The following is a 285,757-nucleotide window of genomic DNA, read 5'->3' as shown; positions in this document are numbered from 1 at the left end:
CATTGAGCAATATAGTGAAAACGTGAAACAGTTTACTGTACTAGTGCTGCGACGAACGATTGTTTTCATTATCAATAAATCTGGCGATTATTTCCTTAAGTGATTAATCTTTTGGTTTATAAAGCATCATATAAATGTAAAAATTCCCTTAACTTTTTAGAGCCCAAGATGATGTAATCAGATTTCAAATTCTCACATTAGAAAAGCAAAAACGTAACAAATATTTGGTATTTTTGCATGAAAGGTTTCTTAAACGATGCCTTGAGAAACAAAATAGTTCCTGCTGCAGCTCTATACCGTCCTTTTGTCACATATTTTTCCGACATGTTATATGAATGTTTTTGGACATTTTACAGATTTTTCGGACATTTTTTTTACATATTGTTTGGAAATGTTTCGCTTATTGTTCATATATCTTTCACATACTGTTTGGATATGTTTTACTCGTCACTCTGAATGCAGTCTTTGTTAACATTGTTCTGTGTATGTTGTGTTTCTAGGCAGAAGCCCTGGTGCAGTACCTGGAGGAACCATTAACACAAGTGGCAGCATCATAGTGGAGATGTGGCTGAAGCTCTGCCTGTCGCTTCTGTCTGCCTGGTGGGGGAAAAGCACATGATCCAGGCACTTCATGGACTACTGTAACATTCTGTGAACATACATATATCTATGAGTGAGTGAGTGTGTGGGGGTCAGTGTATTTATAATCATGGTATTGAAACTAATAACTTGTAAGGGGTTTGTACCTATTTGCCCTCCCTTTGGACTCTTGTGTTAATCTAATGACCTGTTCTGAAAGTCCAAATTATTTTTTAATATGAAGTCCGAGTGTACAGCTGCTGAAATGATTCATCAACTGTTCCCACGGTTGTTTTATTCATTTGCAGTCTTACCTCAGGCATGCCGGTCACAGTTAAGCAGTAGATTGAACATTTTCAATCCTGTCAGGGAGTAAAATGGTTTGTGGAAAATTTCATAAGAATGTCTATCTGATAAAATGCAGTTCAGTTTATTTGCTATGTTTTATTTCAAAGCCGTCAAATAAACATTTTTTTGATTATTAGTCACTTTTTAATTTTTTTTGTTTATGCTCTGAAGTGTGTGAGTATATTATAGATTAGTTCAAAGGTAAAACATCATGTTTACCAGGATTCTTACGATTAGGATTTGAAATTAGTCGTAGTTTCAGTATTTTTTGATACAATTTGAATTGAGGAGTTTTCCCTTTCAACATGTCAGCAGTCTTATGCACTGCCGACGAGCTAACCATTACAAACCATTACAGGGCTAAAAAGGATTAATTAAGGATTAATATGTTGTTATAGGGCTTTTATGGCCCAGAACACGAAAGTTAAGACTCCCTACAGTTCGAGTGACCTTGACCTCTTTGGCAAAGGGAAATTGGAGGAACCATGAAAGATGGCTAATTAAATAAATCCAAATATCATGTTACATGTACAGGACCAGTGATCTTTAATTTACAACTCGTCGGCCAGATTGGGTGCTGGGTGGGCCGCTGATAATGTTTTGATTTCACAAGAAAGGAAATAAATTGATTGGCAAAGGGAACTTTTTTTGGACTTTTAATATAAATAAGGTGCATTAAATAAAAAACATTAAAATAGACCAATAGAGCTTGTTTATCAAAAAAATATATTTTTAATTCGCTGGACTCCCCCCCCTGACACATTACCGGGCTAAGCCAAGTAATAGTTACACAGAGATGAGGATAATTCTGATCCCATAAATGTGTGTTTCACACTAAAAGATCTCAAATATGCTCGTCCTTCTGTCCCTTGTAGGAGCAGTTTGTGTTAATGGTTAATGTTTATGAATCATTCCAACATTTTAGTTATTGACGAAATCGGTTCCAGTTTTTTTTCAATGTTTAAACTCTTTCAAACCAAAGCATTTACAACTAAAATGCAGTTGCAACTATTAAATACAGTAAAATATCTGATGTATCTAGAGGCCGAGTATCAATCCTTGTGCCAAATTGATAAAGTAAGTCAATAAATCAGTTAATTTGAAAATAAAGAATTTAATGTTAAATTAAATAAGACTTAATGTTTATTAATTGTATCTGATAAATATTATTGTTTATTAACTGGCCCCTGTTCTCTTGTCATTTTGCCCCCAGTGACTTTTCTTATGAGCAGAACAACAGACCTGGATTAATTAAAGGATTATGACACCTATGAAGAACAATTAATTGGTGTTTCTTGGCAGAGGGAGACAGAAGCGTCAATAATATCCCACATGTGTGGACATTGTCAAAGGTGCCGTTTTGTCATTTATATTTTTGCGGTACAATTTTATTATTTTAGGGTGTTTTTTTTCCTTGTAGTGATGAAGCAATAAGATTTGCTTCCTGCTTCCTGCATGCAGTCATTTGGTCGGTCCAGCAGGAGGCGCTTCACAGTCCCTCTCAGCTGTACCTGCTGGTCGCCCCACCTGTCCAACCTGCCCTGCATTAAGACACACCCCCGCAGCTGTTGCCCCACCACTCCCTGACACTAGCCCCGCCTGCTGCAGCAGAGCAACCTGGATACACTCAGCATGTCCTGTTCATACAAGCCAGCTGTATATGAACTCAGATAGGGAAAGGTAGCGAAGGGCAGAACACTGGCGACTGGCATTCAAGTGTCAAAACATTTTTGCAGCCATTTTTATTTCCTGAAGCCTGAGGATCTGAGTGGCAGGCTGTGAGTGAGTCAGTGTCGTCTTACATCCTGCATAAGTCTGTGAGAGCTGGAGAGGCAGTAAACTGAGGGGCGGCAACACTGAATGGACAGAATATGGGGTCAGATGAGGCCTACAACTTTGTCTTTAAGGGTGAGTGCATGTTCTCCTGCTTGCTTGATTTGATCCCCAGATATATTCGTAAAGTATTTGAAAGGTGTTATATTCTGTGATGTCCCTTTGTGCTTTAAATGATACTTCCTTGTTTATCATTAACTTGGCTATTTCTGGGAAGAGGAATATGTGCTGTGTAGCAACAGAATGCAATAGATTCCTAGTAATACAGATCTTAATGTAATAAAACAACACATGGTAACACACAGCTTAGACAACTGTGAGCCTGAACTTATGTGTCTGTTAGTAGTTCAGTCAGCTGTTTAGGTAAATATTGTATGTGGGTGTTTTGCAAGTCTCTTCAGGTGAGTGTAAATCCTACAAAATTGAGTTATACTACGATCACATTGCAAGGTCAGCACATTTTCCCATGGTGAGTAAGCAGTAAGCATGCATCGTACGCAGGTTATCGTTGAAACCAGGATGTGTACTTTAATTCCTGTTTGTCTGCAGCATTACACGCAGAACAACGTCGTAACACAGAGTCTGATTTAAAGCCCCGTTTCAGTGCCAAAAGACAAAGTGCATCAGTCATACAGTAAAATATGACACATCCAGTCTGTAAAAGTGTTGGACTTGAATTATGCTCTGTTCTTTGAAAAGTAGCAGCTGCTGCCACTCACTCTATTCATTCTGCACTCAACCTACATGGCATTGTAATTATGTCTTATATGCAGCTTGTTAAAGGTACCAGATGGCTCTTAGCAGATGTCAGAGAGAAGTGAAAATCATTCAGAGAGGTGATTTGGTTCAGGTGATTTGACATTTGGGTAAAAGCTGGCATGTTGATAGAAGGCACTGCAGGTGAATGTTAAGTCTGAAGTAACTGTGGCCAAAACATCACATGGCATCATGTACTGTGTTAACGAGTTCCACTGCAAAATTAAAGACGGTCAAGTCAATTATATTCATTTACAATCATGAAGGGCTTCGGGGTCAAGAGTCTAACGGTTAAGGCTGATGATGACATCGTCCATTTCATAACACGCCCCCCCTTGTCTCTCTCCTTCCCTCCACATTTCCTGTCTTTCTCTAAACTGTCAACTATCAGAAATGATCTTTTAAAGAGAGGGAGGGGCATTGCAGTCAGTACAGCTACAACATCCTCTACTATAGAGACAATATAGACAATTCGGTTAGCAACAACATTTTTGACATTTTGGGAAATAAGCCTCTTCGCTGTCTTTCTAAAAGTGGGATGAAAATATTCTCTTTTCTCTGTACAGTAAATATGATACTTCTATCACAAAATATTCAATTGAAAGGAAGAAACCTCGGGAGTAGTAAGAGAGGAGGTATCCCACCTCCAGCCGGTGAACGGTGAACGTACACAAACTGATTGTTATCTCTGAATAAACTCACTCACTATTGCAGTGCATGATATAGTATCTCGAAGGTATGAGCACAGATAGCTCAGAGAAACTAACCAGTGAAATCCAATTGTCTAGAGTTTGAATATTTTAGACCTCCAACAATATGTATTAAAGAAAACGCAAAATACATTTAAAAAAATGATAATCTAAGACATAATAAGCGGAAGTTAAAACATTACAATTTAACATGCATTATATAAAATAATATGTATTTTTGGTATACACAGTAATTGCAAAATAAATAAACTGTAATGTAAACAGATATGATGTAAATATATATGTGTAATCAGAAGTAATACAGAGATGTAAACAGGTGTGAAACAGTAAATATAAGTACAGTGACAGTGTCATAGTAGATGGGAACGCTGCAGTAGTGAGTTTCTTAGCAAGGGATGTTTCATTTTGCCTTTCTACCTAATAAATTAAGTAACCAGGTATTTAAACTTAACTAAAATAAAATGAACACATGCTCATGTACAATAAAGCAAATTTAAAACAACTCTAATTAGTTTTAATGTTGACCATTAAACATGAAGGACTATGTAACATGTCAGAACATTGCTGTTTAATATACGCCTGAATTAGCAAGTTTCCTCCAGGATTCCAGGGCACTACGGTTACATTTCCAGTCCTGAAGGTCACAAAAACAAACAAAAGGAGAATTTAATCCTCACTGCATCTCATCAAGTTTTTCCCCAGCTTCCTCAGAATCAACAAACCAGGCTTGAAGGCCTCTTGTCCCGTGTCACCATAGAAACCAGGGGTGGGTATTGTTTGCATAAGAAGTTACTGAGTAGTGGAGGAGAAGAGGGGGGAGCAGGCCCGCTCACCTCACCCTCTGAAAGAGAAGTAGTGCAGCGATCTGGCTGCAGAGTGAACAATTATCTACGAGCTAAAGTAGAACAACTTGTAAAGCATTCTTTGCCGTGACTTTAGACTTCAGGTTAAACATACTGCAAATACAGAACTGGGACAAAGTCATTTGTGCTTTCTGGGAGTAAAGAGGTGTTCAGGAAAAAACATTTTTATATGTTGTTCTGTGACTGGTGAAGAGCGAACAAGTTTGATTTCTTAAATGTTGTGGTTCAATGTTCATTCTCGACCTTGGAAAAGAAAAACAGTTAAGAAAACAGTCTCACAACAAGGTTAATTTAGTAACTGTTCTGGCCCTTTAAATCCCATCACATGATCTTCATCAGCAGATGGATAAAATGGGCTCTATGACCGGGCAAACGCCTTCTGCTGATGAAGATCATGTGATATGATTGAAAGCTCCTAAACATTATGATGGATGCTGTTGTAAAATTGTTCTCAGTCGCCAGTGTTCAGATCTCCCGTCCAATCCAATGTGCATTACTTCTCTAGGATGTCTAGATCTATATAGTGTTGTCCTGCTTCCAGTCTTTATGCTAAGCTGCATGTTTAAACATTTTGAGAGTGCTATCAATCTTCTCCTTTAACTCTCAGCAAGAAAGCGAATAAAGCATATTTTACAAAATGTCCATGTATTCTTTTAACACCCATCACACCTTAATTCCACTTCTAATGGCTTTGGAGATGTCAAAAGAAGTTGGATTATTATCTCAGTGTTCACAAACTCACACGCCTCAGCAATAAGCTGTGACTGTGTGTTGTTCAGATGTGCAGAGAACCCAGCACTGTGTTTTCACAGTGTGGTCATATTTTCTCATTCTGTGCCAATTAAGCCAAGCCTTTTTTCTTTCTGAGTCAGCCACTAACAACTGAAACCCAAACCTTAGTCACTTAAATGTACAGAGGGGGTGTCTGGGTTATTTCTCGTCCTGTTTACCCAGTAGGTAGGTTCTACTGACCAAGATAATAGGCAGTGGCAGCTTAACTTGTTCCACCTGATTGGGAATCACCTTCCCCTCTTAGAGACGGTTTTATTTCCCTGAACAAAGGTTTACTTGTGAGAGATGGGTTTTTTTTTTTTACCTCAAGGTTTTCAGTTTTCCAGAGGGGGAAGTGTGTCCTTCCCCTCTAGGAAAGTTGACAAATGTTTTGCTAAAATAGGTTTCTAAAACATCAATAACTCCTACCACGAGTGAGGCATGACTGATCTGTGCTGCACAGCTTCAACGGTAAATGAAAACAATGGTCTAAGCCAATTTAAGGGAAATTACTGGCAAATGTAGATATCCCGGGTGAAAGAAACTATAAGAAAATCTTCAAAATATCGATTTCAAAATCCACATCTCTCCCCTAGCTAGTGAAGGTTTCAATCCTGCTTGCACTTTACTTCCTTTACTTGGCATCTTTCCTCTTCGCTGTGTAAATAAAAAAATACAATAAAAAAATCAGCGTATTTTAGAATTGGCATCTCACCAGTGCATGCTGGGATAGCCTACAGCCCCACATGATCCTCGGTTATCTCCTTACCGATCAATAATCTGTTGTATTCTGTTACAGGCCAACATCCCACATTGTTCCCCAGTATTTTACTCAACATGTCCTCTCCCTGCATTATTTGCACCGCAAGCTTGAGTTAAAACAATTAGCTCATTTACTACAAGGGTGTGGTGCTGTTTTTATAATAGGACATGGTGTAATCACCCACAGTCTTAGACATCTAATAATGAGGATGTATGGTACAACCAAGAAAGACACGCCTATACTATAGGCTTCCATTAAGAAGGGCTGTAAAGGATGCAGTATTGGCTCATATTAGGCTCTGTGAATGAATCTAGTCTCCTTTAGTTTTGCAACGACCCCACCCAAGAAACTGCAATAAAGATACTTGCATTTACTGTGTTTTGTGTCCTCCGCAGTGGTTCTAATAGGAGAATCTGGTGTGGGAAAGAGCAATCTGCTGTCCCGCTTCACCAAAAACGAGTTCAACCATGACAGTCGAACGACCATCGGGGTGGAGTTCAGCACACGGACGGTGCAGCTCAGCGGCTACACCATCAAGGCCCAAATCTGGGACACGGCTGGGCTGGAGCGATACCGGGCCATCACTTCTGCGTGAGTGTAAAGACTCATCACAGCTTTCATAGATCCATTAGTATATACATGTGAATGCATTCTTACACACACACACACACACACACACACACACACACACACACACACACACACACACACACACACACACACACACACACACACACACACACACACTGTATAGATACACAATTCTAATGTCATCATTGTTGAACATCAGTACAAATGCCATTAATTATTTGCTGCTGAGAGGTAGACGAGAAAATTGATACAGCTCTCAGGTCTGTACACTCAATATGAAGCTACAGCCAGCTAGCGTAAAGACTGGAAACAGGGGGAAACAGCTAGCCTCGTTACAGGTGCAGCCATTATTGGCAAATGTTTGTCTGCACAACGGCCTGGTTTTCACTGGGCTAATGAAACAGGGAGTAACTAAGCCTAAAAGTCTCAATTAGTGGAGATGATGATAGTTCACATTGCATTATTCCCTTGTGACTAATAAAAGGGTTGTTCATAAACTGCTTAATGCAACTTTTAGTAACAAGGTGTGCATTAGCCTTACGTGTTCTGAATTAGTACTGAAGTAACATGGATGCTCGTTGTGGTAGCAAGTTTTGAAAGTTGCACTTCTTTTCAAGCAGGCGGACTGAAATTAAAGGCAGTTGTTTTCTATTTAAATCAACATTTCACACTTGCTTTCTTGCTCCATAGTTGTTGTGCAACCTGTATGTTGGCATCTTAAGGTGGTGCTGTTATCAGCCAACATACACGCAAGGACAGGCGCATGTCTTCAGTTTCCTCCTGCAGTACCTGAAAAACAACCTGAGCACGTTCTCGTCTCCTGTCAGATCCCAACTGACACAATTGGGTTCTGAAATGTAACTGGTTAGAGAAGAATCCTTTTGTTTGAACACTCAGCCCTCTGCGGGTCTCTGCTCTATGAGAGGGTGCTCCTGATTCATTCTTTTTTTTTTTAACTAGAAGGATTAACAGTGTGGAAACTGGTTTTAAGACAATAGAACCATGTCCGATTTTTCCATGTTTCCAAATAAAATTTGAGGATATGCTACGCCGCTGGATTAGCTCTTCTCTGACGGCTTGGCTTTTTGGATAATTACTTGCCGACTTATTCCAGTACGCAAATTCTCACTCCCATGGAATTTCTCATTTGTGCTGTAACAAGCAGCTAAAACCTATTAAAGTGGAATTAATTATAATGCTGGAAGAAGGGAGCAGAGATGTAATTGTGAAGGAAGTATTGATTGGTTCAGAACAATCGTCAGACATTAGTCTCTTTTTCAGTTGACAGCAAGAGAAACTGCCTATTCTAAGTGAAGATGGGACCACGCTTAAAGGTGCCATAATCAATATTTTAAATGAACAGTTGATCAAATGTAGATTGTTAATGTTTAGCTTCATTAAAGTGTTTTTACTTACCTTCATTTACCTATACAGACAGCCACACCGTCTCTAAACGTAGCATTACAGAGAGAAAAGATGCCTAAATGTTCCATAAGGACTAATTGTAAAGTCTATCTCCTGAACAGGTATTACAGAGGTGCTGTAGGGGCCCTGCTGGTCTATGACATCACCAAACACCTCACCTATGAGAGCGTGGAGCGCTGGCTGAAGGAGCTATACGACCACGCTGACCCCCACATTGTGGTCATGCTGGTGGGCAACAAGACAGACCTGGAGTCAGAGAGATCAGTGCCCAACGAGGAGGCCAAAGACTATGCAGGTACGTCAACAAGTAATATCTCTGATGCGTATGTTCATTGTTCATAATTAGTTTATGGAAACTGAATTTATTGTAGAGAATGTAAATAAGTCTCCTCACCAAACGGGACAACCTATTTGTTGATTCTAATTGGAGAGAAGGAGAAGAAGCCAAGTGCTGCTCCCCAAAACCCATTTCTTTGAGGACTATACAGTATGAGAAGATCAACAGTGACATTTTGTGATTTTGGGGAATGCAGCTTTAAAGTGACAATAGCAAGCAAATGACAACAAATGTGAATTTAATAAATAACATGTATAAAGTAACTAACATAACTTATGTGTATTATCCAGAAAAGAATGGTCTTTTGTTTCTGGAGACGTCTGCTTTGGAGTCAACTAACGTGGAGGCAGCATTCAACAATGTCCTGGCAGGTAATTCCCTTTAATGTATTTAACTGGGTTCCAATCTGTTAAACAAATGTTTTGCTCTTGTCCGAACCTACAGAAATACAAATAGAAGCATGTTCTGCTCCCTTGAAGGTCTTTCTCTGCCTGTTTTCTCACCACCTAAGACATATAAATGATAGACTGGATACACATTTTCCCATAAACATGCTGGAATAAGGCGTGACCCTAAATTTGACCTTACATGCAGACCTCCATCTCCTCAGCTCATGGCGGTTTGTAAAGTCTAGGGCTGGAAAAGATCAAGATTAAATTGACCCTTGGTAGTTCTGTGGCAGCCTATTGATTACTTCAAGAGGAAACACCTCTGAATATCTTTTTTTTTCTTTTTCTTATCAACTTTTGTGCACCATGGAAGTCTGGCTTGTTATAGCACTATAGTACTGTTTCCTCTCAAAGCCTGGGAACACTGCAGCATCTTTCTATTCTAGCACAAAGTAAATGTGTAAAACATATACATTTTCTGTGGCAGAGATTCACAGGAAGGTGAGCAGTAAGGAAGTGGTTCGGGGCTCCATCAGTGCAGTGTCCCTGAACAGCTCTGGAGCAGAAAACACAGAAGAGAAGAAGGCCTGCTGCAAGAACATCTGATCACAAGGTCCTTCAGGAGCCCAGAGGCCTGAGGGCGGGTGACAGGTGACCTTCACCAACAACCCTGCGCTGGAGCTCGAAAAGAAGAGTGCGACACGACAACATGGATGCCAATATTAACGGTCCTGGCTTAAGCGATGCCATTTTAAAATGACTGATTTATAAGTTGTACAAGCTGCATGATGTATTGAAAAGGTGATTTGTATATGTGAATGAATGTGTAAGAGTCTCTGCTGACTGTTGAACATAGGTCAAAGGTAAAACGCTTAACCGTGTTACCTGTAAGATGATATATTTATAATCCATGCACAGAATTGGAGCAACCTAAACACATCATGGTAAATATAAATGTAAATGACTCATGGCTGTTTTATCTTTGCTGGTTGGTGACACTGTCAGGTCTTAGGCTGCGGTCGAATAGTAAATTACAAAACAAAAAAAGCCGTCCTACATCTTTTCTTAACCACTTTTACTTGACCTTGATGGAAAACGTCATGAGGTGAAGGAAAGATGAGAAGGAGAATTCATAAGGACTTAGGAAAAGACAACCGTGGTGCAAAGAGAATCCGACTGCACTAACATTAGGATACGTAATTATGCCACGGCGGATGTTATTGACGTGGGTCTGCCGTGTTAAATGTGGAACGGCATTACCTCCTTTCCTTTGGTAAAGGATGGTCCAGTGTGCTCTATGCTGAAGGAGATAAGAGAGGAAGCATTGAAGCACCTTTCCTTAGCATTCAGAGAATTCGACCAGCTCTTATCATGGCTGCCACTTCAAGGTCTCTCTTTCTTTTTTTTTACTCAGTTGGGAACCTTCCTAAGCAAAACAGACTATTCGACCACAGCCTTGCTGTCACTGCTGTGTGTGTGCTTCAGCTAATGATTTATGAAGAGACTGATTGCAATTCTGTTGAGGAATAAATAATTTATAAAGACAGCTGGACTACTGTGTGCTATTTGTGTCTTATAACAAAAGATAGGTCTTTTTCACAGAAGACATTTTGACATGTCACAGTAGCAAAAGTGCAGGTGTAAATAATAAAATTAATGATCAAGCTGAAATCCATCTAGCTTCAGTTTCAGGAGCCTGGTATGGAGCATGTTGCCTCACTCTCGCTATCATGAGTTGCTGGAAAGCTTGAACAGAACTGAGCCGTAGTAATGTCAAAAGGTTTGCTTTGATAAAAGCTTATTGAATTCAAGTTATTACCAGATTAGTATGATTTACCAAATGATTTGATTAAAGTGAAATGCTATCAATAACACAATACTAAACTGACTTTATTTCTGTGGTATCATATTTGGCCATGTTGTTTCTGATCCAGGCCTTTCTCAAACTGTTTTACATCAAATGCTTGGCTGCCGCAGACCTTACCGGAACAGGAACTCCCTAATGCGTTAAAAAAAAGATTCTGGAGACTTCAACATATGAAGCTGCAGAGATATAGAACCAAAAAGGAATTATGGACGTACATTAGCATCTCCGTTCAACACATAAGGTCAGGGGTATGCAACCTTTTCAAGCTTGATATTTGTTTTCTCGCTGACTGTGCTGCGATAATTAACTCGGCCAATTAATGTTGATAAACTCTGCCAGAATGTTGATGCTTGTATTTAATTAGACCTCTTTATAGGGCTGAGGAGATATGGTATAATGTCTTTCCTTCCTGCTCAAACTTTAATAACATTGAGACCAAACCAGCTGTCATTTTATGGGAAATTAGTGGATTGCCTGATAAGAGACAGAGTAAAACAAGAGTTGAACTACTATAATGTGGTCTTTTATCAAACACAAGATAGCCGCTGGTCTGTGTTATCCATGTCTGATATGATAACAACAACAAAAAAGTTCCTCCCTGAGCACAACAACATGAAAAACCAGTTTACACACCAACTTATTAAAGGCTGCAAGCTGTTGCAGGGACATTCCCATTCTGCCAAATGTTCAATTGTGGGAAATACTAAAAAACTGTCCAATAATGTATACAATTATTGTGTAGGCTATGTATTAATTACTCTTTATCAATTAAATGCATATCTAGATAAAAAAAATATGTCACATGTTTAAATCTCATGCATTTAAATCAGCATCTTAGATTCTAATATTAGCTTCTTATCATTTCTTGTAAAGTCATGCATAGATGTTGCATTGAAAATGAAGTCTGCATTGGACAGTTTTAAATCCTGTTTTCTCTGTATCTTTGTTGTAAATTCCATCGTCTCAATAAAGTTTTGACAAATAATTGAACAAACATTATTGCAACTTTAAATCATTAATATAAAATGTAAAATCATTATTGTGTATTGGCAGAGAATGTTTTCTTTCAGGAACGTCAGTATAAAATAACTGGGATTGGAATCATCCTTAAGAGAAGATGTAAGGAGAAGAAGGGGGGGGGGGGGGGCACATTGGCTTTAATTCCTCATTGTTTGGCTTCCCATAGACCAATGTAAATATGCCCTTTGTCATAAACTTTTGCACATTTGATGAAGTAGATAAAATATGCAAATGACCACAAAACATTTTTACTACACCAAATAAAGAAATATTTCATGTTTTTAGGGCTGCAGCCAACAATTATGTTCATTAGAGACTAGGGTTAGGGTTAGGATCATTTTCTCAATTATCTGTTTATAAAATGTCAGATAATTGTGAAAAATGCCTGTTTTGAATTTCCCAGAGTCAAAGGTGACATTTAATGTCCTCTTTTGTCCGACCAATAGTCCAAAACCCATAGATTATCTTTTTACTATCATGTATGTCAAAGAAAAGCATGACATCCTTACATTTAAGGAGGTGGAACCAGCAAATGTTTGGCATTGTCTGTGTTCTGTTTATGTCTGTCAGGTTTTTTTTAATTGTAATTAATATGCCTTACATCATGATTATTGTTTTAAACTTGTTTCTTGATTTTAGGCTTCCATCTTCAAACCTGTCCAAGAATTACGGATGAAAACTAGCCTCCTGGCTAATTCTGGCACAGTAATTAATATGCACTGAGAAAATAAATTGAATAAAACCTAAAAAGATCAGTTCAAAATCATGTTTAAAAGCAATTCTTATGAATTTAAGGAAAAGTCATAAAGTAATTTAAGCTGATAAAACACAGATAATTGTATTTTTGTTCTGTTATTAAACTGGGCCCAGGGTCAGAACCAAACAGAACAATGGGCTAAGTTTTAAATCCATACTTTGGTATATCACTGCATCTGTACTTTTAAACTGCAGTGACACGTGTAACAGTGAAATATTTGCGATACCACAGTTTGCCTGTTGGGCTTTGCTGCTGCTGTTAATTAACCTGAAGCTCTGTACTACCTGCTGAGGCATGGGGCCGCATACGTCATCCCAGTTAACGACAAGCAGCACAAATCATGACCGACAGCACAGCGGACCAATCACGTCTACGTTAGTGACAGGTGTCGATCAGCTATTGACCATTAGGAGCGAGCCCGGGGCGGGACAAAGAAACTGACGTTACGTCGCAGCCTTGGTAATGGCAAGTGACAGAGGGTGAGGAAGACCAGACGAAACTTTTTCAGCTACTAGTTGTTGTTGGTTGTTTTTATGCTTGATAACAACGGCAGTGTCAGATTGTCTTACTTATTCAGTCAATTGCGTTTTTTGTCGTTTGAGTGAGAATTGACCGTCTTCCGTGTTAGGCTAACTAACGTTAAAGTCGTGAACGGTGGTCGGTCGGTCACGAAGTAAGCTGAAATACACCAGAAGTTTGTACGACTTCGAGTTAAATACGTAGCGACGCCGAAGAAAAGAAGCTATGACAAACAGAGAAGACGAATATGACTATCTTTTTAAAGGTGAGTAGCTGTTCACTTCCTAGCTAACGCAAGTTAGCTAAACTTCGACACCAAGCCTTCACCTGTGAGCAACTGTCATTTGATGCCTAGTTGTTGGAGGTGTTAACCCGCATGCCTTACAACAAGGTGTACGACGACATTAGAGCAAGAGACAAAGGCACCTGCTGTTCGCTGTAACTTTATCTGAAGACCTACATTACGACAGCTATTCGCCCATATTATTACAACATACAGGCAGTTTATAAGTACTCTTATGTATTGAACAGCATCTGCAGTAGAGTCATCATCTTGCAGGCCGGTGATGCAATCATGTTAGGATGCGGTGTTGGTCAACAAGGGGGCCATAATCTGTGGCAGGACGACATGTCGAAACGGCCTCCGTCCAGACTTGCTAAGAGAAGACCTCCATAGTTTGGTACCTGAGGACTTCATGTATTTTGAATCTACATATAGATCTTGGCACTTGGACAAAACCATCCCTTATTTTGTCAAGGACTTATGCCACCTGCTCCAATTGTTACACCACCTTAACTCTGATATATATTGTTTGATAAATATGTTCATTATGAAAACATACACTTCATATTGAACATAAAAGACCCAACTGAACAAAACACCTAACAGTGTCACAATACACCAACCCTACTTTGCTTGCTTGGTCTAAACTCTAATAATTAACCGTTCTTAATATGGTCTAACAAACATAAGCCTCATTTATAGACGTCAACAAGTTTTACAGGTGACTAGATCTTTTTAACAGGCTCCATAATATGCAGAAACACTGTCCCACAATGTGTCATCTTATATACAATGTTCTGTGACTGTATACTCAGGGGGAAGTGATTGTTCCCATATGGCTGTCTGGTAAATGTAAGTTCGTAGTTGTACCTTGGCATAAACAAAGGGGAACTGAAGTGCTCTTGGTCTGTTCAAATATAGAAGACCAAACAAGTGTGTTTTGTCAAACTGGAAATACCTGCATGAAGTGTAGGTGTGTGTGTGTGTGTGTGTGGTTCTGTCCCCAAGCATAGACGAGATGAGATTTACTCACTCGCTCAGATAAAATGACATGACTCTTGGTGACCAAATAGCAAATGTATCTGAATCATCATGTTCAGCGGTGCAAGGGCACTGATAAGGTGTTGACGGCCTTTCAGTCTTTTGCTTAAACCAGGAAAGAGCTAACCTTGTTGTTATGGCGCTCCTTTGTTCCTATAACCTCCTTTTGTCGCACACTGTTGGATAACATGAGTCAAGTTGGGCTGTTAGTGAGTCACCTAAACCTTTCCCTACTAATGGAGACTTCAACGCAGGAAGTCGTCCTGCAGAGGCATTTCTCTTTTCTTAGTACTGCTCATGTTCATTTATGCATGACCCTCAATACTGGGTATTTGGTGTAGGAACTTTTTATTAGGGCTGCAACTAACGATTACTTTCATCATCGATTAATCTGCCGATTATTTTCTCCGTTAATCGTTTTGGAATACTCAAAGTCCAAGGTGAGGTCTTTAAATGTCTTGTTTTGTCAATTCAAAACCAAAGATATTCAGTTTAATATGATATAAAACAGGAAATCTCCATATTTGAGTGGCTGAAAGCAGCATTTTTCTGTCCTTTTTGCCTGATCTATTACTCTAACTATTAATTATCAAAATAATTGCCGATCATTTCTTTGTTGTTCAAGTAATCCATTAGTCGACTTATCATTGCAGCTCTACTTTTCATACTAACTTCTTCCAATGAATATACAGTATATATTTTAAATGTTTTTTTAAATGAATCTTGTAGATGCATTTTGATGCCATAAAATCAGCACTATTAAAGTAATTATTCTACTTTCATAGAAGGTAAGGTATCTCTTTAAGATTGCCAGCATTACACACTGCTTTAGTTGAGCATAAATGGAAATTATGAAATTGGACATTAAATGGTGTTTCTTCTTCCATTTAGAGGGATTTAAGAGATATCAATGTTTCAATTAATCTGACTGACAGACAGACAGACTTGGATTGGATTATTGGAGTATTAGTTTTGTTCCATTCTTCATCCCTGCCTTCAGACAGGCACAGGCTAGGCTACATCACTGCGTGCAGTAATTTATAGAGAGATGTCATGTCCTTTTAGCTGAAGAATGCACTCTCAACAATAGGTGAGTGAATGGGTGTGTAATGCAGCCATGATATTACCTGTATGATGGCAGAGGCCCTGAAAATGATTACATAATGATTTTCATTCTCCGCCCAAGACCTTTTGTCTTTGACGAAGTGGAGACTGCCTTTTTAGGCATTTAGGAGCTGTTGGTATGTGTAGTCCCAATAGGTTCCCCTATAGTTAAAAAAAAAATATATATATATATTTTCAAAGTCTAAATAAGCCAGCCCTGAATGTGAACAGGTTTCTGCTTGTGTCTGTTTCACCATAGTACCACACACATTAATACAGATTTTCCCTGTGGATTATGCAGTATTGCTTAAACGTAAGTGTAGACACAGTTGGCGGTTTGTTAATGCAATTTCAACATTCCATAACAAGTTCCTATTTCATAATAGCAGGGTGGTGAGATGGTGTGGCTGGTTCCTTTTAACACACTTACTCACCTGACAATTGTGGAAGTAGTTTTCTGAAAAACACTCGCCCTAATCATGCCTGTTTAAATAGGCCTACGTTTAAAAAGGATATCCAATAGAGGAACCTATACATTGAGCATTAAAGGAATAGCTCACTTCTACATTGTAAATGTAGTCGGTTACTTCTTTCACCCCATTTCAGTAAAAACAGAAGTTTGTATGTAAAGGGAAGCAGAATTTAGCAGCAGATCTTATGGATTGTTAAGCTTTTGGAAGTGTAAAAGGGTGACCCTATTCACTAACGCAATTTGGAGTAGCCTAAGTACTACAAACTTCAGCATAGTTTTGACTGAGACAACAGTGAGTGCTCAGTTCCAGTAGTTAATGTTAAACATTTAGATTATATTCAGCCTTTTATAACAGCAGGATAACTATACTTATATAAATATATTTGAGCATACATGTAGTATAATCTGTTTGGGTTATCTCGACTGTGCTCAGTCTGCGGGTATTTCTGAAAATGGCAAGTGGTTGTATTTTGTATACTCTGTGGGAGTCCCCTGAGTTTCTGCTCTGCCTCGAATGGGAGCTACACGTATGCGTCATTCACGAGTCAGGCTATCTAATAATAATGATACATTTAATTAAAAAAAAAGTAAACTCTTCTTGCTCAGTGTAACTTCTTTGTGGTTTAATAAACTGTTACACTAAAGGTAACGTAACTGCGTGTGCTGATGAAGATTATTCCTCCTTTGTTTGTCTGAAATCCCTTTTTTTTTCTCCTCCTTTTTTTAGTGGTGCTGATCGGAGATTCGGGTGTAGGGAAGAGTAACCTGCTGTCCCGCTTCACCCGAAATGAGTTCAACCTGGAGAGCAAGAGCACCATTGGGGTGGAGTTTGCCACACGCAGCATCCAGGTAGAAGGCAAGACCATCAAGGCTCAGATCTGGGACACCGCTGGACAGGAGCGATACAGAGCTATCACTTCTGCGTGAGTACAGTACTTCATTGAAGCCTTAGTTTGTAGAAGCACCTTTTACACTTTGTGCACACACTCTTTTCACATATAGACCGATATACCCACAAGTACAGCTTACATGCGGACGTGCACAGCTCCACATGCAATGGTTAAATAAGCATGTTCTTGATATGGATACACACGAAGCACAGGAACTTCAAAGTGCATCTATTGCTTCCCCATGCTTTGTGCATTGTGCCATTTTTGTCAAAACTGTTATTCACAGTCATGTGAAGTTTGGCTGCTTTATGAATGGCTGGCGTTGAAGGTTAAGGGTAATAAACGTCCAACCAAGAGTCATCCTCCATCTATGAATTCAATTTAGAATTATCCTTCCTAAAATAGTTGGAAAGAAGTGATTAACACTACAAGATGCATTCTTTTGCCTTGGGACAGGAAGTGCTTTGTTAATCACAGCTTCCTCCTCATCTCTTGATCAAGTTCCTGTCCCAACATTTGTCACTCGTTTTAAGTTGTCTGCTTTAATGTGGTAACCAACCCTCAGGCCGACTGTATCAAGCACCCACAGGCATTGAGGAAGCAGATAAACAAGCTCCGCCAGACTTCAATTAGAATAAGTAATATCAGTCAATTTGCACTCGTGCTGTGAGCTTTGCCTGCAATTGTTTTTTGGCTTTACTGTTTTTATTTCTTGTGTTGATCAGCTTCAAAGCCCATGTGACACACCCACAGAGATTCCTCAACTCAACAGGCTGGGACAAGAAAAAGTTCTCCATTCCAATTGATATTAAGTTCACCTCATCTTACGTTGTTCAGGTACTACCGTGGAGCAGTTGGAGCTCTCTTGGTTTATGACATTGCCAAGCACCTGACATATGAAAATGCTGAGCGCTGGCTGAAGGAACTGCAGGACCACGCAGACAGCAACATAGTCATCATGCTAGTGGGCAACAAAAGTGATCTACGCCACCTAAGAGCGGTGCCAACAGATGAGGCCAAGGCCCTTGCAGGTATAGTGTGTGTGTGTGTGTGGGTTGTTGTTTGAGCGTCTGTCAATCACCAGGTTAGAGCTGTTGTAATAATCATAGGTGGACTGACTGACCCCTAGCTGCTTTAATTGGGTACTTAAATGGATGGATCGCCCCAAAATCAAAAATACATAGCCTGCCTTTTCCATGTATTACATGCTATCTATCAATGTAGATTGTTTTGGTGCGACGGCTCAGCCGAGTAGGGATGGCATTAATGTCTACATCTCGGAGTAGATGCACGCTTCCTTCTGCACAGTAATACGGTTGGCGAGAAAATAGTTCCTGCATGAAACTGCTCACATCAAGGTCTGTGGATATCTTGGTAACCGGGTCATACTTTCTGGCAAGAGACAATGATGTTGAGTTTTATCTTGGTCCAATTATATTCAAGAGAAGCCGACATCTTTACGGCCGATACCTCACACATTCGCTTACTCGCACCAAAACAATCTATCTTGAAAAATAGCGCTGCAGGTAAGAGGAAAAATCTGTATTTTTGATTTTAGGGTGAACTGTCCCTTTTTTTAAAAGTATTTTTATAACATGTTATGTATGTTGCCGGTAAATGAAAGCTAATACTTGTGTCGTAGGTTTCCTTTCAGTTTAGATTGTACTGTTTTTAAATGTTTTACTTGATCTCAGGTCAATCCCTCAGGGAACACCCATGATAAAAATGTTTGCACTGTGATACTGTTAGTTATTTTAAATGCATATTTCTCCCAAATGTCCTTGGCTTGAATGTTAGTACATGTAAGAAAGCACAAGATGAGGTCAAAAGGACTTTATTTAAATCAATTAAACTTCCATTTATCTCGGTCCTCTGAGAATTTCAAGGCTTTGCTTCAGATCAGTTTTATTTGTTAGCCTTGCAATATAAGTTTGTCAACCCTTGTGACCCTCGCACACTATTATTTTAGAGTCTTTGGGCCACGTGTTTACTCTTGACCTTGATTTTACTGGCTTGTGCCTGATTCAGCGTTGCACCTGCTTTGACTGGTAAATGACTCGTGGTCGGACAGCCTGTAAGAATGTCAAATACATGAGTCCTGTTGCTCCAGTTTAGATTAAAGGAATTCATTTTCATTGCTAAATTAATGTTTGCTCCGGCTTTCTGTTGAGGCTCATTTTTCTTTCTGTAGCACAAATGTAATTTATGATGTCTAATTTACATAAAGACCATGTGGTGGACACGTCCATGCAAATAGTATTTTAATGCCACACACAACAGGGACAGTGGACCAATCTGATGTCTCACTTACGCCACTGTGCGACAATTATCCCCTCACTTCTGATGCTAGTAATTTATTCAAAATTATATTTTTGTTCATAATTTCCCCAGATTTCAAAGAAAGAACAAATCAAGAAAAGGACTGATATATGATTAGTGCCAAACCAAGTAATCGATTTAATAAAATAAATTACCATATTGATTTAGTTTCATAATTAATATTATCATTTAGAGCTGCATTTAACAATTATTTTTAACAAAGATTAATCGCTTGGTCAATCAGAACACATTAAACTCAAACCTATTAATTTAACGTTAACATAAGGTGAAGCAGCAAATTCTCATATTTAAGAAGCTTAGAAATAGCCGATTAATATTCTGTTTGACTAATCGATTTATCAACCAATCATTGCAGCTTTATCATCATTTACAAAGTAAAAGCATCAAATGTTTGCTGGTTGAGTTTTCACAAATGGGAAATGTCTCTCAGTTCCATCTCAAACATTTTTGGATGTTTTTTGGTCGTTGGTCTCTATTGGAAATTACTTACCAGAACAATGGTTAAAGGATGGCCAGTCACAAGTCACCACGTGACCACACAGGTAGTGGATCTCATGACTGAGCATGCATACTCAAACTGTATGAAAGCAGACTGATCAGTGTGCAAATTCTCACACTGATCAGGCTGCTTTCATACAGTTTGAGTATGCATGCTCAGAGACCTTGTACTCCGTATGCTGTGTGCCTCCTTTGCAAAAGATGATTAAAGACTCAGAAGGACAACTCTTTGACTAATTTAGTGCTGAATTTCTACCACAGGTCAGATCAAGTAAGCGTAACAAACTGTTTATATAGGACAATTGTCCTTCATTGTTTGTTATAGGCCTTTTTCATAGAAGACAGTACGTAAATTATACAATTAATGATGGCTGAATTCCATTTAGCTGCTTAAGTTTCAGGCTCCTGGCCCACTGTCATGACACACAAGGACAAAAGCATGGAACAAAGTCTGCATTAAAAGTGACACCTGAGCTTTACCCACTATGACCACTTAAACATCCGCTGTGAAAAAGAGTATAGAGTTAATTATATTAATGTTGTGCCTCAGTCTATATGTATTACAGTGGTTCAACCTTTATCAATGGAATGTGTATATCCCAGCAGACAGTATTATCTGCTTTAAAAGGGGTTTTCATCACAATGTAAACTACTATATTACTACTATTATATTCTTTGCTCTGAGTAACCTCATTGAATTTCATCAGATTGTAAATATACTTTACAGAGCAGACCAGTCAGCTGTCACGCAACCCATTAGACGTTCCATAATTTACAAAGCTGTTCAGTGTGCAATCAAACATAGTTAAAATGTCTGCATTTCTGGGGAGAACCCTGGAGTGAGCGCATTATGCAGAAGAAATCAATCCTTGAATCAGTGCCGTGTTAATGCCAATACAGTACAACACTAAAATACACCTCAGCTCAGTGGGAGTTGAAAATAATGCAGGCATATAAAATATTGTGACATTATTGTGATATTATGTTTGTTTTACAGAGAAGCATGGCTTGTCTTTCCTGGAGACATCAGCGTTAGATTCATCTAATGTGGAGCTGGCTTTCCAGACTATTCTCACAGGTGGGGTTTCCCATTTCTACTTATTTCTTGCCATTTCTTTGTGTTCAAATTCTAATTATAGAATGAAAGTGTGTTTGATCCTGAAGGGCACTGATGTCTAAATCTCCTAGTTCCATCTCATGATAATGCTGTGTGTATATACTGTATATTGATTAGTCTGAAAGTGTTACATTTCCATCCAGACTATTATGGTTTAGATAACAATACCCATCATCTGCCAGTAGATGGCAGCACAATCCATCTTATTATTTCTCCATGCCGATCCCTGATGTGAGCACCACCTGAGGTCCAAAATATGAGTAATTGGCACAAAGAAAAGACCAATCAGCCTATCAGTCCTCGTGAGAGCTCCCATGAATATGGCAAACTACTGGTGGTCTTTGTTTTTGGTCACAAATCCACTTTGACTCGGTGTACCAGATGCATCTTTTCAAGAAAGAAATTCTGATGCTGCTTCACAGATATGTTTTCTTAAGTAAATATCTATGAGCAGTGTCCGCAGGAGGCACATAGCCACACTTATAAGTGCATTTGATGTTGGAGATTTGGTGACATGGAGGAAAAGCAATTGTTGAGGCTGAGTCAACCCCTGGAGTGCCTAAAGGGGCAATCCAACAGTGAGTGGTGCTTCCACTTCAATTGCTCCAGCCTGCAAGTATGCACCACTTACTGTTTGTATTTGGCTTCTGCTCCATGTTCAATCCCCACACCAGCTTGAGCCTTTTGAGATATTCTGACCACAACACAGCTTTATCAGTAATTTCTAATTCATAAAAACTTCAAACCAACAAGCCTCATTGAGCTAACGTAGTTAATTAGCTCATTAAGGGAGGGGAAGAGAGGAAGTTAGCAGTGCATTAGCAGCCCAGTAAGAGCTGCACTTTACACTCACCCAGTGGAGCAGAGAAGATGTCACATGTGTAGATATCGACAGCCGACAGATCAGAGATGGTCATCCTGGTGGATTATATAGGTGCAGCAGCTGGTGCTGCGTCGGGTCTGTTGTAATGAGTCATAGTTTCACCACCTGACGTGCCATGTCAAAGTCAGTCAGGAGTCTTTTGGTTTAAATCTTCCTGCTTCACGTGCTGTTTTATTTCAGGACAGTTTTGTTCCACATCTGGCTGTAGTTTAGAGTTAAAGCGGCAGTATGCAACAGGAAGTGAGAGGGCTGTTCGCACTAGTCCTATTCTCTTTTGATCAACTGACCACCTCAATGGCATCCAAGCTAAAGTTTCAGGAAATGACGTTCGGAAATGTATTAAAGAAGCGTATGCTGGTGCTAGATAAACTGTCAAAACACACTTAAGTTCACCTGTGTGTTTGAACAGCTCCCACATTGTATAATATTTATTTAGATATTGCAATTTTAATTTAAACTGTATTGCAGATTACAGCATTGGGGAATGCCTGATATGAGACTTTGTACTGCCACATGACATAACGATGCCAGTTTAGGATGGAAAGAATCCTCCACTGCTGCCAGGAGTCTGGATAGAACAGTTGTTGTTCAGTGTTGCCATGCTGTTTGTCCTTATCACAATATGTCCCACTGTTGGCTGGTTTTATAGGAATCTACACATAACTAATTCTCTTTTACCCTTCTCTCCATCACAGCCATCTACAACATCGTGTCACAGAGGCAGATATCAGGGCGAAGTGACTCAGACTTCTCACCAGCCTCCAACGTAGTGCCCATCACGGTTGAGCCCACCCAAAACTCAGCCAATAAGGGCGTCTGCTGCCAGACCAACTGAGACCTTACCACTGACCTCCTCCTTCACCTCCAGGCAATGGGAGAAACAGATAGAGAAACAGAGACAGACAGTTGGACAGGGAGAATGGAGAGACAGGTAGTGATGATCATTTCACACAAGGACACTTGTACTGGGTTTGTCTATTGTCAGGATAAGAAAACAGTCTGAAGAGGGGGACCAGTGAAGAAGGGATAGTACAGAAGTTTAGACAGGGGGTGTGGTGTGGGAGGATAAGTATCAACGGAAAGGAAACGGATGAGATACCCAATGCATACCCAGTGCATTAAGCTTTTGAAAGAGGTACATGATCCGAACTGATTTACAGTCTCATGAAAAATTTAACACATTATGAGATCCCTTTTTGTATCTCATCACGATTTCTGTCTTTGAAAATTCTCCTCCCTTTTTGAAAGTTCTATTTACAAGCCAGTAAATGCTTTCTCTCAGTTTTCCACAACCAGGATATTTGGCAATATAAATCCACATGCAAAAGGCTGAACTGCAACCCCTCTGTCGCCACTGTCATTCCCATTTTTCAAATGTATAATATTTAGAAAATAATGTTCCTTACAATATTTATTGAACACTAGATTAAGGACTTGTTTGACCAAAGGGTTTGCAATTTAACACTATTTGATTTAGATTTTCCACACTGATCGCTTTGCAGTAAATGGAGCTCTCTTGCTTTTTATATCTCTGTGTGAAGAGGTTTATAAGGGCAACTACCCCTCACGAGGAACAAATGCTTAAAGCCATTTTTCCTAAATGCACATGCTGGAATTTATTCGAAGTTGGTTGGTTCAAGTTGTGTTCCACCGGGCCAATAACATCTCTCCCTACCAGTGACATGCAATGTATTTTTGATTGCTTTTGATCTTTGTTTGGAATGCTTTCCTTCTCTGTGCACACTTTGTACTCTACAGATGAGTCATGCTCTTGCAGCTTCCCCATCTCACTTAGAGTTAACACTGTGCAAAGCTTGCATCACTAGTGAATGGGTTAAGATAAGTGAGATGGCAGTATTGGCTCTTATGACTGTTTCACCCCTGCCCTGAACCTTCAGTAGTGGGTGAGATTTGGGAATTGGTTTAAATGCATGGACAACCCTGTGCTGCTGCTTCTGCTCGCTGGGATAGATGGATGGATAGATGGATGGATAATGTTTCAGGGGATGAGGTAGTGAGGGCACTCAGCCCTCCCCTGCTCCTGTGGTCTCTGATGTACCCGAGATGGCTTGTTTTACTGTAAGTGAAATCCTCCACTGCCTGCTACCTACTCCTCTCTGTCTCTCTCTACACTGTATGTAACTGGAACAGGACTCTGCCTTCTGGGATCTCCCTGAGCTCTGCCCTCACTCTCACTTTCTGTATTTCCTGTGGAGGGGGCGGGGGTTGTATTTAGGAGCCAGGATTGGGTTTGTTAGTATCTAATAGTTTAATAGATGAGAAAAGATGGTAGTCTTAGGAGGGGTTTAATTAAATCCAAAGGTTATGCACACAGATGGTGTTTATCCTGGTTATGCGTTTCCACATCAACACAAACTTTTGTTGACTTCACAGGTCTTAAACTGGGTGGTGTAGGTTAGGGCTTTTTAAACATTTATTCTAATATATGTATATTTGGACTGCATATGTATAAATAAATCTCATTTGTTATAGCCTGCCTCTTCTCATGTCTCTTTACGATGTTTTTAAACTATAAAGGCTGCAAGTAGCTGGCTTTTTATTAATGAATCTGATAGAGGGCAGAATTAACGCATCTATTATACAACACAGAATGTCCACTGTAATTTAATAACAAGACCTCTGCTGTAAAATGATAGATCCTCTGATCACTGGGATTGAAATATGAATGGTCATCATCATAGGATCAATTTAACCATAAAACCCTTCAAACAAAAAAATGCAATTGGTATCAATTGGAGATCATTTCATTTTTGTTTTATTAGAAACATTTACAATACATCTTGAATCTTGGAAAAATAACAAAGAACCAGAACTAACATGGCGCAGATACAATAATAATAATAATAATAAAAGTCTCCAAAAAATGTAATTCACAAAAAAACATGTGCTATAACAAATAAACCTGCAATATCACATGCCTTGTAAGGGCACGGCATACTGTAACAGAGTTCAAAGACTTCTATTTTTTTTCCATCCATCAAAGTTGACGGTCAGCCACTGAGGGCCACATTGGCAACCCTCTTTCACTGTTCACAGAGAAACCAGAAACTAACGCCAGCTGATGCTGACCCAAAAACTAATGCACTACGACCACTATTAGACCGGTATGAAACACCTCTACTGTGCTGGAAAAATTGGAAACGCTACCAAAGACAAACTGTCAGACTGTATCAGCGTCTTTGGAAAAAGTTGCGAGTTTCACCAGCGAGCGCCACTTCAGTCCCAATCCTTTTACATGCAGCAGAAAATGTGCCATTGTAGTGTTTTTGTCAAGTTTTTCTTATGTGTATCTACACAAACTAAGAACTTCAAGTTAATTCATGAGGTGCAAACATTCTTTCATCACTAACAGGTAACAGAGTACAAAATCCAACTTTGGGGGGATGTGGGGACTGAAATAGTCTGCCTGGCTCCAAACTCATGTCAACTTTCCAGTTTCCAAAGAGACTCCAACTATGAAAATCTACAGAGGAGAAACAGCCCAAGTGCACTGATGTTAAAAGTTAACGCAGGACTTGCACCATTTCTCCTTTCTAAGTGACCATACAACATACATGCAAGCTAGTACGGTAATGAACCTGTTGTGTGTATATGTGTGCATCTAGTTACATAGATCTACTACACAGTGCACTGTTGTCCTCTCCTAGATGTCTCCGCTCGATCTGCACACTTCACCTAATTAACACATTAGGGGAAAGTCTCTCATAAAGGCTTCCTTTAAGCTGATTATGCCCTGTCACCATTGATCACAAACTGTCTGAGTAGTAGATGTAGAAAATGTATGAATGAAAGTGTACAAGTCGTGTGGCCCCATTGGCGAGAGGGTCACAGCTGCCTCATTCATTCCAAGCATTGCAGTCGTAACATGTTTTATACGTTTGATAAGTAAAAGCGAGTTTAGATTACAGAGGAAATGAGTTATGCGTTTCAGTCAGTAACATGGGGTTAGTTGAAGGGGAAAGGGGTAACAGCAAGCAGCACTGCACAAAGAATGCTGATGCAGGAAAAATATATAATTGAGGCACAAAATTGATGCTCTGTGACTAAAATATCTCCAAATTCTAAAAAATATTATATTATTTTCTGTAATTGTTCCATTGTGAATGCACTGATGTTAAAGTAGCGCATGTCTGAAGTTAAAATTTCAGCAATGGGAAACTCGTTTCCATTTACTTCATTTAGCTTGAAGTACGTGGAAAAGATGAGCGTCCATAACTTTCATAAATAAAACTTCTAAACTTCTTTTCTCATTTTACTTATTAGTAGAAACTGACCTCCCTGTGTTTAGAAATATATTAACTTCTTGTCATTCTTAATTAAAAAACAAAATGTCTTGAGGTTACTCATAAATATGTTGCTTCATTTTTTTTCTTTTTACTTTTCATAAATAACATCCAGATACTGACTTTTTTTTTTTCCTCTGCTTTCTACGAAATAATAACCCATGTTAGCAAAATAGATTTGAGAAACTGTAATATGTTTTTTTTTTTTTTTTCATTTTAAGTTACTTTCTATAAATGTATGTGGAAGAACTCAAATATAGTCTACGTTGAGAAAACCTGTCGCAAATTCTTTCCAAAAAACAAACAAAAACTTAAAGCTCACTTGTAAATTGACAAAACAATAAGCATAAGGAGTGCATTGAGTGGTCTTTTTTTTCTTCTTTTTTTTTTTTTACATTCAAATGCATTACTTGCTCAATGTGTGATTTAGACAGGTTGGTACAATTGCTTAAGTGCATCCATTGAAAATAAGGATTTCCTATCACTCCTTAAAAGGGATTCTACATAAATGCATAAAGACCTTTTCATATCAAGAGAAGAAAAACATCAACAGTTTCTACCATTACTATAATAGTAAGCTTAATACAATATTGTAAATAATACTAACAAGAACTTAACGAATCAAGTGTCACTGTGAGTCACCCACCCCTTTGTTGCTCCACTGAATTAAAAAAGTATTTCATACTGGGTGAGTTGGACAAATGAAACTTACACCTTAGCATATTCTTAAGAATCATACTTAAACTTTATGTATCAGTTAGTTAAACTACACGGTAAATATATGATTTTAAACCGATGTTTACTTTAAGGTCTTAAAGCTTTTTATACACTTCAGGTATCAGGCTGATGAATTCTTTATGCGATCTTAACTTTTTTTCTGATAAATCTTACCTACTGTACTATATTTGTCTAGCATGCAGTTAAACTTAAGGATACAGTTAAAGGCTCTCCAAACGATTTCAACTGAAACCAGTGTTGTTCACTATCACACTGTCCCGTTACGCTTTACTCTTGAGGGTTTTAAAAATGAGGAATGTTCACTGGCATGTCATCGCCAACACGATTCCTTCTTTCGTCTATTTTTATTTTTTTTTTAATTACGTGGGCAGTCCCTTTTGTATCTGAACTTCACCAGATCGGGCAAGTTTTTCAGAAAGATTAAGACATTCCCTGGACTGTTTTTCTCCCATTAACCATGACAATAGAAAACTACTCAAAGGACTTTAAGTGCCAGGATGTGCTTTAAGCTGATCTCTTTGGGGAGAAGTAAGTCTGTTACTGGCGCCTCTGTAGTAATAAACTAATCTTACAAACACTGAAACATGATATGCCTTCATTTCACAGATATCGATTTGAGTTGGCCTCTAAGACTTTTGGGTAAACAGAGTAATTCTAACTATGAGATTATTTCCTAATAATCCTGATTGGATAAAGATTTTGATGCTAAAATAAGTTAACTCAAGTGATAAGTTGTCCTCTCCTCGTCTTTTGTTCTTTGGCTATGTCGGACCTTTTTCTTTCAAAAAAAAACAAAACGATACAAATAAAAAAGTAGGTGCAAAATAAGTATAAAATATCGAGCCATGAAATCAGAAACTTATCATTACTATGTAAACAGAAATCCTTTTAAGATTGCTATAAGTAACACGTCTGCCCCTGCATGTGACTAAAAGATTCATGGAGGGTAAAGAATAAAAGCTCTTCACATGGATAACGCGATCATCATATCATGTCGTCCTACCCTCCTGTTCTCACCGCTGTACGTTTTGACCAAAGCCTTCGAGACATCAGTCCGTCATAAGCAAAGTCACCAGCTCCTGCTTTTTAACAAACAGGACAGACCTCGGTGCTTATGCTCTGGTCTTGGTGTTTGTTTACACTTGACAGATCGCTTTTTACAGTGCGGTGAGGTTTCCTCTAAGTCACAGAAATTTCAGTTTCATCGTTTGAGGAGAAGCAATCCTTAAGTTTGTCTTGACCCACCCTGTGATCGGATTGATATTCAACGTAAAAAGAAAGAAAGAAATGAAACAATCAAATGACTTAAGACCCTGAAGAACACAAGAACAATTACTTATCCTGAAACTTACTCATTAAGTATGTCTCTGTTTCTACACTGGCATGAATCCATAACGAATTTTAAGCAGATATGAGACAGAAATGGTTTTATCCTAATAATCAAGGTCAATTTCTGAATAGAATATTATTTAAAGAAGCAGGCTCCTCTGTTTATTGTCCCAGTATAGTCCTATTATTGCTTTGCATCCTAATATACATAGAAACAGATTTATTCATCAGGGGTTATTACACATACTATTTATTCCAGTTTTTACTTGAGATTTGATTTATACATCAGCGGCTTTTTATAAAGGATATTCATTATTACATGTTATAGTAGTGTCTGGTTAATTTCTCATCTATATATTTGGATGAAATACTAAGTTAATCAGTTTAAATAATATTTCTTAAATGTATGGACCTATCTAATATACTGTTATAGTCAAAAAAGGAGGATGGGACGCATATATAAAAGATTTACTCTCCCTAAAACTCAGAGACATTTTTGAATTTCCGTATGCTGAAACATTGACAATGACACCCTCAGCTTGTAAAAATAATCAAAACCTCACTTTTAGCGGGCCTTTGTCTGGATGTTCATAACTGATACACATATTGTATTTACATAGATGCTCAGAGTGCTTTCCCATAAAATACAATACTTATTAACTTATACAGCGTCTAAACAGGGAGAATCTTCAATAAGTCCTCTCTTCATTAAACCAGTGCAAAGCTCAACCAAGTCATCAGCATTGACTAAACGGGTGAGAGGTCTCCCAAATAACCACTAGTACTACTGTAGTATTAAGAATAACAAGAACCACCATAATACAAAAAAATGATAGGGAATCCTTATGTGCATGTCTTTCAAATTCTATGAAATGTATTTCACCATCAGTGGTCGGTTTGGTATTATCAAATGTTTTTGTGATAAGGTGCTTTACTCTTATATTTGAAGTAAAGTGTTTTAAGAGCCTAATTACCTGAATCCCTGTAATCCCCACCCAACCAGTTTGATTCACATTCTTTTCTCCAAAAATAAGTACTTTCAAAAGTTGTTTTATGGGGGGGGGGGAAGGTACTATCAAAGGCCAAAGTTGCTACTTTGTATGCCAAAGTAATGGCAATATTTTTGATAAAAAATTATTAAGGCAGAAAACAAAATAACAAAAATACTAAGTTTAAAGAACAGTGTCATATTGCCTTAAATTTGACATTGAAAGCTTTAGGCCAAACCACTGTGCAATTTCTCCATCCATAAAATCATAACTACTCTTTCTACATCTGATAGAGTTCAGGGTGCTTTTCCTTGCAGTCCACGCGTAATGTGAGTGGTCTGCTTTGTATGTTTGTTGATAAAAAAAAAGAAGAAGAGTGGGGCCTTTGTGGAAGACGCAATATGTAATTGTTATTAAAAAAAAATTGAGACAGAAGCCGAGTTGAATTGTTCTCCTATACAAACACAAGAGATGTTCCCTGTCGTCACATCTGGCACACATGTGGCAACAACTCGCAGCATGACTTGACTGATCAGTGAACTTGCTAGATCTGCACAGTTTAATATTTTTGGGGAACCATACTTCTCTCTTTCTCCAGCCAAAATGACCCCCCCCCCCCCCCCCCCCCTTATCATTCAACAGCTTTAATCCCTACCCCCCATCCGCTCTCCTCTAGCCCTCTGAAATCCCCAGGCTGGGGCTAAGGCAGACGCAGAGGGTGTGTAATTTGATTCAGCATGAGTGCTGGTTAAATGGGGCGTTTCCTCTGCTTTCCTGTCAATTACAATTGTCTGATTTCATTCTGGAAGCTCAAAGCGAGGGGGGGGCTGCCATTGGCTGAAGCCTGGGTGTCCATAGTGAAGGGGCAGCTGCAGGATGTCCCATACAGTAGCGAGCTGACACAATCTTCACTGGCTCTGTCACTCAACAGGACCCCATCCAAATTTCAGGGCGGCGCTGTTAGGGAGTGAGGGGGGAGTTAATGCTTCTCCCCCAGCGTTAAGATCACGCAATCTTTATTTTATAGGTGACATTTTCATAATTTGGAAAGAGTATACAGCAGATTACCGCTGAAAACAGGTAACTGGGGTATCCCCTGATAACTGAGTATAATTTATTTCTATCCTAAGCCTCCCCTCATTTCACAGGCGCCGCCAAATTCAGCTAGTGTCTTTCAAATTTTGTGTGTGTGCGTGTGTGTTTTGGGACAAAAGAGGCCCCCTCTCCCCAGTAGGGATAGCTCAGAGCAGCAGAAAAGGAGAGGAAAAGGGGGGGAGGAAGGGGCAAGAGGGAGTGGAAGGAGGGGGTCTTATTCGCCCAGCTGCATCCAGACCATCCTGCCCCCTCTGTGCTTGTAACAGTGGGGCGGAGCAGATAGGGGCTCGCTGCGGGACCCTGTCGTACCCCTCATACAGCTCCAGAGTCCCCACACGGTCCGCACCTGGACCAACCCATTTGCCTAATTATGAATGAGTATATCCAGGCCGTGTCCGAGCACTCTGCAGCCCACGCCGCAACCGGGCCCAGACAATACGCCCCACTCAGAAAGGCCTTCGAAAGCAAACGATCAAACTGTAAGCAGGGGGAGACATAAAAGCCACTCCCAAAGAAAGGAGAGAAAGAAAGGGGGCTAGGCGAGACCTCCAACTCGGGGTCACAGCTACAGTGTGCCATGAAACACCTGCTCCTGTACAGTTTTGCTAATTACAGGGGAGACAGCTGGCCTCTCGGAGCTCGCACATAATGCTGTTAGCATTGGGGACGTGGAGTAAGGATTACAGATTTGGGACTCTGTATTTTTACAATGTCAACTATTGTAGTCTGAGTCTGCTGCTGATTCCGGAAACATTTTACAGTTTTACTCGGCTTCTGTCCACGTACTAATTCTCCTCTTTATTAACGGTGCGCACCTCAGAGAAATGCTTGTTGACTGGAGCTCTTGCTGTGTCCTATATTGTTCAGCGACTGTGGCCAAATGACCACACAAGACAATAAAGCGCGGTTAAGGTGGCTTTGAAACAAGTCCATTGGGGAGACAGATATCGAGAACTAGCCAACTGGATGAATTCCAAGGCTTTCGGCCTCACAAATTAAATCAGTGCTTTAAGCCAACCGAGGAACCACATGCTTTTCAAGTGACACGAGGAGCAAGCATTACTGAATCTTTTCAACAAACTGCAGTGACCAAAGTGTAATCAATGGCTACTGGAAAGAACATTTTGCTGATCTTCATACAACTTTCTATCTTTCTATCTCTGTGAATGATGATACCAATAAAATTTGACCAATTACCATAAATAAATGATGTAATGTCCTATTCCTTTTTAACATCAATCTGGTTTATAAGACTTTAAGGTATAATAATGAAATAAAGGGGGCTGTCTTTTGACTCAGACCAATCTATTAACATTTTGCTAAAATTAATATCTGTTTTGGAACAATTATATCAAACCACAATCACAGTACAAATGAAAAGGCTGAATTCACCTTCACATCAGCTCCCGAAATTTCAAATATGATTGAAATCCCATTTTAGGCCAAGATGATTGTAAGGTGCAATGACAATTCTATGTTTTTTCTCCTTCTAATAACAACATTGACTTTCTGGGTCAGTCAGGTGCAGATTGGGTACCTCAACAATCATCTTCTTCCTTCCATATAAACCCACTTCATGGTAAAATAAAATTTTTAATAATAAAATGTTCACATTACTGTCTACCTCTGCCTACACTGCGATTCATGAATGAAAAACAGCAGCAGTCAAAAACTGAAAATGCAAGGTACTATACTTCTCTTATAAACAAAACTTTTATAAAATATATATGCATATATATATATAAAAGAAAAACTTAAAAATATTTCTTATACTTTTTAGTAAAGCAAGCAGTGCCTTCTAAAATATCTGCTTGATTGTTTGTAAATTTTCTGAAAAACAAAAATGTGTATTATAATAATAATCATAATAACAGTAAATAATTATTGAACAAACACTGACAAAACCAATGATAAAAACTGATGTGGTTCCTTAAGAGAATATTCGGATGGCCTGTGTGACCTGGGTGTGGCACACTGGGCACTCTGGGTGGTTGAGCTCACAGATTCGGATGGCACACTCCATGCAGAAGAGGTTATGGCCACAGGGCACCAAGGCAGCCGTCACTTTGCTTTCAAAGCAGGTCATGCAGTCCCGCACAATGGCTGGTGGCGAGTCCGGCACTGGCAGACGGCCTGGGAAACCCTCGCCGGCTGAGGTGGGCTCACTGTGGGCCCGGCGGGCCTGGGCATGAGGTGAGCCGGATACGGGCACAATGCTGGTGACTGACGAGTTGTTGTTGTTGTTTCCACCTCCGCAGGACTCGCTTAAGCCAGGGGAGAGTCTGGTCAGGGGGAGTGGGAGGCCTCCAAAGCTCTTGGACCGCTGCTGGGCGTAGAAGGCCACCTGTTTGGGGTAGTCAGGGTCGCCCCAGCTCTGGGTACTCTCTGATCCAAAATAAGAGCAAGGCTTCTCTCCGGAGCTGGAGAAGTTGCTCTTATTGTAGATTCCCACTCCCTCACCTCCTCCTCCTACTCCTCCAACCATGGCATCTGAGAAGTTCTGGCGGTAGCTGCTGGTGAGAGGCTTGCGTTGGCCCCCCTGCAGCCCCCACACCTGCTGTAGCCGGCTCTCCAGACCACCGCTGCTGCCCGATGGGCTGCTTCCACCATTCGGCCCCAGACAGTCATTCTCATTATTGTGGTCGTGCAGGCCTCCTGTTCGGAAGGCGATGTGTGCTTCAATCTCCTCGCGGGCCCGCTCGGCGTTGCTCGGCGACCCTGTGATTTCAAAGACAGGGTCGCGGTCCCGACTGGGAGTGACTATGTAAGTGCAGGTTTGCTGCTGGATGCGTTTGATGGTGGAGCCTTTAGGCCCCACTACCAAACCCACGACACGGTATGGCACTCTCACCTGAATGGTGGTCTGACCTGGCAAAGGTGTGGGCGGGGAGCCGCTAAAGGACACTCCCAGCTTGTTGCGGGATGCTCGGAGCATGGAGAAGTGCTCTGCAGCAGAGATGATTTCACGGCGGGCCAGGGCAACATCCTCCTTCCGGCCAGTGATTAAGAACACCGGCTCCTCTCCTCTAACGGGGGTTTTGATGTAGGTGTTGGTCTTGGCCCTCAGGGCTTTGATCTTGCAACCTGCAGAGTCAACAACATACATTATAAAATAAGTAAATAAGATACATCAGTTACATTTTGTGACTCACGGATCAAGTTAACACACTTTGTTACCAATCTGGACTAACAGAAATACTCAAAATTCAGATTTATTCACCAATTATGACCAGTTTAACTTAATATGTTGCAGGTTTTTACTGGCAAAGGATACACGGAGTAATTACAATGATTTATGAGGTTTCCAGCACTTAAGCATTAGTGTACTTGTTCAGTGCACTTATTTATTAGCTCTAAATCAGACACACAACTTACTAAGAGATACATGGATGGTGCAGAGGAATTGGCCAGCATAGACATGGCTGTTTCAGAGGGCTGTAAGAGCTACAGATGCAATCACTTCCTGACCTCTCCTTGAACTTATGAGACAATACAGTCAACCCACATATGCTTTTTGTGCCATTCCTGGCTCTACGTCTGATCGGAGTGTAATAGTTTACTCTATCAAGTGCTTTTAAGGCAGAGTCTCAATGTGAGAGAGTGCAGGTTAATGTTATTTCATGACAAATTACCTGACACTGTAATGGGACAGAACAGGCCATACAGTACATCCGTAATTATTTAGGAGGATTGTCAGGTACATTTGAGGTCAACATGGTAAGACTCTGTTTATAACACACTCAATAAGGACTGCATCAACATTACTCGGGTCAGTTTTCATTCAGAAACTCAGGCAGCTCCCTCATTAAGACTTCCGCATTTATTGACCACTTCTCATCTCGGTCTTAAAGAGACCGATGCATCTCTTTAGACAAACGAGAACCATCAGGCATCTATTCAGTGAACACATCTGAGCTCATCTTACCAGACTCCAGGTGCTTCACATCACACAGCACATCATTGCATTTCCTATCTGAAAATCGCAGCAGCAGGTCGCTCTAATGCAACTAAATAGGCCCAATTTTTTTCAGGAACACTTACTTCTCAGGGACCAGAAGTACGGACAGAAGGGTAGTGATGCTCTTAGGGTTTAGTATTGCTCATACCTAAAATCTGAAAATACCCTTTGTGGCCATTGCCTGGTATTAGGCCTGTTTGTGCCACAAGGGATCAAAGAGCAATTGGCAAATTACTTTTCTCGAACTTCCTTGCACCTTTGAATTAGTCCAAATTAATGTTTCAATTAAAGAATTATCTGTAAACAAAATAGGAAACGATTATTCATCGCTACCAGGAATTAAGGTCACTGGAGCTTAATTTATTTTGGCAACTGTTAAATTGTGTTGTGAGAGGTGACTGATTCAAAACAAAGCCATCCTTGATTTGAGAAGCTTCAGAGGAAGGTAGAAGAGCATCCTGGATAATCAATGCCTGTGACTCCGACAGGAGAAAACTATCATATCTAACCCTTTCTTCGTGGCAAGGTGCTCCGTTTGCCAGATTCACAAGGCGTGCTGTGATGCACGGCGCCGAGAAGAAGGGGGTGTGTACGCAGCGCCAAATAACGAAGAGCCCGAATCAAAAGCAGCTCATCTCAAATCCCCCAAAATCAGCACTTCTTTGCGGTCAAGGCAAAAGGGCCCTCTCCCTGCACTTGTGCTCACTGGATCCACCCTCCGGCTGTCTTCGGTTACCCCATTAAAATTCAAAACTTACACTTCAGAGTAAAGAACAGGAGCCGCAATGGGAGACAAGGGGCACTTAGCAGCACAAACTAAATCCAAATTACCACATCAAACTCAATAAAGGAGAGTATTGGTAAAAAAAATAAAATAAAAAGAAGCCATCTCAACTCACCTGAACCCCCTGTGACATTATACGAGACATGTTTGTTTTTGTTGCGAGATAAATCAGGATTTGCTGATGGCACCTTACCCACCCTGCAGTCTTTGTACTTCTCTCAGTCCTACCCCCTATGTCTCCCTCTCCTGACAGACAACCATGTGGTATTGAGAGTGTGCAGTGAAGTGGGGCTCATGAGGAGCCCCTTGTGTTGAGCTCCAAGGCGTGACTCCCATTCAGCTTCTAGATGCTATACTGCCCTTCCGTCCCTGTCCTTGTTTTTTCTGCCCCTCTCACCAATGGGTTCATCACAACAGTTAACAATGGGTGCAGCCACATAAACACCACCACCAAGCTTCAAATCCAACCTAGAGAGTCAAGCTTGTTAGCAGCTCCATTGTACATAAATATGGAAGTGAAAAAAATCACCTGACAACATCTTTAGTGCAAATAAGCACAAACATCAGAGTATTTGGGGGTTTTTGTTTTAAAAAAAGGACTCCCAATTCCTGGTGCAACTTCTCGCTGAGTCACCCTGAAAGGCCATCCCGTGTGCCGAGCAGCAACACTGTCTTATTGCGCCCCTCCCCTCATCCCCACTTTCACACCTTTGTTTGACAGCTGCTGTCATTCAACTTCAGGTCTTTGTTCAATAAAAAACCTCCAACTGTGAGAAAAACGGGCAGAATCTATAACGTGGCTGGTATTGAACTTTACAACTCCCCTTGTTTGAAAAAAAACGACAACAAAAAAACAAGTGGACCACGCTTGCTCTATTGTCCAATTGTGTCACTGGGGCAGTGCGCAACATAAACAACGAGATGAATAAATTTGGAAAGAGGCTAAACATATTCCACCACTGAGACCAAAATGTGAATATTTGGTTATTTTCTTAGCCATCAATTCAAAGTGAAAGACATTCCTCTCTTCGCCAGCTGCACGTTGCCTTTTTTGAACAGTCTGGCGCGTCTCAGACGACAAAGGAAGTGCTCTCCGTGCTCCAGTGTGTGTCTGTGCGCTGACATTGATGGCGTGGATGTAGAATAATTCGCCCAGGAGGGAACGAGGCTCTCTCCTTCCTCTGTGCAAATTCACTCAAAAAAGCAAAATAAACACAAAGCAGCCACCGACTTGTCTCAATAAGTGTAATGATGAGTACACGAGAACTTGCTAGCAGGAAAAAAGTGGGAGGCTGGTGTCTCGGGGGAGTACAAAAAAACACGCGAGCACACACACACACACACACCACTCCCTTTTCTTTGTCAAATAACACCAGGTAACAGTTAGTGAACAAAAAACAAAGCACACAGGAAACCACGGCGGGGATAATGCAGCGATGTTAGTGGGATAAAAGCACAAGTTTTGAGGGAAATAATTTGCAAGCCAGCGGTTTACCTTGTCTCCCCACTATTTCGGCCACATGTTCAGAGCTGGGCACTGGGACGCATTCTGTTATGTTGCAGCCTCGTCCTTTCGTCTCACTTGAGGAGCTCTCATACAGGGCGCACAACTTGCTTTTCCCTTGCAGAATCGCCGTGTCCCCGCCACCTCCGATGTTGTTCGTGTGGTTGTGGTGGTTGTTGTTATTGTTACTCCGGTCCTGTACTCCTGTTGTTGGGGCTCCGCCGCCGTCCTCGCCTTCCCCGAGCCCCAGCAGAGACAACTGGCCCAGTGCGACCCTGAGGGCACGGGAGTCGTCTTCCTCCTCGTCGGGCGGCACAAGGAGACCTTCGCCTCCGAAGCCGGAGCCAGCCAGATCCCCGGCATAGCCCCCATTTTTCTCCATGATCCCTGCTAGAACCAGCAGGCTAGGCATGGCTAACAAAAGAGTGTGTGAGACAAAGACAGGGGAAAGAGACTGGAGAAACAGCACCCGTGCCGCCTCCTCCTCGCCCCCTCCTCCTTCCAATTCCCCCCTTTGCGCTAGTCCCTCCCATAGACCGGCCCCCTCTCTCTATCCGCCAGACTTTCAGTACAGTAGTCTCTCTCCGAGCTCCAGGCAAACGGGACACAAGGCCGTCTGCACGATAGATGGGGCGGGCGATGTGTTGCTCCACCCAGTCTGGTTTACACAGCTCCCCTCCTCGCCGAGACAAAACGAGCCGCCCTCCCGTTGTACCACTTCGTCTCAGGTTCCCAAGCCCGTGGCATCCCAAATCAAGCTGCCTCCCGTCTCCTATAGATAAGAAGAAAATACCTCACCGTTTACCTCCCGCACCGCACTCGTGTTCACGCAGACTCGTCCACAGCTCGAGCTGCAGTGTAGCCTAAAAACCGCATTTCGGCGACTTATGTAAGAATAGCCACCCGGGATGTAAACAGTTGCGTATGAAAAGGTGCATGTACAGTGCGCACATGGTCATCTGCTGCTGCTGCTGAAAAGACGATGTCAACTTTATCATTAAGAGACAAACACGAGCAGCTCCTGTATTTTATGAAAGGGGGACGTGGACCATCTGATATGAATATCTGGGAGTAAAGGAGTTTTTTAAAAAAAACATTTTTGGGGGGGGGTCCGCCCACCTCTATGTAGCCGTGCTTTGCGGCAGGTCACCGCGTTTGTCTCCGGCGCCGTTGCGCATGAGGATGTTATGTATAGGAGGGAAAGAGGGTGTCTGGGGGGGGGGGGGCTGTATACGAGGAGGAGAAGAGAAAGGGAGTTGTCAGACAGGCGTTGCAGACCCTATGCAGCGGGGGAACATCAGAAAAGCCCTCGCATATTTCCCGTTAAAAAAAACGGGTTTGCAGCAGCCCCGGTGAACAAAGAACCGCGTTCGCGTATAGGCTCCCCAAGATGTCCTCGACAGAAACCACGCCTGACGGCATGGTTGTAGTACAACACAAAGACTCAAACTGCAGTATTGATAAGAATAAGAATATTGAATAAAAAAAAAATATATTAATACAGTTAATGCATTTTGTCAGACCTTTTCCCTTTTTAGGAGATTTTTTAGGTTTCAAACAGGTAGAAAAGTACCTGCAACTTCCCTTAATTATCATTACAATCTGGAAATCTACATGAATCAACAATAAGTAAATAAGATCAGAAGACAATAAAGTGGAAAGATTTCTCGTATGATATAATTATTTTTTGAGTGAGTTGCAAATTATTATTATTATTATTACACTTGGGTCACCACCCTAAATAAAGCTTTGAGGAAACATTGGACCTAGTTTATAAATGGCCACTTAGTGCTGAGCAACAACTGATGTCCATGTTTTCAGCTTCCTCAAAGTGTCAGTCTAACTCAAGCTTAGCCCGTCGTCACCATCTGTGCATATGCATGGTGGGATGTACAGAGTATGTGTTGCGTAAGGCTTCTTGAATGACAAGGCCAACTCTGGGGATGTTTGAGAAAACATTAGATGCTCCACCGTTTGTTTGTTTATATTATCACCCCCACCAGAAAATAGATCTTTACATACATGAAACACTGAAACGTTATGCACTGTAATCAAACCGGCTGTACGAGGAAATTTCAGTGAAATCTCTTGATGTGTTTGTGTTTCCAAGTGAGGTGTGGAATTCACTCTGTAGATGTCTTAACTTGTCCAATTAAATTGAATTTATCATCCCCCATCATATGTGGTGTTTCCCCCCACACTGTAACTGGATTAAAACTGTAATGACAAAAACACACACAGTGTACCATTTGATCTTATATGACAGACTGAGCATGGCATGCGAGTCTTTTAGAGAGATTCAGCATGAATAGCATTTCTAGTGAGAACGCCTTCTGTCTTTTAATACCCCGTAGAATGGAGCAACAGCATCATCACACATTTCCAGGTCTGAAAATAGAAAACAATATAAATGTTGTAATAAAACTGTAGATAGAACAGGTGTATTTACATGTATAATCACAGTCTAGACGCGCTCTCTGGGTGCCAATCAAGAAGGGGTTCGTTCCCTAAGGGTGTGTTGCAGATGAGAACTCACAGGGAGACTCCTGCTATGAGTCCAGGATTAAAACATCCACACTCCAACCAATAATAAGGATAAAAAAAAACAGCAGCCGGAGGATGAACAGGATTGCGTGATGCATGAAGGGCCAGAGGGTGGGCTCAGGCGGTCTGCCCCCAATCCCCACCCTATAGTGGAGAGTCCAGAGGATTGGGTGAGAGCATGGAAAGGATGGGGACGAGCAGCCTCTCAGTGGTGCACCGAGTATGCCAGTGTGTGTCCAGGAGGTCGTCTGGATTTCCATTAAAAGGGGTCCGCTGGGATTCCTGAGCCCCAATCAATAAAAAGCATGGATTTTGGATAGTGCGCCCCCCTCACCCCCACCCCTCTCTCTGCCTGGATGTGTGAGTTTGGTGTGGCCTGTTGGAGGCCTGATTGTTGATGCCGTTGTACGCATAACCTTTGTGACCATGAACTAAACCGTCTCCACGCGCTGAATGGACCACAGCAGGTCTGGTTTTCATTCAGACCTCACTGTCTATAGCTGTGAGCTACAACTGTCATTTGTACACTTGTGTTTCTGTGTGCATGTGTGTGTGTGTGTGTTAGCTGCGGGATACTTGTGAAACCCAGAGTGCTGAGGTCATGTTACTTGCACATAAAAAAAAAATAAAAAAATCCTCAATGATCTTGACCATCTGGTGGTCACAGTAGTGCTGTTTCTCTTTTTTCCCCCCCCGATGAAAGACTGTCTGGTATCTTTGGGGAGATGCTGTGGTTTACTGTGCCGCAGAGACACATACCAACCTCTTTGTCCAGGAGCACATGCAAATATCGCTTTCACCTATATGGACAGTATCTGTCTCTCAACGAGGACAGGCTTAATAGGCTATAAAGACATGTCTAAGAATCCCTAAAGGACATCCATTTGACTCCTATGGCCAGATGTCCTTTTCAAGACTTCTCTGCTGCCCCGCTGTCTCTTGAATGAGGCTTCTGCGAGCACAAAGGGACATGTTGGCTAAGCACCACGTGCTGATGCCATAGTGAGCGGGCTCTCAGGGATGATGTAAGACCTCATGCAAATGATACCACATCTTGTGCTCATAAGCTGACGAGAGCCCTGAAGTCGATCAGCTGACCAGATAACACACTAAATCTAGAGGCCACTTTGTGTGTGGGGTTTTCCCTCTTCTATTGTTTTTCTACTTTTATTTGTTTACTCATTTGTGTTTGTTTTTATTGCTTGAAAGCTGTTTTCCACTGTTGAGAGAACAGTCTTGGGAAGCGGCGAAACAGGTTCTTACAGACGGACTGCACATAATGATGTTTCATTAAAACTAAATACAAAACAAAAAAACAAGCAAACAACAGTTTAATAAAAGAGATAGGCATTGGGTTAGGTGGGGTAGTGGTGGAAGACATTACCATGAAAATAACCCATCATACTTAAAGCATCTGAGTGTTTCTTTCTGAGTTCTCTTCCTGCGTGTTCACCATCATGCAGAGAACCAGATAATGAGGCATTTTTATTCCAAACTCTGTTCTATCTTTGGGGTACGTCAGCAAAAATGACTACACTAAGCTCCTCTTTTAATATAAAAAAAAGTGAAGCTCAATGTGTTTCTCACATATTTAAAACTACTATTGGGTATACTTATTCACTTCTTTCTACAATGCTTTGGGATTTGCTCAGTGAGCAGTGTGGCCCACAAGTACACTAACTACTGTTTGTCTGTGCCAGTGAAAAAGTGAAAGTGTTGTCGTATCTCCAAATGTGGTCGTTTGCTCCCTTGTGCTACAACTAGTGATTATTTTCATTATTGATTCATCTATTAGTTTTTTTAATTTGTCGATTCATCGTTTAGTCTTTTGAAACAGAAAAAAACAGGCAAATCTTCACATTTGAGAAGCTCAAACCAGAGAATGTCTGATAAATGGATTTCAATCAATCACAAAAAATCTTTCTTATCCTCTGAACAAACATCTCTGAACTCTGCGCACAACAGTGTGTGTCCTTGTTAACCCCACACAACAACAACACACACAAGTACAGCATCACGTCACCTGCTGTGAAATACTCACATGCATGTGAAGCTGTTGCCCCACACACTAACACACACACACACACACACACACACACACTCTCACCTCACTCATTTACAACACACACACACACACACACACACACACACACACACACACACACACACACACAGGGATGTTGTGATTGGAAAGGCTGGTGTCAGCTGGGAATATGAGTCAGGTAGTATGACTTCATTGCTTTTTACAGTGTATTAGGTCATCTCTCTCACTCTCTCCCCCCTCCCTCCATCTCTCTAATCACATTGATGCTGTACAGCCAGTGACACGCCTAGTGATGAGTAAGGCTCACCTCACCGCTTGCTTCCAGTATGGTGGTGATCTCACACGACTCACAGAAAGCTTTGAACTCAAGAGTCCCGTTTAGTCGTCTCTTTGACGTTGACCTTCATTTCTCATTTGCAGATAACGTGTCAGTTGATTTGAATATTTATTTTAATGTACACAATGAAAGATTGCATTTTTGTTATGTTATCACATTTGAATTATTATTGATTGCACATGATGCAGCTTTAATGCACTTGTCAAATAAAAGATACAAATAAAATGCAAAGCAGTTAAGCTTTACAATCATTAATGTCAATTTCAGATATATATATATATATATATACAGTTTCAGACAAATCCGCCTTACTTGAGTATTTACATTTTATGCTACTTAATACTAGTGGTGGAAAGTAACTAAATACATTTACTCAAGTGTTACTTTACTTGAGTATTTTCAGTTATGCTTCTTGTCACTTCTACTCTGCTACATTTGTGCACTCTGGAAGGTACAGATTAAGATTTTAAACTAAAAACCTCTACAAATATAAAAAGATTTGATGCATCGTTATCAATTAAACGTCCCAACAATATATAAAGTGAAGCATTTTCTCTCTCGTGTTGTTTTTCATGCATTATGGTGAAGCCACAGACAATGTTGTACAAGAAAAGTGTCTTCCTCTGTAATGTGTTACGGGTTATAGGAACATATGTTGTCCATTTTCTCCAGCATTTTACACATTGATCATATTATAAGTTAATGTTAAGGGAAGTTTCTCCATAAAGTTTATTTAATTTGGAATTGCACTCTATTAATCTTTTGTTGGAGGGTTTAGCTGCAGCCATTTTTAAAGAGATATTAATTTTGAGCCTTGACTTTGTCTGGGATTTTGCCCAGGTGTAATGTGATATAAGATCCATCAATTTTCTTTTCCAAAAAGCTTAATTATTTCTTTAGCAATCTCTTGCCAACATGAAAAAACGAATAAACTGTAATAAAGTAAATTTCAATAAATGGAGCTATTTAAATAAACAAAAACGGCTTCAGCTAGACCGGCTACAACATTAAAATACTGATTATAATAATCAAAAATATAATATATATGATAACATAACACTCTGAAAGAGTCAATTCAGCATAATGAGTACTTTCACTTTTTGAATATGGAACTATTGGAGTATTTAAAAGTTGTGGTGTTGCTACTTTAATTTAAGGATATGAGTACTTCTTCCACTTTCAGAGATGGGTCTTTTTGACCACACTATTATTATTATTACTACCACAATGTCAGAAACATGTTTACTGTGGTTATCAATGTACTTTTTGTGGGGTTGGTTGTCCCAAGGGGACATTTTAAAGGGTGCAGCTTTGAACCAAAGCTTCAACATTTAAACATTTATGTTTGTTTGGTTATGCAATAATTTCAGGGTTACAGATGACATATGAATACCTCCCTGAAGGTGCAGTTTTAGTTCCAGAGTATACACTACAATCACAGCATCTTCTCTAGCCTTGTTTTCCCTTTAAGTGAGCCACAGTCCTGTTCCATCATTTATGAACAATATGAATGTAAACAAACCATCTACAGCTCAGTGACATAGGTCATGTAAAATGCATGTTCAGCTGTTACATAATGATAAGCATATCCATGAAGAGCTCTGTAAAATATCTCCAGCAGCACACTTGAGCTGTTTTAATTTGTGTTTTTTTGTTTGTATTTAGAATGAGTTTGGGATCACGGCGAATTAAACTGACTGCACCATTCAACTGGGCCATCTGTACAGCCCGATAGTGGCAGTCATGCTGGTATAGCTGCCTCGAGGAATAGTTGTATATGGTGCTTCCGTGGATTTAATTAAATTATCAATTCATGTGAAACCCAGCTCAGGTCAGTAAATCAATCATTGCCAAAGTGGGGTCCGTGTGTGTTGATAACATTGTGATAATAGGTATCTAAATTTGGATGTGTCTAATGTGTTTAGATTTATGTATACTTGAGATACTCCAAGGCCCAGATACATACATATAAATATATATATATATACATATTCCAAAGTAAGTACTCATTATGCAGAATGACCTATTCCAGAATTATATAAATATATTATTATTATTATACATTATATAAAGCTAGTGATGCATTAATGTGTTCATCACTTTAATGTTGCAGCTGGCTCATTTTAATTTGTATTTACTGTTTACGCTTTAGGTAACGAGTAACTAAAGCTGTAAAAAGTACATTATTTACCTCTGAGACGTAGTGGAGTAGAAGTATGACGTTGCATAAAATGGAAATACTCAGGTTACGTACGAGGTATATAACTGTTTGTCTTTTTCATATTTTTATATATTAATTTTCTTTTGTCCACAAACCCCACCCGCCTTCCCTGAGCCTCGCCAGTTGAGCGTTAACAATGGCCGCCAGGTGGCACCTGTAGGCTGCGTTGTAATTAGCACAGATTGTCTAATCAAGTGTGATTTGCAGGTGGCTGTTGACTGCCTGCTCGGCACAGAGGAGTTCGTCTCACACCGATTTGTTCAAAGAAACACCGGCCCAGTGGATAATATCCTGATTAACACGACTGTCGACATTTTGAAAGGTCACTTGGGACCGTGGAAAGGACGGGACGTGTTTTACACGACTGCAGAAAAGCTTTTCCAAAGAGAGACGGTAAGAATCAATATGTGTCGCAGTGTAAATATCTCTAAGCTATATGTTGTGTTTTAGGTGCATTGTTTCTTAAAGGAGTCGTGCAGACACGGTGTTGAACTAACTCGTGAACTCAGTGACCGATGTAGAGCGATATCACCCACTTGGAAGCATAAGTTTCCATTCAGTGTGTCAGCCAGTGGATGGCGCTTTGTATCCTCTCTGTGCATGTGCATGACTTGAGGGGACAGACAGACACCAGCAGGACAGACAGGGGGCGCCAGAGAGGCACACTGTGAGGGAGCTGCAGCAGTATCCATGAGCAGAGAAGACTGCAGGGATAGACACCCAGGTAAACCCAGGTACACCCAGCGGTGGAAGAAGTACAGATCCTTTACTTGAGTAAAAGTACTTGTACCACCACAAGTGAAAGTCCTGATTGTAAACACCCCAGTCAAAGTATTTAAGTGTTATCAGCAAGATGATGTAATAGAAGTAGGCCTACTCATAGTGCTGTAAATTGTTCCCTGTCAATGTTTTATTATTATATGATGTGTTTCCATTAGTATTACTACATGTTGCATTTTACCGCTGTAGATGTTTAAGGTGGTATTTAACTCCTGTGTGTGTGTACTGTTGCTAGTTTGCATCATATTCAAAACACATTTGTTTGTAGCGTAGCTGTCTGTGTACAATATATCACCTGTCATAGTGAAAACCATGCATCTCCACATTTTGGTGTTTTTTTTTAAATGGTGTTGCTTTATGGGTTGAGAACATTCTCCTACTTCTAAAACTATATAAACTATTTAAAACCTCCTCTTGGATCAGCTGGGGAATGCATCATTACAAAGCTGAGAACATTTGCTTTCTGAGCTCATGAAAAGTTGACTTTTTAGAGATCTACGATGATCTTATATAATATGATGCATTGCTGCAGAATGAAATATCCAACAGTATAGGAAAGAGTTCAAATTAGCACAACCTTAAACATACATAATGCAGCAGTAATATTAATCCCAAAACATCACATATAGCAGTAAAACACAGGGAATATTTTACTGCACAATGACGACTTTTACTTTTTTTATATTTGACTAAATGCACACAAGAAATAAATATATAATAATTAAAACAATAGAATGGATAAAAATGGATTTTATACATGTTATACAGTGGGTGGTTGAATCATTACTCGTGTGTTTTTAAAATCAGATAAATACTAGTAACTAGAGTTAAAACTACAGTATTTTATCCCTGAAATGTAGTAAAGTAGAAGTATAAAATAAATATTTAAGTGAAGAACCAGTATATCAGAGGTGTACTTCAGTTAGGAGGTAAATGAGTTACTTCCTGCCACACTCGGTAGTATGTTTATCTTAATGACGCGACTGGATCAAACAAAAGGTGTTGGTATAAACAGGTGTGGCTTCAGAGGTGAGGTTGTTCCACGCTGCAAAGCCACACGCACACTTTTAAAGCGACAGTAGTTAAGGCTTATTCAGCCTGGGTGTGGGTATTCTGCCCCATATACAGTTTCCTCAATTTCCTACTGGGACAGTTACTTCCTCTGGAACTGATTTATAGGAACGATACAAGTTTCTGATGGTTTTATTTCTGCTCAGGCGCACCCAAGAAAGAAGAGTCCCTCATGTCTCAGCAATATTTAGTCCACATTGTGAGCAGTTCTAAGAATGAATTTACATGAGATTAAAGGCTGCCGTGATCATGTCGAGAATAATTTGCACAGTAAACCAAACAAAGGCTCACAAAGCAGCAATTGTTTGACGTTGTAGCACATGTTCTACACGTAGAAATGGACAGGATCAAAATATTTAGCTGTACTTGGAAAATCAAACACAGTTCTGAAGAACAGGCTTTTGTGCGTTTGACAGATATGCATCCACTCTTTTATTAATGATTAATGCACAGTGTGTGAACAATGGGCTCTTGAACAGCAGAGATAACACGGAGAGAGACTGCTTTACAATTAGAGCTGCTGCTGAGGTACAAAGCACCCTCAAGGACGGTTAACGTGTTTCTGAGTAACTGACTGACTGGTTTGTCAAATGACAGATAATTGCGTCTGTGAACTGTTAAATTGTACAAATTAGTCAACTTTATTTGGCCGTGTTATGTGAACGCTAATCCCGACATTGAGATGAACTGTAGGTTTGTGCAGGAGAAGGTGACGAGGGATGAGAAAGAGGAGCCGTTCCCCAGGTTTTGAAACTGGAATGGGTGCACTGCTCATAGGAACTTGCTTCTAAAAAAAGAAGTTGTTCTCTCAGCAGCAAGTCAGTGGCTCATAATGGAGAAATTAAACCTCCAAATTGCTCAAGAGGCACGCCTTGTTTGTTTTGCTGCCCTCTTGGAATGCTGCAAGGGCACAAGGAAAAAGACTAAGAGTGAAACGAGTCAGGAGAGGGCTGACTGCTAACGCGTTGTTCCTCAGTGTATCAAGAGTTGCATCACGGTCAGTCAGGCCCGCTCCCGTCTTCCCACTTGATGAGCGAGTGCATCTGGAATTCAGACTCCCAAGTGTGCGTCAGACAGGCAGCTGAAGACTTGAGTGCATCGCTATTAGTCTATGAAAAGTGATGGTTTACTTTTTGAATGTGCCAGGTGTCATGATTTTAAAACATCCAAATACAACAATTATTAACCTTTTTTTTTAATTTTTGTATCTATTTCAAAAGCTTTCTTTCGTTGTGTAATGTTTCACCCAGTGGGACGGTAATAATAGCGGCGATCCAACAGTTGGAAATCACTGCAAATGATGAGGAAAGATGACGAGACTAAGCTGAATAGACTATTTTTAAAATCGACTTATCGCTTGACTCACTTTTCAAGCATGAATTGCAAATATTTGCTGGTACCAGCTTCTTACATTGTGACAATCTTTTTATTTTTTCTCGGGTTTGATTTCATTGCGAAATGAAGTTTTGAAACCACGAGTTCATTATTGCAGATTTATTCTATAATCTGGGAAACTTGTCAATTATCACCCCTTTCTGCTGCAGGGATGCAGCTTGCGTCACACCTGAGCGTCTCTGTTTCATCGTGAAAGCTCTTGTGATACGAGATGATTACCGTTGGTGCACACAGACGGCACAAGAAGAGGCCAGAAGGTTTGGAGAGTTGTAGAAAAGCTTGTTTTAAGAGAGAAGTTTGGGCTGTGACTTCCATGATGGAAACACAAAAACTTAAAATGGGAAGACAAAGAAAGAGAGGAGCTGGTGAACAAGTGAGCTGTTTGTATAGCGACGTGTGACTCAGAGAGGCAGCTTCAGAGGCTGACTGCTCCTTTCCACTGGAAGGCCACAATACAGCGAGGATACTCCCTTAGCCACTGGGCCTGCCCCATGCCCAAAAACAGAGATGCTGTCTTGCCCCTTGTTTAACCACGCATACATACATACACACACACTCACACTGACACTCGCACACAAATAGACTAAGGTCCATTTCCATGGTGAGGTAGATGTATACACACACAGAAAACGTCCTTTTTCCCCTGCATCAGAACTTGATTGGACCTGTGACTCCATTAACTCCACCCCGAGGAAATAAATATAAGACCAGAATCAGGCTTTGTTTTGAGTGTCAGACCTTCAGACATTCAAGATGACTTGTGGGGATTATTCTATCACTCACTGGGAATATGACACAAAAGCTTTGAGGACTTTTTCCTCATTGGATCCAGTGGATTTGATTGCTGAGAGGTTATTTTTCTGCCATGGATAAAAACTCAACGGCGCTATAAGGTGATGAATGATTTCCATGTACTTTGGACTTGTTTGATTACCCTGCCATGTTGTGTACGCCAGAGTCATTTCGGCTGATTTCTGAAGCAGGGAGAATTAATTTTCTTTCTGATCTATAAAAGTGAAGCAAACATTTTTCCTGCATGTGTTCGCTTCAGAGTCGGCCGTCACAGCGTTTCTCGACCAGAAAAGTGGGCTTAGAATGTATTCTTCATAGCAGCAGGGTGAGATCCGCACATTCGCACACTGTCACCCACCTGGGAGCTGTGCAGTATCATCAGTGTCACTGCGATTTATTGACAGACCACTTGCAGCAGTTGCTGAGGTCAGTGTTTCTTCGAGGGCTCTGTCTGAGTGAAATGAGAAGGGAAAAGATAGAAGCAGTGCAGGGAGAGATACAGCTCTGCAGCTGCTCTCTCTGTGTGTGCGTGCACAGTCTGTCTAGCCTGCCTCCTCTCCGCCCCACCCTCCCCCCTCTCTTGTGCTCCCGCCCCCTCTCTCTCAGCAGTAGGTACATGTGCAGTGAGAGATAGCTAGGAGAACAGTTCAGGGCACGAGCCAAAGGCGCACACACCCACTAGCAGAGAGCAAGACTGCATTATTCAACGGATCCTCTTCTCTACGCACCTCTGGGGTATGGCACACACACTCGCAGCAGCTCACACTCAAACCAGCAGATAAACTTCTAGAAAGATTCCTGTACTCTCACTTTTAGTTCTTTCAGCAGGCTGAAGTCGAGAGTGTCCCACACAGTCGAGGTAAGGTTTAGAGGGTTAACACAGATTTCTGTCTCCCTGTGAGGCTTAGTGTTTGCTTCACTGATGGACAGTGCTACTGTGTATATAATAATGTATAATAATACACTGCTTGTTTAACTTAAGTCGGCTCAAAGTTACTATTTCTATCAGGGAGTGGTGTGGAATACCTTTTAACTTTAAAAAGTTGTAGCTTTTACTGGCAGCTGTTATAGAATGGACCATCAGACGGCACCTGTTGGCACTCGCCACATTTTGGGAGCATAAGTAGATGCTTCATTTATTCAAAGTTAGGCCAGAGAGTACTTGTGAGTGTATGGGTTTGCTCCTGTGGCCGTGTGCACGCATCATGCGCCATCCCACCCATATGGGCGTGTTTGTCCTTGTGTGCACTTTTGGTAATGGGCGGTGGAGGCTGGATGGCCTCCCACTGAGTCCACCCACTGCTGAAGTAAATTGCAGTAGGTTTTCCCACCGTACAGTGAGAAAGGGCTGAGTGGTTGTGAGTGGTTAGCTGCTGAGAAATAAGATGAAGGTTTGAAGTCCCATCGGTTTTAACCACAGTTGCTGTTGATAACAATACTGATACGTTTATAAATACTGTTGAAGGCCTCGTATTTAATTGCTGTGTAGAGCTCTCTGATATGGAAAAAACATTCCTATTACACATTTTGTTATTCAGTGATTTACGGCTTGAAATGTTTACTTTTCCTATTTCCCCCGCTCTTTTCTGAATATACTCCTGAGCCCTTTCATTCATTCTTCTGTTTTGCACGCATCTAAAGCAGATTCATGTCCTTATCAGGGCATCTTGCAGCGTTTGTTGATATGAGTCAACACTTTGGTATTACGATGGGTGCTGGTGGTTGTGGGCGCTGCAGAATGGCGTGGAAGCAATTAGAAGCTTTTGTGTGTGTTTTATGCCTCACAGAAGGAGGGACATGTTTCAATTTACTTTAGTGTCCCTGGCTACGGCCGCATATTTTAAGAGTAATTATAAAAGTATTTTAATTGCCTTGTTGGTGAGCCGAAGGTACGGGCTGATGTTCGTGGGAAATATGTTTGCTCAGGAGTGAGCTGCATAAAGTGGCCTAACTGCTCCTACAACAATTGAATGAAGCTGGAGCACAGAAGAGGCATATGTTATGAAAGTGTGTTTATACCAGTGTGAATAAGGGACGTTATCAGGAGCACTAAAAGCAGGAAAAAAACAGTTGCACCTTCTTTTATAAAACAATAGGAGTTTTGTATCCAAAGAATCTGAAGTCTTAAAAAACAAGAACCAATAAAAACAAATCTCATTCCTGTGAACGAGCTCTGCCTCTACACATTACTGTTAACCCCACACACTTCAAGTACAGTAGAGGGCAGGTATTCAATGAAGTTTTATAGATGTGGAAAAAGGATGAGCAGAGCCAGCACTGAAGTTGGGCTGCCCAGACGAGGATCAGGGTTGCGCAACACTGGAACACTTCTTCAGTATAAACTCCCTTAAAGTTCAACGTGTGATTCAACACATGATTTGGTGCCTAGTGAAGGCAGCTCAGATAGTTTTCATTAACTCTCCTTCCTTCCCCCTCCTCCCCCACAGCCAGTGACTCACCCCTTCTGCACCTCTTGCTGAGCCATTATTACCATGGAAACCCCGAGCCAGAAACGCACCAGCCGTGGGGCCGTCTCCCCGACCCGCATCACCAGGTTGCAGGAGAAGGAGGACATGATCAACCTCAATGACCGGCTGGCTGTCTACATCGACAAGGTGCGCTCGCTGGAGTCAGAGAACGCCGGACTGCGTCTGCGCATCACTGAGTCAGAGTCATCGAGCACCCGCGATGTGTCGGGCATTAAGTTAGCCTATGAGGCAGAGCTGGCCGACGCCCGCAAGACCCTGGACCAGGTGGCCAAGGAGCGCGCAAGGCTGCAGCTGGAGCTGAGCAAGATCAGGGAGGAGCACAAGGACCTCAAAGCCAGGTAGGTGGAGCATGTGGGGGGTGGAGCTTGAAAGGGAGTGGCTTTGTTACAATGGTGACGTCACAAAGTGGTTGTGGCTACACCCACAGTAAAAGTTAGCATATTTATTGTATATGGTCATATATTATAGGCAAACGGCACACACAAGATGTAGTTAGAATTTTGCGCCTCTTCGAACACATCATTGTACTGTTAAAGGCGTTGGAATGCTTTCATGCATTTATTTGCTGTCGTCTGGTTGCTTTGAGGGGGAATTCCCTACCTTTTTGGCAACTGATTCAACAACAACTGGTATGTTCCTGTGGCTCCGATGCATGGAAATGCCAATAAGTTTATTTTGTAGCACAGTACAAAATGATCATTTAGATAGTTAATCTAATCCACAATGGTAAAGTTAATCCACAATGGTAAAACGAGAAGAAGGTAATTTGTGGTAACGGTATGACACCATGTCCCCGTACTTACTGTGACACATCAGCCGGTGCAGGTTTGTTCTTGCGTTGTGTTCCCTTTTTTTAGCCATCAGCATTTCAGCTGAGCGCTTGAGGCTTTCTGATGCGTTTCCAAAACATTTCATAGTAATGGTTAAGACGGCGCTGCAGTCAAAGCAACTGAACGTGGATCTGAATGTTGTAATCGTACCTTTTGTGCCATTATGCCTCCTGTTCAAACCTGTCGTTTAATACAACTGAGGTGGTGCAACGCCCTCATTTTCTAACAGGGATGCAATGTGGAGCGTGCATTCAAACGCAACATTAGCGCCGTATAATACATTCCTGGTTGTTAAGTTTGTATGACTCGTCAGTTGTGTCACATGTAGCCCTGTGGATGTTGGACATGACACGCCTCCAGCCAAACGGGCTCCACCTTTAACACACAGCCTGCTCTGTAAAGGTAGAATTACTGCCCTAATGACAGAATGTCTTTCATTACAGTGTGTGACACGACTCTGCCACATAAAGTGATAACTTTACATCTGTTACACTTAGTTAGCTGATCAGAAAACATGTGGAGTAGTAACATATTTTAAGTCAGACCTGCTCTGGAATGAATAGTTTATGGGTTCTTCCTTGGCCTGTGCTACCTCCCTTCCACCAAGGTGTTAAGAGCATGCAATTATATTATTACTACTGTCTCTTTGGGTGACTGTCTGCAGATGGGACTACTGCTGTAGGCCTCAGCCAGCAGTGGCTGGTGAGGAATGTGAATATGTAACCTCGGGTTAAAGGTGTCTGACAAAGTACTAAGCATAAAGTAAATCTCCTGACACGTGGGACGTCAGACGACATGTGCTCCTTTTACGGTCCTCATTTTGTGACGCAATAAAGATATTCACACATGCCTTTAAAAAAAAAAAAAATGTGTGTGTGTACAAGGGGATCACACATGGCAGGGAGTGCTTTCCCCCCATTAACACTGTTGTGTTCTATATCTTGATCTATATCTTGATATTATTGTTGTTGAATGTGAAGCGTGTGTGTGGAATCACAATTACATTTTTATATTCTGCAGGAAATGGGCTTTTTTTTAATGTGGCTCATTTATGTCCCAAGCTCATCAATCTAAATTTGCACATACTGTAGGTGGATGAGGATGTTGACTTTGTTGTGCGCTGTGTGTGTGTGTCTCTGTTGAGAGAACAGTATTATTACATTTTCTATTCACTTCCACAAAGTCCCCCACGTCATTGTAATTCTCCATCTATTTGGCAAGAGAAGCACCGACCGGCTCCCGCAGCATTGTTTCTCTAGAGGAAGCGGATCTTTTGACGCATGTGCGGTGGAAAAGAATCCCTCGATCCAGCCTGGACCGGCTTTATCTGTTATACTTCAGCCAGTGTGTTTGGTGTTTGGTTGCCATGGCGCTCTGAAAGTCTTGGCTCGGCCGTGTGACGGGGTGACTCAGAGGTTTTTTTTCATTTTTTTTTTCATGGCCTCTGGAATGGGCTGACTGTAGACTCACTGTAGCGGGAAGTCAGGTTTATTAATACACACTGTGACGGGCTGCTCTGACCGGCCCGCTCAGCGTCGGGTGGAGACGGCAGCAGACGGTGGCACAACAAACGACTACGTCTCACAATATGTCGACTTTTTGTTGACGTCCTTTTGGTTATTCCTCTCATGTTTGACAGAACACACAGCAACCGGTGGACCTTCACTGCAGTTCAGTTGACTCGACACACTGTTTAGCCCAAAGGCATGACTCTTAACACACTGCTTTGTATGCACAACAACTACTGGAAACACATGCTGTCCCACCCCCGAGGCAAAACCTCAAACTGTTGGGCCGGAATACCAACCATTCTGGCTCCAGCAGTATATGACTTTAGACTTTAGACTTTAGACTTTAGAATCTAAAATAAAGAGAAACGCTTAACTTTGCAAAAGCAGGTGTGGGTGCAATGTGGTGCCGTACAACAAATTCTGAAGCTTGGAGCCAAGTAAACAACAAAAAACAGAAAACACTAAACCTCTGAGCAGGAGCGACACAACTTCTGTTCACAGGTTTGTCAAACTCTTACGAACTCTTGTTCACGCAGCTTTCCTTTTTAATACTGATATAGTGCGTCTGGTGTCTCGTGCACGGTCTAACCTCACGCTGTGCTCCCGGCTGGGAAACGGCAGCTTGTGATGCTCATCAGTGTCACTGACGGGACTCGTTGTCTAAGTTAACGCTCCCCCAGGCAGATGAGCGCAGAGTGTTAACAATTTACACATGTCGCTGTGTGCTTTTATCTGTGGTATGTTTTGCTAAATATGTGCGCTCGTGCGGGAAATATAGAACTATATCAATCGATCAACGGGAAGTTAATGTGGCAACTACTTCGACAATCAAGTCACCTGTATGATATTAAACTAAATACTTTTGTGTAAAGCCATTTGAATATGTCAACTTGGATAGGAAATAAAGATTGGCAACTATTTTCTTACATTTAAACGAGATGAATCGATAATAAATCTGTGGCACGCGTGTGTCTGATTTCCTGCTACACGCCGTCTAAAATCAAAACTCTTCTGTTGATACTAAACTTTGAACTGCTCTTTTGGTCAAAGTCTGTCTGATAAGGATGAGACTCAACTGTAAGGATTGAAAAGTGAACTGCCCTACCCTTTCCTGGATCGGCTCTGCTTTGAATAAGAGCAGGGCTTTACCTCTCCTCGTGGTTTAGGGTGCGGCAGCGGGTACATGAAGCTCTGGCATTTTGTTGCAGCCAGTCCGTTGGAACAATGTTTTTAAAACATTGATTTAAGTAGGTGCTGTGTTAGAACGTGTCCAGCAGCACAAACTGAAACTCAATAGAATACAAAGTGTCATCGTGATACACGGTACAGGTCGCTGTGTTCAAGGACCGACGTGCCAACGATCGGAGAACAAAGCAGGAAGTGCACTTATCTTACGGCGCGTTCCCATTTCCTTTCTTTGGAATATTTGCTTTTTTATTAAATGTGACCCATGTGTCTTTGCACTTTATTGTTGCTTACGATCACCTGAAATTCTCTTTAACGGTTTAACTTAATTTCCTCATAATAACCCATTTAAATCTGTATTCTGACCTTGTTACTTAATTTGCCTTGTGTAACACGACACACGTTGTCATCGCAGAGCTGCACATTAGGCCCTGACATTTATGGTACAAAGGAAAACCAACCTCACACACTAAGCAACGCATACAACCTGATAAACAAAAGCTTTTTATATTCAGCCAGCCTTTGTCCAGTGAGGGGAAAATGGGAAGTAAAAGAGAGAGCGGTGGCAGAGGTGGACGTCACAACACGTGGTCTTATATTGTAGTAGAGTAAAGTTTCTATATTTAACTGGAGAGAGACTTTGAATGCGTCTCTAAGGTGACACGATATACATTGGACATTAGACTTATGTTGTGGATAACAGCAGGACTCATTCAAGCTGCTCATGTCAAGTTTGTTGAGATAAAAGTTGTCTTCAAAGTCTCTTCCTAAAATGGACAAGAGCAAGCCTGCACTCGACTTCTGATAATGCTGCAAAGCTTTCTTAAAAGGCTCCGGTGGCAACAGTTTCAGCATTCTTCCCTTTCTTTTTTTCTTCCTTTTCATTTGGGAAATTACCTCCGACTGCACGGGAAGCTGTCAACATGCATCTCAGACTAACTCTGCGCCTGCCATTATACTGTACTATACTAACATGTGTTCAAACAAAGTAATTCTGATGGAACAAGAAACGAGGGCTTTGACTAACGATTACTTTCATTCCTTTGATTTAATCTCTAGGTCTATAAAATGTCAGGGAATAGTGAAGAATGTTTTGTCCCATCAACGGTCCAAAACCCAAAGAGTTTGCCATCACTAAAGACAAATCTGATTCTGTGGAGTTATTGAGTGTAACCTGCTGTTTAGGTAAATAGTGGAATGAAAAATGAAGCTTGCCAGGTTCTTATAATCCTGCTAGATCATTGTTTAAATGTCAAACACCAACCATGACGCGCGTTTCTCTTCTAACACTCACTAGTGGAAGCTCAGTCTGACCACTTCATTTATAATTGACTGCATCACTATAATGTAAAGTCATTAGAAAACATATTTTGTCCTTCAGCTTCCATAATTATTGCACCAATAGACTTTTTTTCACAGCAGACATTTTGACTTGTCATATCAGGAAAAGCACAGGTGGAACTAATTCAATTAACAATGGATTAATTCCCATTAAGTGTCCCCAGTAAGTCTCGCACACGACCCGGAGCCTGCAACTGCCTTCATTAATGTTATTAATTACGTAAAACGTCTATCTTTCTCAAATGCATCGGTCTCATTGTTACTGGCACCCTCTCAGGTGTGAATGTAGAACATAATGAAACACTCTTAAGCTCAGCGTCACGAGTCCTGCTCCCTGAGGCCACACAGGCTGCAAACCACAGTCGACGACCAGCGGCAGATTTCATCGTGCTGCGGTACATCTTTCCTCCTGCCGTTTGATCACACGTCTCCTCTGCTCTTGTGGCTGCCTCGGGGGGGAAACCCTGTGTTCCCCTACGATGATCTCAGCTTGTATTATGTGACGGCAGACGATTGTCTGTCACATTGAGTCATGCCAGGGCAGATGAGAGCGCCGACGAGAGCCCGGGATTCTGGGTGTTATCCAGCAGTAAATGAGATCACTCTTTCTAAGTGTCACAACACTGAAGGCACTCTTCTATGTTGAATAACTTCCTTTTGTAGTGCTGTGCATATAAGAGCGATAAATAATTTAGACCTGAATTATCTTAAAGAGATGCATCATTTATTGTGGCTCTTTATTCCTAGCCAACACATTTGTGCTTAAGTTTCTCTGCAGTCTTACAGAAACAGGAGCTGTAAATCAGAAATACTGAAAACTAAAGTTTTTCTCCACAATGTGACAAATAAGAAAGCTGCAATTGATGATGATTTATTTTCTTGATTAACTGTTTTGCTCTTAAGATGTTAGAGAATAGTAAACTGCCAAGTCCAAAACTATATATATATATTTTTTTTATATATATTCTTATAATAAAATAGATGGATGGATAGTGATAATTGTTGTATTTGTTTTTATCTGGCTCTTTTTTGCACTTCTCTACAATGATAGCGAGCTCAGCTTTTTCAAGTCCCTCGTGAGGATGTTTACGATTATTCCGATAGTGGAAATTTGTGTTTTTTTGTCTGATCCGCAATAATATCTGATATTGTCTCTGGTGGTGACAGTATGGCTCACTGGTTTGTTGACTGTTTGTATTCTTGGCTCCTAATAGAAAACTTTGTAATGAAAAACACATGTCCATGCCTGTATGGAGCGTCCCTGTTGGGTTTATTGGGGTGCGAGTAATGAGTCTGTTTTGTTCTTTAGCAGACCCGAACTTGGTACCGTGTGTGTGTGTGTGTGTGTGTGTGTGTGTGTGTGATCGAATTAGAGTTTCCATGGAGCCAGCCAAGCCCTCGATGACTCACATGCACATGGACAGGCTGGGTAAATCACTTTAAGATGGAGGGACTCCAGACTCTTTTTTCTTTCTTTCTTTCTTTCTCTTGCTTGCTCGCTCTTTCTGCCCAAAGACCAGCCCATTGGTGGAGGGGGGAAGGTTGGGTGCACTGTAACCTCAACCACCCCCTTCCCCATCTGGTTTGTTATGCAAGAATTGTTACTCATTTAATGAATTTAAGTTGAATGGGATGTTTGGAACAATCCTACTATATAATCTAAACAGGGCACTGAGTTTGTGAGGGAGCGCTTTCAACTTTGAATCAATCTGAGACGTTTCAGATGTTCGGCTTTAACTCTTGTTTATTAGGACTGAGGAAATGTGATGAAGAGCCAAGTTCTTACATCTTGATGTGGCCTCATCAGTTAGTTTGTTGTACTTTTGGCAAAAATAATTGGAGACGCTGATTAGTATCATTTAAAATCTTTATCACCATGTCAGTAATGCATTGCTCTATTGTTACTGTTGTGTAAATGTGTTGGTTACGCACAACTGTAATTCTTTTTAAAAAGCAGTGTGTGTTTTACTCTCATTCCTGTGGCTCAGCAAGTACTAGGGAAATAGTTTGCATGTTTTTTTTGTTGCCATGATGGGTGTGGTTGGCCTCAGAAAACAGGACACATGGTGCCCGAGTTGAGACAATCGCAGGAAAGCCAACACAGTCTGATTGTCAGGTTTTACAGCTCACCTGACACTCCTTGAATTCAAACTCCACCTTTAGCATCGCATGTGTGCTGCCAACACATTTCTCTTTCTGTTGGATCTGCCCAGGACTCACCAGTATGTCTGTATTCAATGCCAGTCGCGTGAGAGCACCCGATCACAAGGCTCGGCCCACAACCACAACTTGTTTGTACTCCAGGCATCAAATCCTTTTTTTTTTTTCCCCCTCATACGCTAGCAAAAGCTAAAGAATGCTGACCAGAGCTCATCACAGTCTCATAAACTCCACATGGGTTGTATGTAGCTTAAAGCTAACATTAGCAGCACTCTTTCTATTCCATTGTAACTCGGTGCAGCTGGAAATAGTGCCGGGCCTCAAGGAGGGGAGGCTACAACACAATCTGTTGTTACTGCGTGGAGCATGAGTGAAGGGTGGCGCTACACCGGGGAGATTTCTTGTTCATGCAAATGAGAATTAAACTCTAGAATGCAAATTGAGACACACACCAATGAGAACGATGTGAATTTAAGAAGTACAATTAGTGAGCAGCACTGCATATGTGCAGAACGTCGACGCTTATAAAGTCTCTTCTGACGGCAAGATATTCCTGTGTACTTAAAAATATGCTGAGGCAATGCAGCGGAACCTGTTATCTAAAGGAAGTCCTTTCAGATTCAGCAAGGCCGTAGTCACAAGATACAGATGGTTTAATTGTTTGTGTTTAACCCTTATTTGTACACATGGATCTTTTTCCAGTCTGATCCAGATGTCTTTGTTTAAATGAGTGGTGGTTATAGTGGGAATATTAACTATTCTTATCTAGATTTATCACGAGCAATCCTTATCTTTGATGGCACGCTATGTGGACTCATCTCACAACACTGTAAAGGGAAAAGGGTGAAGTGGCGACCCTGGAGTCCTTGCACTGCTCTTTATCGTGGCAGATAATCTGATTTCAGTACCAGTTAAAAGTAGCCTATAAACTAACACAAAGACCTGGCAACTGGCATCTGACTCACTCTCTCAGATGAATCATCAACTCATCATGCGAGGAGGAACAAGGCTTTTCTAAAAGGAGACCTCTCTCTTTGATCCGTTGTTGACTCACTGTGTTTGAGGAACTGTATTAACAAATGCAAATTGACGCTGGCATGAATGGCACAAAGAGTACATGTGCTTATGTTCTGTTGACAAAGTTTGCTTTGGAGACGGCTTAAACAAAACCATGAGTTTGACATGAGAGAACATTGCCTGTCCTCTCTGTCTGTCCCTTCCCTCTGTGGCTTTCTTGTTCGAAGGTGGCTCCCCCAAATCAGACACGGTCGACATTTGCGTTGCTTTTTAGACTGAACACACTGGCAACTCTGTTCCCATCTGCCACATGTTGACGTGTACGGGTGGCCCCTGGCAAAGGCTGCGTTGTTGTCGGGTTCTCACGCACGCGCACACGCGCGCACACACACACACACACACACACAATCGCACACAATGCCTGTTATTGTGTTCCTCATCCCTGAACAGACACAGGAAACTAAGTCATGTCCCAGCCTGTAATGTTTGTTTTACTGCATATTTTTTGGGAGAGAGTTGCCCAACACACTGACTGACTTGAACGAGCAGGCCTAAACGGCTTTTGCATCATCGTTTCGCAGTCTGTGCTTGAGATCCTAGTTCACACTCCTCCCATCTGTTTATCTAAGAGTCAACTCTTACCTGCTGATGACTGTAATAAACGTGTATTTATTTAGTTTGCACTTAGCACAACAGTGTATCTTCAGAGGTTGTGTGCACTCATCTTTTATTTATAGATGAAAGTGTGTCAGTTCAAAGGGACTTTCACATTCACACACATTATTGCTGAAATGATCGGTTGATTAATCGACTGAAAATGAATCTGCAATCTTGATAAACTGTTGATGAATGAGTGAATTTTATATATATATATATATATATATATATATATATATATATATATATATATATATATATATATATATATATATATATAAAAAATGTTTCACTCATTCCAGCTTTTCTATTTTATACCACTAATTTATTTTACACAAGTCTAAGAAATTACATTCTGAAATAAATGAGTTGCCATTCTTAACCCTCTCTCCTGATACGAGTCTTGATCCTGTTAAAAGGGAAGTTAAATTATTTGCTTTTGATATTATTGCACAATGACTCTCAGATGATCTCACCTCTCAAGTTGCCACTGCTTGTTAAGCAGTTAGATACCTGAGGGTGTTGGACGGTGGTGGGACAAAACAAATCATTTGAAGATGTCACTTCGGGCTCCAGGGAATATTTTTCTTTTATATTACATAGACGAAACAATTAACTGATGAATGGAAAACAAATAATTGCAAGATCAAAATGATAATTAGTTGCAGCCTGCTTGAAAGAATGTGTTTTTATTGTAACGTTAAACTGTACTCCTAACAGCATGCTTTTTGTTCCATTTCTGGGCCCCTGAGTTTGTTTACTACAACCCCCCGTTATTCAACAACCTTCCTGTTAGTCACCTTTTCCCTCCAGTGTTCTTCACATAAAGCCGCTTTGTGAATGTCTGAACTAAACGCAGTGAGGATGGAAAAGGGAAAGAGGGGCTGTAATTGGAGAAGGGAACATTTTCGACAATCTATAGGGAATTTGGGAGAACCCCCTTTTTTCCTCTCAGTGTTTTGAGCAGTGAGTCATCGGGAAACCCCACCCACACGTGCCCACACATGCTTGCCAGACAGAGTATGTGTCTGTGTTTACATAGTACCATGCAATGCGGATCAATGGACACTTGCACTGCAAGTCAGAGACGTATTTGAGCAGTATCACAGGAAATGAACGATGTGATGAATTGTTTGAAACTGCAGAAGCCTCCTACAGAGAGACTCTGGTTGAAACACACTGGGAGGGAAAAACCTTGGTGGGAGAAATGAATGAGATGCATCCCCCCCCCCCCCCCCCCCCCCCCAGCTCCTCCGCAGCGTCTGCAGATGTGCCCGTGTGCAAAGTGGTGAACTCCCTACAGCTGCAGGGGGGCTGCTCTCTGGTAAACAGAGCTGTGGTAGGCAGCTCCCAGGTGTGTGTGTGTGTGTGTGTGTATGGAGGTATTTCAATCGCTTGCAGCTACTTAGTTTTTCAATGTAACCGTCATAAATGGGAATACGTTGGTCAACATTGCTTAAAGAAGAAGTACCCTAGTGGTAACTGACCTTACAGACGCAACTGTTTTTATTTGGCCAGGGTTTGAAATATCGATCTCTGCTGCCACCACAGTGAAATGTTGGTGCATTTCATTTCTGGTGCTCGCAACAAAGGATTTGTTTTTAGAAACAAACGGGAACGGTTCTTCTTTTTACTTCGGATAAACCAGAGAGTACGCCATCAGCAGTTTCTACTCGCCGCTATGAAAACTGTTGACAGTAAAGTCTGAGAATTATCCAGAGTAATTGGGACGTTGTTTCCGGAAAGAAAAAAAGTTAAATTGACAAATGTAACAAATTTGCCATTTTTACCTCTAATTTCGAGGGGCGGCGGCAGAAACCTCAGGACGATTATCTACGGGTAGATGTGAGGAAGGAAATCTGTTTTATTGTAACTTGGGTGAACTAACCTTTTCAAACGGGATCCAGTGCAGCCAAGACCAGGACGGCCTCGTAGACCACGCTGACCCTCAGGAGTAAGAGCATGGATCTGGTTTGCAAACGGGGGGGGGAGGCTGCTCCTGTAGTGCAAAGCTTAGATGATGAAGCTGCATAAATGTTGTAAACGGGCCCTTTTTTAAAAGTATTCTGCTCACAGATTTACTGTAGTTGCTTTTTAGAAATCCAAAGTAGAACATTTACATTAAAATCAGAACGATTCTACATGAAAATATAAGCTGCTTTTTTTTTTTCTCTTTCTTGATTTTAAAATGTTTGTCTGCTCTAAAATGTATATTTAGTTTTAGTTCCCGATGCTGATTAACCACTCGGCATCGTGTTGCTCAGGTCTCCATAAAGAGTGGCTGCAGTAATTTGTCGGCCATATTGTGTAGACACTACAGATACACTTTCCTTCAGCAGCGTACAAAAAGCACACGCGCTCTGTCTTGAGGTATTTCGGAAATCAGCACAGAAAAGTCTACACTTTTTAAATTTTTTATTATTATTCCATTGCGTCCGCAGCGTGGTGGAAGCGGCATACTAGCTGGCCTGGCGACAAGGCCTTGGTTGCCACGGTAACGGCATAGCAAAACAAGGGGGGGCGAGTGGGCTTTTCTCTCTGTTTCCCTCCACGAGGCGCGGTTCGTTTCTCGTTACTCGGTGGACAAAGATAGCTGTGAGTCATCCTTGAGGCTGGGAGCCGAGCCAACAAATTCCTCCTCCTCCTCCTCAGATTTCTCGTCTCTATTATTCCCCCTCTTTCTCTTTTTCTTCTTGTCTCTTTCTTTCTCGCATTTCCATTTCACACCCCCCCACCCCCCCCCCCCCCCCACCCCATCAGCCTCTCCTCTCCTCCTCTCCCCCATCTCACACTGTCTCCCATTTTGTCTTTGTGCTTTAAAATGTGTCATTTAATCTCTTTTCTCTAACAAAATGCCATTAAAAGCTCTCGTGTTGCAGCTGAAACGAGCAGAAAGATGTGTACACCTTTTTTTTTTTTAATTATTTTTCAGTGTTTTTTTAAGTACAGACATTTGTGTGTGGGAGGAAAGAAGACGGCATGTAAAAAATAAATACGAATAACACTTATTTTTCTGTATCCAATTCCTTGTTTCAGATTAGAATAGAAATCGTGCTGCGCTGCCCTTTCAGCACAAAGGTCTTTGTCCGTTTGCAAGCTTAGAAACAACTCGGCCGCCTTGTTGTACCTGCAACAGATCTCCCTTATCTTGATGAAACGGGCTTTATTTACTACATTTTTCCAAATGTAATCTGCATTTGTGTGCTCATCTGTTGGCTCGCAGCCATTCTCAGTACCACATGTGTTAGTCTCATGCTGACTGTATTGTTTCTGCAAATATTAACTGTGATTCTTTAGAAAAAAGAAACCGAGAGCAGGCTGTGAGCCTCTGATGTAAACATGAAGTCAGAGGATATTTATGCTGAGGCTCTCTAATTACACTTCATGCTGAATTATATAAACAGGTATTCCTAAACAAACGTCTGCATGAAGAACTCACACACCGCCCGGTAATGGTATGTGAGTACCGCATGCACAGGTTCTGTATGTGTCTGCACACACGCACATGCACATGCACACGCACACACTGATGCACTTAACGTACATGGCGGTGTACAGTTTTTGCAGCCAACACTCCCACACAGCGCAGAACAGACTCAGAACATGCACAAACACACCCACATATTCACATGCAACAGAGACACACACACACACACACACACACACACACAACACACACACACCCACATATTCACATGCAACAGAGACACACACACACACACACACACACACACACACACACACCGTTGTCTTCACACTGCGTTTTAAGCCGACAACTAAGAGCCGCATTCTTGAGGTGCCAGAAGCAAAGAACATGTTTAAGTACAGCACCGGCCTGTCCATCATCTGTGTTGCATACGTTGAGCTGATGATGTTGCGTTGCTTTAGTCGTATAACATTTAACATACAGCCGTGTTTTATCCAATTTAGATATTTGCCAACATCAATGCTAAATGTTCCAAAACTAGTGCCTGAAATTTGATTTTTATTATTTATTTATAATATAATCTATTACATCCAAAAATAAACATGAACACATTTAAAGGAAGTTATTTTACAATCCCTTGTTTGGTCAGAACATGTCTGATGTGCTTTGGTGGTCAATATGTAATTGCTGCTTTTGGGAAAAGATTATTACATTTATCCTTTTTGAAAACTTAACTTGTTAATACGAAATGTATATAAGGAGACACTAAGTGACAATAATACTAACAACTACACTGGTACGCAGATCATTGTCCATTTGCTACATTAAGATCAGAGGTCAGGTTAAACTATTTAAAGGTGATGGTAGAGATTTGTGGTTTTGAGCTGGATGGATGAAACTCTGTGCAGACGTTCACGGCCCCCTCAGGATGAACTGTAAAACCTTTTTTAGTGAGCTTCTCACCTAGCTTTGTCCAATGATCGGGTTTATGACCAACAGTCTTGCCGTCATATTTGTGTGTGAAGAGAAATACAGTCAAGCAGCATGTCGATACACCAAACCCACTTCTGTCCATTAATTCACTGCTACAGCTGATCCACTGGGTCCATTAGCACTAATGAGCAGCAGCCACCTCCACACACTCAAACATTCATCCTCCCGCACAATCGCGCCGTTTAAAATGTTTCATTGGAAAAAGTATTGACGTCTAGACAAAAAGCCGTATAGTTTCAAGTAATGTTTAAAAAAAAACCAACAACAACCCACATCTCCCTTTTGTCAGAGCGGCTTTGGTTGATATGGGTTTATTATTAAAGTGCAGAATATGTTAGTAAGCAGCGTTGTGGTGAATTGAAATGGATCCACTATAACGGCAGCCTTGGGAAAGAAGACACGTAGAGAGTTGCACAAGCCTTGGACCAACTGGAACTCAAACATGATAATAGTTAACACATTTTTACAGCAGTAACCATGTGTCATTCCACCCCAGGTACTAATCTGCCCGTCTTGTCGGTGCTTTGACACTTATTGATCATAAATATCCATATGGGGCGACCTTGTCACGCTCCGCGCTTTGCAGGTTCAAGGATGAAGGGAGTGTTGGTATGTGTTCTTGACAGAAAATAATAATAATAATAATAAGTTCTGGTCGTAAAGAGTCACATTCTTGTCTCTTTGTATAAGTCGAAGATGTTGACCGAAAAACACTGGAGGACTGCGGAGTAGATGTATTCAGTGTGTATGTAGTAAACACAGTAAAGAGGTGTTTCTGTTACTTTATACATACATATATAGATATCTATATATGGGGCGGACAAAATAATGGAATACAACTTAACATAAACTGCAGCCTCCAAAGTGACAAAGTTGAATCGACCCCCTCTCTAAAACAATGTCATCAAAAACAACTTGTTGAGTTTGTAAATATGAATTGTTGCAAAGAAAACGAATGTATGAACATCTGGTCATTTAAATGTGATCAAGGGCTCAGGAAAAGATGGTTTACACTTTAGCTGCTAGATTATCAGGTTCACATGGCAGAAAATACAAATGCAGTGCAATACGAGGAGGTTAAACTACATTTCAGAAACACCTCTCACTGTAACACCATAACATACTGTATACCTCCAATCCACCGCTCCAACAAACTGCACATTAGAACCTCCCATGAAGGTCGGATGTATTGTTTTAACTAGGCGTACATGATAATACATACACGTGTAAACTATTGTAACGTTTGGGGAACATTTCTGATCAGGTGATTGATTGTACGAGGTCTGCGCCTCCCTTAGAGCTTCGTGTGTGTGTGTGTGTGTGTGTGTGTGTGTGGACATGAATGATGGTCGTTTTCTTAAAAGAAAAGCCTGAACAATGAGCAGTCTGGGAGGCTTTTATATAATTACCCATTCAAGTTATCTAGGCTTGATTTTTACATCTGTTAAACATCACGGCTGTGTTGTCTCTGGAATTCTAGACTTTTTAGCTGAACATAAAAGAGTTATTCATTTTTCCACTGCTTTCTTTTCTCCCTGTTTCTCTCTGAAGCAGCCACAGTGTAGTTCTGCTTTGCTGCCACTTCGTCTCGTTGTCTCGGCTCTTTTTAGGAAGCAGAATCGCTCTTCTGAAGCGCCTCTTGTACCCTGAACCCATACGTTACAAGTTTGACTTCCGAGATGACTTGTGAATGGACTCTTATCTTTGTCGTAAATCATTATTCTGCTGTGGAGTAACTTGTGTATCTGTAGCTCGTCTCGTCGTTACATTGGCTGTCCTAACGCCCGGCTGGTAGTGACCGGAGGACTCTGAGGTCTGTGTGAGCAGACTGGAAGCCATCTCCCCGAGCAGATGGCCATTATTAGTGACAATGAAGACTAGCCTTCAGGGCCAAATAGAATAACAGGGAGCCCATTTCCTCCTTGGCTGTGCATAATAAACCACCTATACTGCTAACAACCTCCCTCTCTCTTCATCTTCTCCTGGGAATGTATTGTGTTTCCATGGCTGTATCCAAGTTATTTCTTTCCAACCAAGAACTCTAAATTAGATCCTGTAGAGATGTAGGCGGAGAGCACATGCGCAACACACGTGACTTCTCTTATTTCAATGCGGCTTTCCCTCGAGAGAGAGTTTTATGGGCTCTTACTCGGTAAAGAAGGCTATTAACAGTCGGTTGTTGTGTTGGCCTGTGTACAGTTGACTTCAACAGTGGACAACTGTTGCACTGCACTGCACAATGGTAGTGTGTGTCCAAAGCGTCTGTCGCTGCAGCACAGTCGTCCAAAGCTTATCGAGTTTCACTTTTAAGCAGACATAAAAAAACAGGTTCTCAGTAGTGTTAATATTAACTCAGCCGACATGACGCCCAATAGGAGCTAAAATGATGTCATGACTCAAAGTTACCAAAGAAGCACTTTATCTAGGCTCAGAACATGGACTATCATGTAAACCTCTCACAGAAAACCACTTTTAGAGCATTAATCACGTGTGAATTTACAGAAAAGTAAAGTAATGCATTGGAAATAAATAAAAACATAATGGGATATGAGGTGGGTAATCTTTGGTTTGATGCCACTCTGTAACATTAAGAAGCTATAAAGAGTTTTAAAGCCACATGAGACGAGTTGCACGTCTCCAAAGAGGCCAAATGATCTGTGCCCAAACGGAAAAGTGAAATGATGTAATGTCAAAGAAAACTGTATCAGTATTGTGAGAGAAGAGGCTCATCACCGGGGAATATGACGGACGTAAACGGCAGGGGGTGATGACACGTACAGTATCAGGGACAGCAAACTGACATCTTGTCTGTCTTGTGTCTTTACAGGAACAGTAAGAAGGAGTCTGACCTTGAGGCGGCTCTGGTCAGGCTGAGGGACCTGGAGGCCCTGCTGAACTCCAAAGATGCTTCCCTCTCTACTGCCATAGGAGAGAAGCGGACCCTGGAGGCTGAGGTGAAGGACCTCAAGGCCCAGCTGGCCAAGGTAAGAACATCTTTAGTGGAATTGAAGACTTAAATGGTTGTTGTTGGCAGGAGGGGCATGTTGCAAGGGTCACAGCAAATACAAAACCCTTCGGAGAGCCTAGAGAAATGTCAGAAACATATGTTTATTTCTACTGTTGTGCATCTTTACTAATATCAGGAAGATTTTAGCTGACAGGATGTCTTTTCCGTTACATATTAGACTGCAAGTTTCATCACGATACGATGTTTTATTGATTTCTTTGGGCAATACAATATTTGCTAATATCATGAAGATTCAGATTAAATTAGATTCCTGTGATCAATATGAGACGACATCATGAAACACAATGAGGTTTTTTTATATATAACACAAAAAGCAAATGAAATAGGATTTCCAATTTCATTACTGGGTTCTTCGAGACATTTAAAATGAAAAACAATCTTTTTAATAAAAAATAGACATGTTGTTCACTATAAAGTGCCACACTTCACATGTTTAAGTGCAAATATTGACACATACCAGCCTTTGGAATTTCAAAATAAAGTCGTATCTTAAAGATGATTATATTACACATCACTTTAAATTGTGAACAGAAAACATTGTTGTCCTGTAACTGTTTAAATCAACATTCTGTTAACCCATAAAGCACTGTTTGTAATGGGGGTGAAAAATCCTTGGATGCTACCTGGTAGAAAAAGCAAGTTAGAGTTCAAAGCTGCAGTGACTGACATTTGAAGTGGAGTGCAGAAACTCCTGCTGGGAGCAGTGATTTTATGTAAACCCTCCAGGCAGCTGATTATGAATGAGGACAAGGTGGTGAGGCAGACAAGGTTGAATTCTCTGCTGTTTGTTTTGTCAATGAAGTTTAGCTCGGGACTGACGTAGATACAGTTGTGGTCCTACGCCACCTACTGGCCACACTCGGGAACTACATGTTTCATAGCTCCAACAATGCTGCACAGTGCACACCTTGGGCTGGGTTTTTTTTTTTTTTTTTTTTATATTACATGCCTCCATTAAAGAACATTTCTCTCTCCCCCTCCCTCCCAGGTGGACGGTAGCTTAGCCGATGCCAAGAGGCAGCTGCAGGATGAGATGCTGCGGAGAGTGGACGCCGAGAACCGCCTGCAGACCTTGAAGGAGCAACTGGAGTTCCAGAAGAACATCTACAACGAGGTTCCCGCTCTTCACCTTGAACCCTTCTATTTTTATTCAGCTGTCTTAAGTCATCTGTCCTACTTTTCATATTTTCCGCAGGATATTGATTCGCTTCCAACCTCCTGCTTGTTTGTTTTTGCATTTTCCCTTTAGATATGTCTCTTCTTTCTGTTTCTCACCTCTCCTTTTTAGTTTATTCCAAGTCTATTTTTATGTTTATATTGCCATAATGAACTCACAAGTTCCAATGTTCTGGTCTTAATCAAGTCCTGACCAAAATGGCAACAGATGTGTTTTCTAAATTCAAACAATGATTAGGAGTTGCTAAAGGTCACCAAGAGCTGGAGCGCTGTACTTGTAAACAAGTAATTACTGCACAGCGACTGACTAATCAAAGCAATTAAGTGTATTGACCACAACAGGTTTGTAGGTGGCGTCTAAATTGTTTATATCACCTGAAAGAAAATGAGCCAAACATCAATATAAATGGTTCCTTTCTGTGTGTGTGTGTGTGTGTGTGTAATTAACACAAGTCCACGTTAGACTAGTCACGTGACAAAGGCAAATCTAAAGTAAAAGTAAGTGCTCTTGAGACTGATGGCCATCCTGTCTGTAGGAGCTGCGTGAGTCCAAGCATCGCCACGAGTCTCGCATGGTGGAGCTGGACAGCGGGCGGCAGCAGGAGTTTGAGAGCAAGCTGGCCATCGCGTTGATCGAGATGAGAACCCAACACGAGGAGCAGCTCCAACTCTACAAGCAAGAGGTCGAGAAGACCTACAACGCTAAGGTACGTCTGGGTGCCGCAGGAGACGCAGCTCTGGCGCCACCTAGTGTCGGAAAAGAGGCCGTTACTCAGAATACTAGTTCAGCTTTGTGTTTAGACCTTTTCATCTGGATATTAATGAGTCCACAGCTCAGATAATGCATATTGATTTACACCCTTCTTACTCATCAGTGTATGAATGCCTTCTTTAGCTTGTCTCTTGCCTTTATATCTACGTTTTTATTGGAGGATTGTTGATCAACTCGACAGCGTTTTTGTCATTGAAATGTACTTGTAAATGAAGTCATCCAAAACGTTCCTTGTTTAACCTTGTATTAACCCGGTAAGAATTCTTTGGGGATGTGGGGAATTGCTATTTCTAAGTTGACTGTACCTTCTCTCCGTCTGCTAGCTGGAGAACGCCCGTCACTCAGCTGACAGGAACAGCCATCTGGTGGGAGCTGCTCACGAAGAGCTGCAGCAGACCCGTGTTCGAGTGGAAGGCATGTCAAGCCAGCTCAGCATGCTGCAGAAACAGGTACACACACACACACACACACACATGCAGTGGTTTGTTATCTGTCTGCTGGGCTTACTGGCCGCACTGCTTTGAGCACCATTGATTAATTTAACACTAAGCTTCTCCTGACTCACCGAGCAGTGTTTTGTGCTGTTACCAGTAGTGTCCAGACGGCTTAATTGGTCCTAATTGACTAACCTTTTGTATGTGTGTTCTCTGTAAATCAGCTAGCAGCGAGCGAGTCAAAGGTGCGGGAGCTGGAGGAGGCGATGTCCAGAGAGCGGGATCTGATGCGGCGGCGTCTGGAGGATAAAGAGCGGGAGGTGGCTGAAATCCGTAGTCGGCTGCTGCTGCAGCTGGAGGAGTACCAGGAGCTGCTGGACATCAAACTGGCCCTGGACATGGAGATTAATGCTTACAGGAAGCTGCTGGAGGGAGAGGAGGAGAGGTGAGATTGTTGTAAAACATAAGCTCTTATGCTCTCCGGACAATATCAATTCACACAATGGGCTCAATCGGACATTACACAGACTTTGCGGTAGCTGCAGGGTAAAGTCAGTTTAGTGTCCAGTCACATACAGCTGCACCGGGTCATGTCTAGAACATTTGAGGGTTGCACTGATTGTGTTAAAGGGGCTAAAGACACCTTGAGGCAAATGAAGGTCCACAGGTTGTTACAGGAAGAGATGAATCACTAACGAGTCAGAATACAAACGGTCATCACGCTCTCTACTCACATTTTGTATTGACTTTGACTATATTTCTTTAGAATGACTATTGTAAGTCGCTTTGGACAGAAGCGTCGACTAAATGAACTGTAATGTAATAAACTGAATGGTTTTAAGTGCATGTTTGTATAATGATTCCAGTGGTGTTAAGGCTGCAGAGGGAACTTTGTTACAGCAGTTTAGGGAAGACCCCCACGCACATAAAGAAACGTGTTTGTTTTCCAGTTTGGTGTGGAAGGACAACTTGCACAGAGCCCTGACCTCAACCCCCTCCTTGTTTTCAGTTCTACTTTGTGTCACTGCAGCCGAGAGTCAGTGTGACTTTAATTTCATCACCTGCCTGTGTCACAGGCCAGAGTCCAGTTTGCGCTACATCCAATGTAGTATAAACAGAACCGTGTGCATGTGCGGCCTCCACGCTGCTCTCTCCTGCAGTCCCACCTCGGCAGCATTTCTCAAGTTTGTAGCTCTTAAGTTTAATTATTATTTAACAGGGTAAGTTGCCCTTTTACAGCAACGCCCTGTTAACAGTTAAGTACAAAAATCCAAACCTAATAACAGGAACAGTCAGTCGGTAGATATCACAGTAAACTGAGAGTGAACAGGGTACAGGCTCGGTGAAAGCAATCGCAGGCAAATCATCTGAATCTCTTCTTCTCTCTTTCCTCAGGCTGCGTCTGTCACCCGGCACTACACCCACCTCCAAGGTCACAGTGACACGGATCTCCAGCTCAGGCCACGGCCTCAGCAGCCGTGCGGCCCACTCCACCGGCTCAACCCACAGTCAAACCAGCCGCACGCTCAAAGCTTCCGGCGCAGCCACCGCCATCGCCATCGCCACCGGCACAGCCTCCAGCAGCCGCAACTCCTCCGGCACATCCAAGAAGCGCCGCCTCAATGACAACGACAGCGAGACCTCCAGCATGGTGGGGGGCACTGTGACCAGGACTCGCATTAGTCAGAACGCCTCAGCCAGCGGCCGCATCACCGTGGACGAGGTTGACCTGGAGGGCAAGTACATCCGTCTCAGCAACAAGGCTGACGAGGTTCGTGAGTCCATCTATCAGGTGGCTTTTCAAACCCTTTGAATGGTTTAATACTGCATCGTGTATACTGATGTATAGACTGGCTACATAATAATAATAATAATAATAATAATAATAATAATAATAATAATAATAATAATAATACGTAGCTAAACATGTTTTGATAATTGAATCAATGAATGCTTAAGATGAGCATTCTGGCAGGACTCGTGATGGCAGTCTATGTATTCATAAAGGATCGGTGTAATGATCTGTAGCTTCTTCCAACGTCTTCAAGATTTACAGGCCAAACTGAATTTTTCGTTTCTTCAAATTGTCTGTCCAATCCTTCATCTCTCTTCCCGTTGCTCTCTTGTAGGACCAATCTCTGGGCAACTGGCAGGTGAAGAGACAAGTAGGTAATGCCAACCCCATCATCTACAAGTTCCCCCACAAGTTCATCCTGAAGGCCGGAGGAACTGTCACTGTAAGTTACGCCGAGCTTTCTAGATTTGTCCTGTTTGTTGATCTTTAATTGACTATAAACATACTTTTTTTATTTATTTTTTAATCACTGGTTGTACTGGGGGCTGGGGAGTAGGTCCCCAGTTTGTTTGTATTGTGTGCATGCGGGTGACACGATACACCTGCCAGGGTTGTTTTTTAGGAGAACTACAAGGCACCTGTTTCTTGTTTTTCTATATGTCCGCAGCAGCTTATTAATTATTTGTTAGGTTCATGATCTCTTGCAAACTCTAACCTTTTGTAGGTCTGGGCTGCAGCTGGTGGTGGAACCCACAATCCCCCCTCTGACCTGGTGTGGAAGAACCAGAACTCCTGGGGCACCGGCGACCTCCTGCAGACGATCCTCATAAGCGCCAACGGAGAGGTCCGACTTCACCTCTATTTATTTGAGCTCGTCTTCTGTTTCTGTTTAACTGCAGTGACTAAATGATTGTCACTTTATTCACCATCAGGAAATGGCCATGAGGAAAGTGACGCGCACCCTGTTCCACGAGGATGAAGACGATGATATGGTAAGTACCTCTTCTGTTAATGCAACTCCTGCAGCATCTCCCAGTTGAGCAGCAGTGTTAAGTAACTCTCCCTGTTGTGTGTGTCGCCCCCTGCAGGGAGCTCACAGCACGAGCGGCGGAGACAACGAGTACAACCTGCGGAGCCGCACTGTGATCTGCGACTCCTGCGGGCAGACGGCGGACCGCTCAGGTGGTTGCAGCGGCGGGGGTCTACCTGAAGGCCTCGTGGGACATTCCCTCTTCATGGGGACCAACGAGCCCAGACAGGTACTGCCCAAAAGTGTTACAACATAAACAGTAATTACACGGCATAAAGCAGAACAGCACTGTACTATGAGAGGTTTAGATTTTATCAGCGGTTAAAGTCGTTTGTGAAATTACGGCAAAAAGGTTTAGAAGAATCTGAAACGGAGTTTTGGGCCTCGTGTGTTTCCGTCTGATCCTGGAAATATCTGCTCCATTTATAACTGGAAACTATATTCTCCATTTATGTTGTATGCATACTTGTTGACAAATATTTAATTCTTGCACGTTCAGCCGACCGGCTGTGCACTGCGTTGGCTACACCAGCTATTAATTGTAATAAATGAATTGGAAGTGTACAAATTGTATTTCTATATAATTAGTATTGAATTACATACATACTCAGATGATTTTCACCATATTATTAGAAAATTGCGGATCTGTAAAACAAAGTAAAATTGTGATTTACTATTTTTCTTTTATTTGTTAATATCCTTGTACTCGTGTTATTTCCTCCACATTTGACCCGGCACTGTGTCACTTCCTCCTTCAGGGCCGTGCCAAGCCGGAGAACTGCTCCATCATGTAAAAGCACCTCACCTGAACCACCACCTCCTGCAGCCCACAAAGGAGAATTATTATTATGTTCTACCTTTTTGGGTTGTTATTATTGAGTTGTTGTTTTTTTTTTAATATGATCTCATTTTTTGTATTCAGATTAATCTGCAGGTTAGGATTTGCTTTGAGGTTTCTGGGCAGAGGGCACAGGATTTTCATATTCAGCTTTAGTTTGTTTATTCAAGTTATGTTATTGCATGTGTGCTGCGCTAATGCTTGTCCTGCTCTTCTTCTCACATGCACGCTCGCGCTCGCGCACGCACACGCACAGAGCTCCATTGACCAGTGCTTGCGTTTCGACGCGAGCCTGGGTTTCACATTGAACCATGCCGTCAGGAATAAGTCCGAGCCATACAGACGATAGGAAAATGAATCCTGTGGGGTTTGTTTGATCCCATCAAATTGATTAAAATCTTTATTTTAAGATGTTTTTGATGTTTACAATTAAATTTTTTGGAATAGTAGTGTGCTATCTTTATATGCTATAGAGAAATGACATTAACTTTTGTTTTTGTCTTTTCATAAATTATGTTGGAAAACTTTCCAAAGAAAGCCGAAGTACTGTAAGCTCAGGGTCAGCAGGTTTTTGTTTTTTTTAGCTTTATACAAACATGTCGTAGTACATTTTCTATGTGGCTGTAGATCATGTGGTTGGGCTGCTATGGTGCACATGGAGAAAATATTTCTGCAATTCACAGCTCAACTCCAGAGATGCATTTGGTCGGACGTGTGTGGAAATAAAGAATTATTGTTTGCTGGATAAGTTAAATGTGCATCTCAGTTTGATGTACATTTAATTATGTTGCCTTATTAATCCAAAGATGTTTTGTCATGATGGGAACATGTAGGTTTTCTACCTGGGGAAATATCAGGAATGGGTACTATGTTTTAAAGTCTTTACTGGTGCCATATATACAGTATATATTTGTAGGTGTTCTGGGCTTATTCAACCAAATGAACATTGTTGTAATAGAAAGCTGTTGCTGCTATTTACAGAGTGCAACAGTAGTTTTTTGGAAACATAGTAACATGAATTTCTTCAGATAAAAAAACAACAAATGTGCCTTTTTTTACGGGACGGAAAACAACATCTCTGTTCTTCGGGGCTCACGTCAGTCTGTCAGCTGTCCGAGTTGTGTTGCTCCTAGAAACTGGTCAAAAGGGCTTTTTTTTCGTTTCCTCTTAAGCTTTCTGGCTTTGCATGATTTTGGGATCTGAGCAGGCTTGAGGGGTTTCTATACTTTGTGACTTTGGCTTCATGCATTGCTTTTATTGAGGGCCTTGCCAAATACGCGCAGCAGGTAGATTTGTACTGTTGTCTGGCAGCTTAAGTCATTAAAACTCAAGTGAAAAGCATTTACGGAAAATACTTGATGGCTCTTTTGATGTTTTGTTTTGTATTTTTCTTAATATGTTATTTGTGCCGCATTGAATATTTTTTTTCTTTTAGTAGATATCTGGTTTTGTAACTATATCCCCAAAGTGCCTTAAAAAGTCCATAACAATCGTTTAAAGACGTGACCTGCACCAAAGATGGCACAGTTTTATAATTAACAAAGACATGGTAGTTATCTCATATGTGCATGTAAATATGAGACATGATTACTGTATGCAATTGTGAAATATATGCAACTATTGGCTGAATCATCGCAGTCAGAAAGATAATTTAAAGGGTGTGTTCAGGGTTTTTCAGAGGCCTGTCTGACAGATTATAAACCAAAGAAACTGTAAATCGCTTGTTTTAGTGTTTTCTTAAACAGACGGCTGCTCTTTAACATTAACATGCAATGTTGGTTCAACTTAATGAAGAACCAAGACACTAACAAAAGCAGATTCAAACCACAGATGTGCTTTATGTGACAGTCTTGAAAGGCCTTTGTGAAGCCCTGAACCCTCCCCGTTAGTCTTCATCGAAGGCTTATGAATCTTTCAAAGGACTTGAAGATTTAAAAATGTTACCGAAAGGGATTTCTTGTGAGCCTTTAATGCCAAAGTTGTTACTAGCTTGAAGTAGGATTTTATAACGATGCTGTCAACATTATGGAACAAATTCAGTCCATGAAATAATATTTGTTTTTTTGCTTTTCTAAAATAATGCTGAGTAAAATAAAACATTTTCCCAGTGACTGACTGTTGTAGTTATTTCCTTGATACAGAATTGTCATTCAACACCACTGATGAGAAGTGCAGCCATTTTTATTTACATTATACACACATGTTCCCATGGTTACATTCAAAAATATATTTCCATATGTAGAAAAAGCTGCGACTACCCAAAACTATAGCATTTAAAGCACAATGTACATTCTTTCTGGTACACAAGGTTTCTATTATCTAGTTGATAAAACAATTAACTTCATTTGATACAAACGCATAGCATTTAAACATATTTAGAGGCAACACAAGACAACTTTAAATTGGAGTACTCTTAAATGAGACTTTGTATTTTGGGTGAACCGGCCCTTTAAATACCACAAAGACGACAGTTGCTGTTGGACACTATTGACATTCATAATGCTGCTTAGAGTTGGCTTGTAATTTCCCGTTTGCTGGTTTATTTTTTCCACAACATAAACAGCGTATGTGCTTACGCCAAACTTTTGGCATCTATTTGTGAGCAAATGTGTGTTCTCTTCGGTCACAAACCCCTTAAAACATCTTACAATAGGGCTGTTCTTCCACATAACTGTGACTAACAATATATTTACAAAGTGTTCATCTGACAGCAGCAATAAGTGAGCCACCATTGTTTAAACGGGGGACACAGAAGATGTGGGTTTCTATAAAAATGCTGTTCATCTCGGCAACAAGACTTTGTTGATGAAACAACCTGAATTCTCCAGATTCCTAAAACCTGAATATCAGAAATAAAAACATTGTTTAATAATGTGTCTCAGACGAGAGACTGGCAGTATCTTTGCTGTACAAAACAAACGCGTATCAGAGGACATCTTTTAAAAGGTCCTTGCTTTTCTTGAGGTTGTTGAGGTTTTAACAATGAACAAATCAAAAGAAAGTCCAGCTATGATTAGTTCCTCCAAAGCTGCCTGATCAAAAAACTTTGGATTTTCAAAACGTAATAAATCAAAATTTAACAAAAAAAAGCTAAATAAAAACTTAAAACGTCTTCATAGTCGTTTTTGATGATTAAGATAAAAGGGGCTTTTTTTTGAACATGCACACCAGCTGATCAGTAGCAAGCAAGACGTGTGGGGAACTTGAATTACAGCATGTTTAGATGACTTCAAACACACACGTTCCCAAGTTGCTTCTTTTAGCCGTGAAGTCTTCTGGTGCGTTTCTCCCGTGGGAGGTGAATGAAGCTGAAGCCCCGCTGGCGTCGCCACAGTCCAGCCTTCCTCACCGCAGCCCGCTGGCTCCCCAGTCTGGATGACAAGTCTGTCACGGTGAAGCAAGTACCACTTTCGCCCACAGAGGGGCAGTGTGGGGTAGGGGGGGGGGCATCCACAGTAAACAATAGTTCCTCAGTGGGACGGATGCCTCGGCGCTGCTCTGTGGGTGGTCTGCAGCTCTGATCGTCAGACAAGAGCGTAAAAGTGTTTGCCCTTTCTTTGTGAGCACAGACCTGAAATCATCCCTAAAGTGAGGAGGGGGGAAACTTGCTCTGCTGCTGTGACTGTCACTGAGTTGTTCTCCTGGGGGAGGGGGGTCGGCGGACAGGTGGAAGGTCGTAGTGTCCCGGGATGTGGCTGTTCACGGGGAGGTCGTAGTGGCTCTGGGGGTCCTCGTGTGGAGCGTGACCGAGGGAACTCTGGCGCTCTGGGGGGGGGGGGGGGAAGAGATGAACACACTGAGATAAAAAGACACTATGTGTGGTGCTCTTGTCTTGCAGTCGAGGTAATCTGATTTATAATATAATCAGCACACGACACTCTGTCCTTTTTTGACCCTCGCTTCAGATAAGAAAACAACTGGGGGGGGGGAAATGGAGAACATCTGATGTCGTGTGTACAGAACGGATCAACATCTTCAACTCGTACGCACTAAACACACAATGCACACTTAATGTTTTGTAAATGCCACATCTGCTGATCATCTTTTATATATTTTGGTTTAGTGAAAATGTTGACTTAAATTGTCAGAAATTGGTTTGATTATTTTTCTTCCTGGCAAATACAGAACACCTTTTTTAAAGTAATGAATATATTAAAACTATATTTTGTGGGTAAAGTATTCCTTTAATATATATATATACATGAATGTCTTCTGCTTCCAGTAGATTGAGTGTAAATAACAGTTATTGATGGAGGGGAGTGCTTTTCATCACACACATTGTTACAGAATCCAGGATCCAAAATGGTGATATTCTACGTCACTAGAGGAAAAAGACACATATGGAGCAAATATTTCCATTAATCAAAGTATTTGTTTCTCCTAACCTACGATAACACATGCTGCCCATCAGTATTTATTAGTCTGACTTCATGTTGATGTATTTCTGGTGCTGGACTAACAAAAGAACATCCTCTCTCTTCCTCTTCCCTGTAAACATTCATCAGGCTCCACCTTCAGGAAGCCTTTATTGTTTGGTTTTTGACTGTTGGTTTAGACTAAATTAACATTGTGATGGACATCTTTTACATTGTTCTGACATGTTATAAACCAAATGATTAATCAGCAGATGAAATTGCAAAAATAATCGTTGTTTGTATCTCTACAGGAGCTACTCAATAAAGTTACGATTTAAAATCTCAAATCAAACTCCACAGGACGATGTGTTCACTTTTGTGTTGTTGCACTTCTTGTCGTCTCCTTTAAATTATTTCCCATGATACTTTAATATCTTTCTGCTGACTCTTCCTAACAACCTGAATGTTTTCTTGTAATACTGATGACAGATGGTAGATTTGATTTCAAAGTCACACTGGTTGAAAAGCAAAAAGAAGAAGAACAGTAAAAAAACGTGAATATCATCTTTTTTTGTGACGTAAAACTCATCAGTACGTTTTCTAAGGACGTCTAAAGTGACGCTCACCTCTGCGTAAAGTGGTCGTGTTGAACGGTGGCGGAGTGATCTCAGTGTACGCTCGCTCTCGGGGCACGGCTGACTTCATCTCCATGTAGCTGCACTCCTGGGGGCAGAAGGGCAGGCCCGGCAGGATCTTTGATGGTGGCGTAAGGATTTTCGCTGTTCAGAGAGCTGCTGCTCACCGCCACCGCGTCCTTCAGCTCTGTCACTGCAAAGGTCGCAAAGAAAGGGAAGTTAAAACACATCTGAAGTACATGTGGAGAGTCAGAAACATGTGGCACAACAGCAGGATCGACGTCAGTGTATAGTCTGTACACTTTACCATAGAAAATGCTAATGTGCGCTAGTATTCAATAACATTAGTTATATGTAGAATCCTGCTGATGTAGTTTTGGTATTCATACTTCTCGTAGGTCATTGGAGAGGAGAAAAGGGTGAAAATAGGCTGATGAACTACCTTTGTTGTAATATTTTCCAAGGCTGGCACTGTAGCTGTAGCTGCGATCAATTCCAAAAGCTCCTGTAAACAATAAAAGAAAAATCTGCCGTCTTCATTTTCATTTATGACAAACTAATCAAAATCATCTGCTTTGGAACTTTACAAAATCAAAACCATGTGTGCTAATGCTGGCAATGCAACTACATCTTTTTATGAAGTCTTTACTGTTTTTAATAGTCTCAAATCAAAAGAGCATTGTTGACTTAAACTATTTTTAATGCTATTATTTACATCAACACTGATTATTGTACTGTAAATGCTCTTATTCGGTCTCATTGTTAGGTTTTTGCTGTGAAGCACTTTGGGCTGCAAGGTGCTATACGAATAAAGTTTATTATTATTAAAGGAAATGTGTTGGTCCATAAACTTTGGTGTATAAAAAATAAGTTTTCTCCTCAGCTGCATGAATTTACACTCCGGTGATGTTGTTACATCTGGGGTTTACAGGTATCTTTGAATGATTATGTTATTGTTTATTGGACACTAAGAACCTCCACTGACACTCGGAATATGGAAACACTTGTAGGTGCGTTAGCAGAAGATTATATTAGCAGTAAAGTGAAGGTTTTACAGATTATGTTTTATGTAGCTGTGGTCAGGAGGTCAGCAAAGCAACTCTTTACGTTTATTAGCTTGTAAATGTTAATCCACTCATTTCACCGCTGCAGGTCCATCTGCATTAATGTCTCCTCTAAATGGATGAAGTGTCTGTTCCTGAATGTGAATCACACAGTGGAGAGTCACCCTGACGGACCTGAGTCTTTGCGAGGCTCGTGGTGTTTCCAGTCTGCAGGAAGTGTGGCGTTGCTCTCAACCCCAAACAGGCCCCGCCTCTCCCTCTCCATGTTTTTCACACTGCAGAACAGCTGGTTATTGGTGTTCTGTGTGACAGACAGAACAGTAAACCATTAAGAAATGCAAAAAAACAAATGTACCAAGTTAAAATAAGCCTTTGACACAAAAGCTAAAGAGCTTTGACTTACTGGGTGAGCGTTACGGTTTATGATTTCATGGCCCTGAAAACGTTGCCAGCTGTAGTTGACAAATAACATTTCTCCCAGTGCTGCACGACTGTTGATCTGAAAACTGCCTAAAGTCTGAGATCACTGCACTGATGTAACAGAGGTGACGCTCACCTTGATGGTGCGGTCGTGGTTGTTGGGGAGGTGTGGCAGTGGAGGCCTGTTCTGGCTCAGTGTGTGGTAGCTGGGGTTGGAGTAGTAGTGGTGGTAACTGTGAGGAACATCTGTAAAGCCAAAACAAACACATGACACATCACGTCTGCTGCAATTAAATTACCTCAAGGTCAATAAAATGCATCGCCGCGGAACACAACAGTGGGATATAAAACCACATTATGATCTAGAAAACATAAAAATATGATGATGATTTTATTTATTTCTAGATTTTACCTAGAAGGTACTACATGGCGTCATATTTCACTCTTTTGCAAGCATATCAATTACCATTTATCATCAATTTAAAATGAATAACTCATTAAATAGCACCATGCTTTTGCAAAAAAAGCGTCAGCAATGAGATTTATATGAATTTTGATCCAAAGTTTGAGAAACATAAGCTCTAAAAATATCACAATTGAATGAAGGAAGAGACACGAGGACAGAGGAGTCGAGACGACAGGCATTTAACAAAAAGCAATGTGACGAGTGGCACAGCTGCATCGTCTGTCCATTGTTTTGTTATACTGCTGTATTTTATGATCTCTGTCGGATGTAAACTTCTATATATACTTTTAATTCAATTCACTCCTTAAGATGCATTTTAGGATTTGGAGTGCTGAGATCGATTTCCGGGTCACACACACACCGGAGGTTTGAGGATCGCACAAAATCGATAAATGGTGGAGGGTCAGGGTCTCCTGGTTTGGTTGCTTTGTTTTGTCTTTTCTTTTAGCAACATCTTCACACACACACACACATACCTCTCCCCCTGGCACTCACATACACCACAGATGTTACTGATTGTTCACATCTACATTCATTTGTTTTGTAAATACTATTATTTCATCAATTGTTTCATTTTGAACCTCCACCCTTTTGTGTATTTTACTTCTTTTGTCTTAACTGCGAGCCAAGAAAGAAAAAAAAAGGTATTTTGGGAAACATTGGAAATGCTGCTTTTCCTCTGCTGGAGGGGCGTGTCTGTGTTCGACAGCAGCTGGCAGGTGGAGCTCAGCAGTTAAAGGAGAGAACAGATTTGGCTGACCTCGAGTTTGGCAACCAATGGAATAAACAACCTATCTGTATATAAAATGTTCAAACAGTCTCCACCTCGACCCTCTACAACTAAAACGCTACTTCCACATTGATGTACCAGTAATAATAATATGTATTATCAGTACATTTAGTTGATAATACTTCTTCATTTTACTAAAGTAGGATTTTAAACACAGAACTTTTGTTTGTAACGGAGCATTTTTAATAAGGATGCTTCCACAGTATCCAGTATATGACATTGACATACCTGGAACGGCGTATTCAGAGTTGACTGTGCGGCTGGTGGAGAAGGACACGGTCGGCGTGTTGTTCTGCTTGTCCTTCTGCCTGCGGCGGTAGAGGAGCAGCAGAGCCAGCAGCAGGACCACCAGGAGGACGAGCACGACGATGCCGCCGATGGCTCCCCACGACTCCCGCTCACCAGGAGGAAGGGGAACCATGACGCTCCCTGACTGCACAGACGACTCTGTCAAACAGGAAGTGGAAACGAGAAATCAAGTACGGCAGCTTTCATTAACTTTCCAGGTCAGAGATGGAACAAGGACAGCCATGACATGAAGTAGTTATCCTTTCAGTCAGTGTGTTTGCTCCTTTATTCATGGGGAAACCTGTTTGCATCTATACCTTGTTTACACTCATCTCCTTCACTTTCACAGACACAGTCTCCCGTGTGTCGGTCACAGATGAGGTTGGTCGGACAGGAGCAGGTCTGAGTGCAGAACGAACCAAAACGACCTGAACTACACGCTGGAAAACACAAAGCATCCACGTATTACACACATGTAACGCACTGAGGCAAAGATAATAATGCTCCACTTGTGTGGTCAAACGTCACCTGATTTGTGACAAATAGTGGAAGAGGGTGTAAGGAGTACAACTTGTTTCTTAATATTTTTAATTAATCTAAGTAACTGTAGAGCTCATCGATTAATCTACAACAATCTTAAAAATCAATTCATTGTTTCAGCCATTTCATCGTCTCCTCCAATGTGAGGATGTGCTGCTCATATTATAGTATAGGATAATAACCTCAATATATTTGCAAGCCCTTTTAAAATATATCAGCTTGGGCTGTGGGAAGTTTAAAGCAGAATGTTTCATCTGTTAAACAGATTGTACAGAGAAAAGAATCAGCAGATTGATCGAGGATAAAAAAAGTTACAACAATAACGCTGCATTGCATGACATCTGTCAATATCTTGGTGATAACACGCTTTTGCGCCATTTATACCAGTAAGTTAATAACACTAAAGGTCCCTCTACGATGTGGTGTTGTGACTGATGCAGGTGTACTCTTCTAGCTGCTCTATGAAGATGCACTCACGTATGGAGCAGTCAGTGGCAGTCCAGCCGGGCAAACATTCACAGTGACCATCCCGGTGGTCGCACGTAGAGTTGTTTGCACAGTTAACACAAACGTCAGCGCACTGTTTGCCGTAGTAGCCGTCTGGACAAACTGTAAAACACACAATGTCATGTATAAAATTACCTGCACGAGACTATATTGAGATTGAATGTAGGAGATTTCTGTAACATCTAATGTGCATATGTATTAAATGAGTTTGGAGGATTTGCACATTGGTTTCTAATTATTAGCGCCAACCTTGATCACAGTTGGGTCCGGTGTGTCCAGGTAGGCAGTCACACTCTCCTGTCACATGGTGGCAGCGGTACGACTGGCCACAGGATGGGCATGACATGCTGCACTGGTCACCATACATACCAGCTCTGCATTCTGGGAAACAAAAGGATAACGAGTGAGCCGTGACAGTCAACCCAGCACACTTTGATGTGATCTTTGAAACAACACTCACTGTTCTGACAGGTGACTCCCCAGTAACCTGGGCGGCACACACACGCTCCAGTTTCCCTCATGCACGTGTCACTGTTGGGGCAATGCTTGAAACAGGTCTGGTTACAGTGGCGCCCCCACAGGCCCTCTGAACATGGCTCACTGCAGCGAGAACCTTGAGGGGAAGAAATGGAGAATGGATGAAAGATGCAGTCCAGTAAGAAGAACTCATATCATAGGAAAATTGGCAATAACACAATGGATATATTCTCCATCCAAATAGAAGTCCTGCATTCATAAATGTACTCTAATAGGAGTAACAAAATGTAACAAAATGTATTCAACCATCAAAAGGAAACATAGTCAATGTGTAGAAAGGTTCCTTAATAATATGTAAGTGCATTTCTCAGTCCATTAACTTCGTGTAAACTGACTGATGTATAGCAAAGACATTGGTTTCCATTCATTTTATAACTGTATGAAAATCAATTTGCAGAGACTTGGTTCATAATTAAGACAAAAGTAATTAAGTTAACTTATAATCACAGGGTAGTTGCTAGCTAAGACTGTTTTAAATACTTCCCTGGACTTTAGAATTTTAAGGTACTTGTACTATCGTTGAGTATTTCCATTGTATGCTACATTTAAAGAAATATTTGCCATAAAGTAAAACATGAATATATCTGTAGCTTCCAGCATAGTCTGTTGGTGTGTGCTGTTGGACCAGACTTATCTGTGGTACCAAAGCCAAGGCAGCGATACAAGAAGGACGTCATCACTTACCCCACCAACCTGGCAGACAGCGGCACTCCCCGGTGGTTGCTTGGCAGGACATCGGCATGAACACAATCACACCTCTTCAGGCAGCCTGGCCCAAACGTGCCCATCTGCACATGTGAGCAAATGCCAACGGGCAAAGAATTGTCAGGGGAATCTCTTCAACATTCGGCCAGCTCAGTGAGAGTCAGACAAAATACTACACTGGCAATGTGTCGCTGTATAGACAGCCTGGTGGGTTGGCATGGCAGAGGCAGGAGGGGCGCACGTCCAACACACAGATTAAAGCATACAGAGGGTGAAGTAAGGGATGAAAAGCTGGACAACATTTCTACAGACTGTCCAACATGTTCCAGATAATTATCACACTTATGATTTGTGTATTATGTGTTAACAAAGATAGCGGTCCACTCAGCTCGACATAGTATGCACTTATAGTGAATCATTCTTATCTTCTATAGTCAGTGTTATTCTACAAAGGGGCATGTGTTCTCATGCAATGCTGTGGCTTGAGTCCAGGACATTTTCTGTTGCTTGGGGAGACAAACAGAGAAGACGTTTCACACGTTAAAACTGATCTTTTCATTAAAACATTGCACCTTCATTTTTATTTTGCACCTCCATTTGTTATTCCTTTATTTGATTTGTTTTAATTAAATTTTAGTACGCATGTATATAAAGCATATTTATTTCACCTACTTTTTTATTTGCAGATTACCCATTTTTGACTGACAAACATCTTTATGAGCTAAATTCTTGATATACTGTAGTGTACATCAAAGTGAGGCAAGCTTCAGGAAATAACACAGATTCAAGGATGCTTTTAATGTTTTAATATCCAGGTATTTACCGGGCACGGTTGGTCACAGCGCGCCCCCTGCCAACCGGCTGTGCAGACGCAGGATCCATCTGCAGGATTACATTTTGCCCTGTTGGCGCAATGGCAGGTGGCGTTGCATCCTGGGCCCCAGGTTCTCTCAGAGCAGGGGGTGGAGCAGTACGGGCCACGCCAGCCTGCGGACAGACGAAGGACCGTCAACCAATGTCTCATAGAAAGTTATTCCACCAATTGTGATGCAGTCATGCGTTCATCAGTGTGTCAATAGGTCAAGAATTGACTGTCAAGCAATCAAACACTTCCTCTTTAACAGTGACGAGGTATTTGTGAACGCTTTTTACCCTCTTTGCAGAAGCAAGCCCCGTCAATTGGCGAGCAGTCGACAAAGTTTTCACAGGAGCACTTCAGGGAGCAGTTCTTGCCGTAGGTGCCACTTTTACACAGACTCTCACAGTGAGCCCCCTGCAATAATACAATATATTAACGTCAACAATAAATCTAGAAGGCAGATAACAAATACATTCTAATTGCTTCACAAAGGTCATTTATTAATTCTTCCACTGACTAACTCAATCACAGCTAAACTCCACCACTCACCTTATACCCGGGGGCACACTGGCATTGTCCGGTGGCACTATCACACACCCCTCCATTCACACACAGACACGGCTCCAGGCAGCCATGACCGTAGAAACCGTGAGCGCAGGTCTCGTTACAGAACAGTCCTGCCCACCCTGGGTGGCATGTGCATTCTCCTTTCATTGGGTGGCAGCTGGACAAAGAAAATAGAAGTAAATAAGATGAAATCGCTACAAAAATCATGGAAACAGTGAGAAAGTGCTGAGCCTAGTGGGGAGCAGCACTGATAATTGTTGATTGATTTGGTCTTTTTGTCCCATTTTCTGTCTGTCAGCGGGAATACGAACACTACTGACCCGGTTTTCATGAAACTTGGTGGAAGGGTGTAACATGGACAAGGAAGAACCCATTAAATAACGGTACAAATCACGGGGCAGATACTAAATACTTTTCACTTTCATTAACATTGCGAAGGGCGTTTGGCCTCGGTGTTTAGTGTGTATTCACTTCTATGATATATTCTTTTATTGATAGGGCTACTTCCATTTTTGAGTGAAACAATCTCATTGGTTGAAAAATCATCTCAACTGGTGAAACTGAAAGAATCTGAAGAATATCACTGTAGTTGAGCTAATTAGCAAACATGAACAACCACACAGGTGTTTCCAATGCTTCTGGTTGATTAGGTGATTAGTTGCACCACAGGTGCAACAGGAGAGCGAGGGCGATGTCAATCAAGCACAGTCTGCACACGCCCACACAGTCCTGACAGGAGATCTAATCAGGTCAAATTGAAAACACCTGTGTGGGTTTAACATGGGTGTTGAACTACTCAGCCTCAGGAAAGCAAAGCGAAACCAGGTACGAGCTGAGGTAGCGTCATTATTATGAACCCTAACTGACTAAAAAGAACTTCCATTCCAACTATTAGCCAATAAGCTAAACCAGCCTGCTGACCTTCAGTATGATGAAGGAATGGAAATCTTGACCAGATGAATTGTTTTCCAGTTACCAGGTAGCTAATGTTATCCCTGTCCATTGCAAAACATTGCTGCTGTCCCATTAACTTGCCCAAAATGGTGTTTCTTTGACTCCAGTCACTGAGGTTTTGCTCGACCAAATTAGATTATTTCTTACTCCCAGAGCAGCGCTGCCTCAGAGAAATGTTTGAATAGCTTCTTCTGACAACATCCACTCACCTGAGTGTGTGTTTGTCCTGGCAGAGGCAAGTGCGTTCACAGTGCATGCCGTATTTGCCGTGTGCACACATCCTGTCCCTGCAGTGTGGACCACTGAAGCCCGGCTCGCACAGGCAGCCTCCATCGATGTTGTAGCAGCGTGCGCCGTTAGCACAGTCACACACTCCTTTACAGTCCTGACCATAAGTGCCTGCAGCACATTCTTCATTACACCTGAGGGCAGTAACACAGTAGTTCATATAGAAACACAGCAGAGCTGGAAAAAATGGAAAGTAATGCACACGTCTGATGTTACTCCGCACATGAACCACAAACCAAATTTAAACTTCCATTTTATATTGTGGTGAGTCAGTCTTGATGTTAGCCAAAGCTTTACTTGGTTGAGTCTGTTAAATTATTCTATTTGACATAAAATCTGCAATGGTTGACAGTTCAGTGACTACAAATCATGCAATCAGACCTCAGTTAACTGTTCACCACAGGGGACATCTTAACCAACCCAGCCTGGCTGTGATGTTACCAAAGGACATCAAGTGTATGAGGAAGACGCAATACTGAACAAAGGTTTCTTAGGCTTTCAATTGCAGTCTTAAAGGGGACATATCATGAAAAACTCACTATTCAGTGCTTGTTCACATGCATTTGGTTATCTGGAGTGCCAACCAACCCACAAACTGTGCTGAAAACGTGGGATTCAACAAACCATTCTGATGTGGCTTCCCTTTCCTATGTCACATGCAGGCTCAGTAGAATATAGCGTCCCGATCTAAGTTATCTACCTACGTCGTGAGAACTACCTTTGCAATTCTTCTCACAAGCCAATCAGAGCAGACTGGGCTTTTTCTGTAGGGGGGGCTCAGACTGACAGACGCTAATGCAGAGCCTTTCAGCCAGAGAGTGAATACACGTATATTTAGATGCAGTATGAGAAGAATGTTGTTGTTTTACATTAAAGTACGTAAACATGTTCTTGTAGTAACCCAAAATAAAAAGTATGAACCTGAAAATGAACACAATATGTCCCCTTTAAAACTATCTTTGTGTTTTGGTTCTTCACTTGCAAAAGGTCCTGTGCACAGTAACAGTCAAAAGCAGCCTTATAAATCACATACACACCTGTTACCAGTGAAACCTTTAGCACACTGGCACTGCCCAGTTTCGGGGTCACACTTGCCCCTGTTGTGGCAGACGCACTCATCAGCACAGTTTTGTCCAAAGCTCCCCTCTGAACATCGCTGCGTGCAAACTGCACCCTGCAGAGTAACGAGGGAGAAAACATTGAGGCAGAAAGAAAAGCCAAGTAAACGCAGATGCATCATTGCAAAACTGGAATGAGACACCAACATCGCAACTTTACAATTTACGATTACTCAGAAAACAATCGTAGTTTTCTCTCTGGGTTTACAATCATTCATTCAAAGTCTGGCAAACTCCACGGATAACAAAGTTTAGTGTCAGTGCAAGCTTTAAAACGTACCGTCCATCCAGGTGGGCAATCGCAGATCCCTTTGCCTTTACAGATGCCACCGTTCTGGCAGGGGCATCGCGCCTGGCATTTCCTGGGACACGCTTTCTCACAGCTGGGGGGGGGGGGGGGAGAGGATGGAGCCGATGCTTAATAACCGTTTAATGGACCACTAGAGTCAGAAACACTCTGTGTGTCCTCCAGGGACATTCCTGACGATTTAAGTAAATGTTTTCTTCTACTCCATTACAATTTTTAAAAGGCAACTATTGTACTTTTCACTGTTAACTGATAACTTTAGTCACTGATTCAGATTAATAATCTAAAATATAATAAATTAAATAAATTGTGCTTTATAAAAAAAAGAATATCGCAGGGAAAATTCCCCGTATGTAAAGTAATTAATAAATGTCCCAACTTTACCATCTGCACACATTAATTAATCAATAATACAATATTATAATGTCCTTTATTCACAAATGGGCCATTCTGCAATTCTTTTTTACTTAAAAGTAATCTCAAAGATTTTTATTTAAGTAAATGTTAAGTGGTGATTGAGTCTATAGCTCACTGAGAATAAGAGACATATCTGAGTGCTACTGAAATCCATTAAATCTAGAGCAATTCTATACAAACATAATTACCTTTTTATATCGACAGCATTTAACAATTAATACAAACAAATAAAACATTTATATTCTCCTAAACTACTCTGAAGAAAAGCACTCAAAGGAGAGAACAATAAAAACAAATAGCTCCGTGATGAACAACAACTTTACGGCAGCGCAGTTGAAATGCGTCTTCAAGTAATCGGATTACTTGGCTGAAACTACCTGTTGTAGAACTCAATGTTGGGATATTATATTTTCTAATACACCCTTGAGGTGAAATTATATCGACAGACTTTTAAAAAAAACACAATTCATCAAGGAGCTTAATCCAATAATGATTGTTGCCAAGTGATGTGTGCACACGGGCAGTACAAGAGTTTCCACTCATATTTAGTGCAGGGGCATCTAACACAGGGCGTAACAGATGACTCATTACAGTGAAGTACACCAGGGGCTTTTTTCCATCTTAAAATTAAGTTGTGGAAACAAATAACTCGGTAAGAGCTGACAAATCTGTGTCTGACAGACCTCCTGAGAAAATGAAGATAATGAAGTCAAGTGTAATGAGGTATCAACTGTCTCCTAAATGAAATAATTACCGCTACATAATTCTAAAAATGGCTCGTAGACATGCCATGAGACATTCGTGGCAATTCATTGTCACTGAGCTCGAAGCAACATGTCTGTTGACTCTTAGTCTTGTTGACAGATAACTTATTTATGTGTTTGTAAACCTGCTTGCTTCAAATTGCTCCCTGATTGACGAATAAGTATTTTGACTTTAACATAAAATAATCCGTATATATAATCTAAATTTCAGAAATATTAAAACTGAAGATGGAAATGATTCCAAAATACTACATTTATTTTTGGAGTAAAAGAAAAACAGAATGTAAACGTTAAAACGATGTTCAATGTTGGTCCCTATCTCCCTGATCAATACAGTGTTTTGTTATTATGCAATGCTCTTTTTATTTATATTTGTTTGTGTGCACTTACAAAGTCCCAGTGAATTGGTCCCGACATAAACATTCTCCCGTTGCTTTATCGCAGGACCCTCCGGTGCCACACTTGCACCTCTGCAGACAGCCCTTCCCGAAGGTGCCTGCTGGACAGGACTCCTCGCAGTAGCGTCCTATGAACCCCGGAAGACAATGACACGTCCCCTTGACGGGATCGCAGAGAGCTCCGTTCTCACACTTGCACTGCTGACTGCAACTTGGCCCCCAGTGTTTGTCATCGCAGGCTGAAAGGTGACAAGAAAAACTGTTATTATTATTTTTGGCCTAATCATGCAAAATTGACTTTAAAAATGAACGCTGATTTAAGACTTTTGGATCCAATGAAAAGCAAACAATACACCTTTACAGTGGGCAACCCCTTGATTTAAATGTATTTATACAGAACGTTGTATTTTTTCCAGCACCACCACTCTCGTGCAGTTAAACAGCCACACTCTTTCTCACCAAGGAGCTTCTCACTTTCATTGCCCACATTTTCCAAAGCTTGAAACCAGTCAGCTTCCAGTAACGCGCCTCCTACTCTAAACATCGAGTCAAACCTACTCTGCAAAGATGGAAATGGAAAAACAAACACTGAACCAAAAATAAGATCACTCGTGATTATTGTAAATTGTATACGGCGCATGTATGATCATTTTGTCAGTTTTGTTTTCCTCATTCAATTTCCCTCCCCTACACTGTGGTGTGCACAGTTATATGTATTTATGATGTCATGAAAAACGAATAAACAGAAGCAAATCTGATTTTAAATTCACAGCACTGAGATGAATAACCGAACAGAAAGGAGAAGAGTGCTTTGGGTGACGTTAAGTGCCGACTCTTCCACACATTACTGTGGATGTCCCTAAAGCTTCCACGACCAAATCTCGCCCTTTAGCCCAGGAGTGTTATATTACCAACAAATAATTCTGAATTGGCAGGGAGATTTGCATGGAGCTCAGAAGATGGACGAGTTTTAAATGGTTAATGTTACAGAAGCCTGAGGATTGGCTCTGCGAGGGGGTTTGTGTGCAGTGGAGATTCGCACAAGGTTTGGATTTCATTTCATGATGAGATCTCCGTCCACTGGGTCGGGGTTATGAGAACCCAGATTGGTCATGGGTGGCATTCTTCAAAATTCTCATCAATACTTTTTTGACTGTCTTGTACATTGGAGATCAACGAGAAAATGTGATACTCAATAGCACTGACGTAACACATGGATGGAAGTCAGTTGTCTTCTTTCAAGCTGAAAAACAATTCCAACAATTTCATGCTGACCTCTGAGAGTCATCTTTCTTCATGTGAGCAGAAGCAGGCCAGAGCTACACGTCATGGGTCCATATTCCCCCCCCCCCCTCTACCTTTGCCTCTTCTCCACATATGCCCTGCCACAGCTTTGAAAAGTACAAGGACTGCTTTGACAATAATTACACAGAGTGGGGTAGAGTAGGGCCAAATTTGGCCTGGAGAAAAGCGCTCTGCCGTGGATTACAAGTTGTGTTTATTGCACTAACGTGCAGCAGGACCCTCGCCTCGCTTTGTTTAAATGAATCATACCTTCACTTGTTCTGTGCGGGCATTGGAGAGGGGTTCTGCTGGATTGTGTCGCGTTGACTAATGAGAAACTCAGCTGGAGCAGTGGTTATGTTTACACAGACATTCTGCAGGACAGCAGGGCATATTTACCGAAGAGTCTGCAGGACTGTCGGCGTAAGAACTGAGAAGCTAATACAACCAGACAGTAGATGAGGGATTGTTTTTGAGCAACCAGCTGGCAGAGTCCCAACCCTCCAGTGAAGAAAACCCTTCCCATGCGTTTGTTTATCTGCATGTAAACAGACGTCTTCATCTCTAACAGTGATGCAGAGTTTGTTTACATTTATTAAAGTTAGGGTTGGTGATGTTGTTGTGGAAAAGTTTTTGGTTATATTTGTTGAAATTCTCTTTACATCCCGACAGCAATCAATCAATCAAACGCTCTGACTCGATGACCAGCACTGATCAACCTAAGATTTTGAGAAGTTTGACATTTGACAACAAAGGATTTTTGATTTGTTGTTCCTCAAGCGTTTGTGAATAATAGTTCAGTGACCTACAGCAGGTTTGATTATTTATCACAGTGACAGTGTTACAACTTCACACTCACTGAACTTGTGCTTTCAGGTCTTGATCTCAATGAGACTTCCTAAATAATAAAAGTTAACTTAAGTGACTGAGATGTGAATATGCATCCATTCAGATCATCATTAACTTCTACAGGGATACAAACCCGTATCTGTAAGACTGCGTGCATTTAAACCCACCGATTGACAGAACTGGCATCTCTTTACTGTCTTTTATTAGGAATGCTCACTGGTATTGTGGGAAAATTCTTCTTTTTCCCCTGAGAATTGTTAAAACGGAGGTTTGGATGTTGCTTGCCTACAAAGTCCACTTAATCCTGAATATCTAAACAACCCTCGCTGCTCGTTCTCTGCGTCGCTCTATCAAAATGTGCTCTGAAACGGGACTTACGTAAAGCATTAAATACTTTGACTTGACATTTTGTAACTCGTAATGAGCCACATTCCTGCTTTTCTCTCGTTGTCATTACTACCATATTCACATTTTCTATTTTCTCCCACGCCGCCTCTATTTTCGTCAGTGCATTTAATCAAGTTCTGTACTTTTACTGTATTTCAGTACAAATCTAATGTATATTGTACTTTTTACTTCACTACATTTGTCCAGTGAAAACCATGCATCTCCAAATTTGGTGAATTTTTCTCATAAACTAAAGGATGAAGTGTTCCTTTTGTGTTCAGTCAATTCTCCTACTTCTTAAGCTACATAAACTATTTGAAACCCCTCTTGGATAAACTGGAATAGGAGTAAAAAGTAGCACAACCTTAAAGAACTACAGCAGTAAAATGCAACTTAATGCAGCAGTGATATTAATCTAAAAACATCATGCACTGCAGAAAGACTCATTACTTATCAAACTGAAAGTACTTTATTCTGATAACATACTTTACTTAAATAACACTTTGAATGCAATCATTGGACTTGTAGAGGAGTCTTTCACAGTGTGTATTAACACTTTTACTTAAGTAATCTGAAAATGTCTTCCACTGGTTTTTGTCACCTTCTTTATAGAACGAAGCGTATAGAGTTTACTTTTCCTCCCCGCTTGTATTCTCCATATTCATGAGCAAACAGTCCTAAAAGTGATCAGTATGAAAGCCTCAGTCCCCTCTCCTCTTTCCCATACTTGGAGAGCTCAACACACAGGCATCCAGGAAGTATCGGGGGCTTATTCTGCCAAAAAAGACTCCATTATAGGACGATAAAGGGGAGCCAAGGCTGGAGGAGGAGGAGGAGGAGGAAGGGAAAGGAGCAGAGTGAAAGCAAAGAAAGAACATTTAAGTGAGGGTTAGAGGAGGGAGGGAGTGTAATGAGAGACAAGGAAAACTGGACCATGCAAGAGAGAGAGAGGGGTAACATTTTCCATTTCCCCTTCCCATCATCCCCCTGTCAAGACATCAACCACTACCCGTTAAAGCTATAATTCCTTCTCTTTGCACAGGAATAGGGGGGAAAATGGAGGAGGGCTGTGTACTGTTGACCCAGCTGACTGCGAGGAAAGGGGCTGAAGTTGGTGGAAAACTTCATTTTGGTGAGGGGGGACAACAGCCCCGCGAAATGTGGTTCTGGTTTCACACTCCATGTTGTTTTGGAGGATCACATTTTAAGGAGATTTCAGACAAACTGGGTTCGACTTACTGTTCTGAGTTGGTGCCTTGAATAACTATTATATAACCGTTTCTGCTGACTTTAGTTTTGTAAAAGACGTCATAACTGGTAGAAGAAGCGGGTTTAATGTCTGTTTTTCTGTCACTACTTTCAGTTTATCACAGTATTTAACTCACAACTTATTACTTTCGTGCCATTTTGTAACATTTATTTGAGGACTTTGTCAGAAGTTTCACTTTTATTACACTTGATTTGTTTTATACCTTCTTTTTTTTTTTACTTCTCGACTTTAATTATAAAAGCAGCTCAAAAGTTGAGTTAATGTTGAACGGTAACTGAGTGAGAGGTGGTGGTGCAGCAGCTCCTTCTGGTCTAATAAACAGTTTTCTGGACTGAGGCTGACATTAATGACTCATTGCTGTGGATGTGGTAATGCTCCCTTGCTGTTTCCACTGGAAAGGCCTTCTGTGTGTGATGGAGTGATGTACAGTATATGAAGATCAGTCACTTCACTAATGGTCAGTTGTCGTTTCCTGTTGTGTATGTCATGTTTATTTCTGTGTGCACCTGAAGAGGGGGGGGGGGGGGGGGGGGGGGGGGGGGGGAGTGACAGGAGAAAAAGCAAATGAGGAAATGTCTGAGCGAAGGGAAAAGGCTGATTCATACCGCTGGAACAGTCGTCGCCTCGCCAGCCTCCAATTCTCTTCTTTTTCATCGAGCCGGGCTTCTTGCCAGTTGGATGCCTTTTCTCTCCCTGTTGCATCGCTCCGACACGTTTGAGGCTTGTGCGCTCTCCTACACAGACCCACAGTGCAAACTGCTGCCTGGTCCTCCACACTCCACACCAAAACCACAGGCAGGATGGCTGTGGCTTCAATGGTCAGAGAAAGCAGAGGGTCCACAAAAACAAACTTAAACACACAGACACTGTAATAAATACACAAGTTCACCTCTAGAATAAATAAGAACACAGACTTGCACACCTTGGATTTAAATCATGCCTGGTGTCTTTAAACAAGTGTTTTATCTAAACGTTAGTGAGTGAAATGGTGGAAAGCCCAAAATGGAGGCCCTGGCTGAGGTTACAGAGGGACATGACCATACAGAGCTGTAATTATATGTGCTGTAATGGTCTGTGGATCACACTGGTGCAGAGACACATAGAGTCCTTGTAAAAGACACAGTCTTTTCAACAAACCGTGACCAGAAAACATAGCTTTGCATTGTAAACTCTCACAGCAGGCGAAAAACCTCTCAGTCCTAAAACATTAGAAGGCACGCAGCTCGTAAGAAACACAAGTAGTGTTTAAAAATTCAATTTTATGTTAGTTTGTCACATGAAACATCTGCGTCCACAGTGTGGCTTTGTCCCATGGCGAACGGATAACAGGCAAACTTGTGAATGTCACTTATACTGTGATTAGCCGCAAATTAGCTTTTGACACGGAGGCCTTTGTGTCCTTGTAGTTAAACAAACCGTGAAAAGTAAAATGATTACACTCACTTTTTAATAGCGGAACATAAAAGGGAGCCAGATTCAGTCATATGACCACGAGAAATTAGCATTTTCTGTAATTCTTTTGTCTATTTACTGGTCATACTAAGCTTTGTGTTCTCCTCATATCATTAAAGACAAAACATGTGTTTCAAAGTGATGTAAAAATACAGAAATGTGCTTTCATATGGTATGCACATGTGATAGAAAGATTGTTGTGCCTTAAAAGAAACAACTAAGTACTTAATTTAAAAAAAATCAGTTTATTACAACAACTAATTAGCACTTAGTGTAACACAATGTAGTTGTGCAGGTAATTTGTCATAAATCAAAGTATTTGACAAATTAAAATGTTCAGTTGCTCCTGGTGGCGCTAGAAGGAAAGTCGGTGGATCACCAAAATCAGTCGGCCGGGAACCAAGAGTGTCTGTGCAACGTGCATGTGCCAATCCACCGAGCAGATGTTAAGATTTCACAGGTTAAGTGAGAAATGAAAATCCTGACGATCAACAAAGTCTTTAAGATTTATCCTCTGGACACCACGAGCGTCTGTACAACATGGCATGGCAGTCCATCCAATAGTTATAATGGTTATAATATATTTTTACGTCTGGACTTGAGTGGTGTATAAACGGACATTACTATCCCTAGAGCCTCTCTGCTAACGTGGCTAACAATAAGAGCCAAGTTGTAATGAACTGCATGTATCCTTGAATGAAAAACACACTGAGGACATAACGGCACGAGAATTTCAAACTCTGCTGAATCATGTTCTAACTATTTGAGAAGATCTCTGCCGTGATTATTCCTCAAGCAGGATATTTCTAATCGCTGCGATGGTCGATTGATCCGTTGGAATGTCCTTTGTGCCATTGTTTCAGCATGTTCACAGACGAGTTGTTGATTCAGACGCACACTTCCTCCTCATCTCTTCCTGTGCTTCACTGTCCAACTACTAATCTGCTGCCATTCAGGAAGCTCTCTACTCTCTGGCTCTGAAGGTTTTGTGTGAGTCAAACTCATCTCTTGAATTTGCAATGTCATTGTATGACTTTATGATAACGCCATGGTGCTTGTAGTGCGACTCAAATAGTGCTATGATGTTGTTTTATTACTTCCTGATGTCAAAAGTAGGTAATAGTAATGGTATTGAAGAAATATTAAAATGTTGTTGTGCTGTGTTTTCATATGGCAGGTGAAAAAGGCTCCTATTTAGGGAAGTTACTCTCATTATCAATTACTCTGCAGATTACTTTCTTGATTATCCAGCTTGTCGTTTGGCTTATAAAACATAAGAAAAGAGTGAAAATCTGTAAATATTTAGTTTTGTCCGTCCAAGTTTTTGCTTGAAAAAGGACATTAATGTTCAGTGGATTCAAAAATAATTGCAGATTAATTTTCTATGAGTTGATTTTATCAATTGATAGACTAGTCGTCGTATCTCTTCTCCTATTAAACCTCAGAAAGAGCTGCAGCTGCACACCGACTTTTCCCAGAGCCTGCAGCCTGTCCTTCAACATGTCATTCATTTTTTTAATACACCATCTGATGTTTCAGTCCAAATCCTTTTTACACATGACAGCATCACCCTCACGCTCATTTTCCCACCGTGACGAGCTCATTTAGTTATTAATAAAGTCTTTCTCTTTGTTTAATATCCCATCAAAACAAAGTATTTCTGTCCTCCTCTGTCGGGGTCATAAAGTTGTGGGAAACATTTATAAAAAAGATTAATAAGGAACTTTTAGACTATTTGACCGAGCTGATCTTCCCATGATTAAACTATGCAAAGGGTAACACTTGTTCATCCATATTTATTAGAACACACAGTTCCCTCAACATACACAGAACAGGCCGCGAGGTCAAGAGCGTTTGAAATCTCCAGAGGAGCTTAAGAAAACAGAAACGACCTCCACTGAACCCTTCAACAGTCCAGTCAGTGTCTCTGAGCTAAGTAACTCTTTGTTAAGAGAAACTAGAATTGTCGCCTCGTGGTTTTTATGCCTCTGCCAGAAAGTCAAGTTGCATGTTTGTCCAACATGTCATTACTTCATAATCCTGTCCTTTTATTCTTTATTGTTGAATTCTTGAGTTATGGCCACACTTTTATTTTTTTGTGAGTTCCAAGTGTCCCTTGACCTTTGATCTTTGACTACTAACCCACTTTGGACAGACGGATGTACGGATGGACGGACGATCCGAAAACCTAATGTCTCAAAAGGTCGGTAATTATATTAAGCAAGCAAATACTGAATTGGGTACAGCCCTTTCTCTTGGACATGTATTGAACCTGTATTATATGTTGTCTCGACTGTTGACTGCATACGGGGCCACTGCATTTGTAATCTATCTTTTCTACCCATGAATGCAGACCTGTAGAAACCTCTGTGCAAGAGGTTGTGAAGAGCTGATATGCAGCTCGATCAAACTTTCTACTCAGGGTGAAGAAACCCAAAAATCTTTACTTTTTACAAATGGAAACTGTTCATGCTGCGACTGTTACTGTGGTTTGTTCTATGTCTTCATTTATGATTTGTTTTCATCAGTCAGAATAAGTCTTATTGATCTTGAAAACCGTCGTACCTGGACGTTGTTTTGAAGGTGACACGGTGACAGTTCACACTGAATGTTTGTAGCGCAGCCGGGGGGAACGTAATAATAAAAGCACATCAATGGGTCACACTGTTGCACTGGGTGACAAGTTCCTTTATAATGATGAACAGGGTCACTGTAGTTTATTTAGAGTCAATGCCACATGCACTGCCTGCTGTAGTAAATACTTTATCGCGTATCAAATGTGTATTAATCAGCAGCTGAAAATAGTCCCTATAAAATGCACATTTTCCTCTACTTGAGTAACATTAAAATAACTAAAATGCCCATCTGTTTTTTGAAATTACTGGGCTTTTTTCTTTTTTTAAAGGGAGTTGTTGTTAGATTTATGTCTTCAGTAGGAAGGCTTGGGGATGCAGACAGAGCAGGGAAGTCAGACAGCATTTAGAGACGGACAAACACATTTTTGGTTTTGGTGTTTTCATATTTGTTGACAAAAAGAAAAAATATAGACAAACACCGACTCGTCCTTAAAATCTATCGCTGAGAAGTAGAGAATCCTTTAGTCACACTAGGATTATATATTGACTGCCACTGGTGCAAAGACTCATATATATCAATGGCTCGAGGGTGTCATATATGCATTGTGCACATCTGGATGTACTTAAAGTGCGTGTTAAGTGTGACGTATGCAAAAACAATCTGAATCTATTTCACAGCTTTGCAAAACTTTACAGCCTGTCCCTCACAGGCTGGTCGTTCACCGGTGTGCACTTCTCCAATCGCTTGTTTGACTTGTAGTTTCTTAAGAGGGGAAACAGGCGATCAGACTGCGGCCGCTTAAGAGAAACACTGATCCACTGCATGCAGCCAAAACTGCCATGTCATCAAAAAACTCTGTATTGAACATCGACATAAACACAGATGTGCACACACAGACCTTGCCTGTTTCATGTACTTCAACACACACACACACACACACACACACACACACACACACACACACACACACACACACACACACACACACACACACACACACACTCACACACACACACACACACACACTGCTTTTTCTTTCCATTATGACCTTTGTTATTGGCTGAAGACCATGCAGATTGCTTACTCTTGTGGTTTTGACCCTGGTGGTGGGGGAGCTGCTGTCTAAACTCTGGTGGAGAGGTGTGAAATCTAACCCCATCTGCTTTAGCAAAAACCCACCACAAGCACAAAAGCTAAATTTGTCTGCAAAACCCAATTATAAACTTATTTTAAATGAACTATGCTAAATGTTCTTTACTGGATTGAACAAGGCCTACTGTAAAAAAAAACTGTTCAATGTTTTGTTGATATATGTTTTGTAGAATATGGGCTTCCTGGGGGGTCCTTGGCGACTGACAAGATTATGTTGATCCCTCTGAATGTCTGCGGCGTCTGAATAATATCACGGGAAGCATTATCCTTTACTGAGACACAATGTTTCAGAACGACATATTTCATACTGCGGATATCGTTCCCATGCAACGGCTTTAATGTGAGTCTTTAAGTCATGGTTGTATGAAAGAGAGGACAATTTACAGTAACAGACTTTAACCACGCCGCATCTGGTTTCAATTAAGACAACACTTCTAATGTGACTGTATGGCAGCTTTTTTCTCTCTCTCTCTCTTTGCAGCTGCTGCGAGCAGCGAGCTGGGAGCCATTGGAGCTGGTGTAGCCATATTTTTCTGTTGTTGTTGATGATGTTTTTCTGCCACTTGTTTCCAGGATTTAGTTATAAGTACTGTTCCTTCTACAAGTACAAATAATGAGTGATTTACCAAAGACTCTAGTGTTGCTATCTGTAGCGTGGTACAGCCATTATGCAAGGAGAGTGGGAGTGTAACACTGCGAGACAGATGTGCATTTTCAATTATTGCCATGTGGTAAAGCATCTGCTGTAACTGAGGTACCTAGATATTTAAGCTTGGCAAAACATTAACACAAGCAGCAGGTAGAGTTCATCAGAATAGTTGTCAGTTTTTATCTCTCTTGACTTTCCTTCTTTATCTATATTTCCAGGAAGTCCAGTCTGGGCCAGTAAATTCCTAAAAGTTAAACCCCATTTGATTTACAGGCCTACCTTAGGCACATGGTGTGCTGCCTTTCTGGAGGACACCTCCAGTGGAAACCTGCAACTTATTAAAGTGATTATTTTAGAGCTTTTTGTTTTTTTCTGCCCAAAAAGCTCCTTCTCCCTCCCTCTCTCCAGATGTGCCTCATCCTACAAGTTAAAGCCATCTGGAAGTTAAAGCCATATTTTCTTCACTCAAAAGCTTGAGCCACGTGTTGTACCCTGAAGGTGAACCCTCAGAGATGTTCCTTTACTTAGTCTTACTCTCCAGCAGTGACACTAGACTGAAACTGTTTTAAACCCCACAGGTGGTGCCATTAATTCACTTTGTTGTTGCGCCTCAGGGCTAAAGAAAGATGAAAGTAGGCGCTGCAGAATCTGCTCGAGTTAATTGAAAGCCCTGACATGGTCATTTGTATTGTGCAACACATTAGTCTCTGGGGGCTTTTTGGTATGACACCTGCATGTCTGTCCAACACAACAGGAAGACGGGGGGGGGGGGGGGGGGGGGGCAAAGAGGAGACAAGAGCCAGATACAAGCCACCACGCAGGACATCCTGGGCAACACTGTGGGAGGGAGAGGGTCCAGGAGCCTGTCCTCTTGTTTAGGTATGATGTTCCAACTCAAGGAAAACAAGTAGAGAGGAAACTGTTACCACTTTTCTTTTTCTGGGTGCCCAGAGGAACGCAGAAGCAGCGGGAAACACGGCAGGTCTTCTGTGACTCATGAAGGTATATTTTTTTTATTGCAATGAGGCTTCTCCCAGCTTTTCAAAAAACAACATCAAATTAGTAAACAAACTATTTACCGGTTAATGAGCAGAAAAGCAATTTAGTTGTTAACACATTGCAAAAGCAAGCTACCGCCGAGTATCTTGTCAGCACTTTGTTGACAATGTCTTTGAAGATAACATGCTTTTCTCATTATTTTTTAATTGACTACAACTCCCTGGTTCATTATCGTCTGTCACCAACTATTAATTCCATCTCTTCAGCTGAGTTTCTTTCAGCTTTCAGCTAAATCAGCTGTCCCCACAGTCCCTCAGGTCCATGCTCTCTCCTCTGTCTTCAATCTTTGCACCAGGCAGCACCAGGGGGATGGAAACTGGGACAAACAATAGGAAACCAATAGGAAACATCTTGCATGTACATCCAGGTCTGCATCTCAACACTCTCTTCCTCTGACATGTAAACAGAAGAGAGTTGGAAATAAAATCCGGCACGTCTAAGGAAAACTCCTTGAACGATGCCATCAGACCTATACTGGCTCTACTACTCCCACTTTTTTTCCAAGAGCAAAACCTCTTTACCTTCCGTCGCCATTTATTTTTTACAAAGAATTGCTTTTTTTTCCAAACTCGTGTTGTTCCGAGTAATGTTGACGCTGACAAATAGTAAAAATCTGTCATTCTGCCTTTCCTGAGCCTAAGTTTGTCTTTCAAAAGTGATCTGGAAAAAGGAAAACAAAAAAAGAAAAATAAGTCCTCTCATAAAACGCAAGATGGACGACTCTGAGAGTCATAGCTTAGCGCAGCTGGTGGAGAGAATCTGGGTATGAGCTCAAGAAAAACATCAAGAGTTTTAGCAGCTCATGTGCGCCTGCTGCCAAGCATGACACAAAGGCCATTTGTTTTTCACATGCAAAGCTCACATCTTGTAAACTCATGATATTTCATCTCAAAGCTAACAAAATAAACATAAAGCTCTCCATCTGCACCACCAATTTCACTTGGGCAAATATTAAAAACAAATAAAAACATAAACATAACCCCACTGTCATCGCAGAGATGAAAACAAAAAGTGAGAAGCCCTCTGGCCCTTGACTTTGGAGCTGTATTTCCTCTAATTCTACATCTCAGGTTTCACTTGGTTCCAGTCATCCTGCATAGACACCACAGTGAGACATAGACACCAGTCGAAACCTCTGAAATCTTAATGAACAATGTCTCCTCTGCTGCTCCACCCACCACCCTAAACACCACCCACCAACCACCAACATAAGCAACTTCAGGAAAGACCCTCACCACAGTACAAGTACTATGTGGTCACTTCATCAAGCCGCTGTAGGCTCCTCCTCCTGTTCCAGCCCCAAACCCCCCGACCTCTGTTTTTTATGATTCGTTATTTGAGCCAGAGCCCAATGAAACTGTACATGTTCCACGGCCAGAGCAGAGCGAGCGACCCAAAACCCCCGAGCTGGAGGGCTGCAGTCGAATCTGCTCCAAATTACTTGCACGGCTGCAGAGCACATGGGCTTGAAAGGCTTATATAAGTCTGTGGTAGGAATATTCAACCCGTGTCACCTTCTTTTGAATTCCCTGTGCTCTTTGTCTTTTTCATCACGACTATTTTAGCATCATAAATAGAAACGTGGGGAGTAGACAAAGGTCATCTTTTACATCTTATTAAGGAAAGCTTTGTTACTGGTGTATGAAACAGTGTGGGGCTGAATAAACAGCGTTTCCAGCGACATGTAGCATTTTATACATGCAAATAAATCAAGTACCAATGACTAAAAGAAAAGCCATCAAAACTAAAAGAAAACCAAAGAAAGGAACAAGACTTAAGATGCTCTCGGACAGTGAGCGGGAGCTGCTGTTGCTGCCGTGAGGCAACTTCTGCTACGGCAACGCCTTCTGCTACTTCCAATCCTACTAAAGACCTATACCATACACAGGCTGCTGCTATCCACCTGCCATAATCTCATCATGCAGCTAAATAGAGCAGGCTGTAGCTTAAAATACAGGAAATGCTTCGCAACAGATTAGTTAACAGAGTTATTATAGTATTAGTTTTTGTTCCAAAACAATTTCCCTTGATTGATGTGTTTGTTCACTGCTGGTGAGAGGTGTGGCCTCTATCAGGGAACTCAGATACATAGCAGTAAGATCAGCACCTATATCCCTGTCTGGGATTGCAATGGTCAAACAGGGAGCCACGGTGGCAAGTTGGAAACATTTTGTTGTGTTTTTACGACTAAACACAAAATACAGCTGGAGCTGACGACAATGTCATTCATTGGACACATTAAATTTCATGGTAGTCTCGCTAATAATTGTTCAAAACTTCAAATGTCAACCTCATGAAGAGGAAAAGTCAGTGGATTCATCTTCTGGGAGCTCTGAATACCAAACCATCTTGCAGATGTTGTGATATTTTACTGGATAAGCGAAAACTTTGCTGCTGGCGCTACATAAAATGTCAGGGGATCAGCAGTCAGTGGGTTTCATCCTCTGGGGGCCATGAATGCCAGTACAACAAGTCATCCATTAAATAGATGTGTTGATATATTTCACTCTGGACAAAAGTGGTGGACCCACCGAGACTCTCTCCAAGCCAAGCTCGGCAAGAATTTAGCAGATTACCGGAATATAGTACACAGGTAATCCTATAGCACAGAGTCTTTGCTTCACAGGATAACAAAACACTGTGATCTCACTTTAGTAACACATGTGTTAAATGGTGTGTGGCCATCTTGTATAAACTTGTCAAGTAAAAAATATGGCCTTCGAAAGACAACACTGTATACATTTAAAAAACATCCAGGCACTAGGGGATCAAATTAACACTAATGCCTTTTACCTCCGTTCTTCTTTTTTTCTATTTCTACCTCATCTCTTTGTGTCTGGCAAGTGTCGTCTCTAACCAAAACATATCCTATAGCTTGAGTCCTCTCTTGGACAAACAGATGGTAAGTGAGCCAGATCTCCAGCTGTCAGACTGAGATGGGTTTGTTATTCGACAAGACAAAAAAAGAAAAAGGGGTCGCTACGATTCTACCACTGATAGCTGAAACAGTCTGTAGGAGGGCAGACACATTTTCAAGGGGGAGATGCTATTTTCCAGAAATGATGATCTCATATGAAGACAAAACAAAAATGGTCTCAGGGACTTCTCTACATGCAGAAATCAACTCATGAAACCAATATATTTAAATAATGGCGTATTTTAAAATGGCACGGTGCTTTGAGGATTACTTGGAGAAGGACAAAGGAACGTTCAGTCTGCAGTCAGAGAGACTTCCTGGTGATTTTTGGTTGCCAGAGCAGATGTGAGTTCAGGAGTCCAAACCAGGTGGCTGAGATTTACTCTGATAGTTAATCATATCTTGCCTTCCTCACACATGTTTTTATGGCAGGGTCTCCTTAATCAAAAAGCCTTCATTCATAAGTCACAGACAATAAGTGTTAAAGAGAAAAAATGCTGAATTTATGGGCTGATTTTACAGCGCCATAAGGAAAAGAAATGAGTTTTTTTCAAAAACTGTACGCTTCGATGTGTAGCAGTTTATCATTTTATAGCTCTAAACTTACAGGGGATCAAGGCTGTAAAAGTGTTAGTCAATTTGTCAACAAGTGATTATGAACAACCTGGTGATGGGCAGTAGTTTTTCTTAAATTTGGTGCTTTTTACTTAAACTCTGCAAATATTTTACGCTTCCTAAAAACTGTAGGGGCTTTAGAAAACATTCAAAGTCGACCCTTGCATATCAGACACAACCATATTGTTTTCAGTGTCACGTACATACAGTTGTACGAAAGACTCAACAACACACAGGAGCCTCTCACATCTGCAGAGAAAACACTTTATCTCCGTCTGCTTCACCTGATTAACTTCACTGACAGGACATGAACGTTGAGTCACGCCATCACACACAGGATGTCACACAGTTGTTTGGGTTGGAGCCATCTACACGCCACGTTTCATTGGCTTGACTCACAGCTCCTCTGTGACCCGAACCCAGACCAGGAGATTAATCCAGAACTGAACGACAAAATCAAACACAACAGAGAGGGTGGAGGTGGCCGTTGAGGAAACAACAGACCTACTCCCAGCGACCTCCTCGCTAATGAACCGATAGATTAGACATGGAGCACAGGAGTCAAACTCTCTTGATAGTAGCTGGAGAAGTTTTCAGAAGAGAGACAGAGATGCCAGAAAACTCAGTCAGACAGAAAAAACACAGCAAGTGCAAAACACCAGGAGTTCACTTGAACAAGTAGTTTAATTCACTCACTGATAAGCGTCTGGTGTTGTCTTTGTGTGCTGACTAATAATGTAACTTGTGGAACAGACAGATGCTTCACATATATGACCAATAAAGCATCAAAACACCAAACTGTGTTGAGAAATCTTTAACAAATATTGTAATGAAATGTGATCTACACACTTTCCCAACCAGTGGTGGAAATGAACTAAGTACATTTAGTAACTAATGTTGAGGTAGTACTACTTAATGCTTTTACTCCACAACACTTATTTGACAGCTATAGTTACAGTTAAACGTGTGTCTTCTTAAATATGATACGTTGTTACCCAACAGAATATATAGTGGTTCATATTTGATCCATCTCATCCAGCTGCAACGTTTTAGTGCTATTTAAGGGATCAGTAATAATAAAACAGTATATTATAGTGTATATAATGCTGTAATATAACAGTATCAAATTGGCCATTCTTCATAATGAGAACTTTTACTGTTAATACTTTGAAGTACATTGTGCTGATACTTCTGTATTTTTGCTTAAACCATAGAAGAAGTAGTCACATCCTTTATTAAAGTAAAAGTAGCCAGACGGGAGTATTGTTAGAAAAATGTAGTTGAAGTATCCAAAGTAAAAGTTATTAGATTAAATAAGATAATTACGAATGGTGCAATAGTGTGTGTGTAGCATTTTACTGTATTTGGTTTAGGTAGAGCTCATTTTAACTATTTTCTGACAGTGCATCACATTTCTTAGCTCATCATATGTCAAAGTATTTCACTCTGAATTCTTGTGCAGTATAAGTATGCAAATAGTGAAGTAAAGTTGTATTACAGTAGGCCTAGAATAAATGGAGCCTACTTACAGTCACTGCTCTTAAGCATAAATGTTGGATGCAGAACTACTGGAGTAGATTTTACATTATAGTATTTTTACTTTGAGTAACTTCTTCCAGTAGGCTACTGTTCACAAATATCCAAATATACAAGGTAGCATCTTTTTAACAGAGCTTATTATAGAGCCTGAACCTTTTAGGTGGATATTAATGCCAGATGAAATTGCTCAAATGTGCTAATGTTTACGCATTCTAGCAAATAAAGTTGAAGTAAATGAAAATAGCAGTCAGGAAAGTAACTATGAACTCACAGTAGATTACTACAGATGCTTTTTAAATCGCTATGGTGAATGTAAAGATTTTTAAGTGGACTCTGGTACACGCAGCAATATTTTCCAAAACAGAACATTCCCATACTGATCGCGAAAGCTTAAATACACAGTTTAAACTTGAACGTATCATCATAATTGTCATTTTAAAAATAACCGTCAAAGTCTCCGAGACAATCCCGTTAAGTGTTGTTTTGTTTTTGAATAATTGACAGTTTTTCACTCACCTTGCCGGCCAAGAAGTCCCGGGTTATTTGTCTCTTATATCGCAGTTAGAAACCAACTTCCAAGGACACAATTGAGATGAAAAAAAGGCGTTTGTGTTTAAGGGCTCATACACTTAGAAAAATCTTCAAGCGGTGTAAACATTTTGAAGAGTTTAAAGAAAGAGAGCGAGAGAGAGACCAGTCGCATCCAGCGGGGGAGGGTCCTCAAGTGAAGCCAGAGAAACTGGAAAAACTGTGACAGCGAGGGGACTGAGGGAGGAGAGAGAGAAGAGGAGGGATGGGGTAGAGAGGAGATTCAGGGAGGTCAATGAGGAGATTGAGAGAATTGTTTTTGTCCTCAGCAGGCCTGCAGACCTTGATTTAATGTTTAATTGTAGATAGATCGATAGATAGATCGATAGATAGATAGATAGATAGATAGATAGACAGACAGACAGACAGACAGACAGACAGACAGACAGACAGACCGATCGATCGATCGATCGATAGATCGATAGATAGATAGATAGATAGATAGATAGATAGATAGATAGATAGATAGCCTAGTGTCAAGTGACAGTTGTATTGATCTTATCATCTAGATCATTAGGCGTCATTCATTTCCACGAAATGTCATAGAAGTCACGCCAGTAGCTGTACCGAAAACATCTCAATGTTACTACGCCTCCGGGAAGGCTTTCCACAAGATTTTTGGAAACATGGCTGCAGAGATTTGTTTCCATTCAGCCACAAGAGCATTTGCGCGGTCGGTCACTGATGTTGGGTGATAAGGCCTGGCTCGCAATCCAGTTCATCCCAAACGTGTTGGATGGGGTTTGTGCAGGACAGTCTCGGTCGTTGACACCTAATTCTGATATTTCTGTACGGACCTGGATTTATTCATTGTCATATTTGGAACAGTAGAGGCTCTTCTCCAAACTGCATAGCCAAAAAGTTGAAAGTACATTGTCGTCTACATTGCTGTATAATGAGGATTTACCAGTCCAAACCATAACAAGTATGTGGACAGCCTTATAGTTTTTCTCTTTCTTTATTTCTGTCGCACACATACTTTATTGGCAGCGGTGTAAAAACCTCCTGTGAGATAACTGTCAGTCAGCCTTTGAGACAGCAGTTGCAGGGCTTCCTCCCAAACAGTAGGACCAGCCATGATAACCCGCCTATTCAGGACGGGTGTCCCCCCTGCTGAGTGCTGACACAGATTAACAACTCGTGGATGGAGGCCTGGTGGAGCAAACATCCTCACTGCACGGAAACCAAGAGCAGGGGGAATTAAATTGTTTCCTGCAGGCCACATTGGGGCCGTGCAGCAGTCCTATGCTGAGGACACAAAGGAGAGGAGGTTTCATAATTTTAGTGTCAGAAAATGTATTTAAAGAGTATCGTGAGCAGTCTAGAGTCTATCTCTACTAGTTTCAAAGTTATGACTGACAATAACTGTTGATTGCTGCTGGATAAAAATGTCAGATGCACATAAGCAGATTCATGTAATAACAAGTGATTGTGTTTTTTAGTTTTTGGGAAAGTCTGCTGACAGACTAACAGGTTGAAAACCATACTCTTTACCAAGAAACACGCTTTATCTATACAATGTCCAGAAAACATTTAAATGGATACCAAAGAGATATAAATTAATAATAACAATACATAACGTTTGCAGGTCTTTTCCCTCCCAAGCAGAAAGCCTGAACCTGTTTTCATACAGAGAGATCTTGAATCCTGCAAGCCATTTGTTGAATAATGCATCTATCAGATATGTTGTGATCAATGAGGAGTGCAGCCATTACATTGATTATGCGTTTGAATGCAGGTATAAACAGTACAACGTTATTAACACAGTGTTTTTTGCATAAAGCTTATTTAGCTACTCGTGCTGTTGATGTAAATAGCATTGCATGTTTGTGCCTCGGATGCTTTTGAGATTGAAACACTGCCATCTAGTGACATCTTGTGTTTTATGCCTCCTCTATCCTCTGATCTACCACCGGGACAGTAATTAAAAACACATGCTGTGCAGCCAAACATGCAAACCTGCACACCTTTATTTTGAATTCTAGGGGAGATCCAAACGTTTAAATGAAATACATATCATATTAATTTCCAGTACATTCTGCATAATGAGTCATTTAATATTTAGTACTTTAAGTATGTTTTGATGCTAATACATATATAATTGTACTTAAGTAACATTTTAAATGCAGGACTTCTACTTGTTATAGAGTAGGCTAGGCTATGTGTGGTATTACATTCAGAAATCTTCGACCACTGGTATTAATACAGTGCAAGGTGGTGATATTATAAATAGTAAATAAGTGTATAAAAGCTTTAAACGGTATTTTCATACCAGATTTAATTTATAGCCAACAATGATTCTTTTTTCCTTTTATTTATTTATTTTGTATTCTTGTGCTATCAGTTCTACCGCCGGATGCGTCTCTGCTGCAACGTGACACCAAGAAGTGACGTGTTTCCGGTGTCATGTCAGCCTTCTGCAGAAACCTCATGGCCGGCGAATAGCGATTGCTGCCACATTTAAATGTATGTTTCAGTTGTAGTGATGCAGTTTTAACCAAACAAGACGTTCAGAGGTATGTTGTGTTTTTATTTCTAACATATATAAGCGTCGTGTGTAAAACGTGAGTTGACAGAAGGCTGTTAACACAAGCGACTTGTTGTTGTGAGGTGTTTAACTTTTAGTGTTAGCAGAACACTATTTAAATGTTGTTTATCCACAATAAATGGTCATTTTGCCAGATGCCAGTGCAGTTAACATGTCAGTAAAACATGTGAATAAACCTCCGACTTGACTGTTTACGTAACAAAAGTGTTCATACAGAGAAGCGTCTCTTTTTTTAATGGTAAGTTACTATTAAGAAAATTAGGCATAATCACAACCTATTTAAAACTAAGCTGCAGGTTAAAATATAAATTACTCGCCACCTCTGGGACAATACATTCAAAGGTAAAATAAGTATTCCGATCCTTTACGTGAGTCAAAAACACTGAAAATACTCACGTAAAAGTCCTGCGTTCAAAACATACCTTCAGTAAAAGTAACGTTACTCATTCTGTAGTGAAGTGCACCCTGTCAGTGTTTTACTAATGTATATGATGCACGCATGCAGAGGTGATATTAACCATATTACTGCTGCATGTGCATGTTGTATTTTACTGCTGTAGATGCACGAATGTCCAATTATATTTATTTCAGCAATGCATCATATTCTGTTTGTTATGTTTGTGGCGTCGTTGTACTGTGAGAACCACGTATCTCTAAAAAGTCATCTTTTCATGAGCTCAGAAAAACCACTGTTTTCAGCTTTGTGACAAATGAGTCATGTTTTTAGCCTTTAGCTTTGTCAACACGTAAAGAAACACTTAAGTCTATCAGAAACATTTGAATTCAATATCACCAAATTTGGAGATTCATTATTTTCACTGAATAGGAAGGGAATATTAAAAATTGTAATCTGAAAAGTAATTAAAGCTTTCAGATAAATGTAGTGGAGTAAAAAGTGAGAGCAATGTTTCTTGATCAATTAAATCAAATCAAATGTATTTATATAGCCACATTTGTCTTAATAATCTCCGAACAAACCGTCCTTTGTACAGATGGCAGACGTTGTACCAGAGAAAAGTCGTGGCTTGAAGTTTGCAGAGCAGCAACTCCTGCGTCACGGCTGGGAATACGGTAAAATACTCTGATCTCTTTTATGCTACAATTCAACCGCTGCAGTGTGTCAGACTCGGGTGCAGATTTCTTATCCAGTCCACTCTCGCTCTCAGGTAAAGGACTGGGGCGAGCGGAGAACGGCATATCAGAAGCTATCAAGGTCAAAGCGAAATGTGACAAGGGAGGGGTGAGTGACGTTTAGTTTTTATTCAGCGTTTGCTCTCCTCACATCCATAACTGGTGGGGTCTGAACTGAAGTTGATGTTTTTAGACTCGTGTGTTGCTCTTCTCTACCAGGTTGGTCATAAGGAAGGGGAGCAGTTCACCTTCCACTGGTGGGATCATGTCTTCAATAAGGCCTCTTCCAGTCTGCAGGTGAAATCTGATGAGGTAAGTCCAACCGTCAGACACTAACGATCACCTGTACTCACTACAACATGATCTAAATCTAAAGATGGTGGGTGACTCATTCTTGCCCTATTTAAAAAGTTTACGCAAGTTAATTGTGTACTTTTATTTTTGTTGTAATAACGGGGTGACTCATTTCAGAATGAGGAAATTAGAACTTGTTATATTTAGTCAAGCTTTTGCAAAGGTCACCAGCTGATTCATGACGGGAAACACTTAACACTCCCTGATTCTCCTCCTCCACTTGTAGCTGTGTTTAGCTGCTTTGTTGGAACAATATTTTTAGGAGCAGCTTTGTGGCTCAAAGAAACAATTTTGACGGGATATGAAAGTCATGTTTTGATCCTTAAAGCTCAAGTTTCAAGTTAATTATTGTCCAACAATTACAGAGAAGAAGCATTCGTTGAAAATCTTAAGGCCCTGTCACACATATCCGTATGACAGAAACGTATGCCGGCGCATACGAAATATCGGCTGATATAAATTAAGGGTAAGTTGTGATCGTTTGAAGGACGCAGACGATACGATGAACACGCCAGACATACGGCCCTGTCACACAGCTCCGTATGGCAGAAACATGCCGGCATATATGAAAATTAGCTTGTGTTGTAGCTGACGTATACATAACGAATACATAACGAATTATTATACGCATGTCAAACATTGATAGCTTATCACTTATTTAAAACGTATCAGAGCGTCTGGCCAACGGAGCTGGAAAAGTGCCATCTGGTTCACGTCATGCTGATGCTGGAGAACGGCTAACATGCTGAACGCTAGCTGTACTGTAGAAACACGTTTAATAAGTTACTCCGTCGTCAGGCATCATCTTAACATAGGGTAGGAATAGGTTATCCACTCGTTATCAATACATTGGCTGTAGGATTCACCGTCAGCCGACGTAGCCTATATCTAACGTTCCTCTAACGATAGGAAAGTGTTTATGCATTTAAATGTACCCGTTTGTCAATTCATTGAGAAATATTGGATAAACGAATGCACTCTTAGTCTTTGACAGAAGGTCAAGTGTTTTCTGGTTTTCTGTGTGATCCAGAACGGCATTCAGTTGCAGAAGATGGTGGAGGAAGATGAAGAGGACGGGATGATCTCCAATAGGAAGCCACGGAAAGCCGCGCTAGCTAAAGCCAAACTTTATGGATGCTTTGTCAAGGTAATTCATCTGTTTCTTATTTATTGCGTAAATAATCACTGGATACTTGATAATGGAGCTCTATAGTACAATGTAGGTTTTGGTCTTTTCATGGGATTTGTTGAGAGTAAGAAGTGGAACACCACCAGACTGATTCTGGTCTGAGCTGGCAGTGAGTGTCTGTTTTATTTGCATGCTTCTCTCAGTCGGCCACACTGCTGTCTGGTCAGGAGCAGCCAGAGCCGAAGCCTTCCAGCTCAGACGACAGCAGTAGCTCAGACGAGGATAACGACCAGAAATTGGATCTCTCCAGCACCACAATGTAAGACGTTCCTCTCATGTAGCCTTTTTAACGACAAAAGCTGCATAACATTTTATCACTGTCAACATGACTAAAACTTTTTATCTTTTTTATTTCTTCCAGTTAATTCTAATTCTTATTGTTGGTGTCATTTGTTTATAATCCATCAGCTTTTAATTACTATCTGATGTTCTTTCTCTGCAAAAGTGCGTAGTAACGTCTTTTAACTGTGCTATACGATTGAACTTATTTTATACTCAACAGGCTTTCTGATGCTGCTCTAATGAAAGCATGTGGAGGACGCACGGCTCACAAGTAAGTTCATTCATAAAATTCTAAACCGAAGAATGTATTTCAGAATACGTGAAGTTAATAATAAGAGAGGGTCTCTTTTCTGATGCTTTTCTGTTGTGTTTTTGTAGAGGAGCCAGGCACGGCGTGACCATGAGCGCCAAATTAGCCAGATTAGAGCAGCAGGAGGCTGAGTTCATGGCTAAGTATGGCAAGAAGACCCAGACAGCAAGTGCTCCACCGGTCTGTGTTACACCGACTCCCCCGACCTCCCAGTCAGCTGACCAAAGAGCTCAAAGGCAGGACGAGATGGTTGAGGTCTCTCAGAAAAAGAAGCGAAAAAGAAGAGATCCACTGGGAGCGTTGATGAGCTAAATGATGAAGTGTCTAAAAGTCCTGAGACGGATGTTAAACCCAAAAAGAAAAAGAAGAAAAGTAAAGCCAGTGAGGACACTGAGGAAACAACTGATGCCGTTTCCACTGCGGGGGATGTGAACTGTGTAGAAAACAGTGAAGCCCACCATTCTCATAAAACAAAGAGGAAACATAAAAAAAACAAAAACAAAGTCGAGCAGAATGAAGAAACGCCTGCAGCAGAGAGCAAGAGTCCAGAGGAGACTGCTGAGCTGCACTCTGACATAAAAATGAAGAAGAAAAAGAAATCCTCCAAACACCAAAGTGAACCTGCTGAGGAAGAGGAGATCAGGTCAGAACCGGCCAACGACTGCGCTCTAAAAACTGTAAATAAAAAAGCAGCCGCAGTTAAATTGGACAAAGCAGAAGCAACAGTAAAGCAGAAAAGAAAAAAGTGTAAAAAGTCATCTGTGGACGACGATACAAACGAGGAGGAACTTCCTCCAAAGAAGAAGAAAAAGAAGAAGTCCAAAGAGTAGTATTTGATTTAAGAAATGTTTGGACAGTGATAAACATTTATATTGGTTGGCTGGGGAAGTTATTTTACTCTTTAATCAGCTGTGGTGAGTTACGTGTCAGACATGGACCTCATGGCTGCGCTCTCTGATTCGACAGACGACACATTTTATGCAATCAAATGCATTTTACAATCAATATTGCCCGTTGAATTTACGACAACCTGTTGCAGAAGCGACTGAGGAAACAATGTCAGTTTAGGAATTTGCTGGTCAACATAAAATGTGTTGATCTGAGTCTGTCATATCTTTTAGTTTAAAGCTACAAGTCGTCGATGTGACGAGTCGGCGCTCTGCTCAGCTACACGGTGCAACTCAAGCCCAGCGTTTACAAACTGACCACTTCATGTGAAATATGCATTTAGCTGGAAAATGATATGAAATGTAAAGAATCTTCCTGCATCATGATGTGTCATTATACCATATTACATGACATTCTAACAATTCTTTATATGCACATTAAATGACTCATCAAACTACACTTGTGATTTGTTTTTATTTTTTCAATTTAAAGAATTTAGTAACTGAAATTCTTATATAAATATAATATACTTTATTTTATCTGAATATTTACTTCTCAAACTTAATGTTTCTGAATGAGTGTCTGTTTAAAATGTTACCAAAAATATTCTTAATACAACAATTTAAACATTTACAATGTGAAGCTGCTATTTGTCTCACGGCCCTTTTTAATTGAATCTGTTCAGAATCCGACTCTTATACCCAGAAAATACCAGATACCTTTGTGTTGCAGCTCCACATTTAAAATATCACTGATAACATCACATGCCCTAACCTCACACAACTTTCGGAGTTGCACCTGATCTATTACAGTAAAGGGAGGTTTGAGACTGGAATGACACTCAGAGTACTTCCTCCACTACTGATGCCTGATGAGGTTTTGTGTTTTACACAGTAAGACGTGACAAAATAAGCAAAAGTATGAAAAAAATGAATGAACAAGAAGAACTTTGTGATTAAGACGTATACAACAAAAGTAATACACAAATGTACAACAATGTATAACGGGTGACAATGAAAGGTCAGGGAGTTTAGAAAGCCTCCATGTCAAAAAGGAACTCTTTGCACAACACATTTTGGGACATTGGTCTTTATGTAACACCACAATCTGAGTACATGATGTGCAGCAAGTCAGCCACAGAAACAAAACTGTTGCATCAGTTTGAATGTTTGGTGCAGATGTTGCGTTAGAAACACTTCACATGTTCCATTGACAATGATAACATTGATATTTGGATATAATGTTCAGTATCTTTCTATAATAAATCAATAGCATTTACAGGCCACAACTAACAACAAAAAGATATTTATGTTTCACACATTCATTTCGAACATATTAAAACTTACCCTTTAAACAATAGTACAGGTAGACAACATGATGAACACTTACATACTGAATCATCCTTTCTCAGGAACATTATTCAAATATTATTCTTTTATAATTGTGTGAATTTACAGTTTGTAGTTTTGCACGCAACATGAAACATGAAACGAGCTCAGCACTAACTACTTAGACCGTATCAGAACATCACGCTCACAGATGAATCTGTTATTCATTAAACAGTCTGCCTGATTCCAGCTGGATGTGAGATTCCTCCCGGGGATCATCAGTCCGCATTGATCCGAGTTACCAAGGTTCTCACTCATCCAGTACCTTCAAACACACGACATGACTATTAGCACCTGTAATAATATCTTTACTACTGCTCACAAAAGTGTGACAATTAACAAAAAGGCCATAAAATCTGATTAGCATTTTAAGGATTTGTCGTCCATGTTGGCCCAAAGCTCGAGATTAAGAGAATCAAAATGAGGAGTTCAAGACCAAACCACAGCGAGTCCCACACGGCAGGACACACGTACGATAAAACGTGGAACATGCAAACTACAGGCTCTCCTCAAAATGATATGAAAGATCCATATTTCCATAAAAACACCCACAAAAAACAAATGACGATTCCTCTTCTTTCACCTCTTGCCATATGTGTATGAATGTATGTTTAAAATGTTTAAAATTAGAAATAACATCCAAGCACAGTAATGTTATAACAAATAAATAGCTTCATATTCACCGTACAAACACTAGAGTGCTATGGTAGCGTAGTGGACAGATACTATTAGGACTGTAGAACAGTCTATAACAGAACCTTTTTGTGTTTCCATTGTAAATGTAGGACAATAAATCTGTTTTAAAGTTATATTTTAGTATGCATGTTATTTCAAAACGCTCCCTAGTAGAAGGTGTAATTCATTAAATGACCACACTTCTTATAAACACAGTCCCACAGGTTATAGGAAGTGTTCTGCCTTTCTTAAGGTCAAGTTTCTAAGAACAGCTGTAACTGGGTTCATCACATATGTGTGGTCAAGTGAGACCTAGTGGATGCTCGCGAGGCTGAGATGAGTAAGTAAGTCTTTCTTACCCTGCAGTGTCAATACGTCCATCAATCCAAACCCAGTTTTTGTCATTCATTTGTTTTAACCCGATCCAGTATCCATGATACTTGTCGAAGTACTTCTTTGTGTGATTACTGAGGAATTCCTGTAAGTTGTACAGTGACAGATCATCAAAAGCACCTCACACTTCTACGCATATATTCACAGACATGAACACCGTTTGCATCATTAATTACCAGAAACCTTTTCCATTGCTTTTTGGATTTAAATGTATTGTAATCTCTTAATCTGAATTGAAACCGCATTAAATACTCTGCGTTACTGTGGCTCTATAGCGTTATAACTCACCTGTTCCTGCTGACTATCAATAACAACCAGATCTGCAGCCGTCGTGAGGCAACGCTCCTGGCTTCCTTCCCATGTCTTCCAAGGTTGTTTCTCGTTAAACAAGTAGCACTTTTCCTGGAACTGAATCCAGCCTTTCTGACACGGCTGACACTCTGCACAGAGAAATGGAACAAGATTAGAATCTGTTATTTTAAAGCACAAATACAAAAACAGTGTAGGTCCCAATGACAGAACAGCTTTTTTCTACATCCAGTATACTAATTACTAGCACTGTATCATGTTATATTTAACCACCAATAAAACATAACCAATTTAAGTTTCAGACATGAGTTACTTTGTCATTGTCAACTTTCTAACTTCAATTAGATGTGGTGAAAACATAGTTTTGCTAATGCTCTTAAAAGTAAAGTGAAAAAGATGCTCATGGAACATCTGGAATGGGAAAGCCTCAAAGGAACAAGGATTTATGAGACAAAAAATGTTTTGCTACATGGTCTTGGTCAGTCTGTTGGTCTGTACAGCCGCCATTATGTCAGACCTGTGACCAAATATTGACTTTTAGAAAAAGAGAATATTTCCCAACTTTCTAAAAATAAATAAAACCTCACATAAATGTTTGATGCTATATTTTATTTTAAGATAAGATTGAAAATAACATGCCTATTTTTAATTTTGGAAAATTACATATTCATAAGAAAAAATGGTCATGAACCAAGCTAACGTTCCTGCACTTTAATAAAAGATCTTATCTAATGGTAAAAACCAAAAAAGCGTTTACGATCTCCATCCATCCATCGGATCGGGTCGCGGGGGCAGCAGCTCCAGTAAGGAACCCCAATCTTCCCTTCTCCGGGCCACATCCTCTAGCTCCGACTGGGGGATCCTGAGGCGTTCCCAGGCCAGTGAGGAGATATAATCTCTCCACCGAGTTCTGGGTCTTCCCCGGGGTCTCCTCCCAGCTGGACGTGCCTGGAACACCTCCCTAGGGAGGCGCCCAGGTGGCATCCTTACTAGATGCCTGAACCACCTCAACTGGCTCCTTTCAACGTAACTCTGAGTGTCTCACGGATGGCTGAGCTTCTCACCCTATCTCTAAGGGAGACGCCAGCCACCCATCTGAGAAAACCCATTTCAGCCGCTTGTACCCGTGATCTCATTCTTTCGGTCATGACCCAGCCTTCATGACCATAAGTGAGGGTAGGAACAAAGATCGACCGGTATATTGAGAGCTTTGCCTTCTGACTCAGCTCTCTTTTCGTCACAACGGTGCGGTAAAGTGACTGTAATACTTGAGGTACCTAAGACCTTGAGACCACAGCTCATCACCGCAGTTTCAGTAATAGAGGTTTTGAACATCGCCCACTCAGGTTCAATGCCCCCAACCTCCATAGGGATGTCTGAAAAGCTCCACCGGAGGTGTGAGTTAAAGATCCCCAGGACAGGGGCTTCCTCCAGACGTTCCCAGTTCACCCGCACTACCCGTTTGGGTTTACCAGGTCTGTCCAGAGTCTTCCCCCACCCCTTGATCCAACTCACCACCAGATGGTGATCAGTCGACAGCTCCGCCCCTCTCTTCACCCAAGTGTCCAAATCATGCGGCCTCAGATCAGATGATACGATTACAAAATCGATCATTGACCTTTGGCCTAGGGTGCTCTGGTACCACGTGCACTTATGAGCATCCTTATGTTCGAACACGGTGTTTGTTATGGCCATTCCATGACTAGCACAGAAGTCCAACAACAAACGACCATTCGGGTTTAGATCAGGGAGGCCCTTCCTCCCAATCACGCCTCTCCAGGTGTCTCCATCGTTTCCCACATGTGCGTTGAAGTCTCCCAGCAAGACTACGGAGTCCCCTACTGGAGCCCCCTGCAGGGCTCCATTCAGGGTCTCCAAGAAGGCCGAATACTCAGAACTCCGGTTTGGGGCATAGGCACAAACAACAGTCAGAGTTTTCCCCCCCATAACCCAAAGGCGTAGGGAGGCGACCCTCTCATCCACCGGGGTAAACTCCAACGTAGCGGCGCTCAGCCGGGGGCTAGTGAGTATCCCCACCCCGGCCCGACGCCTCACACCTTGGGCAACTCCGGAGAAGAATAGAGTCCAACCCCTATCCAGGAGTACGGTTCCAGAGCCAAGACTGTGCGTAGCGGTAAGCCCCACCAGATCCAACTGGTAGCGATCCACCTCCCGCACTAGTTCCGGCTCCTTCCCCCACAGAGAGGTGACGTTCCACGTCCCCAGAGCCAGCCTCTGCTGCCCGGGTCTGGTCCGTCGAGGTCCCTGACCATCACTGCCACCCGTGTGACAGTGCACCCGACCCCAGCGGTTTTTCCCATGAGTGGTGGGCCCACAGGATTGATGGATGGGAGGCACCACGCAGCTTCTTCGGGGCAAACCCGGCCACCAGGCGCTCGCTGTCGGGCCCTCCCTCTGGGCCTGGCTCCAGACGTGGGCCCCGGGCTTCCTCCGGGCAGGGTCTCTCCTATGCTTTCCCATTTTTTCATGAAGTCCTTTTTGAACCATTCTTAGTCTGGCCCCTCGCCTGAGACCAATTTGCCTTGGGAGACCCTACCAGGAGCACTAGGCTCCAGACAACACAGCTCTCAGGTTCATAGGGACACACAAACCTCTCCACCACGATAAGGTGATGGTTCCCAGAGAGGCCTGATAACGGACAGCATGAAGGACAACCCCACTAACGTGGTGGAGGGCTGCTGCTCCGACATGGCGGTCACATTCAACGGGATGTCGCCGAATTAAATGCAGGTTATTATGATCATTATTATTATTATTAATATTATTATTATGATTATTATTACGATCTCTAAGATTATAATATGATGGGTTTGTTTTTGTTTTCTAGTGTCTATGTATCTGTTTGTAGCTCATGTGTACAAAAAGAAACACTTGAAACAATCCACTCCTCGTATGACCTCGTCGGAGCATTATCTGTCGCTACTCTTTTATTGTAGCTGTTGTTTTTTTTGCAAAGGAGTATTAACATATGCTACATGCAGGTGCTGTACCCTTAATCCTCCCTATTCTTTACTACTGTATGGTCAACATAGCAGCAGGCACTTACTTTTATCTGGGCAGTAGTCATTTACATTAAAAGTGTTAAAGGTCAGGATGACTTCCAGCATCCAGGTCAGGTTGTATATTTCTCTGCTCAGCTCTTCTGTCTTGCCGTCAAAGATTCTCCTCTCCGTGACCAGCTGCTGATTTTCTGCTGTCAGCTCGCTGAGGTTTGCTTTCTGTTCGTTCATCACCACAACTGTGACTGTGGTGAGAACGAGAGGGAGACATCTGTCAGTCAGAGACATCTGTCTGTCAGATGTTATTTTCCATACACTCCTTACATTGTTTCCCATGTTGTATGGCTCTTTAATGTAATCATAAAATAGATCAAATCAAAACAGAAATAAAATGTAAAATACAGACTGACTCCTAAATGGCAGCAGGCACAATTCAGAGAAAACTGATCTCACATTACATAACAAAAACATCCCAGCGTGACTCAGCTGGTCGAAATGAAAGCTGCTATCAGTGTGTTGACATGAAACTCACTGTAGACGATGGCACCGATGCTCACCACCAGGAGGACGCACAGTATCCCCAAACACGCCGCCAACACGCCAAAGAGAGAGCGCGCAGCTGCTTCATCATCCGCTTGTAATGAGACAAACTCATATTTAAATCACAGTAGTAATCAAGTCATTCATCATCAACGTTACTATGAGCGCATGGAAGGTGTATTGTCAACTATGTTTTCTATGTTTTTCAGGTGGCTCCAGTCCTACCTGTCCGACAGAACCCACTTCATTTCCCATCACAACCACTCCTCTGCCACAGCGCCAGTCACCCAAGGCGTCCCCCAAGGTTCAGTACTCTGCCCCCTCCTCTTCACAATCTACATCCTCCCCCTCGGTCAGATGCTCCGCCACTTCAACCTGGACTTCCACTGCTATGCTGACGACACTCAGATCTACCTCAGCACCAAATCCCCCCATAACCCACCCCTCTCCCACATCGAATCATCTCTCACAGCAATAAAAAACTGGATGCAACACAACTTCCTCAAACTTAACAGTAACAAAACTGAAGTCCTCCTCACCCCATATCCGCCATATTGTCAAAACTTCCCTTTTCCACCTCCGCAATATTGCAAAAATCAGGCGATCTCTCACCCGCCCAGCATCTGAAAGACTGATTCACGCCTTCATTTCCTCCCGCCTTGACTACTGTAACTCCCTTCTATATGGTATCACTGCAAGCTCCATCAGCAGACTCCAACTGGTCCAGAACTCCGCCGCCCGACTCCTCGCACACCAAATCTTGGCACCACATCACCCCAATCCTCAAAGAACTCCACTGGCTACCTGTCTCCCTCCAAATCAACTACAAACTCCTGGTCCTCACTTACAAAGCCCTCCACCACCTCGCCCCCTCCTATCTCACTGACCTCATCTCCTCCTACCAACCCCCACGGTTCCTCAGATCCACCTCAGCTGGTCTCCTTTCCACCCCCAAATCCAAGCTGCGCAGCTTTGGAGACAGAGCCTTCTCCAGGGCAGCACCCAGGCTCTGGAACTCCCTCCCCCAAGACATCCGTGACTCTCAGTCCCTCTCCATATTTCAGTCCCGCCTCAAGATGCACCTCTTCTCTACATATTAATATACATATTAAAATAATTATTGATGGTTTTTAGGTGCTTTTAATTTGGCAAAATTATAAGAACCACCCGAAATTCAAGTTAGATGTTGTCAAAAGGCTCGACAAAAAGAGCAGATTTAGCTGTATCATCATCATAAAGTCACAATAAAGGATATTGTATGGTTCATTATGTTGTATAGCGCAACTGGTGAAATGATATAAGACAGACAACAGATTTTATAACTTACTCGGTGCAGTAGTCACAGCCACTTTAGGTTTTACTTCAGAACAAGTTGTCAAGTCCTCTTCTTTCTCTGGACGACAGAAATGACATGTTGATATGAAAAGTTATATTACGTGGTTATCATAAGAGTTATTGTATTTCCTGTTCAGTGCTGTCAAATATTATATGTTCTTGTTTTTGCTGTCTGTTGGTGCTCCATGAAGAAACTGTTTTTCTCAATTGATTTAATGCACTTTGCTTCGTCCTGTAAATTAATGATGCATTAATGTGTCAATAAATAAAGTTGTTTCCTATAATAATCAGAGTTAGCATACAATACATTATATTTATGAATCTGCAGAGTAACGACTAAAGTTGTCGGATAAATGTATAAAGTAAAAAGTGTGTGAGAATTCTCAAGTAAAGTACTTTAAAATTGTACTTAAGTATAGTGCTTAGGTAAACGCACTTAGTTACTTAGTTACTTTCCACCAGTGACATATATATTCCAATTTCTTTTGACTTTTTTATAGCACTGCATCAAAACTATGGAGAAAAACTTTAATTGTAACGTGTAAAGTGATGTTGAGCTGGTTTGTACCGTACTGTATATCATAGCAGGTAAATCTTGCAAACGAGTAAAGATTTCTTCTTTTTGTGAGTAAAAGAGTTTGATTCTTCCACACAGAACCCTTAAAAAGATGTTAAATAGTTTAAAATATTCATAATGTTAAAAAGAAAAGCAGTAGTCACTTACCTTTTGGAGCTGCACCACTCTTTTTAAAAACCACCGTAGAATACTGGATTTCTTCCTCCATCCTTAGTCATAGATCGGTGTTTTGTGCAGAGAACAAGAGTAAGTGTGAACAAACTGAATTTTGCAACTCTGGCTCAAAGAGAACTAACAAAAGGTTCCTCTTCCCCCAAACACTTTTTTAAATGGCAGTCTCTGAGTTCACCGTACAACCTCTGGTGGGTTAACTCCCATTTGGATTTCTTGGTTAAAGATAAGATAATGGTTTGTAATACACATCATTGATAAGATTGGTATCCATCACCATCAAAGGACAAGGCTGGCGATGTGCTATACTTTGTTGCTGTCAACAAATCCCATAAAAAACAGGGGTAAATTGTGCATTTGTTAGGGACTATTTTCTGCGGTGGATGAATACACATTTGGTGCTCTAGTGATTACCTCACAATAAACTACAATGCCCATATTCCCAGTAATGAAAGAAAAAAGTCTCACAGTGCAACAGGTATGGGTTTTTATTGATTATAAGAAACATAGAACATTACTTCCTTTAAAAATAAGAGTATTTCATTCTTAGGAAATATTGGTAATTTACACTCAGGGGACTATTTATTGGGCACACATGTACATGTTGGAAATGTATAAATTAAATGATATGTTTATTATTTAAAGTTGTGGATAGCATTATAATGTTTCAAACTTGTTGACCTCCCTATTTACATACATGAGGAGGGCAGACTATTAGAAACACCTCTCAATTAAATGCAGTCCAGAACAACACCATCAGTAACTATGAGCTCAATGCTACATATAGTTAAATGTACACCTCTATGACACCCTGAATATTATGATCTTTGTAAAGGTAGAATTGTTGGCAGAGCTGTTGAATTGCATTACATTTCCCTCTACAGGTGTACCTAATAAAGTGGCCACTGGGTACAGATGTCCAAGATATATGAAGAGAAAACAACATTTATACAGAACATGGATGGATAGCTTATATTTAGTTTGCTTTCATTAAAGCTCTTTTTTCACAGATCCAGCGGTTCTTCATTTCACAGCTCGCTTTGCTCCAGTTGGCAAGAGGATCTGCGTATTGCTGAGTTAGACCACAAGAAACTCTGTTGCTTGTTTGTTGTCTTTTCCAGTACCTGGTGAAGGAAAATTCACAATATCAATCTATTTGTCAACGTTTTTGCAAATACGCTTATTAGCTTTCTTGCAGAAAGTCTGCCTTTATTATGCATTGTAAAATTCCATACATGTTGTCTATTCACTACAGGTGAACTACTTTACTACAGGTAAAAAGAAAATAGACACCATAAACTTCCCCAGTTGATTACCTACATTAAGACAATCATGCTTTCTGAAATGATATTTAAATATACAAATGAGGCATTATCTAATGCTAACACATGGTGAAGTTAGGAGAAATCTACAGATGCAAATGAACAAAGTTGTTTTTGCCTGCAGTGTCTCAGTTTAACTGTTGATAGTGTGTCCATAAGTGTGTTGCTTCCTTCCTCTTGCTTCTTTTGGCAAAGTTTTTGTCTTTGCCGTCACTGACGGAGACGAACATGTTGCAAGGGATTTCACTGGGATCTGCCATGTTAAGAAACCGGAAGATTCTTTGCTTCATTTGCCCCGTGCGTCAGATTCCACTAAAACCCAGCGTCACAAAGCAAAATGCGACGTGCAGTGGGGGGAAGGCTGCCAAACTTCTTGCCGACGGTCTGGTTTGTTTACAGTAAAGTTATGTGTCTGAATAACTGCGGTCATGATTAACTGAGGTTAAAATAGCATGTGGCAGCTTCTGAGTTATGGTGTGTGTGTTTCATTTGTGCTCACATCACAGTGAAGTTGCTTCCATCTACCCACGTCCACGCGTCCTTCTTTTTCAAGCCGATCCAATAGCCATGCATGTCATCATTGTAGCGTTCTGTGTGGTTATTGATAAATTCCTAAATGTTGTGATACAGGCGTTAATTGAAAAAAAAATGTTATCTCACTGACTCTGCCACATGTATAATAAAACATGATACAAATGATTTAGATTACTACAGCTCAAAGATGAAAAATACACATGAAAAGACTCATACAAGAAATAGGAACATTAAAAACGTTGCAGAAAGGATTTAAGAATGAATAAAATGTGGAATTTAACTAGCTGTTAAGCTTACAGTAGAGTTTTAGTACCATATTTGTTCTTGTTGTGGTCAAACATGTGGTTTTACTGCAGGGTAAATACTTCAACTAAATGATCTTTTGTGTCTAAATGACTGTCTGCTTCATGTTTTCACACTTCTGGACACCATGGATCTCCATTTCTGTCTATGAAAAGAGATATGGAGATGCTCTCTAGCTTTGTTTGAGCATGAAATTACAAATTAAATGAGTCTTGCCTGTTCCTCCTGGCTCTCGATCACCAACAGATTGGCCTTCATCTCTTTGCATTGATCATGGCTTCCCTGCCAAGTCTTCCAGTCGTAGGAATATGTAAGTGTTGAAAACAGGTAACAGTTTGACTGAAACAGCATCCAGTCGTCCAGGCAAGGTTTACACACTGTTCAACAAGAGACAAGGGAATCATAATCATGGTCATTCTGTATTGAATATAAAATATATATTATAAAAGTAAATACTTTTCATGTAGCTCTCTCTTTAACCAGGTAATTCCACTCAAATTAAAAACATGTTTGTGCCAGAAAGTCCAAACTCAGAAAGATGAATCATGATATAAAATAATGTTCATAAGCAAAAATTGACACAAATCAAAAGGCAATAAAAGGAAAGTGAAATGTCTGCATTCACAATTGAAGAGCTCAAAAGTTAGTCGTTAGCTTTCAGATCCTTTACTTAAGTAAAATGCTAAAATACTGCACTGAAAACCTTACTAACCTTTACTTTAAGTAAAAGTATGTAAGTATTATCACTTATACTTCAAATACCTGGAACTTGTATTTAAGTACTTAAATGCCCTTCCACCACTGACACATCTACACCATGTGTTCACCTTTCTGTGGGCAGTGCGCATCCACTGCGAAGTTCTGATATTCCAGGATGACTTCGACGGTCCAGTTGAGTCCGTCTCTCTCTCGGGTCAAATCTTTTGTCTGTCTCTCTAAATCGGTCATTTCTGTCCACAGCTGCAGGTTCTGTGCTGTTAAGTTGACGTTTTCTCTGCGCTGCTCTGACATGACTGTGTTGACTGCAGTCAGGAAACAAACCGTTACTTTTGCACTCACTTGTTTTTACCAAACACCCTTGAAAACAGGTAGACTGACTTACAGTGGATACTGACTGCGCTGACGACCGACACCAAGATGAGACAAATAATCCCCAAAGCCACTGCCACCAGATGAAGCACAGTATACAGCGGAGCTTTCTTTTCATTTTCTACCAAGAACAAATGAAACAATCAATTCGTTATACTAATTGATAGTAAATTGTTATTATATATCATTTGTTTTAATCATGGTAAACCATAAATAACCTGGTATGACAGGATTTGTATTCCATATCTGCTCCTGCCATGTCTTCACCTCAGCGTAGATTATTTCCAGGTTGTTTGGGTTCTCTGCAAAAAGCAAAATAGGAAAAGAAAGTTCACTTCCTGTTCTGCAGTGTGGCATCTCTATGTCAACCTCTGCATTTCAAGACACTTGATGTGTACCATAATACTGAATAAATATGGAAATATGTCAATGTTTAGTGGATTATCTCTGGGCATTTTATAGCAAAAAGCTGATCTTAAGTATTAACATTTAGTTTTTACTTTACAGGTTTACTTTGTCAGGGCAAGCACTATTAAACCCCACAGAGCTTTATTTCAGTTTTAGTTTAAAATGCTGCAATGCTTTAATGTTGAAGCCACAAACATCAGATATTATACATCAACTTTATGTTTTTCTTAATGTAAATAAACTTTAAGGTAGATTTAAGAAGGGAAATAAGACTTAAAGAGGTTTAGAAGAATTGCTTTTACACAAATACTGTATTTTTCCTCTCCAGAGAGCAGATTTACTGAGGTTTAAAATACAATGTGTGCAAAGACATTTATTCTAAAGTATGTCTGCGAGCTGCCTGATGCAAGCAGAGTGCTGGTAGAAGTATTGACATTATTGTCTGAGGTAAAAGTCGCAATACCAAAATATAAAAATACTCCATTACAAGTAGAAGCCCTGCATTCAAAATATTATGCATGCATATTTATATAAATATGTATAAATGTGTATATATATATATTTATATTATATTATCACAAAGTACAAGCTTTATGAATAGCAGCAGGAGCAGTCCCCCTGTCAGTGTTTTATTGCTATATTTTATGTAAACTGATTGTTATTGCTGATGCATTACTGTGTAAGCAGCTAATTTAAACTGGGCATGTAGAAAAGTGGATCAGGTTTAATGTAGCAGGGAATATCGGGAAACTATAAAAGTATTTAAATCTGTATTTACAGTAAGTACTGCAGTAAATGTACTTTCGAGTCACACAGTCCTGGGCTCAGTTCAGCAGACAGTACAGTACAATAAAAAAACAGAATACATGACTCACCATGTGCACGAAAACCATTAGTCTTGAAAATCACTGTCGTGTAATCCAGTTCTTCCTCCATTATCTTATCAGGGTCACACAGAACGTATTCCCCTTATCTCAAATACAGAATCTCCTTCAAACCACCACAGACATTCAAATGCAGATTATTGTGGGTGCTCTTTGGTTTGGTTTCAGAGGCAGCGGAGCCAACTGTGAGAGAAAACACAATCTGCACTTCTTCTTTTTGACAGAATGTTGAAAGACGTTGTGGTTTTGGGGGTTTATTGAGAGGAAGAAACATCATCTTACACTGAACCTTCACATTACATCACATTACAGGTCATTTAGCAGACGCTCTTATCCAGAGCTGACTCACAGTGAACTAACTACAGGGACAGTCTCCCTGGGTTAAGTACCTTGCTCAGGGGCACAATGGTGGCAGCCATTGAACAGTATTGAACTCACGACCTTCTGGTGTTCTGTTTGGAACCACTAGGCCATCCCCACCCACTTCACAGGTCTTATTATTACTACGTGTATTAACAAAATAACCAAACAGTCAGTCAGTCAGTCAGTCAGTCAGTCAGTCAGTCAGTCAGTCAGATAGATAGGCAGGCAGACAGACAGACAGACAGACAGGTAGATAGATAGATAGATAGATAGATAGATAGATAGATAGATAGATAGATAGATAGATAGATAGATAGATAGATAGATAGATAGATAGATAGATAGATAGATAGATAGGCAGGCAGACAGACAGACAGACAGACAGACAGACAGACAGACAGACAGACAGACAGACAGACAGACAGGCAGGCAGGCAGACAGACAGACAGACAGACAGACAGACAGGTAGGTAGATAGATAGATAGATAGATAGATAGATAGATAGATAGATAGATAGATAGATAGATAGATAGATAGATAGATAGATAGATAGATAGATAGATAGATAGATAGATAGATAGATATATATAGATAGATAGATAGATAGATAGATAGATAGATAGATAGATAGATAGATAGATAGATAGATAGATAGATAGATAGATAGATAGATAGATAGATAGATAGATAGATAGATAGATAGATAGATAGATAGATACTTTATTCATCCCGGGGGAAATTTAGGCATCCAGTAGCTTAAAAGACATTATACATTTTTTAACATTACATCGCTGTAAATTCTTCTCTTTGCACCAGGATGTGATTATTTTGACTGAGTGTTTTCAGCAGCAGACATCATTTAGCTGGTGGTTTGGTTCAACTGTAAACAATCAACGTCATTTCTGTGCTGTATTGATATGTGTTCATCAATAACTTGTCTCTTATCCTTTTTGTTTTACATGTGCAGTACAATATTCTTATTACTCATTAAAATCTTAATGAACTTTTTTACTAAATGTGACACAACCTACCGTATTAATCCCAGCATTGAGTAAATAAGTAAACACATATGAACGTGTGATTTTCCTCATTCATGCAAATATTCTGCCCTCTGCTGACTGATGACTCAGTTCTTCTAATATTATCTGAAACATTCAAATTGTTCAAAACACACACACACAAGTATTGTGACGACTCAAATTGGTTTGGTTATCCGTTTGCTACAATATGTTGGATTCATGTTAATGTGTAATTAAAGACATTTAAATTTGTGGAAAAGAATTTGGTTGAAAAAAAATAAAAAATTAAATTGTCTAATTAAACAAAATTTTGCGACCCCCCCTGCAGTACCTCGACGGACCCCCTAGGGGTCGCGGACCCTCTGTTGAATACCTCTGCTCTACATGTTAGTTACACCTAGCGGAAACTAAAGCAGTCCAATATACAATCATGCAATTAATCCAACTGTCATTTTGGAGGATGTAGTTTGCCTTAAACTCTCAGATGTTTCTTTTATTTTGGCCATCCCATTTATATAAATAACAGAAACACCTTTCTGTATAAGGCTATTATTAATTTAAAAGCATGTAATACCTTGTGAGGCATCTGTAGTATCTACCCATAAGACTATAACGTTTCATCCTAATGTGTGAAGAATGATTTCTTTCATTTGAAAAGTCCAAGTGAAGCAAACACAAACACTTTAACAGGCTTTGAAACAACTGTGAACAAAGGTTATTCAGTTATGTTCCGGAATAGTTTGAACATATCTTTATAAAACATGGGAAGTGAAGAACAATAAGATGTTTAGTAAACTTTCACCTACAGTGACTCACTGATCTGGTTCCTTGGCCCTTAATCTGCATGTAGAAGTGACTCATGCGTAATGAAGGCAACGGACCAATCAGCGAGCAGGATAGGTACAGGAAACGCTCCCTTGTCCACCTGCACATAACGAGCCACAAGGAGCCCGAGAGCCTAGAGACTGACAGCGTGTCTTTGGAAAGCCTGAAAGAAGTAGAACTACTTCTTTATTTTGATACGCGCTGTACCGGCGAGCAGCGATGGTTTGCGGCGGATTCGTTTGCACCAAGAACGCACTCTGCGCTCTGAATATACTTTATGTTGTAAGTATGATTGTACTGCTGTTTTACCGCTGGGAATGTAACTGAAACAACTGCTTTACAAAAGAAAACAAGTGTATTTTGTCTTGACCTGCTACTTTCCTGTTAGTTTAATACGAATTGAAGTGTTTTGTGAGCAGTTTTCTTGTTGTGGAAGCAGACAGGTGTTGCTGGTAAGTGATTAGGCCCAGAGTTCAGGGTCAGTGTTGCTGTTATTGGTGGCTTTACTCAGAGATGATAATAAATAGGTCAACTCGATGATTAATTAACATAGGCCTGGACATACTTATTTGGGACATAAATCATAATCAAGAAGAGAAAAACAATATGTGACCATATGTAGCTTATCTCTGACTAACCTCTGCACTAAATACTGCGTGTCTCTTTTATTATGCTTTTATTATACCGGTAATTCATTTAATGGGTTTGTAATTGTGTACCTTACTTGTGTTATTCTATAACTCTAGAGCTCAATGTGGGAAATTAACAATTTTCCAACATTTTAGTCAAAACAATGAATCGAGAAAATGATCTGTTGGATGAATTGATACTGAAAATCGTTATTTTTCAGCCCTATATTTAATATCATCTCTAGGTGGAGAAACTGCTCTCTCTGAAACAACACATTTTAACACAATATTGACCTTCTTTTACCTTACTTTTTTTGTTTAATTTAAGGGTGTGCTGTTTGTTTGGTTTTAGAAGCGGTGGGGACACAATGAAGGGAGGTCTTTCAACAAACACTACAAAACAATATATTATAAAAAGAGTTATATTTATAAATCTAACCCTAACCCTATAACAGTTGCTGTTCACTTTTCTTGATAAGCACCTGACATATCAGATACTTTTGTATTTGCATCTTTACAACAAAGAGTACTGTCCTTTCCACATCGTCAGCAGTTCCTGCAATCTATAGAAATATGGGTTAAATAATTATTTTTTAATCCAAAAAACATGCAAAAGAAGTCAAAGTAGTTTTTTCAGCCCTGAGTAAAGCCTGCAGTCTGTTCTCAGGCTGCAGAAGGCCTCCACTATTCAGACAAAAGAGCCTTTTATGTAGTCTGAGAGTTATTATACAACTGAAACTCTAAATATTGGGGGATTGACACCGACAGGTTTAATATTTATGCACTCTGGAGACGGCTTTGGTCTGGAGATGGCGCTTAAACGAAGAGAAAACGATGTGTTCGTATCAGCAACCATGTGGCATAAAGTGTGACAAGTTTGCAGATTTTTACCCCAACTAACACACCTTCAACCAGCTGATCTACAGCATGACACACACTTCTTCCGAGAGAAAAATCCTTTGAAAGCTCACACTGATTCTCCTCCTTCTAATGGGCTAATTATGAGACACTAGGCCTCTGTGCTCAGACATACAAAAGGCCTCATCATTTCTCCTGAAACGCAGTTTATGTTGTGGTTTTGTGTCTCTTTTAGGGCTGCAACTAACCATCATTATCCGCCGATTTATTTTCTAGATTAATCGTTTGGTCTATACAATTTCAGAAAACATGGGAAAATGTCCATCCCAGTTCCTCAAAAGTCCAAGGTGATGTCTTTTAATGCCTCGTGCTGTCATATAAAACAGAGAAAAGCAGGAAATCTCTATTCATTCATGTTTCTTTGTGGTCATTTTGAGTCTCTTCCTCGTTGGTACGCGTCTCTTTGAGTGACATTTTGCAGCCTAAGTCCATGGGGTCTCCTGACACCCATAAGGCCCGTCCAGTAATCCATCCATGTTCCTTCTTCCCTCAACATTGTTTTTTTCCTCCTCAGTTGGTGAGTCTGCTGCTTATCGGAGTGGCAAGCTGGGGGAAATGGTTCGACCTGGTTTCCAGCATCAGGGTGGTGGTGGCCGTCATCGGCGTGGGCGTCTTCCTGTTATTGGTTGCCTTTGTGGGGCTGTGGGGGGCCTTGAAGCACCATCAGGTCCTGCTCTTCTTCGTATCCTTTGGTTTGTGTGTAGGAGCACAGGGAGACACTCCACACCTCTGATAGTTGTTGTGTGCCAAAGCAAGTAAAGTAAATAACCCAGAAGTGATTTTAGTCCTTTGCTGAACTTGTGTTTTAATGCTTCTTGTGAGAGTTCAGAATGTTTCCATGATTTTCTTTTTTTAATTAAAAAACAACAACTTCCTAAACTTGCTCCAGTACATGGTGATCCTGTTCATCGTGTTTGTCGGGCAGTTTTCTGTGTCCTGTGCTTGTCTGTCCCTGAATAAAGACCAGCAGGTATGTTTCTTTTGTCTACATACATTAAGATAATCATGCTGTTGTGGCCTAAACACTGTAGTTTCCTCAGATAAACCTTAAGTGTTATTCATGTTATGCATCCTTTGGCCTGTGTGCTTTTCGTTTACAGAACCATCTGCTGGAAGTCGGATGGAACAAATCGGAGGCCACTCAAAGGGACGTAGAGAAAACACTCGGCTGCTGTGGCTTCTCCTCTGTTCCCATCAATGGTTCCTGTGCTACTGTAAGTAAATCACACTGGAATATTATTTTCTTTTTCCTCTTAGCGGCAACTTGATCTTGACTTTCATGATCAAGTCTCTGGCAGTTTATTGAATTGTCTGTCTTACTTCCTCCAGAGATGCTATAACGGCAACACTCCAAAGACTTGTAAGACGTGCTCCGACGTTATCCAGCAGTACGTCGGAGAAGTGCTTCGCTTTGTGGGCGGCATCGGTCTCTTCTTCAGCTTCACAGAGGTCAGTAAAATGTGAACGGCAACAAATCATTTGGTGTGACGTGGCTGCTGACGTAGACATTTAGATGGCCTGTGCTGGGTTTATTGTAAGTGCAGTCAACTTGACACTTTCCGTTCATTTATCTTTCCTTTCAGATCCTCGGAGTTTGGCTCGCTCACAGATACAGAAATCTCAAAGATCCTCGATCAAATCCTGGAGCCTTTCTCTAAATAAACAGAAGAAATAATTGTTTTTCCTCTTACCTTTTTGTAAATCACTCCTATCTGGACATCTGTAAGATTTAAAGTCAGACGAACCTTTGGCCATTACCGGATAACGTAAAATAGTATAACAGTAACGCAAGTAGAGATGAAATGCCTCACAGCTGATATTACATAACTTAGCCTAACAAGGCTGTAACTACAGAACGTCTGAGTGAGCAAAGGTCTTATGGTAAAGGTTTTAATGCTCATGAACTCAACAGTTTGCTTTCATATTTGCTGATTGATTGAAATTATGCAATGTGAATTGTTGCTGTGAAGATTTGTCTTTCTTTAAAGGAGTAGTTTAACATTTCGGGTGAAGTAAGCGTCTTCTCTTAGATTTGATACCACCGTCGTGTCTGTGAGGTAAATGTGAAGCGACAGCTAGCAGCCGGTTAGCTTAGCTTAGCTTAGCTTAGCGTAAGGACTGGAAACAGGCAACAAAATCCACCTGCCAGCACCTCCTGTGTTTCACTAATTAACACGTTAAATCTTGTCTGTTTTTAATCCATACAAAAACTGTAAAAGTGAAAGACTTTTGTTTTTTCGGAGGGTTTTATGTGCCAGAACATTTCTTAGCAGAGACAAGACTTCAAGCTAAGGCTAGCCGTTTCCCCTCGCTTCCACTTTTAATATTAAGCTAACCAGCTGCAGGTGGTGGCTTCATATTTACAGTCGTATTAATCTTCAAATAAGCGTAATTCCCAAAATGTGAAACTATTCCTTTATGTGAAACTTGTAGGCTGAGCGTCGCCTCTTTAATTCTAATCCGTCTCAAAGAGATGGAGGTTAACAGCTCACTGTACACACACACCTTATGCAAATAAACTGCAGGTCAGCACCATGATGGCTGGATGACTGCGCTCACCACTCCCAGAGATTAATGTATCATGGGTGACCTCACACATTGCTGTGTTTTGCAGACAGTGGTTTTGGGTGTAGGATGTCATAACGGCAGGAAAAGACCAAAAGAAAGACAAACCTGTTGCAGCTCGACAGACTTACTGTAATGAAACCAGGTTTGTTTTTGATTTATATGTGTATTTATTGCTCTTGTTTCCTGTTCGAAACGTATGTGAACACGATGAATTCCTACTAAATCATGTTTCATCATATTCAGTAAGAGTTGCAGTGAAAGAGTGGAACATGTTATGTTTTGCTCGTCAGTTTTGGTGCTGATAGAGAGCTGTTTCTTTCACTCCGGAGGAGGAAACTTTGTGCCATGTGACTGGTTTACATTCCTCACCCCAAACAGGATGCCAACCAGGAAGTGCACACGGTTTAGATTCCTCTGAATGTTGCTACTGTCCTCAGGCGGTCCAACCTGTTCACAGATGTTAACTCAGCTGCTGCACTGCCATTGTACAATAAAGTCATTGTGTGTCAACCATGTATTTATCTGCACTCTATATTTAGATCTGTTTTGTAAGCCCATCATTCTCTTATAGCATGTATTGGTCTATCACGGGGTAATAATTAGACAAACTATTTAAGTATGCTTACAAGTGTTTGGTTGAAAGACAAACTTATAGGGATTGTTTTATAGTTGAAGAGGTCGTGCAGGGAAGAAATATAAACACGCTATTGGTGCAAGATTTGAAGTGTGGCTCTTTGCTCGTAGTCCCATCCTAACTTATAATTGCTTTGGCTCATAATGCTCCTCATGTGAGCAAGTGTTCAATCGTATTACAAATGCAACATGTGTGTATAAATATTTTCAGTTACTTAAACATTACTCTGGTGTTGCATCATGATTATTTACATCACCATCACTGTTACAGAAGCTGTCCATACATTTAATGTTTGTTAAGAATAGACTTATCTTAACGTTCTCCTTAGAAAATATAACAATCGCAGATCAGAACACTCAGAATTGTAACCCTCACCAAGTGTTACTGTACCAAAGGCGTAAAGGCAAATATTTTCTTTCTGTGCAAGATGCTGACCATGAAGAGATTACCTTATCACAGTAAAGATAAAGTGTTTTATAGTCAGAGGTCAAAGTAGAGCCAAAGAAACAACACAGTACGAGCTTGCAGAGGTTTGGGTTATATTTCTGTCAACTTCATGTATTTCAGGATAATGGTCAGTCTGTCCATTTCTCAAGTAGTGAAAAGTAACTAAGTATATTTACTCTCTTAAGTACAATATTGAAGTGCATTACTTGATTTTAAACTGCTTGATACTTCTACTCCACTGTATTGTAATCCATTAATACTTTAAATTAAGCAATTGACCGTTTGAGTGAGTAAAATGTATATAATGTAAACTGCTTAGTACGCCCTCTGGTGGACAAAGTATGTAACAGCAACGCTGTTTCCAATTTAAACAATCTATAAATCACCAAATACATTTCTGCTGAGGTGGAAAGTAAATTTACTTTAGAGTACTGTACTTTTTTACTTCCAATTTTCTACTCTACTACACTTATTAAAAAAAATTACTTTGCAAATTCATATCAATACAAAATATCAACTTATATAAACTACCCGGCAGTATATAAAGTTTGCTCCACGTTTACCAGCAATTTTTTAAATGGGCTGTTCGGCATGAGTACCTTTGTACATTTTAAATGCAGGATTTGTACTACTAACAGAACACTGGTGTGTTTTTGTACTGCAATGTCTTGTTACTTACCACCAGACATCTGTATTAAGTTAATATTGTCTTCTTTAAAACCTTCCTCAAAGCAGATATTGCCAAGACTCAAACATACTCTTGTGTTGTATCAAGATCTTTATTAAGCTTACTGTACATTCATGTACCAAACAGCATGTTCATTACATGAAAGTATACTCTTGCGGTCGAGAGTATTGACAGGAAGGCTAAAGTCCACTAAATAATGAGAATTCAGGCTCCATATTAACAAAGCAACACGAGCATATGTGGGCAAAAAGGACATACACATTCACATATATCCAAACAGAAGTGATGTGATTTAGTCAAACTTAAAATCAGATACCTTTTCACAAAGAACATTCTCTCAGCAAAAGTTGGACCAAAATAAAACACAAAGAAATAAATAGGCACTGGGAGAAGTAGTCACATTAGCATGATGCAATTAGTCAAGAGAGCTGCTAACTGCCTAAAAAGCCATACAGACAGTTTGAGGGTGAAGCTGCATTGAGTGGAAGTCGAATGAAGATCCAAGAAAAAGAATGAAGAGGAAAATGGCGTCTTGCAGGTTTCTTATCAGTTGGACTGGATTATGAGTCTGATGAGAACGCTCTGTGTGCGTTAGGGGAGTGCTGAGAGGTGAAATCCGGGTCTTCCCTCACTCGTTTCTTAATGTCTGCTTTAACCTGAGGAAAAAGAGATTATAATACTCATGGTGGAACGCACAAGCTTTGTGTCAGAAGTTGATTTAGTGGTAAGAGAGGCCGTCATGTGACCACAGGTTTGTTGCCTCTGATGGGCATTAGAGACAAAGTGAGAAAACCTCACTACAAACACAGCTCAGCTGCATGTCTGTAATAACACAGCTCAGCTGCATGTCTGTAATCACACAGCTCAGCTGCATGTCTGTACAGACACAGCTCAGCTGCATGTCTGTACAAACACAGCTCAGCTGCATGTCTGTAATAACACAGCTCAGCTGCATGTCTGTAATCACACAGCTCAGCTGCATGTCTGTACATGACACAGCTCAGCTGCATGTCTGTACAAACACAGCTCAGCTGCATGTCTGTAATGACACAGCTCAGCTGCATGTGTACACAGCTCAGCTGCATGTCTGTAATGACACAGCTCAGCTGCATGTCTGTAATGACACAGCTCAGCTGCATGTCTGTAATGACACAGCTCAGCTGCATGTCTGTACAAACACAGCTCAGCTGCATGTCTGTAATGACACAGCTCAGCTGCATGTCTGTAATGACACAGCTCAGCTGCATGTCTGTAATGACACAGCTCAGCTGCATGTCTGTAATGACAGCAGGACAGAGGAAAAAAAGACAAGTAATTCAAAAAAAAGTAATTTAAAAAAAGATAATTTAATTTACTAAATGATGAATTCATTTGTTTCATCCTTTAACCTCTATAGATTATTTTGTGATGTGTAAACTATGTTCTACCTAAAAATGTAATAGTATTATTATAATTGTTTTAATTAAATGTAAGCAAGGTGTGTATTATATTAAATATTAAACTGCTCGTTCAGTAGGTCAAAGATGAATATCTTTCTAAATATAAAACAAATTGGTAAAACAATTCTATCAGTGTAACCTCTGCGACTTGAACAAATGTGATGCTAACCAATACAAATAACTGCCAAAACTATGAAAACCGGCCCAAACTGAAGCCATTAATAGCCTAAATGTTTGTTCTAATCCACATGCAAGATTTAGTTACCTGTTCTGCATACGCTTCCTTCAGCTCCTGGGTCTCCAGGTCGTCTTGTAACCGCTCCGCAGAAGTGATGGGCTTCACGCCGGCTGCCCTGGCGGCTTGACTCACCGCATCAGAGAGGGAGAGGAGGCTTCCGCCACCCAGTCCCGTCTGAAAACACACAGAGACACCTTGAAGAAGGGAAGGACAAGTGACGTTCGTACACGATAAGTTAAGTTACAACTGATCTGATTACCTTCCTGCGTTTAGCTGGCATGCCATGCAGATAAGCGTCAGACAGCGGGGGCTGAGCCTTCATCTTCCTCTGGGTCATCATGTCACACCTGATGATGGGAACCCACTCCTACAACACATACAGTAATAAAGATAGGAATCAATGGTTCACATGTACGTCTTAAAATACTCAACCTCTTGTGGGACTGTTCCTCCACTAGAGATCTCAACATCCAGGGTGGACACAAGTGCAGCAACAACAACAGTTTCAATGTTCCTGTGAGTAGTGTTGGAAGACAGACTTGCAGCCATTTGAAGTACTAGTGAGACGATCCTAGAAGTCAGGCTGATGAAGATCTAATTTGTGGAGACCACTGCATTAACATTTGAGCTGGGGTTAGCAGTTTATTTATGGCATCATAGGGCGTTATAATTCAAGTTGTCTGAGAAACTTCTGCACCTCCTCTTGGCTCAGATTTCAGGCCTGGTAGAAAGAGAGTGATGACAGAGTTTCACCTCAAAGGGATTTACAGGCCAACAAGTTTGCAAAGAAACCAGGATCGGATTGATGTTTGAAATGAACAACTAGTACGTGTACAGTTTACTGTATGAGATGCGTGCATGGGAGGGGCTGAGCTGCAGGATGAGGGCTGCATTTTCAAAGTTTATTTTGCCTCATTATAGGATATTTGTCCAACGACGCCTACACCAGCTTTTAGTTTGTCTTTCCAGAAACAATGTCCCAATTGCTTTGGATAATCCAAAGATTTCCGTATGAACAGTTTTCAGTGGAAACATTTTCTACAGAGAAATTGTTCCTATAAATGCCGTTGCTGCCGTTTGTTCATTGGATTATCAAAAGCAATAAGTCAACACTAAATGTGAAGCGAAGAACAAAAGAGAAACAAATAGAAAGGGAAACGTTAAACCAGGTAACACTGTGCGGGCTCTTACAGGTGGAACAGCAGCTGCCCAGGCCTCTGAGTCTCGAGCAGAGTCCTCGCTCCCTCCCTCAGCTCCCGCTGCTGCCATGTCGCCACCTAATGGTGCAGCTCCTCCTGAGGTTCCCAGGTCTCCAGGCAACACCCTTGTTTCCTGTGACGACGCCCTCGTGTCGTGTGACACCGACATGGCCTCCTCTGCTGTGGTGGCTGCAGCAGGTGAGAGGATGTCCCCGATCTTTGGAAGTGGAGAACAACTAAATGAGGGAACTAAAAAGGCGGAGCAGTAACTTAAACGTCAAACTGAATGTTCACCTGAAAAGGAAATTGAAGACACAACATGCTTACCGTTGCACTTTGTGCTTGTTCGGGCTCTTGTGTGCCAGTTGCAGAAGACGGATCTCTCTGTGAAAGAATGCCATTTAATATTTATTAGCCATTTCAGACGTGCTGTCCTCAGTAACAGGATATGTAACAGCCATCAGACAAGAGGGACTACTTTCTATACATGCAGAAAACTGATCGTTGTTAAACTCAAACAATAAAACTAGGGCTGTCGAATTAACACGTTCATTTCGATTAATAAAAAATACTAACGCAGATTAATCGTCCCCCCGTCGGACGGAGCTCTGACAGCAAATATTGTAATATGCGATTAATCGCGATTAATTAATCACAAAGCTTGTAATTAATTAGATTCTTTTTTTTTTTTTTGTTTATCGCTTGACAGCCCTAAATAAAACTAAATAATTCTCAAGTGTAACTGAGAGGCTACATCATATATATGTAAAATGAATGTTTTAACAAAAGGGCAAGCGGCTGGAACATTACCTGTGTGTGAACTATGTAGCTCTGGATCTGCTCCTGTGTGATGGGGATATGCTCCAGAATCACCTGCAGCCTCATCGTCATCATGCTGGTCATCCAGTTGACCAGACTGGGGCTGATGTCACTGGACATCCTCCGCTGGGACAACAAGAGAAAATAAAATGTTAACTTTACAGGTACAACAGATGTTTCTTCTGTATTTTGGCAATATTTCTCTTTTGTTTTATCTCCTTATCTCTTATAAATCTTGTGCAAAATAGCGAGTTTGTGACCTAAACAAAGCTTCACAGGCTTCACTTGCTGCAATGTTTGCACGCATGTCAGGAAAAATTATTTGAATTGTTTTCCTCTTTCCCCCCCCCCAGAAAGAATTGGCCTTAAACGGGTCAATAATGTTATGACTGAGACTTTAATTTGGCTCGTAGTTTGTTAAGGGGTTCTGTTTGCATCGATGCTTCCTGCAAGTAAACACGAGTTTGCACAAAGCACTACACCGATTCGGTTTCTTCTGGAGTGTACTGCCGACTGAACAGAGAGCAGACTCCAAGCAGAAACAAGGAGAACTAGAGAGAGATCGTGTACTGACTATTCGGTGGTTGATGACTGCAGTGAGGGCTCTCTGGTCTCCTCTCAGGCAGTGGAGGTTGAGGGCAAGACACTCAAACAGCGCCTGGTTGCACATCAGTAGCAGCCGGGGCCCAAATGAGTCATCTGGAATATTGATATGAACTCAATAGTAAAGAAAATACAATACTACATGTTTTACCTCACAGCAGTATTCTGATCAATAATCCAAATATTAGCTCTAGTGCTCCAATACAAATGGTTTATACCGTTCTTAGGTTTACCTGTGCAACGCAGAATGTGTGTGGCAATGAGCATCAGCTGCTGTCTGAAGAAGGACATGTTGGTCTGAGTGACGTCAACGCCCTCCAACACTGTGACTGAAGACTCTCTCTGTGGGCGTCGAATAAAGAAGAGCAACAGTTAGGTAAACCATACTTAAACTAAACTGGCTTCTAAAATCTGTAGAGATGAAATATGTCTTAATAATTCATTAGTTTTTGTCTCTGGCATATTAATTTGTCATGTGCTTAGATATTTCTTTGTGTTCATAAACACTCAACATTATTACTGATGTCTTTATACCTTCTCTACAAATATATTAAGTCTTTTCACAAACACACGTTCATTGTGTTCTGCTAGTTTTGCCCCACACTAAACTCTTGTATTAGTCTCATGTTTTACTGATGTTTTATCTGCAATGTGAAAACATCAGACTTCCGCAGTCTCATAGTGAACGGATTCACCTGACAAAATGCAAGTGGCCTCGGAGCAGCCCTACATTCGATCATACACGGTTTTGTATTTTAGAGGAGTGAACATGAAGGACTTACAAAGCTCTCACTGATATACTCCTCCAGTTCGTTGACAAGACTGTTGGCTGCAGCCTGGGGGATGGAAACAGAGGACATAATGAGTAAGAGAGTGATGGCACATCAGACACGGGACTAATAATGAAAAGTAAATTAGCTCCAACTACTTTGAACTATTCTTGAGTACTAAAAGATCTGAAATAAACAACAGTGTAAAATGAGTGGTACTGACAGCAATGTTCTCATCGGTGGGCTCCCTGCCGTTGAGGTAGTTCTGCGTGAAGAACTGGGACAGTTGAGGCTGGATGCGTCCGAGGGGCTGGTGCTGGCCATGAAGCAGCATCACCAGGTCTGACATGGTGAACGTCTGGCACACCAACATCAACAGCTCTCCAAAAAACCCTGGGAATCACAGTAAACAGATTACATTTCAAATGACATAGTGAAGAGAGTTGAGATTTAGAGCAATCATTTTCTGATATGCTCCCTATTTATAACATAATAAACTTGATTGTTTGTTGTTTACCGGTGGGATCCTCAGGACTGATGAAAATGTTGGTTGCCTGGGACAGCCTCTGCATGAACTGGGCAATGCTCTCCGTGTCGTTCTGGGCCTGGCCCAGGGAGCCCATCATGGTGCTCAGGACTCCACGGACGATGCCTGTGAACAGCTCCGGGTTCAGGGCTTCGGCTCCGGCTCCGGCGGGGTTGGGGTTGGGCCCTGCAGCAGGAGCAGGAGTGGTGCCAGAGGGAGGTGGGGGTGGAGAGAAGATGGGTTGGGCCTAGAAATTAAACAGAAATGAGCAGTGAGGATTTGTTAACATTACTTTAAATGCAGTGATTTCTTTAAATGGAAAGCACAGATGGGTCATTTCTTCAGAACCCAGCAGAACCTCCCAGTTCAAAGTATGTGAAAACTTCTATTGAACTTAAGGGACAACAACAAAATGTAGAACCAATCCAGTGAAAAATAATAATTTGGTGAGGCTTAGAACACTAAAACCTCAGAAAATTATAACTACAAAAGAACTTGAATAGTTTTCACATGTCATGAACTGGGAGGTCTTGCTGAGTTATTATAGAGTCACAAAGTAACTCACTGACAGACTATCTGCCCTCTAGTGGCCAGTAGGAGACATGGCGATGACTGGGTATCGTTTGAAATGTTTCTTTACTAGTGTCAACATTATGTGCATGAATATAAATGTTTTTCTACAAAACCCTTTTTTAATAGTCTCAAAATTATTATTTAAAATCAGAAACCGTCTCATCAAAGAAGTAAAAAAATAAAAACAATCTGAGAAACTAGTCAATGCCAGCCTTTAAAAAGACGCTAAAGCCTTAAATAAAAAATAACCACAATGCAAACAGAAAGTAGAATGTTGAGAACACGTTACTCTAATTTCAGGTGATGAATATCAGCACATTTTTGAGATCGCAAAATAACTTTGAATAATATGCACTCTATTGTATTTGTCAAATTAAATACTTATATTTATATTATTAGATCTGGCTCCTAAAACATCTTTTTTACAAAAATCTATTCAAACTAAGAATCCAAATTTGATGATATATTTTTTCCTGATGCACTTCTTTCACATGATCGCAGGTAATACAGGACTACAGACACAATATGTAAACATTCAAACACTGACCTGCTGCATGAATTCACTCACTCCCTGGATGAAGGCTGGGACACCAGATGTGGTGACAGTAATCGAAGGGGCCCCTACAGGGCCCGCACCGGCACCGCCGGCTACTCCAAGGAGAGAACCCAAGAGCTGGCTGAGGTCTGGGGGCATCTCCTGGGACTGGGCCTCACTAGTGTTGGTCTCCGATTGGCTCGCTGGAGTTGTAGTGTTTGCGGTAGGCGGAGGAGTTGGACCCGAGTTGGAGAAAGAAAAGGAGGAGGAGGCTGAGGAAGTTTGAGAGGAGGAAGAAAAGGAGGATGAGGAAGATGTGGATGTGGAGGAGGAGGATGTGACTGTTTGACCAGCTGTAAAAAAACAGATTGAAGTTTCACTGAGTGACAGCTATCCTTGACTAATCATAGTGTACTTTAAAAGGCACAATGAGTAAGATGTGTCAGTTGAGGTTTGTAAGCACAACATTCAGTCGGCCCCTCCTCCCCGGCTCAACAAAGGCCAGAAACGTCCCCAACACAGCTAAAGGAAAAGAAGAGACATACAGCAGAGGGAAGGGTCTCTGCAGATACAGACACCGCCACACACTTCTCGTGGTTCATACGTGATGATTGACAGAGATTCTTTTTGTACAAAGTTTCATTTATTTTTTTGCATCGTTTAGGTTTTTAAGATCAGCCTCTGGTGGGTCTTTACCTTTATCTAATGCATTTTAATTAGATTTATTTTTTATCTGTAAAAATAAAGATTCCTACTCATTATGCCTTTAAACTATTATGATTACAGAAAAATGCTGCTAATAAAAGGCCAAATCTAAATGTAACTGGAAAAGCTTACCCATTTGTCCCGGCAGCAAAAGCTGTCCAACCAGTCCACTAATCATCTGGTTGAGAGCGGCAGGGTTGAAAGCCTGTGGAGCAAGGTGTTTCATTTAGGTCTCAAATGTTGACCATGTTGATAATGAGCCTCAAAAACAGGAAGCAAATCAGAAAACATTATCCCCACCTGTCCTGGCTGCTGGCCCGGCATGGCAGCCCTCACATTGATGGTGGTTCCCCGGGTGCCGAAGGCTGGAGGGGGCATGTTGGGTGCAAAGGGGGGCCGGGTGAACACAACCCTGGCCTGGGGCTGGGGACCACCATGGGGAGGTGGTGGGGGAGCAGTAGGCGTGGTGGTGGGTGTGTTAGGACCCGTGGTGGTAGTCGAGGAGTTGGCTGTGGAGCTGTAGCCAGGAGGAGTGGGCTGGGGCGGGATTGGTTGGCCAGTGGCAGTGGCCGTAGCGGCACTAGTAGCTACGGCGGCAGCATATTGGCTGATCTGTTGCATGAGATTTCGCATAAAGTCGGGGGGGAGGGCACCTGAAGGGGGCAACACAGACCAATTAATTAGAATACTTCTGTTATGGGCAGAAAAGGATTTTCTGGAGTCAGACAAAGTAAGTTTAATTTTGGATTCAATAAAATATACAGTATTTCATTGAACTTGTTGGAAAGTAAAAAATAAAAAAGATAACCTGGACTTTTACACTACTAGTCAAATATATCAATTGCACTTTACCTGGTTGTCCAGGAATTTGCTGTCCAGCTGCAGCAGGGTTTGCACCTGGTCCTGCACATACACACAAAACATCAAGTTTCAACTCCAGTAGCCGATATTACAGAAGTGATTTTGCAACAGAGCAATCATTCAACAACAAACATTGACGCTGTAAATCAGACAAGTTCAAAGGGACATCTTTCAGATCCCTCTGACTGCGACAGCGGTGCATGGAGGAAGCAGTAGTGTGGTATCTGCGATCATTTAACTCCAGTGCACTGCCGCCCAACAAGAACACCCAAAAACAGCTTTTATGTAGTGTTGCATTAAATGAGTGGCGGGTAGGGGACAACACACCATCTGTGTTCATCTGCATCATGACCACCGGGACTGCCTGGTGGCTGATCCTGATGACACGGGGGCCAGCCTGTCCCGGTCCAGCCTGCTGATTGGATGGGGAACTATGTGGTGGCGGAGTCTGTCCATCACCTGGCTGCTCCGACTGGCTGGCCGGTTGGGTGGACGAGGCCTGTCCCTCAGTGCTATTACCCGCAACAGTCACTGTGGCTCCCAGGTTCATCTGTCGGTGAAGATGCAAGCACAGTCAGTCTGGTAACATTAAAGTTAAACATTAATAACTCAAATATGCTTGTATTCACTTACTTGGACTGGGATGTGGTGGTGCACAGCTCCAGGCAGAGTGACTGGGGTGGCATAGTGGGAAAACGGCCGGACCACATGCAGGTGGCGGGGCACAGGGCTCATGAGGTTCAATCGCAGGTCACTGAGGGCCACAAGGGCGTTACCAAGGAGACGGAGACACTCCCATGTCAGGATGAGAGTGCGCTGGTCCTCCTCTCTCTCCTGTTTCAGAAAATAAACCATATTTGGCAACTTCTTAAATGACAACTATACAATCTGTGAAATACAAAGAAAAGTTCAACATTTTGGGTAATTTGCTGAGTTAGATGAGGAGATTGGTACCAATCGCTTGTCTGTATGGTAAATGTTAAAAAAGGTAGCATCTAGGTAACTTAGCACAAAGAAACAGCTAGCCTGGCTTTGTCCAACAATAACAACACTTCATGTCATCTTTTTCATAAATACACTAAAGACCACCAGTTAATCATTATTTTAGCCGTTTGAATCCTACCGTATTATTGTTGTATTCTGCGGTGGTAGCAGTCTCAAGGATGGTGTGAGCTCTCTGAATGAAGGGCTGCAGTCTCTCCTCCACCCTCCGCAGCTCAGACAACATCTCCGCCAGCTCGGCTGGGCTGGGGTGACTAGGGGAAGAAAGGAGAGCGGAGCTGATTACAAACAGAACAACATTTACAGCATCATCATGTATAAGGACATAAATATAATATATACATTAGAAAGATACAACTGATAATAGAATACATGGATCAATTTACAAGTTAGTTTCAATAAAATATTCTAGTATGAGGAAAAAAATGACTCCTCTGGTTCAGAAATGATGTGCAATGATTCTAAGCTAAACGATCTAATGTCAATGAGTCACTGAGAGGGGATGTCTCACTTAGGTCCAGGTTGGGGTGTTGGTCCCTCAGATTGTGCTGAAGAGGTGGGTGGAGGTGGGGGAGTTGGGGGAGTTGTTGGAGGTGGGGAGGTGTCCATGGGCTGGGCAGAGGGGGAGGGAGTGGAGGTGGTAGATGAAGATGAGGGAGGAGGGGGAGCGGCAGCAGCAGCAGCAGCAGAAGTTGTCTCCGTTTGGGCGGATGAGTCGCTCGGCCGACCCTGAAAAGAACACAAGCAGGCATATTTGTTACCGATAGGGTGGAGATTTCTCTGGAGCATTGCCACTGAACTAATGTGACCGTTGAGCTCTCACCTCCATCCTGTGGATGACATCATTGATGTCCCGGAGCAGGTTCTCAGCCAGCACCAGCCTCAGCCTCGGCTCGCTCTGCACTGGCTGGTCCATGTCAATGTGCACATTCACGGACCCATTGCTCTAAAATAGAAAAGGTGAAACTCAGCAAAACACAGGATAATGATATGTAGGATTGTGTGCAATCAGCAGGCATCTCACCCCAGTGCTGGTTGTGACTCTGGCATTCCTGGCATTCTCTCCCATACCAGACACCATCTGCTGAACAGACATCTAAACAAGGAGAAAAACAGCATTTGGAAACAACAAACCTTTTGATGGACATGAAATTAAACTTGATTAAGGTGGGAAACATAGTGTTTATTATATATATATATATATATATATATATATATATATATATATATATATATATATATATATATATATATATATATATATATATATATATATATATATATATATTATATATATATGAGAAATCATTGGCAGATCACCCGGCGAAATCTGACTTAGTAATCGTTTCGTACCATGCTGGATTATTACCAACATGAGTGGGATAAAAGATGAATATTAAAAGTATACTTAATCGATTTAGCATTGCAATCGTTCTTTATTTCACACATTCTCCTTCTCCCTTTTCAAAACCTGGCACCAACATTACCCACAATGCAACTCAACCTCCGACAGTCCACAGTTTGGTTGGGTCTGTTATGCCAGTAGCATCCAATGTCTAGTGAGCTCACTTTTTTTCTAACTCTTGTGGAACCACTAAAGGCTTCATACAACCTTTTTCACACATACAGTACTCTCCCAAGTCCTGTAAAAAAATACTTTGATGTATGTGTGACAAAGCAGACCTACCTGTATCTGCTGGGGGTCCATTATGTTGACAGGGAGGTTGAAGGTGCCAAGCATTACGTAGCTGTTAGCATTGCGATCATGTGGAGGCACTTGTGATGTGCCCTGGGAGGAAGAGGAGGGTCCACTGTCGGCTGACGTGCCTCCTGACCCTGAGCCGGGCTGGGAGGGTGGAGGGGGCGCCCGCTCCACGAGATGTATCACCTTGCCATCCACATCTGAGACAACAACAGATAACTATGGTTATGCTTGTACACATATGATGGTGTGTTGACTTCACATTTTTGTTTTGAGGAGCAAAAATTCTAGCTGTAGTCTGCGTCGCTGAAAGCATTAATACTGTGACAAATGACTTGTACTTTATAAATACTGATGACACGAGCAAGCTCAAAGCACTCATTTGCTTAAATTAGATTCTTGAAGCTCATGTGGGTACTTGAGAGCTATCTTACTGACGGCAATACACACTCATTACTTTTTCTAACAGCAATAACACCAAACCAACAAAAAATGTATTCCAAATCCCTACTAACTTAATCGATGTGTGCGGATGTTAAGAACCAATGTGCACATTATATTAAAGAAGTAGAAAAAAAAACGTTATACCCAAAAGTAAGATACCCTCGTAATAATCCCAAATAGGGATTTTTGGCTCACCTTAAAATGAGCCTAAGCTCAAGCTGTCACTAACTTTGGGGCTAAGCCTTTCACTTTAATCAGCAGGTGGCAAGCAAGACACAGGACTTGGCTTCGGTGTGGAAGCATTTTTTCCCTCACATATAAACTGTACACACACTGCACGGCTATAGCGTTACTGCTAACTGCTTACTGCACTGTCAGAGAAGCAGCGGGCCCCCTGCCTTGCAATACACTACTCGTAGCTCTGACAGAGTAACGTCATGCCAGGAAGACACACAGCAGATTACATTGCAGCTAAACCAATTGATGTGGTGTAGACCTAATGGGAAAGTAGCTGCATGTGTCCGTGACAATACACGCAACATCGTTACTGCCAACTCTCCTGGACTGGTGAACTGGGGACACAGTTGCCTGTTTTGCGTCTACACTGCAGCGTGCAGTAAATGATGGATTTAACCTATTTGTGCATCATGTTATCGTTGCAGGTGGGCGGCTTATTAGGCACGTCAACCAAAGCACCCCTGCATGCAAGGCATTAATCTAGTCAGTTAATGATCATCAGTCAGAAAAATAAAGCAATCTAAATTAGCATCACTGTATACAAAACAACAATACGGGGAGGAGAGCAAAACAATCTTGAAACAAGATAAAAAAAGGTCTGCATAGCTTTAATTAAACCGTTGATTTCTTACTGTAGTCTGCCAGAGTCCTTTCATCCTGTAAGACTCTGCCCTGGTAGATCAGCCTCTGCTTGTCCACAGGGATACCCACTGAAGGGGCAATGTGCTCCTTGAACTCTTTCACTGTCAACTACAAAGAAGATGGTACAGACATGAGTCAGACTTCCACCAGAGGCTGACTGAAAATGAGAATTCACTCCAGAGTTAACAGTAGAACTTGAAGAACTTACTTGAGCACCAACAGTGTATGTTCTGCTTTGGGAGTCTAGTGTTTTGACCGTCACCTCTATGTCTGCAGTTTGTTCCTCCATGATGTTCCTGTAGCATAAAATAATGTGTTCCAGTTATTATAGCCCAACTGATAGTGAAATGTCGAGCCCAATACCGATATTGAGAGTTTGCAAATTTCAGCTGATATTCAGGTCTTATCATAAGCAACCCTTTTTGATAAGAACCCCTTAATCTGTTTTTAAAGAATCGTGACCAAGACTAGTCAGACCCGTAGAAAAATCAAAAGTGTCAGTGCTTTCTTGTGGGCAAACAAAGTAATGAAGACAATGTTTCTAAATGACTTCAAACACATCTTTGGTCATTTATGTTCAGACATTTCTTGGTACTTATCAGCTGCCTGTATACACCGACAAGCTGCATTACAAGCTGTATTAATCTAATATTGATGATATAGAGGCCAAAAGATTAATTGGTATAGTAATCTGATGCATGGCTACAACAGTCATTTTCAATCTCAACTAACTCCCCCATTAACTGACTAATCATAGAGTACGGAACGAAAATAACAAAATAAATGCTACATGCCTACACATATTCCCTTTACAAAAATATATAGGCTAGAGAAGAAAAGCAGCAAATGTGAAAAGCTGAGAACTGAATATTTTTTTAATAAAAAAGGGGGAAATTGATTGAAGATCCTTCAATTAATCTGCAAGTTGTTTCGCCACTAATCCAATGAATGCGTCTTGAACTCAGTATTGCACCACAAGCTTGTGCTGAGAATTAATCCATTACTAATTAACAATAAATCTGATTGTATTCACTGGTTCTAGCAATTTATTGTGAAGATTTGCTTCTCTTGTGTCTTTTATATAATAAAGTGACCGGCCCCTTAGCTGTGGGACTCACAGACAGACAGACTCAGTGACATCTTTTAAATCTGTTCTTAAACACACTTTTATCATGGCCACCATTTAAAATATCTTATCTTGTACATGTTTTAGTATTTTTATTGTTGTAAATGAAATGTCTGAGTTTTTGACTAAACTCTCAGGCAAAACAAGAACATTGGGGACACCATTTTTGGCTCTGGAAACATTGTACAGCTTTAACAACTACTCAATTAGTAAGACACAACTTTCAAAAGGTTACAAATGATTAAGTTATACCTTCAAAAATCCATCCAAATACACATAGAATGACCCAATCTTTACAAAACTGGCCAATTGTTGCTTTCTTAATATCGTAATAATAACAACACATACAACAGTTTCTGAGAGATCGAGTAACATTAAGACATGTCTAATTCTAGTTAGCCCAAACCAGAGGAAAATCAAAGAAGCAGAGGCTTAGCAGCTAACGTTAACTCAATTCACTTGCTAGGTAGCATCATCCTGTTATCGTAGTTAACTATAAGCACTCACTGTTAAACGTTAGCTAAGTGACGTTGGCGTAGGTTATCTGTATCCAGTCAACGACATTGGTATTTTACATGTAAACATCAACTCAATATGTTGAACAGTGACGTGTAACGCCAACAGTAATTACAGATAACGTTAGCTAGCTACCGTTAGTTAGCATCGGATTGCTAGCAGAATTAGCTTAGCTTAACTTGGAAACGTTTGCAACGAAGCTAACTTTGGCCAGCTAACAAACGTTAGAAAGGAAGCTAAGCTAATGCTAAATAAACTAAACGTTACAATAACCATATATCAAAGACGATCAGATATTTCGTTTTCATAAAGACGGTGGTGTGTTGTTCAACGCTTACCTTTAACGTCACACTATCCTTTCAACTTATCCAGTATATGCAGCTGTTTCTTATCATCAAATAACATGCAAATGACTTCCGAGTGCAAGCTCTGGTACTTGCCAGAAGCTACCAGGCTTCACGGATGTGACGTTAGGGCGACACCGGAAGCGCAGCACAGAGGAAAGAAAGATGGCGAATCTCGTGGAAGCGACAACAAACAAGCAGTTTGAAGATTTCTTAGCTAAAGCTGGAAAATGTCTGACAGTAGTGCATTTCCATGCGGCATGGGCTCCTCAGTGCATCCAAATGAACGAAGTGATGGCTGAGCTGGCCAAGGAACACGCGCACACTACGTTTGTCAAGCTAGAGGCGGAAGCGGTGCCGGAGGTGTCGGAGAAGTATGAAATCACCTCTGTCCCCACTTTCCTTTTCTTCAAGGGAGGGGAGAAGGTGGACCACATGGACGGGGCCCATGCTCCGGAGCTGACCAAGAAGGTGCAGCGCTGGGCGGTCACTAGGAGTGCAGGTGTAGATGTGGAGAGCAGCACCACGGACCTGAACCAACGGCTGAAGAAGCTGCTCAACGCAGCGCCCTGCATGCTCTTCATGAAAGGGTCCTCGCAGGAGCCCCGCTGCGGCTTCAGCCGGCAGATAGTGGGCCTGCTGAAGGAGCACAGCATCCAGTTCAGCAGCTTCGACATCCTGTCCGACGAGGAGGTCCGACAGGGGCTGAAGATATACTCCAACTGGCCCACCTATCCTCAGCTGTATGCGAATGGAGAGTTGGTGGGGGGACTGGATATAGTGAAGGAGCTGGCTGAGTCTGGAGAGTTGGAGAACACCTGCCCAAAGGCTGTCACCTTGGAGCACCGTCTGAAAACCATCATCAACAAGAGCCCAGTCATGCTGTTCATGAAGGGCAACAAGGAGGCTGCAAAATGTGGCTTCAGCAGGCAGACACTGGAGATTTTGAACGACACCGGGGTGGATTATGACACATTTGATATTCTGCAAGATGAAGAGGTGCGTCAGGAGCTCAAGACCTATTCTAACTGGCCAACCTACCCCCAACTCTACGTGAAAGGAGACCTGATCGGAGGTTTGGACATACTCAAGGAGCTGAAGGAGAGTGGAGACCTGGTATCAGTGCTGAAGGGAGAGTCGTAGATGGGTTTGCCATGCCATCAGAGAGGGGGAACGACGAGCACATGCCCAGCATCGGCCCTGTGTCACTGATGTAATATTACACAGAGGGCCAGAAAAAGAATGAATCCATTTATGAATAGAAATATTAGATTTAATAATCATATTGTAACCAAAACTGTTGCAGCATTTGGATAAATTCCTGTTCTACTTAAAGTCAGAAACGAAACTGCAGTTAATGAGAATTTACTTTTTGGTTTAAATTTTGAAGTTTTGCTCTTAGTAATTCTCAAAAAGAAAAAATTAGAAATGTTTAAAGTTAAGCAATCCGTTTATAAATTCCCGTTTGAGAAAAGCAGACTTCAGTTTATATTATCTGTAGTCTGTATTTTCGTCGTTCCAGTATTCCCAGCCTCACCCAACAGGTTTATATTTAATAAGGTATTATTCACCCAGCCTCTGACTTCTCATGCCACGCTTTCTTCTCCTGAAAGACAGAAACAACTTTGTTTAACTGTATTCATTAATCACTCTGGTTTAAATACTTAGAAGTAACTCTAGGTGACACTTATTGATACTTTGTTCATCAATAATATTATGATTAAACAATTAAGAAAAAACTTTTAAGATTTGGTGTTTTTTTTGTGCTACTTCTGTTTACTAGTTAATATCTCATTGTAGAATCCATGGGCAACCAATCAAATCTCATATTCAAAAACAGGAATACAACAAGGCCTTTAAACTAATGTCAGAGGGAAAGTTGCATGTTGTTGCATCGATTTTGCTGTGTCTGTAACTATAAATGCAGCACATCCACATCTCTTAGCTGTAGTTCACCTGCCGTACAATTAAAAGTTTGCAAACTGGTAATTAACAACAGAGAGAGAACAAACTAACATGCACACATAACAATAAATAGCTTTCTAATAGAACAGCTCTGCAAACTACAGACTCACAAATCTAAGCTTCACAGATTGAGTAATACATCACAATACTCTACACATGTGCATGTCACTAGGGAAAAAGGTTTTCCTGCTCACCTCATTTTAGTAAAATATTTACAATTTATGTGTGCAGGACCTAGAAGTAATGAACATATTGCAATGCAAGGGAATCTAAGTATGGTTTTACACTGCATCATATGCCCCATCTGTGTCTGTAATGCTGATTATCACCACGGTCACAAAAACATTTGATTAATATGGATAACATCCTATCACTCGAACATTGGTAGATCAGTGGATTTGACGTAGGAAGCTCTTGACATAAACGTGAAGTTTCTGCAGGTGTAACATGTGCAGACAAGCATGTTTGACACCACCTTGTGGAAGAACGTGTGGAACACAATTACAACCTGATCTCAGATGTTAAGTTGGCCTCACAATAACATGTTAGAGCTGACGATTAATCGAATCAAAACAAATTCAATCAACTATTCTGATAATTGATTAATCGTTTCAGAATCAGAAATCACATGTTGTCCAATAGAGAGGACAGCTTGGCCGTCCTTCTCCTGTCTCCCACCACCTCCACAGTGTCCAGAGGGCTCCCCAGGACAGAGCTGGCCTTCTTCACCAGTCTGTTCAGTCTCTTCCTGTCAGCGGTCGAGATGCTGAAGCCCCAGCAGACCGCTCCATAGAAAATAGCAGATGCCCCCACAGGGCTGCATTAAATTATGATAGGCATTTTTTACTTTTCCAACATTTTATGGACCAATAGATTAAATGTTTAAATGGAAAAATAATGTGTCAGAAAATTCTGTTTCTCAAAACCTGATAAAGACGGACAAAGGAGATTATTAAAAGGTACAGTTAGCTTCTAACGAGTAGTTAATGATTCCTAGTGGATGTGAGTTGACAGAGTGTGTGGGACTTCTTCAGTCAGGACATTGAACTCAAACAAATACTTGTTTGTTACAGATACTTGAGGTTGTAGCATGTTAGTGTACTTTCCAATGGTAATAATAATTCTATAATTAACTGTTGTTTTTTTTAGGAGGTGATTTAAATGAAACCACTACCTCCTACACTTGATGATGACTCAGAAGGCCTCATGAACTTCTACGTGACTTTCTCCTTTGAGCAGATTTTGGAACAAGCCGGCAGTGTGAAAGAATGATTCATTTTACTATAAATGTGTTTTTCCTGAAGCCAGAGGAACAGAGACACCACATATGTAAGCTCTTATTGCCTCTTTTAAAGATCAGGGGTATCACAGCCGTACACGTTAATCATTTACCTACGCCAGCTATCTTTTTCACATGTTGGTACAAACAAATCCCTGTCCCCTGAGGACCAGCAGACATTCTGATCAGGTTAATTGTCAAGTAGTAGCTTTCAGGTTGCAGTCATGTTGGATAAAGTGTCATCTTGTTTGCTCTTTTTATATGGTTTGTTGTATCAGGCCTTTGTTCCTTGTTTAGTTCCTGAGCTGTTGCCTGCCAACACTGTCGACCATCAGCAGGTGAGAAACTAAATATTTAGATTTTCTGCTCACATACCAGAACTTATTATGAGTAGAAACATTGTGGTTATTTCTGTCACTGGCTTTTTGTTTTGGCTGACTTTCCAGGGAAACTGATTTTTATGACACATATTGTAACTTGTGGTGCATTTAAGATAATATTAATGTTAATCTTGTGATTAACAGGGTTCCCACAACTTCTAACACATCAAATTCAAAGACTTTTCAAGGACTTTCCAGGTCCAATTTATAGTTTTAGACACGTGTCCAGGATATTTTCGGAAAAACACCGAGGATTTTTATAATGAGAACTAGCAGGATTTACAGCAGCTCACAGGGAGAGAGGCTCGAATGTGTGAACATTTCTCAAGTGTGCGGTGTCACCATGAGGGCAGACTTTGTGCTCCCTGGCCTTCTCTCACACAGCGCAGCAAAACTCTATTGTGTAAGTTGAGTGATGGAGACGACAACATATTTACTACTTAAAGAGCTAAGTAAAACAACTTCAATCATTGCACACAACCTACAAATTCAAGCGCTTTCAATAAACCACTACTAAAATAATTTTCCCCCTCGAATTTGCAGACTTTCGGGGATTTCCAGGACCTAAGGGATCCATGGAATAAGTCATGTACTGGCCTTACTGCAGATACAGAGAGATTTACCAAGATAAATACAAGACGTGGCCACACAGACGCCCCCCCCTCCCCCTCCCCCTCTGTTCTTTCAATAAGTTGTCTTCCTCTCAAGTTGTGGGCTTACATCTTAAAATAGATGATAGATAGATAGTTCCTGCAGCTGTCATGTCACCTCTTTGTGTCTCTGTCTCCTTTAGTATCTGGGGAAATGGTACTTTAAAGCAACGGTCAGTCCGAGAGAGTCTGACATCCAGAAGTTCAAAGACCTGGACAACATGTGGATCTCCATGGAGCAGCCGGCAAATGACACACTGCTGGTGACCGGACATATGCGCAGGTGAGGCAACACACACACGCACGCACATGCACATGCACACAGGGTATAAATCCCAACAAAAAGATGTTGAACACATCACATTTAACTCCTTCTGCCAAAAATAATGAAACATTTTGATGGAAAAGAAGCTGGTAAATACATAATGTAGTGGAGTAAAAAGCACAATATCTGGTGTAAAAGTATAAAGTAGCATGAAATGGAAATACTCCAGTAAAATAATCTTAAAAATGAAGCTTGAGTTTACTTTAAACTGATATTAGCTCTGTCCAAACCAATCACATCATGTTTTAATGATAATATGTTACATGTATGAAACTGCTTTAGAGCCAGTTTAAAACAAGATAGAAACTAAAAAAAGTCCCAGAACATAAATAGTCAGCAGAATTAGGGAAGTGACATTTAGAAAGTGTAAAAGGTGTCAAAAATGAAAGTATGTCATGTTTATCTTATAATGTGATGAAATATAAAACTGCTCCATGCTAAATGTGTATTTCTTATTAAATATTCTCTTAGAGGAGATGACTGCATAACACAGATCTGGACCTATTTTATCCATCCTGAGAGGGATGATGTTGAAATGGAAGGTAAAGATACAGATGCTTTGAAACACTCGCATATGAACAGAGATCTGAAGAGATCAACAGGTTCAGGTTTCTAAGAGACGTTGCAGAAGGGAATTTTGTGCCCGTGTTAAAATAAATACAACATCTTTACCCCACAACATAACAGGGACTTAGTAATTTTCCCAGACTTTTATTCTTAGCAGGGTGGGAAAGCCCCTGACTGTTTCTGTAACATCTGTAACATTAAAGCTCTTTACTGAAATTCCTTTTGGGGTGATTTTCAGCTTTAAAACCTGAAAACCCTGAAAAGAAAATACACACAAACATCAAGTTTGTTTGGTTCCAAACACACAAAGCTACAAGAGTAGTAGTAGAGTTTGTAAACGGATGTTTTGATATAACACCCCCCCCCCCCCATTTACTTCAATTCATCGAAGCTTTTCTCCATTCTTCGTTCCCACTGATCACTGCGGTTGCTGCTGGGGTCTTCTTGTTTTGATGCAGGAAGGCCGAAGCGGAGGACCCTGCTCTGGAGTGGCAAGTGGGCCAACTGCTCCGAGTGCATCATTTTCCAGGAAGTAGAACCACCTCTAAAGGAGACGGACTCAGAGGACTCCCTCAACAGATACTTGCTGTACGGTAAGTTATCTTTAAGGAATAATAACCCTAATTTCAGACCTCTCCCAAACTATTACCATCTACAAACAGCGTGTCCTGCATAACATGTAAACATTCCAAAACAACAACATTGGATGCAAAGCATTTCGGTCATAACGTTCTCATTTTGGGGTGAACTATTTCTTTCAATGACAACGACTCCCGGAAAGGATCATTTAAACAAACACGTGTGATGTGATTGAAGTGAAACGCTCCACTGCACCAACAAATCAAACTTCTTTGTCTTTCACCGCAGGCCGGCAGGGTGACGTCGACCACGAGGTGGTGAAAGCATTTCTGGAAAACATGTCTTGTCATAACGTGTTGGCAAGTGTCAGACTTCCTCAAGAGAAAGGTTTGTCGTTTAGAGAACTATAATATAATAATATATATATAATATAATATAAAAGAGGATGCTTCTCAATCTCAAAATGTTTTTTTTTGTAATCTAACAATTATATTTCCATTTACAGAGTTTTGCACCTAAATATTAACATTGAGGTAGGCATGAATATTATATCTTACTTCCATTTGAATGATTTATTTTACTTAACATGTGCTGTCCTTGCTGGTTGAAATAACCGTCTCTTGGTTCCACACAAGGTCTTACAGGATGCTGCAGGAGCCGTGAACGTCCTGGACGACAATACAATGATTTCATCTTTTTACTGTGTAACGGTGAAACAAATAAAGCAACAATAAAAACATTCCCTCAGGAAATATGCTATTTTATTCACTTTTTAAAAGCAATTTGTCATGCAAGAATTGCACAAAATGCTGTTTTCAGCGTCTCATATGTGGAGATTTCCTTTTCTCTGTTTTATATCATATTAAATTGAATATCTTTGAATTTTGAAGACCTCACCTTGGGCTTTGAGAAGCTGGGATGGATATTTTTTTCACTATTTTCTGAAGTTTTATAAACCCGATGATTAATTAATTAATCAAGAAAATAATCGGCAGATTAATCGATGATGAAAATAATCGTTGTTTGCAGCCCTAAGTAAAAATATCAAATGACATCACATTTGTGGTGCCAAAAATGTCACGCCTGCCTTGGTGTTGCTTTTATTGTTTCCTCATCCACTTATTATTCTTGTCACTTTCAGTGAAAGAATCAGGGGGAGATATAGGTTTCAGTTGACAAAAAGAAAAAACACCTTTTGTGGGCGAGGATCCACCCACAACCACCCAAACAAAACATCTGGGGAATTCCCAAGATGCCGCTGAACAGAAACACATGTTCACGTAACTTGAATGAAGGTAGCACGACTCTGTGCTGTCGTTACACTTCATTACACACTCAGATTTAATTTCTGCAGTATGATCACAAACGGCAAGACAAATATTTATTCATTAGGATTCTATTATAAATAAATTATTATTAGTTATATAGATATAATTCATATGTCATTCACAGTGTTTTAATATCAAGTATCTCCTGTGACTTGATGAGTTCATGGGAGATGCCAGCAGTCGTTATGACCTCAACCGACATTCACTTCCACCTTCCCTTTTCGTACCTCACCATTCCTGCGTGCCAAACAAAACACGGCATGAATTGGAAATCATTGTTTTGCCTCCTGTAACAGGTGATCCAACCCGTCTCTGCAACTCTTCATGCATGTGTTGTGTAAACGAGGCACAGTCGCTTAGTAACATGAATATTTGTGAGATTGCCTCATCACACTTGCTCAGGCTGTTTTTTTCTTTATTGATTTCCGCTCGGTTAATGAGTTAAACGGTGAGTCACAACTCACTGTTTACTATAGTACCGTACAGTATAGCAACACAGCAACGTCAAAACACTCCATTACAAGTGTCCTGCATTCAAAATGAAGTAATAATACATAATACAGAAACTGGGCCCTGTGAGCAGTATATTATTATATATGACATAATATTATTAATACAGATGCATCAGTCTATAAGCAGCATTTTACTGCCGCAGCTGGTCAAGGTGAAGCTAATTTGAACTTCTTTACATATATATATATATATATATATATATATATACAATACACATGTACAATATACATGTACAATATACATTAGCTAGTTTAGCCCCATAGCTTAAGGGTCGGGCCCCTCCTTCTGTACTCCGTGCTATTTTAATGAACTATTGGAGTTATTCAAATGAAAGCACATGAGATGTTGAGAACACTCTTGTATAAGTTGCATACTGGACCAAGATTGGTTACCAGACTCGTTGCGATGTCACTAAATCACGCTCGTACAAACAAGCTTCAAAGTTTGAAACCAGCCTTCTGGTGTCAAAATCTGCACATGCATCAATCTGCATACTGAAGGTCAAACATCCAAATGAAGTAACAATAAACAAAACACATGTTTCCACACAGGGCCAAGCTGAGAGCCTTTGGTTTTTACACCACAGTATAATGAAAATATATCATAAAAATAAATGTAGATAAAAAACAAACAAACCCACACACATTTTATTAAATTAAACAGATTAGATGAGTTTTTTAAACAAAGGAAGATTAGTTGTTGCATTCTAATAACTATCTAATGTTATATAGAGATCCTTACATGCTTGCAGGGGCTTCATGTTCTTTTTATGGTTCTTATAATACCGCATGTACTTGTACGAGCAATGTCTCGAGGTATGGGACAACAAAAACAGAACAGAGTGACGTGGGACTGAACAGAAGGACAAAATGTTCTTGTTGGGCAGAGCTGAACATTGACATGATGACTAACAACCTCACACTAAATAAACACTTGGGCTTTTATATGAGTCTCGGGGTGCAAACTGTTCTTTATTTCTGACCACATTGACCTTAAGCATTAATTTTGTGTCTAATCTCAATCATCAGATCTGAGTTTGACCTCCATTTACACATTGACATATTGCACGTGGTGGGGAATTATCGGTCAGTGACGATGCGTGAGAAGGAAAACTCCTACCTGTGTTTTCATCAAACACTATGACAGGTAAGATGAACAGGAGTGAGTGGGGACAGCACCCAACAGCCCACATCCAGCCCATCTGTCATGTGTGTGTGTGTGTGTGTGTGTGTTTGTTTGTGTGCTTGTTTGTTTGTGTGTGTGCTTGAAAGAGACAAATGAGTGACATTTACTTCATCCCAGGGAACATATGCTGGTTAGTTGGGGATGTCCCCATGGAGCATGAAACCAAAAACAGTAAAGCGAAATGGAAAATTGACCCTCACACTTTCTGGTTCACAATGTTTTCAAAACCCGACTGCAACTTTCACTACTGTTTTCATACCAAGATGTTCATCCTGATGTCTACATTTGAAAGACTGTAACTTTGTTCCTCTTACCATCAACCCTTATCTTATCTCTTATCGAATCTTATTGTAACGCTTGTTACTCTTAACTAGTGAGGCGCCAATCCGCTACCAAACTAATCACACAAACACGCCTCAGAGTCAGTTTTAAGGTAAGCACAGAGAAATCCAGAAGAATACAGGAAGTGTAATTCCATGTATGGGTAAGTAAGCATTATTGGGTAGCAACTTGCGTTAAAGGATTTCCTGTGTAAATAATTAATGATATTAATTCATTCGGGCAAAGCTGAGAGCCATTGGTTTTTACACCACAGTATAATGACGTGAACATATATGTAGATAAACAACAGACAGTTGTGAGGTTGGTTACTTATATGTCAATCCAATTTGATTAAAAAAAACACTCACATTTTATTAAATTATAATATTCTCTGATTCTGGACAAAATCACTGGATTTAAAAGTATAATATGATACACTATACTATCTTTTCAACAACTGTTACTGAAGTCTAGGCTACATTAAGTGTTGAGTTATATCCACTATTCTAAACTGGAAATATCATTTCTCAGATTTCAAACCTTTTGCACAAAGTTTCACTTTAAATTTCATTTTGAATGTTTGAATCAAAAACACTGCTAATATTTTAAATAAAAAGAAGCAGCCGTATCGCATAACGGAGTCATGATGTATTTCTATCTTTAGGGGAGTAAAATATTAGTTTCACAGTTTGAGCAGCAGATTAAGCAAAGAGCTAACAGCTAAGTTATATAAGAGAGGGAAGAAAGGCGGCGTCAGACATGAAAAAGTGGCATCGAGCCATCGCTACAATTAACTGCCACCTTGTTACTGCATTACAACCGCTTTCAGGATGTGTTTGAAAGTAAAAGCAGGGCAGCTTCTTCAGGTGTAACTTTAACGTTAAAGAACAGGTTCACAAGTGTTCAAGCTTGTCTGTCAGGTTCCCTGATGAACACTGACGCAGTCTTTGCTCGCTGTAATCTTTCCTCCTGTTCACACCGGTCATTACACAACCTGTCTCCTCGTAAATACACTCAGTACTAATTGTTTTCCCACATAGTAGTTGTATTGATTTGTTTTCATCATGTCAGCTAAATTTAAATAAATCTATAACAACTTATGTTAATATTTGCTGGTGAGAAACTTAACAACCAAAGAATTAGAGAAAAGATTTTTGGTGCTGACATATCTATCACACAGTCCTCTTAGTAGTTTATCAAATCAAATGCATGAAACTCTCAATTACATGAACATCATTTGACTTTCTCAACATATTTGGTTCAGACAATTCATAAAGCTGAAAATTACTCTTTTGGAGCCTTCTTAAAACTTAGAACTTTAAATCTACCACATATGTAAACGCTTATTTTGCTGTTTGTTGAGTCTTTCATTCAAAAATATGTGGCAATGTATTTACTGATATTGTCGTCTTACAAGTTTAAGAGACTTTAACAGATGCCCATGCCATTGATGTGCACTTTCCTTTATACCAACTAAGACATGACATTTAAAAGTAGCATTAGATGAACTCTGCAATGTGTCCAAAGGAAACAAACCCCAAATGTATCTGAACAGTAAGTTTGGGTGACGTTCCAGCACTTGAACCCTTTAAACTTTAAATCTATTACATGTGTGAACATGTGTTTAGCTGATAATAAGTCTTAAGTCCAAAGTCTAAAAATAGACTTTGGAGAGAGACAGAATGATGTAGCAGTGTGTGAAAAGAGTAAGGTGCACACATCCGCTCAATTCAGATCAAATGCACGGTGTGAAGAAAAAGTCCCTGTCACAGTTGTTTATCTGTGAGAGTGGGAAATTAGAACCCACCACATCTAACATCAATGTGTCAGTGAGGGGTTGCACTGCAGACAACATATTTTAACTCTTATTCTCATTTTTGGGGAAGTTAAGGCATTAGTTAAGACATAAGTCATTTGTTAACACATCAAAGTTATACTATATGAAACTGTAATTTGGTTTCATTAATCCATTAAAGGTTTCACATCAGTTCTTATGTGGTGCTTCACAGTTTCACCCAGCATGCAATACACTTTGCCATCCGCAAGTGGAGCCAACTCCACCACAGCCTCCATTCTCTGCTCTGACCAACCACAACACTTTACACAGAGGAGGGGAAAAAAACTCCATCTCATCTTCACTACATGGCCCATGTAAAAGGGAAACCCCTGTCAACCTCACAGGGTGATGAACGTCTCTCAGAGAGGAGCAGATGAATTTGGACACTGAGACTGCAACACACACTGGGTGAGTCAAATTAAATGTGTATGAAAATATTGTTTTATAAGGGTATAATAGTCTTTATAAAAGTTTTTATTCAGGGGTCTGTGGATAAGATCATGTTGTTTAAGATAGTGAAATGTGTTGACATACTCAAACACTCAAAATGTCTCTTATAATTCATCATTCCTTTTAGAATATTTGTCAGTTTACATATTGATACATTAAGTGATTAACTTGCAACTAATCCTTTCACTTTCAAACTCTGGCATGCTGTATCTGAACTTAATAATACATGTTACACCTACAGCTTATCATACATCATACACTGTGTAATGTAAAGCAGAGCAACCTGCTTGGACCAGTATGTAAAGTATGCCACTGGAAATTACCCCCAGACTATTGTAACATTCTTGTTCAAAGGTCTGTAGGTCGAATGACTTCTGACACAATTCTGGGTCAGTTTTCGGTCTCTGTTAGTTTCAGTCTCTGTCAGTACATAAACAACCAAAACACAAACTATACACTGACATGCAGGAACAAAAAAACCCCACTGAGGTTACATCCTATGAGCTGTGGGTGCATGTACCTATACTACGATGTGTGTAATACAGCTAATCTGATACATGAGGGCTTGTTCTTTAGTCAAACTCTTAAATAAAAGGCTGATTTTGGACTTAAGGACAGTGTTTGAAATGTTTGACTGTTTCATAGGTTTTGAGCATTAGTCATGTAAATATATTGTTTATGTGATAAAATGCTAGGCAACTCTGGGATTATTAAAGTATCAAAATAAAAGTACTCGTTCCAGAGTAAAATGTCCTTTGTGAGGGATTCATTATTCTATATTACATTATTAGATTGTTAATACTAATGCATGCATTTGTGAGCATCATTTTGCTCCCCCTCCAAAGGGTCACACGATAAAACTGAAGGGTCATAAAACAATTAAAGAGAGAAGAAGAAAAATGCAGTTCAGTTACACACTTAATGTTTTTCTCTTATCTTTGCTTTTATATATATATATACATATACATATATATATATAATGTTTTTGGTCTGAAAGTTATTTAGATTTTGAGAATCTGAGACCTAGTCAATGCTGTGACAAGCCAACAACATTGGAAACTGCTGGTTTAATATTTAATAATGAATTGTAGTTATAAGATCATCCTGTTTTTTTTAAGTAAAATCTTAATCTGCAAAATTACTAGTAACTTTAGCTGTCAAATAAATGTAGCGGAGTGAAAGGACAATATTTAATTCTGAAATGTCGTGGAGTATAAGTATTAAGTAGGTTAAAATGGAAATACCTGTACTAAAGTTGAATACAAGTACCTCAAAATTGTACTTAAGTACAGTACTAAGTAAATGTACTTGTTACTGATGGACTCTGTTATAAAGCTGCACCAGATGTCAGTAGTAAAGTTGGTGAATAAACTTTGTCTTCACTGATAAGAATGATAAGGGCCAGGATGTAAAAAGGTCAAACGTTGGTATTATGTTAAGTCTCTAGGGAAGTAATTAAAATCCATCAAATGTATGTCAAAACTAATGTGTGTGTGTGTGTGTTTGACAGAATGGAGGGACATTCAAGGTCCTCTCATAAGTACCTGCTGCTGCAGGTGTGGTGTGGGATCCTCACTGTGGCCATGGTGGTTATGGCTGTGCTTCTCATTTCAATCAAACCAAAGTCAACTGAGGTCAGTACATCTGTCACAGGAGAAGAGAAGATTACATTTAGATTCATATTCACTGCTCAGGTGGCTGCTTTAAGTGTCATCTATTACACTCAGTTTACTTAACGACTGAACGCTGATGCAGTCGGACCTACTATGTTAGACTGCATGCTTTTTCTCACGTCACATGAATGAACGCCATGTGTTTTTGTAATTGAATGCCATCACATGTGAACTCATGTAATTCTCATGTCACATACAAACCATAAGTAATGTGTAACTTAAATTATAACTGTATTACATTTTAAAATGCATGCCTTTCCAATGTGTTTTATGTTATAACAAAGCTGTCTAATCTATGTCTGTATTTCAAAGAGATTTGTTTTTACAAGTTAAATTTGTTGCTGTAAGTGAAGTCCAGACTCCCAGTGTGTGCCTCTAGATAGCAGCGTAGGGATCTAGCAGCTGGACCAGAGCTATGTTTGAAATAGTCCTCGGTGTCTCAAGACCCTGACACACCAAGCCGACATAAAAGTACTAGTGGCGACAAAGCTGTGTCGCCTCATTTCACCTTTGTCTTGGCTACATGACTACAGCCAACGGCCAACAAGCGCGTATGTACTGCGCTTGCGTGAGTGACAATAACTCTCTACACCAGCAGGGGGCGGTAGTCTGTATTTCTCTTTCAAACGAGGCAACCGGAAGACCTCTCAAAATAGTGTTTTCCTTTCATTTTCATCATGATCAGCCTTCAATTCATTCCAGATGTTGTAAAATCTTATATTCAGAGAAGATGAAAGTGAACAATAAACGCCTGCTGTGTGTGCCCTCTTCACTCAAGTCGTTTGTTTGCATACCTCACTTCCGTTTCTCTACTCGTGCACTGGTGCGCTAAAGCTGAACAGCCAATCAGAGTGATTTATTTTGCCGTCAGTCTCCGCTGCCGATTCAACGTGATGAATCTGCCGTGAAGACTGTCGGCAGGGCCACACCGCAAAAACAAGGCCGACAGACGATCACCGACATCAGCCATCAGTGTCGTTCAAGTCTACTTGTAACTTTACAATATAAGACAAACATCACCACAGACTACAACCTCAAAAAGTACCACAAAGTTTGAATATGTTCCAGATAAATTAAAGGATTACATGTTCTTTTATTGGTTGAGAAGATTCTCCTAATTTATAAAACCCTCCCAAAACCCAATGGATCAGCTACACAATGTGCATTTCCCACCAGGTTTATGGAAAAGTTGATATTTTGGAGACATTTTCACTGAACCTGTCTATTGTTTAAGTAACAAGAGGATGATTATTATGATTTTCTATCTTTTCTAGGACGTGGCTCCCTTAAAGTCAATTGGTAAGTTAGATTTTTTATTTTATTTTACTACCAATATCTCAAACTTTTAAAAATAAATTACAGCAAACTGAAATATATGAATGGGATAACTCAAAAAGTAAAATGCACTCTGAACATTTCCACATCAAATAACCCTTAAATTATGTTTTCTTTTCAGGATCATCTTTCTCCTACATCCAGCTAATCAAATGTGAGTTCACTTCCTCTTCTTGTTATTATTCAGATTGTGAGGTAAATTGATGTGTTTTGATGATTATGAGATTATGACATGTATTTTTAGATAGCTGTGTAGATAGTAAGCGTCTAAGTTACTACTTTACTCCTGTCTGTGGTCGTGGTATTTATAAACTTGAGGGCAAATCTAAAATGTTATATTCTTAAGTCCTCCATAAAGAATGAGGTGTCAAGTAAAAACCATCAATAGTCAGTGTCAGGTTTTGTTGTCAGTGCCTAAAACATTTAAGTGTGTTCTTTGTCCTTTTACACAGACATTCAATGTTCACACACAGAGACAGAGATGACACTTTCAAGTCACAGCTGCCCACAATATAAGATGTGTTTTGAGAACAAGGCCTAACTCTCACTTTTTACTGAGCTCTCTTACTGTCATTGTGCTTTTACTGCATAAGAAAATGCTGCGGCATTCGACGCCTACAGATGCCAAGTGCAACAAGTTCAGACTCTCTGGAAGCTGCTGAAAGTCATTCTGAGAAACGTAGGAAGTCTTTGAAGTGAAGCAAATGATGACACGGCAGATTTAAGAGAAGCGGCTGCACCAGAGAGTAAATAACAACAGCGTTACTCCTGATTTGGATTCTTTAACTGATATTTTTAAGTGAGATTGACACAGAAACAGATCTCAATGGGTCTATTAGAGTCCCGTCAAGTTTCATCATTAAAGCCCTGAAAACACATTTTCTGAATCAGCTTCTCGCTACTAGTGATTGGGTCCTACATGAACTCACATTTTTCTGCCAAAGTTAAAAAGGTTTTTGTATTTAGTTTCTCTCAACGGTTTAAAGTTGGTGGGGCTCAGTTGGAAAAAGTGATGTCACATGTTTCAGCAATTGTTTGTACATCTAAAAAGTTGTACTTCTACCTTATCTACTTTTACACTTGAACAGTATACAGTGTATTTGCCGACTATTATATTATACTATTATATTATAAGAGTTAAACATAAATCACATTCACACACAATTCATCTTCATGCACACACAGTCTGAGATACACATACAGCCCTGTCATGTTTCCAGTCTCATGCATTGTGTTCCTCCCACCACACTGCCTTTTTCCTCTGTGAAGTGGCTTCCTAAAACCTCAACAAACCCGAAGCAGAGCTGTAATCTGGGCTGCCCCAATTTATAGCATAATTACAGCCCAAAGCAGCAGCCATCAGACAGTTTGTCAGTTTACCAAAATAGAAGGAAATTAGCCATTAATTTTAAGATGAACTCTGTTTACCTGATGTCTTTAGTCCAAATTTTGAAGTGAATGTTTCAAAGGGCTTCGGTACATAATAGAACTGCAATCTGAGGTGAGATGAAAGTGTTTGTAAAGCTGAGCAACTCAAGAAAAGCTTTCCAAATCTCTTACAGCTTCGGTGAATGACTCTTGGCAAGTCTCCCCCAGCAGCTGTCCCTCCTGCTCGCTCGTCCTGCGTAAGGACTCCATCCACTGCACGAAGAGCAGCCTCTACCTCATCTACGCCCAGGTCTACTTCTGTCAGACCAAGAAAAGTCAAACTAAATCTGTGATTTTGAAAAGAAATGCCACAAATGGTAAAAGCGTCTTAATACTGGTTCAGGGAAGCTTTCCGAAGACAACAGTGGGCTCTGTGTGGGTGGCCAAGATTGTTAGCCTCAGGGAGGGAGACAGTGTCAGCTTAGATATCACAGATGATTTTCTAACAGACAACGGGCTGACCTTCTGGGGTGCCTATCAGCTTCATTAGCACTGCAGGTCTGCAGGATTTGTTACCATACAAGAGAGAATCATTTGGGGTTGGACTGGTATGTTATTAGTAGACCTGTACTTATACTGTATGTATTAATGCTGTTAATCACCTTTATTTTCTTTCAATATTTTGTCCCGGATATTTAACTCTTACAATTTTATACAAAACAATAGTCAAATGCACAGGGTTACCGTGATGTTTAACAAATACTTAATGTACATTTTTGCAGGGTAGTAAATCATGTAACACTAAAATGCTAAAAGCTCCATCAAGGTTTTAACTACACATTTTACTGATCAAAAGAATTCAAATAAAGGTTAAACATATCTTGGCAAAAATACTTACTGTATCAATCCAACCAAACAAAAGTCTCTAGTTTTAAGTATGCCAGGTGGTCCTGACTCTTGAAATTGTGTGGCGTTTGGTGGTCTTGTAAAATGTTAAGCTAGCTGCATTTTAAGTTTAATGTAAACTGTGATTGGGCATGAATGTTGAATGTTTTTTTTCACTGCAATGTTTCTGTGTAATTTATGAAATGTAATATCATACTGCTGTGGTTTGATTGTAAGGAGGGGAAGAAATGAAATAGTAATAAAAGCTGTTTTATATGAAAGCTGTCAATGTTCTGACTTTGTATTAGCACTGTGAGCTCCCAGCTGACCACATGGTGGTGCCACCTTTCTCCAAAAGAGGTGACATGAAAGACCCGCTCACCATTATTTCCACAGATCACATTATACAGCCTGATTCTAGTCATCTAGTCCATTTAAAACTTAACACAAACCACACAGGCATACTATGGATGCCTGAGAAACCTCAAGAGTATTAAAAAAAGAAAAGAAACTTCCAACACAAACAGTAGTGTTACTCATGTTATTGCCCTGAGGCTAACATTGCACACACATACAGTAGATGACGCTGCACAACTTTAATTAAGTGTTGCAATGAGCATGTAGGAGCAGCAGGTCTGGAACAGGAAGCCACATATTTGGTGCAACATCAGTCATAGAGTTTCCCCCAACATCCACAGACATATTTGAACTTGAAACGCCCTCGGATCCGACTCCTTGGAGGCAGCTTGCTCCCTCTCATGTACTAAGTGCTAGACTTTTCTTAGACTCAATGTTGAGTGCATATAACCAGTTATGGATAATGTTGTGCATAATGTGTATTTTTCTGTCTGACCTAAGTGAGGCATTTCTTAAGCACAGTGGTGCAAGTTTGTAAATATACACTGCCCTCAAAAATTCCACAATGGAACAGAAAGCGACTGTACATCCATTTAAAGTGTCTGAAATCTGAATTTGCTGCTCAGTATTGAGTAAACTATTGGTTGTGTATTGTAGGAATGAGGGAGCAAGGGAGTGATTTCGGACACAGCCATACTGATATTTAGCAGTTATGGGGTTTACCTGGTTCACCATCTTAGTTTAGAACAGAAAAAGCTATTCAAGTCAAGCCATCTCATCTCATCAGTGTATATACAGGACATGATATTACAAGTTAAGATACAGATTGCGTGTGAGTGTAAACACTCACACTTCCTGTCTCATGCACGCCACCATTAGATAATATCAGCTTGTATTAGCTATTGTTATTATGTGTAAGACGTGCTTTTGCATGCAATACTGCAAGAGAAAGGAAAACATCTATCATTGCTTCCTCTGTCTTGTAATGATATTCCCAAATGATCAATCAGCTGACTGTATGTCATGATGAAAGGATGTACTTCCTGTATTTTATTGTGTTATTTTCTGTATGTATTTATTTTTAGCTTGTTTTATTGTTGCTTTAGTCACCAACTAATAGCTGGACTAGTGAGATAAAATGCTTCCAGTCTGATGAAGGTGTTATAACTGTGGATAAAGTCACACTGTTTCAGCTACTGCATCATTGGCAAAAGCAAAATCAACACATGTTCACTGACAAACATTACATTTATGAAATGCAGGAAACTATGCTCTAAAGATTAGAGAAGTGGATTTAGGACTGGAATGTGACATTTGAATCCCCACGAACTGGGTAAATCTGAAAACATTTATTTCCGCTTCTCAAGCCATACTATTGGAATACCCTGAGCAAGGCACTTTACCACCAACTTCTGCTAAAAAGACCAACAGTAAATGTGAAACTGAGAAAGTGTCTGCATGTTCTGCAAGTACTCAAATGTCAAAGAGCTTAAACTCCAAAGTAACAGTACTGCGCACACTGAAAGTGTCTCTTAATCACAGTGACTGCAAAATGAAATTGTCTCCCACAGACACAGCCAAGACAGATTCTATTGGTGGTGGAAGTTCAAGATATGTCTAAAATGTGTGTCAAAGGATATAAAATCATATTAATTGTCTATAAAGCACTAAATGGTCTCAGGTCAAAAATACATCTCTGAGTTACTTGTATGTCACGAAGGATCCGGGCACCTCAGGTCATCTAGGACAGGTTTACTCAGTGTTCACAGGATCAAAAACAAGCAAGGTGAAGAAGTTTATAGTTTCTATGCTGCTCATCTGGAACAAGCGTCCTGAGATAGGCTGATTTAAAACATAAATAATTGTTTACTGCGGCTTTCCAATAAATTACATACATAATTTCTTCATACTGCAATCTGTAACTATTGATTTCCCTGCTTTTGCTTTTTGCTTTATTGTCTTTTAAATGCAGTATTGTGTTTAATGTATTTCTATGCCCCACTTTGAAATGCCTTGTGTTTGAATTGTGCTATAGCCTATAGCTAACTAAACGTACAATGATGGCTGTCTGTGGTTTGTCGTGCTCCTACTGATTATTATTATTATTATCACCAGTAACGTTACAAATAAAGATAGCTATTGCTCTTTATTATGTGTCACTTTATTGTTAACTCTGTCAGTGATATGACTGGCTGTTAGCATGTTTTGATTTATGCTAATCTAGCTAGCCGTGCAGCATAGGTAACCATGGTGATCTACGAGCTACGAGCTAGTCTGAGCTAAGCTAGCTAACTAGTTGCTGAACACAGCGGAGCATTTCGCAGCTAGAGAGCCAAACATTTCCTTCAGGACTTGACGAAGATAAAATTAGGCCTTAAAAGAAGGTGATGTTGTATTTACCTGCCTCAGTTGAACACGAACACGACTCCAAGTGAATGCTACTGTTGCTCTTAGTTTTGGTAACGACCAATATCACCACACAAAGTCTACCAGGGTAACATGATCAGACTGATCATGATCAAGTTGGAAACCAACAGATTAGTCACACAATTTTATTTATCACTTTACATGAGTGGAGGTTAAATTTCAAGTGAGAGCACCCACAATGTTATGTATTAATCCCTCATTTCACCGAACAAACTGTGTGTGTGTGTGTGCACAACTACACAAAGCACTGTAGGTTCATTCACCTTCATTTTATCTTCAAAGAAATGTTTGACTATCGTGTTTTTTTCTTTCTTTAAAAAAGCTGTCTTAGTACTTCTTTCCCCATCTTGCTTCTTTTAAGATATGTATCCATGTTCCCTGACCTTAGAAATAAAAAAGAATACAGTATTATTATTATTACCAATAAGAAATAATAAGAAAGACTATTAAAAAAAGGACCCAAATTGTAATAAACCAGAATTATCCTCTAAAAAACAATGGATCTTTATCTGTTTTTTGATGCATCACAAATGCTGTGGCAACCATTAATTCTGACACGAATACCTACACATTTATTGCATTTTAATTAGGATACATTTACTAAATCAGTGAAGATTCTGCCACTGAAACTTCACAACACAACTGATGTAGAAGTTCAGCTCAGTACCCACCAAAGACTGAAAGTAGTGGCCTCATCAGGCTAAATGTTCCACATACATATAACATTTCAAAGATTTTTAACATTTAATAAGAACATGCTCACACACACATTGTGTTCAGCAAATTCCTAACCTCCTCTAACCATTACTATACTCATCTCGAAGACACTTTCTCCCACGAAACCCAACGATTGCTTTTCACTTAGTTAAATTGATTTGTTGACCCTGTAAACCTTGAGTTTAGAGTCAGCTAATTTCATGCTTATGGCTACTGGATAATGTAAAATCTCAGATTCAGATAAGCACCTAATCTAATGGTTTTATACAAAAGGAAAACGAGGAAGTGAAACACCTAAAGCGTACATTCCTGGAGGCATAGCGGAGGCTCGTAGGCCACCAGACTATACAAACGAGTGGCGGTGGAAGCCACCTTGCAATTGTGCTGAAACCTCATTTTGGCCCAGTTTATTCCTTTACACATCTACATCTCCCCCTAAGCCCACACACACATGGCAACACTGAAGAAGGAATGATGAGAAGGAATCCAAAACCTTCTTGATGTGGTTATTTTTTTGTTTCTTCAAAAACTGGCACCTGTGATTGTGTCACCACACAAATCTGAAAATGAAACTCTTGTTCTAGTTTGCCTACAACAGCTTCCTTCCTCCACTTCCTTCTTCTTTGCACCCCCCCCCCCCCTCCTTCCGCTGATCTTTCCTCCATCCTTTCCTTCTTGCCCTGATGTAATCTCTGTTGGAATTGTCGTTGAGCTCCACAACGTGATGACCGTACAGTCCTGGGATTTCATGATGCAATCCAAGAGCAAAATCAGCAAAGAACAAAAGAGGTATTTTTCAAAGTGTTCCAGCTATCACAGGGGGAGTTACATGTGGGGGATATGTCACCATACGATTCGGAGAGGACTGATAATGATTCAGGCACACAGGGAAAAGAAAAGGGCACCCAGATATGAAGGCTCAAACTTGGGAGGCTTAGTTACCTGTTTTTTATTCCCCCGGCTCCATGAAAAGAGGTATTTGTCTCATGACAGAATCCAGTGGGAGTTTGTGAGTTACATATTACAGATGACCTCTGACTGGGAAAGTGGGTGTTTTTGTCAGCTTGGAGAGGTTCGTCAGATTGTTCAGCATGACAGTAATGACAGTGAATGAGGTGGTAATGGCAGAGCACATTCAGACAGAAATCATGGTCATTTTTATTTATTTAAAAAAAAGAAAGAGCGAGAAACAGAGTTGTTCTGTTCATATAAGAATCCACTATCAACATTACAACATTAAGGTGGAAAAAGCTCATTAAATTCTCCCTAACTAAGTTGTAATTTGTTTGTTTGTGTGGCTGTGTTACATTTAGTTCCCATTTTACTTTCTGGATCTTTAAACCCTATCGTGGTCGTTATGAAAGAATAGAATTGGGGGTGTAGCTCATATAGTGTACAGTTTAAGGTCACCGGATATCATGAACTTCACTCGGGGAATCTTCTCTATCGAGAGTTGGTGGGTGAGTGAGCAGGAGGAAATGCAAAGCACCATTGTACCTACAGTATTTGTTTGTGTGTGCGTGAGTAGTGTGTACGTGTGTGTGTGTGTATGTGTCATGTGGGTGCATATGAAGATGATGACGATTATATCATCCTGCAACATATTGCGGTCGGTTTGTGTTTGCATGTTGGAAAGAAATTTGGAAATTATTTGAGTACTTACAAGTTTCCAAGATACATAAAGAAAAAAAGAGAGAAGTCATTCACATACAAGGGGAACTGAATGACATAAGTGTTCTTTAAAAATATATAGAAAAAATAACACTGGTAAAGAAAAACAGAACTAAGTGGTAATGTCAGGCATGCGTGATGAAAAGCCCATACACTTTAACATTTAGTTTTCGAGCATCACATGTGAGTTTGTTGAGTTGCATCACTTTCAGTTCTGAAACAGAAAGATGAGAGTTGCCAAGTTTTCTCTTTTGCAATTGAGATGGATTTCAAAAGTACGATGTCATAACAAAGAAGAGAAAACCTCCGAAATTAACAATCCTGGGGCATTCTGGGAATTATTTTGTGATATTTTACAACCTATAATATATTACTTATGTTTTTGTTTGAGCAAACTGTATATTTTAATGTATCTCTTTTGTTTTTAGGTATCTTACATTTTCACTTTATTATAGACATTTTTATGCAGACTTTTGTGAAATGTGATCTGGACTAAACATGATTTCAAATAAAGGTTATATATAAACTCTGCTAACATAAAGATTTAGCATAAAACTAAAATGTAAGTCTTGTAAGTCTTTATTAATGTATGTATTGACAACTATAACATCTATGACCACCCATAATTGGTGACTGGTCCTTAAACACAGTTGTCCTCATAGGAGAAATTATAGTTGTTGACAAATACTGTTTATTAATAAACACTTAAAAACATCACAACTACGTTATAGCGTGTCCATCTGCTAAATGTTTATATGGTGCTTATAATTGCGGTAGAGGGGCAGTAAATAAAGTTTCACCAAAATTGATGATGAACAGGTGAATTGTTTACGCGATCCACACATTCTTGTGGTGTTTCTAAACATCTGGTCTGACCTCTTATTGTCGGTGAGCTGTGTATTCATGTCTCTCAGCAGTTACACACAGAGCTTACATTCTGTGGGTGGCTCAAGTCAGTAATGAGCTCAATATCTGTTTATGACTTTGTGTCTGCCTCTGTGTGTACAGTATTTGTGTTTATGCATGAATGTCTGTGAGTGTGTGTGTATATGTGTGTGTGTGTTCTTACAACACTGTGTAATTTTTAGAAACCTAAAAGTAGAGACCAACCACTTTCCCATCCTGAAACCGTGACTCCCATTGGGTTCCACGCTCTGGTATCACTCCACTAAATATTCTGTGACTTTTCTTTCCCTCCCAGCCGCGGCTCTTTTCTCTCCATGGCCCCGGCCGCTCTGCTGCTGCATGATGCTGCTGCCTCTTGCACTGTCTCCACTTACAGTGTGACATCACTGGAGTTTCCCCTTTGCAGAAGTGGCTGCCACAGCATAAATACTACAAGCTCTCTGGCAGAAGTTTACTCTTAACACAATAGCAACACAAAGAGAGAAGTATCAACACAGAGCACTAGAAGCACCCGAAGACATAGACACAGCGTCCAGCCAAGTGCGGTTGATTTTTTCTAAACTGTGAGCAGTAGTAACTCCTTAGATCAGAGCTGTGCACAGTATGGTGACCTACACAACAGCACCAGGTGACGTGGAGATGGCTCTTGAGGAGAGGATGGTGGTTTTGGTAGAAAAGAAGTCCTCCACGGAGCGGATATGGAAGGCGTCCGTGGCCCTTCTCGTGGTGGTCCTTTGCTTAGGAGGCATCCTGATGCTTGCTTGGTACTGGAGTGGAAGGCCAGAAACGATGGTAAGGAGTTTCTCTGTCTTTTGATATTTTAAAATCTTATATATTCTGTCCAAACAAACCCCAGTTTTATGTTTATATCTCTAATCAATCTGTTTTGTTCTCTCCGTACAGACGCAATCAGGCAACACAGAAGCGCTTAAGACGGACACTGCTGAGAAAACAGGTGATTATATGCATGGGTGCTTATGTAAAAAATAATGCTGAGGGGGTTTTGTGAGATTTACTTGAGTCTCTGTGGATTATTTGAGACAAGCTCACATTTGTCTTCCTCTACTCAGATCCCCACTCCACGTTGAGACGAATCAGCAGCAAAGCCAAGGCAGCCATCCATTTAGAAGGTGAGTCATAGCTTAATCTTTATTTGGTCCTCAGCAAACAATGAGCTCATGATCTCGCCGTTCAAAAGAGACTCTTTCTTCCACTTGTGTGATATTCTTGTTCACTTGTGTGAACTTCCTCTGTTAGTCAGGCGCCCTATAAGGAAGTCGTTGCGCAAGTTATTCATTGTTTTCAGTCAATCTTTCATCACACTTTCCTGTTGATTAATAAAGAGAGAGAGAAAACTCTATACACATAAAGTGTTTCAAAGTTGTAACAACGCTTCTTCTTGCTCTATTTTCCAGGTAGCTACGAAGACGGCGAGAGTTTGAAAGACCAGCTGGAGTGGAGAAACGGTCAAGGCCAGGCGTTCGCTCAGGGCGGCTTCCGATTGGTGGACAACCAGATCGTTATCCCACAAACCGGCCTCTACTTCGTCTACAGCCAAGCATCGTTCAGAGTGTCCTGCAGTGATGGCGACGAGGAAGGAGCGGGAAAAGGCCTCACACCTCTCAGCCACAGGATCTGGCGCTACACAGACGCCATAAGCAGCAAAGCCTCTCTGATGAGCGCGGTGAGGTCGGCGTGCCAAAACACTGCTCAAGAGGACAGCTACAAAGACGGACAGGGATGGTACAACGCCATTTATCTGGGTGCAGTGTTTCAGCTGAACAAAGGAGACCGACTGTGGACGGAAACCAACCAGCTACCAGAGCTGGAGACCGACGAGGGCATGACTTTCTTTGGTGTGTTTGCACTTTGAAATGACTCTTTGCTGTGATAGTAACAAAGATGATACCAAGCTCTGCACAGTGCAATAAGTTCTGAGTATAAACTTTTTTTTTTTACATTATGTATGTTTTTTAAATTATATTATTATTATTATTATTATTATTATTATTATTATTATTATTATTATTATTATTATTATTATTATTGTTGTTGTTGTTGTTGTTATTATTATTATTATTCATCTTCATGATGATTTAGAAGTGTTTAAATCTCAATGGAGATAAATCTTGTAGCCGAACAGGCAGTGCAGATTGTTTTTAAATCCTATAAACTGTAACAGTTTGCAACATTATTTCTATTTTAGGCCCTTTTTTTTATTTATGCTGACCTGAGATTGTAGTAGGCTACACTGTCTCTGCTGTACCGGATACAGACACAGCTCTTTACTGAAGGGTTTATGTTCAAGAATTATGTAATATAACGTACTATTACAACCTGTATATATTTATTTGTATTTATTTATATGTAAATTATTGGGATAAGGTGTCAAAGATTATATTTATATACTTTATGTGCACATGAATTAAATTAAAGTACAAAAGAAAATAAATGAACAAGGTCACTAAGTTGATGTGCTCATTTCATAGCTGAGATACCAAGAAGAACGTTGAGTTAGCAAACTGCTCCAGCCATCCAGGGCAGTAGCTTACACATGCACGCACGCACACATGCACGCACGGACGCACTTTCTTTGGCAAAGGTTGATATGAAATTCCTCCACAGCCAGCAAATACTTCCTTTGTTAGATCAGACAAGATGAGGGGAATTTCCTACTTTTCTGTGCTGTTGCTGAGTGCTGTGTCAGGTTGAGGCCCACAGAAGCCTCAGCCCAGAGCGGGTTTTCCCCAATGACACCCCACCATCACCACCACCACCCTCTCTCCCACACACACCATCCCTCCCCCTCCACACCACCAACCCCCATTCTATTACCACATAGTTCATCTTTAGTCAGCTGGAATGAGACATGACATGGGAGGGAGTGTGTGTGTGTATGTGTGACTGCATTCAGTGTGTGTGGGCCTGTAGCATAGCTGGCTTTGTCACATTGTAATCATGTGAAAACACACAATATACAAATATCGGATGTACTTGTACTTGGATGTACTGGGAGCCATTTGTCTTCTTTCGTTTCTTTTTATCCACAACATCCGCTTATTGTCTCAGTAACGAGATTCCCGCTGGCCTTCGCAGCTGGTCATTCTGCTGAAAACCTCTTTCCACTTTCGTCTAATGATTTCTTTTTCTGGGTTTATTTGCTCTTTGACTCCCGCAGGCCCACCTGGTATCAAGTTTCACTGCCAAATATACTCAACCTGACAGAGTTAATTACTCAAAGGTCTCAGTAAGTCAGAAAAGCAATAAATAACTGGTGACATCTAGTGGAAGGTGTACTCCGGCTCTGCTGTGTAATTCACAGGATATTGAGATTCAAACTTTCTTGTAATTAGTTTGTTTTATTCAACAGAGTTCTGTATTTCCCTATTGTTTAAGGTATTTCCACTAATGCGAAAGGTATCACTTAAGGACAAAAATACACAATGAAAAACAATTATTTTATTTATGGTACCCATATATTTGCATACACATACTCTGAAATATATTAACATTTAAGATCTTAGATATAGTGAATACAAATATCCCCAAATCCATGTATATTGTCATATATGTGCAAGATAATAGAACATTTCCTAAATTATTTCTGCATTCATATGTTACACTATCTGATCCAGGTACTGTACAGTTAATTAATATGGCCTATTTCATTCATTGAAGTCCTCCTCCATACCCTGAGCTCAAATGTATTAGAATACCAGCAACATAAAGTGGAATAACCATAGTTTGTTCAGTTTAAAGTGCGCACTGACATATATTTTAAAAAATATCTGACAAAGTATTATTTTACCTGCTGATAAAAGCTGTTCAGGTATCATTGCTTTTATAAAATATTGAAATAGCTCATGAATGAAATAGTACATCCAAATTAACTGCTGAATAAATACAGTATGTCACATTACTTTACGTATATCCTTCTTTGATACATTTACAATTTACCCAAAAGCAAAATGGGAAATAATTAAATTAAATAAAAGATAGCATCCAGATTGTCTTTTATGGAAAAAACGTAAAAATAAAAACATTTTAAAATAAAAAAGGCTCACAAGAATGACGTGTATAAAAACTGTGCTTTCTCTGAATATCTACAGAAATAGCCATCGCAGAAGCCCCTCATCTCACCGCACTGCTGCTGTAGAAATATAAATTGGCTTTCATTTCCAGGAGGCAGAAAGTACAAACTATTCTTCTGGCAAGATGGAAGTTTAAGTTTTCACTACAAAATGTTGAGAACCAGCTGCAGTAACTATGGCTGCAGCAGTAGTCGGCGATATCTGCAAAATACTCATGCAGGACGAGGGGTTTATTTGATGGCTAAGACTGTACTGTACTGCTAAATAGATACAACACAAATCTCAAAAAATACATTGTAAAACATTATTTCAAATGGCAAAACTATCAAAAGTGTCCCGAAAGATGAGCAAGCTTGGATCATTTTGTCCTTTAAAATGAGTCTAATATTCAGCAAAGGACTGGATTTTTAAGATGCAGTGTTGTACTTTAATACACAGCTCTGACAACAGACATCCATACATGCCAAGCTCTTGGGCCCCTTCTCAATTATGGCTATTCAATAATGCACGTTATCATCTTTCAGTATCTCACACAGTCGAGCTCAGCCGCTCCTCAGAGGACCTTACATTGCTTTGTCCCTTTGTAAATGTCATTTTTCACAACTCTCCTGAAAAGTAAACAAATAACTGAACAACAACTCCATGACGAAACAGATCAGATATTACAGAACAATATAAATCACTACTGTATGTGCTTTGCTAGTCGACAAACTCGAGAGACAAAAGGTGGAGACGATTTAACAAAGACACGAACACAAATGTTTCCTTTTTAAGATCCTCGGCGCGGTGTCTCCACAACAGAACGAGCTAACGAATGAGGGCGAGGAATGATTAAGAGATCTATCTGTTCACGTGACCTCGGAAAAGACGTCGAGCGCTGCTAGTCTGACCAGTCACAAGTGCCTCGTCGATGGGTTGAACACAGTGATGTGATGACGGGTGTTACCTGTGCGACTCTACCCGAAGCTGCCGAGTGTAAAGCGCCCCCGTGTACTTATTTGTGCTTCCATGCCGTATTTGAAAACAGTGTCACTACACGGCTGTGCTCCTCGTCAAAACAAGTGAAAGTCATAGTGTCTCATTGTGTTTTGTGTCCCCTGTGTGTGTGTGCATTGTGCGACTGTTTCCCCCCCCCTCCCACCCTCCCCCCTTCTCCCAGTGCCTCGCTTATTTATACAGCAGTGGGATCTGGCTGTTGTGACAGTGGTTGCGGCTGATCTTGCTGTCAGCCGGGTAAAGGTTAGAGGAGTTGGAGAAGGAAGGCGGGAGGGCGTGATTGTCCATGGTGGGGTTGGGGTAGCCGGGCGGGGGAAGCAGAGACTTGGGATCCGGCTGGGAGGAGGGCAGCGGGGCGTTGTGGTTCTGATTCTGGCCTGAGGACGGTCGGCGGCGGTTGCGTAGAGCCTGTCGCTCAGCCAGCTGGTTGCGGAGCGCCGAAACTCTCTCTTCTTTCTAAAGACACAACGAGAGGAAGAGAGATTGTTGTAGAGCGGGCATACTTTACTTTATTAAGCATTTAGAAGCATTTATCAGCCATTCTTCAGTCTTGTGCTCGTTCCAGCTTCTCAAATGTGAGAGTTTACTGCTTTTACTGGCCAAATATGATAATAAATCAAATATGTTTAGGTTTTTCACTGTTGCTCCGACAGTCAGAAGGCCCTGGGAAACTATGATAACTAATACCTAATATATAACTCATTTTTGATACGACTAACCTGCTGAGATTAGGTTTGCTAAATCCACCACTGCTTTTAAATCTGCTGTTAAAATATTCTTATTTAAAAAATGATTTTTATTTCATTGTAAAAATTAAATCTATATTTGATGTTATTATTATTATTATTTTATTGTATTGTGTATGTTGTTGTGAAGCACTTTGTGACATTGTTAAGAATAATTGAGTATTCTTATTATTTATAGGCTTTAGGATTAGTACAATAGGGACTTCACCCACTGAAGAAACTCCATTTTCTTGTCTTTTCTTTTTTTCAGGGAATTTATGGAGCTACACTTCCGCAATACATTGAATAAAAGATGAATGCTTCATAACCCTTCTCTATAGCTGTCAGTGTGAAAGCAAACCATGGAAACAAGCTGACATTATCAAAGAAAACCTACAAAGAACAACAAGCAATAAATAAAGAGATAATAACAAAGGAAACATGATAACATAAACTCAAGTCACAGCGTTGTGTATTATTCTGCAGCATTCTTCATTGTAACGTACATACAATCATATCACACACACACATACTGTATATACACAGATACAATTAAAAAAAACTGTGTCTGGCATTTCAACGTGCATGTTTATTTATGATAATAATTAAAAAGTCAAATGTGTATAATGTAGCGGCTTCACCTCCTGGATGATCTTCTGCAGCTCCCTGTTCTCTCTCTCCAGCTGCCGAGATTTCTCCTCGTCGTTGTTGTTGGTGGACGAGCCGGTCTTCAGAGTGTCCTGCTGCTCCGACTGCCACTCGCCGCGGGTGATGAGACGCCGCATCTGGACCGCCACAGGAACCAGAAATCAATAAAAAAACAAAGATCAGGCCTGAGAGTACAGTGTACTGAATGAATAATGCATCTCATGAGGACACATTTCTTTTATATTTACAGCCCTTATAGCCAAATCTCTCACACTTGCCTGAAGGCTTAAAAAGGCTTCTTATGTTGGCGCTTGGCGCTCGCTGCTGTGCGGCTTGTGAACAGCCAGACAATCGTACGGGAGTGACGGTATTGTGAGGTGTTTTTTCTTCCCTTGGATTATCTGTTGATGTAGTTTGTATTTCTGTAGGTGGCACTCTTTCCTCTGTCTGTCCCAGCTCTTCTTCTACTTATTGACATTATTCATTGTAGCTGCTGCCAGACATTTAAAATGTTTCACTTTGTTTGTGCCAGAGGATTTATTTTTACACCAAATGTTTAAAGCAGCTTTAAAAAGCTTGTTATGTTAATTCTCTAACGTCACAGATTATTACCAAAAATGGAGAAATCGCATATAGATCAAAGATTTAGAGAAGATTAGATACTGAGTTCTATAAGAAGAGGAAATCTTTCTTAACTTTAGTCAACTTTCTTTAAACACTGACCCCTGACTGATGGATCCTTTTCATGCACCATGCAGTATAGTCATGTTTCTCCCTAAAGACTCTGAGAAGTTTTGACCTTTGGTTTTACTGCAAAAGGATTGTATTTTTTAGTGTGTGCATCATTTCACCAAAGAGTTTCAGTGACAAGTCAGAGCACCTTGGGTACGAAAAGCACCACCAGAGTGATGTAGGCAGAGAAGACGACTGCTAGAGCGGCAAAGGCAAAGGAGGCGTCCTGCTGCGAGGACAGGATCATGGTCACTGGAGCTGTGATCAGGCACAACACCTGCAGGAAGAGAGAGAGAGAGAGAGAGAGAGAGAGAGAGAGAGAGAGAGAGAGAGAGAGAGAGAGAGAGAGAGAGAGAGAGAGAGAGAGAGAGGAATGAAAAGAAACAGAAGTTAAATAATAAAAGGAAGAGGAAAGAAAGAGTGAGGTTTAAAGTAGAGAGAAAGAAGGAAGCAGAGGAGGTGGGGAATAAAGTAGAGTTGGAGAGCGAGAGAATGAGAAGGGAGAAAAAAAAAAATCACATCCATAAAAGCATTAGGCATCTGTTTATCATTCCGGGGAGGGCTCCCATGTGAAAACAGTATTAAAAAGTCATGACTGAAGTGGCAACTGCGCGCTGACAATCACCACATTGTCATCTCATCAGGGCCTGAAGCTCACAGCTTAGCGAAGAGGAAGGAGGTCCCTCTACAGACACCATTAACTATTGACATCCTCATAAAACTGAGATGTGTATATCAGAACATAAAATAATAACATTAGGCTCGTCTCACATTATGGAACCATGTGATGAAATGAGCATGCAAGCTGCATTTAATGCTCTCATAAATAACCATGAGTGATAGAGCAATGACTCCACTTGACTGAGGAGGCCAGATCAATGCTTTTATTAATACTAATAATAATTAATAAGCACACTGAGACAAATGTATCATTTGTGAAATTGGGCTATATAAATAAATTTGATTTCGATTTAATTACAAGTATAAGTTTAAGAAGTATAAGCTGATAAATGTTCGGATGCTCGTTAAGATGCATTTTTTTTTAAGAATTCTGTCAAAATGGCTGATAAAAAACAAAATATCTGCCAGTTTTTGATCAGAGCAGAAAAACTCCTCCTGGCAGTTAAAGTGACAGAAACGAATCAATCATCAATTACGAAGTTACTCTGTGTCAAGTGTGTCAGGAAATGTGTCAGGAAGTGTTTGTCTAAAGTGGCTAAAGTGAACATAATGGCAGAGTAAAGTGCATCCTAGGTGCCTCCGTTTAAGATGATTCACTTGCTATTAACAAAAGCTGGAAAATGCTTTTGACTGACGACTGCACTGAACTTTAGTGGCTAAATGGTACAATTTTAAACCTACCCCCCCCCCCCCCCCCTAGGGCAGGGTAACAGCTCCATACAAAGCACCGTGTGGATGCAATCTCTCCCATCCACACACAAAGAGAACACATAACTCAAACTGCACATATATTTCTTCCCATATATATATATATATATATATATATATAGTAAAGTATGCTTGAGTTGCATGAGATTGCAGCAGGATAAAAGTTTAGCGATACAACCTCTCATATTTTATTGATTTTTATTTAACATATATTTCAACAGGTAGTCCCATTGAAAACAAGTTTTCATTTTTTAAGGGACACCTGAGACTGTTAGTATCCACAGGCACCATAAGCATCAAAATGCATGATTCATACAATCATACAACTCAGCAGCTTGTGCTGGCAGTGTTATGATTTGGACAGGACTGCATTTTAGAGAATCAAATCTCAAGACGTGCTTGTTGAAAAGCTTGAATATTTTTATGTATGAGCCCGTTTCTGTGTGCTGTGTCGCTCCGACCAGTCGTTATACCAACATGTACTTTTCTGTATTTTATACGAGATCATCAATCTGTATTGCTCAGCACATCCCGGAGGTTGTTCTGAGCGGAATCATAAACATTTATATTCCGTTGTGCCCACAGTGGATTTCTTTTTGTATGAGTTTGAAGATCGATGCAACACGATGAATCTAGAAACCTTGATTCTGATATAAGATGTAGAACTTTTACACTACATTGTATCTGCACAGGAAGTATTTCAATGTGATGTTCTGTCACGTTTAGTCAGTTATTTACTCAAATAAGGAAAATACACCACAAGCATTAAGGGGGCATTACGTTATCTAGGAACTCCATTACATTGCTATAGAAAGACCAGCAGGAAATGCTCAAGAGTGGCCCCTTGAGAATCAGGCTTAGCTTGTGCAGATACAATGTCTCGACACACTGTTGCAGTGCAGGAAAAGTGAAGCCAAACAATTAGAGCACCAGGCAAAGTAATCATAGACGCACAGATATACTACGGCCATTTTATGCTATGGGGCAATAAAGATTGTATTTATTGCCACTTTAAAGTTATTCATGGTGTTTAAAAGGAGACAGCAGCATCCAGAAACAGGAGTTTTAGACATGGCGATGTCATTTCTTTGTTGGACTCACAGCGACATTGTAAATAGCCATCCCCACGGCTCGATGGTCATTGATCTTTTCCGTGGAGACAGATTTGGTCTCGTAAGCCAGAAATATTCCCAGAAGCAGCAGCAGACCCTTGTAGCCATAAACCACACCTACAGGAGAAAGGAAACAGTGAGAGAACATGAAGATGAGGCAATCAATGAAGGAATGCATTGCATTGCGATCGCCACATAGCAAACAGTTACACCTGTTAAGACACACAGGGGCGAATTCACAAAGAATGGATTGCAGCCGCGTATAGCGCCATGAATCGTGCATCGTTTCCACCCGCTATCTGCCCCATCGCAACGTCTGATTCACAAAAGATATTGCGCCGCAGATATTGCGGTGCAAACACGGCCAGAAGGTTTTGCAGCTGAGCGCAATCTGGCCTTTTTTTGTGGAGGGAAAGGGAAGAAATAATTTGTTGAATATCTTCTTCTCGTGTATTTTCTAAAATGACATGTAGGGGAGCTTTAATAATTTATTTTCCAGGACACAACTGTCACTTCATGCCAAAATCAATTAGTTTGAGCGGAGCATGACGATGCCGTCGCCTGGCTACGATCACTGCTGCCCTGATCACTGGAAAGTCTGGCTGTGACACCCCTATAAATGTGCTTCAGTTCCTAACCAACTCCTAAAGATGCTAATGTTTTCACTGTAACTGCTTGTGTCTATTAGGGCTGATCTTTGTGAATTGGACTGTTTGAAATGAGGTTCATTTGCATAGAAATGGGCCAATTTTGAGCTAAATGTCTTCATATTACCTCATTTAAAAATGTTCGAAAAGCGTAGGAGCACCGAGACACTACTTTCTTGGCACCGCAGTTAGGGGTGCATTTCACCCTTTGCAGGTGATTTGAGAAGTTTCTTTTTGTCTCATTTGTGCAGGTTTAACAGCGACACTATCCCTTAATGGATTCAGTCCACAGTATACACCCTATTTACAATTATAAACATACTCATACTTTGTACCAAGATATTTATTGGCCAGCAGGAGTCTTTGAAGCAACAAAGAACAAGGTTGTGCACGCTGTGCGGGATGTGGAGATAGATGCAGTCTTTGTGACATATGGAGACATCAAAGAAAAGAAAACCTGGGAGATGCCTTGAAACTCCTTTGCTTCTAGTGTAGGTAACATTGTGAACAGCTCGATGTGGCCATTGAGGGCGTATGTGCAGAGGAAGATGCATATACAATAGAAACTAAAGTTCAAAAGGGTTGAATATGCTGAAATGTAGTTAGACAGACAGAGAAAAGTGAATGTAAGAGTGAAAGAGAAGAAGCAGGGAAGAAAAGAGGATGTGTGACTGAGTAAGTTCGACACTTCTTCAGACTGTCCATTGTCTCTTTATACCGCCTGATATTAAAGCACCATTTTTTCTTCTCTGAGAAAGGAAATGCTATGGGGCAATGGCCCAGTTTGTGACCCACATTATTTGAATTTGAGCACCATTATACTTTCATAAGAGCTGCCACGCTAAGAAAGACAGCAGAGAGACAGACAGGGAGAGAGAGGGACTGCGTGGGCCAACAAAAAGAGAAGCAAAGAGAGAGAAAAGAGGAATCAAACCAAAGAGGGGTGGCGGGGGCTGAGGGAGGAGGCTGTGATATGAGGCCTGTTTAATTCAGAGTGAATGGTAGTGACGTGTGTGTGTGTGTGTGTGTGTGTGTGTGTGTGTGTGTGTGTGTGTGTGTGTGTGTGTGTGTGTGTGTGTGTATGCATATGTTTCTGCATATGCCCATGTGTGTGACAACGACTATTAAAAACCAGAGCAGGGCAAAGAGTGATAAAGAGACAGATTGAGGTATGAGAGGGTAGAAAAGAAAAAGAGAGGATGCATACCGAGCCACGTGTTCATCTTCTCTGAGCTGCAGTGCTCCAGCAAGGGCTGAATCAGGACATCCAAATCTTCTTTAGGGGCCTCCTTAGTGAACTTCTACTCGCATGGCACACGGAGGAAGAGGAATAGAAGGATAAAGAGAGAGAGAGAGAGAGAGAGAGAGAGAGAGAAAGGGAGATAATAAGAAACGATGACACAGCAGCTCTCTGGAGAAGGAGGTAAAAATGCACATTAAGCACAAACCACAGTGACTGCACGGTTAATCCCCTCCAGCAAATAGGTCCTTACCATATGTCAGATACAGAGGACTGAATAAAAATGAGTGTTAGATGTCCAATAAATATGAAATATAGCTATTTAAATACAAGCTTTGGTAGCGTTATGCAGATTAGGGCTAATGATGATGTATAGTCGGCTCTTGTTCCAGCAGAGGTTGAATGCACTTAATGAGTGCCGACTACATGCACATTAGAGTCACGATTTTGTGTCTCATCCAGGTTTTTGACTACTAGTGGCAGCGTGGAGCAATATTTTGATGTCCTTGTATTGTTTGTATCTTGTGTTTTACCAGCACACGCATGAGGACACAGATGCATATAATGAGGGGTGACAGGAGACTACGACACAGGGGTGCTCTGTAGTAGTGCATATCAACAGTTGATGGCGGTAACATAGTGCAAAACTGTATTTCAATATGTTCAAAGGTAAATGACCAGGTGACTACTTATAAATGCAAAGCGTCACTCGTAGTGTTTGAACCCATAGATGATTATCATCTGTCTTTGCAGGCTCAGCTCTACGGAGCGTTTTAGCTTCTTTCAGCTTATTGTTGAGCGGTGAGTGCCTTTATGTGTTGAAACTGTAGGTTTCATGAGACTTTCTAAAGATAAATGTTTAATGAGGCAATTCATTTAACATGTTTGTGCGGCTGCTTGATTTTGGTCTACAGTAAATGCCACAGGGTATCTTTTAACAGTGCTTACACTATAGAACACAAATCAATTGAATTATTCCGGTCATAAACGTCACTGTTATAGTACTTCTGTCTGTGCTTTGTGATTTCCATCCTTGTTTTAGATTGTGCTCTTTGAGTGTATGATGAATCAAAATGAAAGAACATTTCTACAAATGAGGCGCGGTGTCTCATTACTGCGTTATTGACTCATGACAACGGCCGCGCTCTCTGTGCAAAACGGGCGGTGACACACAAATGATCTCATCTGTCTTTCGTACTCTACCTCCACCGTAACGTGCAGAGGATCCACAATCTGCCATATCATGAGTGACAGGAAGTCGATAGCCAGCAACACTCCAACTGTTGCGTAGAGTTTCCATGGCTCCAAGTGTTGCTATAATCAAAGACGCGCACACACACACACACACACACACACACACACACACACACACACACACACACACACACACACACAACAGTTATCATCCAAGGGCATCACAAGCCAGTCCACAAACAAAGACAAACAACCAGGACAAATAATACGACAGGCGTCCTTGTGATTTCTGGATGACTGGGTGCGAATTGTCTTTCTGAATGTGTGTGTACAAGTGTGTGTGTGTGTGTGTGTGTGTGTGTGTGTGTGTGTGTGTGTGTGTGTGTGTGTCCAAGTATATTTTAGGAGCAGCAGGGGTTTGTGTGTGCAGGCGACACACGGAGAGCTGCAGTAGCTATATTTGTGCTGCCACCTGAAATCGTCATTTATACACACACTGAGAATGACGCTGCTTTTGCGCGGACAGTTTCCAAAGCGGCTGATTTCAACTCTATTATTCTTAACTCACACTATAATGGGAGCAATAAAGCTGTAGCCGAAAACAAGAGTCCAAAATGAGGTCTCCTACTGCGACTCCCTTCTTCTTTCTTTACACATAGCTTTTTGCTATTCGACCACGCTGACTTACTCCCAGCACCTCCGACATAGTAACAGCCATTCAAGCGTGCAATGACTAAAACTGAAAATAAAATAAAGAAGAAAACACATCACACAGTACAGGGCGCCTCGTCACTTAAGTTGCATGAAAATGATTAGAAAAGCACTCATTCTCCGCTCGATTCATGGAAGTTTCTTTAAATACTCATAAAAGAGCTCTCTGGCAAATTGTCCTTCTGTGGACATGAAGAGAGTTGAAAGTCAACCCGATTCGTTGTGCTTTGGCTCAAATAATAAACCCCCGGAAGGTTGGATTTCTGCATAGAACTTTAATACTCATCCATATTCATAAATATTCCATAAATGGCTTAATCTCTTATTCTTCTGATTAGGTCTTAGAAATTCCCACAACACATCGCAGACTGGCAGTATCTGGCTGGCTCCAGGATACACTATCTTCAAGAGGAGGCACCCACACACACGCATAAATAAATACACACCAGCATGCAAATAAAGATGATGACGTGGGTAGCAGAGGCCTCGTTGTGTGTGCCCCAAATCTGCATGTTTCTATGCATAAATGTTGCATGTGTGGAAGTGCATGTGTACAGTATCTATGTCAGTGCTCTGTAGCTACAACCCTGCAGTAGTGAATGATGCCAAGCTGACCTCTGAGAAGCTTATGTTACTAGGAAGCCTGCAAAGTTTTTTAACCTAACTTTTTATCAGGCGGCGCCACACATGCTGCGTGGCCTGGCCTCCCTCTCCCATCCTTTCTCTGCTTTCCAGAGGCCGCTAAGGGGCTTATCCCTCCCTCCCACTCTTCCTCCATACCTTCTTCTTCTCCTTCTTTTCGTCCTTCTTCGTGAAGAGGGTGTGGACCCACCAGATCTTGGTGAACATGCTGCCGTACGCCAGGCTGAAGCCGAGGCCGAGGAGCCACAGGCGGAACTGGAGGAGGGGACAGGAAAGGAGAATATTATAATTGAAAAATACCTTTAGTCACAGGCGTAGGTTTGGTTTCAGAAGTGGGGGCACAATGAAGTTGTTAAAAATTAATCCAGCACTTTTAGAAATTATGATGACATTGGTTATCACAGATCCTCCTTTCACTCCGTCACTGCACACGCTGTCTTGCCTGTTTTATCTGTCGGTTTGACTAATTTGTTTTCCGTTTTATTTTTAACTGTTTGCTTGTTTTTTTTGTTAAATGCACTGTAAGGCGACCTTGGGTGTCCTGAAAGGCGCCTCTAAATAAAATGTATTATTATTATTGAGTTTCCAGAATATAAGTAAATTAGTAAATATTAGTAAAATGTCAAAATGTTTTAATGCAGTGTTCCTACTTTAAATTGTGTTAAGTTTCCTTGACAGAAATGATAATGTTGTATTTGCATCTTTGCTGCAAAGAGATCTGTGCTTTACCTTCTTTCAATTATGATTTATTCAAGCGTTTTTCTAAAAGAAAATATTTACTTTGCATAAAGATTTATATATATGAATATGAGAGAGAGACAGAGACCGAGAGAGAGAGAGAGAGAGAGAGAGAGAGAGAGAGAGAGAGAGAGAGAGAGAGAGAGAGAGAGAGAGAGAGAACGAGAGAGAGAGAGAGAGAGAGAGAGAGAGAGAGAGAGATAGAGAGAGAGACCGAGAGAGAGAGACAGAGAGAGAGAGAGGAGACAGAGAGAGAGAGAGACAGAGAGACAGACAGACAGAGACAGACAGACAGAGAGAGAGACCGAGAGAGAGAGAGACAGAGAGACAGACAGACAGAGACAGAGACAGACAGAGAGACAGACAGACAGAGAGAGACAGAGAGAGACAGAGACAGAGACAGAGACAGAGACAGACAGACAGACAGACAGACAGAGAGAGAGAGAGAGAGAGAGAGACAGACAGAGAGACAGACAGACAGAGAGAGACAGAGAGAGACAGAGACAGAGACAGAGACAGAGACAGAGACAGAGACAGAGACAGACAGACAGACAGACAGACAGAGAGAGAGAGAGAGAGAGAGACAGACCGACAGAGACAGACAGACAGACAGACAGACAGACAGACAGAGAGAACTATCCAGAGTAGAGGGTCAGAGGCAGAGTACAAGAGAGAGGCAGAACAAAGCCTGAGAGAGAATAACTGGACGGGGACAAAGAGCAGAGAAACGACAGAAATGGAAATCTCCCTCTCGCTTCCACAACAAAAAGACTCAACATGGGTGACAGAGAAAGCACTCCCACTCCTCATTAGTGCTGGGATCCCATCGTCTGTGCTATTCTGGCACCCGGCAAATCTTGTCTGCGCCACTGAATACCAAAATACATTCAAATGCCTAATGAATTATATTAGCGTTTAAACGCCATCGTCTTTCATCCACTAAGTGTGCGTGATCAAACTCCTGAAATGAGGTTTGCAGGTGTCTGCTTGCCACAGACAGGAACTCCCAAACTGTCGGGCTTCACAACACCTAAATGTTGCGTTGCAGTAATGTCTCCGTAAGGTTGGGCTTTACTAAAAACTGACAGCTATAACTGCAAAGTGCCATATTTGTGGCCCAAGAAATAACTGCAAGGTCCAGCAACACTGTAGATACAATGAGTCAATGTGACCGAGAGCAAAGAGGTTAACATATTAAACTGCAGGTGGACCAGCCAGTACAAATTCATGCTGTGCAGCCAAAACAATGTTTAAACCCAAAAACCTTTATTTTGTAGTTGAGTTCTTGAAATTCTAGAAAGATAGCAAATATATGAATGTTGGGGAAATGTGTATAAAATGATGCATAAGACATCTAGAGTACTTCAATTTGATGGAATAAAAATAAATAGCAGGTTTCTTTGGATTTGATATTTTTCTTGGTTTCATGATGGCATCCCAAGTTCTCCGGCTACGTGGAGGTGGAGCACTTTTTCCATCCAGCCATCAATGAAATCACTAAACCATATTTGCATAAAGCAGTTAAGTTTCTATCATCCAGACTATTACATTGACTAACAACCAGACAGCAGCTTGATACACAACACAAGAGACACACAACCTTTCAAACACGTCTTGTCCTTCGTCTTAGCTTGGTGAATGGAGCGGCCAAACCGGGGAAAGTGCACCGCAAACGTCAACTTGTCAGCCGCAGCACATTAAACAGCATGTAAATGTATTTGCAAATGTCGCTTCGGTCCGTTAAGATGCTTGTGTCATCAACGCACTGTCTGCTAGCTACATTCTTACGATTAACAATACATAAAAAACACATTATTCTTTCGACTGCAAAAAACATTATGTTAATGTATTTTTAGTCGGATTTTAAGGGGTTAAATAGTTGTAACAGGCTTTTCATCAAACCTATGTCTGAAATATAAATTGTATTTTGAACTACTATTTTTTAAAAGGTAAAAAACAACAAATGCATAACATTTAAAGACTAATTCCTTCTTTATTTCCTCTAAGCTTCTTTTATTGTAATTAAAAAGACTTTTTTTTGGTGTCACATCAATGAAATCAGTTATTTGCAGGCCCTACACTACATCCTGCCCTCTGGCTCTTCTCTCTCTGTCCGTCTCTTTGTCCCGTTACCTGGCAGACGACGGGGAACTGAGATCTGTGGACGTGGTGTCCATCAATCCCCAGCGGAAACACGGCTGCCAGAGCCATCATGCAGCCCACTGCTGTCATGTTGTTCAGGTACGGCTGAGAGTTCTGGATGTAGCTGGAACAGAGACAGAATCACACATTAGCACAAAAGAAAAACACATTTAGAAAAAAACACCGGTGGTTATCATTTCTGCTTAAAAGGTACAATTGGTGAATTTGTAGGTACACAGATGTTAATTGCGTTGGCGACCTTTCTGTCTGCTCTTACGGATGACATCAGTTGCTGGTAATTGCTCTCATGTTGTTTTCTAATTCCTATTTTATCATCGTTATTTCCTGCTTCAGACAGCCTGGAGAACATAATACATCTCCTTAGATGTGTGATTGATAGTAATTAGTCTAATTAGTGAGCAGCGCCGAACAGTGCAACAACTGTTACAGGTGAAATAAAAATGTTTTATAACTAAACTTTTGTGACAAATAAAAAAAAATAACATTTGTGAAACTGGGAACAAAACAAACAGCTCCAGAAAGTATGCAGATTCTTTTGTATACCAACTGCCTCAACAGTAAACTATGACAATCTAGTTTAAATGTATAGAAATAGTATTTTTAGAATGGATTTGTTAACTATGTTCAGCATCATAAAGGACCACAGCCACAGTCCACACACCCTCTCACTGTCTGCACTACATACATATAATTATTTACAGTACTGCACAACCATGAATGTCTGTACAAAGATATTATGCAATCCATTTAAAGGTTGTTGACATATTTCAGTTTTGTCGTTGACCCTGACTGTGACTTGTCTGTGGATTATCCAAAGTAACAGGACGCTGTTTCTGCAAAGACAAGATATCTGGACACCCTAAGCTTCCTGCATGACTAAGTTCCTTTCTAATACTTTTTTTTTAACCAGTTCTTTAATAAACTACATACACTGTATCATTTTGAAAGGAAGCAACAATTTGCTGTGGGTGTCTTAAGCTCCTTATCCACATTTCTTTGCCTGAATCTTTGACACCAGAGGAAAGTTTTGAAATCTCGTCACTGCACTAAAGCGAGGCTGTGGTAATCACGTACTGTGCTGTGTGTGGAGGTACAGACGGGAGCTTAAAGGATAATGAAGCAATAAGTAATTACCAAAATAAGAATAGTGATTTCCAGTGGTGAAAGTACGCAGCACAAATACTCGGTTTAAAGTAAAAGTCACGCTTTTTAAAAGTATGAAAAGTAAAGGAAGTCAGTGAAATGTTCCCTGCCAGTGTTTTACTATTGTATAGGATGTATTTGGATTTGCATTCATAAGACATAAGCTGTGAGACAAATGTAGTTTTAAAACGGAAATACTCAAGTACAGTATTCCAGTAAATGTACTAGTGGTGGAATGTAACTATCAGATTGAGACAACACGTTTACATACATGTTGCATTAGAGACGTAGATCTCAGTAGTTTGTGAGTTTCATTTAACCCGCACTGTACCGTAACAACAACCTGAGCCTGAGCTCATCCTCGTCGGTGAGCCTTTTATTCTTTCATCCCGTTGACCTGCCCTTGGGTTGCCCCGAGGCCACACTGCTGATATACTGTACATACTATGCACTACATCCTGCATACAAACACACATTACCACACACACACACACACACACACACACACACACACACACACACACACACACACACACACACACACACGCCTCAATCCAACCTTTGATACCTTGAAACCTTTAATGTTGCTACATACCATGAATGTATGATGTTCAGTGCGCTGCAGGAGTTGTTTTCTGATCTGAGTGCTGCTTTCTTCCGTTTTGTGCACCATGTCTTGTGGTTGCTTTGACTCAAAGCTACTATTAGAAGGAATACTGACATCCTTTTCTCTTGCATGTGCATGTCTTCTGGAGTTATTGTTGAATATTTCTTGAATAAAAATATGTTCCTGTGTGATTCTAAAGAACCAGAATCTGATGTTCGCTGTTTTTGATTTTTTTTTTGTCATCCAACTTCACTGAAGTACCAATGACCAGACTTAAAAAGAATACTTGTTCTATTATTATACTATTCAGCAATAATTTAGCAACAATAGTTTGGATTTCCATGAGTCCATTAATGTATACAAGACTCTTGGATAAAGCTGCGCAGGACTTTTCAAAAGCGTTTTCAGGCGTTTTATAACCTTTTCTGTTTTCTGTTTTTACTGATATGCTTGACTTTCTTTGGAATCTCCGCTTTACTTAACGCCATTCGATAGAAAATGTTTTCTGGAACCACAGAGAGCTTAGAGAGTTCAGTACTATAAACAATGTTTTTTACAATAGCTGATATTTAAACCTGCAATAACCAATTTTATCTTTGTCATTTGAACCCAACATTGACATATTATCAGTATGTAGTAAACAGTTGCTTATTTACACGTCCAGCAGCTACTGAGCAACATTAGCATTCATTTGGAGTCGTGTTTCTGTCCACCTGATGAAAGTAATACAATATATAATATTAGCTCTGTTTTTGGTCTCCACCAACCCCTGAAGGAAATATCTGTCTCCGCAGCTGCAAAATGTTTTACTACGTTCACCAGCTAGTCTCTAACTGTGTATATCTGCTGAGCAGGGAGTGCAGTTTCTTTGAGCTTTTTATTTTGCAAACAGTTGCCTGCTGTGGCCGAAAACAACGCTGTGAGAATGAACCAACACGGTGCATTTGTGGAGCTGAAAGTCACAGTAAAGTTCATCACTATGAGCGACTTCTCTCACATTACCATTCGATACTTTGTTATTATAAAAAAATATCAATTATTACCGCTTTAACAGTGTCGCAGTGTTTCTAAAGGATTGCTCATTTAAGATTGTGATTGCGTTTTACTTCTTGTCTTTAAAATTGGTTATGTATTTTTGTCCCTCCACAAGGCAGTCGGTGGCAAACTCGTTTCGTGAAAACAGCTTACAGAATAAATTAGATTTGATTTGATCTGACTCATAGTGTTTTGGCTGCTGAGATCAGCCCTCGGTGAAACTGTGTTTGAAATATAATCAAAGCTGGAAGAAGGCCTGACTGGCACACCGAAGCCAGCCAGAGATCCCAAAAGGAACAAACCTCTCCAGCTTTACGAGAAACTCCCGATAAGCTCGTGGACTTATGGGACTTAAAATCACTTTGACCGGGGTCAAACATAAAAATACTATGTTGAAAAGACATCAGAGATCTGCTGCAGCGGGTTCACAGACATATATTAAGCTTAGAAATACGAGATCAAAAGGCAGTTTTTAAAGGAAGTCTATTTGCATTTGGTCTAGAGGCTGTGCTTAAGCTGTGACAATGAAAGCAGCTGCTAGATTGAGAAAAGCCACACCCGAATCATCAACTTTGTAGTCTCTAAACTCGAGAAGCACCGGTGCCATTCAGCATTTACCTTAAGGATCTCTGTTGAACAGGTGAATTATGTTTGTCTTGCACACTACAAATACTCACATTCACACACGCAGTGTCAACACAGTGAATGATGAGCTCAGCTGGAGCAGCTGGCTGTTGTTACACGATGCCATTTCCATTCACTGCTCCACAAACAACTGACCTTCATGTAACAATGTAATGTCTTTAACCTCTGAGGTCCCATTTAGTTTATCTATCAATTCATTTTCCTTTTAATGATGACCTCCTTCTTTGGAGGACAACTTTATTTTCACCGTCAATCTGAGATATCACTCGTCAACAAATGCGTCTTGGAAGGACAAACATGAAAAGCATGTGCATAAAGCATAAAACATGACAGCCAAATGTTAGAATATAATAATGAATACTAGGGACTCTCGGTGAATCCGTTAAATGTTTGGTCAACAAAATCAGAAAACAGTGAAAAATCTCAAATTCCAAGAGCCCACGATCGTTTCATTAAACGTCTTATTTTTTCAAACCAACTGTTTTTTATGATAATATGAAACCAAGAAAAGCTGCAAATTCTTACATTTGAGAAGCTGAATTCATTAAATATTTGGCTTTTCTGCTTAAAAATGTACTTAAACGATTCTCAAAACACTACAGATGAATCTTCTGTCGATCGACTGATCACTAATAGCTACGAGACGTTTAGCTCCAATGAATACCCGCAGAATCTTTAGGTCCATCACTGTGATCCTGGGAATCAAACGATAACATTTCATGTCAGTGAACTCACCGGACGTTTCCGTTGTAGATGTTGAAGGTCAGACAGACGATGCCGAACAGGATGCCGAGGCCAGCGAAGACGGACACGGCCGCAAACAGCTTCTGAGACAAGAACCGGTACTCTTCGATCACTACCGTCCGATCAGCCGGAGGTCCAGCACCTGAGTGGAGAGAGAAAAAGAGAGAAATCTGAATTACGATAACCAGGACACACGTCACTGCATTAATGGGATAATAACTTTCCTTTCTCACCTGTGCAGAGGGTTTAAACTTCAATATTAGGGTTTCTATGCATTTATTACACAACTATTCCTGTCTCTTTTCACATGTACAGTTCAGTTTAGTACAGGTTGTATTTCTGTATCATGCCAAACATCTTTCCCAGCCCACAAGACACCAGTATTACAAAACAAAGGCAAAATAAATAAAAACACTGCTGCCACTGCATACAGTACATTAGCGTACACATGTTTACAGCCTGCGGGTTAGCATTAGTGCATGAACTCCACGACCTCCATTAAATATTGATAATGCTGAAGCACAGAGAAGTAACACACACACAGCCAACTTGAACTGTTGCCAATGAAGCATACTTAAATGCCCATTTCATTACTGCTGTACCGTGATGTAGTAAAGCAAGCAGACAACTTTGGTGTTAATTAAGAGTAAAAAAAGTGTGTGTGTGTTTATACAAACTACCCAATTACTTATGTTTGTGTAGCTTTAGGATTCCTCAGTGAGGAGGGTTCACAGAGTGGCAGATGGACAGGGAGCCTCGTTTTACCCTCAACAGCCTCCGACTATCCGTCTGTCTAAATCTGGGACTGTTCGTGCGTTCGTGTGTGTGCACTCCCGAATATGCCAAAATGGACTATGCCTGTATATATATACACAGTATATATATATATATATATATACTGTGTATATATATATATATATATACTGTATGCATGTTAAGCACCTATACAGTAAGAATGAATGCTCAAGAGTGCTGGGGAACATTGAGTGTGCATACAGAGTGTGATAAGTGTGTGCGTTTGGTGTGTGAGAGAAATAGAGGGCGACAGAGTGTTTGTCTACATGTCAGAGGGGAAGCAGAGCAGGAGTGTCAGCATCGTGTGAAGCTGATGTGTCAGATGTCAGAGGAAAGCGTCAGAGAGTCGTCCCCTCGAGGGTCGCAGGGTGTCAAACCAACACACCCATCATGCTCTCTGTTTAGACGCTTGTCACTGTCATCACACAGCCGAGGTGAGTCTGGTGTCGTCTGACTGAAGGATGACGATATAAGAGGGTTTCAGCCGGATTCACAGAGTTCAATTTAAGACTTTATAAGACCTTTTTAATGCTACATGGAATGCAATTTAATATCTGTTTTATGATCATGCTGTATGAAAGCATGATAACAAACGAGTAGGGACAATATGGCCAGGAATATTTTATCACTATATCACTTTAGACTAAATTGTAAATATTCATGTTATTCTTTCCTGGAATCAACACTTGCATAAGACGATGAGCTTCCTTGTTAGTAGAACTAACATCTCCGTCTATGCCAGACAAGACCACATATTTAGGACTTTTAATACCTTCTAAAGCCTTTTTTGAGGATTTCAATGCTTATTAAGATTTTTCCAGGCCTGCACATACCCTGTATATGCTTCAAAGTAGGATATCCACATTGTTCATGTGACATTATTAAGAGAACATGTGTTGTTTATGAGAATGTGTTTGTCCATCTGTGCAATTTAGCGCATATCTACTGTATGAGCTATATGAGAGAATTCAGTCCTGACTGAACAGAAGCACAAATGTGCAGTGACCCAAACTCGTCACATCTACGCGTTTAAAAAAAGGTAGCACCAAGTGTGACACATGCTGCCAGAGATTTACCACAAAAATGAAGTCAAGTAAAAGTAAAAGAGAGCACAAAAAGATTTGATCAAAGATCTGTCAAATAATCTTATATCATTTATTAAATATTTCATTTTTTTGTAACCTTTAACAAAACCCATTTCCCACAAGCCTTCAAGTCAACAACTGTTTATCTTATTTTACGTTTTAAATCTGGCTTTTATTAAGTTTATAACCTTGCTTTTATTGAATATGACTTAAAGATTTGTTGTTATTTTGTTTAATCTTATTTTAAATTGTATTATTAACCATCTATCCTGTTTTACTATTTTGTTTGGCACTTTTTAATTCATTTGTTTATATGCAATTTGACATAAAGCACATGTTTATTACTATTATGTTATGCATAAAAGAGAATACTCACGACAGTATATGTGAATGAATGAGTGCACAGCACGGAACAGTAATAATTAATGCTGTGTGTGTGCATACATGTGTGGATGTGGCGACTGTCCATTCAGTCGATGTGTTTGCACCATTTAAACCCTCCATCAAGGAATCAGGACATGGTGTTGCCATGGAGACCGAGCTCTATAACAGTTGCCACAGCGATTAGAAAAAGAGCTGAGCTGAAGTGGTTGTTAGGGCGACCGTGAAGAGAGTGAGAAAGTGAGGCGCCTGGTAAACACGCAGGGAAGCAAGCGGCGGGGTTAAGTTAAGAACCCCCGTGTGTACTCCACCCTGTCAGCGTGGAGCAAATCAAGCACGCACCCCCCCCCCCCCCCACCTGTCAAAAACAACTTCCCCGAACTGAGTCAGCTCCAAAGAGCAGGAAATTACTAATTCCCTCTCAATGAGTAGATGTCAGAGGGATGTGTCTTTAGTTGGTAAACAGTGATAAATCAAGCTCCAATAGAGGAAGCAAGGAGGCAAAACTCTGACGAGTAGGACAGCGAGTCAGTTTCTACCCAGCGTGTTTTAACTGGGCTAACCAGTCACGTTGCAACAAGCCAAACTAAAGAGCTGGCAGCTGGCCTCATGAAGGACATGTTGCCTACATACATACAGGTCACCTGTCCCTCGCCACTGACTCTGACCTGGAATCACTAACCTATTCTGGGTTCAGTTAAAGCTTGGCAGCTGATCGTTTCCTTAAAGGCCTAAAAAGAAAAAGGCGGCTCTCTACGGACCACCGAGGCATGCAGGATTGATTAGTGGCAAACTCTGTCCAGGCACAAGTATGTCACCTCTCCAGGGAGGGCCGGGCCAGTAAACAACCACAGAATTGGTCTTGGTGTCTGAGGAAAATCAGCAAAGTAAAAAGGTTTTCACAACAAACTAAAATACGAGCAGCAGGAGTTAGAAAGAAGGCTCTAGTTTGTGTGACGTGGGATCGAGCTTCTTTATTTAGCAGAATGATTTAAAAGTCTGGTTGAGAGGCTCAAGGTGAAGGAGGGAGAGACTTGTGGAAAAGGTGAAAAAGACAGGAGCATGCCCGAGTAAAACAACAGGTAGTTATTGTGTTTGACCCGTTGGCTTGTCCCACTTAGCAACTCGGTCAGCAGTTGGTGCTGCAGCCGTGGCTGTGACACGCAGCTCATGGAGGCAATTCTACCGTATCAACATGAGACAATTGCTGCAATTTGATTCAAAACTAGCACTCTCTCTCAGAGTCATAACTCTAAGCCCACAGACATGATATAAACACACAAAGGTTTAGAGATGTCATTATCTCCAACATCCATCACAAATAAAGAAATCTGTTTAGAATTCAGAAAAGATATACTGATATATACTAATGCTCCTTATATTGCAGAATTGTCTTTGTGTACTTAAGTAATCCAGTGATAGTTGCCTGTACATTGATGGGTTAGCTGCAAACAGCAAACAGGAACTGCTAATAGGTCATTTTGCATACTTAATGTTGCAAATTTGCCAAATTGTAAACAAATCAAGGCAATAAAAATAGTTGTTGCCCACAGCTTACTCACTGAGGACACACACACACACACACACACACACACACACACACACACACACACACACACACACACACACACACACACACACACACACACACACACACACACACACACACACACACACACACACACACACACAGTTGTTTTTGTCTGAGGGTGAACCCACAGAATTAGACATAGAAAACTCCTGGGTTAGCCAGTCAAAGTAGCTGCTGCCCAGTTTGATAACTGTGCTTATGCTACGCTAACATTTTAACACATGTTGGAGAGTGAGCGTGCAGGCGGCTCCTTTTGGGCTTTTTGTGAGCAGCCAAATAACTAGCTTCACCCAAACTAGCGGTTAGAGAAACTCCAGCATGATTATATGCTATTTACACAGTAAGAAAGTCTAAATTGAGCCGCACCGAGGAGGTCTAATGTCAAAGTACAGAAATGGGACCCCGTCGACTCACAGCATGACACACAGGATGCAAACACAGACGTAGGAAGCTGTGTCAAGACAAGTGTCATGAACTCCATCTTACCTATCCAAACATCATTGCCAAACCAGGAGAGGTTCTTCTGAGAGCTGTCATAGTAACCGATCTTCTTGTAACTGCCTCCTAGATGATTGGGAAAGAAATAATCAGCAACACATATAGAGAGTGAAATAAAAGCACAAAAGTGAGAGGAAGAAAGTTGAATTAGTATTGCTTGTGTAATTCATTTGCTCTCATGAATCATGATCCAATAAAACTTGACAGGACTGATTTCTATCATTAAACCGCCATTCAGCTATTATTCTGTCATTCCTATGCTTTCATATTAATATGTGTACAGAAAAGACACACAATGAACAGATAAAAGAAATGAGGAATGAAAAGGTGCACAAAGAAGGACAAACAAAGAAGCACCAAGGGGAGGAGAAGGAGAAAAGGAAGGAGAAAAAAAAAGGAGCTTATGTGGCAGTCTTGACCAGGAATACTGATGAGGTCCCACAGTGATTCTGGGATGCAAGTCAGGTCGCCCCATTGTGGATGTCGAATTACCTCGACACCAAAACAGGAAATATGAGACAGAATGTGAGGGGAAAGGGGCAGGATTATAAATCCTCATCCTTTAGAACGCCAAAGGGAACAGAGGTAGAAAAATAATCCTCAACCTTATCCTGTGCGGGGAAACTCATTAAGTCACTGGTGACAAATAGGATGCCATTTCCAGAAACGGCTTAAAACGGAGGCTTGTGACCAATTAGAGCCGAGCCTTGAGTCAACACAATTCTGCATCAAGCCCATTGCATGTGCAATTATAGGATATTGAGAGCAATTGCAGTGAATCCCGCAACAATCCCCCCCCCCCCCCCTCCAAAAAGAGGCTTTGCTCTGAAATGAGTTGCAAGAAACAATCGATACATGAAGAATACAGTCAGCTGTGATTTCTTTTTTTAATATATATAAATAAGTGACATTTACTGTTTGCAAGACAACATCTGTGGGTGGACAGTGTGGGAGTGTTTTACCTTGCAGTTGCTCAATAAGAGTCATTGCCATCCTGGATCCTTGGGCATCAAACACCACTTGGCCCTGAGACACAGACAAGAGGAAGTGTTTTTTTTTACTGCAATAGATTAACTACTTCCTTGAAGGAATAGTTCCGACATTTTGATAAATTTACTTACGGGTGAATTCACAAAGAATGGATTGCGGGCGCTGATAGCATCATGAATTTGCAAAAGCTATCTGCCCCTGTCTAAAAGGTGCGATTTAAAATATACTGTGCTGATGATATTACAGCACAAACACGGCCATAAAGTTTTGCAGCTGAGTTCAATTTGCTCTTTTTTTTTGTGCGTCTTATATCCGTATTTGGGATTTAACATCCCAGTCTGTCAGTGCTGCTTTTCAAACGCACACCTTCAGACTTTAAAATAAGATGACAACATTTCATTCACTGCTGCCATGATCACTGGAAAGTCTAGGCATGACACCCCCAGTATAAATGTGCTTCAGTTACCACCAACTCTGAATAATTCCACTGTGACTGTATGATTATTAGTGCTCATCTTTGTGAAGAGGACTGTTTTTGCTCATTTGCATAGAAAGGGGCTTTGCGGGTGTTTTGAGATTTACGTGGTTTCGTTTTCTCTTTTTTTTGTGGAGGTTTAGCAGCCGCAACCTTTTGCAAATTCATCCCTAAGTTGCTTTCTTGCCAAGAGTTAGATGAGTAGATTGAAATCACTCTCATGTGTGTAGCCCAGTGGTTCCCAAACCTTCTGTGGCCAAGGCACACCATAGACCAAGCCAAAATCTCAAGGCACACCTGTATTCATATCCGGGCAAAATACCCTCAAACCTTTTCAGACCAAGGACCACTTAACCAATAAAAAAACACTCCCTAACCTAACTCCCCAAATACCTTGTGTATAGTTAAATGCAATAGGCCTAATTGTTTCAAAATCCAACGGCACACCACTGGTGTAGCCTATGCTCTATACAAAACTACCGCCATTAGCCAGTTAGCTTAGCTTAGCACAAAGACTGGAAACAGCTAGCCAGGCTCAGCCAAAGGCATAGTGAGTCAAACATTTTGTACAATGAGGTATTCTTACCAACATTTTGGGTGCGCTCACTTTAGGTTTTTATCTCTAAATAAAGACTTTTAGATAACCTGGACAAAGTGTTGGCTTGTTTGATCATCTGACCGCGTATCCTTACCCATCACGCTTCACTGTAGCAATGTTGCCGGACAAAACGACTAAAAATGAAGTTGTAACTGGTCTTTATCATCTTTTTTCTTTTTACACTGTAGTTCTGCAGTGGTGCTGAACTGGACTGCTTTATATTGAGAGGAGTTGAATGTTTTGCATGAGGGGGGAAGAATATCAGAAACACATTTCAATATAATGCAGTCCAGTACAAAACCGCTGCAAATTACGAATGCAGTAATAAATATATAGCTGAATTAACTTGTGGCAGAGATGCTGTGCTGGATTGCAGTAGATTAACAGGTGTGGCCAACAAGGAGTGCAGGGAACGTATGTGAACAGTTATTAGTGACTTTATTACACTAAATGGGAGCATAAACAGTTGTTTTTATTGTCAGTACTCCGCACTTACCGAAACACCTTCAAAGGAGCTGGTGTTGAGGGCCCTGTAGATCTCGGAGGTGATGTCGTGGTTGTTGTAGTTGAAATCCTCCAGTCGTCGACCCTTGGCCTTCAGTGGTGCCACGGTCTTATTGAGAGCAAGGGCCAGAGCCCACACTGCATCGTAGGCAAGAGGAGCCTCCTGAAAGCCGCCCGTGTCCTCGGGGTTCTTTCCACCAAGACGAGACATCAAGGCGGCGATAAACTCCTGTGATGTCTGATAAAAACAGGACAGAAAGAACATCAAAGAGGAGTCCAAGATATTAATATGTCTATTAGTCAATGGCAAAGAGAAGCAGTGGTGGATCATATGGAGGATTCATGGGCTGAGTCCTACATGAACACACATTTCTTTGCAAAGGTTTGGGTTGTTTTGCATGAGAGATTAAAAGTTTCAAAGTAAAGATGTGACACCATTGTTAACGCCCGTGATGACATGGAGGGTCAGGGACTATGGATCAACCCGCGTCTCCAGGCTAGCTGTTACGCCCTGGTTTCAGCCTTTATGCTAGGCTACGCTAATCACCTGCTGGCTGTAGATTTATATTTAGTGACAGACATGAGCGTGGTATCAATCGTCTCATATAACTCTGCGAGAAAAGCGTCTTTCCCAAGATGTTGAGTTTTTCTATTAACATGCTGCACTGACTAGAAGAGGAGAGCTAGAATATTTGTTATTAGAATATTTAAACATGTATACTTTACATTTAAGATGGTTTTGTAACTAAAGCACCAACACAGAAGCTCCCTCCCCCTGTGTGACGGGAGATTACAGCCACCAATCATCCGTGGATTCTCTGAGGCCAATTAGGGCCCACACATCCCCAATTCAGTTACGTCAAATTCATCTCATTGAAATTCCACCTTGGCATTTGGCATTTAAATCTGCCACTACCTACTGAAAACTAGCTGACAATGTGCTATTGCAGAACCTGCAGTACTGGAACACTAGCTTCATCTGAATGCTCTATCTCGAAGAAATATGCCAATTTCAAACTTGGAAATTGAATTTGAATAGATTGACTGTGTGCAGAAGAAGTTCAGGCTGTAATTCTTATCACCCGTTGAGCAGCACGTCAACAGCTAAATCAGCAGGTAGCGGCAGGTGCTGTATGAATATAAACAACAGCTGCTGATGGGGTGCGAGAGAGAGAAAAGGAGGGGCATGGGGAGAGAAGGGGGAGGGGGTGTTGGTGGAAAAGGTGGGGATGAGGAAATGATAAGGAGAAGGGAAAGCAAAGGTGGGTAAACAAGAAGAACAAAAGGATGATCCACCATAGACCAGCAGAGTCAGAGAAGGTCGAACAATGGGAGAGACAGAGAGACGAAGAGACAGTTTAAGAGGATTAGAGAAGGTGAACAGAGGAGAGCGACGGGCGAAGGAGAAGCAGAGAGCGACTACCTGAGAGGCAAAATGATAAAAGAAAGATGTTGAGAAAGAGTGTGACAGTATGAAACATCTATTCCTATATCCTTCATTAAACATAATATTAATTCAGATCACACACAGTTCACTGAAGCTACGACATTATTATTCTTTCCTGGGATAAAAAACTGTCGCATGGGAATCAATCTATTTCACATGGATGGCAGAAGACGTTTGTTAGGGATATGAATGAGATGAGCTGAATAGTTTATCACAATTAATGAACAGACAGAGAGCTCAAACTCAATTAACAGAAAACCCAAGAAGGAAGACATCACAATGTTTAACTGACTGACAATCGAACACTGGAAAGCACAATGCAAGGACGACACAGAAATGAAAAATATCATCTTATTACTTATTTCTATGTGTTTATTTTGATTATAAACAGGACTAAGAGTCTACAGACATGTCAGCAGCTCTGCGAGGCTCGACTAAGGCACAGCAGTGCTTTGAGCTGAATGTTAACATCAGCACTATAGACTGTATATAAAAGATCAGCACGCAAACATGCTCACAATAACACGGACAACCTGTCCATGTTTCATTGGTTTTGCAGGTATTGCAAACACTTTTATTTTTAGCTTAGAGGTACATAATCTGCATCTCATTTGCACCTTGTCCCCATTTTTCTTTTCACCTTCTTTGTGATAATTTTTGTAAACCAAAGTGTTACTTTTCTGAGTATCCGAGTATTTTTCCATTAAAATCAGATATTTCTATTTCTACCAGCCGTCTATGTAGAACACTGTACACTGAGTCAGTGGTAGAAATATGGAATATATCTTGTAACCTTAATCCCTGATTATTTTTAACTAGGGAATGGCTTTTTAAAAATAATATTTCTTAATATAAGGAAAACCTATTTGCCATGGTGGCAGGTGGTCGGAAAGTTTTACCTGCCACAGCCAACATTTCCCCTTTATATGGCATGTGCTCACGTCTATTCCCTGGTTGAACTGCTGCACTTCATGCGCAATATTTTCTATCCTTTTATTATTTCTCATGTCATTTATTTTAATCTTTCCTTCCTGATTGCTTTCTGTATTAATTTATCCTCAGGTTTTGTGAAGTTGTGTGTTGTATTCGTACAGTTTCCCACCTTGTGGGAAATACAAGTGGGAACTCCATTTCCCATGTACACAGGTGTGCTCCATTTGATGTCATTATAATCTCATTAAAACTTGCATTGGACCAAAGTGTCTTAAGTATTTTGCCTTGTGATGTACAGTATTCTTCCTTTTCACTCCCAAAAACAAAAATGCAAACTTATTATTTGTCAATTACAGGAACGCGTTAGCTGTTTCAAGCTGTTGATTCCTTGTTGCTGATTAACATAAAAGCTGACTTAATAACTCTTTAGTATAATTAGTATAGTAGTGGGAGAGATAATAGTGTTTTGTGTGTTCCCACCATGTTGGAGACGCCGCGGACCGTCTCAGGATTCAGCATGACGATCTCGGTGGTCACGTGTCCCTCCACGGCCTCCGTCATGTTCTCCACTGTACAGTTGATCGCCGGATCTTTGATCTTGAACCAGTTGTCTGCGTACCAGCCTATCAGGAACCACACATACTTCTTTCCGTAGAGCTTCTCCTTGAACACCTGCAGCAGGAAGGGCAGGAGGCAGATATGGAGGAAGGGAGGGAGAGAATGATAAATAAGCGTGAGGAGAATTATTCCCAGCGATGTGTTGAGCATGTTGTATCACTGCCAAACAAGGACATTCCTTCAAACAGCTCATTACAGAGTTACAGTTCTGCTAATAGCCAGACAGGTTCAGTCTATTGGGATCAATTGAGCGAAAAAAAAGGTACTAACCTCACAAAATACCTTCCTGGCTTCGGTCTCATAGAAGAGCCCCACAATGATCCTTGCATCTTGGCGCTGCGTCAAAACATAAAAACAAAACATTGGTTAGTTACACCAGCAGCAACAATATAGCTTCACTACAGCACAGCTTGATGTGGCAGCGCAGCATGCCGAAGTTCCTGCTGTCCGCACGTACTGCTGTTCAGGAGTTGCTAATTAGCATGGCGCATTAATTTCCTCTATCAAATCGCCTCTATGCTAATGGTATCGTGTGCAGCTGTGAGCCGGAGGAGGAAGGAGAGGGGGGGGGGGGGGACGAATAGCAGCTGAGGTGAATTTTTAATCAAAGCACCTTGAGGTTCTTGACAGCGACAGCCGGGTCGGTGAGGAAACTCTGGCGAACGCTGATCTCGATGCCTGCCTCCTTCGTCCTTTGCTCCAGATCGTCCAGAGTCTGCGAGATGAAAGGGAAGGACAGAGGGAGATAGACAAGGAGAAGGGGGGAGAGAGGGGGAGGTTAGAAAGGCAGCTGAACCGAGACAGAGAGAGGTGCCAAGTTGAGATTATAGAGAAAGACAAAAGAAAAGAAAACCAAGTCCAAAGAGATAAAAAAAAAAGATCCTGAAGTGTATATGAGAAATATCAAGAGAGAGGTGGACAGTGTGTATGATAAACAAGAAAGACAGCCCGAGAGAGAATACATGTCTACACAAAGAACATGAGGTGAAAGCGTAAAAGAAGGATGTGAGAAGGAAAAGGAAAGAATGTGAGAAGAGGATCATTAACCTCCATTACAGGAACCAACCCAAGTGTCAGGGTATCGACCGCCGTGCCTGGGAGAGATGTATTGCTTGATCAATATTTCTCACAACCAATACTCCAACAAATTACTTAAAAAATCCTCCATCAATCGCGTGGAGAGATATATCACAGAGCCTGAGAACACAACAGCTCTCATAAACAAACATACAGAAGCAGGCAGGCAATAAGGCATCCTGACACTTTACCAAAAGTAATGGAGTCAAAGTAAGGACATGTGACAAAGAAGAAAGCGAGGGAACGTAACATTGAAGGTGAGATGGAGAAGAATAAAAAGGTACTGACCGAGGTGAAGACTTCGGTGGTCTGCTGGATGGTGGCAATGCGGGTCCACTTCCACTTCTGGAAGAGCCGCACCCTGGTGGGGTTGTGAAGGGTGGCCGACGGGTGTGTGCGGAAGAAGGTGGGGAAGCGCTGGCGGTTGGACAGGGCCGGCGAGCTGGAGCCATAGGACAGCTGGGAAACAGACAGAAATAAAATAAGAGGAAAACAGTCACTAAGGCAAGAAGGATATAGAACTTTAGGGGGAGAATATACTTCTGAAGGTCCTTCGAGGCATCAGTACTAAACAGACTTCAATCAAAATGTATTCACATCTGGACTCTCTTGTTCCTCCCCTGCACACAGTGTTCTTTGATGGCGACTGGTTCAAACAGAAAACAACACAGGAGAAAAGCCAGCAAAAAGACAGAGAACCAGAGAGACAATCCCTGCTCCCATTTTCTAATTTTCATCCCCACCCGCTCCCTCCTTTTACCTTCCCTCCGGCTTATCAGGTGTTCCGATAAACACTGTAATTCCAACAACAAAAAATAAAACACTGCCTGCAGGATTTTCCATGCAAACATTGTCATGAAATTGTGATGACTCATTCTGCTATTACAAACAGAGCACAAAGAAAAATGATCAAATTATTGTTGTTGCAAACAGTCACACATGTGATCATCTGTTTCTTTCATTTGGACCCATAACATTTGAATTCTTAGGCAGAATTCCCACAAGACTAAAATGTGTGTCCAAAACAGCAGGGAAGAGAGATTGTGGGAAATGCAGACAGAAACAGGGGGACTGTTCTTCTAACAATTAGTTTCATAGTGACAACTGAAGATAAATCCTCGACAGGACTCCTTTAAAACGAGGAGCCTGGAGTTTAGGGAACCATTACAGACCGCGTAGCCTCCTTCCCGGTTCTCATCTCAGCCCCATTACCTTCACAACCCTGGGATGTTCCCCAATGGGAGCAAGAGGAGGCTTGACGTTAAATGTCATGTACAATGTGGACCACAATAGCAAATCCCTGTTGGCAAAGGCATGCATGGAGGCATCAATACAAAGATAGGGAGACTATACAGGAAGTGACAGCTGATCTTGGCGCGGCATCGAGCGATCTGGAGAAAGTGGCAGCGGCAGCTTCAGTGGATGACACATGCTCAGTAAAATAAACCTGATAGGTGTTGATAACATACATCTGCACATGCAGGGGGGGTAACAATTCTTTAGGAGTGAGGCTGGCTATATTATTATATTTTATAATTACCTGAAACAGCCAAAACAGCAATAAATCGATCTTATTAACAAGTATTGCCTGTGTAGACAAAGCTTTGTAGCTTATTCATCCGTTCCATAGTTTGGCAACAAGGTAATAAGTCAGCGAAGGCAAACGCTTTGGCTACATCGAAGACGTAACAAATGTGGACGTGCTGCGGGAAAAAATTAATGTGTAAGCCTGCGGCGCACAAACGTCGTAGGGTTGTGTGAGACATGGTTAGCTTTCATTTTGGGATTATGATGGATTGCCCCGCACAGCTCTGTGAAACTTGTTATTTTTCACAACGTTTGTGTAATATGGGTAGGTTAACGTCTACAGACGTAAGCAATGTAAGGGATACAGTTGCTAAGCATCCACCAGCTGGTACTGGCAAAAATAAATGCAGACTGGGTGATCAAGTTTAATAAAATAAACCTATAAATAGAGGACTGGCCTATTTTTACACTTGTAGAGCAGACCTCCATGGCATATAAGCACCACTTACGCGCTGCTTTTACGCATGGTGTTGCCAGCTTCATTGATTATAATGGATGCGTAGTGCTGCAGCAGCCATTACGAAAACAGTCCACATGTATGTTTCACGTTCAATGCAGCCTGCCTGTAAGAGAGTATGGGTCAGGCAGGTGAAACCAGGAGCAGTCAGTCAAAAAACAGGAACAAAGACTGGGAAGTACACATGAGACGATGTGGCAAATGACTGGGGAGAGAGAGTCTGGTATATACAGGGAGATAATGAGGTTATGTGGAACAGGTGACTGGGATTGGCGGGATCCCGCTGAGGGCAGGTGGGGAACGGCAGGACGGGAGATGGTAATGACTTAAAGAACAGGGAGAGCAAAAACAAGAGTAGCCGTTGTGACAGCTTCACTGTTGTCTAAAAACACATCAATGAGACAAACCACGGCACCGTGTGACGTGTTCCTTCATCACCATGAACGCGACTATTGTACTTTGTTTTAAATCCCACACACACCATTCTTCAGCTGTAAATACTCACTCGAGCACCAAAGTTGTATTAATCCAATGCATGTAAATGGAACTTTTGTTCGTTAGAGTTTACAACCATGCAAGCAGCTCTGTGAGGCTGCATGTAGGCAGCCCATGCTAATGTTAGCATGCTAATGTTAGCATGCTAATGTTAGCATGCTAACATGCTCAGAATGACAATGCGATTGTGCTTACATTTGTAAAATTAGAAATAAACAGTATGAAAAGTATTGCTGAGGCTGATCTCGTGGGAATGAGGAGTGTCAGTAGAGCTGCATAATATGTCGTTATTTATCCTTATCGCAATGTCAACTTGCTCCATCAATACATCATGAATGATTGCAATATCGCACTCGAGGACTCTTTGAGTAACTGTAGAAAACGGCACTTTAAAATGTAATTTAGTAATTTATGTAATGATGGTGCTGGATGAAAAGTCAGAGCATCACTATAGTAATTAGGACACATTGTCTGGGAGCCATGAATGTGAATACACAATTTTGAGCCAATTCGTCCGTCAAGCTACTTAACTAAAAGGATGAATACTTTGACCTGCTGGTAGTGATAGAGGGGAAGTCAGGGGATCACTGGAGCGTAGCAAAAACAATTATAGACTTCTGTAGTGACATCTTTTAATAGAAACACCGATGCTCTATATACTGTAGCAGTACCATCAAAACAATGAGTTTACTGCTCACTGTAGAGATTGTATGTCAAAAGCAAGTAGGAAATGAACAAGGGAGTGATTTCGGACACAGTCGTCAAGATTATAAATGTCATTTTTCAACGCTGTAAGCGTCACAAATAACATTCCAATTAGCTCAATTGTAAGCAGAGGTATAAATCTCACAGGCCTATATCTAAAAACCAAATAAAACCAGCCAAAAGGTGCTTTGAGCTCGGCCTCTACACATTAAATAGTTTGTACAATCTGTTTATTTTTTTGCAAGGGTTGCATTGGCACCATGCCAGTAGAATTGAATAATTGAATTGTCAAAAACTAGAAAATTACCAAACAAATAAGGAGCTGCAAGCTTTTCCCCACGTTAACACTCAAATAAACCTTCAGCAGACTTCAGCAGAATGGAGCCAAAAGCGGCAGAAATAGACCGATGTAGCAGCACTCTGTAACAGACAGGAAAAGTTCCCCATTGAAGCTTCCCAAAAACCACAAACAATATCTCTTGATTCTCAGTTTGTCAGTTCTCCCATAGCCTTGTAGCTGAAGATCAATGCCTGTCTATGGCTTACAGTGCTTTTAGATAGAGAGATGGGTGATCAAATTAACACTGTGCCAAGAGGAGCCGATCGAGAGCCCCTTCTTGATCAGCGTCCAGAAACGGAGGTTGCTTTTGCCTCCCCGGTGCCCTGATGAGGCTGTTTGACATGCGAGGAAGCTTCTGCAGGCTGGCAGCATACAGAAATAATTGAGTGTGGCGGTTAGGAGGTTGTGCCAGTGGTGTAGCGTGTAGTAAAAAGAGACAGATGTCTTTGTGTGTGCGGAGAATCGACTGCTCGAGTTGAGGGAGCAAGGCGGAAACGAAGAGTGGGAGAGAAAGACGGCAGAGATGGAAAGGAGGAAGGAAGGAAGGAAGGAAGAAAGAAAAAGGGGGCTGAAATAGAGCAGGCCAGCTCCAGGCAGTGAAGACAGACAGAGAAAAGAGGAAGGCAAAGAGTCAAAATGCGGGTTTTAATGATGAGGAAAGAAAGGGTGACAAAGACAGCGAGACCAGAAACGAGAAAGAGGGGCAGATGCCAACCACTAGAACTGATTGTTCCCGATGACTAATCTCTGGATGAAACTTCAATTACAGGACAAAGCTAATAAGCAGAGCACTGTGAGTGACAGAGAGGCAGATCAAGAGAAGACAGAGAATGAGATAAACAAAATAAACTGATGAAGGCATAAAAAGTGTGGGAAAAATAACAGCAGCAGAAGAAGACAGCAGCAGATCTCTGGCTGATCTCAGATGTGTTTGTACTTATTATAAATGTCTTATTGTGCAGAATGCGAGGTCAAACAATATGTTTTTTTTTCGTGCATGTCGTGTCGCCGTCAATGCAGTATTGCGAAACTGCCATGTAAAAGTGTCGTCGCTAATTAAAAGTGTCGTCGCTAATTAAAAGTGTCGTCGCTAATTAAAAGTGCTGTGTGAAGTCTTTTAAAATCAATAAACAACTACAGCATTGATTTGGAGAACTTAGTATTATTACCAAATGTTGAAGACATCATCATTTAGACGGATGTCGGCATCCAACAGCTTCTACAATACATTGTACATTGTTCGCCTGCACAAAACAGAGGGACGAAGCAACAGCTAAAGATTTCAGTTTCATTTCTTATCGGATCTAATCCCTCTCTGTGCTATCCTTAACAAAAGTCCATCAGAGACAGGGACATGGGATGAGAGGCAACATAGTCCTCTTCGCTGTTTGTTTGGCATCGCGCTCTCGTTCCCTACGGAGGATCAGTGCTGTTATTTAAGTCGCTTTGGACCAAAGGGTCTAAATGGTAAATGGCTGCATTTGCACAGAGCTAGCATGCAGAATGTTTTGTGTTCAGGTTTTGAGATACCTCTCTCTCTAAGATTTCAGCTTCCACTGAAATACAGTGAAGGTGAATCCACAGTCCTTGCTGTGAAAGCCTGTCATTGTCAATTTCCTACTGAAGAACTAGTCCCTATGAAAAGTGTTGGCAGTGCACTCTTTGGATTTGGGAAAGAGATGTTGCTGCAGATTTTATTTTTTTTTTAAATGTCATTTCTCAATGCTGTAAAATCCCACAAACATTCCATTCATCTCTATTGTTTTCAGTGTAGTGCCTGAAATCTCAGTCACAGATATCTCAGAACCTGAAGCCACTGAACCAAAACTATCTGAATAATTGAATACAACCAGAGGTAAGTGAAGAAATGTGTTTTTTCTTCTTTTGCAGTTACTGACCCTTTAAACTGATGCATTATACAGAAATGGTTTTGAAGCAGTGCAGTTAGGTTAAAACAGGGATTTTCAATATGTGACACTGAAGGCCTCCTTCAGAAATAGCCTATATTTGCATACGTTTTGCCAAATTGGCGCCATTAAAAGTATCGCAAATGACCTATTAGGAATTCCAGTTTGCGATGTACCCATGTGTGCACAGAACACTATCACTGGACTTAAAAACAGGATGATTCTCAGGCAACTTCTGGAGTTATAAGAAGCATCTTTGTTTCTATGATCTGTAAGCGGATGTATAGATGTTTATTTGTGATGGATATCAGAGATATAATTAAATGATATGAGCCGAATGTAGAAATATGTAAATCATGTCAGTGTGTTCAGGTTTGAGAGGGAGTACACATTTTGATACAAACTGCATCACACGTCTCTCCCTGTGCCTTCAACAAATTAAAAACCTCGAGGATAAAATGACTGGGGAATGCAAAAATGTTCTGAAAGTGTTACTTCGATACAAACAAGTAAGAGACACCCACCACTATGAGGTTCCACATGCGAGCAGCTTCGGCCACCAATGTGGAGACGCCGCTGCAGCCGGGCATCAGGACGATCTTGATGGGCTCGGTGTACAGAAGGTCATACAGAAGCTTGGTGGCTTCTCCTGGGTCACACTGGAAAGACAAAATGACAGAGTGTTAAATGGACGGATGGATGAACAGATGGGATGGGGCGAATCGATAAAAAAAAGATGAGAAATTACTGGAGGTGATCGAAAGGGAGAGAAAAGTGAGGGAAGTGGGACAGATAAGGGTGGGGGAAACCAGATGGAATGAAAGTCGAGGGTGAGGCACAAATAAGGAATGGAGTGTGGGGGATGGAGGAGACTGTGAACAGAAACAGAAAGAAGAAAACAGGAGGAGAGGAGATAAAGTAAAGGGAAATGACATAGAAGCAGCAGGAAGTGACAAAAAGGCTCATGCAAATGTGATGGGAGAAGACAAATAGGACAAAGAAAAGGACAAGTAAGGGAAATGGAAAACAAAACAAACGAGGTCAAGATGAAGTAAAAGGAAAATAGCAAACAAGTAGCAGATAGCAGCAAACAAGCAGATGCAAATGTGAAGGGAAAAGACAAGCTGGAGGAAGAAACGGAAAAAAAGATCTGCACAGAGTTCACAGAGTTCACGTCCACACAGCCCGTATGTATCATCCAAACACAACGCGCTGCCCACAGATCAAAACAGAAGGACACAAACCAAACAAAAGTGAGAGCACAACAGCAGCCCATCACAAGTCATTATAACCCTCCGATGAAGTCATTTACAGCATGTCTAGGTGGCGAGAGTGCGGCTGGAATGATCCATCACAGCTCCGTCAGCCAGATTACCGACAGGCCGTCACCGCCGCACTGCTCATCAGAGTCACTGATAAACTGGCCTGACACATCTCATGATTCACCATGGAGGAGAAGATGTGGCTCACAAACACAAACACACACACATGCACATTTGTTTTAAAATACACTCTAGATGAGTGTCACAAACAATCGGACCGTAGCCGATGATGGCGGCGACCAATATGGCTCCTAATTGGGGTGTATGTCTCAGCGGCTGAATTGTCTCTTTGAGGCAGCCCTCTGCTCTTTCTGAAGAGGTAATCACCACCCGAGAACCAGGGAATGTGTGGAATAGCTGGGCTTCTTACTGATTGATGTGTTTTCCATTAATTCTAGATTGGGTTGAATTATAGTGGTGTCATGTCATCGCAGAGAAAGTCAGGATGTTGTCATGCACTTAGATCATTCAATCTGAGCTGGGACTGCTGACTTTCTCACACTAAAGGTTTCCTTATGGTTTTTCTCTAGGAATTTGATTTAATCACTTTTATTTATTGGACCACAAGGCGATCACTGTAGACTGTAGAAAAGGTCACCGCATTTGTAACGTCTCCCGCCTGGGCGCATATTCAGCCGGTGCTCGGGTGCTCGGGCACCCACAGGGAAATAACACTGTGAGGTGACCGTATCGGGAGGAAAGGGCATAGCAGAGTTTGAACTGTGAATTAAACCTGCGTCCATTCCTGGACTAATCTTTGTCGGTGACACTTCACTCAAGGTTTGGTGATTTCTCACAGCACAGTGATATAAATAATATAATGCGTCATTTTTCATAACCTTCTGAACCGCCGCCGTCTGACCTAAATAGCCACCTATTGTTTCCTGCAAAGGATGTTTTGAGGCTTTTGAGTTGTTTATAGCACTTCAATGTGTATTGATTAGAACAACAGTCTGCAGGGTGAAGCAGGGTGAAGCCCGGGTGGAGACCAAGTCTTAATATCTTTAAAATGGAACAAACAAAGTTGTGATTTTGAAAGAGATTCTGGAGTCTCGATTGAGAGTCTGATCATTGTTTGCATCCAGCATCTAGTGGTGATTAATTGAACTCCACCTAAAGTGCTATTCTACTTTTTATCATCAAATTAAACTCTTTTGAAAAAAGTCGGAGTTTGTGTTGCTGAAGCGTTAAGATGTTTACAATAACATTTACTTAAATGTGCTAAAATGTTTTAAACTTACTAGCCGACAGCTGAGCAAGTTATATTCTCTTAAAAGATTTAACATTGCACTTTTATATAATTGTCAGACTCACGATGTGCCGTTTTCAAAGAGGATCAAAGGCGAGCAGCAGAACCAGAGGTATCTTTCTTTTTTCATGCATTCTAGTCAAAACCTGGTGTATAAATTACCCACAATTCAGTTCAGTTGGAGATTTGGGAATGTTAAGCTTGTAGCGGCTAATGTAGCCTCGAGCTTCAAGCAGACAGGAAGAGCGGGCTGCAGATGTCTGGCTAGCCCCCTCCTTTTTAACTTCACACGCTCAGTTTGATGTGTAGAATCAGTAGAGTTCTCTTTTAAGAAGGCCATGGGATACAGTCGAAAGCTTTGGAAACAGCTTGTAAACATACCTTGTTTTCCAAGGTGAAGAAAGAATCTCTATTCTTTTTCTTATTTTAGTTGCTAGTACGGCAATTTAGTGTTGATAAGATAAGAGCTTTAGATCCCATACCGGGGAAATTCCCTTGTTCACTTTTGTCAGCCGGACAGAAAATTACAAAGTTTGAAACATTTCTCTGAAGGTTTGTAAAGTTGTTATCACTGTAATGACAAAACTACTAACTTTTAACTTTCCACCAGCCAATAAAGGAACACTACAACGTTCATGGACGTCAAAAGTCACATAAATATGAGCATTAATTATACGTATGGACAGATTAAAGTCTCCTCTTTTTGGTCATTTAAAAAAAAAAAAAAACATTGTCATAAATACTCCAGCGCTCTCTGGCAGTCTAACAGATTCATCACAAGGGCCCAAAGTTTAAAGCTAGATACGTTTTTATATAACCCTCCGCCACAAAAGGGCTTTGGACTCACTGACCAAACACAAAACAAATCTGTACAGGAATCCTGTCACTTGTTGAGATCAAATATCAAAATATTGTCCTGAGAGTTTAGGGGTGCACGCCTGTACAATGAATAATTGAGTCCATCGCCGTGCGAGGCCGAGAGACTGCGGGTTTTCCTTCCAGCAATCAATCACTACTCCAGCTGATTTCACAGATCACTTCCTCCTCTCTGGTAAAACATCAGCCTCTGTGTTCAAACACGCAGCCTGTCAGTTGCCTATTCCTAATAGAAACAAATTGCTGCGTTATCTTATCATGTGAGGGAGATGCAGATTGATGCACAGACCTCCTTTTTAAAATACCGTCTTTCCCGAAGGTTGTTTGTGTTCACCGTCCCTGCGGCTGTGGGCTGACAGCGTGCGGAGGAGACGCTGGTTAGCTTTCTGGTGTGACTGTGTTTTAACTATGCCCTGATGAGCGGGTTTTAATCGTGTACGCTGATTATCTTTGAATTATTTAATCATATCTGTCATTACAATCCAACCTCACAGCTTTTAATAACAGCTTGTTTTCATAAATGTTCCAAATTACTAGCTGCTTATAACGTAAATTAGAATTTGATTAGAAGGGTAATCGGAGAGTGCAGACCTCCGCCGAGGTCATGCCCTATCTCACGATGTTAACCAAAGTGAAAAATTATTTGTGCATCCGTCCCGTGATTTGGATCTGCTCCAAAATACGATGGGTTCTTCCTTGGCCCAGGCTCCACCCTTTCACCAGGTTTCATGATTTCATCGGGCCAGAAGGTTTTTCATAGTCCAGCTGACAAACAGACCGAAAACATAACCTGCTTGGTGGAGAGCAGATTCTGGCCTTGTAAAGGTTACTGAAGTATTTTCACCAAGACAAAGACGTATTATGCCTCGACATATTTAATCCGTATTATATTTTTTGGAATAATATTTTGATTAATGTCTTTTGAAATGTTTTAATTTGGCAACCGTGTAGAATGCAGTGTTTAAATAAAGTTACAGAAGAAGGTAAATTAGATAAACCCCAATCACTAAACCCCTTTAAAAAAGCGTTATCTATTAATCATCGCCTATAAAATAAATCTTTGAACATAACCGGTCAAAGTTTGCTCAATATGCAAGATAATAGAACCGGACATTTGAAAAATAAATAAATACATTTTGCTGTATAAATAAATGCAATTATTGTGAAAGCAAACAGAGGAGCAAAAGTAAAAGCGTGCACTTGAATCGTTTCACCCCTCAGTTACTCACCCCTCAGGAATATAGCGAAGGTCTATTCTTGGACACAACAGCATTAGACACCATACCTGAACCTTTCAATCATTTAAGTGTTTCTATGGGCGTAAGAAATGAAACCTTTTGGTAACAAAAAGGGAACACGGTGCAGTGAGTCTCCCTTATGAAAAAAGAATTGAGTGAAAACATGGGTGTTGGCAGGTATGCCATAAAGGTTGAGGAATCTCTGCTATTCTTGGAGGTCTGTCTTCTACAACCCCCTGGAGTCATCACCATTTCCACTTTCATTTCTAGCCCTCCTTGGCTCATGATAGCCTTGATTGACGGCCACCGATGTCATTCACATACACATTTACCAACACACACACACACACACACACACACACACAGACACTAAGATCAGTGCAGGTGTGTGTACACGGTCATAACAAAATGCACTCATACGGCTTCACGTAGCCTTGATTGACGGCCACCGATGTCATTCACATACACATTTACCAACACACACACACACACACACACACACACACAGACACTAAGATCAGTGCAGGTGTGTGTACACGGTCATAACAAAATGCACTCATACGGCTTCACGTACACACATGCATGCGCGATATAGCAATGCCACTTCTGTCGCTGTCCTTGTGCTGAAATTCCCCGAGCCAATATCAGTGTCGATGTTAACATGCCTATGCAGCCTTTCCAATCAGTAAAACCCAGTTTGCGAGAACCTTTGAAAGAAACTGAAGGTGCCCTGGGCTGGGGAGAAAGGGAGAAGACACTGGCTCGTCATGATACACTCTCTAATTACACTCCAGATTGAATAGTATAAAAAGAGTGTGAAGAGGGGATAAGATAAGGGCCTGGGGGAAATCCTATGTATTGAATCTCAAAGCATGCACAGCTACATCTCCTAATTTCCTCATAATTACAACTGGCACCCGACTCCAAGCTTGTATGCCAATGCACGACATGCATGAGGACCAGTAATGAATGCTGGTTATGCCACAGTGGATCGGGAAATAGTGTCACGACTGCCAATTAAAATAAAGGGCGGAAGTGAGGGAAGCACCTTGTTTCACCATTTCTCTGTATCTCCACTGTCTCACTCCATCACTGTTAATAATTGATCAAAGTTTGCAGTCTCGGCTTTGATATATCCATGGCAACGGCCTGCGCGGAGAGTGTGTGTCTGCACGTACCGCATGTGTGTGTACGCGTCTGTCCGTGTGTGTGTGTGTGTGTGTGTGTGCAGATCTCAGAAGGCTGTAAATAGTCTGATGCTGTCGCCAGAATAGCCAGAGAAACAAGCCGTTCTGCTACCACAGGGTATCTGCATCCATTAAAGGAACAGGCTGGGATTAAGTGTTGAGCTTCATGAATATTGTATGATGTTGAACAAGCTGATACTGCCGACCCTAAATGGTCACAGACTGGTGTGTGAATGTGTGTTGAGGTCACCTGTTTCCTCCCAATCTAAGTCAAACTTTAATGCATGTGTTGCATTCAAAAACTGCTGTCAGACTTAAAAGATGCTATAAAGGTTCCTCATCATGATAAATTCAGGTCAACCGACTCTGCTGCATAATTACGCTTCTCCAGCCTTGATCTTGAGATGCAAGCAAACAAAGGGCCAGTTACGCCCTTGTCTTAATCTCACAGTTAAACAAAGAGTTGTGCTCACAAGGATGGAGATTCGCTCTCTGACCAAACAAGAATCAGGAGTGAGTCGTAATAACTGCGTGTAAATATCATAGCTAATTAATTCCTATTCCAATAATTGCTCTTCTGCTTCTGAGATATTAAGAGCCTCATTACTATTCCAGCCAGGTGAAAAGCGTTTGCAATGAGAAGGTAAAGGATTCATTCCAAACACACTGTAGTCAGAGTAGGAGCAATAAATTCCCCCCTTGACTTAATTCAAGGAATTAACCAGCGTCACTCAGACAATGTTGTAGCAGCCTCTTTGAGCTGTTCTATTCAAAGGGTCTGCATCTATTTATCGAGCTGGAGGCGCCAGTGACTCCTGAAGCGCAAGGAGTGATGTTTCCCAATCCCTATGAAATCTGTTCATGCCATTGCTCTATCTTTATGTTTATGGCAGCTACATCTGCAGCTGCCTGCTTCACTACACTTGTAATCAGAGGACACACACACACGCATTTGATCTGTTTAGCATTTGATTGAAAAGAACAAGGTGTATGCATAACAGAATGTGAATAAGCATGCACTGTACTATCAGCTCTGCGTACATCCAGCATAAGAATTTGCACACATATTTTCACAGAACTGAAACCTTATTTGTTTCTGTGGTTTGCTTCAAGAGTAACTGTGTTGCCATGCCAACTCTCCCTCTCTCTCTGACACAGACACACACATAAAGACACACACACACACACATACACACACACATACACAAACACACAGTCTCTCTCCCTGCTATTCTGTTTAACAGGATTCCAATGCAGAGCCTTGTACACCAATCAGAATAAAGCTCGTAGCAAATTTCTAACCAGTCCCAGTACAGTTAACTGTTTGGTGCCTCGGCCACTCTCCAGGCAGAGACAGAGGGGATAGCCAGTAATTGTTTTCATGTGTCTCCACTCATCCTGCTGTTGAGAAAAATGGTTACTTTTGGGGGGAAAACTTTCAGAATAACAATTAGGACAGGCAGCAACAAGGCGCAAATAGAAGATAAATAACGTGCTTTTTGATTAAAGTATATGTCAGTGTAGTAGGTGGTAATCTGGGGCAGCGAGGGGGAAATGAAAGCAGTCGGGAGGCGGATATTGGATTTATAGTGGCTGATAATGCTGACATTTTAAAATACCACCACGATTAATGATTGATGAGCAACAAGCAGGAGGTGTGTTTGTTCATTTAACACTAAACCAGCACTGCACATGGCATGGCAGCCCCCTTTGTCAAGTAGAGAAGAGGACTTGAGGTTTAGTTATCAGCACGGTGACCTTTAATGAAAGCTCCTCTTTGAGATCTGTGACTTGGGAAACAGTGGGTGTTCCTACAAATTAAATTAAAAAGGTAGCCTGTCCAGTGACATTTAATGTACCTTCCATGAGAAAAAACCAAGGTGGGAAATATAATGAGCTACTTAAAGTGAGAAAACATTGTTTCATTGCAAGAGGAAGCATCAACATGAAACACAAGTGATGACAAATGAAATCCAGCACACTTCAAATGACAGAGTTAGTTATAAGTTGAGAGGCATATGATTAGATCCCACTGAATGACACCACACATCACTTAAGTGCGCACCTCCTCCACATGCACTCACCATGCTGTCGTAGTGGATGAGCTCCAACTCGTAGTCGGGCAGGATGTCGGTCCTGTTGTTTACCAGGTCCATGGCCATCTGAGCGGAGGGCATACACGCCTGCCCACCGGGCCAGCCTCCGCTCATGGGGAACAGCGCTCCGATGTACAGCTTCTTCTTGCCTGCGGACGGCCGTGGCCAGAGGAGGAGAAGGACGATGAGAGATGCCTGGAGGAGGAACATCGCATGTCCGCGGGATGCGCGAGTAACCCGCGGAGGACTTCTGCAAACCACCAGCATGGTTCAAGGTGAGCTGAACTGAAGCCGGGGTGCTGCAGCGGAGCCAAGCCGGGAAAAGCTTATTTTATATGCGAATTCTGCAACTAAAATGTAAGTAAGAGCAACACGTGTCCGGCACCTTTACGCAGGATTGAGTGTGGATTTAACGTTTAGCTTTGCAGGTAGGATGTAAACCATCTATTTACTTTTAATTGCACGTGTTTGGCGAATCGAGTAAATCATTAAATCGGCATATAATTTAGCATATTGCATGGTTAATTATACATGGCATGCTCGATATTTTCGGGACAAAGTCAAACACAGTTCATTCAGCCTTTACTAGCGACCATGTGAGGACACGCTGCTGCTCGCCTCGAGATGCTCATCAGTCAAGTTCCAGTCCTGTAATCCAGCTCATATCTATGCAATTCCACACATTTGGAGTGACTAAACTAACGCATCGCTTTCTGCTTGCAATCAATCATGAATATTGGAGAGCGCATCCCTTCCTCACGAGTTATACGCAAAAAAAGGACGCGCGAATTAGACACTGGAGTCGGCGCAGAACACGTCAACCGGGTCAAATGAGTGTGGATTGGGAGCTGCAGCTAAAAAAATAATACAACAACTAGAGTTTGAAGTGAGAACAGAAGCAGCGGAAATAGCAGGCAGCATTTCCCCCCCCCCTTTAACGCATCCGTATTCCAACAGATGAAACGATCTGCCGCGGAAAAGCAGGCGCGCCAAAGCTCTGCGTCTGATCCACTGCAGCACCGGCAGGCTGACAGTGTGTGTGAGAGAGAGAGGAGAGAGAGTGTGCCAGGCCAAATCTGAAATGTATGCTGAGAGCAGGAGGGAGGGAGAGAGAGAGAGACTGAGAGAGATGGGTGAGTGGTTGGGAGGGGGCTCTGGGCAAAATGTCCTCAAAGATTTTCTATTGAGTTACACGCTGAGCTTAAACAGTTACATCCATTCCACAAGAGTCCCACACAACCTCATTTTGTCACATTTACTTCTTTGCATTTGGCTTCTTACTCCCAGCAATTGCAGCAGCTGCTGGCTCACACTGTAGGCTAGTGCATCCATGTCCAATTTGTAATCAGTGCATCAGTTCCATGAGGCTGAACAGTGACATTGCCTGGTTAAAAGGACAACTTTAACAACTAATAAACATCTACAGAGTCAGATTTGTTTTCTCCAAGTGAGCATTCATTTGGTCTTTTGCAGGTCTGGGGGATATAGGGAAAAGCAATACCACAACATCAATGATGACTTTATGGTAAATGACATATAATAGTCAAACTGATGTAATGCATGGTTCTGTTCCCGTGTTCTCCTTTCAATATGCTCTCAATGACAACGCGACCATGTTCACCATCTTACTGTAGCGTGCTACCAGTCAAGATAATGAAAAACCTTCTTGCAATTCCTCCCGAGGGGAATATACCATATGTGTACCATATGTCACGGCAATCCATCCTATAGTTGTGGAAACATTTCACCAAAGATGCTCTATAACAACACCAATGGTATGCAATGATATACACCTCCTCTCTCCTAAGTGGGCGCGGTCGTAATATATGTGACTTGTGAAAATATACTTTGGTGACTATTGCGCGAATCGGTCATAATCTGCGTTCACGTCTCCTACGCGGTTAAATAGACTCACTAGTCTCCTAAACGAGCAGAGGTGAAACCCATGTGACACAGATGAAGGAAAGTGACTCTCAGTGCGCCGTCTCCTTTCTGAACCGTCTCCGATTTCACTAAAACACACAAATATCAACTTCATGCTGGTGCTAAAAGAAAAGTCAGGGGTTCACCAATGTCAGGAGAACACATCCCCTGGGAAACATGAATGTCTGTACAAAGTTTCCTGCCAATCCATCAAATATTCGTTCAGATATATTTCAATCTAGACCGAAGTTGTGAACCATCTGGAGAGCTGGTGCTATTGTTAAAGAAAACCTATTCCCCTCTGAGGACCTTACTATAGTCATTTAAATGCTGCTAGGTATGTGTAACCTTTAGCCTGGTTTTACAATGAATACCTAGATGTCGTTTGACCTTCAAATCAATAACTTGCTTACTCGTCCAGCACACACGAGCAGTGAGCAGCTCTGTAACAACCTCTGCTAATTCTCCTCTCCACAGCAAAGTCTATAAAGTGCTACAGAAGCAGCTTTGAGAAATCAGCAAAAACTGTGGCAGGCGGTATCAATCATTGCCGATTCTATTTCATTTCATTTCATTTCATTTCTGGAATCAGTGATTTAGTTAGTGTTGACAAACGAGTGTGGACTCCCTGTACACCTGTTTGAACCCTCTGGTGGCTTCTAGCACAGTTCTGTGTGTAATTCTGACACACAAAGACTGTGCGACCATGCACTCACACCATCTGACACAGACACAAGCACACACGCAGAGTCCTTTAAGCCTTTATAGTTCAAACTGAATGACAGTCCTTCTCTTAAAATAACTGTAGATGTTTTTGTCACATTCTGCCGCCATCATTTGATATCGATGGAAACTTTGATGGGATGTTACAGCAGAAGGTTAACAGCTCGGTATCTAAGAACAATACTTTGCCAGCAATATTTTTATGCCATTTTCAAATGCAGCCTATTTGGATTATTAAATTCACTTTTATTCCATTTCATGGTCGTGTTTTTGTAGTTTCTGTGTAAGCGCTCTAATTGCAATGTAATGTCAGTGTTAAAGTTCCCTTTGAAAATTACTTATTGCAGCAATTGAGAAGAAGACCATTATTTCTCCAGTCTAAATTAAAAACCCTCTGTAGTTAGGCGATAGAATATGACTATTATATAACTCTGGTTCATTACCCAAATCTCATTATCTGGATATGTCCATGTAGAGAGCTATTCAGATACAGCTGCTAACAAGCCCTCACAGGCTGAGGTGAGTGTAGTGATCATCTACTGGCATTTGCCTTCAACTTCCACCTCCACCTCCTCGCTGCCACCCTGTGACCCATCCAACGCACTATCAATTATTCAGCCGTGAACTTTCATGCTTTTTTTTTTTTTTGGCTCTATAATCCCACAGCCAACACATGCAATAGGCACCGACATTGGGCAGCGCAGTATTAACAACCCCCGTTGTGGCAAATGACCCATTGAGAGGAGACATTACCTGTGGCACAGCCAACTAAAGATGCACCGGAGACATGCGCTTCTTTAACGAGGGCCATGTGCTGTATGTTTGTGCGTCTGCAGAAATGACCTGTTTTCCTCCTGGCAGATACGTGTTAGTGAGCAAATACTGTTTTTTCAATGTACCCTTTTTTAAACACAATCACCAGATTACATTTTCCTCCACCTGCAGAGCACATGTTGCTTAGGGAGCGATCCAAATCATTGTGAAAATGCTCTGACAAAATACATATTGTGTAAAATCAATCAGACTGTTTCAATTCCCAAGACGCTGCTATTTTGTAGACGTAAGGCTTTCCCACAATGCTGACGGTACAAGTCAGTTTCATTCTCTTTGTGCAGAGATCAGAGACTGTGGTCAAAGACTATATCATAATCTGTTCTTTGTGTTTGTCTAACTTTGCTCAGTTGTAACAGATGGGCAAGGTGTAAACGTGGCTGTATATACACATTGCAGGGCCAGCATTATATTAGCATTCATTTTGGCCAGCGTGCTATAAAAATACAGTTCATCATGCAGTAAAAAAGCTCCATATTCGATACAGTATCATCATTACATAATTTGTCCAGCAGCAGCACACCACACACTACCTTTGTTTCCAATACTCTGCAGCACCTCCGTTATTAGAGTAGTATATCATGCTCGAGTATCAGGGTGGAGGGGAGTTAAGACAAATAAGTTAATTGTTTGACTCCCCTGTAACTAGGGCAGAGCTTTATAGCAACATGTGGTATTTTTAAGAATCCAGATATGAAAAAAAGGAATAGCTTCGGCCACATTACCATCCGAATGTTTTCACTGCATCAATCCCAAGGATACAAACCCATCTTTTAAAAGGATGAGGGTGGCAATATTTTGTCTTATTTATAAGTACTAGTGCTGTCTGTGTTGCCGTCTAATATATCTTATTCCTTTGTGCCATAGAGATCCATAGTTGTCAAAAAACTATTAAAAACACATCAATGAGCCTTCATGTGCTTTGATTACGATGAACACAGGCACTGTAGTTTATTTTTGAGTCAGCCCCACAGACACTGTCCTGCTGCTGTAAATACTCCCTAATGCAATAAATGTGTATTATTTCAGTCCATTAATCCAACAAATGCTGTTTATTTGGCAACATTTGCTTATGACTAGCCGTTTTTATTAAATTATTCTATTGAAAATCATATTTAGTGTGGCAGTATTTTCTCTAGTGAACATGAACATGAAGTTTTGAACACAAATGGGAGATGGACAAATGCATTATTGGTTTAGGAAAGAAAAATAAACTTATATTTAGAATAATGCCTTTTTCTTTAACGCCTGTTAGCACTTCTATGTTCTAAAATACAATAACCTTAAAACAATTACATAGATGACTCAATAGAATTATAAAAAAGATATAATACAGAGTAGGCCCAACATGTAGATATACATATTTATATTAATAAACATGGATAGAAACAGTTTGTGGCTTTGCACTGACTGTGTAGCTTTACCGGGGTTTTGTTATACTGCACTCGAAGAAAACAGAAACTAGAGATGCAATTCTACTGCATATATGTGCGCACACACACATACAGACTCAGGGTAGAGCAGACACAGACAGGAGCAGGGTATTAACCTTTCTCCCGCTGAGGAGGCAGTAAGTGGGTGGTGATGGCACATGGAGTGGAGAGCGAAAGAGAGAGAGCAGAGCCAGGAGGAGGTCACAATTGAGACAGTAGATGGACATTTCTATTTGAGGAAGCAGTGTTCTCTGCTGCTTTGTTAATTATACGTTTGTCAAGTCTGTCTGTGACATTTGGAAAGTTTTTTTTTGTTTAAAACCAACCTCTAGGATTACTTGCATGAAACTATATATCGACTTCAGTGTGTGCATGAGCAGTGTGTGCATGAGCAGTATGAGGGAACAGTACAGGTCTATGTCTAATTCATTAGAGTAACTGTGCAGTGTTGTGATCCTTCCAAGGACTGTAGCAAGTGTATGATTCAATATCTGGCCAATTGCTAATGTGGTGACATAACTGTGCAAGAGGGAGAGCCATCGTGCAACATTAATGCATGTGTTCATCGTCCTTGTTAGGGATTAGATCAAAAGGCTGCACGAGTAGATGTTTTGACCCTTATTCATTTTCAGAAATGACCTGCTGCAAACTTGTTAAAATCCCTCTTACTCCTAGTGAAGGACAAGGAGTGTAGCAAAAACCATTAGCAACAAACTAATACAATGTTTTGTTCATTAAAACTAATTACCTAAAGACATAAGGGGGTTACTATGGATGAGTTGAGTTGGAAATGCTAGCTCATTAATGATGATTATGAGCAAATTAAATCGTCTTTATCTTCTCTCTCGGTGCTTTGATTCATAAAAGAAAGATTTTCTCAATACTCAAGGGTAGAAAAATAATGTTCCTCACGTTAATGGAGAGGTAACGGGGAAATGGCATCAGCTATTATGTATGTGTTCTAATACTAGATATGAAAACTAATTTATTTACCTGAGTGCACGACCTTAATAATCTTGTTTCTCAGAGCAGAAACAATCTTTAATTGGACAATATGTTCATATAGAAAGTTTAATTTTCCCAATGAATGAGTTGTTTCAGCTGGATTTGAACGGGCACTTCATGGACAACAGCTTGTCAGTACTTTAGGCAGCTGCTGCCCTCGTGTGGCGACAGTACACCTTGCATCTGCAGCACAGTACTGCACAATAAATCAAAGATCTCTGTGTGTACAGTTACATTCAGGCTCATTGCTATTAGCTATAGAAACAGGCAGGTTTAATGGTCTCCCTAAAGAAGAAAGACTGTTTCTTATGTGTATGTATTTTATTATATGATTATTTAGAGGCTAACTTTACTTTACGTAAAATGTCTTTCATTTCTAATGAGTTTTTTTCGGGATTGATTATTTTTAAAAAGGAAGGGAACCTTGTTTGTGTCAGATTTGATTTGTTAAGCTTTGTTAAGCAGAAGCAATGTTGTAATGTAATGTTATACTTAATTAAGAGATTCATGTCATACTAATGTTTCACCACTGCAACTGTATGTTGTGGTGTCATATAAATCCATGTTGGCTGGTCACTTGTATGTACATGACAACAGGTAGTAGGATTTGGTTAGCATGGACATGATAGTAGGAATGAAAAAGATTCCTACCTGTGTAGTTTCTGTCATCTTTGGCAAACACGGGGAAAAAAGGGAAAAAAGGACATTTGATTAAAAAACACAATTCATGTGGAAACAGATCAGGTAACGAGGAGATCATACTGCTTCTGCATTTCATGGAAATCCTGATGTTTTTCAATTATGATAATGTATTATTTGTAGATGTGGTGCAGTAAAACTCTATTTATTCCCCCCACTAGATGGCAGTGACACAGCACTGTAGTTGTAGTGTTGGTTGGATGCTGAGCAGTAATTTCCTGGCATGAGGTCTCCTCATGTGGTAGATGTTATGTAATCCAATGATATTTCACAGGAACACCATAAAAAACAGAAAAACCTTTAAATCTCAAATAGTTATATTGTGTAGCGCCCGTAGAGAAACTTAATGAGAAGAATTAAACATAATCAGAGTACATTATAAATAGAATATATGAGCAGCTTCTTTTTATTATACAATAAGTCGCCTACTTTCAGTTGCCCAGTCCGACTGTGCTGATAATTCCCTCTTTCATTCCCTTTTAATAACACCATTCCCATAGCTCAAAACTCCTCTGATGACCAGGTGGCAATCTCATTTCTTTCAGTTCTTTGTTTCATCTATGTGTGTATTTCTTTTTCTTTTTTTTAAATCCTCAATTATTTGCGCTAATTTGGACAAATCTTTTCAGACATGCCAACTGTTGTAACTGAGAACACACGTGGGTGTGGATGATATCACAAATATCCACTCGCATCCTCCTACATTCATTGAGTATTTATCCTATTACGTTTAAAAATCAGCTTTTAACTTGTATTCTTGTTCATTTTACCTGCCTGTGCCAATGGTACAAACTGCCCTCTGTGGATCACCATCCGATTGGTCGGATCATTTACTGCCTAGCAACCATGTTTCATCGCTGGGAGAGCAGGTGTTTGTAATTATCTGTCACCGTTAAAGCCTCGTGTTCCCATTTTTGTGAGGCGGCCATGTCTGTGTGGTGAGATGGACGTGTTCTGTTTATTTGAATACAATGTATATTACTGCCAATAATAAACAAATTAGGGATTTCTATACATTTAATGGGGCTGTAACTAATCCATAATATTCATTATAGATTAATTAATCAATCGATTTCGACAATTAAATGTCAGAAAGTTATACAAATAGGGCCTACCTGTTATATTCAGCAGGTAATGTCTTTAAATTGCTTGTTTTATCTTATCAACTGAACATTTTTCAGTTTATCAGTGTTATATGAGAGGCATTTTATACTGTTTCTATTGCCTGTAACTCTCAAAGATCAGCTGCTGTTACTGTCTTGGAAATTGTTTTATGTTCACAACTTTTCATCACATAAGGATATAATTTGGAACAACAATAATATCCCTGTTAACAATAAAAGTGTATATAAAGAGAACTGGATTGAAAGTGGTACAATCTTTGTAACAACTTTGTTTGATGATAAAAGTCATCTTTATAGTATAATATCATAACTATATCAAAAGTATTTTCCTGTTAAATATAAGGAATTAGTTTCCGTAATAAGGGCTATATATATATATATATATATATATATATATATATATATATATATATATATATATGTATATTCCCATAGGTACAAGAGAGTTAATGAAATGTCCCTTAGGCCAGTGGTCCCCAACCTTTTTGATCTGAGGTACAGTTGAACTGTCAATATTTAGGTTGGATTGGTCAATCGTAGGCTACTGCCACTGCTTGGAGTGAAGCTGTATGTTTCAACCATTTATCCAATTACATTTAGCTAACTAGTTCAACCGTTTATCCATTAACGTTACTTTTAACAAACTATTGACAAAAAAAGGTATCATATATGACAAAGAAAAAGCATCTAATCCTCACATTTGAGAAGCTGGAAGCATCATTTGGCTGAAAAGTTGACTTAAAGGTTAGGGTGGTGATGGCCTAGTGGAAGGCGTTATTGTGGCATAAATGTTCACTGAATGTTTACTAGACTGGCTGCAGTGATAATGTCATTAATCACAGTCTGTGTTGTCATTTCGCCTGCTGACATCCCACCATACAGCATCATTTTCTTAATTCTACTGAAAATGGGAGCTTAATGTAAAATCTCATTTCGTCACGCTGGTTTAGAAACTCACAGAGGCAGGTTGGTTTAGGCGCGTCCCACTTTCCCAGTTTAGTGCAATGGCTTATATTTCTGCCCTCCAGGATGAAGCCGGCGTGGCAGCTGTAATGGAGCACTGTCCCCTCCACTGGCGGCCCGGGGGGCTTCACCGTCACTCTGCCGTTCTCTAGGGAGGTCCACACCCGCGGACACAGCAGCACTGGGAACCAGAATAACCACGAAAGAGAGGGAGGCAGAGACACAGAGAGTTATAGAAAGGTAAATGCATAATAACTGGACGATGGAGTCGCAGGTACACTAACATTTATCAGAAGTAAACACACTTATGATGGGGAACAAATGTTATTGGTTGTCAAAACTCTCAGTAAGTGTGGCCAAATAACCAGCACAGTCGAACTTTTTGTTGCCACTTGGGGGCAGCAGAACACAACTTATTACAACCTTATAAAGTTGTTATGGTAAACATGTTCGCTAGACATCCAGCAGAGCAGACAGGGAAACATCAGCATTCATTTAGACTCATGTTTCTGGACACCTTATGAATGGAAGTCAAACATTCACACCAATATTTCATTTATATATGATTCATTAATTCCCCTTCGTTTCCTGAATCAACTAACGTTAACGCTATTCATTCCCAACATGTACAGGATGTAGAAATTATTTTGTTTGTGCACATAAACTTTCCTTGTGAACATCTGTGAAACATACCGGGCATTAAACCAGACTCTGATTCTGATTCATATAGGTTTTAAAACATCGTCCTTTATTTACCAAGCTTATTTCATGTCTTCTGGTTATTGCTGCTGCTGACTCAGAAGACGCTTGTTCAGTGTGTACAAATGAAGGAATATACAGAACATAACATTTTCCTCCAACATGTGAACAAGCACTAGGTAAAATACAAATGAGCAAAAAAGGTCAAACAGATGCTTTGCCAACATCGGAGGGGTCGAGGAGAATAAAGATCTTATTGTATTAAGTTACCAGTAAGAAACATCGGGCTACACTTAAGCCAACATTTGGGATGTTAGCTTGCTACTTTACAGCCTCCATTTCTCTTAGTTTGGTTTTCTGACAAAATGGCTAAGCTCTTGAATATAATTTGTTGAGCTGCCGAGTTTGTAGAATCTTCCTTCCAGCATGTGAGCACATAATAAAACTCCAATCTGCACATTGCAGCTTGTGCTCTTACATAAGCCAGAGAAAACAAAAATCCTGCTTTAGAGAATATACTCTTGAGGGGGGAAAAAAATCCACTGATGTTAAATGTGAACTGAAAGAACAAAAACAGGAGATATAACAGGGGATTTGATTGGATCTGTGGCCTTATTCTCAGAGGCGAAATTAGAAATTAAAATTAGAGTAGAAATTACATTCAAGCCTCACTGTCCAATAACAACATTTGGAGCAAAAACACAGTAACAGTTAAGACGTATGTGTATGTAGTGGCAGTAAACAGCTTAAATTATATAAAATAATACATAAGTAATTGAGTTATCATACACATATACTAGAATAATACCTATTAATCTAAATGTAAGCACTCCAAAGCAATACCCAGAAAGCATCAGCCAAAAGTATTCTCTATGGGGGTATCACAGATAAGTTCACATTTGCATCTATTTATTTATAAAGCCCTTCATCAGGCACACGGACCTCATCAGAGTGTCCAAACAGAAATGCTAAGCAGCAATCAACAGGACTAAACAAGCAAAATAACAAACCTATTCATAGATCCAAATTCAACAAAACAAAGTAGGTTTACAAGCTCTGCTTGGTGGCATGTCACCTGTACAGCAAGAGAAAGCTTTCACTGGGATAATTTGTGTCCAATCAACCTAAATGTGTGACTACATAATCCCAACTCAAAGGTTCACTTACTAGCTTTTTCAAAGCTTTATATCGCATCTCACGGTTTTCACAGATGGTCTTTTTTGGTCGGATGTCTCCTTGATCTTTCCCTGGCCGTCCACTGACTCCTGATGACTCGATGACTTCTCACATGTTGTGACTGGTCTTCACAGAAAACTGCTTTCTGTGTTAATTCCATTTATTGCAGGGATGTGGTTGACAGCTCAAAAACGTTGGTTAGTTTAACTTTTATTCCAGTACAACAGCAACTATTTAAAGCGTAATAATCTATATTTTATGACAACACAAAGTGAAAAGGAGCACTCTTAGTGCTGAAGAGAATTATCTCATGAATCGGTGGCTCCCCTCGGCGTTACAGAGCTTTACGGTGAGTTTCAGCTCATTGTTTAGCTGCCGCGCTACAACTTTACTGCTCTGATCCTGCTCTCACAGCGCAGCTTTTGGCTGCAGCTGGCAGCTTTTTATCAGCAAAAAGTTTTAAAAAGTCACTGTACAATGCCTGCTCAGCACCAAATAGCAGACAGTCACCGTTAAAGAGAAGCTGGTGAACAGTGTGGAGCATTTAGCAGCTGAAGAGACAGATATTTCCCTCAGGAGTTGGTAGAGACCAAAAACAGAGCAAAAAGAGAGAGATTATTGGACGTATCATGCGGAACACAAACACGACTCCAACTGAATGCTAATGTTGCTCTGTAACTGCAGGTTCACCATATCGACTCAAAAGTGATTATGTGTAAATGATGTGTTGTGTCTTGTTGAATAATGATTGGAGGTAATGAAGGAAACCACAACAAGAAAAGATTGGGGTTTGATTTTATGTAAGCTTGATTTAAGTTTGCATTACTACTGATACAAATGACACCAATCCAAGTCCTCAAAAAGGTAAGAGTGAAGGTTGCACAGTACTTCACACTTTCCTCTGTGTTTATGGGCTTTATTCATATTATTTAATTGTAACTTAATTTGATATTGATTAAATACCGAACATGTAAGCACTCATTACAAACATAATTGTTTTGAAAGGGGTGAGATAAGGAAGGGGGGAGGACGGGATAAAAAGGGGATGAGAATTAGACCAAAAAGGACTTACAACATCTACTGTGCAGCGTCAAGTCCGTCCATGTGCCGTTGGGTAAGCACTTCCTGACCTTGGGGCCCACAATCACCCGGTTTCCTCTGCAGATGTACTCTATCTCATAGTCCACCGGGAGGATCTGCACACTGCGGATCTGTAAGAGAGACACAGAGAGATTGGAAGAAGGAGAGACAGTAATTAAAGCATGATTGATGCTCTCTCATACCAGGTTTCCCTCTTCAGTCTCAATGCAGTAGCCTCTGTTGTCATATGGCTGTGACAATAAAGTTTTAGTAGGGAGAACATTTCATGGCGATATTGTCTGAATTGATGGGCTATAACACTCTGAATTACACCTTCTGTCTGGTTGGGGGAGGAGGGATATAAGCAGTATTGCTCCATGATTCAACTGCATATATGTTCACTGTGTAAATGTTTAGAGAGGTGCAGTTAGATTTCAAACATTTGAATGTCTCAGTTGACGAGTGTGTTGTCCTTCTTACACTTTGAAACTGCACCAATCTCTCTTCTTATTTGAGTGTGGCTGCATTATAGAAATAATTACAATTTTGTAAGCTTTAAAATGCATTGTTATCCTCACCTGGATGTCTGACCTCCACTGTGCAGAATGATGTATGTGCTGAGCCAGTTTCTCTGTGCTCACCTTGAATCTCAGTTTAACACACGTACATGAGTTTAATTTCGTCTTGATTATCACAACTAAATTGGAAGTCAGTCGTGGTCCAATATGCAAGTTAGACAGTGTGAGGTGGAAACATGTAACGTTCCAGCGCACATACACTGAGAATTGACTTTTCAGCGAAGTAGGAGACATCTTGTGCCATTTAGTTATTTATTCTGTACTAAAAATTACAAATAGACACAAGATAGTGAAGATTAGACACAATTTATTTTAAAAAATAAAGGGGTAATCGAGGCATTGATTATTTCACAGGTATGGGTATTTGCTTAAATCTCACTTGCATGCCATTGGGTTAGTCAGACAAGCCAAACATTGTGTAAACATTTTTCAAACCCACATAACTTTATTTAAAATTCTAATGTAGATCCCAAAGTTTCCAAGGATATATATGATAGATACACCAGATATGTCAGGCTAAATTTGGGGGAAATATGTGTAAAATGATGCATAAAACATTTAGATATTTTACATGTGATGCAATGGTGCAGTAGTAGGCCTATATATACAGTATGATATCACACAGTGGGATAAGGGATCAATAATTGAGGGAATACGCATATTTTGTTACAGTTGGACAGAGCCAGGCTAGCAGTTTCCCCCTGATTGAGTCTTTATGCTAAGCTAAGATAAGCAGCATTTTTATTGCAGACAGTGAGTGGTATCAATCTTCCTGTCAAAGCAAGAAAGATAATATGCATATTTCTCAAAATGTCAAACTATTCCTTTAAGTTTAAAATGAATCCTTACTTTTTACTCATAATGTAATAGTAATGTCAGCTGATAACTCAAGTTATTCTTCTTGGACGTTGTTACATCATTAGTCGATATTATTATATCATTAGCTAAAATAACTCTCATCATATGGAGTAATATTCACTAATTTGTATTAAAGCTTGGGTAGGTAACATTGGAGAAACCAGCAAGGGTAAGCTACATTTGAACAATTATCCAACCGAAAAACCCAGCCCAATGTTGCCAACTCTTTACAATGAACGTAGCTAGTACTCAGCTGTCAAGCTAGCAGCTCGTGGAAGACTTCGGTGACGCGCGATGAGTGCACGAGCAGAGTGCGCGCAGGTACGTAGACCGGATGTATTAAGAGAACAGGTACGCAGGTAGTTTGACAGGCAGGTCGGCCGTCCAATCTTTTCATTTTGGCCGAAAAAAAATATTGGATAGTCCAGCCGCAGATAACGGATTGCTTTTCTATGTTTTTTGTCAGAGCATTTGATTTATTGATAGCTGTCAGGATGTAAAGAGTATTTGAACACACTTAACAAAAAATGTTTTTAAAACACATTACCCACCTTAACTTTAACGTTATTGTTGCCACTTAAATTACAGTTAGCAAATACAGTATCCACTGCTTTATACTTCCTATGTTGTGTTTTTATTTTGAAAATGTTCAAGCCAACTGTGGTTTAATGGGCTTAATTTGACAGATGAAGTTGTGTAATTCAGATTCAGAGCAGTAATTCTCTGTACCTGTTCCTGTGTCAGACCTCTGTAGCGGATCCCCCCATCCCTGGGAGGCCGAATGATACCACAGCCTGGAAAAAAAGAGAAGAATGAATGACGAAAAGAGCAGACAGGGAAAAGCTCTGTCTGCAGATAATGTAGATATATTACAGCAACATGACAGATTGTCAATGTAACTGATGCCTTCCCTGCTGCACAAATTACAGTGCTTCATTCAGGTCACTTAGCAATGTCTGCGGAGTTACTTCTGTCCATTAAGGCATATTATAAACACACACACACATTCACACATGTATTCAGTCACAAACACACACAAATTACCTCCAGTTGATGAATTATGTATGGGCACAACGAAAGATGGAAGAGCATAGAGAATAGTCAGAAACAATAGGAGTGCCATCTCTGGATCTGAAAGAGAAGGAAGAGAGAGAGGTTTTTTAAGTAGGGAAGTGTGATTGGGAAATTGAGCTTCTTTTTTTGGAGCAACAAAGAGGAAAGGAGAGACAAAGAGAAAAGGGTTACTGAGAAAATATTCTCTCAGTATTACAGCTACACTCTCAGTTCTCAGATACAGTCATTTTTGGTCCACTGCTGTCTGTTCTTCTAAAAAGGGATGCATCCACTTCTTTGGCAAAAATGCTGCCTAACTGTGCACAGAGCGCATGAGCTGCAAGATGAGTCCACTTTTCTTCCCCTGCTTCTATTTGTATTTACCTTGCAGACAGTCCAGGTTCAGTATAGCCAGCTTGGCTTCCTTTCAAAAGCCCTCTGTACAAAGTTTCATCTTAGGTTTTGATGGCTGATACTGATATTTGTGCAAAAAGGCTGCCCATAGAAACATTTCACGCCAAGACAGACTCAATATATTTCATAGTTTTCTTCATGTCAGGGTAGAAAAGAACAGTTTGCAGACATGCAGATACAAAAGCTCCCCATTGCAAAGCGGAAAGGTGCTTTTATGTGTGTTGACAGATTTTTAAAGGAACAATTACCCACCACACCTATTCACTGCTGGGGAAACTCTGGGACAATTCTCCATTGATTAGGCTTTGCACTCCTCTATGCTAACATTGTCAGACCTACAAAAAAAAGGTTGATGCAGCAGAACCAGAGATCTCGTACTTTATAATTCAATGCACTCTTCTTCCTTGTTAAAACATTACATTACCCACTGTGCAACTTGACCACTGACATCACTTGAGGCAAGTTATCAGACTTCAAACAGCTCTCTCTGGAGCCACAAAAGGCTTTATTTTGTTCACATATGCAGTAGTACTCCCCAAGATCTGTAAACAGACTTTGATGTTTATAATCAGAGGAGTTCCCATGAATTAACAATTAATTCAATAAATAATATCTGCAATATCAACAAATAACAAATAGAAAATAGTGTCCCAATGTATGAGCAAACTATTACATTAATTTAACCCTACTTAATGTGCAGAAAGACTCTGTGTGCTTTACAAAAAATAGTGAAATGACAGGCCACTTGGCTGCCACACTTGCTGCCTAACCTGCAGATTTCATGAGTACAGAATGAGCGTGATATGCAAACAAGCAAAAAGTCAAAAGACCCTTAAGTCCCGTGAGCCACAGCGCCTCGAGTGCTTGCACAAACACAACTGACTGTATCAATGATAAACACACACTATATAGCTGTTCATTTGCAGTTTTGAATAATAAATGTTGCTTTATGACGCTGTTACACATGCACAAATATAAACACATACAAATACTCTCACACTTAACAAGGCAGTAAGGGGGTGAAGGGAGTGTGTGCGTGCGTGTGTGTGTGCGTGCGTGCGTGCGTGCGTGTGTGTGATGAAGAGGGAAGATGGGTAGGGGGCAAAACAAAGCAAAGCACCACAGTGAGGGAGACAGATGGCAGCGAGGCTTGCTTGTGGGAGACAGACAAACTCTGCTGGATCCTTCATTAGCATTATCTAGTGTATTTTTAGAGTTCACTGAGAAGAGTGTGTATCATGTGTGTGTTGGTGTGTGCAGGGGGGGGGGGGTGTTGGCAGCGTACAGTGCGTGCTTTTGTCCTGTGAGGGAAGGAGAGAAGGGGGAGGCAGTAGAGAGAAAAAAGGGGGAAATAGAAGGACAGCCCAGCAGGAGTCATTAATATCAGCGATCACACACTGAGCCGGATAAAAGCAAACTATGTGAGTGAGTCTAGCACGGATGAAGCAGCCTATCCAGCATAAATCCAGCTAACTCCATCAGCGTTGTGGCAGCAGCGGCACTGAGCAGACAGGGGGAAGGGGGCCAGTCGACTAGCCTCAAGCTTTAAATGCAATTAAGGCTTCAGCACCACGGACAGCGCCTTTTCTGCTCCAGGAACACTGCAGCCTTGTGCAACATCTTGTAATGGAAAAATAAACACCTACAGCCCATCCACATCCACCTCTAATGTTGCACAGACACTGCCTACTTCCTTGTGTGTTTATAATTCCGGAAGCTGCAATGGAAAGGGATGTTCCGGTCCATTTCAGCACCAAAGACAGCTTCATGCTGAGACGCATGTAGTTGCTATTTTCAAGCTCAGAGCAGGGCCACACGGGGACCACGCACATAGACCCAGATGCTGTATTTTGTGCATGGCTGAGCATGAACTGCTGAAACGTGAGGGTCACAGTAAGGGTGCCACCAACCGTATGCTGCCGGTAGTTACTTCTCGGCTGTTGACAAGGGAATCCGTGATGGCCTGTAGAGCAAGGCCGACCATATTAACAAGCCCGTACAGTCCTCAAATGAATGGATCTCAAAAGTAGCGTCTTAAATCACATATTACCTCATTAAACCCGTTGTGTGTTGTTTAAAAAGGTGCAACATCTCATCCTGCTATCGTCTCTTTCTAAAGCATAAAAAGACATCTTGCATGAAGGAAATCAAAACAAATCTGGCCTGTGCCAATCGAATATGAATGGCCTTTGCATACAAAATGAAGAACGTGTGTGGCATCTGTCTAGATTATCTGCATGGGAAATGGAGCATTTTCTGAATAAATGTAGTCTAATATTGCGACCTACAGTAATAGTAGCCCCTAGCCCCCTGAGGCAAAGCTGTAGCATGTGTACTTACTATTAGTTTCGATGCGCTCAGTCAATATAACAGTTCGTCCTCCAGGGTGGATCCGCCAGGGAAAGCCCAACGTCGGATTATTTGGTAAAAATATGCATCTTTACAACGGTTTTATGGCTATATTAGTATGGCTATCAATGTGCAAGCTGCTCCGCTCGTAAACAGAATGTTACAAAAACGAGACGTATCTTATTCGGGTTTTTTCTATGTATTGCAGTTACGCATGGCAAAGGTAAGAAATGACAAAAATCCATACAAAAAATATACATGCACTATATACAAACGCATCCCCATAAACGACGAAACACCGATTCACCACACTCCCTCCTTTTTTTCTCTCTTCCCTTACAATCTTGAGCTAATTCACGACGTCATGATGGAGACGCACCGTGCGTAACAGTCCCTCTCACGCATTTATCTGATCCTCCCCCCCTCCCCTCCTTTCCAAGATGAAACGCGCTAAGGTCTGGGCCCACGAATGTAAAATATCAAAAAATGAATCTTACGAGGAGGCTTTGGGTTTACGATAAGCTTGTGGATTTATCCCCGTTAATAATTATATCACGGCAGGACTAGATACGGATGGAGGTGCAGATATGGCGCTGTAGTATTAACAGTGCCTACATTGTTAAGCCTTTTCCTAAATCCCTTTGGAGTTAAGTCGACCAAGCAAAAAGCAGTCATTTCTACAACACTGGTCATCTATTAAATCAAAGCCCATCGCCTCCTTCATCTTCCTCTTTTGTCTTTTGTACCATCCTCTGCACCTCTTCTGCCATCTATTCTGAGATCCTGCTTCATATTTATGTTGCTGCTGAATAATTGAAGCAAGGCTGGGGATGACACAACCTCTTCCACTGTCTCTCACCATCTCTCTTCCTGCATCAGTAAAAACCTGCCTCTCGACATACAATAAGTTTACAAGATATCAAACACTTGAAAATGTGTGAATCACACAAGCCCAAGAAGTATGATCTGGTTTATTGATTATAGATATGACATACATTGGATAGCATTCGGACTAATTCACAAATGCCATTAAAACGGTGGAGACTAATTATTAAGACAGGAGTGAAGGTGAACTGCGACAATGATTAAATACACATGACAAACTGTGAGTATTCATAACATCTGTACAACAAAACATGTCAAACATTCAAATCAGTTAACACATGTAACTGTACAAGTCAATATCTTCCAGCTTTGTAATAATTACATACATTTACAAGTCATTTCTTGACTTCATCGTTTTGCATCGTACACTTTGACAATCAAAGTACAATATCATTAAAGCAAAATACAGAAACCAAAACAGAAAAATAAATTATAACTCTTCAAGTCTCATCGGCAGGGAGACTTCGATTATTAAAAATAAACAAAAATAAAGTATCATAAAAGGGCACAGACTTGTTCTTTAAATGGTTGTAAACAGAACTACAGATGAGTTTACAACAAAGTGCTACTCATGCTAAATGTGTTGCTTGTTCTGTGTCAAGGCACACTTCAAATTAGAAGGGCGAATATTTTTTTGAAAGGAAATCAAAAGAGGAAACCACTTATACAAATGTAAACAATATTCAAATAATACAAATTTGGAAAAGGCCTTTGCACCAAAAGACTACAGCATAGCGACAGAAAAGAAAACATGGGTGCAGCTTTATCATCTTAGCATTAATGTTGTCAGTTTTTGTTTCAGCATATAGCCCTGAATACATGTCATAAATGTCAGTTTAGATAGCGAACAAGGAGTGCATGCTGTCGGAGTGTAAAGAGTCTTTATCATCCTCAGACTTCATTCATTAATCATTTCAGGAATTTTCAAAAAACGCATTCTCTCGTGCCAAAAATAACAAAAGCACTGCTTGCAGCATGTTACTGTAAATAAATATACGAAATGTGAATTCAAACATGCTTTCACTCTGCACTGACAGAACCGTTTTTGTCATTTTTCCCTGCACGCCAACATGATGAGGGTGGTTACGAGTCTGGGTCTCGGTGTGTATGGAGAGACCCTGCGACCCCTCTACCTTGAAGCAGTCGCTAATAAGTATAATAAGACTCGACAGGACTGGAAAGGTAACAACGGAGGGTTTTGTTTTCACTCGTCTCACCAAATTAGATCAACGATTAGCCTGGGACTCTAAGAAATTACACTTTTTGAAACATGCCTGCTCAATCAGGGCTTTTGATCAATCTTCGCTGTTCCTTCATGCACAAGGAACAAATTCTACCCAGAATTCCTCAGAGGGAGTGAATACACAGCATACTTTGTCCTGGAGGGTTGAAAGCTCTTTAGATTCTATTAGTGTTCTAACTAGGCTGCAATATTAACTATCGATCAGTGTCAGCTTTAGGATAATGTGTTGTCAGTCAAAGTATGTGTGCTAATTTACACCATCATATCATTCACATAGAACTGCATCACTCCAGTTTTACATTTGCAGCTAATTCACTGTCTTACACTTTGGTTGGTACCTGTGTGTTAGGGATATTCACCCTAATTTGCACTTTCATGATAACTCGTACTTTTGCAGTATTTTTAGCCGTTTTACATCTATGACAGCCTCACAAACTGAAGCTTCGGTGGTGCTGCTTGTAGAACTGCTGCTGGCGCTCTTTGGCAGCTGTTTCCGCCAGCTTGTCTCTTCTATCCATCACTCCACCTCTCTCTTTCTCCCCCTCATCCCCAGTCACAGCTCCCTACATCACTGAGGTCCCCGAGGTGCTCAATGGAATCATATTTCTCCAAGTCGGAAGCGATGGTCTGCAGGCTGAAGACCGAAAGGGAATCCGACCCCGCTCGCTCCCGCTCCTTTTCATTCTCCTTCTCCTTGTATTTCTCCAGGTCGATGGCTGCGTCCACTCGATCCGTCCCCGTCGCACCACTGCCGCATGCCCCACCTTCTTTCTTAACTTTGATATCGGACTCGGCTCCAACAGGGGGACTCCGCCCAGCGCAGACAGTGGTGCGTCTTCCCTCGGCCTGGTCCCTCCCCCTCAGAGCGTGGATCTGCTCACTGATTTTTTCCAAGTTTCGTAAGGCCATGGAGTAGCGGGTTTTTACTTTGGCTACGTGCTGTTCCAGCTGCAGCACTTTGGCCTTGTTCTCCTAAAGTCACACAGAGGGCACAGAAACTTTAATCATCAATTTCAACATTGATTTTATGCCATAACCTACGAGCGACCTCTACTAAATCTATAACGTACAGAATATATAAGAGCATTTTTGCCAACTCAGCAGCATATTTACAACGCAGCAACTAAACAACTGATTTTTTCTTGTGAGAATGGGAATCTGGGAGTGACGGAGAACAAAGTACATGCCCAGAACATCTTGTACGTGTTCAAGGTTTTACACAACAGGTATTTAATGGGCTCTGTATGTTTGCATTACCTCAAGAATGTGGTTGAACTGGGCCTTGAGCTCAAAGTAAGGTTTGGATTTCACAATGACTCTTTTGAGGGACTTTTGCAGCGTCTGGACCCGAGCCTCTGCCTCCTGACAGGCGTGTGTGACACGCATGTGCTCCCTCTCACTGCGGAGTCGCTCCTCCTCGGCTTCGTTCACCTGCGAGAGACACGCATGAATAGAGGGCGCGCGCGCACACACACACACACACACACACACACACACACACACACACACACACACACACACACACACACACACACACACACACACACACACACACACTCTTTTAACAAGACTATTCCTCTTTAGTTTGGTACATGTAAAATGCTATAATAAACAACAAGGTCATCGACTTAAACTGATTAAGTCTCTTGTTTTATTCCTATGTCACTATCCACTATGTTTTAGACAATGTTTTGTTCCTTGTACCTTTCAGTGAATGTTTACCAGCTTAAAAACCCATAACATCCCATTTGAGACACCACAACCATGCACCTATTGTTCATGGCCCACTCTACAGAGGTCTGGTGTCATTGTACTATACATGTGTGCATGTTTGTTACCTTAGAGGTAGCGTGGTTGAGCATCTCCTGCCAGGTGGGATCCAGGGTGTTCTTGCCATCAGCCATCAAGCCCTGCTCTGCCACGTAGACCATCTCCCTGGCAGCTGTGTGCATGGAGACCGCTCTCTCATAGCTCAACGCTGCCTTCTGGGTCTCCTGCTGTGCCTACAGAGAGCAGACAAAACATTTATAGTCTACAGAAGTGGAATATGACAAGGACACGACCCCGAGTTCTGTTGATTTCAATTAAAATCCGATCTGTCAAACTGTATTTGTAAATCTTAGATTTTGATTTAAAATGCTTGAAGTTCAATGAAATTAAGGAGAAACAGGTAAGTAAAAGGAAAGCAAAAAACATTGCTTTTTACTTAAAAAGGTATGTGCATATTGTTTGTGTGTACCTCTTTTGCAAGGCGACGAGCTTCATAGTAGGGTCTCGCTTTCTCTATGCAGCCACCAAGCTGAGAGCTATGAGCATTTAGCTTCCTGGCAGACTCTGTGAGAATTTTCCGGTACCCTGATCTGGCATCCTGGATGGTTAATGCATGAAAATGACAAGATTAGATTTACCTGAATGGACTGACTGATTAGATTCCACACAGGAGTCCGGCCGCCACTCAGCAATCAACTCACTCGAGTGTCAAACGCCAACAACACCAAAACATTTTCCATTTTAAGGGTTCTGAGTTTTGCAAACGTTATTTTTAAATGACTTACAAAACAAATTAACATATTGATGAGCACTGTCTGGGTAATAAAATATTCAACAACAGAGAAAGACTCTCAAGCTATTCCTAAGGTGGTAGTAAGTCACATTTCGTTTTGTCAAACACAAAGCGTTTTTTATTAAAAAGCGTTTTCCATATTTTTCAGTCATGTGTAGGAAGACTGAACAAATGCCCCTAATTAGGTGGAACGTGTACAAATAATTCTGCATTTTTTACTTACATCCAACTGCAGCTCCAGTCTATTAATTTCTGCACTTGCTTCATTGAGATGCTCCAACTCCTCCTGTGGGGAAAAGGAAAAATGATGTGCTGCTCCAGGCCCTTAATAATTAACAACTAGAAAATATAAATTGTATATTCCTGTAACAAATACAGTCTGGGTGAAATTAGCTCCAGTTTAAGTATCATGGATTATCTCTACATTTAAATGTAATAACGCTGGAATTGTTTGAATGTAATGATAATGCAGGGAGGCTGCAAACTGGGGCTGGAATTATATGTACTTCACAGGTATGTTATGGTGCAATAGACATGTCGGTGCAATTAACTGACAAGATAAATCACCTTTGATCTGACAACCGGATTTGCAGATTATGTATTAAACAAATGCAAATCTGTGAACACTGAGATACATGGGTTTAAATAGTAAACATATTTTCATTCCCTTCTGTTCTTAATCGTCGTTTTCAGTCATTGTCCTTAATTGTCGTTTCATTTACTGTTCGTAGTGGTTGTTTGTCATTGTTAGTTTCTATGCCTGTATTAGTATTAGACTGTTGCGTTATTATTTCTGAAGGGCTGCAAACTAGCTATGGCTAGAAAACCAAGCCTACACACTACACCGGTTGCATTTTATTTAAATGTAACAATGCCTACAGGTATTGTACCTGTCAAATTAATAAAAAAGTAATACAATGCACATATTAGACACATAGTTTAGCTATCTCTCCATTAGGCTTAACCAAAACTATTCCAGTATTGCAGGTACCGTTTACAATAACTACATCATGGATGTTATTCGGAAGTTAAATGACCACACACACACACACAACACATGTGTCATACCTGGATTCTGGGGTCCAGTTCCTCCTCATAGGGGCTGTGTAATTGCTCTCCCACTCCTTTTTGTTTTTCACTTTCACCATCCTCGCAGGTGTCCCTGATCACAGTCTCTAGTGCTGTTCCATTAGTTTCGGCAGCTTTGCCCTCCTCGTCCCCACGAGGAATAGCCTCCTCCCTCCAGTCCCCCGTGTCTGAGTCCCCGGACCCGGCCGGGCTCTCTCGCAAGTCCCCTGGCTCCATTCCAGGCCACACCGTTTTGCTATCAGCGGCGTTAGCTAAGGTTGCTTTGCCAGCAGCAAACGTGGTGGATAATAAACCTAAAAGCCAAGTCCTGTTAACAACGGTTGTGTTAATCAGCAGGGGTAAATAATAAAATACTAACAGTGTAGGCTAGTGTTGTTGAGTTTGGTATCTGCCATATCAAATCACACCGAAACACGAACCCACCGCACAGCTAGCCTAGCCTGCAGACTAGCACGCTAACACCGTCAGTGAGAATATGACGGTTACTTTACAGCAAACAGGTGAGAACAGATAGCTATCATGAGATGAAAAGTAAAAGGAGGCCCATCAGTATGTCCCCCCATCACATGTGTTTTTTCATCCATCTCTTACCGGTTCTTCATTACTTTAGCTAGGCCAGCTAGCTAGCGGTTTCGGTCTCACATCATCATTAGAAATGAAGTAAACAGAGGAAACCTAACGGAAGGCGCTAACTGTTTTTGGCCACGTCGGAGACCGTAGAGACACACACACACACACGCGAACACACACACTATACTATAACAGATGATACAGCCATGATATGAAATTAAACTAATCCCTGTGTTCTGGAAATGTATATCAGTAAACTGTGCCAAAGACATTTGTTGATTTAACTTAATTTTGAACATAGAAGTAATATTTTCTAATCCATCTCATTATATTTTCTGCAAAGTTTTACATTCATAGATGTACATTTACTAAAGTATCATGTCTTTTATAAGAAACCTTTAACTATAAAGGCCTATTAAGACAATAACTTAATATAAAAACTGTGCTCCCACTTATTCTGTATACTTTCAACCCTTAATTGAAGCTCTAATGGATATGCTTAAGTAATATATTTATACCAACCACTCCACATCTTTATGGCTGCACCATATCGTTATATGAAAATACTAAAGATGTCTTACGTACCATTTTCACACATTGCCCCAGAATTCTGCCTTACATATTCAGTATCTTTGAAGACATTAGGATCTCTACTAGAATCTAAAATAAAGTTTGAATAATGTTTGGCTGCACAGAGAACATGGTGTTCTTTCTGTAAAAGCCAACTAAATTAAACAACTCATTAAAAAGCAAAGTTATTCATTGTTTGTTTTTTATTCCAAAAATATACAAACACAAGTAAAAACCTGCAAAGTGTACTACATTGGAGAATCATTCAAGAAAATGATCTGACATTCAAATGTAAGCAGGAAGAACTGATTTTCATGGAAGACATAAAAAGAGAATCAAATGACGTATTATACTGCAGTTATGACCAATAACCATAAACAACTATACCACAGATTATATTTTCATATTTGTACCGGACATAAACAATTCACATAGGCTACCAGAAATTGCAAATAATTTAAAACAAAAGTGGCAAACTAGGTAATTGCATTGAATGCATTAATGAGTGTCATGTGCACAATTAGCAGAATATAAAAATAAATCTCTGGTGAATTACAGCAGTCTTGTCTAAGGCTGTACCCTACACTGTAAGAAATATTTTGGAATAATGGAAAAGACCTGAGTAGCATTGGCAATAACCCCAACACCAGAAAGGGGGAAATTCATTCTGCATTATCACAGTCAGTCATTAATCTAAAGTAGATATCATTCAATCAAAGATAAACTTTAAAGACATCAGTCTTTGGTCTGAAATGTGTTCCCCGATGGATATTCAGAGATTACAAAAAGGCTAATGCACATTAACATTCTGGATCATCAGCTCCAAGTGGGATCATAACGGGCCCATCCTGGAGGAGGGGCTAAGAAGATTCTCCGTCCTCTTGATATGAAACTGACAACCCCTCTGTATCCTGCCCTTGGGACTCCAGACTTCAAGTCATCCATGACTCCCAGGTTTTTGGCCATCACTTTAAAACTGTCCTTACTCGAGTACTGAAGACGGAAGGGCCCTGTTCCTTTTAGCTGCCCCTGCTTAACATCTTCATATGTAACCACAGAAGCACTGTAAACTTCCTTCTCAAACTGTTCTCTGTAGTTCTCCTCCTTCAAGTAACTCAAGTCTAACTTGGTGAAAGGCACAAATTCGGTATTTAGTTTAATGTATCGCAGGTATTTGTCATAAAACTGACCTAGACTCACTCCTTTCCGGCCAAAGGTTAAGGTTCGTGAGATCTCTGGGCGGATACAGGCACGGTTGCGGCGTTGCTCTGGCTGACGCATCCAGTCGTCCCAGAAGGATGCTGGCCACTTAGGCTCCAGCTCTTCCCACACCTCTCTGAGGAGCATCCAGCCCAGACCGGGAAAGAAGTCTGTCCTGTAGAGCAGATTAGCCATACCTGGATCCACGTAGCCATCCCGGCCATTGTCATTCCAGGCCGACACACACCAAAGACTGGGATCGGATTTTAGGAGCGGCAGCAAGGCTTGGAAGTACTCAAAGAAGTCTGGCGCCACCTAGAGTAGGAGATGAATAATTCAATTGATATACATTATATTGATATATAAAAGAACATTGAAATGTAACCCTGTGCTTCTCAATCTCATGAAATACTTATTAAAGCATTAATTACAACAATTTGATGGCACTAATTGGTGATATGATTACCTCCAGGTCATCCTCGACAATCACAGCAGAGGAATGAGAGAGGGTCTTGAACACTTGGTTGAGAGCCCAGCGGTAATGTCTGGAGATTTTATAGTACCCCTGAAACTTCTTGTGCCCTGGTCGCACAGCGACATCTGACAAGTCCGGTTGTTTCAGATGAATGACTTGGTTTCCATAAGAATGGATCACCTCAGAAGTTTCAGCGTGTCCACAGTCCTGACTCACTATGATTGGGAAGAGCTCTGCTGAAGGACGGAGCTCCAGGAGTTTGTCCAAGCAGCGCCTCACGGTGACCCTGTTACAGGCGATTACCACGATAGGAATAACAAACTGACTTGGGACGACAACCTTCGGTCCATTTCTGTTAGGCGACTCCCACAAGTGACTGCTGATTCTTGATCTGCAGCAGGATTTGCTTCTGCATTTCAAGCTCTGCTTCGAACGTGTCTGCCATTCGGAGCACATCTCCCACCACATCATTAGTGGGCGTTTCAGCCACTTTGCTTCTTCTCTCGGCCAGGCTCGCCAGGCTGGCCCGGCTGGCCGGGTGGGGTTCTGCCCCACAGCAGCAGCACTAGTATGGCGTTCCAGGTGATAAACAGGAACGTACCGCAAAGAATGAGAGAGCTTCGTTTGCGGAGCATGGCCCAGAAACTCAGAGGGAAGGGGGTGGTTTCAGGAGGACAGGGTCTGAATAGAAAGATGTGTCCTTGTTACAGACAATAGGAATGGGATATGGGAAGGGCAGCGTGTGTTTCATCACAAGCACACAATCAGAGATCTGGAGTCACACTTTGTTGGCTCACCGTGAAGCTATTAAAGTTATAAGGACACAATGCAGTGTCAATGAGGGTGAATATGGACAGGACTCATCTTGGACTGGACTCATCTGACAGATCCTCAACTTTCAATATCCTCTTTCATCTGAAATAATAAGAACACAATGTACTTTCATAAAATAAAGGTTGCAATTAAAGTGACAACAAAGTGGAAATAACACGTGTGCAGCAACAGGAAATGAGTTTATGTTAATGTCTCTTTCGTAGGAAGTTGTTGTGAACTGGAGTGATGATTCACCAAACTGTCTCTGATCGATTTCCTCTTATCACCTGTGGCTGCCTCGTTAAACATACGCAAAACCGTGCGTTATTAAGACCGAAATACAACTATAAACACCGACTTTCAACCTCGCTGTCCTCCCTGGTGCTCGACAGACAGGTTATACCCGACAGACTGTAAATACTGTAGCGTGAGGAGGAGCGTGTGGAAATTAGCCCTTACCCTTTGCGCGTGTCTCCTTTTTGTGGCCATTTCTTCGATGACAACAAGCAAATTTAAACGACCGGAGCCAAGAGGACGGTGAGGAGCCGATGTGAAACTATTCTCTTGCTAGTTTCCCGGCTATCAAATCAACTTAACACCCCTTTAGTTTCTCCTGTCTCTCACAAGACTGGAAGAGGCGGAGGAGGAGGAGGAGGAGGAGAAGTAACACGACGACTTCCTGGGTAGAGAGCATTCACGGGAAGTCCCGCCCCAACTGTCACCTTGAGAAATTATACAACACGTTGACGTCTGCGTGGCTTATTAAGAGCTAATTAAGAAACAGCATGCTTTGATGTCTTTGTAAACATTTATTATCTGCTTTAACTCACCGTGGCGTTGCAATATGGTAGTGAAGAGATCCTAGCTAATGTAACAACACACATGTTCTGCCTCAGTTGCAGAGAAGTGCATCTTATTTGCATCAAGGGGGAAAAAAGGCAAATGTGTTTTGGTTCAATGGACATGAACCCATCAACATGCTTTTGATGGCAAACACATAAACAATATAACTCCTTTTTAAAATGAATATGTTGGGTATATTCAGTGGTGAAAAGTAACTAAGTAGGCTACACTTAATTTCCAGGTGCTTCTCTTGAGTGGCCTATTTCCATTTTAAACTACTTAGACATAGAGGGAAATATTCAAACGTGTACTCCATTACACTTGGGCTTTTTAACATCCGGCAGTATAACAAGTCATTAAAATCAGCTCTACCTTTACCAGCTGCAACATTAAAGTTATGTACACAATATGCATTAATTAAAATCCAGTAGACTATAATAGTCCATATACTATATAATTCTGAAATAGGCTATTCTGCATAATATGAAGCCTACTTTAAGTATATTTTGAAATACTTTTATACATTTACTTAAGTAAGATTTGGAACTTTTGAGTATTTTTACAGTACTTCTTCCACCACTGGGTATTTCAGCACTAATGTTGCAACAGGTAAAGGTAATGATTTGTTACTAACTAATAAATACTTGATACTGATTATATTTTTGTATTAATAGTCTGACTCTACAAAGTAGCCAGTACCTGCAGTCCAAAATAAATGCCTATATTTCCCTCTGAAATGGGTGTGTGAGTGTAAGTACAAAGTAACATTAAATGAAAATAAAGGATCTGAATACATTCATTCAAGTGCTGCATTTAAGTAGCCTTTAATTTAGACGTACTCATATTTTACTACATTAATTTTACTCTCATTCATGCTTTTACCTGACAACAGTGACAGCACTACTCCCAGTACACCACACATACCAACACTCACAATTCATTTGTTTATTAATGTGCAATATCATATGTGTAACAATTTGAATTCAACTATTCATTCCCTCTACTATATTTAGTTTTATACTGTTTACTTATTTATTAATTGTTTTTACTGTTTACTTATTTATAATATCTTGCTTTTTGGACTTCTTCTTGTCGCTGCACTGTGCCTCTGTGGCTGTAACACTGCAAATGGTGGGACTAATAACGGATTGTCTTATCTTATCTTATTTCAGATGGAAACATTAGACTTTATACTCCACTGTATTTATTTGACAGCTATGGTTACTGATTACTTTGGGGATAAATATTTTACAAACACAAAATCTGTTAGGCTACTCAAGTACAACTCTTGCACAGGTGAAAGTATAAAAGTAGGCCACATTTATCTAAGTGACCTCATGCACTGCATACTTGTAGGGAAATCCAAAATATAATATCCATGTTTGTAAAATAAGCTTTTGGTGCAAATCATACACCAAAAAAATATTATTATATTTGAATATTTATTATATCCAGCAGCAGGCCTCCAATACTTCAAGTAAAATGTACTACAAACAATGCGAGTGTCCTTAAAACAGATGGAAAGTATAAAAGTATTATAGAGGAGTTTGACCTTTCACTACATGTACTTTGTATACACTTTAATATACTATACTTTGTATTTCTTGTTACAGCATTGCTTGCTTTTCCTTAAAGCAAAAATAAAAATGCTCTAAAAACAATCAGTTGTTTTCATGTCACTGGGTTGAAGTCCACATGTGCTCTGTGCATTGTGAAAGCCAAGTAAAAGTCAGTAAATAAGGTTAGATCATAGTGTGTATTTTTGGTGCTGAGGCCTTGGACTCTCAGTCAGGTCTGTCCTCTGGGATCATTTGTCCAGAGCCGGAGTTGACCTTGGAGGAGGTTGTCCATTTGCCTGGAAGAGGAGTATACAATGATTTCATATGGCCTACAGTATTATGGTAACATAATGTATCACATTGACGCTCACCTGCAGGGCATTATTTTTGATGTTTTGATGCTGAAGCGCATCATCGGGGATGCTGCTGGACCTCCACAACAGCGCCAGCTTCAAAAACATAAATCCTGACACTAGAGCAGTCAAAGATAAGCAGGTACTCTTCAGTGTTGACCAGCCAGTTAACACGAAAGAAGGTATTTGTCCTGAATGTTCCACCAAACATGAGGACGTTATGGACACTTTTAAAACACCAACTGGAAATGTATTGATTTCCTGAACACATACTATTTTACAAATGTGTATAGCACATGTTTCGTGTTTAATCTTTTGAATTATTTGAGAACATTTGTCTATTCCAGGCAGGTTAGCTGACAGGCTGCGTAACAGCTGACGCACCAGCGCGTTTTGGACACCAGGCATATCTGAGCGCGTGTCCCTTGAGGATTGCAAACATTTTGGTTGACATAATTTAATAATTTCCACCCGGGGCGATTTGTACGCCACAGTCACTCTTCTTCCCACCAGAACACGGTCTCCTTGGAGAAAAGCCTCCCACGCTGATGCCTGGTTTGACTGGGCGCGCTCTGCTGGCGAGACGCCGGCCAGCCCGAGGCTGCACGCCGAGGCGGCAGGCCGCTTGGTCGGCGGATTCCTGGTCCAGATATTTCCCCGACACCGGAGAACAGCAGACAAGGCAGAGGTGGAGGGAGTCGAAGCCATGATGGCCGATAATATCCACAACAACTTATGTTTCAGGACTTTCTGCTTTAAGGTTTCTAATGTTCAACCTCTATCTAAGCAAGCACATAACCTATAACTGTTAATTTGCGTAAAGAGTGGATTACAGGAGGGGGGGGGGGGGGGGGCTTTTTTGCTCTGGTGCACCCGACCATATTTGCCTCGATAGTCCGGGAAGGGGGCTCAGGTGGGTGTGTCTTTAGGCAATGGTGGAGAAAGTAACCTACTCAGAATAAGTACAATAACACAGTAACAATACTGAGTTAGTATTACAAGTAAAAGTCCTGCATTCAAGCCCATTATCAGCTAAATGTACAATGCATCATATTTATCAGCTGATTACAGTGGTGGATTGTACCTACATTTACTTTACCTACAAATAGGGCTACTGTGTTTTGAGATAGGACTACTTTACTTGTACTTCTACTCCACTACTCAAGGAACTGTGTAGTTTTTATTTCACATCTACTGGTAACAGTAACAGCCAGTTGTTACACTTGTAACCCTAATACAAAAGAGTCAACGTCTGGTTTCCAGATGTACATTTGTTAGGAGTTCTTCTTCAGTTGGTTTCGTTTAAATAATAACTTAAACATGTTTTGACATAAGGAGGTCAAGCTCTCCAATATTTCACATATTTCAAAAAAAGGAACATTTACAATACAAATACAACACAAATGCAATCATCTCACAACCCTTGTGTACATGATAATTATTTTATTCTACTTTTGTGAATGCTGTAATTGTAATATAATATTTACATCGTGCTATTGCAACGTTTACTTAAGTACAAATATCTGGATACTTTGTTGCTGATAATATGCTTTTTGCCATGAACATAAAGACACTCGTGCTGTCAAACAGGTTTGTCAGCCTAAAGAACCGAAGAAGGGAATTCAGAATTCAAGCCACCCTGGTCTGTTTACACCACCAGAGAGTAAAAGAAAACATGCAGGTTCCTAAAAGGCAACAAAGGCAACTTTTGACTTGGTAGAAGACAAGTGTCAGGGAACTGTTCAGGGAATCCCCACTATACTGTATTCACAGAGAAGACAAGAAACATTCAGATTAGTTTAGAAGAATAAAGTTGTTATCATGAGCTTTCAAAGTAAAAAAAAAAAAACTTTATTCAATGATACGGTGGGGAATAAAAAGCCCATTCTTGAGTGAATAGAGAAAATACGTATGTACAAATAAATAAATCATCTACGGCTATGTACAATGAGTTGGTCTATAAACAAAAGTTGTAAGAACGAGAAACCCTGAAGTGGTTATGGAAATCCGCCTGATGCAATCAAAAGATACTCAAGGCTTTTCATCACCGAGTTTAGTGATTTTCAACATTTACAGCTTATGTTTAGTAAAGAGCAAAACAATCATGCATACATGTTTAAAAAAAATGTTGCCGCTCTGGTTTTCCTTCATGTCCTGACTTCACTGCAGTGCTTCGTTTATTCTTCACCAAGAGGACAAAAGGATCACTGAGAATCACAACAAGGTTTGTGTGACATTCTCTCCCTTCACTTTAGTCTCAACTCTACAGCCTGTCCACCCCTGACCCCCTTCAGGGTCCATTCCCCGGGGGGCGGTTTAATGTGCCGTTCCCTGCTTGTTCAGGCCTCCCGTGAATAATCACATTCGGTATGATCACAAAGGCCAGAATCCCAACCAGCATGAGCGCCACAGTGATGGTGATGATGGACGCCACCACAATGTAGTAGCACTGGTCCGAGCGGAACAACCTGCGCAGGCGACCTCCGACCCTGTTTGGAGGCCTGCCTACGTCCACCATAGTGGTGGGGGCTATTCCCTGCTCTAGTGCACTCAAGTGGAGGTCACCACCTGCTGTCACCTGGCCACTCTGGCTCTTTTTAGGCAGGGAGAAGAAATTAGACTTGGACGGGCCGCTGTGAGGATGGTTCTTCAGGAGCAGTTTGCCCTTGCTGCGCTTGAATCGGATGGACAGCATTCTCTGCATGTCTGGTGGGAGTTTGCCTATGATGTCCTCATTGTTGCCCAGGCGGGGCAGGTCCTGGCCGTGGGGCAGCTCGGTCAGCTCACGACACACGGGGCAGCACAGGGTCTTGAGCCGAGGAGAGATGACGTTGATGCGAGCAAGGCACTCCAAGCAGAAGGTGTGACCGCACGCCAGCAGTTTCGGGGTCTTGAAGATGTTATCGTATGAGCAGAAACACACAGCGCACTCAGTGTCCTCCACATCATCTTCGGGGGACTTCATCTTCCTCCTGTCACTCTCTCCCGCTTTCCTGTCTCGTCTCCGGGTCTCCTCACTCCTCCCCCGCTGCCTCCTCTCTTCCTGGTGCCTGTCTCGTTCTCTCCTCCTGCCTCTCTCCACCCTCTCCGAGTCGATACTCCTCGATCTCCTCACCTTTGCAGGCTTCTCCTTCTTCCACATGTCCTCCTTGCTGTTCTTCTCTTTCTGGCCGAGTTTGGGTTTGACGTTGGGGGCCTGTCTGGCCTCATGGCTCCCATCGGGCCTTTGTCTCTCCCCATCATCGCTCATGCTGGAGGGATGATGTTAGAGGTAGAGTGCCGACTGGAATCTGATTCCCAACCAGAGCTGTGGAAGAGTAAAGGTTGTATAAGTTCACTGGTTCCCGGAAACCAGCAGAGCAGGAAACTGACTTTAGGAATGTACCTGCACATTGCTGTTTGACGACGATGAAGCAATAATGCCTAATCTCTTGCTATCTAACCTCTCTGTTGTATTGAAACGCTATCTGTTGATTTCATTCATTTATTCAACATGCATGTGGCACTTTTGCCTTGATAATGACTCGCTGTATTTGTTTAATAGGCTTTCCTGCACAGAAATCATCAGCAAACATGAGAACTGCAGAACTGGAAGTGCTTCTTATAGATTTAAGAAAATGGGAATATTTTACGATCCTGCGGTCCTAGTGGGTTAAAACCTATAAAGTAAAACTCAACAAAGGGTGACTCGGCTTCACTGTTTTGAAAAGTCAAAGCAAACATTCCAAGATATCTGTCCATCTTACAAAATCAGTCATTAACTCAAAGCTTTTAACCTGCAGGAGGCACAGTTAACATTTTAGCAGCTGATTTCCTTCAACTTTAGGTTTAGTTGTAGGTTACAAGTGTCTGTTCATTAAGGATTTAGGGGCTTTTAAAATAAGTGAAGTTTGCTAGCTAAGAAAAACTAACAAGAAAGTAAATAATTATACAGAATTAGTACACACCTACCTGCTAGATGAATGTCGAATCACGTTGCCAGAGATGATCGCACAAGTAGAATAATCCTTTTGTGTATCAGTGCAGTAAAAACGTGCAAATCACCAAACTTCATTACTAAAAAAACAACAACTTTAAGATTTACTCTGGAAGTCTTTTGGTCTCTCTGCAGTTCCCGTTCTCCTGCTCTGGTAGAATATTTCCTCTCATATCTTGTTTTCTAATTAAAGCACAGTACTGCCTCCTCTGAACACTCCCCCTTTTCTCTCATCTGGTCGGACCAGTTGGACCAGCTGTGCCAGTGCTTCTTCATATTGTGTGTGTGTGTGTGTGTGTGTGTGTGTGTGTCTCAGCTGTTATTAAATTTACAAACCAAACAGACAATTCTCAGCATTTGTTGTTTAACTGAGCACTTATCAGATATGGTGTGGTATGAAGGGTCACATGATTTATTTTTGCTCTATGCTACTTTATGTGTAATATGAATCAAGAGGAACAGCAGTTACTGTTAGGAAAATTCCACCGTCGCTGCATAAAGAGACAGGTTCAGTACTGTCAACACCGCAGGTACCAGCAGCTCATACCTGTCATACCTCCAGCGCTCTTAACAATCTGTGGGTTTACACCTGAACAAGAGCAGCTGCGTAACTTAACCCTTCTCATCTGAGCTTTTTTAATGACCGAGAATACACCCCACCTGAATGTACAAAGACCTTTAGGGCCAGAACTGAGTTTAATATTTACAGCATTAACAAAAAGAAGAAGAAGCACAGAACAGCTCTCCCTCAAGACTGCTGTGTCACTCTTTGTGTAATTAAAACATGCTGCTGTATGACGGCCCCTGAAGGCCCCGAGAGGTCAGTAGTCTTATGAAGGATGCACATCGAGTCACACTTTGTATTGGCTTACAAGTTTGAATAGATGTGCTAAAAGTGTTTGATAGTGATTTGGTAAAGTATGTCTACAGAACGTACACAGTTCCTTTGTGGCACAATCAGCATGACGAGACGATTTCCAAATGCGTGTAAATATAACTTGTTGAAAATAGTAGTGAACTTCCTGGTGCATTCCAAACCACAAAGAAACCCAAGTTGAATCTTGAAAAAAGGTCGTAAACACCAATGTGGTGATTAATTACCGAGCTGCAAAGCAACTGACAAAAAACAAGTGATTGTAAAACTTTATTGAGTAGAAAAAATGAAAACAAACAAGATAAGGAGCCTCACACATGAGTGAAACTCGTTATTTGGAAATGAGTCTTTTCAGCCTGTTGGAGGCTCCTCTCTAACTCGCACACTTTAACAGTGTGCTGGTTTCACAAAAACCCAATTTGACAAAAGTCAACAAAGAGTCTGGTGACCGAGGAAAAAGCACCTGGAGCACAAAGCAAGACTCTTGTTCTTTAACGAGTAGAAAAACCCACCCAGTGAGTCAGTACTGCTGTTGCTAATGCAGGAAACTCAGATCCATTAATGTTTCCTTGTTGTGGCTGGTTTATGATTAAACCAGTCTTGAGTTTGTGACATGTGACACTTCTCACCCGTCTCTCTGCTCCATGTGTGTGTATCTGGCTACTTTGTGCAGCCAAATTTGGTCCAAAATGTCATCTCATGCTCCACTAGAACCTGAAGACACAACGGTGAAGACAGAACCGTGTAGCTGCAACTACATTTTCAACAGCTTTCCTTTTTAATGTTATGCAATTTCCAAACTGTCGAAGTCATTTTTCTACTTTCACTCCGCCCTGAGAGAGGAAGGGAGTCTGCACCGGCACTTTTCATTTACACCATCTGCCCCCTGAGCCTCGGTCTCTTCAGCCCAGCTCCTCTTTTGTTTTGCCCAGCTTGCGGGGCATCTTCTTGCTGCTGCTGTCCTCCAGCTCTTTGCTCTTGTAGTAGTGAGGAGCCACTTCAAGCAGCCAGGCGCTGTCTATCTCAATAACCTGCATGCAAGAAGGGGGGGATTCATCAATATGTGGATCTATAGGAAGTTAAATATTGTACTTCTCACACTTCCTCATTAATGTGCCGTCTCATTCCCACAAGCAAGTTCTGGACTCAATGAAAGGCGTGACTGTTAGTTGTGTTTTAAACAATAACTTGTTCTGTGGTTCATGATTATCTTCTACATTAGCAGATAAGCTTCAGAGTACAGCTCCTACGTATCATCTCCAAACTCGGCCAATATATGAGGGAGATTTAGGTGAGTATTTAAAAGCAGACCGACCTGTCTCATGAACTCCTTGGTGGTGAAGACCAGCTCGTGGTAGATGAGCCAGCGGGGCTGCTCCTCGAACAGACAGCTGTTGGGGTGCACGTACACCGTCTGCTGGTGCTTCACCGTCTTGTAGCCGCCTTTGCTCAGTCGCGCCGTGTGATAGAAATATCCTGCAGTCACCGCCTGGGAGAGAGACAAGAGAGGGGTTAATAAAAAGATGATTCCTGATTCATACAGTTTGACTGTGAATGTTTCATTAATATGCGATAAAGCACAGGTCATGGGACGGGTTTTGAACGGCACAAAGGCTAATTTGACTTGTTGATATAGTCGCCATCCTGTATTTTTTACACTCAAAAAGTAAGCTTTGTGACGGCGCTCCTTTCAAATAAAACAATTATGTTTTAAATAGTTTATTTTGTATGAGAAGTAGGAAGATGTGACGATGTTTATGATGATACCATGTTGACGATTGTGCTATGATGATTGATCCCTTGCTTATTGCATAGTCATACTCTGCGTTGATACTTATTAGATGTTATTGCTGCTGTGTTTTTGTACACTGGAAACGGGAAAGCTGGACACCAGTGACTACTGTTGATGGACTTCTCGCCCGCTTGTATCCAGGTCACTTCCCATCACTCTAAGTGACCCTAAAGAACTTCAACTCAAAGCATTTGCTAACAGATCCCATCCAAACGTAACACACTTTTCCAACCTTGTTTTCACAGATGCACACAAACTGTTCACACCTACTGTGATCTAGGTCAGGCGGTGAAGGGTGTGTTCACAAACCTGATGCTTAAAGCGACAGCCTGAAACTGAAATTCAGCTGAGAGATAATATCTATCACACTCCAGTTCTGCAGGTGGGAGAAGCAAATCTATATTTGTCTGTCATTTAGCATTAAAATACTATCAACATTTTCAAATGACTCATTCACTTTCCTTATGTTTGCATAGTGGCTTAAAACAGGGAACGCACACAATGTTCCTGAAGCTAACAAACACAAAAACTAATAGGTGTTTAGAAAAGTGTCAAATATGAATCAACAAGACCGTCTAGATTCTAATAGTTGACACAGGCAAAGGTGACATGTGAGGGAAAAAAGGTGTAACCCAACTAACAAAACAAACGCCCTTTCTTATCTGCGAACAACACATGCAGACACGGTTGTAAGACGGCACACAGCCTCTGTTCGCTGTTTTAGGTGTTACATTTCCTTGAACATTTCTTATTTGCAGAACTATGTGTTTTTTCTAGAGCCCAGTATGTTGATGAAACTCTCTTGTGAAAAGTGTTCTTCAGCAAAAACTGACTATATCCGAGGGTGGTCTTTCACCTCCCTATGGAGACGGACAGGATTCAGATTTGAGGGAACAACAATTCCCAAAGGTGATCATGCTGACGGGCCGGTTACAGCTGAAGTAAGCAGCTTGGTCTTCTGTGTGTTATCAGTCCGGCCTCCACTGGGTCGAGTTTCAAACACTCATCTTAAGTTGTTAACCATGAAATGTTGAGCATGAGGTGGAGCCAACAGCTAATAGGAAGCAATTAGTTTGTGTCTTTTTTATATATTCTTTAAATGCATCATCTTCACCATGTTTTGAACTTTCTCGTTCCCTTTCTCCACCTGAATTACCGTGTGTATAGAGTAATAGAAAAAAAGGGGGAATATCTACTAAAAATAGACTGCTTTCCCGTTGCCAGTAGACAAGTATGCCTTTGTGTTTATTTATTTCTCGTGTGTCACATTCGACTTCACAAACGCTCTGGGGAGTTACTTATTCAGTCTCTTGAACCAGAGTTGATGATTGTTGGAACAGTGTTCTGTCGAGTTCGATGAAGTGTGTTTTACGACGATCAGCAAGGTAAAGTTACTGTTGGTGGCTTTGAGGAGATCCTATTAATGTTTTGTACGTTGATAAATTATAATATCTGTCCAAATCCAAATTTATATATATATTTATACATTTATATTCACTTCAACACGCGACACATAGCATCGCAACAAAAACAAACAAACAAACAAACAAACAAAAGAAGTCTCCAGCCGGGTGTCATGTTTCCATCACTGCCGATCGGAGCTGGAGCTGAGAATAACCTTGACCACTGCAGAGTCAGTGCCGTGTCATTTGTCCCGGGAATGAAAGCGGGTTGTGACCGTTCCCACTTAAGACAGGAGCCAGATGTTAGTGGGTTTTTAGTCCAGTGGTAAGGGGCTTCAGCATCACTGACCTTGCGAATGGGCATGCTGTCTCCATCGGAGCTCACCACCTCCACCTCAATACGATCCATCAGACCCTCCAGCTGGTCCCTGACGTCCCGGGCTCTTCTCATGGAGCGGAACTGGATGAAGTTCTCATAGCACCACTGTGTGGAGTAATCGCTCTCCAACCACTGAGGGAGAAAGACATCATGACCGCAGTTAGCGCAACGTCTCAGGGCTGAAACAGTGGTTCCCAACACGGGGGTCTGGACCACACAAGGGTTCGGAAGATGGAATTTGAGGACTTGCGAGATGTATAACAGGAGGAGCAAATGATACAGATGGTCTGTCCACCACCTTGGTCCAGACTGAAATATCTCAACAACCATGGGATGGATTGAGATAACATTTTGTACACACATTGATGTTCCCCAGAGGATGAATCCTACTGACTTTGGTATTCCTCTGACTTTTCCTCTAGCGCCACCAACAGGTTCACATTTGTAGTTCACAGTGAAATGTCCCGACAGCTATTGGATGGATTGTTAGGGAAGCCGAAAAGGTCGGGAACTGTAAACAGTTGCTGTACAGCACTGCAAAGAATAATACATAAGCCAACATGAAGCCAATTCAAAGTGTCCTTATTGTCACTATATGTCATTATAAAATCCTGTCCTCGAAGTAATGACTTTAAAAATAAGTTACAGATTATATTCTTTTTAAAAGGTTGTAGTTCATTACTGTTGAGCCGGTCTAAAAACAGACAGATGTTAGGAACACAGAGTTCCTAACATCATATTTGGATGCCACTTCATGCAATTCATAACAGAAATACAGAAATAAACATTAACACTAACACTAACTCTACATTAACTTCAGAAAGACGGGTTTTCTTGCAGGCGTGTATTGCATTACACTGAACAGCTGTACCCAATAGATTGGTAACTCGAGGTGTTTTAAACACATCTGCTGTGTTTATACCTGCGTGTAGACGTTCAGCAGCACCAGGTGGTCTCCCCCCGGCACCACAAAGTTCATCCTGGCGTTGTCGGCGTGCACCACCTTGTCTTTAGGCCGGTAGAAAATAGAGTTGTTCACCGACAGCATGGCGGCTATCGTCAACACTTCCTCCGAACACTTGTACCTGGAAGGAGGCAGAGACGGAAAATGTTTTAATAGAAACATATGAAAATGCAGAGAGCAATCATCCATCTTAATTATACAAGATTTTCTTCTTTTGGTTTGTCTGTCAACATCCATATTGTCCGTATAAAACCTCCTCCATAACCTGGCAATACAAAACTTATTGCACAAGTTGGAGCATAGGAATAACTTCATTCCTGGAGTAACGTCTATGAGCCCAAACTCCAGCTGCATAATCATGAACTGGAAGAGTTTTGTATATGTAATAAAACCAATGTCTCTGATTAAATACACCTTTAACTTCATACAGCTAACGCATCCTGTCAAATTAACATATAGTGAAGGATTAATCTCATCAGACTGGAGACTTACTGCTCGGAGGCCAGGATCATTTTACTCAGCATGGGGTCCACCGGGAGCTCAGCCATTCTGCGTCCCAGCTGACGCCCAACAAACAAGAACAAACAGTTAAAAGAAAAACCATGAAAGAATGAATTCATTCATTCATTAAATCAACAATAACCTGTGAAACAGTAGACAGCAGCGATGCAGTCAGCCACACTCTCGATAATCACTGATCAACAAGACGAGCGTGGAAATAAAAAGCTTTCATGTCATCTCATGAATCAGCACTTTTCATCAAGAGTCACGCAGGCCAGGAAACATCCTCACAGGCCTCAGGTATGTGCACTACGTCATGCAAGTATGCAGGCGAGCGGAGTCAAGATGGACGTCAATTATTTGTGTCAAAGCAAAAGGTTACGGATCTTGTTACTGTGATAAAAGTTAAGAATATAAAAGATGCTTCTTCTTTTTGCTTATGCCCCTGTTGAGTTGACCGCGGGAAGATGATGGATTGGGTGGAATAATGAATTGCATTGATGCTCGATGGGACAATAACTTTGGGAATGTGAACGTTTCTTCAGGGGTTAGAGTTACAGAAATACTTGTTTTTTTGTTGGGAATAGGAAAACAACTTGTAATAAACACTAGAAAATGGGACAAGTGTCAACTGATAGAGTAATAAAGTCACTGCACACATCATTTACAAACTCACATTTCTTTTCATTAAGTAACTTAAGTCTTTTAGCTCCGTTTTTGGTCTCCGCTGACTCCTGAGAGAAACATCTGGCTCTTTAGCTGCTAAATGTGGGTTCACCAGTTAGTCGCTAAGTTTGTCTGTCTGTCTGTTATGTGGGACTTTAGAGACGTTTCACTAAAAACAGCTTCCTGCTGCAGCCGAAAACAAAGTTATAAGAAGGAACCAAAACAGTAAAGTTGTGGGCTGCTCTATATTTTCATCACTCCAAGCGATATCGATTATAGCTGCTAGTAAGTGTGATAAATACAGGCCTTGAGATTGTACCTTGGTTAATTCTCCCAGGTGGTTGAGCGCTCCCAGGGCGTAGAGCTGCTCCAGCGCTAAGACCAGCGTCTCGTGAGGAGGTGGGTCCATGAAGTCAAAGTGAATGAGGTCATTGATTCCTGCAAGCAAAAAGTATTCGCTTATTGCACAGCCACATCCGTCAAATAACACCACAACATCATTGCATTGTGTCCCACCGAAGGGCTCGTCCTCCTCTTACCTAGACTCTTCAGCAACAGGACTACATTTCCCAAGTTGGTCCTCTGAATCTCGGGCACAGACGATTCCTCCATCTCATGTTTAAAGGCCCAGGCTGTGTAAAGCCTGAAACATTTCCCGGCAGCCACTCTGCCTGCACGGCCTGCTCTCTGGTTGGCCGAAGCCTGAGAGCGAAACAGAAACACAAAGCAGGAGGCGGCAAAAAGTTTAGAACCCAAAACAGAGACCAACAAAAACATGTGCGTTCACTTCCCGCTCGTTAAACTCTAATAAAAACAGAGTGTTTACCCGAGAGCAGGGTGTGACAATGAGGGACTCCATGCCGGTACGAGCGTTGTAACTCTTCTGCTTGCAGAAGCCGGGGTCAATGACGTAGATGATGCCATCTATGGTCAGCGAGGTTTCTGCTATATTGGTCGCCACCACCACCTGAGATCCATAGAGAAGAAACACACACAGATAAAGGGAGTGAGCGCCGCTCAAACAAAGTAGAAGGAAGATTCAATGTTAACAAAGATGTGATGGAAACAACAAAACAAGGCTTTAATCGTTTGAACAGTATTTAAAAAACTTAAGTCTCTATAACAAATCTGATTGTACTCCAGCAGCCAGAGATAGAAATAACATGGACATTTAATCCGTCTTATTACACAGCTGACACAGTAAACGGATAACAGAGTTATTGTCTTCGTTTCTCAAAGAAATAAACTTGTTGTCAGTTTACGGTGAAATTTGACTCCTACAGTGACCTACTACGTCCAGGAAACAATGACAGTTTCTTAAGTATTCTGCACAGGAACGAGTCATCGTCTCACCTTGCGGGCTCCAGGTGGAGTAGGGTTGAAGATCTTCGCCTGCATGTCCGATGGCAGGTTGGCGTAGATGGGAAGGACCAGCAGCTCTGCGATCTTAGAGCCGAGCCGCCTGCATCTCTCCTGGAGCAGCTCGCAACACGCTTCGATCTCCTCCTGCAAGAAGCACAAGAAGGTTAAAGAGTGGACCAACATCCTGTAGCAACATCCCTCAGTAAATACAGGCGAAGTGAACAAAGTAACTTAGGTCGCTTTCAGTGATTGTATAGGTGGTCTGCTTAATTTGGTCCAGAACAAGGAAAGAATTCTACATAGTTGCCTTTGTTCGTATCTAAAGTATTACATTACCAAAGTAGATTGAAGATAATTAACATAGCTGTTAAAAATTAGGCACTTTAAACCATCTTTTCACCTACTTGTATGTATACAAGTTATAGGTTTGCCTGTTGTCCTTGTTTTTATATTCATGTTCCTGAAAAGCCAGAGTCACATTTCTTGTATTCGCACAAAACTTGACCAATAGAGCGGATTCTGGTTCTGGTGCGGCTCATGTTCACTTTGGCTTTTTACAAACACACCAAGAGCGGAGAGGAGTACACAAGTGGGAACCACCTGTATTGTGCCTCCTTTTCAGGTCTTGATACGGTTGTTTAGTCGGCACAAGAGATTGTTTGGCACCTTTCACTTCAGCCTGAACAAAGTGAACTGAACAGGTGAAGTTGTTTTGAGCCGAACTAAACAGCACCATTAGACAACCACTGTGGTTACAACCACGTCTTTAGTGCTTATGTTGCAAACAAGGCTACGAAATTATGAGATAAATATATCTTAAAGTGATTCAGTCCAAAATCTCCCATTACATTCATGTCCAAAACTTTGAATCTCTTGACATAAACAATACCTGTCCAGTGAGGAAGACCAGACAGTCTCCGGTTGGCTGAGTGACGTGGATCTGTAGCACCGACACCACGCAAGCTTCCAGGTAGTCTGCCTCCGGAGCCTTAACAACACAACACACACATCCATATTTCTTTCGTTAGATGTTTTTGGAGCAGAGGTCGTCGAGACTCATTTGACCCTGAGAACCTTTACCACGTTTGGTCTTTCTTTCCGTCTGCTTTTGAATTTGACTGATAGCATTTCTTCTTTTTGTTTTTATATCGCAATAATATGATCATCATATCCCGAGAGCCCTGTTTGGGAGGATTGTCTTCTTTTGTAGCCGGGAAAAAAAGACTACAATTATTCATTCAGTGTTTTTATATCACCGTCCCCTTTTTGTAATATATATACTGCATTAAATATTTGAGTTATAAGCTAGTTCCTACTTTAGTGTAGAAGATATCGACGGGGAACCTCCTCCCAGGGATCCTGAAGACAGGCGCGTCGTCAAAGAAGCAGGAGAAGCGCTCTGTGTCCAGAGTGGCGCTGGCCACCAGCACCTTCAGGTCGGCCCTGAACCTGGCGATGTCCTTAATCAGACCGAACAGGATGTCTGTGTGGAGCGTTCGCTCATGGGCTTCATCGATGATGATCACACTGAAGGGAGGATTGAACACAACACACACGGTAATAAGTACAGGAACCATATTCACGTGTAATGTCCACCTGCAGAGAGGAACTGTGGGAAGTTTACGCTGTAGAGCGAAGAGGATGATGATGCAATTAACATCTGAACAGGTTTGCTATTCTGCCATCGGCATGAATAAGTTATAGACTTAAGGTCTACGCATTGTAATGATATTCTTTAAAGCAGAACAAGTGTGAGTTTAAATCATGATCTGAAGAATGTGACAAAGTGCCTGCGTGTGGGGAGGGGGGGTGTTAAGAGTGATGGCTCATTTAAGGGTTGAATACATTACATTGCTGGTGAAGTGCTTATTCTGTGATTGATTAGAGCAACAGTGGTTGACGTATCTCGAGACGGAGGTCTTTGTACTGGGGGGCAGGTTAAATAGCGAGGCACGGGAAAGTCGTGCGAGGATCTATCTTTTGAAAGCGCCGTGGCCCCGACAAAGAGAGGGCGGTGAGCCCGGTAGAGACGGTCGCCTAGCTCTCGTGAATGAAGGCCAGTGGTTAAAAGGTGGTTAGAGACGACCTGACCTGCTCCTCTCTCCTTCCCCGCAGTTCTCAAGAGAAAGAGGCTGCGCAGGGACCCACGGAGGTAACCGGACACCGGAGCAGAGGCTGCTTTTGTTTCAGATACTGATCTGTAACAGAGTCTCTGACCCATTTTGATTTGTGAGTGCCACAGGCGGTAGATTAGTGAATTTGCAGAGAGCAGCTTATTTAGCGTATTTCCATTGAACAAACTTGTTGTTTGTTGCTTTTCCAATTGTTTCAACGGGCAACAAATGACACGAGGAAATTGGGTTCATAAAATAAATACAGTACCCGATAATTCAAAGACCCAAACTGAAAGTTGTAATTGCAAAGTGTGATGAGGGATTTGATCAGGAACACAAATGTAGAAAACCTTTAAAAGAAAATATAAAGAACTTCTGTCTGCAAAGATAATGCTCAAATGACAACAAACAAAACAATCTTATACCTGTGGATTAACTGCATAGTAACTATTTTATAAAGAGTAACTCCCGGTGAGAAACACTCGTTGATTAACTACCTGTAGCTGGCGAGGTCGGGCTCGGTGAGAAACTCTCGGAGCAGCATGCCGTCTGTCATGTACTTGAGCACCGTTCTCTCCGATGTGCAGTCCTCAAAACGAATACTGTACCCCACCTGCATGAAGCAATAAAGTTAATGTAAAAAACACTGACACAAGAAACAGTCAACAATACTCTGCAATACATAAAGGAAACTAGAGAAGATGCTAAACAGTAGAAGTCAGCAGAACACAAAAACATGAATTGTAGAGTAACTTTAAATTGCCTTGAGCCACATCTAGAATTAATACAAGTGTGAGAAAGAGAAATGGGAGCAGCTCACCTCATTCCCAAGCTTAACGCTCATTTCCTGTGCCACTCTGGCTGACACTGACATGGCTGCCACTCTGCGAGGCTGCGTACATCCGATCTTCATGCCTCCTTGTGTGTAGCCCTGAGAGAGGAACAACACATTGAAGAGTAGATTCATTACTGAATTGGATTAGTTTTTAACCTTTACTTTTCCTCATTACTATGCAGTCATGCCAACTTGTAGCTAATTATGTTGCCTTTTAGTGGACTTATGTTATGCATCCTGGTCTTGGTTCTATAACTAACATGTTTAATAAGTGAGTACATGATGCTATCGTCATTATATTCTGCACTTACACTTTCCAGGAGGTACTGCGGGATCTGGGTGGTCTTCCCGGAGCCCGTTTCCCCCTCAATGATCAGGATCTGGTGCTCTTGGATGGCAGCCAACAGGTCGTCTCTGTAGGGGAAGATGGGCAGGCTGCGTCGGACCTCCTGCATGGACTGTTTCTTCAGCTCCGCCTGGGAGAGAGCCAGGGCCTCCTGATCCTGAACACAACAGAGTCAGAAGAAAAGGCCCATTTCAGTTAACTGCCATTATCTTTATCAAATTGATATAGGGTTAGAAAAGCGCTATACAAGTCTAATTTATTATTATTATTATTATTATTATTATTATTAATAAACATTTTCAAAACTGGTTTGAAATCCTGGTTTTAATCCGCGCATTCTTCTTCCTTGTGAAACACTGGTGCCTACATTACCCACAATGCAACCCAACAACCGACCGCTTGGTCTGCGACTCAGGCGTGTTATGCTAATAGCAGATAATGTAGCCTCCAGCCTCAAGTAGAGATGAGGAGCGGTGACGTCACTTGAGAAATCTGCATTTCTACTGCAGATCTAAAACTGTTGCAGGAAGTACAAATGGACTAGACCAGGGGTGTCAAACATGTGGCCCACGGGCCAAAACCGGCCCGCCAGAGGGTCCAATCCGGCCCGCAGGAGGACTGGGCAAAGTGTAAAAATGTGTTGTTTTGATCATAAAGTAAAATACTGTTCCAGATACCTGTGACAAAATGTTTTATGCCTTTGTAGATACACTGTGATCTGTAAGTTGTAACGCACATGTGTAAATAATAAACTGAGGCTTAATATTGTTGAAATGCACCTTTTTTCTTAAGAAATTTCAGGTTCATAATGTTTTGTAAAAAGATTTTCAGAATGTACTTTTTACACTAAAACGAAGGGAAACATTTGGAGTTGTTGTTATTTACAGGTTATTATGCTCTGATGTTACTGGTCCGGCCCACTTGAGAGCAAATTGGCCTTTATGTGGCCCCTGAACTAAAATGAGTTTGACACCGCTGGACTAGACGAACACTAGTACAAGTGTTTTCATCATTGGGAAAGTGAAATAAAAAAATTGAGACCCAAATAATAACGAAGAAGTACCAAATGAAGCCCACCTGTTCCGTCTGAGTTCCCTTCATAGTCATGGCAGTGCTGACAAAGTCGATCATCTCGTCCTCCTCCAGGATCAGCTGGTACTTCTCCTGCTCATGCCTCATGCCTTGCTCTCGCTCCCTCTTGGCCCCGAAGCTGAGGGAGGCCGTCTTCAGCCTCTCCTCCTCCCAGCGGCCTTGCTCTCCTCCCAGCTCCATGGGATTTTCATCCAGCTCCAAGTCCCTCTGCGGCACCTCCTGGTCAGTGGAGAGAGGGAAAGAGTTGAACAATTGAACCTAGTATGCACACAGTAGGTGACTGTTTCTGCACATTGCGTCAGTATGTCACATCCCTCGTTCTTACCTTGTTTCTCTTCTCCTCCGGCATATAGTATCTGTTCTTCCTCTCCTCCTGTTCCTTGGCACCGGCCTTTTTGTAATCTTTAGCCAGGTCTCGAAGGTTGCGTTTGTATTCCAACTCCTTTTTCTCCTTACTAGTCAGCTCATCAGTATGGAAAAGGTACTCATCGTCATTGATCTCTGCCTCCAAGTCCTCCAGCTTCTCTGCCTCTCTCTTCTTTAGATAATCCCAGCGAGAGCGCTTCCTCAACTCCGGCAACTAGAGAGGGACAGAGAATGGATCAGATACTTTAGTACACAGTTTTACTGTCTTTATTCCACAAAACAAAAACAAACAAATTGTAAGTATACATGTGATAGTGACAAAATATTCTGTTTATAAATATAACATTTTTCAGCACAAATAGAAACATGTCAGTCTACCATGTTCTTCTGACCGTCTTCAGCCATCTTCAGCCTCTTCTGGGCTTCCTCATAAGCCTGGAGAAAAACAAACAGAAGGCGAAGATGCTTATCTGCATGACATAGAGGGTCATGTCTAAACAAATGCATGAGCTGTGTTGTAATTTCCTTGTCTCCCACCTTTTTGTCAGTCCTCTCTGTTATGTTGCGGGTCTTGTCTTTGTCTTTCAGCTTCACTCGCTCGGCAAATGCATCTCTCTCTTCAATGTCCTGCTGTCGCTCTCTCTCTTCCTTCTCCCACTCTTCCTCTTCTTCTTCTTTCATGAGAGACTTCTGTTCCCCTTGGCCTGAATTGTCCCTGACATTGGAAACAAAATGCATCAAACCACTGCTGCTTCTGTACAATAATTTAGAATAGATTCAATCCTTTTATTAGGTGTCAACACTTTAATTATGACCACCCACCCACCCTGCATAACTGGTACAAAGAGCTGGATGAAACCACAACTGTAAACAGCATTTACAAATATGGGTAACTCTAAATAAATACCCTTATTCAGCCGTAACTGTTATCAGTAAATGCTGTGGTCTTTCCTGCTCTACTATTAGAACTATACACCAACACATGTTATTGAAACAATATGAAACGAATAGTACAAACATAATCAAATCAGCACAGAATATCTGGATTACCGTTTAGATGCTTCGTCCTCACTTGACGACTCGCTCGCTTTCTTCTGTCTGATATGCTTCCTCCTGTTTTCTCTGTCTTTGTCCTTGTCCTTGCTTTTCTTTTTCCCTTTCTGTTTCTCAATTACAGCTTCTCCATCGCTGTCGCTATCCTCCAGTAACGTGTATGTCTGATTCCTCTTGTCCATTTCAATGGCTTCCCGTTCCATCGCCCGGGCCGGTTTCTCAACAACCACCTTGCGAGGAATCTATAACACGCAGCGATAAAAGATTGTTAGACGTTTGACCCTTACTAAAAATGCAAGCAACTACTGCACTATTTGATGCATTTAAATTGTATGTGGATATGTTATGACAAGGAGTCCAAACTCTATTTAATTCAACTTTATTTATAAAGCACCTTTCATACAATCATGCAGCCTAAAGTGCTTCATAAAGCAAGATTAAAACAGCACAGACTAAAAAGAATAAATAGATATAATATATATATATATATATATATATATAATAATATATACAATTTTGCAAGACTAAAAACAAACAAGGAATAACAATACAATATACCTTGTCAAACAGCTCTTGCGCAAAGGCAACCACACTCGGTTCAATGTCAATCGTGCCCGTCTGCTCGAGACGAGCCACAAAGTCTTCAGAACTCGATGCTTTCCGTGCAGTGCCGATCATGAATTGAGACACATGTCTGTCACTCAACCCGAGAATGTCATGAAGACGGTCATTCACCCACTGCTCTAGATTGGCCATGATGCCTGTTGAGGGAGCACAACACAAAAACATCCTCAATGGGGGTGTATATGTAAGACATGTGGTTGAAGAAAATGCTGGCTACAACCGAACATCCTTTGTACAAGTCTGTAAAATTAACAACCCAGTAAGGGTCACATGGCTGTTAAGTTTTCTAACAATATAACATTTACAAAGCTCATTGTATTAAATCAAATAGTATAGTTATTATTACTTGGCCAATACAGCTGAATCTGATTCATCAATGCAGTTACCAGGAAAGTAAAGTGACACAGTACTATGCAAACTGGGTAAAAATTATACTAGCTCACGTTATATACTAGCTACTAACTATATTCTTTGACAGTTCACTTTTCAGACCTTCAATTTCAATGGTACACTAATGAGCTATTCTGCTTATTTGTTGGCAGCCTGAGTGTTTAGATTGAAAACGTGTGTAATGAAAAGCACTAACTTAGAACACTTTCTTTGAGGCCAAAGTCCTCATTAACTTCACTTACCGCTTTTCAAAATGCTCAAACAACGTTGTTGTTATGGTAGAAGTAGCAGGCTGTGAGTTAGCTAGCTCAGCTAACTCCAGCTACAAGTGACGCGTTAGCTTGAGTCACACCTCACAAGCTCCCCGTTAAAGGAAACATCCCTTCTTAGCCGTGTATAAATATTTATTTATGGCTTGATTGTTCCAAACAAAACACCACATACATGAAATTATTAATAGATGTTTTGTAAATTTAGCTCTACACACGCTGAAACCGGAAGCGGAAACACGTCATGTTAAAATGACAGAAGAAGAGCTGCGTCCGGGGCTGCAGCGCTTACTGCCCCCATGCGGCCATCTCAAAAACAACAAGAGCATAGTATTTTATTATTTCAAAATCAGAATAATATTTATTGCCATGTAGATATAATTCGCCTTTGTGTTTGGTGCATACAATACATATTAATAGAAATAAAAATACTACTAAAGTCAAGAACATACATTTCGAATAGAAATATAGAAAAAAGACATTATAAAAAATACTATTACACATATTTTCAATATAGCTTTAATAAGTTTGTGTGCGGAAAAGAGTTTTAAAAGAAGAATACATCCATTTGAACATTTCCTCACACCATATAAGTAAACAAGCAGTGGTGGAAGAAGTTCTCAAATCTTTATCGTATATACTTTGGTAAAAGTATACTGTAGAAATCCTGCTGCATTCGAAACTTCATCAGGCCCACGTGAGTAAAAGTACAAAAATATTAGCATCGAAATATACTTTAAGTATAGGTAAAATGACTCTATATGCAGAATGGACCATTTCAGAACAATATATTATTGGATTGTAATTACTGATTCATTAATGTCTACATCACTTAAATGTTGCAACGGGTGAAGGTGAGACCTATTTTAATGACTTTATTTTCTGCTGCAGGTTGTGAATTCCCCCCATGTATCAATAAAGTGTCATTTTATCCTAAACTATAATATATCATCATCATGTGTGTGCTGATTACATTTTGTATCAATAATCCGAAACTGCAAAGTAAGAAGTAACTAATAACAAAAGTTATCAACTACATTTAGTCGAGTAAAAAGTACAATATTTCCTTCGACACTGTAGTGTTTATTCAATGAAGCATAAAATGGTTAATACTCAAGTAAAGTACAAGGACCTCAAAATTGCATTTAAGTACAGGGCGGAGTTTGGCCAACTGGGTCCTAATTCAAGAATAATAATAATAATAATAATAATAATAATAATAATAATAATAATAATAATAATAATAATAATAATAATAATAATAATAATAATAATAATAATATTTTTACTCATCATCATTAATTTATTATTATTATCAGATGTAGCCTATATTAGAAGTAGCATTATCATACAATTTTAAATGATACTAATGTTACCAACGCTATAATAAGGATGTATGTCGGTGTCATAGCTGGCAGAGTCATCAGGAGCCTACCGAGAATCTCAAAACAGATGTGATCTGAAACACCACCTCACACTATGACATGATGAGTGATGAATAAGTGCGCTCGTGCTATCTATAAATCTACAAACAAAAGGTGAAAGAGATAGATCATTACTAATCAGGACTTTTAAAGTCATCATCACCTCGGGGCAAAAGTCTCCCTGCAATCCTGTCTCTCGACCCCTCTGTTCTCCTGAGACCCGGCAGAGAGATGAAGACTCCGCAGATTATCGGAGAATCACCGCTGCTGCTGCTGCTGCTGCTGACAGCAGTTTGCATTAACGGGTACAAGCCTGTCATCATCGTGCACGGACTTCTTGATGGTCCAAAACAGTTCAAAACGCTGTCTCTTTTCATAACCAAGGTAGGATATCTCAAAATCTATATCTCAAAACGCGTTAATATGTGAAAAGTGTTACATTTCGGGAGTGGAAGAAGATCCTAGAGTTTTCAAACTCAAGTAAAGTACAAGTACCTCACCATTGTGATGAAGTACTTGAGTTGCTTACTGATTAAAATATAATTTGGAAAAGAACAATGTAAATTTGGTCCATCTGTTTATGCATGTTATTTAAAGGAACTCTTTATTAACCTGATTGTCATATTTATATCATATTCTTTTCATATCACACTCAGCAGTGAGGCTTAATATTGACCACTCGAACCGTGTGAGCGGTCAAACCTCCCACCAAAGTATTCATTAACTATTTTGGATTTAGGTGACATTGCATATTATTCTGAAGGTAGTCAGATTTAAAGGTGAAGTGAAAATCAGCGATCAGTTTCGGTAAGTGTATCTGTTCCTTGTTATTTTCTCTTCTTCAAGATCGGTTCTATTTTCCTAGAAACTACTGGTATGAGCCCACATCTGATAGAGTTAGCTGATAACATTATCAGTAATCAGGCTGGTAGTTTGCAGTCAGTTAATTTAATCAGTGATTTGTGTTTTTGTTATTTCCTTTATTTTATTTTATTTTATTCCCAGGTGCATCCTGGCACCGAGGTGACGATAATTGACTTGTATGACGACCTGTGCAGCCTGAAGCCTTTGTGGCATCAGGTCCAAGGCTTCAGGAAAGCCTTCGACGCCATCGTGCAAAAGGCTCCTGATGGGGTCCATCTTCTCTGCTTCTCACAAGGTCACACAGACTCACACTGTATGCACACACCACTGCCATTCTTTAGCCTTGTAATAAAAACTCTTTAAGCATTTATCTTTGGCCATTTTGTGATGCAACGGCAGAGTGAACCTACAAATTAAAAGTGAATGCAAATGAAGAGTGAAGCCTCAGCGTCAGAGGTCAAATAACCTACCATTGAGTGACTCATAGACAATAAGTAGGGCCTTGACATCAATTTATATTTACCTGGAAGCCACTGCAGGGATCTTAGAATTGGAGATTTGTGTTCTCTCTTCTTGGTGTTTGTCTGTATTCTAGCGGCAGCATTTTAAATGAGTAGCAGCTGTCCAATGGTTTTGTTGGGTAGGCCAGTATGGAGCGCATTATTAGAAAATATAAGCGTGAATGTTTTTAAATTGAGCTATGTTTTTAGGATGTCAGAATGATGATTTTGTTACAGCTTTAATGTGGCTACTGAGATGTAAAGCCTTTTATGACTCCAGATGGAGCTGTGCAAAGTCTGATTGATTGCCACAAGTGATATCACTTGAGTCAGCCGGTCAGTTGGGGCTGAAGAGGGTCTGCAAGTTTGAGGGAAAGAAAACTGGGCGTGTGGAGTTAGATCTCTGCAGCCCGCTCCTTTTAATCTGTAGTCTCTATACCAATGTCACCCTAAAATATGCAATGTGTTTCAAACTGTAATTTATTTGAAGTATAAATGCATGAGACAAATGTAAATCAGCAGGTAAAGTTGACCGTCCACTAATTGCAGGATTGGGGTTCGATCCAAAGTGTCCTTGAGCGTGACACTGACGCCCAATTGCTCTCAATAGTTAGGTCAGGGCCCACCCTCATTTATATAAATAAGGTGTACAAAATAATAGAAACACCACTCACAAGGGTGTACTGGGTGTTTGTGTCTGTTGAAGGGTGCGTCCGCGTTTCCTCATTTACAGGTGCAGATAAAGGCACACGCGCGCGCACACACACACACACACACACACACACACACACACACACACACATACACACACACACACACACACACACACACACACACACACACACACACACACACACACACACACACACACACACACACACACTAAACTTGAGGAACAATGTCTATATACCAACTTTCACTTCCATATTTTTAGCGTCATGTGATATGTGCCCTTTTTGTTTTTACCTGAGTGGCTCCCAAAACTGAGGTTGGACATACAGCTGTGTACTCATGTATCTTTATGTAACTTTATGTCATTCAAATACCATCTCCTCCAAGGGGCTTTTTCACAGCAGACAGCTTCTTTCAACTTTTGACATTCAGGAGATTATCACCCAACAGTGATGATCTTTTTACCAGCCATGCTAGCGGTATGCCTCTATAGGTGGCAAGGTAGGTCAGTTCAGTCAGTCCACCACCATTAAAATATCTCAACAACTATTAGATCGATGTTATTCAATTTAATAGACAGATATCTCAAACATATTGGCACAAAATCTATTCAGATGACGACCAACTGAAGTGATCAAATGACTTTTCCTCAAATGTTTTCGGTAAAATGTCTCAACAACTGTTGCAAACTATTGGATTGCATTAAAATGTGGTATGTACAGGATGCATCTCTGCAGAGAGATTACATACGTATACGGATCACTGCATCAGATCTTATACTATGTACAGGTAGGTCAGAATTTGCTTGATGTTGTGTCTTCTCCTTTTCTCTCTCAGGTGGTCTAATTTGTCGAGCACTTCTCTCCATGGCTCCAGACCACAAAGTGCACACCTTCCTTTCTCTGTCATCGCCACAGGCCGGGCAGTATGGAGGTCAGAGAGCTTTATTTCACGTTTTAATCCTGTCTGTATAACCTTTGTCCTTCATGATGATTCATGACATTTTAGTCAGAAACTAATACATAGAAATGCCTTAGGACAGACCTTTTAAAAAAAATGTTTTATTTCATGTAGTCGGAAGTTACGTTGAACAACAACATCCGGCTATCTTGTATCAATTGTTGAGTGACTGAACAAATGAACTAAGCAGGGGGGAGGGTGTCCCTTTTTCTAAGTCTTGTCTGAGGGAAGGCCCAGTCAGACCTTGAAAACACCTGTCCTTGTTTACTCCACAGACACAGAGTACTTGAGGTGGGTATTTCCTGACTGCATAAAGAAGGAAGTGTTTCGTATTTGCTACAACAGAGTGGGACAGAAAGTGTCTATCTGCGACTACTGGAACGGTGAGAATGATGATTTGCAAAGCAGAACAATTGTACCTTAAACTGAGGAGAACGTGAATGGTATCGCATTCCCTCCTCAAAAGATACTTCAACAACACATATATATTTATCTTTTCTCCACAGACCCTCACCAAAGGTCCCGCTACCTGCGGAGCAACAGCTTTCTGTCGATACTTAACGGTGACAGACCTCACGTTCACATGACAGGTACTGTGTTGTCATCATGAGTTGTATACTTGTGGATGTACAGTACAAATGTAGAGTCATGCATTTCACCATTTTACTTCCTCAGCATGGAGGGAAAACTTCCTGCGCATCAAGAAGCTTGTGCTGATTGGAGGACCAGATGATGGCGTCATCACACCGTGGCAGTCCAGGTTTCAGCAGCGTTTTACATTTCATATTTTCACTGTTGATTCTCCTTCATTTAATGAGTCTGTGATAAATACTCCTAATTAATTAGTGGTGGATATAACAGCCTTCTTATCATATGTTCCTCATATTTATTTTCTCTTACAACAATAATATCACGAGTAGTGCTACTAAGTGGAAAATATTTAAATAATATCGCCTTATTTCTGGCTTTCTCCCTTCTACACAACTTCTCTTTAGGTATATTATTTGTTCTGAATTGACTTGCCTTGTTCAATAACAAACATGGAAAAAACTATATAATATTCCTAAATGTAGTGTTCATAGGATAAGCGTTTTGAGAAAACAAGAAGGTGGTCGGGAGCATTTCTTTTAGGATTATACTGACTTTTAATAACATACATTAAATGACTTAATTGACTTAAATATTTAGGATTAAGATAGAAAGAAAGAAAGAAAGGTTTGTGGTCGCAGTAGACTCTACTTCAGAGAACACTTTCCCTGAACTGATTGTTTCCTCTTTTCTACACAGCCACTTTGGATTCTATGACAGCAACGAAACCATTGTAGAAATGAGGAAACAGGAGGTAAGTTGCAAATGAATGCATGTATACTCCATTGTATTACTTCTATATCGACTGGAAGACAATCTGCATCTCTCTCCTCTGATTTTGTAATAACCCGTCCCGCTCTTCTTCTTCTCTCCCTTTGAAAGTTTTACATGAACGATACGTTTGGGCTGAAGATGCTGGACGCTCGTGGCGACTTGTTGATGTGCGTTCACTCTGGAGTGAAGCACGTTCAATGGCACTCAAACTACACAGTGTTCAGGAGCTGCATAGAGAAGTGGCTCAACTGAAAACAAACTCCCCTTCAGTGTGAGAGTGTTACTGCAAGGTATTATTAAACTGAAATATAGTATATGATCTAAACTATATTTCATTTGTATGATTTTTATGCAAGACAGTAACCATATAAACCAAAATCTTATTTTGTATTATATAGGAATTATTTTTTCTGCTATTTTCCTTTATGAAGGTGGGGACTGACAAGGTTTAAACATCTTAATATTGTTTCCATAATGGATTATTTCCTTATGAAAGATTCAAATGAGTTCAAATAACCAATGTTTAAATATTGGGAGTGCAGTTATATTTCCCTCCATTAACATATTAATTTCCCCCAATAAATATGCCAAATTGTGAAGCCTTTTGCTTCTAGGAAAGATTCATTAAATGGAAAATTCCAGCGTACATTTGTCTAATGAGAAATTATTACTTAAAGGTTTCAATGCTCCATTTTGTGTTGAGACTTTATATTAGAAACAGTTTTTAAATGTTGTAATCTGCTTGTTTTTATTTTCTTCTGAACAACTACACAGTCCTGCATTCTGAGTGCTTTGAAATTTCCTTTATAGAAACATCTCAAATGGTCCTTAAAACTTCAGGTAATAGTCTGAAGCTACACAATGAGCCACCGTTCACTGCCCCCTGGTGGACGGTTATGGTACTGTGGAGTCTTGTAAAGGGTGAATTCACAAAGCATCTCTCATGTAACTTGGTGTTAATCGATCCTTTAAGAATATCTGAAATGTTGTACTTTATATCTGTATTAAAGTATTTTGCAGGAACACCAATCTCTAAATGATTATTGCTACGTTTGTTTGTTTTCTTTTTTTGTAACTTTTTGTACATTTTGGTCACACCATATAACTTAAAGTCTGATTTTCAGTAAAGTTGTTCCTAAAGGCATCATCAGAAGTTTTTGATTGCTTTATGTGGCGCTAACATTAGAGACATGACATTTTTAACTGTTGATGATATTGTCAGAGGTGCTGATTTAACTTATTTTTGACACCAAGGTTTGTGTTGTTATTGTCGTATTGGACTACAGTCTATTGTAGAGATGCTCCATTTAAGTACAATAACACAAAATTAGAAGCACCTTTTAAATAAAATGATTCCAACAGTACCACAAAATGTTCAATAAAAATGAGCATAGCTATGTTTATTTTGTAATAATTCTTTGTCCCTGTAATATATATCTTTGAACAATTTCAGATTGTTCTATAGTTAGCCTGTTTATTGAAAGGTAAAGATGTTTATGCAGTGTGTAGGCTATATAAGGCTCACTTAGCCTCTGACTGTAGAGTATGGGCTACATGTTGACTCGTTTGTCCTTTACACATGATTAGATTAGCGCAGCGTAGGGTGCTAATAAATCAATTGAACTAATTGATTTCCATAATGAACTGAGTCATAGGAGTTGAGTAATGGATTGTGAGATAATAGAAACAAAGGGAATTTATCTAATCAGAAATTCCATTTTAAAAGTTGTAAACTGGAACATTAAAATGATGCGTACACATAAATGCATCTAGGTTATAATTTGAATTCAGTAATATAATAATAAACATTATTCTTAAATGATATGCAATGAGTACTTTTGGAAGTATATCTTGATGGTAACATTTTTGTACTTTCACTTAAGTAAGATTTATAATTCATAATTATAAAATAACAAGTGATAATTCTGAAGAAAGAAACCCCCTGGATGTGATGTGTGTGATGTGTCCACAGTGATACACATACTGTGTAATCAATAAAAAATAAATATTGTACTGTGCAGTGAGGAGGGACAACATGATCCCGGCCTCCCCTACTGTGTCAGTGTTGGCGGACCTCCTCCCTGCGCTCGCGCTGCTCCAAACAGGTATGAGCCATGACGGCAGCAAGGTGACACCCACCTCTCTTCCGCTGCTGCTCCGGTGTGGTGCAACGCGGCTCCAGCTCAGCTCCCGGTGGAGATTTGTATGTAAGAAACTTAACTTTACACTTAATTATGTGTGACTTGGCGTCGTTTATCTTTATGACACGACAATGAAGATTTCTTCCTCGCGTGTCAGACTTTTCAAACATTTTATCAGCGCGTGAAGCCCGGTGCGAGGGCTCAAACGCAACGTAAGACTTCCACAAATACGTTTATGTGCAAGCTAATTGTGTGTTTGTGAAGTGAAGTTTGAACTAAACCGCGGTGAATGCTTATTATATTCATGAAACACTCACTGCTCCGCTTTCACACGCTGACGTGACTTTCACATTGCACTTCAGTCGCTTAAAATAGAAAGAGTTACATGATAGTTGAACTGTTTCCCACTGGATGATGAAGCGTTTCCCTTTGGAAACATGTCGCATGCTGTTTGTGGTTCCTGGAAAAAAAGAAAAGGGAAAAAATGTCCTTAATTGTCTTGAAACAGTCAAAGGTCGTGGATACAGGCAATGTATCACGTTTATGTGTTTAGTTCACGGTTTCCGTTTGCACAAACATATTATCAAGTTATATTCATGCCACAAATTAGTGTTTGTGTTGTCTGAAATGGTTTAAAATCAGACGGTATATATTTGTGGGTTAAAATGTTTGAAGGATATCCCATATTTAACTTGTGAGAAGGGGAAAAGGTTCACGGAGAGACTGAATGTTGAAGAGAGTTTCATTCATCGACTGACTGAATTGACTGTCAGCGTGGCTGAAGGTCGACGTGTCCCGCCCTGTGGGAAGCTACAGTAAACACCCAGCAGCTGTGAGCTGCACTACACCAGCCAACACATCCATTCAGGGAAGAGATGCAACTAAATCACAAGTCAAAGCGCCAGGGAGACACTTGATGTCAAACTGGGTAGATTAGATGGCTCAATCAATCTTCTTTTTTTTTTTTTACCGGTTTTAATGTGAAGAGAGTTGAAAAATGTAAGTGTTTAACACTAATCACTGCCAGCTGTTGACTTAATTTAAGAAAATACTTTCCCTAACTTCTCTCCTATAATGAATGTTACAATGGAGTGGTTCTCAACCCAACAAAAGGCTCACAAGATCGATCTGCAGGCTCACTTTTCTAGTAATAATTCCCTTCTGCAAACTGCAACCGACAATTATTATTATAATCTACCAATAATGTTTTATCGGTTAATCGGTGAATAGAATGAGGAAATAGTTCCCATGCCAAACCCAGTGTGACTTCTTAAAATATCTGTTTCTGTTCCACCAAACATTATTTTTTTTAGTAATTTAGCATTTCTATTTTAAATGAAGTCACTCAGGTTGTTTAATTTGAATAATTCTAGAGGCCTAAGGAAGTAGAAAATATACAATATTTCACATAATTATCTTATTATATAGAAACACTGTATAGTTTAAAGCCCATAGTGTCTCTGTGAGGTGCTCACAGGATCACTCTCAGGTTCACTTCTTTAAACAGCATTCCTGTTTATTCTGCTTTAATTCACAGATAAATTCCAACATCCATCGGACATCCCTCTCTCCGCGATGTCCTCCAGAGGTAAACATGACTTGTGCCGAATGTGTGGCGGAGCTCTCAAGGGAAACCAAAGGCGGTGGCTGTTTGGGGGCCTAAACAAGAAGACTGGTCCGCCTCGGACCCCGACAAGTTCTCTGAGGGGAGGAAGTCTGTCCCGGTCCTCACAGAGCAGCCCCTGGGGTGAGTCTGGAGCATAAGGAAGTAAAGAAAAGTCTTTCAGGGTTTCCTGCGAATCCTTAATCTTAATTATTATTATTTTAAAATGCATTGAATTCACTCATCTAAAAATAAGGCTTTAATTGATATTAAAATGTCTTGAATCAATCTTTCAGAAGTAGTAAAAATGCTTCTGAATATGAAGTTAACTTGCTTTTACTCTTCACAGGCAGCACGTCATCTCTGTGTTCCTCAGCGTCTCTCTCCAAGTCGCAGTTATGCCTGAGCTCCCCGTCCAAAGGGATGGATCTGCTCTCGGTGTTGACTCACATACTGGGGCATTCTGTCCCACGAGGCAGCGGGCAGGGGGAGTTTGTGTGCGGGAAATGCATGTGCGTCCTCGAGCGGGTATTTAAGTTCGACTCGGTGATAGCCAGGGTGAGGGTCCTTTCCTCCGAGAGGCTTCAGAAGCTGATGCAGGAGAGGGACAAGATCAGACAGGGGGTGCGCCAAAGCTATTACCAGAGACACCCGCGGGACTTCCAGAGCAGGGGCAGCACCAGCGAGGAGGATGGAGATGCGGAGAAGGAGGGCTACAGGGAGATGCTCAAAGAGAATATGGCACTCTCAGAGTACGAGTGCTGGTCCGAGAAGTGGGACACGTGCCCGTATTTTACAAGAACGGGTAAAAGATGCAGAAAGGGCAAAGGATGTGAAGGCTGTGATTCTTTACGGGTGTCCTGACTCAGATTATGAGTCTGTTTGTGGGAATTCCTCGCCGTTTGCCTTTCCAACCCTTCTCCCCGTTGCCGTTGTCGCGGGACAAATCTCAGAGCATGCCCCTCCACTGGCAGAGGATGCCATCCTTCAGCTCCAGCCAGTCTTCACTGGCCGTGTCCACTCTCTCCTTACAAACGTCTTCCCGCACTGCGTCCATCCAGTCTCTGGACTCTCTTGATGGCAACGACCCGTTTGACTCGCTGGGTGTTCAGTCGGCCAACCTTGTGCTGAAGGAGCTGAGAAGTATTGAAGGGAAGCCGGTTTGTTCACCATCTGGCAGTAAGATCCCAGTTCTGGGCAGGAAGTACTCGGGAGAAGTTGGGGAGACGGCGTCACCCTCCGTGAACAGGGTACTGCACTTTGGGAATGTAGAGAACGGAGGGCAGGAAGTGGATGAAGAGGACGGGGATGTCCTATCAGAGCTGAGGGAAGAGTTCATGCCTCTTCATCGAGAAGTGAGTGTTTTCATTCCTGACTCAAAATGTACTGTATTGTGCTGTACTGTACTGTGCTGTGCTGTGCTGTGCTGTGCTGTGCTGTGTCACAAATGAAGGAAATTGAGTACATTTTTTTAAATTAAGTACATTTTTAAGCCCCAAATCTAGAACATATTTTTTCAGTCTACTAATCTAAGATGCAGTGCTGGATCGTCGATAATATAATTATGCACCGGTTACAATTTTTTAAGATTGCCCCATTTGTTAGGACAGAGGGGGGCAAAGGTTGCCTCCCGAAATATATATTTTTTAAATGTCCTACACTGACTGTATGCATAGTGAAGAACTCTAACCAGATGCTGTGTGTGCAGTAAATATTTACACAGTGTGCTGCAGTAGAGTAATCCGGGAGCAACTGAGGTCAATCCAACAAGATTAGAAACTACACATTTCACTTGTGTTTTTATGAAGTTATATCTCAACCTTACGTTTACTATGAAATAATTTGTCATTTCAGAGCACTACTGGCAAGGTTCACTACGCTGTCAGACACCTGCGAGGCCAGCTGGACCAAGCTTTGTCCCACATCAGGACCCTGGAGGCCGAGCTGAAACATGGGAGGAGCAAACAAACAGAGTCCAATGGATCAGAAGACTGGGCCCCTGTAAGTATTCAGTTTGTTCACTCACACACTCGCATAGCTTAGCATAAAGACCGCAAACAGCTCGCCTGGCTCCGTCCAAAAGTAACAAAACACGCCTACAGCACCTCTTATGCTCACTTACTTACGCTTACTAGGACACACTTTTTCAAGTCTGTCTGACAAAGTTAGTGTCCGGTGCCCAGATTGAAACAGGGTGTGCATGCTGTAAACCTCCTGGTCATAGTGGCCATCACACCGCTAATTGTAATTTGTACACTTTGTTTTGTTTATGGATTACCAAAAGAGATGCATCATGTTCATACTGAATGATAAAAAAGAAATGTTGGACAGGTTAAATATAAGTGGAGATGTCAGAAGTTGTGATGTAACAAACAGTTATTTTTACCTGCTGTCATAAGCGATAATTGCCTCCTTAACCTTTTTTTCTTTTACACAAGAAAAACAAGTTTATATCACAGCATCTCCTCAGTCACATGTCTAAACAGCTCCATAAACCACGATGGGAATGTTGACTGAGCACAAATATAATGTTATGAAAAGAATGGAGGGTGTACTGGGTGTTTGTGTCTGTTGAAGGGTGCGTCCGCGTTTCCTCATTTACAGGTGCAGATAAAGACACACACACACACACACACACACACACACACACACACACACACACACACACACGCACACAGACACAACCTCTCTCTGGAATCCTCCCCAACCGGTGGAGTTTGCCCAGGGCACACTATAGAGGATAGAGGATATCATTAAAAAGCACCTCAGCTGCTTTGTAGAGTCCACACGACAACGTTCCTCATTCTGAATATTAGCAATAGTTAATGTGAAATAGTTAGAAGTAGCAGCAGGTTTAAACATGAAGTGTTCAGTTCATGTATGAACAAATCTCTTTATGGATTTGTCAGCTCAGCTGCGATCCACAGGACGTTGGTATCTAATTTAAAGCTTATTCAAAAACAAACAACCATAACCTGTTAACGTTGTTGTGACGTGCTGAGCTCTTAACCTAGTTTTGTATTGAACTGAATGTGGCAGCTTGGGCTAACAGACTGAACGTACTACGTGCATTTGAACGGTTATGGGACTGCTTTTCTTGGGGGGGGGAAAAAGTAAATGAACAAGTGATTCGAATCTGCAAAATGATTTGTGACTTCCACCTCTGTTAAAGATGCATTGAGCATTTCTAGAAAGATATTGGGGGGAAATTAGTTACGCTTATTTTCATTTCATCTTTGGACATTTTTTCAGGTTTAATCTTTGAAATGTTAATTAAACAGTAGTGAAAAATCATCACATATCCAAAGAGATATTTTCAAGTTGCTGCAATTAATTGCTTAATTTACAAAAGATATCTGCTACAATCTTTGTAACTAATTAGCCTTTTAAGTAATTTATAAAACCAAAACATCTGATGGTTTCTAAAATGGAAGAATTTGGTTTTTTTGGAGTTACATTATAGTAAATGTAATATATTTGTGTTTTATGCTGTTTGTTGGACAACACAAGAACATTTGATGACACTGTGATTCACTGATTTCTGGCGTTTTGAATAATTATTAGTTGCAGCACCTAAACCCTGGCCTTATTTTCCTGGCCCTACTCCAGAATCTTTTCATTCATTTACGCAGTTTGCCTTTTTAAAAGAAACCATCGTCATTTGTTCTCTTCTTTCCTACAGTTGGTCCAGGAGGAAGGTGGCAGCTCCCTGCTGCAGAGCCTCGGTCACTCCCTGCACAGCCGGGAGCGTCTGATCCAGGTGGGTGAGGGATGAGGCGAGACAGGACTCAGTCATGCACACAGCAGTGGGAGCTTCCTCTGCTGCCGGAGCTCGAGCTCAAAGCTCACAGGAATGTTGTTTGTCTCTGAAGTCACCGAACGCCCTTAAAGTGACAGTGCCAAAACTGAATTCACTTTGTCTGTTTGGACATTGTATCAGCGTCACTGACGTATGTTGGCTGCTTTTATTTTTAGCTACTGATTAACAGGACTTTTTGCACTCTTTGTAAGTCACGCTGGATGAGTGATAACTAAATAGCTAAAGCATTCAGGACATATCAGAAAGACTGCCAAAGACTTTGCTTGACTGGATTACAGCCTATTAAAGATGATCAATAAGTGACTATAACAAACTCCCTGGTGCACTTTTACCTGTGGTTTTGTGTTGTGCCACACTAATAACTTTTCATTTTCAAATATGTTTATCTGTGACATGAAGTCGATGAGAAGATCAATGCCACATTCATATGTGTTTGTTAAATGTGAAGCCTCAGCCTGCAGCTAGTTAGCTTAGCTTAGTTTAGCGTAAAGACTGGAAACAGGGGTAAATGGCTAGCCCGTCTGTTCAAACGTAAGTGGTTTCTCCCTAACAGTGCTGATAGATGAGTGTGTTTGTGTACTAAGCTGACAGATGTTTCCTCTTTTCCAGGAGTGTATGGGTCTGATCAGAAGACTGTGTGTGGAGAAGGGAGCAGGGACTGAGCTGGCCGACAGGCTGACTGAGAATCTGAAGGAAACTCAATCGGTCAACAAGGTTAGAGCTGACTCTGTCCTTTTCCATCCTGATTATTGACATGCTTCATGTTGGGTCTGCTTATGATGACACATATTACCCACTCAATGAAGCACAGCGGTTATCAGTATGAGCAGACATACTTTGACTGATAGAATCAGACTCAATGCTGCTCTTCCTGAAGGCTTTTGTATTAGCAGTGCAGGTCTTGCAAATGTTACGTGTTCTGTTTTACCTCAGGCCTGCAGGAAGTTTTACCAGTCTAGCAGTAACATGTCTGCAATTTCCTCAGGCTTTATGTAAAAAAAAACTATGGCTTAAATTACACACTGTATTTTGAACTAACTTAATAGTTTCTGTATTGTTTCATGCAGTTATTGACAAGTTTTAGTGTTCACACAGGAACCTGACTTGTTTTTAGATGGACTTGAACAATTGCACATTAAAAATCTCTTTCCATGCATTTTCTTCTTCCAAGTTGTGTTATTTTGTTATTTATATCATTAGAAATGATTGTTGTATAGTACTGGGAATTACTTAAACGACAACAGATTCTTGGCCATATCGTCGTTACTGGTTTCCCGTCACACCTTTTTTATATTTTGGCCGGTATGATTGTGAAATGAGTATTAGATTGCATTCTGTGTGGTTTTAAAAAAAATTAATTGTCTGACCAATAGTCCAAAACGGTTGACAATGATAATGAAGCGAGAAAAGCAGCAATTAGAAAAGCAGGAAGTAGTTTTGCTTGAAAATGTACTTATCAAAAGAGTTAGTGATGGCTTTTCTGTCGCTCAATTAATCGACTAATTGTTTCAGCTCTACAGACATTGTTCTTCTAAATAAGACGTCCTAAACGCAGACATGTTTTCTGATCCGCAGGCTGCCCTGCAGACTTTGAGGTTCGAAATCACTGGGAAGGAGAAGAGCATGGAGAAAGAGATCGAGGCACTGAGGAAGGCTGGAAAAGACAGAGAGAGAGACCTCGACACGCTCAACACCGTGCTGCAGTGCAACCAGGATATTATCAATGTACGCGCACACACGCACACACGCACACAGAAACCAGGGATGGAATTGCATGCATTGTAGTTCAAACACGCATACATTCAACATTCAGGCACTAAGGCGGTGTATACCCATCATGTCAATGGAAGCATTCAGTTGCCACCATGACTCCCCATACAAATGATTTTTACACAAATGCATTTAGAAAATTATAATATTTATTAAATAACTGAACAAAACTGTGCAATGAAGTATTATTTGTGCAGTGTTATTTAAAAAAAATCACTTGGTGGGATTGGCTGCGAGTAAAACTGTACAAATAGTCTTTTTTTCTAGATCTGGGATAATCATTGAATTTGACTGGAGAAGTTTCAATACTACTTGATACTGGGTTATTTTGGTGTGTACTAAATACACAGCCCTATCAGGCACTGTGTCTATTTGTACTTTGTCCCATGCACTGTTAATTCTACATGTAGTTTTATTTAAATAAACCTGCATTGTGTCCCTGTTCCAGGACCTGCGAGTGGCTCTGGGGGAGAAGGAGCGACTGCTGAAGGAGGTGGGGAAAGAGAGGGAGGTGTGGAGACAGAGGGACCGGGCCCTTGCGTCTGTCCTGCAGGAGAAGGAGGCTCTAATCCAGGAGCTGCAGAGCGGTCACAAAGCTGTGCAGGTGTGTACAAGAGTGTAATTTCTGCCTCTGGGGTTGGGGTGGTGGTATGGCTCCCTTACTTTTCAAAGGGATATAAAATTACATAAGTGTCCATTTAAAAAATGTTTGTTATTGAATAAGGGAAGCTGTTACTCACAACATGTCCTTTACCTCCAGGCTCTCTCTGACTCTGTGACTGGTCAGGGGTTGGACTGGTGAGGGAAATGGCGCCACCTTGTGCAAGGAGGTCACCAAACTCACCACAGCCCTGCAGGAGTACCAGGACATGGTGCAGGTGAGATATCACCATGAGAAGAGCGTTTGAAAGTTTTATACATTTAAGAGAAATCCGATGGGGAAAAAAAGCTGCCTTCTCATTGTGAGTTGAGAATCTTTTTCACCTGCAACTTCTTGAAAACACTTTTTTATAGATTATTTACACTTTGATATTCGAGAACTTAAAGAATGGTATAGAGTAGAGCTGAAACAATTAGTTGGTTAATCAAATAATCATCAACCATTTTGATAATCGAGCTACAGAAAATCAAATCACTTCTAACATAAGGTGGTGTGAGTGGAGAGGGACCCTCCAAACCACCAGGACGGGGCAGGTCTCATAACCACTCAAACAAGAACTTCCAACGCTGAAAGACAAAAGACACAAGTAACTCAGCCTTTCTTATTATTCCTTTTTCACCAGAATCAGCAGGAGAGTCACAGTCAGACGGTGTCCTCTCTGACGGATCAACTCAGAAACACTCTGCGGGAGCTGCGGGAGACAGAGAAGCAGAAGAAGGAGGCCGATAGATCCTGGCAGAACAGCAGAGAGGACCGAGAGAGAGAGGAGAGGAAACTGAGGGACAGCCTGGAGAAGAGAGACAAACTCATAGAGGTACAGTGCAGGAATCTGATGCTTGTCGTAGCAATATTCACTGCGTGCATGTCGCTAAGTAACACATCATTGTTGTTAGTTCAACACCAGAGTTTTATATACTGTAGACCACAGAGCCATATCAACTGTGAGTGTAAATAACTCCCAAAACTCAGAAAATATTGGTATTGTAACACTGAAATGTTATGTACAAATCATAACCCAATCCATGTTCAGCTCCCAAAATAAATAATAAATAAATACAATTTTTTTTCTTCCAACGTAGCAAATCCTGTTGGATGCTGAGGAGCAGGACCATCTGTTCAGAGAGCTGCAGCAGAACCTGCAGAACAAACGTGAACCTCTGACCGCCATCAAACACACACTGTGATCCAGGACGACTACTGTACTGACGAGATGCAAGCTAATTGCTAATTGCACAGAGACGGAAGATTACTTTTGCACTTTCTGCACCACCTTTTTGCCTCTCTAGCATATTTATCGTGGTGTACATTAAGTCCTATTTATATTTATCTTTCTACATTTTTGAGGTTTGCATTTGCAGACCTGGCAATTTTTCCACAATTGCTACTTGACTGACTCTCGAGAGTGAATCAGTCATTTCAGACTTAAGAGAGTCGGACTGATTGTTTTCAGTTAGGAGAGATGTCAAGTCCAGCTTTTTATAGCTGGATGTTTAATACTTGATTTTAAAGAAATCCCCAGATTACTGTATTTAGTTAATTGTTGAATGTAATGGGTCTAATGGTCAGGCAGTGATTAGATTTCATGCAGTGGGTTTGTTGATGCAAACCTTTCTGAACGGTATGATTGTTAGTGGATCGGAGTAACATTTATTATGTCCTTTAGGACATTAGCAGGTACAATATTGCTTTAAATTCCGAATTAACCTCCCTATGAAGCTTTTTCTAGTGTCTTTTATTGTGTTTGTCTCTTCACCTTTTCGGTACAGCGGAACTGTCATTATTTTGTTTACAGTGCAAGCTTAGCACTTGTGGAGGGGAATAGATGGGACCAAAATAATATTTTTAACAGCTTTCATTTTCTATTTTTATAGCCTGCGGCTTATTTTTTTGTTTCATTCATGTATCTTCTATGTTTACATGTATTGCTACTCTGGGACTTATTACTGGAGACATTTTCTTTCTTTTAACTCAAGAGAATTAAACACTCTGATCCAAATGACTGATGTCTACAGATGCTGTTATTCATGCATGCCTGGGGATGTTGCTGGTTCAGAAGTGTTTTTTTCCAAATTCTGTATTCCCATTAGAAAAGTTTTATTTGAATGATTTATTAAATGTTAATTGCCATATAAACACAAGACTCTCTCAGATATTTTGAGGATCATATATGTTTGTTACGACCATCATTTCAAATGAACCTGAACATTTATGTGATGATTTAGGCTTTTTATTCTGCATTTCTCCTATTTCATTGTATTTATTTATTATAATGGCATCTTCATTCATCCAAAAGACAAGAGTTGTTGAATTTGAATTTATTTTTGAAAGTCTTAAGTAAATTGATTTTAAAATGCAGATTATCTGCTATTTTTATTTTTACAATCCGTTAGTGTGAGTAAACTCTTTATTGGATGTTCCTTACCGAAATGCACATTGGGAGTTGTAGTTGCAATCACCTTTTTTGAGGTTTTATGTACACTGGCTTGTAGCTTTTTGACTTTCTTTAAAAAAACACTTGAAACAATCTTTAGTAGTGATGATTCAGCCCGGAGAGTTTCATGTTGATCTGACCTGTAGATGTGCTACAACTGAGTCGTAACATTGTCGATGGGGATGTGAAAGCCGGTGTTGAGTGACAGTGCCCCCTGTCTGCTCGCTGTCCAATCACCAAATGGCTTTGAGTTTCTAGTTACTTGAGGAACTGTTGCTATGGAGCTCAAACTTCAAAACTTCCCACAAAGTTTTTACCCTGGATGCTTCAGTGTGGGACAGCATTAGAGGGGTTTATCATATTCAGAGAGGTAGCATTTGGTGGTAAACATAATTGTGTTTTAGCAGGAAAGTAGTTGTGAAGGAATGCAGGTCCAGTCGGTGCCTCTCGGTTCTGTCACCATCGGACCGGAGTCTTGGCGCGATGGGACGGTCCGGTCCATCCGGCGGGCGGAGCGCCTTGTGCGGCAGACTCGGGCCGGGCGGTCCGGGACGTGCAGCCGGCCTCAGAGCTGCAGCGCGGCCGCCAGGTTCACCCCAAAGCGCACAGACTGCACAGCGGAAACAAACGAAGATAAGATCACAGGAGAGGAATGTGGAGAGAGTCGTGACTGCGTCTGCAAAAATAAGATGTTGAGGCCTCAAACTACCGGAGCGATGGTGAGGACAGGCGTGCAGAAAAACGTGATTGCTGCTCTTAGCACAGGGAGCAATTGACTTAACTGTCACTCACCAGGAACAGTTTAAGTGAAGATAAAGTTTCTTGAGAACTTGGAATGAGCTGAAATGTTTTCAAAGGAGATGAAACTCATAAAGTTACAAATTAATTCATAAACACCCAACAGACCACCTTTCACTTCTTAATAGGCTAAAGTAGCTGTAAGACAATTACTTTTTGTTTTGAGGAACAGTGTTTAAGTGGTGTTCATAACCTTTAATTAAGTAAAAGTAGGTATATATAGATATATACTAATTTACTCTTACAATTAAAAGTCCTGCAATACATTGTTTTACTTAAGTAGCCTAAAAGCAGGCTACAGAAGTATTATAAGCTAAATAAACGTAGGCTATTAAAAGTATTGGTATCATTATACAGACTGGCTCCATTCAGGGTGTTAACATTACATGTATATTACTTTATTGGATTGTTACTATGCATTATAACATATATAACTAATCATATTTTAGAGGCTGGTCATGTGTTTTGTAAATAAACCTCAATCTGTAAAGTAACTATTAATTAAAGATGTTAAATAAAATGTAGAGGAGAAAAAAAAGTATTTCCCTCTGAGAAGTAGTGACGTAGAAGTATAAAATGGAAATACTACATTAAAGTACTAGTACATCAAAATTGTACTTAAGCACAGTATTTGAGAAATTGTTATTGGTAACTTTCCATCACTCACATTTAGAAATTGTAATCTACCTTTCTTCTGCAGTTCCCCAGTGGTTCCCAGAGGGCGCCTTTGGCCCCATTCCCGCCTACCAGCTTGCGTGAGCAGTGTGCCGGGGCCAGCGTTGCAATGGCCAGTGAGTACATGCGGAGGGTGCGTGAAGTGGAGGGCCAGCTACGCAGGCAGGCTGGCAGGGTGACCCAGGAGGGCATCAAGCTGGAGAGGGAGAGGGGTCACCTGGAGAGGATGCTGCGCAGCATCAGGACTGATCTGACTGTCAACAGTAGGAGCTCGGAGGGGAGGACCAGGAGGCCCTCCGCCGCTGAGACTGTAAGTTCACTCTCGTCTCTTCCCTATACTGAGCTTTGTTCTTTGGGCCATAGTGTGATAAATACAGTCATACACCCAGATGATCCACGAGGAAAACACTGAATCCTTTATCGCTTCAGGGCTGCTGTTTTGAGTCGTTCGGACCTTCCTGTTGAGAGGAAACACCAAAAACAGATTCTCCACTGGGATCAGCAGTGGTGTTGTACTGGAGTCGAGGCTCAAATTGTCTGACATTTGCACTTTGTCTTAGATATTTGGACTTTGGTCTCAACCACTTCTAGATTAGGACTTTTTATGCTAAGGAAAAACGGATAATTAGGCCAATTTTCTTTGTTTATTTTCTGCACAGGAAATGTTTAAGGGATTTCACCTGCAGAAACGTGCACGTAATGGTTCTCAAACTGCAATACAATTTTGGTAAAATAATACTAATAAATAATTAGCCCAACCTTTTTTCCTTAAGGGACCCCCTCCTCTCTCTTTGAGTAAACTGACGACCCCTACCTAACGTTAAGTGACATAGTTTATATTATAATCAATGCATAAAACTCACGGTGCAGAACAACTGATAAACTGTACAGTTAACCCACATAGTATACTCCAAAACTGCAGCAATTTTGTGTAAAACAAGCGATTTGGCTCTTTGGCTGTTTAGCAGAGCGGGAAGGCTCTGTGAATATAGCAGCCAATGTTCAGGTCTTCACTGTGCCCTCATCCTGTGAGATAAGTTATATTTTAAATAATAATCCAAACTTTAAAACAAACAATTTCATTGAGTATTCACAAAAATGAATGAAATCCAGAGATATGACAACCTTATAAATAAAAAGTCTTACACCCTTTAAAATCCAGAAGGCCTCGCAACCCCCCCCCCCCCCCTGTAAAAGCTTTGGCGACCCCTAGGTTGAGAACTACCGCTGTAAGTGATACAACAGACTAATTTATTAAGTTCTCTATTGTGAACTTCATTTGTCGAGGAGATGTGTCGTCTGACAGGTCTGCTCTGTTGCAGGAGAGAGATGGTGCTGATTACTTGTTGTCGTGTGAGAGAAGAGAGCTGGCCCAGTTGAAACAGGATCTGGAGGGAGCGCTGAGAGACACTCTGACCCAGCTACAGGTAAAGATATATAACGTAACCCCCCCCCACTCTGTCTTTCTCTCCCTTCTCTACTTGCCCTTCCATGTGATTTACTGGCATGTGTGACGGAAGAAAAACAACACTGCCAAAGCCTTCAAGCACCAATCGTTTTGAACAGAGATCAAATTATGCAAATACAAAGTCAAATCACGTAGCATTACTTTTAATAATGTATACTTGGTAAGACTTGGTGATAATGTTATGAAGTCTTACAAAACAGGATTCTTTATGAGAACACTTTCCAACAAACTACATAGAACATTGGTTAAGACATTGTGGTAGACGTAATCATTCGCTGCAGGCATAATGTGTCCTTTTTAAGTCCCCCTCTGTGTCTTCCAGGCCCTGGGGCAGAGCAGCAGACAGCTGCTGGACTGTGCCAGTGAGAGGGCTCGTGTCCTGGAGCTGCTGCCTCACAGCGGCTCTGCTGGAGGACACGGCATCGCTGCTCAGGCATACAACAAAACAGACCCCGTCAGCCCCTTTACACCAGGTACACACAGGACAGGAAGTGAAATTGTATCAATGCCTGCAGGAAAACATGCTGTTGCAGCAGGAAAAGCAGCTCTCAAGGACAAAAGACAAATCACACAAAAGAAGGAGTGTCATTTGACACACATCCCATAGATGTTGGGCTATCGGAAAACAGTATAATGGAAAAGACTGCAAACCACAAATGTATTTAAATAAATCTCAATAGGATCTTTGTCGGGGAAAATTGCAGTTTGACATTACTTTTTCAAGAGACAAATAAAACACAAACGGAACATTTTTAATTACAAAAAGTAATACAAATACTGGGACTGGTGAAATTGAAGGAGGTGCTATGTGAAATAGTGGATATGGGACTGAAGAAATAAGTTTACTGCAGTGTTCATATGTTTGTTAATGTGCCCCGTCTGTATCTACAGTATGTACAGGAAATATTGTGGCCATGTAGACGCGTATTAACAAGAGTCTACAGCCATGCCAGCAGCTCTTTGGCACAGTGGTGATTTGAGCTAAATGCTAACGCTAGCATGGCTACCTGCTCATTATGACAATTCTAACATGATGGTGTTTAGTAGTTTTAATGTTTACCATGTTTACAGTCTTAGTTTAGTGTCTTAGCGTGCTT

At 40.9% G+C, this 285,757-nt stretch overlaps 23 protein-coding genes and 1 long non-coding RNA gene across 30 annotated transcripts in view; 13 read left to right on the top strand and 11 right to left on the bottom strand.

Moving 5' to 3' along the window:
- The window catches only part of lamtor2 (late endosomal/lysosomal adaptor, MAPK and MTOR activator 2), a 3,038-nt gene extending 1,975 nt beyond the window's left edge, over positions 1-1,063 (top strand). Inside the window, exon 4 of the mRNA XM_029451053.1 lies at positions 501-1,063. Coding sequence (XP_029306913.1) covers positions 501-557 — 57 coding nt within the window. The 3' untranslated portion in view covers positions 558-1,063. The remainder of the gene's footprint in view (positions 1-500) is intronic.
- A 1,276-nt stretch (positions 1,064-2,339) lies between these two features.
- On the top strand, positions 2,340-10,911 carry rab25b (RAB25, member RAS oncogene family b). The gene is made up of 5 exons (XM_029451052.1): positions 2,340-2,835; positions 7,019-7,214; positions 8,741-8,934; positions 9,267-9,347; positions 9,853-10,911. The coding sequence occupies exons 1-5, from the start codon at positions 2,799-2,801 to the stop codon at positions 9,969-9,971; spliced, it is 627 nt and encodes a 208-aa protein (XP_029306912.1). The 5' UTR covers positions 2,340-2,798; the 3' UTR covers positions 9,972-10,911.
- A 2,535-nt stretch (positions 10,912-13,446) lies between these two features.
- On the top strand, positions 13,447-24,653 carry rab11al (RAB11a, member RAS oncogene family, like). The gene is made up of 5 exons (XM_029451051.1): positions 13,447-13,793; positions 17,156-17,351; positions 18,156-18,349; positions 21,154-21,234; positions 22,852-24,653. The coding sequence occupies exons 1-5, from the start codon at positions 13,754-13,756 to the stop codon at positions 22,989-22,991; spliced, it is 651 nt and encodes a 216-aa protein (XP_029306911.1). The 5' UTR covers positions 13,447-13,753; the 3' UTR covers positions 22,992-24,653.
- Positions 24,654-30,171: 5,518 nt separating this feature from the next.
- On the bottom strand, positions 30,172-37,315 carry mex3a (mex-3 RNA binding family member A). Its single transcript, XM_029452635.1, has 2 exons — positions 36,849-37,315; positions 30,172-33,695 (listed from the first exon to the last, which is right to left on the bottom strand). The coding sequence occupies exons 1-2, from the start codon at positions 37,267-37,269 to the stop codon at positions 32,542-32,544; spliced, it is 1,575 nt and encodes a 524-aa protein (XP_029308495.1). The 5' UTR covers positions 37,270-37,315; the 3' UTR covers positions 30,172-32,541.
- A 6,890-nt stretch (positions 37,316-44,205) lies between these two features.
- On the top strand, positions 44,206-74,835 carry lmna (lamin A). 3 transcript variants are annotated; one of them, XM_029451548.1, is made up of 13 exons: positions 44,206-44,396; positions 50,489-50,868; positions 66,479-66,635; positions 67,668-67,793; positions 68,392-68,562; positions 68,951-69,076; positions 69,286-69,506; positions 70,457-70,832; positions 71,191-71,298; positions 71,581-71,700; positions 71,789-71,848; positions 71,945-72,115; positions 72,645-74,835. In XM_029451548.1, exons 2-13 carry the CDS (start codon positions 50,534-50,536, stop codon positions 72,678-72,680), a joined length of 2,007 nt encoding a protein of 668 aa, XP_029307408.1. In that variant the 5' UTR covers positions 44,206-44,396; positions 50,489-50,533; the 3' UTR covers positions 72,681-74,835. The 3 variants fall into 3 exon arrangements, with proteins under 3 accessions (XP_029307408.1, XP_029307407.1, XP_029307409.1); XM_029451547.1 differs by lacking the exon at positions 44,206-44,396 and adding an exon at positions 48,659-48,776; XM_029451549.1 differs by lacking the exon at positions 44,206-44,396 and adding an exon at positions 48,774-48,900.
- A 54-nt stretch (positions 74,836-74,889) lies between these two features.
- On the bottom strand, positions 74,890-93,195 carry pear1 (platelet endothelial aggregation receptor 1). Its single transcript, XM_029451116.1, is given in 21 exon segments — positions 74,890-76,489; positions 77,706-77,829; positions 77,831-77,907; positions 78,157-78,219; positions 78,953-79,079; positions 79,335-79,444; positions 80,683-80,901; positions 81,060-81,182; positions 81,760-81,891; positions 82,039-82,170; positions 82,250-82,402; positions 83,011-83,059; positions 83,061-83,114; positions 83,855-84,018; positions 84,184-84,304; positions 84,440-84,614; positions 85,621-85,833; positions 86,737-86,873; positions 87,098-87,200; positions 88,696-88,942; positions 93,099-93,195. Coding segments are annotated over 21 exon segments (2,760 nt in total). The 3' UTR covers positions 74,890-76,349.
- A 14,190-nt stretch (positions 93,196-107,385) lies between these two features.
- LOC115020744 (G patch domain containing 4) lies at positions 107,386-112,202 on the top strand. The gene is given in 9 exon segments (XM_029450680.1): positions 107,386-107,557; positions 108,582-108,660; positions 108,756-108,829; positions 108,940-109,032; positions 110,105-110,221; positions 110,407-110,522; positions 110,766-110,816; positions 110,924-111,126; positions 111,129-112,202. Coding segments are annotated over 8 exon segments (1,290 nt in total). The 5' UTR covers positions 107,386-107,557; the 3' UTR covers positions 111,686-112,202.
- A 614-nt stretch (positions 112,203-112,816) lies between these two features.
- LOC115021504 (C-type lectin domain family 9 member A-like) lies at positions 112,817-120,293 on the bottom strand. The gene is made up of 7 exons (XM_029451999.1): positions 120,128-120,293; positions 119,396-119,461; positions 118,061-118,162; positions 117,576-117,773; positions 114,488-114,639; positions 114,166-114,284; positions 112,817-113,396 (listed from the first exon to the last, which is right to left on the bottom strand). Exons 1-7 carry the CDS (start codon positions 120,186-120,188, stop codon positions 113,249-113,251), a joined length of 846 nt encoding a protein of 281 aa, XP_029307859.1. The 5' UTR covers positions 120,189-120,293; the 3' UTR covers positions 112,817-113,248.
- A 330-nt stretch (positions 120,294-120,623) lies between these two features.
- Positions 120,624-124,887, bottom strand: LOC115021500 (C-type lectin domain family 4 member A-like). Its single transcript, XM_029451995.1, has 7 exons — positions 124,683-124,887; positions 123,618-123,701; positions 123,413-123,520; positions 123,138-123,332; positions 122,527-122,687; positions 121,973-122,085; positions 120,624-121,275 (listed from the first exon to the last, which is right to left on the bottom strand). The coding sequence occupies exons 1-7, from the start codon at positions 124,741-124,743 to the stop codon at positions 121,128-121,130; spliced, it is 870 nt and encodes a 289-aa protein (XP_029307855.1). The 5' UTR covers positions 124,744-124,887; the 3' UTR covers positions 120,624-121,127.
- Positions 124,888-126,986: 2,099 nt separating this feature from the next.
- Positions 126,987-131,871, top strand: LOC115020708 (tetraspanin-13-like). The gene is made up of 6 exons (XM_029450631.1): positions 126,987-127,180; positions 128,960-129,127; positions 129,335-129,415; positions 129,546-129,659; positions 129,775-129,894; positions 130,029-131,871. The coding sequence occupies exons 1-6, from the start codon at positions 127,118-127,120 to the stop codon at positions 130,101-130,103; spliced, it is 621 nt and encodes a 206-aa protein (XP_029306491.1). The 5' UTR covers positions 126,987-127,117; the 3' UTR covers positions 130,104-131,871.
- Positions 131,872-132,854: 983 nt separating this feature from the next.
- Positions 132,855-147,199, bottom strand: bag6 (BCL2 associated athanogene 6). Of its 3 annotated transcripts, none has more exons than XM_029451323.1 (25): positions 147,058-147,199; positions 145,286-145,373; positions 145,068-145,185; positions 143,740-143,954; positions 143,077-143,148; positions 142,876-142,998; positions 142,564-142,781; positions 142,174-142,306; positions 141,684-141,884; positions 141,378-141,600; positions 141,042-141,092; positions 140,490-140,842; positions 140,322-140,394; positions 139,497-139,837; positions 138,368-138,623; positions 138,074-138,243; positions 137,863-137,916; positions 137,314-137,422; positions 137,052-137,176; positions 136,469-136,603; positions 135,986-136,042; positions 135,651-135,875; positions 134,719-134,826; positions 134,487-134,633; positions 132,855-133,438 (listed from the first exon to the last, which is right to left on the bottom strand). In XM_029451323.1, exons 2-25 carry the CDS (start codon positions 145,364-145,366, stop codon positions 133,343-133,345), a joined length of 3,684 nt encoding a protein of 1,227 aa, XP_029307183.1. In that variant the 5' UTR covers positions 145,367-145,373; positions 147,058-147,199; the 3' UTR covers positions 132,855-133,342. The 3 variants fall into 3 exon arrangements, with proteins under 3 accessions (XP_029307183.1, XP_029307186.1, XP_029307184.1); XM_029451326.1 differs by having other exon boundaries at positions 139,497-139,756; XM_029451324.1 differs by lacking the exon at positions 147,058-147,199 and adding an exon at positions 146,711-146,810.
- Positions 147,157-148,255, top strand: glrx3 (glutaredoxin 3). The gene has a single exon (XM_029451327.1). It carries the CDS (start codon positions 147,229-147,231, stop codon positions 148,204-148,206), a length of 978 nt encoding a protein of 325 aa, XP_029307187.1. The 5' UTR covers positions 147,157-147,228; the 3' UTR covers positions 148,207-148,255.
- Positions 148,256-150,492: 2,237 nt separating this feature from the next.
- On the top strand, positions 150,493-153,537 carry apom (apolipoprotein M). Its single transcript, XM_029452144.1, has 7 exons — positions 150,493-150,645; positions 151,481-151,620; positions 152,134-152,204; positions 152,688-152,822; positions 153,097-153,195; positions 153,314-153,341; positions 153,444-153,537. Exons 1-6 carry the CDS (start codon positions 150,532-150,534, stop codon positions 153,325-153,327), a joined length of 573 nt encoding a protein of 190 aa, XP_029308004.1. The 5' UTR covers positions 150,493-150,531; the 3' UTR covers positions 153,328-153,341; positions 153,444-153,537.
- Positions 153,538-170,250: 16,713 nt separating this feature from the next.
- On the top strand, positions 170,251-172,214 carry tnfb (tumor necrosis factor b (TNF superfamily, member 2)). Its single transcript, XM_029451468.1, has 4 exons — positions 170,251-170,573; positions 170,685-170,736; positions 170,852-170,911; positions 171,197-172,214. Exons 1-4 carry the CDS (start codon positions 170,385-170,387, stop codon positions 171,652-171,654), a joined length of 759 nt encoding a protein of 252 aa, XP_029307328.1. The 5' UTR covers positions 170,251-170,384; the 3' UTR covers positions 171,655-172,214.
- A 1,006-nt stretch (positions 172,215-173,220) lies between these two features.
- gabbr1a (gamma-aminobutyric acid (GABA) B receptor, 1a) lies at positions 173,221-232,691 on the bottom strand. The gene is made up of 24 exons (XM_029450863.1): positions 232,334-232,691; positions 229,571-229,657; positions 229,256-229,320; positions 227,083-227,221; positions 224,131-224,316; positions 222,001-222,018; positions 215,423-215,583; positions 207,991-208,125; positions 202,264-202,434; positions 201,512-201,613; positions 201,169-201,234; positions 200,761-200,952; positions 197,893-198,138; positions 196,296-196,359; positions 195,322-195,399; positions 190,975-191,125; positions 186,780-186,912; positions 184,047-184,163; positions 182,565-182,675; positions 181,329-181,422; positions 179,464-179,591; positions 177,122-177,250; positions 176,235-176,378; positions 173,221-175,324 (listed from the first exon to the last, which is right to left on the bottom strand). Exons 2-24 carry the CDS (start codon positions 229,647-229,649, stop codon positions 175,040-175,042), a joined length of 2,994 nt encoding a protein of 997 aa, XP_029306723.1. The 5' UTR covers positions 229,650-229,657; positions 232,334-232,691; the 3' UTR covers positions 173,221-175,039.
- On the top strand, positions 215,583-235,311 carry LOC115020854 (uncharacterized). The gene is made up of 3 exons (XR_003833687.1): positions 215,583-215,709; positions 224,201-224,375; positions 235,179-235,311. It is a non-coding gene; the product is annotated as an uncharacterized LOC115020854 (long non-coding RNA).
- On the bottom strand, positions 233,296-238,805 carry sh3bp5la (SH3-binding domain protein 5-like, a). The gene is given in 8 exon segments (XM_029450864.1): positions 233,296-235,027; positions 235,029-235,442; positions 235,728-235,901; positions 236,309-236,473; positions 236,710-236,838; positions 237,257-237,319; positions 238,102-238,429; positions 238,714-238,805. Coding segments are annotated over 8 exon segments (1,413 nt in total). The 5' UTR covers positions 238,725-238,805; the 3' UTR covers positions 233,296-234,898.
- A 645-nt stretch (positions 238,806-239,450) lies between these two features.
- On the bottom strand, positions 239,451-242,454 carry mgat1a (alpha-1,3-mannosyl-glycoprotein 2-beta-N-acetylglucosaminyltransferase a). Its single transcript, XM_029452616.1, is given in 6 exon segments — positions 239,451-240,777; positions 240,929-241,309; positions 241,311-241,433; positions 241,435-241,618; positions 241,735-241,852; positions 242,210-242,454. Coding segments are annotated over 5 exon segments (1,470 nt in total). The 5' UTR covers positions 241,818-241,852; positions 242,210-242,454; the 3' UTR covers positions 239,451-240,078.
- Positions 242,455-243,954: 1,500 nt separating this feature from the next.
- On the bottom strand, positions 243,955-245,307 carry LOC115021574 (uncharacterized). Its single transcript, XM_029452093.1, has 2 exons — positions 244,524-245,307; positions 243,955-244,448 (listed from the first exon to the last, which is right to left on the bottom strand). Exons 1-2 carry the CDS (start codon positions 245,211-245,213, stop codon positions 244,401-244,403), a joined length of 738 nt encoding a protein of 245 aa, XP_029307953.1. The 5' UTR covers positions 245,214-245,307; the 3' UTR covers positions 243,955-244,400.
- A 1,488-nt stretch (positions 245,308-246,795) lies between these two features.
- On the bottom strand, positions 246,796-248,636 carry rnf183 (ring finger protein 183). The gene is made up of 2 exons (XM_029451114.1): positions 248,457-248,636; positions 246,796-247,812 (listed from the first exon to the last, which is right to left on the bottom strand). The coding sequence occupies exon 2, from the start codon at positions 247,753-247,755 to the stop codon at positions 246,796-246,798; it is 960 nt and encodes a 319-aa protein (XP_029306974.1). The 5' UTR covers positions 247,756-247,812; positions 248,457-248,636.
- Positions 248,637-249,609: 973 nt separating this feature from the next.
- On the bottom strand, positions 249,610-263,780 carry dhx16 (DEAH (Asp-Glu-Ala-His) box polypeptide 16). The gene is made up of 21 exons (XM_029451367.1): positions 263,485-263,780; positions 262,787-262,989; positions 262,226-262,470; positions 261,713-261,890; positions 261,554-261,610; positions 261,135-261,389; positions 260,795-261,028; positions 259,683-259,874; positions 259,357-259,467; positions 259,034-259,149; positions 257,739-257,949; positions 257,312-257,410; positions 256,414-256,566; positions 255,887-256,027; positions 255,600-255,762; positions 255,380-255,498; positions 254,386-254,453; positions 253,852-254,014; positions 252,900-253,061; positions 250,671-250,844; positions 249,610-250,386 (listed from the first exon to the last, which is right to left on the bottom strand). The coding sequence occupies exons 2-21, from the start codon at positions 262,982-262,984 to the stop codon at positions 250,258-250,260; spliced, it is 3,168 nt and encodes a 1,055-aa protein (XP_029307227.1). The 5' UTR covers positions 262,985-262,989; positions 263,485-263,780; the 3' UTR covers positions 249,610-250,257.
- A 1,145-nt stretch (positions 263,781-264,925) lies between these two features.
- Positions 264,926-270,318, top strand: LOC115021168 (lysosomal thioesterase PPT2-like). Its single transcript, XM_029451368.1, has 8 exons — positions 264,926-265,319; positions 265,941-266,094; positions 267,809-267,904; positions 268,207-268,314; positions 268,438-268,521; positions 268,607-268,691; positions 269,219-269,273; positions 269,402-270,318. The coding sequence occupies exons 1-8, from the start codon at positions 265,167-265,169 to the stop codon at positions 269,543-269,545; spliced, it is 879 nt and encodes a 292-aa protein (XP_029307228.1). The 5' UTR covers positions 264,926-265,166; the 3' UTR covers positions 269,546-270,318.
- Positions 270,319-271,337: 1,019 nt separating this feature from the next.
- LOC115021354 (uncharacterized) lies at positions 271,338-281,438 on the top strand. Of its 3 annotated transcripts, none has more exons than XM_029451756.1 (11): positions 271,338-271,496; positions 272,972-273,181; positions 273,387-274,392; positions 274,892-275,038; positions 276,720-276,797; positions 277,467-277,571; positions 278,433-278,582; positions 279,076-279,231; positions 279,388-279,505; positions 279,911-280,102; positions 280,368-281,438. In XM_029451756.1, exons 3-9 carry the CDS (start codon positions 273,910-273,912, stop codon positions 279,427-279,429), a joined length of 1,161 nt encoding a protein of 386 aa, XP_029307616.1. In that variant the 5' UTR covers positions 271,338-271,496; positions 272,972-273,181; positions 273,387-273,909; the 3' UTR covers positions 279,430-279,505; positions 279,911-280,102; positions 280,368-281,438. The 3 variants fall into 3 exon arrangements, with proteins under 3 accessions (XP_029307616.1, XP_029307615.1, XP_029307617.1); XM_029451755.1 differs by having other exon boundaries at positions 271,338-271,500; XM_029451757.1 differs by lacking the exon at positions 271,338-271,496 and adding an exon at positions 271,552-271,646.
- Positions 281,439-282,030: 592 nt separating this feature from the next.
- Positions 282,031-285,757, top strand: part of tektl1 (tektin like 1) — a 6,553-nt gene continuing 2,826 nt past the window's right edge. Inside the window, exons 1-4 of the mRNA XM_029450988.1 lie at positions 282,031-282,438; positions 283,218-283,502; positions 284,515-284,619; positions 284,983-285,133. Coding sequence (XP_029306848.1) covers positions 282,145-282,438; positions 283,218-283,502; positions 284,515-284,619; positions 284,983-285,133 — 835 coding nt within the window. The 5' untranslated portion in view covers positions 282,031-282,144. The remainder of the gene's footprint in view (positions 282,439-283,217; positions 283,503-284,514; positions 284,620-284,982; positions 285,134-285,757) is intronic.

This window comes from Cottoperca gobio, chromosome 16 (assembly GCF_900634415.1).
Source record: "Cottoperca gobio chromosome 16, fCotGob3.1, whole genome shotgun sequence".
Classification (NCBI taxonomy): domain Eukaryota; kingdom Metazoa; phylum Chordata; class Actinopteri; order Perciformes; family Bovichtidae; genus Cottoperca; species Cottoperca gobio.
The sequence above is the reverse complement of the archived record's forward strand: the minus strand, read 5'-3'. Positions and strand labels throughout refer to the sequence as shown.

What these genes read in the sequence shown, in the direction of transcription:
- rab25b (XM_029451052.1), top strand. Translation starts at nt 2,799, where the DNA reads ATGGGGTCAGATGAGGCCTACAACTTTGTCTTTAAGG. An exon ending in TACCGGGCCATCACTTCTGC is followed by an intron (nt 7,215 to 8,740) that starts GTGAGTGTAAAG and finishes TCTCCTGAACAG; the next exon opens with GTATTACAGAGGTGCTGTAG. An exon ending in GGAGGCCAAAGACTATGCAG is followed by an intron (nt 8,935 to 9,266) that starts GTACGTCAACAA and finishes TGTATTATCCAG; the next exon opens with AAAAGAATGGTCTTTTGTTT.
- rab11al (XM_029451051.1), top strand. Translation starts at nt 13,754, where the DNA reads ATGACAAACAGAGAAGACGAATATGACTATCTTTTTAAAG. An exon ending in ATATGACTATCTTTTTAAAG is followed by an intron (nt 13,794 to 17,155) that starts GTGAGTAGCTGT and finishes TCCTTTTTTTAG; the next exon opens with TGGTGCTGATCGGAGATTCG. An exon ending in TTTCCAGACTATTCTCACAG is followed by an intron (nt 21,235 to 22,851) that starts GTGGGGTTTCCC and finishes TCTCCATCACAG; the next exon opens with CCATCTACAACATCGTGTCA.
- mex3a (XM_029452635.1), bottom strand. Translation starts at nt 37,269, where the DNA reads ATGCCTAGCCTGCTGGTTCTAGCAGGGATCATGGAGAAAAATGGGGGC. An exon ending in CGAAATAGTGGGGAGACAAG is followed by an intron (nt 33,696 to 36,848) that starts GTAAACCGCTGG and finishes TTGACTCTGCAG; the next exon opens with GTTGCAAGATCAAAGCCCTG.
- lmna (XM_029451548.1), top strand. Translation starts at nt 50,534, where the DNA reads ATGGAAACCCCGAGCCAGAAACGCACCAGCCGTGGGGCCGTCTCCCCG. An exon ending in TCAAGGCCCAGCTGGCCAAG is followed by an intron (nt 66,636 to 67,667) that starts GTAAGAACATCT and finishes CCTCCCTCCCAG; the next exon opens with GTGGACGGTAGCTTAGCCGA. An exon ending in AGGATGAAGACGATGATATG is followed by an intron (nt 71,849 to 71,944) that starts GTAAGTACCTCT and finishes CGCCCCCTGCAG; the next exon opens with GGAGCTCACAGCACGAGCGG.
- LOC115021504 (XM_029451999.1), bottom strand. Translation starts at nt 120,188, where the DNA reads ATGGAGGAAGAAATCCAGTATTCTACGGTGGTTTTTAAAAAGAGTGGT. An exon ending in TGACTACTGCCCAGATAAAA is followed by an intron (nt 114,640 to 117,575) that starts GTAAGTGCCTGC and finishes TTCTCTGTGCAG; the next exon opens with AGTGTCAGCCGTGTCAGAAA. An exon ending in GGACGTATTGACACTGCAGG is followed by an intron (nt 113,397 to 114,165) that starts GTAAGAAAGACT and finishes GTGTGTTTGAAG; the next exon opens with GTACTGGATGAGTGAGAACC.
- LOC115021500 (XM_029451995.1), bottom strand. Translation starts at nt 124,743, where the DNA reads ATGGAGGAAGAACTGGATTACACGACAGTGATTTTCAAGACTAATGGT. An exon ending in TACAAATCCTGTCATACCAG is followed by an intron (nt 123,521 to 123,617) that starts GTTATTTATGGT and finishes TGTTCTTGGTAG; the next exon opens with AAAATGAAAAGAAAGCTCCG. An exon ending in CAGCGCAGTCAGTATCCACT is followed by an intron (nt 123,333 to 123,412) that starts GTAAGTCAGTCT and finishes TCCTGACTGCAG; the next exon opens with TCAACACAGTCATGTCAGAG.
- LOC115020708 (XM_029450631.1), top strand. Translation starts at nt 127,118, where the DNA reads ATGGTTTGCGGCGGATTCGTTTGCACCAAGAACGCACTCTGCGCTCTG. An exon ending in ATCAGGTCCTGCTCTTCTTC is followed by an intron (nt 129,128 to 129,334) that starts GTATCCTTTGGT and finishes AACTTGCTCCAG; the next exon opens with TACATGGTGATCCTGTTCAT. An exon ending in TCAATGGTTCCTGTGCTACT is followed by an intron (nt 129,660 to 129,774) that starts GTAAGTAAATCA and finishes TACTTCCTCCAG; the next exon opens with AGATGCTATAACGGCAACAC.
- bag6 (XM_029451323.1), bottom strand. Translation starts at nt 145,366, where the DNA reads ATGGAGGAACAAACTGCAGACATAGAGGTGACGGTCAAAACACTAGAC. An exon ending in GCTACATAGTTCACACACAG is followed by an intron (nt 136,043 to 136,468) that starts GTAATGTTCCAG and finishes ATTCTTTCACAG; the next exon opens with AGAGATCCGTCTTCTGCAAC. An exon ending in TGCCAGCTAAACGCAGGAAG is followed by an intron (nt 134,634 to 134,718) that starts GTAATCAGATCA and finishes GTGTGTTTTCAG; the next exon opens with ACGGGACTGGGTGGCGGAAG.
- glrx3 (XM_029451327.1), top strand. Translation starts at nt 147,229, where the DNA reads ATGGCGAATCTCGTGGAAGCGACAACAAACAAGCAGTTTGAAGATTTC.
- apom (XM_029452144.1), top strand. Translation starts at nt 150,532, where the DNA reads ATGTTGGATAAAGTGTCATCTTGTTTGCTCTTTTTATATGGTTTGTTG. An exon ending in ACACTGTCGACCATCAGCAG is followed by an intron (nt 150,646 to 151,480) that starts GTGAGAAACTAA and finishes TGTCTCCTTTAG; the next exon opens with TATCTGGGGAAATGGTACTT. An exon ending in GGATGATGTTGAAATGGAAG is followed by an intron (nt 152,205 to 152,687) that starts GTAAAGATACAG and finishes GTTTTGATGCAG; the next exon opens with GAAGGCCGAAGCGGAGGACC.
- tnfb (XM_029451468.1), top strand. Translation starts at nt 170,385, where the DNA reads ATGGTGACCTACACAACAGCACCAGGTGACGTGGAGATGGCTCTTGAG. An exon ending in GGACACTGCTGAGAAAACAG is followed by an intron (nt 170,737 to 170,851) that starts GTGATTATATGC and finishes TCCTCTACTCAG; the next exon opens with ATCCCCACTCCACGTTGAGA. An exon ending in GGCAGCCATCCATTTAGAAG is followed by an intron (nt 170,912 to 171,196) that starts GTGAGTCATAGC and finishes TCTATTTTCCAG; the next exon opens with GTAGCTACGAAGACGGCGAG.
- gabbr1a (XM_029450863.1), bottom strand. Translation starts at nt 229,649, where the DNA reads ATGGCACTCCTATTGTTTCTGACTATTCTCTATGCTCTTCCATCTTTC. An exon ending in ACATAATTCATCAACTGGAG is followed by an intron (nt 229,321 to 229,570) that starts GTAATTTGTGTG and finishes CTTTTTTTCCAG; the next exon opens with GCTGTGGTATCATTCGGCCT. An exon ending in TGGCTATTTACAATGTCGCT is followed by an intron (nt 177,251 to 179,463) that starts GTGAGTCCAACA and finishes CTCTTCCTGCAG; the next exon opens with GTGTTGTGCCTGATCACAGC.
- LOC115021574 (XM_029452093.1), bottom strand. Translation starts at nt 245,213, where the DNA reads ATGGCTTCGACTCCCTCCACCTCTGCCTTGTCTGCTGTTCTCCGGTGT. An exon ending in TCAAAAATAATGCCCTGCAG is followed by an intron (nt 244,449 to 244,523) that starts GTGAGCGTCAAT and finishes CTCCTCTTCCAG; the next exon opens with GCAAATGGACAACCTCCTCC.
- rnf183 (XM_029451114.1), bottom strand. Translation starts at nt 247,755, where the DNA reads ATGAGCGATGATGGGGAGAGACAAAGGCCCGATGGGAGCCATGAGGCC.
- dhx16 (XM_029451367.1), bottom strand. Translation starts at nt 262,984, where the DNA reads ATGGCCAATCTAGAGCAGTGGGTGAATGACCGTCTTCATGACATTCTC. An exon ending in CAGAGAGGACTGACAAAAAG is followed by an intron (nt 261,611 to 261,712) that starts GTGGGAGACAAG and finishes GTTTTTCTCCAG; the next exon opens with GCTTATGAGGAAGCCCAGAA. An exon ending in GCGTTAAGCTTGGGAATGAG is followed by an intron (nt 259,150 to 259,356) that starts GTGAGCTGCTCC and finishes TGCTTCATGCAG; the next exon opens with GTGGGGTACAGTATTCGTTT.
- LOC115021168 (XM_029451368.1), top strand. Translation starts at nt 265,167, where the DNA reads ATGAAGACTCCGCAGATTATCGGAGAATCACCGCTGCTGCTGCTGCTG. An exon ending in TGTCTCTTTTCATAACCAAG is followed by an intron (nt 265,320 to 265,940) that starts GTAGGATATCTC and finishes TTTTATTCCCAG; the next exon opens with GTGCATCCTGGCACCGAGGT. An exon ending in ATCACACCGTGGCAGTCCAG is followed by an intron (nt 268,692 to 269,218) that starts GTTTCAGCAGCG and finishes TTTTCTACACAG; the next exon opens with CCACTTTGGATTCTATGACA.
- LOC115021354 (XM_029451756.1), top strand. Translation starts at nt 273,910, where the DNA reads ATGAGTCTGTTTGTGGGAATTCCTCGCCGTTTGCCTTTCCAACCCTTC. An exon ending in AAACTCAATCGGTCAACAAG is followed by an intron (nt 277,572 to 278,432) that starts GTTAGAGCTGAC and finishes TCTGATCCGCAG; the next exon opens with GCTGCCCTGCAGACTTTGAG. An exon ending in GCGGTCACAAAGCTGTGCAG is followed by an intron (nt 279,232 to 279,387) that starts GTGTGTACAAGA and finishes CTTTACCTCCAG; the next exon opens with GCTCTCTCTGACTCTGTGAC.